Genomic DNA, 288,358 nt, shown 5'->3' with positions numbered 1-288,358 from the left:
CCGGCCCTGACTGTCCTTGTCTTCAGTGAGCAAAAAGTGCCCTGCTGAACCTGCCCACTATGACCACAGGGCATTCCGGAGCCACCAGGGCGCACCAGGCACAGGCTGCGCTGCTAAAGAGGCCAAAAGTCCTATTCAGCAGCGCAGCCTTCTCCTGGCGCGGCCTCGAGACCAAAGTGTACGGGGGTGTTGGGAGCCACGATGCACGGCAGACGAAGGCCTCACTGCTAAAGAGGCCTCAGGAGGGGCGATGAGAGACAGACAACCTCGTTGCAGGTCCGCCTGGCGCGGCCTCTTGGCCAATGTGTATGTGGGGTGTTGGGAGCCAGCAGGCACAGGCCGCACTGATAAAAATGCCTCATGAGGGGCGTTGGAAGACGAAGAACGTCGTGGCAGGTTAGACGCTGTCCCCTCTTACATTCAAACAAAACGCATAGAAAGTGGCCAAAGAATTATTTAGGCGAAGAGTAAAAAAAGTCACATTTTACTATTTTTACACAGATGGAACTCGACCCGAAGGTATAGGTATGTTTTGCATGTGCACCAGTTACATTCCACAGTTAATTAGGTCAATATTAAACAACTCACCTTGAAACAAGACGAAAAAAAGTTGTGAACTTTTTTAACAACGCTGTGAGCAATACCTGGTACCGAAATTAACACTATACACTATAAGACTGCTGATTAGGAACATTTCTAGAAGGTTGGGAGGGTATCGTAGCCTTGCAGAGCTGTGATTGGTAGCGCATGATGTCAGTGGTTTGCAGAGTTGTGATTGGTAGCGCTAGATGTCAGCATGATGGCCGTGCTTTGCTGTTGTAGCGGGGAGCGCATAAAAATATGTATACGTTTAATGCGCCTGCACACCCAAAACATTCACCAAAACACGCATGCGCAAAGCGAGGGAAATGCGTAGGGGCCATACAGGGTGTGGATATCGATAGAACACCCACACTCCATTATAAGCCAACAACTTAACCTGGCCACCACATGTGTTTGTTGGGAGTTGGGTGGGGGTGCACACAGTCTCTATCCTGGCGCGCACAAATATTTAATAAAAAGCACGACACAGGATCCTGAGTCCACCATGCCACACCCGTGCCAGAGCAACCCACTACAACGAGGTTCCTCAGCTCTGCAGGGGATGGAGTCCCGACTCACAACAGACTGAGGTACTGGACTGGGAGTCCAGTCTTAAGCCTGTCTAACGCAGCAAGTGACACACCAGAGCACCACTCTAAAGCTCAGAAAGCAGAAATTTAAGGCAGCAAGAGGTGAACAACCAACAAGTGCATCATGCAGAGGTGGCAGTGCCTAGTGGTGTTGCAACATTTGAAAACAGAGTCATGGTAACTTGTGGCCAGGCCAGTTGTTTCTCAACTTCTCAGGTTATGCTATGATGGTGGGGGTGGTCATGATTATAATTGTAGAGTTAGGATGAGATCCCCTGCAGTATATGCCACTAGAAGCATAGTCAGTTAGTAAGCGGCCAGTGGGATGAGGCCTTACTAATGGTGATCTGTGGCAGAGGTTGGTTGAGCTGAGTGTCAGATTACATCAGGACTGTGTAATGCTTTGGTTGAATTTTCCAATTTTTATACAAGCAGGGGGACAAGACTTTATTGGTTGATTTTGCTCACAAGAAAGTGTCACTCATAGTCGTTGAAATGTCACTCATAATTGTACTGAAATTATGGAAATGTCTCACATAGCAATCTGAAACCTTGGCCTTGGCAGCTATGCCTGTTATTTGTTCTCCTTTGTCCTCTCCTTTTGGACTACTGTGTGGACCTTCCATGACCCGGAAGGATTCCTTTGCCTTGCCCAACCTATCTGTGATGCAAGCAAGCAGTGTTCCTGTAAGTCTTATGTTGTGGGTTAGTCCACGTGTTTAGATAATAATGTAGCCAAGGCAGACGTAGCTGAGATAAATAGTAGGTTTATTAGGTCCATAAGTAAGATAACAGGAAGCAGTGGTCTGGGACAAGCAGTCCCACCAGGAGCAGCATACTAGCTGCTCAGCCCATTTCCCAATTGACAACACTCACACCAGGCACCCAAGCATTCCAATCATGTCAATCACAATAACATTCTACCCGGAACACTCACACTGGCTGAACAGCTAGATACAGAAGTGTAACGTAACATATGTACAAACCTGAGGATATTACATTATCCTCTTCCTCTCAAAATTGAAAAAGCAAAAGAGAAAATACAATGAAGAGAGAAAACTATACACAGTAAATATACATTCATAGCAAGAAGTCTGTAAACCCAGGGATGAAGGTGATACCACATTGTGAGAGGGAAAACAGGCAACAAGGAAAGAAAGAAGGAAGGAAAGGATAGAAAACACTAACACCACCCTCCTCCTTTCATAGTGAACAAAGAAAAGATATAAAATCAAGGAAGAGCTCACAAACAACAAGCAAGCATGACCAAATGTGAAAAGGAAGTCCTCACGAAAGGAGACTGTGGCGAAAGGAAAGGAAACCCTACACGCCACCCCTCATGTGAGGGACTGTGTGAATAAGGGGCTAACCCATAACAAAATAGGTGTAGGTATAACATGGGACAAAAACCCAAGAACACATACAGCATGAGAAGGTGCAGCACAGTGTGGCAAAGGCACACACAATGTCAAGGTGAAGCACAAGTTGACTGACACACACAAGACGACGTAAGAGTTCAGGGTGTTGCGTGAGGCGGCTTACACACACAAGACAAAGTGAGCCATGGGACGACTTAACAAACAAGAGAGCGTGATGCACAAGGCGACTTACACAAGTCAATGAAAAGTGAGGTGCAGGGTGGCTTACACACTAGACACAAGAGAAAATGACGCGCAGGGCGACTGACACACAAATGACGTAGAACGAAGTGTCCAACAAACGTAGAAAGAGGATTATCACCCCATTACCCAAAAATGAGGGTTAACAGCAGAGATGAATTGTAAAATCACCTTGAAATGGGGCTGACACCCATCCCAAACTTGACAAGGGAACACTCCTTGACCAAAACTGTGAAAGCAGGGAACATGGGACTAAAACCCACTCCCATCCCTTAAGCAGAGATATGACAACTGTAATTAAAATAAAATAAGTGAAGAACATCACTGTAATACAGTTGTGAGGGTGAGTACACCCAGCAGAAGAAATATGTTACCAGCGTAAATATAACATGTCTTAGTAAAACACACACATTTCTTAAATGAATGAAACCACAACCATTTGGTAAATACTGTAAGCCAAAAACATGCATGTTGATTAACCAAGGTCATAGGTGAGCCTGCCACCACGATGATAGACAGGCGAGGCAAGAAACAGTTCTTGGAGATGTGCAAGAAGGTACTCTGCAAAAGATACAATGCCAGCAGAAATTCGAAGAAAATCAGTGCTTAAAAGAAACAGAGTACTTGGCAGCAGAACAAAGAACAATGCAGCAGGCGCAGGAGAGTTCAGTAACCATATTGCCCACACAACATGAACGATGATCTGAAAGGCGGACACTTGATAGATCCTTGTTGAAAATGGAAGTCCTCACGTTGCTAAACTTTAATGATTTAACAATGGTTGGCAGAGTACTGAAGGGCACTGTGAACAATTATTAACAGGGATGCGCACTGCGATACCTGTACTAGCCAAAAAGCCTTGAAAAACTTCCAAATCCTGTGTAAAGTAAAACACACGATAAACTTGAAGGTGTTACTTTATTTCCTGTCAAATACGACACACCGGTAAGAAAGCGCTCCGGTCACCAGCTCACAATCAATGGCAGTTCAACTGTCAACACAACTGTCAGATGGCCATCTGACGTAACGCATGCAAATGCGAGGAGTCGCGCGGCAGGGACGGGGGCATGCAGGGGACAAACGCAACCGGGGAAAGTGCCAACGTAACACATCTCCTTCCGAAGGGAAGAAAGAAAAAGAAAAGAAGAGAACATACAACTGTAAGTCAAACAAGACTTCTTAGCACTCTATGGGTCAGTTCACAAGGCGAAATGTCGACCTTGTAACTGGTTTCTTTCCCGTTGACATCATCTGTGCATTGTCCAACCATGGGCCTTTAGTTGTTCTTAGTTCCAGAACAGCTGGTGGTGTTGTTGTCAACAAGGTCTGCATACCGTACTAGCCCACTCTAAGTCCTGTCCATCCTCCAATGTGGACGAATGAATTTCACAGGATGATTGGGCAGAGTCCTCTGATCCGCTGAACTCGTGCTCTCCGACAAACTCTATATGCAAACAGTCAGCTCCAGAGTTCACTTCAGGGTGTGGACATTGTAGGTGTTTGTGTGTCTCCTCACCCTCATTTTCTTGCTCCTCACTATGTAATCAGTCCTAGTGCCCTCTTTTTTGTTGCACATTAGTTCATCCAGACTCAGACCATCTTCCCCTTTCTTGTCAATGTCACCAGGATTCTTCTCCTTTACTTTTTGCTTTGCCTCAACTTTTTCTATACTATGCCACACTTCCTCATAGTTGATGCGTCCTTCTCTGTCTCTATGGGTTGTGTTACTCTACATTGTCCTTTGCTTTTAAACATTCCCCTTTCCACTCTTTCTCCTTCACTTATTTTTATTTCGAATTCATCTCTTGTATGTTTTTCATCATTTTTTTCCACGTGTATACCTTGTTTGTGTTTGTTTATATCCATTTCAGCTTCACTTATTCATTCAGTTCTCCTTGCAGCTGTTTTCCATCTTACATTGTCCATAGATAGTGGTGTTCTCCCACTTAACAACTCTAAATGTGTGTTTTTTGTAATTTCGTTTACAAGCAACCCATTCACTGTTTCTGTACTGTTGGGATTCTGCATCCTGTTCTTTCCTAGATCAACTTTGGGGTGTGGATATTGTAGGTGTTTGTGTGTCTCCTCACCCTCATTTTCTTGCTCCTCACTATGTAACCAGTCATAGTGATCCTCGTTTTTTTGTTGCACATTAGTTCATCCAGACTCAGGCCATCTTCCTCTTCCTTGTCACCAGGATTTTTCTCCTTTACTTTTGGCTTATTCTCAACCAGTTCAGTAGCATGCCACACTTTCCCATATTTGATGCGGTCAGAACTACAAAAGTCCTCCACAACCCCTATGGGTTGTATAATTCTTTATTTTCCTTTTTTATTAAACACTCTCTTTTCCACTCTTTCTCCTTCACTTATTTTTATCTCGAATTCATCTCTTATATGTTTACCTTTTTCTTTTTCCAAGTATGTACCTTGTTTGTTTTTGAATTTTTTCTTTTCAGCATCACTTGTCCATTAAGTTCTCCTAACAGCTCTTTCCCATCCTGCATTGTCCATTGGTCGTGGTGTTCTCCTACTTAACAACTCTAAATGTCTCTTTTGTATAATTTCGTTTACGGTCAATCCATTCACTGTTTCTGTACTGTTGGAATTTAGCGTTATTCTTAATTTCCCCTGCTCTTTCAACCCCAGTACAGAGAGTCCATTTCCTAAAATGTATACCATACTCCTGGTACTTCTCTCCTCGAAACCCAATTCCATCTCACTGCATCCAATTATTTCAATGCTTTCATCTATGTATGTTTCCTGGTACATGTCGGCCTCCTTAAAATCATTTCCTAGGTTTTCAACTAAATTACTCTTCCATATACATTTGTTAACCATAGTACAGTGTGACCCTGAATCAACAATATATCTATGTCAACACCTCCTATGGTGATGACACACTCAGGATTTTTTTTCTTCATCCACCTTCTCTTTGTTATCTCCATCATTCTTGTCGTATTTGTACTTTTTTACATCGACACACACCTCTGGCTTATAATGAGCATCTAAATCTTCTATTGCATCCTCTAATACATTCCTGTCTGCTCCATCATGGACTTTCATTGCAATGTTATTGTACACTAAAAATAAAATAAATTATAAATTATAAATTGTAAATTATACATGTTGCTGTTAGCCTCTTTTTTTTTATTCACAGTTTCCAGTACTGTCTCTTGTTATTCACTGTAAAGGATACTGTTTGTGTACTCTTCTATTAGGTTTCGCAGTTAAACGATGTTCATTTGCGTTGCACGCAATTGGAGATGCTTGTTAGTTTCGTTTTTCTTTCCACACAATGCTTTAAAATAGAATTAAAAATTTGCAAACATTCGTGACAAGAATTTTCAATTCTATTAAGGACACAGAGGCGAGGATTATGCTTTCTCCATTTCTTTACTACCAACAGCAGCCAATAGGAATATAGTAAAGAAAAACAATAAACTACAACTCCCATGAGCCCCTAGGCAACCATAGAGAGTACATGCTATATAAGTCACCATAGAGGACAACACTTCCTCTTTCTTTGTCCAGGAACCATAAACAGTCAAAAGTCAATTGAAGAAAGTACCGCCGACCATCCAGAAGGAAAGTCCGAAGGCAGAACAGCAAAGAAGTCCAACAGGAGAACAGGCAATCCTCAAAAGCGCCGAAGGTGCATCAGGAAACACAGCAGATCCAGCCTCCAAGGCGCGGGAAACGGTACAGGAAAGACTAAGATGAAGGATCACTTCTGGTCCGAACCTGAAAGAAAAACAGAGCCGTAACACATATCCCCAGAACCTTGGAAGGTAGCATCACATAGGGTGGGGAAAAAATCAATGCAAAACAATGCAGATCATAGTAAATCAAATATGCAATATAAACAATGCAGTAGAATACAAATGGGTGGGATAATCCTCGCCTCCGTGTCCTTAATAGAATTGAAAATTCTTGTCACGAATGTTTGCAAATTTTTAATTCTATGGCAGGACAGGAGGCTTCAGATTATGCTTGTTCAAAGCTGGTCCACCACAACAGAAGCAATATCCACAATGGGCTTGAAATAAAAAGTCTTAAACACAGTGTCAGAGGACCAATCAGCTGTCCTCACAATGTAATGCAAACTCACACCAACATGAAAAGCCTTAGAGGCCATGGCACCCCTCGCAGAATGAGCGCCAAAGATGGAGACATCAATTCCTGCCTCAGACATAAGCCAGCGCATCCAACGAGCCAGAGTAGCTGGCGCCACAGGCTTAAAAGGCTTTTGCAAAGCAATCAATAACTGTCCAGACATATCCTGACGAAAAGGAGCAGTACTCACCTCATAATCCTTTAAGCAGCGGACCACACACAATTGCGGATTGTGAGGAAACGCTGGGTAAGTGACAGTAGACAGATTAGTCTTGGTACGTCTAGAAACCGTAAAAGTAACTCCATTTGGGGAAAAAGAACGACCCGCGAGATCCAGCGCGCGGACGTCCGAAACACGTTTACAAGATATTAAGCATAAAAGCATTGTCAATTTCGCAGACAACTGCTTACGAGACAGAGAAGCGTTGGGAGGCCAAGCTTCCAGAAAACGTAACACAACGGAGACATCCCATAGAGCGACATATTTCGGACATGGCGGTTTAGCCATCCGAACACCACGCAGCAATGTAGAGATGAGAGGATGCTCCCCAACAGGCTTCCCGTCGACCAAATCATGGCCCGCAGAGAGAGCGGAGCGAAAAGAATTGACAGTCCTGTAAGCAGAACCAGCCGAAGCGATGGAAGCAAGAAAATTAACCACTAGAGAGACATCTGCTGAAGCGGGATCCAAATTCCGTTCAGAACACCAATCACACCACCGACGCCAAGCTGACGCATGACACTTGCGCGTGTTGGGGGCCCAAGCATCATTGATAAATCTCTCAGCGTCTCCAGATAAGCCAGGGACTTTCCAGCGTTCCCCGAAAGACGCCACGCTACCAGACGGAGCTGGCCCGACAGAATTAGAGGATGTGGATGGAGCAGAGGATCCAACAGCAAGTTCCACTTCATTGGAAGCAGGAATGGAGTCGAGCAACTCATCTCCAGAAGGTCCGGAAACCACGCTTGAGCTCTCCAAAGAGGAGTGATCAGAATGATCTCTGACATAAACCGTTTCGTCCGGGCCAAGACTCGCGGAATCATCGCGAACGGGGGAAAAGCATAGCAAAGCCGAGGAGGCCAAGTCTGTAGAAAGGCATCCGTGGCCAGGGCCTCCGGATCCGGACGCCAGCTGTAAAACCTGGGCAGTTGAGCATTGAGGCGAGAGGCGAAGAGATCGATCCAAGGGCGACCCCAAAGGCTAGACAGGGACCGAAAGACCCGAGGGTGAAGACGCCAGTCGCTGAAGTCCAGCAGATGGCGAGAATTCCAGTCTGCCACTTGATTCTGGCGACCCGGGAGATACTCTGCAATAAGAATGATCTTCCTCTGAAGGCAGAAATGCCAGAAATCCTTCGCAATTTCCGCTAACAACCTCGACCGAGTTCCCCCCAGTTTGTTCACATATCGCACCGCTGAGATATTGTCCATGCGGAGCAAAATGCAACAGCTGGTGGCTTGAGGAGCAAGGTTGCGGATCGCAAACGATCCCGCCAGAAGTTCCAGGCAGTTGATATGAAGGGCTAATTCGTCCTGAGACCAACGGCCGCCCGTCGTCAAGTCCCCGCAACGGGCTCCCCAGTCCCATAGACTCGCATCCGATTCCAAAACCAAGTCCGGAGTTGAACCGAACAGGGCTTTCCCGTTCCAGGCGTCCATGTAATGGAGCCACCACATCATTTCCGATTTCGCATCCTGGGACAGAGGAACAAGATCGGAGTACCGAAGACCCTTCTGCAAATGTCGGATTTTGAGACGTTGTAGGGCCCGATAATGCAGGGGACCCGGAAAGATCGCCTGAATGGAAGAGGCCAATAGCCCGACAACCCGAGTGATCGACCGTAACGATACGTTCGGTGCAGACAACAGTGACTTCAACTCCCTCTTGATAGACCTGATTTTCTTGGCAGGTGAAAGAAGTTGGCAAGAGACGGAGTCCACAAGGAAACCCAGAAACTCTATCGATTGAGTGGGTTGTAAATGAGACTTCTGCGGATTCACTAGAAATCCGAGAGACTGAAGAAGATCGACTGTCCAAGATAAATGGGAACGTAGTTGCAGCGGGCACTGAGCCATTAAAAGAATGTCGTCCAGATACACTATCAGTCGCACCCCCCTCACCCGCAGCGATTCCATGACTGGTCGCAGGAGCTTCGTGAAGCACCATGGGGCGGAAGAGAGACCGAACGCGAGAACCGTGTACTCGAACCAGTCCCCCAGCCACTGGAACTGCAGAAAACGGCGATGAGGCGGAAAGATGGGAATGGACAAGTAAGCGTCCTTCAAATCCAGGCGAACCATCCAGTCCCCCTTGCGAAGAAGATCCCTGAGAAGATGGATGCCCTCCATCTTGAAGTGGCGATAGACCACCCCGTTGTTGAATTCTTTGAGGTTGAGTACAAGGCGAGACCCACCCCCTTTCTTCTCCACCAGAAACACATTGCTGACGAACCCCTGTGGATGGAGGGTCGCTCGCACAATGGCCCCTTTGAGAAGAAGAGAATCGATTTCCTTGGATATCACCTCGCGATCTCGTTGGGAAAAAACAAGGGGAGAAGGACGGGACCCTGAAGAGGTGGGTGGTAGAACTCGATGTGGTACCCCTGAACTGTTTGCAATATCCAAGCATCGCTGGAGATCGAGCGCCAATTCTCTAGAAAACACTGAATCCTGCCCCCCAAAACAACACTGTCGTAAGGAATCAGGCTCACCTGTAGAGGAGTAATCCTGTCGTCCTCCTTGGCTTCCACCGTAGCCTCCCTTGTTGCCTTGACCTCGACCTTTTCGGGAGGGGTAGAAGGTGGTTTTAGACCCGGAATAGGACTGTTGTTGCTGCTGACGCTGCCCGCCTCCACCCTGGTGGGACTGTTGGCCACGTTGCTGACCAGAACCACGGCCGAACGAACGTCCCCCAGATCGTCCGGCCTTGGCAAAAACCGGGCGGAACGCCCTGCGCAAGGAAGACTGCGCCTTGCCCAGGCCACTAAAGGTCGCCACAAATTTTGTCAGTTCCTTCAAAAAAGGCTGACCAAATAGTAGACCTTGAGCCAGAGCACCTGATTCGGATGTAGCAAGCTCAGACAATCGCGGATCCATTTTCAGCAAGATGGAACGCCTACGCTCCGTTGAAAGTGCACAGTTTGCGTTCCCTAGAAGACAGATAGCCCGTTGGGCCCAGCCAATAAGGACATCGGGGTCAATGCCAGACGCCTCCCCTTGGGCTTGATACCCCAGATCCAGGATTTTCGTCAGGGGACCAAGAAGATCCAGCAACTTGTCTGGGCACAGGCGCCAAGAACGGTCAATCTCCTTCTTTGGATCTTTATTAAATTTCTTAAGATAGGTCAAAATCGTGGGGTCGACCTCCAGAGTGTCTGCCAATTTATCCGCCAACTCCGAACGAGGGCACTCGGAACGTAACCGAGAACGCACCTCCTGATCGAAAGAATCACGGATATGGGCTTGGATATAGTCCGCGACCTCTGGAGCAGGGCACCAAATTTTGGAATTAGGATGTATGATATCTGTAGGCTCAAAGGTCTAGACCGGTGGATGGGAAGAGGCGTCAACAAAATGCTCCTTTCGGGACTTCTTAGCATGAGGGGGACCAGAGGGACCTGAGGATGACGAAGAAGATGTATCCTCCGTGTCAGGAGGTGGAAGATGAGAGTGACAAACCTTAGAAGGGGCAAACAAAGACTTGGCCAATTTCACAAAGTCTGACCTGTGAGGATTACTGGGCGACTTAAAGGAATGCTTGGAAACAGACGATGGAATCCAGCCCTGCTGCTGGGCATAGTCGGTCAAAGGACGCTTCAGCGGCCCAATGGCTCGAACCAGCGCAGTATTGACAGAATGCTGAACGCCCTGGTCAAGGGCATCAACTAAATCGTACTCAAACGATTCCTCCTGTTCCTCCTCATAACAGTATTCCTCAGCGTTGACATATTCTGCCATTGTCTCGAACAAACAATGCACACCGCTGAGGAAAAACAAGCAAAAAATATATATATATATATATATAGAAATGTATCTATATGCCCACAAAAGACCCAAAAAGGTAAAGGTCAGGTCACCACCAAGCGACCCTGTCAGGGGGGGTGACAGCCCCACGCAAGCAAGATAGGTAGAGCAAGAACTCGACCAAACAACAACAATAGAATGCGGAGGGACCAGCTTGTGTATAACAGACACCCTAGGCACCGCCTCTAAAGATTATACAGCCCAAAACCTTCCTTGAGGTAGAGGGCGTCAAATGGAGCTCTCCGGCAGACAAGTGGGCAGAGGCAAGAAGAAACGCCGCCTCGTAGCGTGTCCGGGCTCCTGTCAACACGGAGCGTCAATAATCGGCAGAGCGCATGCGCGGTGGCGTGTCTGCGACCCGGAAGAGGAGCGACGCGCGACACGTGCGCGCGACTCCCCGAGCTCCGGTCCCACTCCACGAAAACACAGACACGGGCACAAGGCGCCCGAAAGTCCAGAGAGGCGAACACGCGCTCTCGCAGGAAAACAAGACAACGTCCTGAAATTACCGAAAAAAGCCAGCGGTAGCACAACACGCATGCACAAAGCGGCGGCGGCAATGAAAGTACAAAGCGACAAGCGGTGCACAGCAACTGTAACAGGACAGCAAGGTAACAGGCAATTTCACATGCAAGTCACACAAGAAACGTAATAAAGCACTTAACTGGCTGCGAAGCAGCAAAGAAAGAGCAAGTGTTGTCCTCTATGGTGATTTATATAGCATGTACTCTCTATGGTTGCCTAAGGGCTCATGGGAGTTGTAGTTTTTGTTTTTTCTTTACTATGTTCCTATTGGCTGCTGTTGGTAGTAAAGAAATAGAGAAAGCATAATCTGAAGCCTCCTGTCCTGCCATAGAATTCTTTATAGCTGCTCATATCCTTTATTTTCCTCCTTCACTTTATATTTTATTCTCATTTCCGACTGCTACCACGTTTTTTCCACCGCTTGCTGCTCAAGTTAAAATTATTCTTTATTCCCTCCTTACTGGAGTTTCATCATGTGGTTCGTGGTGTGAAGTCTTTGACCTCTTATCACGTTTGCTCTTGGAATTACGCTATAGTTCTGTGGAGAATCTCACTGCAAACGCATAATGCGCTGCTTCAAATCAATTTCAAAATGCAGTTTCAGAGAATTACTTAGCTCCCTGCTCTGCTCACTTCTCCTCCTCCCAGCCACCAAGAGGCTCCCTTTATCAACTTCACTCAGATGTTACAGATAAAGAACTGCAGGTTATCATTTATTTCTTTTATTTATTTATTTATTTATTTATTTATTTATTTGAATTTATAATGCACAACAGCTACCCACAGTGGGTTTCCCGGCGCAAGGGAAAGACTGGAGAAGAAAGGACAACACGGCAGTACCATGGAACAGAAGCAGCAGCTTATATATTTGTTAAAAAAGCATGGTTTTCATTTTTTTCCGGAAACAAAATAGATTGGTTTCAGATTTCAAAGCAATTGGAAGCGCGTTCCAATACTTGAAACCTAGATGGAAAAAGGCTCGACCCCCCATCCTTGCAAGTTTGAATCTTGGAACAACAAAGTCGCAATTTGCGGAGGATCTTAATGTGCGACTAGGCTTTCATCACTCAAATTAACCACAGGTTCAATCTGTACTTGCCGAGTTCACGGAGACTGCACAGTTTCCTCAACTCAATGTTACTTTGTGTATTTCAATACACATTTCACAATGCCGTTGCGCCTCTTCCTCTTCACCTTTAAATAATTCCTCAGGTTGTGGGTTCTCCGGTGTGCCGTCCTAGTCGCCAAATTTGTAAAGTAAAACACACGATAAACTTGAAGGTGTTACTTTATTTCCTGTCCAATACGACACACCGGTAAGAAAGCGCTCCGGTCACCAGCTCACAATCAATGGCAGTTCAACTGTCAACACAACTGTCAGATGGCCATCTGACGTAACGTATGCAAATGCGAGGAGCCGCATGGCAGGGACGGGGGCATGCAGGGGACAAACGCAACCGGGGAAAGTGCCAACGTAACATCCTGTTGACTCTATCAGGCCTGTTCATCGCTGCAGAGTGGTATAGAACTCCCACATAATACTTCTGATCCTGTCTCAATATTCGTAAGCTCGGTTACAGCCTGGATCCGCCAACACCAAGATGGCGGGACGCACGCCGAGTGGCTCACAGCGCGCTCCTGCTGCAGAATGTCCATAGGCATCATCGAAGACCAGAAAAGCTTCAGACGTCATGGAAGGTTGACGAGAGGCTCCGCACGGCAGTGTGATCAAGGTAAGTTGCACGTGCCAAGTTTAAATTTAAAAATAAAGCGCAACTGTCATTAATTACTTGCCACGTAGTAGGAACAACAAACACTGGTAAAAACTAATTTGAAGATACTATTCCCTCACCGTGTAGATCCCCACATTTGCAGCAGGCAAAGAGAACTGGCGAAAACCCAAGGAGCCAGTATTTCATAATTAAATCAGCAAACATACTTGTGCAGCGCTGGCAGGAGAAACGTTAAGAATGTCACACATCCAATCCCTCGGGGAGAGAAAATATAGCACCTTTAAACTAATGCACCTTACTGTCACTAGAAACACTGCACTTCGTACTGGAGGCAAAAACTGAAAAAAACACAGGTTACCTTTGTTCAAGAGGCATTTTAAATATTTTCAGAGGCACTGTAGAGGTTTGTAGATGCAGCGTAGTCTTTAGTTGTGGCTTAGTAGACCTTAGTAGATGTGAAAACGTAGACAGCTTTGATGACATATTTCCAGGTGTTGAGATGACTTCACAGCATGCCTGGGCTAGGGCTGGCCGTGGTGTAGTGGACACTGGTGGGGCTACCGTGCATGCTTGTTGAAGTTCCTTCTTCGTGAGTACTTTTTGCTTGTTCCAACTTGGTCACTGGGGAGTCCCAACTCCTGTTAAATGTCACGTTGAATGCAGGTAAGTCTCCTCAAGCTCGCATCCACAAATGTGTCGTGGGTCCACGTGTTCAGATAATAATGTATACGAGGCAGACATAGCTGAGATAAATAGTAGGTTTATTAGGTACATAAGTAAGATAAAAGGAAACAGAGGTCTGGAACAAGCAGCCCCACCAGGAACAGCCTACTAGCTGCTCAGCCCACCTCCCAACTGGCAACACTCACACCAGGCACCCAAGCATTCCAATCATGTCAATCACACTAACATTGTCCCCGGAACACTCACACTGGCTGAGCAGCTAGATACAAAAGTGTAAAGTAACATATGTACAAACCTGAGGATATTACACCTTACCGCCTGGCTTGCTGGCCTATAGTAGATATATTCCAACTATAACAGTTTGTCACTTCAAGTTTATTTCTATTTTATTCTTTTAACCACAAGGTTGAGCTGTTGCAGAATATTCCTTGTGGATCACTGCGAGAACACTCTTGCTGTTAGCTGAAGGTTGATCGAAAACCCCTCTTTATGTGAGTTCTCTTACTTATTTCAAATTTAAATTGAGTTGCTTATCAGCGTTTTGTCATTAATTCCTCAAATACTGCTTTTTGATCGTGTGCAACATCATTCATGTTTTTCATGTGTACATCCCTATTATTATACAGAGTGTGTTTCAGTTTGGTTGCACATGATAGCTTTATTTTCTCATGTGTAATCTTTGAAAGGAATCGATCACACTTCAAATTTCCTGAGAAGTCATGAGTTTATAATTTTAAATTGGTTGTTATATCTGCCTGCGTCCTGCAGGCATGTGTGCTATAGTTTTCTTTCATAAGCATGCTGCTGATAAGAGGTGTTTTCAAGTTTGATTCAATCTTGAGAAGATTCGTTTTTTCTCTTTCTCTACCTACAAAAGTGTCTGCGATGAGTTTACAACTATATATATAAAACAAACAAAATGTTGCATACAAGACCCCTGAAAATGTTCAAATATAAATATTTTTGTTGAATGGTACCTAAATTTGTTCACACCAAATGCATGTCCCTGATGCACAAACGCTGCAAACCTTAATACCTTCTCCTCATAAGCTGCTTGTCCTTTGAACTCTAACCCACTTTACAGTACCTTAAATTCGAGGTATTTCTTTATCCTTTTGATCTCGGGACATACTTTTAAGTAGTCTCGTTTTTTAGAGCAGAGAGATGATGCGTTCTCTTTGTTTCTTCTCCATGTTGTTTACATTTTACTCCATTGCCTTTTTGGGCATTTAGTATCAATATTGTCTTTTTGGGGTGTCATCAGGAGCCGCTTGTCGCCAGTTATAATCGCTCATAAAGCTGACGAGAACATCTGTATGTGAGTAGACAAATTTCCTCTTCCTAATATAGTAGACATTTCCTCTTCCTAATATCTGTGATATGATACTGCACTAGGTAGAGCCAAATATTTCTCTACCTTACACTTGGCCTCAGACTTTCATCAAGTTCGACTACACCATGAGTCCCAAGAATTGACAGCTTTCATAATGCCCATGAAAGCAAACACGTTAAGAGGATGCCTTTTGGTCTGGTATCTGCGACTTCTATTTTTCAGAGATATATGTCCTATATTCTTAAAAACAAACCAGGTATCCTCTATTAAAAATATATATATATATATCTTTTTTTATCAGGGTGATGTATTGGCTTGTTGAGCTACCAAACTTGAAAATAATGTGAGAGCCAAAGGGGCATTAAAACACATTTAAAGAATACGGTTTGACGGTTAAACCTGAGAAATGTAAGTTTGGTTGGGAAGAACAGAGGGTAGGGTACAGAGTGAGTGCTGGAGGAATAAAATCAAAGAAAGAATTGATAGATACCATATTGAAGCTCGTTGCTCCAAAAAGTAAAGAGGAATTTCGATAATTTCTAGGTAAGGTAGAATTACACAGTAAATTTATCGACAATCTGAGACATAACTGCCAAGGTTTCAGGCTGATTATGCGTGACATTTTCATAGTTTCAGTGTAATTATGAGTGACATTCTATGACTATTAGTGACACTCTGTCGCAAGAAAAATCAAGCAATGAAGAAGAGGGAAACATAACTATCAGGAATTACATCAATTTGAGCAACGAGAAACTCTAGGAAGATCTAAAACTGCTGCAAAGCACCAGACATAGCTGCCAAGTGTTCATATTGCTTGTGTGTGAAATTGAAGGTTACCACTTGCTTTATAATGAACAATGAATGTCTGTACGTTTGCGTCAGCCTATTTAATATTGCGTGTAAAGCAGTCTTAAAACAATGTGCCTATTCACAGTGCTTTAAGTCATAGACTGCATTCTCATAGCACTATAACAGAGGTCAATACTGTTTCTGATTACACACAAACCCACTGCAGAGAATGATTTAAGCAAAGGAGGTAACATAATGTCAGTGTAAAATAATGTATTTCCGCTCAATTTCATTCATTTGTATGATGTATCATCTTTCATGTAGGTGTGTGGGTATTTCTTATGAGGTTAATCAAAGACTGAATCGTTATAGATACCGTTTTCCTAGTTTCTTTTTTTGTGAGAGCTTGGCCGCTAAAGCCTAGATTCCTTATTTCCTCTGCAGTTTCATATTTCACCAGAAGTTAAACGGGTTTTAGTGCCACATTTGATGTTAAAGTAAATAGGGATTTGAGGGTAGATTAATATTAAAATCCACTCAGCACAGGTTTCCCAAATGGAGGTGTTCCCCTTTTTGATATAAGTTTAACTAAACAGAGACATCTTTGACTTCTGAAAGGAGCGCAGCACTGAAGATTTGCATGTTGAAAAAATAGCAAGTGACGCCTGTCTCACTGTGACTCCCAATGCCATTACAGTGTATTGTGGCCTAGTGTGGTGTAAGGCATGCTGCAGAGTTCAGTAACAGATATGGCAGAGTCGCTATAGAGTGAAAAAGCAGCGCCATGAGACCCTCATGGGTGAGTACCCGTTCTATACAAGCCCTTGATTGATTGATTGATTGAGTGTGTGTGTGACTTACCTGGTGGCTGCCAGTGAGCTTTTCACCAGCTTGCTTTTTCATGAGCTGGGAAGTGTCAGGACTGAAGTTCTTCGGCCAGGCTGGGGAAGTGGGCCACGCAATGTAGCAGCAAACAGCAGTTCAGGGGTGACCTGAGTGTCTACATTAAATGTGTACAGAGAAAAATAGCGGTGGCTCCACCCACCTAGCGCAGGAGCGTCTCACGCTGGCTGGCTGGAAGCAGTGACACTAAATATTTGAATAATTTCTATGTGAACAAGCCACATCGAAAGTTTTGACTGGTTCACACAGAAATTATTACAATATTTGTACGCCACTACTGCCAGCCAGATCGCTTCCATTGCTTACAGCAGTGAGGACCCCCTTCATGTTGGAGGATAGTTGGGGTGGAAATCTGCTCCTGTGTTCCCTTCTCTGGGAGGCTGCCAGCACCAGCCAGAAACCCATGCTTCCATGACTCACAAGTTAGCCGCCCACCCTAGCTGGATGAGGCAGCAGCTACACGTGTGTGTCAGCGAGGGCATGGGTGGGGCCGCAGAGAGAGCACAGTTTGTTTTTGTAGCAAATGTAAAATAATATATATCTTACTGTGATGGCCCATGTCAACATAACAACAAGTTGGAGTACCCTGATGGGTTAATTGCTTCGCAGGCAGAGCAGCAGTACATAGATTGCTGGAAATCAATACCCTAAAAACGAAATATATGATTTTTAACCCCCTACAACAACACGCCCGAGTCCAGTGTTAGACGGAGTCCGACTCGAAAGAGTCAAGACATTGGTGTATTTGGGCCTAACCCTGAACGAAAATATGACTTGGGTTCAACACCAAAGAAATTGTCAAGTGCAGTTAGCCCAAAAAGCGGGTGAAATCCTAAAGTTATACAACAAATCCATGGTTAAACCAATAGGCCCACCCCTGGAAATATATAAACTGCAGGCCCGATGTGCGGTCATATATGGGGGTGAACTGTGGGGCTACAATTGTGTGTCTGCGATTTCTGTCGCAGAGAATAATTTTTTAAGACAACTGCTATCACTTCCTCCCACAACACCACTGCTGCCACTTAGGATGGATCTGGGTCTCCGCCCAATAAGTGAGGAATTAGGCATTAAACCCTTGATCTTTTGGAGGAGGCTGTGGGCAACTCCCGAACTCAAGCATTACAGACAGGAGTTGCTAGAGGTGCTTAGCCTCCCTAATGCGCGGAACATCAGATGGTTTAAATATGTTAAAAAGGAATTTGACACACTAGGTCTTCCTTTAATGTGGTCTGAGCCGGAATGTGCTTTTTCTACTTTCTCGCGCAAGCACATTCTTAACTTACATCATCAGAAGACTCTCAGTACCTCTGTATCGAATGCTAATGTGGGATCACTTTCTGGGTTGTTTTTAATGACAAAGGACTTTTTTAAATTCGAAAGTGTATTAGACAATGTTAGTCCAGTCCTTCTATGGAAATTATTCCTCCAATGGAGATATGGCTCCCTACCGATTAGAGCATTCACGAGTAAATGGTGTGTACCTACACTGAAAAACTGTCCTGCTTGCACATCAGACCTCGAAAATGAATGACACATTCTGTTTTTTTGTCCCACCTATCACTTACTTCGAAAGAAGTGGATCGTTTCCATTTGTAGAAGCTTGGGGATTAGCCGCTGCATCCAAGCTTTTAGAATACTTAAAACTGATCTCTCTCCCCTTACTGTTTTCGCAGTATCTAAATTTCTGACAGCGATGTGGAACATAAGGAGGAAATTTGAGAATCCATGGGGAAGTGGTAATCTCTGATAACTGTGTTGAGTTGCTGAATGTCTCTCTTTTACTTAGTTTTAGCTGCTAGGGATTTTATGGGATTATTCCTTTAGAACATGTATAATGACTATGTATTTATATCAACGACCGAAATGTCCATGATGATATATTCTGTTTTAACTGGTTAATTTTTTATGTTTATGTTTTATATTGTAAATCCTATTAAATGTGAACTCTTTTATGACATTATTGTCGAAATGAAGATGATAATGAATGAGTACATAGATTAAGCGTCGTGCTCCAGTTTTATTTTTCTGAGCTGCACATGAGCTCCAAAGCATGTCAGGGTGCTGTCTATGCGTGACTAATACATTTTAATGCATTGATGCGGACACTAGCATTAAAGTGCGTTAGACTTACCCTTGATGCGTTGTACTTGACAGGGCTGAATCTGAAAGTTAATGAAAATTAATGTGACTTTTGTATGGGAAAAGACATGTACCAATGAGTTTGAGCATATAAAGAAAAGCTTGGCAAGTGCACCTAAGTTGAAGTCATACACATCGAGGTGAAAAGTTATTTTTACTGCAGATGCTAGTGCCAAAGGTGTAGGTGCAGTAAGGAGCAAATAAGGAACAAATCATAGTTTTTGCCCAGAGGACTTGAGAGGGGCAGAAGTTAGTTACTCCATCAAAGACAAGAAAGCCTTGGCCGTTTTTGGGCTTCAAACAAGTTCCAAAGATTCACATGGGATAAAAATGTTAACATTCGTACTAATCACAAAACCCTAAAGAAATATTCATGAAGAAGTACTTGGAAGCAGCGTCCAGCAGAATAAGGCAAAGGGTAATTAACTTGCAAGAATTTTCTTTTGAGGTTGAGTAAATTCCATGGATTAAGAACAGAGCCAGAGAATGCTTGTTCAGACTGGTTGATGATTTGTTGGACGAATTTGGAACCCATACATATGAAAGAGGGATGAATGGCCCACAGATGATGTTTGTGCCATAACTGAGGGTGGCTTTTCTAAACAAGAATAGAAAAAATAGAATTGGGAAGAGATCAGTTTTTAATAAATGTGTGGAAAATGCTTTAGGAGGGTTAGAGATCTAAAGGTGAAGTTTAGGAATAAGGGAGACCTTTTCTATATGGTCAGAATGGAGCTAGCTGTGGTTGATAATTGTTTAGCTAGAGATACCAAGTATATTTTACCAAAAAAAAGGTTAACAAGAAGTTGTTTGGCATGGCTTATGAGGTTCATTTTGAAATATCCAAACCCAAGGAAAGGCTTAGACTAGATTTCTGGTGGCCGAACATGAATACGCAAACAGAAAGGATAGTCAGAGATTGTTTCCAATGTGATAACAGTGACAAGATCTTATAGTCCTGAAAACCTCCTATGCATTGCCGTAAACTCCCTGAGAGACCATGGATGGAATTAGCTCTAGACATAGTTGGTCCCTTGTCAAGTGAGTTGCAGTCACAATTTCTTTTGGTACTGATAGATCTATATTCAAAATGGCCTGCGATAACGTTGGTCTTGGACATCAGTTTTAAAAATGTCATCAAGTTTCTAGAAGAGACATTCATGACAGACAACAGTGTACAATTTTGTTCTAGAGAAATGCAAGAATTTTTGTATAGTAAAAGCATTAAACACCCCAGTTGTGCCCTATCTGATTCTAAATCCTAAGGTATTGTGGAGAGGTTCAATAAGACTCTAAAGGAGCAAATTCAGTTGGCTAGGTCAACCATTTTGGATTGGTAGGACAAAGTGATAAAGCGCCTTGTAGCTCACTGGTTAACGCCTCGTCAAACAACCAATAACGCTCTATTTAAATTACTGAGGGGAAGAAAACCTAACTCTAAACTTGTTACCAGATGAATGAGATGGTATATAGGATGGGGGTGTGCCAATATGAGTCAACCTTGAAAGCAGTGAGAATTTAAATTATAAATTGATTGTAAGAAACAGTATGGTTTTGCATACAACACCAAACATTTAGATTTGAAGGTAGGAAAACTGGTAAGAGTTAAAGCGCCTACTGGAAAGTGTAAATGGTAAAAGTTTACCAGACCTATGAAAGTTATTAACACATTCTGTAATGCTGTAAAAACTTAAGATGGGAGGATCTGGAATCTGAGAAGAGTTGCGAGAGATGCTGGAACATGGTTAGATGGTGCAGACTCTGAGGTTGGTGATGTAAAACAATTTGAAAAGGTGATGGGTGATTTTACCAATGATCCTGACTATCAAGAAAATTACACAGGGGTTTGTAACTCTAGAAGTGAAGCACAGAGATCGAGTGGTCTCTCTTCTCATCCCCCGTGTTCTCTCAGACATATAGGGCCATATGTATGTACATAACATATTGCGATTCTGAAATAGCAATTTTTACAGAAACGCTATTTTGGAATCACAAAATGCTATGCATGTAGGAATCGCCAAATATTTTGAGATTCTGTAATATTACCTAATAACGATTCAGTAAATAGCTAATTGCTATTAGGTAATATGCCCCCATTCATTCCAATGGGCCTACAGGCCCAGAGGAATGAATGGTATTGCATTTGCTAATGTGTGATTACCAAATTGGTAATCGCAAATTAGGGCCCCCGGCTTTTCATCCACTAATTTGAAGCACCCATGAAATGCAAATAGTGCACATGTAAAGCGCACAGATGTATGTGCAACATGACACTTTGAAAAAGTGATTTTCTTTTTACATTTTTCACCATTCACACATGGTTACCATCAACTTGAAGTTGATGGTAATTAGCGTTTCCTAAATGCACAGTTCACATTCAGGAAAGGCTTCTTACATGTGCAATAAGAGATTCGCAAATTGCGATTCCCTATTTGCATTCGCAATTGAGGTAATTGCTAAAAATTGTGATTATGTAAATTGCGAATGGCAAAGCCTTTCATACATAGGGAAAGACCCTTTCGCGTTTGCAAACGGCAGAATTTTGCGATTCGTACCATTTGCAAACGCAAAATGGTTTCATACATCTGGCCCTATGTTACCAACGAGCTGTATAATGTTCTACAGTTTGAATCCTTATCATTCTTTTGTTGTTATTATATTTTATGTATATTTACAATTTTCACAACTGTTTATTCACCATTGACATTCAGGAATTCTGGAAAAACCCGGAAATTTTGGCAACAGACACAGCTGATACGGCCTTAGCTAAACTTAACATTTCTATTAAGCAAGCCATTGACATTGTAGCTCCTCTAAAAAAGCATAAACAGTATCCTGTGTCCAAACAAGATAGCTGGTATACTTACGAATTGAGAGCAGAAAAGCAAAAGAGAGTAGCAGAGCAGTTTTCTTAGATGCTCAATCAAAGTATTACAAGAATATTAAACTTGCCAGAAAACAGCACCTAACGCAACAGATATCACAAGCAGGCAATTGCTCTAAGGAGCTTTTTAATATCCTGCAGAATTTTATTAAACCGACCGCATGTGAGAGCTCAGAGGACTTCTCACAAGACCTATGTGATGAAGTTTCGAGATTTTTTGAGGATAAAATAAACAATATCTATGAAAAAATAGTAGCAGCCAACAGCGCTATAAATAAAACCAACAATGGTCATCCTCAGACCCCGGCAACTAACAAAAAAACACTTCTAACATCCTTTCCTCCAATTACCAATATAGAGCTCCTTTCCCTTTGCAGTCATATTAAATCAGGGTCGCCAAGTGACCTCATTCCCGCTAAGATGGTTGGCCCCATGATCTCCCTCCTGGGACCTCCCATATTGGATATGATCAACATCTCCCTAACAAAAGGCCAGGTCCCAGCAGACTGGAAAAGGGCGGTGGTGAACCCGATTAGGAAAAAAGCATCTTCCCCATGGACAGACCTCTCCAATTTACGACCTATCTCCCTCCTACCCTACCTGGGCAAGGTTACGGAAAGGCACGTGAACACCTATCTTTCTCAACATCTTGAAGCGACGGACGGCCTGGACTATTCGCAATCTGGGTTCAGGCCAAACCACAGCACAGAATCAGCCCTTCAGACGGTGACCAATAACATCAAAATGGCACTGGATGATGGCAGCTCAATGATTCTGGTGCTGTTGGACCTCTCCGCCGCTTTTGATACGGTGTCTCACACGGTGCTTCTCAACCGCCTAGGCGAGGTGGGTGTGGAGGGAGAGGCTCTGGCATGGATGAAGAGCTTTCTGACTGGTCGTTACCAAGAAGTTGGGCTGGGCTCCCACAAATCCACTCTTAGGGAGCTCAATAAGGGAGTGCCACAAGGCTCGTGCCTAAGTCCTACACTCTTTAATGTGTATGTGGCCCCCTTAGCCAACTTAGCAAGATCCTTCGGTTTCACCCCGGTGTCGTATGCCGACGACACCCAACTCCTTTTTCCCTTCAAAAACCTTACACCTGCAATAAAAAGATCTTTTGCAGATGGCATGAGAGCCATTGCAGAATGGATGTCATCAAACTGTCTGCAGTGTAATGTGGGGAAAACAGAGGTCATGTGTTTTGGGCAAGCGGCGACACACTGGGCATCTGACTGGTGGCCCTTAGAGCTGGGCCCTGTCCCTATTCCCAAGAGTACAGTCAGGAATTTGGGAGTGCTTTTTGATCAGCAACTTACTTTCAAAGGCCACGTAAATCAAGTTGCTGGAACCTGCTTTCGGGCTATCGGGATGTTAAGACGTGTCTTCCCCTACATACCGGACCATCACAGAAAGACGCTTGTACAGGCTCTTGTCATCAGCAGGGTTGATTACTGCAACGGTTTGCTCCTCGGAGCTAACGAGGAGCAACTTAGCAAACTACAGGTAATCCAAAACACAGCAGCAAGGATTATCCTGAATGCTCCTCCAAGGACACCCTCATGTCCCCTGCTGATGAGACTCCACTGGCTTCCAGTGAGGAAACGAGTCCAGTTTAAAACTCTATGTACAATCCACAAGAGTATGATAGGGGAGGGCCCAAAATACATGACCAAAATCTTCCAGCCCTACATTCCAGGGCGCCTTTTGCGCTCTAGTCATCAGCAGTTACTGCAGGTACCCAGAGTAAAAAAGACCAGACAAGGCGGCCGTGCACTAGCCTATGCCGGACCAGCACTCTGGAATTCTCTGCCCCCAGAACTAAGATCTCTCTCTAGTCACCTGACTTTCCGGAAAATTCTAAAAACCTATCTGTATCCTGGTAAATAATGCCCTGTAGCTTTTATCTTCTGCCTGGACACACAATCAAAATCAGAACACTCTTTGCTGCAGCAATAGCGCGGAGATACCCCTTCGGGGGTCTAGTCTGGCGCTTTATAAGAATATAAAATAAATAAATAAATAAATAAAATAAATGAATGTATCTCCATGTTGATTAATTAACTATTACATTTTCATTCATTTCATTTTATTTTCAGTAATGGAAGATGTGTGGTATCTTTCAACTAAATCCCTGTTCCCCATTGCCCTTGCCATTGGAACCATATATTCTGAGTATTCTAGAACTGGTGTGGAGATTGGCCATTGAGAGAGAGAGAGACGGTTGCTTCAGCTGTGGCTGGGATGTTTACAATAAATCTTTCGAACGCATCTGGGTCTCTGCATTTCCATGAAGACCTGACTTTCACAGTGCCTCAACCCACGATTCATTTTGTCCAGTTCAGGGATGACCTAGCCTGGCATTCAGGATGGAGTGTTCCAATTGGAGCAGAGTCGAAATTGAGGTGGCATGGTGGGCAAAAGAACGATAATGGGATGCTACCCCCAAGTGATTGCAGGTGGTTGGACAAATTACAAGCTTTCCTCCTATCACTTTTTGTGTGTTTGACATCCCCCCCTCCCCAAGTGGCAGGGTATGCCCAGACATGAGTCCCATGCTCACTGTACCTCTGGAACAAGCTACACCTGACTGATGAGCCCCAACCAGGGTGAAAACAGCATTGGGTTGCTTGTGTTCAGGATCAGGAAGGACCTGGTCTGGAAGTTTGGGTTGGTCTGTCCCTATTAGTGCAGGGTCAAGACAGATGTGCATATGGTTGGGTACAAGCTGAGGTGGCACGGTGGGCAAAATAACAAATGCTACCCAAGCAATTGCAAGTAGTTAGACAAATTGCAAGCACTCCTCCATCACCTGTTGTTTGTTTTACGTTAAATATCAGTCAAAGGTCATTAAATGAGAGCTAGAACACATTTCAAACAGGTTTCTTCCTATAAATACTGTTTAAAGTATACATTGATGAGAGGAAAAAATACAGGCTTCAGGTGATTTTCCTAATTTATTTACCAAGTAGGACTTTAAAATACTGGTCATGCAGTACGAAAAATAGCCATGTGGCAACCCTCATAGCTACCTTTCCCACAGAAAAATACTGGTCATTTGTAGGGGTGGGCGGCCAGCTACGATCCGTGCACGGAGTGTGCGTAGTGCCGCCTACTCCGCATTTTGCGGAGCGGGCGTAGCCAGGCGGCACTACGCACGCTCCGCAGACGGAGCGTAGCTGGCCGCCACCCGCCTCCCTCCCGCCCTCCCTAAATACTTTCAATTAAAGGAGTAAAATAATTAAAACGCACTTACCTTGCCCGCCGCTGCCCGCCGCGTCCCCGGGGCTCGCTATCTTCCGTCTTCCGTCTTGTTTACTAATGCGCATGCGCGGCCGCCCGCGCATGCGCATTTTCTCGTGAGAAATGCGCATGCGCGGCCGCCCGCGCATGCGCATTAGTAAACAAGACGGAAGACGGAAGATAGCGAGCCCCGGGGACGCGGCGGGCAGCAGCGGGCAAGGTAAGCGCGTTTTAATTATTTTACTCCTTTAATTGAAAGTATTTAGGGAGAGCGGGAGGGAGGCGGGTGGCGGGGCTGGCGGCCAGTGGTGTTTGCGTAGTGGGGCTACGCGGAGTGCGGAGGTGGGCGTAGTTTCTCGCCCACTTCGCGTAGCTCCGCGAATCCCCACTACGCACACTACGCCCAGGGCTACTCATTTGTTCAAGTTTTTTAACAATTCTACAAATGCTCGGACATGATACTTAATTATTAATTTGAAAAAAAAATAACTGGGCCTTTCTGGCTTTGCTAACATGGCCTTTCTGCCTCTTTTTTTTTTTTGTGTGAAAAAGATGGTACATAAATGGACAAATTTCAACAATTATTACATACATGATAAGAATTTGATAAATATTTGATATATTTACATACATTTTTAAGTACATCTTGTTAGCGGTAACGAGGAAAATAAATAGATAGATAGGGTTAGAAATCAGTTTCAATTAATTGGAGACGAACAACATTTTTATCCATTTCTTTCTGTTTTCCAATTACTTACAGGAGCCCATAGACGTATACCCTCCTTATGCTGCCTCATGCCTTTATATTCATAGAGGCAGGATTCTATGTTATGAATTCCTAGAAATCTCGAGAGCCACATCTGAAAGGATGGAGGGTTCGTATCTTTCCATGCCACAGAAATTAAAATTCTAAGTACAGCAACAGATAAAAACATTAGATCTCTTTCAGCCTCGCCTAAACCCTGTACCCAGTAAAATTAAGGTAGGGGATAGGTCGATGGACTGACCTAGCAGCCCCTCCATAAATTTCATTAATTCTTTTTTAACATTTTCCAACTGTTTGCAGGAAGAAAACATATGTATAATGTCAGCCGACTTTCATTACATCTGGGACAATTATAATTTTCGCTTAGAGCCCAGGCAAATATCTTCGCGGGTGTATGGTAAAGATTGAAAATAGTCTTGTAGTGTTGCACGCGAAGGTTTGATGCCCGGAATATTTTTTTATTCAATACGAGAGCAAGATCCAGATCGACATCAGAATCTCCTAATTTTGTCGCCCAGTTAGACTCAACCTTCTCAATATCATCTGGGATTTGATCCAATAAGCAATTATATAAAATCTTAATCTTCCTACAACCTCTATTTAATAACTCAATCATTGGAAAATCTGCTGTATGTGAAATCCGTGGCCTGACTGCCCTAATTGCCCTGGTAACTTGACCATAAACCAGCCATTGACTGTCTGGAATACCAAATCTTTCCTGCAACATTTCGAACCCCAGAATTTCATCTTCTTCCATTACATCTCCCAAGGATCTAAGCCCCAACCTTTTCCACATCAGCAAATTATTATAATTTTTTAGTTGAGGAAAAAGAGATGAGTTATACAGTTGCAGATAGGAATTGATTTTCGGGATATTAAACATTTTCATAATTGCTTTCCAAACCTTCCATGCGCCAATCAGTGTCTTCAATCTTGTTTTTTTATAAAAGCTTCGTTCCAATTCACACTGAAATACATTTATAGTCTTTTCACCTAATAGCATCCTATATATCTGGGGCGGACATTGTTGATCTACAAACCCAGGTGTTATATCAGGTACAGATGTAGATTGAAATAGAATAGTCATTTGGGTTAGCAAGCAGGCCCAATGATATAACTTTAAATTCGGCAATCCCATCCCACCCCTTTCTCTGGGCAGTGCCATTAAGTTTGTAGATCGCCTTACCCTGCCATATTGCCATACAAATCTGATAAACATAGATTCAAGTTGTTTCATGATCCTGTCCTCTATTGCTAAAGGGATGGCCCGAAATAAGTAGAGAACTCTAGGGAACATAGACATTTTAACTGCATTTACCCTTCCTATTAATGAGAGGTATAGCACATGTATTCTTTTTAATTCCTTCTCAATATCCTTAATAAGTGGCAGATAATTCTCGCTTACAATTTTCTCAACATTGGCATTAATTTTTACCCCTAAATATATGGCAGAGTCGACGAATCTATAGTCAGTTTTGGCTATATTTTTAGAACAAATAACCTGCGTTTTTGTTTCATTTAGAAGATAGCCTGACTCTTCCCCCAAACAGTTTAGCCATCTGAATCAGAATAGGAAGAGTTTGTTGTGGATTATTTGTTAACACTGCAAGATCGTCAGCGTAGGCCAGTATTTTACTTGAATAACCATTGCATATCACTTGAGCTATCTCTGGGCAGTCAAGAATACACTGTATAAGGGGGTCAATATACAGCGCAAATGGAATAGGGGAACAGGGACAGCCTTGCCGAGTCCCTCTTTTTATATGTATAACCCCTGATTTCGCGCCCATTGCTGTTACCTTAGCAGTTGGTTCTACATACATGGCTTTAAGGGCCCCTATAATATTGGGACTAAATCCCCTCGCCTCTAAAATAGCCCAGAGAAAGCTCCAGTCCACACGGTCAAACGCCTTCTCTGTGTCGAGCAGGATCATAGAGACATCCTCCCCCACGGCAGCCTGGGCATCAAACAAAGATATTGCCCTACAGGTATGATCCGTTGTACCCCGACCGGGGACAAACCCATGCTGCCATGGGGATACTAGACCGCCAATGACCCTACCCAACCTCTTTGCCAGAATTTTAGAATAAAGCTTAGTATCAGAATTTATTAGTGAAATGGGTCGGTAGGACCCCGCCTTTTCCGCTGGTTTCCCCTTTTTATGGAAAATTGCTATATTTGTTTCTTTCCAAGAGGCGGGTGTTGATCCTGTACACATAACCTCATTAAACAAATCTACCAGAAGCGGAGTGATTTCGGTTTCTATTGCTTATAGACTTCTAAAGGTATCCCATCGGGACCTGAAGCTTTACCTGAGGCCAATTCCCGCAAACCACTGTTACTTCTAATAATGTACTTTCTTCTGCCAATTTTTTTTTGACTGAGTCTTCTAAAAGTGGGCCCCGATCTCGTATTCCTTCCCCTGGTTTCTTAGTAGGTTCTTCCTGCTCATACAGCTGCTGATAAAATTTCTCGAATACTCTTAAAATGTCCTTGCTTTCTGTATACCTGATCTCGTCCTCTTCTATACATACAATAGTGTTTCTTGTTTTTTCCTGCCTTAACCTGAGGGCAAGTGCTCTCCCTGCCTGCTCACCGGTCTCATATCTTTTAACCCTATTTGATTGGTATTCTCCTGTGGCTTTCATAGTTACTTCTTTCTGGAGTGCGGCTTTGACTGTCAATAAAGCTTTCTGCCTCTGTTTACTTTCATTATCAATTATTGATTTCTGTCTTTGTTTACTTTAATTATTGGTCAGAGATCATTAAGTCCACTATAGAACAGATTTTAAAGTGTGTTCTTCCTATATTTATTGTTTAAAGGATGTGCTGAAAAGGGAAGATACCAGCTTTAGGTAATTTTCCTAATTTATGAATTGTTGCTCCCTACTAATGAAGGAACGAATCCAAAAACTCTGTCTAGAGCTACACAGCACAGTGTGCACCAACAAGGTGGAAAAATTAAATACGAGTGCTGAAGTAAATCTTGTCATGCACTGCATTTACCATGATGTACTGGGGCAAATTGAGGGCCGGGATGTGAGGCAGTGTGCTCCCACCATCCTCCCGTTTGGAAAAGGCTCCCTTGAGCTACTGAGCTGACAAACTTGTGTTGCTGCACCTGCGCCCAGTGAGTAGTACAGAGACATGAAAATACTTTAGGCAGCATTTCCACCATCCTTCAAATGACTTGTTGCTCCCTACTAATACAGAAATGAATCCGGAATACAGGGTTAGAGTTACATAGGACAAGCAGCACCAACAAGGGTGAACAATTATAGACTACTACTGAAGTAAGTGCTATCATGCATTGCATTTACCATGATGCATTGGGGCAAACTGAGTGCTCGGATGTGAGTCAGTCTGCTCCCACATTCCTTCTTTATGAAAATACTGGTCATGCCGGTTAAAAAAAATGGACACGTGACAACCCTGCTAGGTGCTATGAATAAAAGAATTGCACAGGAAATAGCCCAGTACCCAGTTGCTTGAAAATTAAGAGGTTTTAAAATGCCTGGCTACCAATAATCTATGCAAGATAACCTGCTTGCGCGCTGCTGAGGCCTATTTTCCAGCTGGCTGCAATGGCTACCCACATTATTTCCTGCTTTGCAAATGCCTGCATAGAGAAGCAAGCATTTAGTACATTAGGGGCCAGATGTAGGTAATTCCCATTTACAGACTCTTAAATACCGAATTTTACCGATTCGCTATTTAAGAGTCTGTAAATGGGAAGGGGGCAAATTTAGGTAATTCCGAATTGAGTAATACTGAATCTGTAAGATTCGGTATTTACCGATTCGGTAAATACCGAATCGGTATTGCCCATTGATTCCTATGGGCCTTGAAGCCCATAGGAATAAATGGGAAATACCGATTAGGTATTTACTGAATCGGTAAATACCGAATCCTGCAAGGATGCAGGGGGTGTCACTTTGACCCCCTCTAGCACCCCAAGTACAGGCTTGTGTGACATGTGGCACACATACATGCCCTAAGGGCATGTCTGTGTGTCACATGGTACAGGTGTGCATGCACAGATGTGCATGCACACCTGAATTCGGTATTTTACCACACAATAGGATTGTGTGGTAAAATACTGACTCTTAAGGGCCTGTGGCACTCTTAGAAGTGTCAGCTACATATGGATTTACCGATTCGGCAGTTCTAGGGCACTACATCTACCAATATTTTTACTGTCCACACATGAAACTTTGCTTGCTATGGTTATGGTATTTTATCTAACGGTTGTTAAAATTTGAAATGTGAAATATTTTGGATTGTCAAAAGCAAACCCTTCACTAATATATTTAGTCTTCTATCTGTTTTGAGAGGGTAATCCCCAAACTTCCCTTTCATAAACCTCTTATACCCCTTTATCTCCTCTCTACGCTTAGCACTAAAATCCGTTTCCCTCCCTTTACTGCTACCCCTACTCCCTTACATCGGGTTACAGCCCAGTCAGTTTTATACTGGCATGGGCAGTATTTTAATGTCTCGGCAGGTAAAACAATTTGGAAAATTACCTAAAGCATGAATAGTAGCTCTTAAAAAACATAATTTTTGTGTAATAAATAATAATTAATTCTGATAATATTTATGTTGGATCCAATATGCAAATGATGAGTTAACATGATTACAGTTGAAACAAATGTAATATGGTATATTGAAGTGTGTTTATTATTATAATTTAGTTATGCAACATTTATATGAAATTGTCATTTTTGATAAAATGAATGCTATTTCTGGCATTCACTCTTGTATTCACCCCCTTCCATATTCTTCCCCCGTGCCTTTTCTGCTCACCAGCTTTGCAGTTCAACACAATTTATTTAATGGATATTTTCCTACTTAGATGGATAAAAAGCTTAGAATTAACTAGTGTTCCTGATATGGTGCAATTTCCAAGAACCTTCCATTGTAGGTTCGCTGTGTAAACAGGTCTTATTTATTTTTATGAATTGATATTGTTGAAATGTTTCATATTTTGTTTGGGCACCTCGGATGGCAGTAGCACAGAAGATGCCGGATGCTTTCTTAAAATGGTAATGGGCCTATGTATTCAGGCCTATGTATTAAGTAAGGAAGAGTCTGTTTATCCGGCCACCAGCCAAGTAGTACAAAATCTCTGCTATTTACCTAGCGGCCGGCAAAATAGTACATCATTTATGCTGTTTAGCCGAACATAGACTCAATAGCAGAGATTAAGTTGATGTACAATTTGACCAGTAGCCATGTAAATAGTGTGATGGGGGTCTTTATTTAGCAGACCATAAAGAAAAAAGGGACTCCAGTCAATGGTAGTGTGGTGGCCATCTTTTAATGGGGATGCGACATGTGTGAAGCATTTGAAAGTAAATTCATATACAAATGTAGATTAATTTGTAAAAAGGTAGGTGCATGAATTAAGCTGAGCAGTTTACAGATGAAAAAAAGTAAAATAAATTTTGAATGAAAACTTTCTCTGTTATTTTAATATTCAAATAATACATGTGCAAATCAAACAGAAGCTTTAGGCTATGGCACAAAGATATTTTAATCTTCAGAAACGGAGATTTGGCTGTCAGCAAAGAATGCTGGTTATGGTTTCAAAGTATGGTACATAAATATTTTATTCACTCATGAGAATACATTGTTTATTTTAATGCACATGATACTCCCTTTGATAGTTATTGAGGGTTGGGCACTTTTTGGGCTTCTTATGAAAGCTTTTGGCTTCTGTTTAAGGGGGATTGTGCTTGCTTAACATTTCAAATCTGGCAACACAGCAGCAGTCAACAAGCAGCAGCAAACAGAGAGAGGGACACGTGAAGTAGGTCATTGGAACAACAAGTGATTAAAAGCATTCATAGAGCTGAAAGAGAATCTCTGTCATGCCCCAGCACTGGTAATGCCTGACTACAGTAAAATGTTCACTTTTATTTTGCTGTGAGAGGGAGGTCTGCTCTCTCTCAGTGCTTACTCAATTACATGGTTACAAAAAAGGGTAAACCCGGAGTCACTGAGACCTGGGTGCTAGACAGTACATAACAAAGTGGTCCCAGTGTAGTAGTAGCATTAGAGTAAGACGGGAAGAAAAAACTATTCAAAACAGCATTCAAGATATAAATAAACGGGGGCGTGGCCAGCAGCCGAGCGGATGGCTGTGTGAGCCGAGAGCTCCGTGAGCGAAGTGACCCCTTCATCAATCCGACGTACTATCCGATAATATTTACAGTCTCTGAGGACTGCTCGTAAGGCCCAGGACCAGGCGGCGTTGATCGGTGTCTATCCGACACAAATCCTTGGCCGGAGGAATTCGCATCGGCCGTCAGCAGCCTGCAACTAAAGTGCAGCATCGGCCCACAGTAATCCTAGCGGCTGGGCGGAAGTGGAGGCGAGGCGGCCGCATTAGACAGGAAGTCGGCCCTGCCATCGGCACGCTCGGTGCAACGTGTGCGCTCATCCTTCACCTCCGGGACTGCCGGATTCGGGGCAGTTAGCGGACCATTTGGGCAATACTCCGGACCCACCGCACAGCAGACTCAGGGCAAGAATACATACGCAACATCACTGGACTCACTACCCAGCAGCGCTGACGCAGGTAGGAGGATACCGCATCTAGCTCATCACAAGGCCCCTCTTCAAATAGCGCTGCACCCGACAGCAGACCGCTGCGCAACACTATTTATCCAGTGGCCCTCTGCAATCTTTGCTAGTACACCGACCCCTAAACAGACACTACTGCAGCTAAGGCAAACACCACTGATCCGTGCGGAGGGAAAACTGAGCTCCGGTCGGCAAGGGTCGCGGTACAGAACTGCAGGGAGGAGGGTTTGTTATACCTGCTAAGACATAGCTGCCATATATGTGCGAGAACGTTACATGCAGAACAACGCTGAAGGAGGCCATAACATCCCGCAGCAGCGGGGACTGATCCTGTGACCGGCCCCTCCCCCCCCTGCAAGCAGACGACATACGAGGGGCACATCAGGAAGAGCCGAAAGGAGTACTTCTCAGCGATGCCACATGACGATAGGCACGCCTGGGCAGGGACACTAATGCTTAAGTTGTACAACTCCCACTGCAGAAGCGTGCTCTGCGAGGTCGCACTAGTTGCAAAGACCCAGTACATAGGGCGAGACTGTCCGGACCCACATAGCTCCTGAATGAAACACAGGCCTTGTAACACCGTCAGGCACTGGGGAACTCAACATTAGGCCCACGATACTCGGCGGAACCGGGGGGAACTACGCACCACCAGCGCTGAACGTACACTTAAGCATCGCGTCAAGACAAACCCTGCAGTGGATACACACCTCAACACTAGCACAGGGGAAAAAAAAGAAAAACCCCTTCCCCTGGGGAGCAGCGTTGAACCACCAAGGCAAGGTCACATAGGCGGTCTACAGAAGGATCGCACCCAGAGGACATACCCGGCAAGGCCTGACACTAGCCCCGACTCATTGACGTCCCACGGCAGAGGACATTACACCGCCAGAAGAAACGCTATGGCAGGCAGAGGGCCGAAATCACAGTCGGCCCAGGCTAGGCTGGACAAGTACGCTTACGAGAAGCATTGTTTTTTCAATGGTTGATTCTTTGTTTTGAGGCAGGACATGATGGACAGGACACACTGGCAACGTCCCTGACGGGTAGGCTGCAGGCACCACTAAGCTCGGCACACTCTTTGACAGACGACCCCTTTACGAATGGCACACACCTCACAGAGTAACACTCCTGTAGGAGGGACACCGGAAACGTCTCACCACTACAAATAATAACATGGAATGTGCGGGGCTTGGGCGACAAAATCAAAAGGGGACTAGTAATGCAAAACATAAAGCGAATTGGCCCGGCGTTAGTCCTCCTGCAGGAGACACATCTGGTGGGCACAGCATGTAAGGCATTAGATAGAAGAGGCTACCACATGACAGTACACTCAGAATTCACAACCGGTTCGAGGGGGACTGGCATTTTAATACGGAAAACATCCCCTTTCATACTCGGACAAACCAAAATAGACGACCAGGGCCGCTTTGCGGCCGTCCAGGGACAATGGGAAGGCAGACCACTCACCATAGTCTCGGTTTACATCCCTCCGGCACTCCACTCAGTCGTGCTGCCAGCGGTAGGGAAATTCCTTCTAGACTTGCCAGAGGGAGATCTCTTCCTTGGCGGGGATTTTAACGCAGTTGCCGATGATCGGCTAGATAGGTTTCCTGTCCGAACACAGACACCTGGAGCTTCCCGATTCAGCGGATTCTTAGAAGCGCTGGGTCTGATGGACATATGGCAACACTTACACCCCACTACCCAACAGTACACCTACTATTCCGCTACGCACAGTAGCTTATCATGCATCGACTATTTCCTGACACTGAGTGCCGGGCTCCTCACCATTGAAGATGTAAATACCTGACCCAGGGGAATATTGGACCACTCCCCAATCATACTGCCTCTCTCCTGCCATGAAAAGACCCGCAAAAGGGTATACCCGATTTTCCCGGGATACCTCAAGGTCCTGACGATAAGGAAGGAACGTCAGACTGCAACCCGGTGCTACTTCGCTGAAAACACGGCGACGGTATCATCTCCCTTGGTAATATGGGAGGCGTACAAGATGGTTTTGAGGGGGCAAGCCATTGCATCAATAGCGGGGTACAAACGTACACAAAGACAGGAAATGACGGAGCTAGAACTGGCTCTCCACACAGCGAACACTGCACACATGGCAGACCCAATGCCGGACATGCTGCATACGCTACAGTTATGTCAACGGCAACATGGCGACCACATGAAACAACAGACCACAGCCAATATAGCCGCAACTACACACAGGGTCTATGACGTGGAGGACAAGGCGGGGAAAATTCTGGCCTTGTTGGATAGGAGAGGGGGTGGCAATAAGAGCATAATGCAGCTGTGTGCTGCAGACGGGACGCTCCTCACACGCCCGGCTGCTATAGTTAGTGACCTGGCAGACTATGTTCAAAAGATATATACCCCAAGTGAGGCGGTGACAAAAGAGGCGGCGCTGGACGCCCTCAACGCCATACCGACGCAAACGCTTGCACCGGAAGCGATAGGAAATCTAGAAGCTGAAATCATGATAGGCGAAATACAATTGGCCATTAATGCGGTACAATCTGGCAAAGCACTGGGCCCCAATGGGATTCCCATAGAATGGTACAAAGTGATGTCGGAGGCGTTGAGCGCTCCGCTCCTGGCAATGTATAGGGACAGGCTGAACTCCCACTAGATCAGCGAACAGCGACGATCGTGGCAATCCCGAAGCCCGGCAAACCCCCAACAGAATGTACCTCCTATCGCCCAATCTCCCTCCTGAACGCAGAGGCGAAGATTTTGGCGAAACTACTGACTAATAGATTGATGCCCCACCTCTTGCAGTTGATCCATCCGGATCAGTCGGGCTTTATGCCACACAGGAGTACCGCCCTGAACCTTCGACGGGTCCATGGAGCACTTGCACGTGCACCACACCTGACGGCGTCGGCAGTAATACTGTCCCTGGACGTCAGAATGGCGTTCGACATGGTCGAATGGCAATATCTATTTGCAGTGCTCCAGCACATGGGATTCGGTCCCAAATTTATATCATGGATACAACTCCTCTACTCCAACCCGCTAGCACATGTTACGGCGAATGGTCATATTTCACACTCCATACAGTTGGCTAGGGGGATACGCCAGGGCTGCCCTTTGTCGCCCCTACTTTTTGCCCTGGTACTGGAACCTTTGGCAACTCTAATAAGGACTACTCCTCTGCTAAAGGGGATTAACTGGGAGAGGGCTGGGAAGACAGAGTATCCCTCTACGCAGACGATATGCTGGTCTATTTGACAGAACCAGAACGTGGTATACCGGAACTCCTTATGCTATGTGACAGCCTTGGAACGGCGTCCGGTTATACAATAAATTGGACAAAGTCAGTCATTTATGTATTGCACAGCCTAGCGCCGACCTTGCCCCCTGACTGTCAGCTAGTGCTAGCGGGGTCTTCCTTCAAAAACCTCGGAATACATGTCACCCAAGACTCTTCTGAATTTTACTACAAGAATCTGAAGACGCCTCTGGACCGCCTGAGACGCGATGTACAACATTGGGGGGCTGTGCCTTTGACACTGCTGGGAAGGGCAGCATTATTTAAAATGATGGCGTTGCCACACTTCCTTCATGCATTGGAGAATACTCCCTACTTGGTATCGCCGCGCTATTTTAAGCAGGTAACGACCATGATCTCGGGTCTGCTATGGGGAAACTGCCCTGCCAGGATTGCTCACGCGAAGCTGAACAGGAGCTGGTATGAGGTGGGATTGCGTTGCCGAATTTGCAGATGTATTATTGGGCAACTCAATTAAAAATCATTAATCAATGGCTACATATTTCCCATGACGATCCAGCATATCAGGCCGACCGAGCGCAACTAGGTACGCGTAGTTTATTGGCAACACTGTACCACAAAGGTCTGGCGGCGAAACTCATGGGACCCACGAAACACACCGTGGCGTTATGGCATGCGGCGCAGGTGAAATTGAAATGGGGTGGCAGAATCACTAAGCTGACCCCGCTATGGGACACCAAGGCTTTGGGTCATTTGAGGCGCAACAAGGCTTCACGCAGTGGGACAACATCGGCATTTCAACGGTGGGTGACCTGTGGGCAGAGGGAACTCTGGTCCCCTTCTCTCAACTCCAGCAGCAATATGACCCAGGCCCAAATGAAACGTATAGATATGTGCAAATTCGGCATGCACTATTGACAGTAATACCGGTAGGCACAGACGTCCCCGAATCCTCACCGATGGAGGACCGACTGCTTACTGACTTTATGCAACATAGTGCTACCTCCCTTACTTATCGCAAACTACTAAACAACCGACCTGACCCCACGAGCGCACTACGAGAGAAATGGATGGGCGAATTGGGGGAAATGGATGACACAGACTGGAATGCGGCACTAGCATCCCCAAAAGAAGAGGGCATTTCGACCAGGTTCCGATTGGTACAGCTTAAAGTACTGCATCGGATCTATTACACCAGGACCACCCTACACAAGCTCCACAGGGCGCCACATCCCTACTGCCTCAGAGGGTGCGGGGAGGAAGGAACTTTCCTACACACTATTTGGGACTGCCCCATAGTAATGGACTACTGGAGACGGGTAATGCGCACAATCTCGCAAACACTAGATGCCTCCTTACCTCCAGACCTCCGCACATGTCTGCTGAATGTATGGGACCCGACTGATCTCACTTGCCAGGGGCAGCTCTGGGCCACAGTAGGCATTATGGTTGTTAAAAGGGAAATAGCGCAGAAATGGGCGGGCAGCAGATTCGCCTACCCTAACACAATGGAGCAAGAACATGGACGTGCTAATGCTGATAGAAAGAGCGGTATATATGGCGAGGGCAAATCCACGGAAGTGGAATAAAGTGTGGCTGCCTTGGAATGGGTATCGGGGTGATTTATGTGAGCCGCTGCCCGAAGATGACATAACCAGTTCAGATGACGAGGGAGGGGAAGTTTGACACGATCCCACAACTGGACGAGAGTGGTGGTGACAATGGTTGACAAACGATGGTGTGACGGCCGGTCAAACTGCCCCGGACGTAACCAGTCTACGCAATACCTGACATAATTGTATAAACACATTGTCAAAGTCCTGGTGTAGAGCACTGTGAACACTGCCAACGTTTTTTTTAAGTGTCTAGAATGGTATCTATTTTGAAATGTTCTCCTATAGGTTCTGTTGACAGTTTAATAATATAAAATAAAAAAGTGAGACAATATTCTTCTTTGAGTACGCAATGGTTTATTATTTGATGCACATATCCAATTCTACGCCGCCGGACCTGTCGTTGTTGGCTGATATGCTGTGTAACTTCGTAAGTGATAAATGCAACTTCACACTCTCGCGGCCGGCCCCCGGGTTGTAGGCTCATTGCTGTATAATGGTGATTGATGCAATAAAGGTCTTACAAAAAAAAAAGATATAAATAAACAAAGCGGCTATTATCTCAATGTTATTTAATCACATTGAAAAAGTGCATCTATGCAAAGAACAAATCTTGAATCACATATAAGGATAGCAAATTTCAATGTAGCAGTGCCCGGAAAGCGAGGGGGGTGGGGGGGGTGAATGAGATGTGAAAGTGAAAAATAGTACGTGGTGGTGACATATAATCAAAAGCAGTTCTAGCATATATTCTTCATATGCCGAGTAGTCAGGTACAATTTCATCAAAGTACACAAAATATATACACAATTGCCATGTAACACAGAAATTCACAGTACATTCATTACTGTTGAATGAATTGGCAAAAATTCAAGTGTCGACATTTCAACCCCATTTGGTGTGTAGGTATTTCGAACCTTACTTGCGGGGTCTTCCTCAGGACAAGTGAAAAGTGGTAAGGGGTAAGGGCACCATAAATGTGGGGGTGTGTTAGACGGGACATGGAGGGTCGGCCGAGGACAAGGGGAGAGGTCTCCGGGGAGAGCCGTCTCCAGCGATCGTACAGAGCAGTAACTTACCCCCCACAGATGGACACCACACAAAGATAAAGTTTTAACGTTCTTTATAAGCAATCTTAAGGTACGGTAGAATGGTACAAGGAGGTCAGGACTCCGGGGTCCCCTCGATTCTAGTCTCTTGGATGGTAAAAGGGGTAGCGGGACAGTCTTGTTACCAATCTGGTAGTTACGATGAGATGGTGGGTAGCTCACAATCCTCGAGCTCGGTGTTCTAGGCAGACGGGCCGCGGCAGCGCCAGCAGGTCCCGGGAAGATCGTAGGTGGCAACGTTCCGCGGCAGCGCCAGCAGGTCCCGACGGAGATGGTAGTACAACGGGCCGCGGCAGCGCCAGCAGGTCCCGACGAGGATGAAGGTTGCAGAGGGCCGCGGCAGCGCCAGCGGGCAGGACGACAGTTCACAAGGCAGGGCTGCGGCAGCGCCAGCAGTCCGTCAAGGATGAGTTCTTCACGGTGTCTCTCGACTCCAGGATACAACTGCCTTCCCGCTCTGGAGCTGCCCCAGTTATAGGGCTGGTGCCCTTTGATGTCCGGACCCTCGCACTTGGAGGTCGGGAGGTCCGGGATGAGGGAGTCCAGACACCCAGCAGGGGGGTGGAGCCAGCGCCCGGGGAGGCTGGGGGCGATCGGCACCTGGATGGGGAGAGCCATCGAAACTCCTCTCTCCCATTAACCTGCCAAGTGGTCCGCTCACCTCCCGGGTGGATGGTGGTGCCGGGCTGTCGGGGGCCTGGCCAGGCCCAGGGTTAGGGTCGAGTTGAGGCCACGCGGCCTCGTGGCGCGGTGTCCAAGATGGCGACTGGGCCCGGGCGATGGTGCCGGGGGAAACCCAGGCCGGTGTTACGGAGATGTTCGGGGGCAGGTGTCCCGTGAGGGACGGGTTACGGGTTACTTCTGGGGGTGGCTTCTGGAGAGTCGGTGTCTTGGCTCTGTCATACGGGGAGGGAGCGAGCCCCCTTCTGGGGCCTGTCCAACATGCGTCCCCCCCAGCTGAAGGCGGGGAGAGTTACCCATCCTCTTGGGGACTCTCTCCGTCGAGGCGGAAAAAGCGGGACAGGCCATCTGCATTTGCGTGATCTTGACCAGGGCGATGCTCCACAGTGAAGTCCATCCCTTGCAGGGAGATGGACCATCGCAGCAGTTTGGGGTTCTCCCCCCGCATCTGCATTAACCATTGCAGGGGGCGGTGGTCTGTTTGTACCCGGAAGTGGGTACCGAAGAGGTAGGGCCGGAGTTTCTTGAGGGCCCACACCACTGCGAAGGCCTCCCGCTCGATGGTACTCCAGCGTTGTTCTCGGGCCAGAAGGCGTCGGCTGATAAAGACCACTGGCTGATCGACCCCCCTCGGAGTTGAGTTGTGAGAGGACGGCCCCGATACCATGGTCCGAGGCATCGGTCTGGACTATGAACTTGCGGCTGTAGTCGGGGGCCTGTAGCACCGGGGCGGTGCACATGGCGGCCTTCAGTTTCTCGAAGGCCGCTTGACAGTCTGGAGTCCAGGTGACCGTTTTGGGGTGTTTTTTGGATGTGAGTTCCGTGAGGGGCCCCACAATGCTGCCAAAGTCCTTCACGAACCTCCGATAGTATCCGGTGAGTCCCAGGAAGGCTCGTACCTCAGTTTGGGTGATGGGGAGCTGCCAGGACTGGATGGCAGCGATCTTGAGCTGGAGAGGTGCCACCAGACCGCTCCCCACTTGGTGACCCAGGTAGGTCACGGACCCTTGGCCGATTTGGCATTTGCTGGCCTTGATGGTGAGGCCAGCTCGCTGAAGGGCCTGCAGGACCTCTCGGAGGTGGCAGAGGTGGTCGGGCCAGTGGAGGCTGTATACTGCGATATCGTCCAGGTAGGCGGCGCTGAAGTCCTCGAGGCCCGCCAATACCTGGTTCACAAGTCTCTGAAAAGTGGCGGGAGCGTTTTTCATCCCGAAGGGCATCACGGTGAACTGGTAGTGCCCATCCGGGGTGGAGAAGGCGGATCGTTCTTGAGCTCTGGGGGTGAGGCCGATCTGCCAGTAGCCCGCTGTCAGGTCGAAGATGCTTAGGTAGCGGGCAGCCCCCATGCGGTCGACTAGTTCATCTGCTCGGGGGATAGGATGAGCGTCGGTTCTGGTGACCGCGTTCAGACCCCGATAGTCGACGCAGAACCGGAGCTCGGGGGTGGTGCCCGGGGCAGCCGCTTTGGGCACCAGTACGACTGGGCTGGCCCAGGGACTGTCTGAGGGCTCGATGACCCCGAGTGCGAGCATCTTGGTGACCTCTTCTTGGATGCAGGCGCGCACCCGGTCCGGGACTTGGTAGGCTCGGTGTCGAACAGGGGGACTGACCCCAGTATCCACGTCATGAAGGCACCAGGGGGTGACCCCGGGGGTGAGGGAAAACAGGTCTGCAAATTGCAACAGGAGGGTCCGACAGTCTTGGCGCTGCTCCGGGGTCAGGGCATTGGAGAGGCGGACCCCATCCACGGAACCATCTCTCTCGCGGGTCCTCAGCAGGTCCGGGAGGGGCTCAGAGTCCTCTTCTGCCCCAGTGTCTGTAGCCATCAGGAGGCTGAGCTCTGCGCGCACAAAGTGTGGTTTGAGTCTGTTGGCGTGGAGGACCCGGAGGGGGTTTCGGGGGGTCTCCATGTCGATGAGATAGGTGACAGGGCCCTTGCGTTCGACCACCTTGAAGGGTCCTGTCCATTTGTCTTGCAAGGCACAAGGTTCGGTGGGGGACATCACCCACACCTGCTGACCAGGTTCAAACTCAATGGAGGAGGCATGTTGGTCGTACCATTTCTTCATGTCCTCCTGACTGGTCTCAAGATTGGCTTTAGCGATCTCCCTGAATCGCCTGGTCTGGTTGCGGAGGGTCAGGAGGTACTTGTAGACATCCGGAGGGGTTTTCAGGGGGGCCATCTCCCATTCTTCCTTCACTAGGCTGAGGGGCCCTTGGACAGGGTGCCCGTACAGGAGCTCGAAAGGGCTGAAACCGAGGGACTTCTGGGGGACTTCTCGGTAAGCAAAGAGGAGGCACGGTAGTAACACGTCCCACTGGCGGCGTAGGGGCTCCTCCAGCCCCATAATCATTCCCTTGAGGGTGCGGTTGAACCGCTCGACCAGTCCGTTTCCTTGCGGGTGATAGGGTGTTGTGAAACGGTAGGTGACCCCGCACTGCTGCCAGAGGGACTTCATATATTTCGAAATAAAGTTCGTACCCCGGTCACTGACGACCTCCCGGGGGAAGCCCACTCGCGAGAAGATCCCCATCAAGGCTCAGCCTACCACGGGTGCTGTCACTGTTCGAAGTGGGATGGCCTCGGGATAACGGGTGGCGTGATCTACCAGGACCAGGATGAATCGGTGTCCTTGTGCTGTTCGGGGGTCCAGGGGCCCCACAATGTCTATGCCCACTCGTTCGAACGGGGTGGTGACAACAGGGAATGGTTGTAGGGGCGCCTTGAGTTTTCGGCCGCTCTTGCCGCTGGCTTGGCAGGTGGGGCAGGCCCGGCAGTGGTTGGAAACGTCATTTCGCATCTTGGGCCAGTAAAAGTGTGTCACCAGGCGGTGGTAGGTTTTATCTTGCCCCAAGTGCCCAGCCAGGGGGACATCGTGGGCCAAGTTTAAAAGGAAGTCTCTAAAACGGAGGGGTACCACCAGCACCCGACTGGCCCCCAATTCTGCAATTCTTTGCTCGCTGTACAGCAAGTCGTTGTCGCAGTAGATCCAGTGCGCCCCTGCAGGGTCTCCCGCGCTCTGGGCGAGGGCTTGCTGTCGGAGTCCCTCAAGGGAGGGACAGGTCTTTTGCTCCTGCCGAAATTGTTCTTGGGTGGGCCCCCCGTGGGCCCCCCCTCTTGACGGCTGGGTGGGCCCCCCCTCTTGACGCCACTGAGCCAGGTCTGGAAGGTCCTGAGGCTGAGCGGGCTCTTCCGGGGCTTGTTCTGGGGGGTCAGAGCGGCCGGCGTCTTCCTCTGGAGGGATCGGAGGAGGAGGTGCTGGCCATTCGGGCTCTTCGGGTCTGGGGACAGTACGGGCGGCCATGGACCGGGTTGTTACGCACGCCCAGTCTGGGATGCCCAGCATCCCCAGGTGTTCTCTTCTCTCAACGGCCGTCCACGGGGAACTCTCGAGATCGCTTCCCAGGAGGCAGTCCACGGGGGCATCATCGCGGACAGTCACCTTCAGCATGCCAGACACTCCTCCCCATTCAAAGGGGACACAGGCCATCCGACATAGGCTTTCCGAATTGTCAGCCGAACGGACAGGGCAAAGGACGTTTGGCAAGATTTGTTCCGGGGTCACCAGGTGACAGCGGACGGCCGTCACACTGGCTCCGGTGTCACGCAGGGCTTCGGCCTTGCGTCCGTTGATGTTCACCCACTGACTGTATTTCCGGGTGTTTGCGGGTAGGGGGACCCGCGGGACCATGTCTCTTCCCCCTAGGCAAGCCAGGACCATGGCGGCCGGTTCCCACTCGGGCTGTTCTTGTTCATATTCGTCATGTTCTTCGTACGTTTGTTCTTCTCCTAGGGCGGCGGCCGCGACCTGGCGGGGCCCGGGAGTCTGGTTCTTGGGGCAGTTCGGGTCGTTGGCATAGTGTCCGACCCGCTGGCACCGATGGCACGTGACATTGGCTCGGAACCCTGGGCGCGTCGGAGGATTCCCCCGCCCAGCGGGGGGTGGGGTGTTGTTGGCGGGAGCTGACGGGGCGGCATCTCTGCCCCGGCCCTGGCCTCCTCCTCCTCCTCGGGGACGGTGAGGGCCGTTGTGGTTTCTGTTCTGCTCGTTTGGCCCACTCCGGGCCACTCGGGTGCTCTCCCATCGGTCAGCCTCAGCGGCGAGCTGCCGAGGGTCAGTCAATTTGCTGTCGAGGAGGTGCTGCCTGAGCTCGACGAAGCAGTTGTTGGAGAGGTGCTCCCATACAATGAGATTGAAGAGTTGCTCGTAGGTGGTGACTCGGCTACCTTTGATCCACCCTTCGAAGGCCCGGCTGAAATAGTTCACATATTCCACCCAAGTTGTACCCGGGATCCGGGTGCAGTCGCGGAACCTCTGACGGTACATCTCGGGCGTGAGTCCATATCGAGTGAGGAGGGCGGCCTTCATGTGATCATAGGACGTCATCTGATGGTCCGGGAGCTGTAGCAGGGCATCGCGGCCTTCATTGACGAACCTACCCCATAGACCGGCTCCCCAGTCGCTTCGATCGATCCGGTGGGAGGTCATGGCGATCTCATAGGCCTTGAACCACTGTTGTATGTCGTCGTTCCGATAATACTCTCGGACGACATCTTTGGGGATGTGGACATTTGGTTCTGTAGCTCCTGGGGTGCGCGGTTGCTCGGGCACCCCCAGGTCTTTGTTTTGCTTTCGTAGTTCTATCTCTGCCAGTTTGCGCTCATGTTCGTATGCTAGATTTTTTTCTTCGAGTTCTCTTTGTCTTTGCTTTTCTTCCCGCTCTTCTCGGAGCCGTAGGTGCTCTAAGTTCAGTTTTTGTTCCGCTAGTTTTAGCTCGCCGTCCATCTTGAGCCGTGCCATCTCTAATTCGTGTAGTCTGTTTCTCTCTCTTTCTTGGATCTCTCCCTGCGAGAGACCCGTTCTCTGTTCTTCGGGAGAAGTGGTGTTGATCTCTGCTGCTGCGACGTTTTGGTCCGGGGGTCTGACGGCCCCGGTTTCCGCCCAAGACTCAATGGCGTGCTTGAAATCGTCTTTCGTGCTCAGACCGGTGGTAGCAATGCCTAGTTCGATGCAAAATTGTTTTAACTCACGATGGCTATACTCTTCCAATTTCTCCATCTGGAATTTTTCTGTGGCTCCGCTCTCTTTGGTTGTCATTGTGGTTTAGTCGTGGGGTGAGTTACTCTCTTGTACGTACGCGTTGATTCGGATCGCGCCGCTGGCCACCAATGTTAGACGGGACCTGGAGGGTCGGCCGAGGACAAGGGGAGAGGTCTCCGGGAAGAGCCGTCTCCAGCGATTGTACAGAGCAGTAACTTCCCCCCACAGATGGACACCACACAAAGATAAAGTTTTAACGTTCTTTATAAGCAATCTTAAGGTACGGTAGAATGGTACAAGGAGGTCAGGACTCCGGGGTCCCCTCGATTCTAGTCTCTTGGATGGGAAAAGGGGTAGCGGGACAGTCTTGTTACCAATCTGGTAGTTACGATGAGATGGTGGGTAGCTCACAATCCTCGAGCTCGGTGTTCTAGGCAGACGGGCCGCGGCAGCGCCAGCAGGTCCCGGGAAGATCGTAGGTGGCAACGGTCCGCGGCAGCGCCAGCAGGTCCCGACGGAGATGGTAGTACAACGGGCCGCGGCAGCGCCAGCAGGTCCCGACGAGGATGAAGGTTGCAGAGGGCCGCGGCAGCGCCAGCGGGCAGGACGACAGTTCACAAGGCAGGGCTGCGGCAGCGCCAGCAGTTCGTCAAGGATGAGTTCTTCACGGTGTCTCTCGACTCCAGGATACAACTGCCTTCCCGCTCTGGAGCTGCCCCAGTTATAGGGCTGGTGCCCTTTGATGTCCGGACCCTCGCACTTGGAGGTCGGGAGGTCCGGGATGAGGGAGTCCAGACACCCAGCAGGGGGGTGGAGCCAGCGCCCGGGGAGGCTGGGGGCGATCGGCACCTGGAGGGGGAGAGCCATCGAAACTCCTCTCTCCCATTAACCTGCCAAGTGGTCCGCTCACCTCCCGGGTGGATGGTGGTGCCGGGCTGTCGGGGGCCTGGCCAGGCCCAGGGTTAGGGTCGAGTTGAGACCACGCGGCCTCGTGGCGCGGTGTCCAAGATGGCGGTTGGGCCCGGGCGATGGTGCCGGGGGAGACCCAGGCCAGTGTTACGGAGATGTTCGGGGGCAGGCGTCCCGTGAGGGACGGGTTACGGGTTACTTCTGGGGGTGGCTTCTGGAGAGTCGGTGTCTTGGCTCTGTCATACGGGGAGGGAGCGAGCCCCCTTCTGGGGCCTGTCCAACAGGGTGAGAGGTCTCTCACAAATCAATCGTGGAGGAAGGAGGCTCCGTAGCTCTCAAGGCGGTACTGCGGGGCATGGGCGGGGCCTGTGCCCGCGGCCTGTCGGGCGGCGGCAACAGGCGAGGAGACAAGCCGGAGGGCGAGACAGCACTGGCGGCCTGAGGCCCATGAAGACCAGCGGTCGGCTGGCCTGTGAAGACAACGTGGCTGCCATTTCACCCAGGACTCGGGAGCAGCTACCAGGCGCAATCCCTGCACGGTGAGGAGCGGGACCTGGGGCAGACGTAGAGGAGGGTTTAGCCCTGCGGCAGCGGAGTCCAGAGGCTTTGGCAATGGGCCTGACAACGGGGTGTTGGGGCCTGAGGAGTGGATGGTGTTGGGCAGCGGAGGTGGTTGGAGGAGGCACTGCCCCTGTATAGGCAGGTCGGAGAGAAGCCTGTGCCTGGGACCTAACGCCTGGCCCACCCCACATTGGAATGGACCCCTGAGAGTGTACCTGGGACTTGGGACTGTCATATCGGAGGTTGTGGGGAGCACCGGACCGGGTGGCTGTGGCATTTTTTGGTGTCTGCCCCCACAGCCTGGCCACAGACCGGAGGCCTCCTGGCTACCATGGCGGGGAGACATTGTGCTGCGTCAGATACGGCGACAGTGGGGACCACCCGTCACTGACGACACCTGTGTTCAGGCCGGGTAGGCACAACCCAGAGACACTGCTGCGTAACTCTTTGGTACGGGCTGCATATTTAAGGCCCGGCGCACTGCGGCTTGGGTGCCATTTTAGAGCCTGGGCCATTTTCGTTTGAGCAACCCACTCCTCGTGCGGGACACACAGAGGCTACAGGCGTTTGAGACTGTGCTGCTGAATTGGAGCCACCCCTGTGGCGCTGAGGCCCCTGCTATCTGGAGACATTGGGGACAAGCAGGTGCAGTCTACAGAGGAGGGGGAGTCGGCAAGGAGGCCCCTAGGGAAGGCGTAGGTGGCGCGCTCTCTTCGAACTGTGTGGTGGAGACGGACCCAGAGTCGAGGCACGATCTTGAAGGTGTTGGCGCCGGGCACGGATAGGCAGTTCCCCCCGCTGCTGCTGGTGCTACGTCTTGGCTGGTGAAGCAACTTCTTCCCTAGACCCTCGGAGAGGGCCTGGTGCTGGACAGCTGGTGGCCGTCAACGGGTGTGGATGCCTACTGCGCAGCAACTGGTGATGGGCAGACTCAAGGATAAATCCCAGCAAAAGCAACAGGCGTCTGACGAGCTGGACTCCTCACACGGACAACAGAGCGATAACATGGGTCCGATGGCGACCTTCGCAGCCAAGATGGACTCTGTGCTGGCAGCGGTGGAGCGAATTGGCACTACGCTGGAGCGAACTAAAGTGTCGCTGGAGGCCCGGATCGACAAGGTCACGTCTGACTTCACTCTTCTTCACGCTGACCATCGCAAGTTGTCAGAGTCAGTCACCGCGCAGTGTCAGTCGCTCCAGGAATTACAGCCTGTGGTGCAAAACCATGCTTCAGCGCTCCAAGACATCATAGACAGGGTTCATGTGCTGGAGGATCGCATCGAGGATGCGGAAGGGCAATCCCGGCGCAACAATGTTCAGGTGGTTGGGCTTCCGGAGGGCGAAGAAGGGAAAGACCAAGACCGGTATGCGGAGAACTGGTTACGGGATCTCCTACCTCTGGGGATGCTGTCCCCGCATTTTGTGGTAGAAAGAGCACACAGGGTGGCGGCGCAGAAGCCCCGACCTGGAGCCCGGCCTCGACCATTCCTCTTCAGGCTCATTAACTACCGTGAGCGAGACGTGGTGCTTCGCGAAACCAGGAAGCTGGATGATCTGACAATGGGGAACAGCTGCGTGATGTTCTTTCCAGACTACACAGCAGCAGTACAGAGAAGGAGGAGCACGTACATGGCTGTGAAGAAGCAACTGAGGGAACTAGAGCTGCCATATTCTCTGTTGTTCCCCTCGCGCCTCCGCGTGATCTCGAAGGAGGGGCCCGCTTCTTTGATGCCCTATCGGATGTCTGGGACTGGCTGGAGGAGACGGGACCGTGGAAAGGAGCACGGCCTGCGGGCTCGGAGGAGGGTGAGTGGCAGGTGCAACGATCAAGGAGGCGCAGAAGAAGAGGGACCCGCCAAGGCACAGGCCTTGGCTCAGTTGCACCCAGCCCGGAGAAAATTAGACTAAAACGACAGGAAGCACTTGAAGCAGACGCAACTTTGGGAGCGGTGAATGGTGTTGCCCGATTGGACTCCCAGCTGCACAGTGAAACGGACATAAGTGACTCGTCATCCCCGTCCACGGTGCTTTCTGAAGATATGACTATGCCAGTGGTGACACCCCAAACAGCTGACCAGCTTATGTGACTGAGCAGTGAACTGTGGCGACTATGCAAGAGTCCCTGTCTCTGAATACGTTATTACTTGCTGTATCCTTCTAGAAATATTGATGTGCGGGCTGTTGCAATGTGCTCCCGGCCAAGTGCGCTTGCACTGTTCTGAAATGTTGTACAGCTAAACACATGGGGGTGTTTCGTCCGGCCCGCAGCCGGAAGGCGCTAAGCATTCCTCACACGCATGGGCTCCCCTGCTGGTGACCCGCACCGGCCTGGTGTGTTTACATGCCCTAGATTTCCCAAGCACCTCTTGAACACCCGGGAGGTCTGAGATGGAGGCGTAACATATTACGGTTGTTGGCAGCACACTCACCCAGACAGCCTTGCACTGGACTAACATCATCTTGTGTGGTGGACCTTGTTGAGGTTTGGACGTATGCCCCCTTGGGGACTCGCCCCTTTTGTTCCACTGTTTGTGCTTGTTTTCATGTTTCAGTTGCGGCACACCGATATCCCTTCCCCTGATGGTGTTCGTAGGTTCCCACCTGGGGGGTTCCCCCGGCCCTGCGCGGATGCGACGCGTCCAGACACATGACACACACTAACATACTAGCCTAGAATATCCGCGGCATGCACACCCCGTCACGCAGTTACTCGGTCTTTTCCTACCTGCAGCGACATGGGGTGGGGATTGGTCTTCTCCAGGAGACACATATGACCCAGATAGAGCTCGACAAACTCTGCAGGCGTTGGAGGGGGCAAATTTATGGTACGACCTTCTCTGCGCATGCGCGTGGCCCACTGATTTGGGTGAGGGCGGGTGTCCCCTTCATTTGGAAAGACGTAAAGGTGGACCAAGAGGGAAGGTACTCCCTGGTGCAGGGGCAGTTAAATGGGCAGTAAGTCCTGTTAGGATCCCTTTATGCCCCGAACACGGACCAACCCTCCAATCTAGCAAGCTTGAATCAGATCCTTCAACCATATGCCGGTCTCCCCTGGTTGCTTTGAGGGGACTTCAACATGGTGCTAGACGTGCGCCTGGACCACTCTTTTCCTCCCCTTTGAGCTGCAGCGATGGCGTCTAATGCGCAAGCGTTCAGGGACTGGCTTTCACACTGGTAGGTACATGATCTATGGCGCGTGCAGCACCCCTCAGACAGAGTATACTCCTACTACTCTTCAGTCCATGATTTGCATGTCCGGTTAGATCGAATAGTGGGCACCCAGTCACTGCTCCCGCTACTTGCCAAATCGGAGTACCTGGGGAGAAACCATTCCGATCATAACCCCTATGGTTCCAGATTAGATGGTAGGCGGATCGCCCACCTGTGCCTGCGTGGAGGCTACAGCCTGCCGTGCTAGAGGATGCTGAATTCCGTTCATCGCTGGGCACGGCCATCCTAGCCTACTTTGAGGCCCATGAAGGGACGGCGAGCACTGCCATGGTGGAATGGGACGCACACAAAGCAGCCATTCGGGGGCACTGTATGGGGGCCACTTGGAATATACGCAAAACATTGTCTGCTTCTCTGACGCGCTTGGAGACTGAGCTTTTACGATATGGGAGGGAGGGTGAGGGGATGGGCAAGCACTCGCGCACACTGAGTGACCTACGCACTAAGCACGCAGCTCTCATGGAGCAGTTGAGGTGTCATAACTACGCGGCGCACACGGCCAGAACACATGCCAAGGCGGATCGGGCCAGCCGGCTGTTAGCCTGGCTGATACAGAGAGATGGGCGTGGAGCCCCGATAGGAGCTTTGTGTACGGCGGAGGGGGAGATGGTGTACACACAGCGCAAAATACATCATGTCCTGACTGACCACTATAAGCAGCTATACAAGGCCCGTGGCACCGGTCCCAGACAAGCGTTAGAAAGGTTCCTGGATACCGTTACCTTGCCTGTGGCCTCCGAGGAGCACAGGGATGTGCTTAATGCCCCCCTCACACTGGAGGAAGTGGGAGATGCGATTCAGGCTTTGGCGCCCGGGAAAACTCCAGGGCCGGATGGCCTGCCCGCCGAATATTATAAGGCGAACCGGGAAACCCTCACACCCTTACTCCTCCAACTGTTAATACAGCTCTAGACAAGGGCTCATTCCCTCCATCCATGCAGGAGGCATTTCTATTCTCACTGCCCAAGCCGGACAGGGACCCCACAGCTCTGGGTTCATACAGGCCACTGGCAATGCTTAACGTGGACTATAAAATCTTCGCAAAAACGAATGCAGGGAGGCTAGCGCGGGTGGTCTCTCAGTTGATGCACTCTGATCAAAATGGGTTCGTGCCCGTGAGATCCACGTCCTTGAATCTTAGGAGATTTTTCAGGGTGGCGGCTGAGGCGACGAGGGAATGGCCCAGGGCGGGGTGTCTGGTACTAGACCTAGAAAAGGCTTTTGACTGCCTAGAGGTGGGTTACCTGTCCGCAGTATTAACTCGTTATGAGCTTGACATAGGCATCCTGCAGATGGTCGAGCTCCTCTACAAAAATCCTGTGGTCCGGGTGCGGCTGGGCCCCTACATCTCTGAAGCGGTGGCGGTGGGCCGGGGCACCTGGCAGGGATGTTCCCTGTCTCCACTACTGTTCTCGCTGGCTGTGGAGCCCTTGGCTGCGGCATTGCGGCAGACTCTAGGAGACGGAAATCCCTTGGGAGATCCAATCCATCAGGTATCGCTTTATGCCGATGACCTGCTAGTGTTTGTGCGAGACGTGGCATGTATACCGAAACAACTAGCCCCTTTGTCGTGTCAATTCGCGGTGGTCTCAGGCCTCCAGGTAAATTTGGGCAAGTCCTGCCTTTATCCGTTTGGTGCTGGGATAAAAGATCTGGGGTACTGTCTCGAAGGCACGAGAGTCCAATGGAAGGCTGACACCTTTAAGTATCTGGGGATCCAGATCTACCTTCAGCTGGCTGACCTCTTTGATGGCAACCTTGGACGGGCGGTGACGGCGCTTAGATCCCAGATAAGCTTTTGGTCCACACTCCCGCTGACCACTACGGGCAGAGTGGCTCTTGCCATAATGGTCATGCTTCCCCGACTCCTGTACTATTTTGTTAACCCTTTTAAGTGCTGCCATTGGCCAACGGTCGTCGCGAGCACTACCTTGCCAGTGCTGCGCACGTCCGTTGGCCGATGGGGCCGCACCCGTTATTCGAACGTTCAGCACTGGGCGCTGAACGTTCGACGCTCCTAAGGTGTTAATCTGACTCTATTTATCCCGCCCTCTTTCTTTTCATCGCTTAATGTGGTCCTGCAGGACTTTATCTGGGGCACCTCTCAGCACCGACTGGCGCTGGTGAAATTATTTCTGCCAACGGACAGGGGAGGGCTGGCCGCCCCTTGCTTCGAACATTACTACCTGGCTGCGCAGCTCCAATGGATCGCCCGATGGTTTCCAGATAGGGGTAGATACAATACCGCTACAGATGAGCCACCGTACTCTCTGGAGCGTGTAACCAGACTCTTCCATCCTCTGGCGGCGCCTACGAGGCCCATTCCGCTGCTGCTGGCAGTAGAATACAAATGTTTTCGTAGAGCCCTGTTCCTCACACGATAGGTGCTCCCGTACGCGCCAGCTATCCCTCTGGAGGGTTCTCTGGGAGGCACGGGGGTCCTTACACGTGTCATGCTGGAGCAGTGGAGGGAAGCAGATATCCAAACACTGGGTGACCTCTACTGGGATGGAGCATTGGTGGCCTACGAGACGTTGGTCTCTGAGGATGGACTACTCCCTGGGGGGGTTCTTACTTCATCGCTCCCTCGTGGCGAAGCTGACGGCCAGGTGGGGAGACGTGGCGACGGAACCTGAACAGCACTTAACCATGCAGTACCTCCATGTCATGGGGAGGGGCAAAGACCTGGTCCGCTGGTTTGCTGCGTTGCTAAGGATCCACAGAGGGACCAGTCTGGCCCCACTAAGGGGTAAATGGGAGCGTGATATGGGACGGCCACTATCTGATAAGGAGTGGGAGAGAATCCTTAAAAGTCCGCTACCCCTAGGAACATGCGCTTTCGCCAGATACAACTTTATGTTGGGCATAGGGCCTACTTCATCAAACATATGTTGTGCATAGACGCTCCATTTCCATTCGCACAGCCAACATCATTATTTCCAAATCTCTTTATTTGCTTAATCTTTGTTTATTCCATGTAATCATTGATTTGAACATTTTTTCTCTGTTTGTTTCACAATAAAACTGGACATCCCAATTTCTTCAACTGATATAATTATTCCCATCCGGGCCTTTTACTGCAACACGAGGATATATACAATTCATGATCAGCAGCTTAGAATAGAAAAGTATCTCAATGCATTCCTGGCCTCTTTTGTGCCCTTCCTCAGGGGTAGCTGTCAAATCAAAATGATTAACCTCTTTTAATTCATGTTTAGACCCCACTTTTTTACCAAAAACATCCTGTAACCAAACCGTACTACCATGCTGTACATATCAAGATAATCAAGCTGCTACAGACCCATAACATTTATAATCCCCATTGCACCCTAATGTCCCTAACTGGCTTTGTTCAACAAACATCCCCCTGTCGACTTTGTGTAACGCTATAAACTCCCCTACATCCATCCTCGATTTTCTCCCTGCCAATTTAAACAGAGTTACAAAACAGAGTTCTTTCCGCCCACGGGCACTGATTCCCTCACAGTTCATAAACCTCCCTTCTATATTCCACCCGATATTAAATCTTCCAGACTCTAGCTACTCCCCATCCTCTAGTCCCGTCTGTTGTTCATTCAAACATTCCTCATACCTGCGCCTCCTTCTTAATTCCTTTCAACAATGCCACTGACTTCTTTCCCTCAGCTGTGTGGCCGTACGAATATTCAAACAGCTAACCCGCAACTCTACTCGGTATTTAAACTCTTCCTCTAACGTCACTGACAAGAATCACCTGATCCTCATTACCTACGACACACCTTCTTGACGGACTACATCTCCCACTAATCCCTTCATTTCTTTCCTGGTTTGCGTACTTCACCCCTCGTGAGGCCCAGGGTCTGGAAAAGCTACCCCAATAGATGGGAGTTCAAGACGGGTGTGGGATCATTAGGACAGGCAAAAGGGGAGTGGCGTGTAAGTGATGTCAAGTGTGTTGATATCGTAGCTGAGTAAAGTATAAGTATAAATATAAATATAATCGCGATGTCACAGGAGCAAGGTAATTACGGCAGATGAAAATTAGTGTGGTCCGAGGGAACCGATAACAGTGATATATATGCGCGAATAAACCTCGGGATGGAACATGAACAAATCCCCATAACAGTCAGGAGTTCAAATTGTGTCACCACTGTACTGATGGAGGACACGGTCTAGTGTCTCAGTCATGTTGTAATCTTACACTTAACACCCACCCACCACCAGGCGTCACAGGTCAGATGACCCTGGCTAATAAAAGGTGCTGAGCGCACATGCTCATGGCCCACTACCTATCCCCATACCACTGTGTCCGTTTCTCATTTACCTATCTACAGAATGAGGGCCTAGCGCCCTCACCAAACTCTACAATGGCGACGAGGCGTAACGCGATGCCACGCGTGCCAGCTTAAAGAAAAACTTAATGTAAGGGGAGAGAGCTGCAGGGCGACGTCGTGCCCCCCCTCCCCTGCAGAATCGGTGACGGCCGCCGAGAGGCCCGTGGGGCGTGTGCCTTGCCCCGGGCCTGGTTGTCCATGACGAAGTGACCGGGAGCCCACCCCACAACCTCTCAAGCCCTGCCGTCAGAGTGCCCGAGGGGATATGTGCAGACCAACCAGAGCCCACCTGGACCGGCAGCAACGGAGCCCCGTGAGTACGCGGATCGACCAGAGCCCACCCGAGTCGGCCGCTAATACAGAGAACCACGCGGAGCCCACCCACGTGGCAAGTGTAGCCGTTGGCCGAGGGAGGCGACACACCGTGAAACATGGCCAGCGGAGGCCACCCGCGGCCTGCCTGGAGCATCTCCTGTCCCCCCACAGCGCAGCACGTGTGGTGCGCGGCTGCCGCTGCGAGGGTGAAAGAACGTCTAAATAGAAGCAGAGCGGAGCCCACCCGCAAAGATCCAAACGAGAACAATGGTCATCGGCCGGTGCCCCGTGTGACCGGACAGTGAAGCGGAGCCCACCCGCAACTGCCGGGAGCAACTACAAACCCCCCCCCCGCGCGGCGAAAACTGAGCGAGGTTGCCGCGGAGGGGAAGGGAAAGTGGAACACACAGCAGCCACGAAAAGCGTCAGCCCCCACCTTGCGCGGCCCACACAGTGAAAGGCCTGCCGCGAGAGGGGAGAATGGTGGTGGAAAGGCTGATGGCGCCACAGCAGGAGCTCACCCCGCATAACTGAAAACAGCCCCAACGTGCCTTCCCTGCTCGCGCGAGGACTGAGAGCAGCCGCCGCGGGCACGGAGGACAAAAGAAGAGTGCCGCCAGCAAGCTCCTCATAAAGGAGTAAAGAGTCCGCATGAGGCGTCCAGCCGCCTCTGTGAGCCCGGGAAGGAGCCTGCCCCGGCAACGCCGACCTGACCCTCCCCCGCCCGCGCACCGTATGAGGAGCTGCCGGGCGTCCCGAGGACAAAGCAGAACTCTCCACATTTGTACCCCAAAGGTAAATAGAAAATAAGGAAGGGACACTCACCGGTGTGCGCGGGAACCCCCGGTGGTCCCTCTGTCCACATGCCCTTCCAGGAACAGCGGGAGCTGAGAGCCGGCATCTGGGCAGAAAATACCAAAGACAGGGAAAGCAGGCCCAGAGGAGCCAGTGCTGACTCCTAGTGGTTGTAGGGCAATGATGCATCTCAAGTACAAGTGAAAGGAAGAAGGTACATGAGACTGTTTTGCTGCGGTGCCACCAGCGAGAGTTAACCAGAAGAGAGTCACCCTGCTGGCAGGGGGCTACCTCCAAGGAAAAACAGAGACAGACGGGAGGCACCACAAGCAAAGTACTGATGCACGTAAGCTTTGCAGCACTAACGCACCACAGAACAGTGCCAAAGCTGGCCAGTAGAAGTGACAAACTTCCCTCAAGACGAGGCAAGGCATACAGATATGCCAGGAAGGTGCTAGGGCACTACCCAGTTTGGGATGGCCGAAGGACACTGCACAGCAGCGTGCTAAGGGCCCAAAGGCTCGGCGACTGCCGCCCCCAGCGCGATGTGTAAGAAAGTAAGGACACACTTGACCACACGCAAAAGACTGCAACTAGAAGGCCCTGGTCTGAGGAGAGTGCAGGAGTACGCCAGGAACGCCAAGACTCCACATGCACACTACGACAGCACAGCACTGCGCAGAAAATGCAAGGAGTGAAGGAACTCCACGCACAAGAAGGTCAACGGAGCAGCGGCGTAGTCCACCAAAAGCACTGAAGCCACACAGACGGAAATCACGGTGAGGCCTAGTGGCCACAGGCTGTCACCGCTGCCGGAAGAAAGCAAAGGAGCACCACCACGAGACTCCCCACCAGGCAAGTGCGACACGGAGGAAGCGCGATGACCGCCGACACTGCTCCAAAATCCCAAAAGAAAGCAAGCACACCCTGTGACGTAACGGGAGCAGCCTGAACACGAAGAAGCCAGGAGTGGTGACGTAACCCTCCGCACCCAAAGAAGCACAAGAAGAACGCGGAGAAAAGCGCGCCAACGCTACAGCACCGGAACGGAGCAAACAGCGATCAAACAGAAGACAGCAAAGCATGAGGACTCACGCAGAAGACCACCTCGATGGTCGCCCCACAAAGCCGACCCCTCAGACGGTCGCACTAAGAACCCGGACAGTCACACGACGTGACGCACCCAAGAAGCCGGCCAGCCAGATGGCCCAAACCGCAACACAGCAAGTATCCCACCAAGGACAGAAGTTAGCCTGCCACTATCGGCAGAGTGGACCGGCCAGAGGTCCCAGAAGTTCGAACATCAAGACACAGTCCGCGAACAGCGACAAACGAACTTCACCAACCAAAAGTCAACACTCAACGTCTAAGGAGAGAGAGAAGATCGCAACACCCGGTCCAGTCACAGACGAGTAGAGACAGTGTCAGTGAACCAGGACAAGACCGGATGGAAGCAGGCGGAGTGCACGCTGCCTGGAGAAGTCTGGCCAGGAAGAGGAAGACAGCAAGGTGACCAGACCGCGTTGCGAAAAGGAAGGAGAAGAGGTCTGAGTGGCACGTCTGCCACCACCGAAGAAAAGAGAAGGAAAGGAGAAGTAGTCTAAGCAGCACGACGACAGGAAGACAAGAGGATAGAAGAGAACCAAGAGGAGTGTGGACCAAGACACTACGACACTCAAAAGGGGAAACACCGAAGAGAACGTGAGAGGTGCACGACAGTCCACACGCACGACTGGGATACAAGTAACACTACTGGAAGCAAGCATCCAGGTGCGAACCCGACAGTCATCCAGGAAGGACTGAAGCGAGCAGGCCGGTTTGTTGGTAACAACCCCCTTTGGGATGGAACGGACACAAGGGCCGTGGAAATCCAGGGGCAGAGGCCTCAGGGACACCGGTGACAGCGGATACCCAACGAGAGACGGACTGTGGAAGCTCGCGCTGAAGATCCTGGAAGACCGAAGGTCGCACAAGACGGAACCAGTGCCAACAACACCCTTTCAGGTGGAACTCGGACACGGAGAAGAGGACCCGTAGCGACGTCCTTCAACATGTTGAAGAGGCAAGGCGGCATGTCCACCGGTCCAATGGAAGCCTGGCAGAAGGGTCGTCCAGTGAGAGGGGACACCCACGAGAGAGGGCTATCCGTGAGGAGGATAACCTGCAGCTGAAGGTCCCGTCAGGAACAGACACCAGTGTGAAACAAGCACTTTGACCAGGACGGTCCCGCGAAAAGTAACACACTTGGGACTCAATATATATTTATACTTCTGCACGCTCACAGGATGTGGAAGAGAGCGAGAGAGACTGTAGAGCCCACTTACAAGCTGCAAGTCTGCCAAGGCAAGAAGAGACAACATTGCCAGCAATCAACGTGACCAGCAGTGGAGAAGACCACGTGGGAATCGTCGTGATTTAAGTTATGAGTTTGGTGTGAACTGTATTCTTTCCCACAGGTTGGACTTTAGTTAGGGCAAATTTCTTAACTAAGGTTGGGAGGGATGTACTGACGGAGGACATGGTCTAGTGTCTCAGTCATGTTGTAATCTTACACTTAACACCCACCCATCACCAGTCGTCACAGGTCAGATGGCCCTGGCTAATAAAAGGGGCTGAGCGCACGTGCTCATGACCCACTACCTATCACCATACCACTGAGTCCGTGTCTCATTTACCTATCTACAGAAGGAGGGCCTAGCGCCCTCACCAAACTCTACAACCACCAAGTACCGGCTCCGACATTAAGTGAACTCTAGGGGATCCCACAGACCTAACAAGAAATTGATGCGGCACTTATGACAGACAATACTTATGAAAGAGCTCTGTTTACTAGAATCGTCTCTGTGGCCCCAAAGGTGTTATCGAACCGCGCCCATTCAACACGACTAAGCAGGCCCAGAAGAACTGATGTTAGTGTAACATCTGACCTTCGATGCGAGATGCATACGTGACCAGAGAAAGAAGGACATGAAAAAGTTACTGCACATGGCAATGTGCAATCCATCATACAAATATGGGAAGGCCAATGGGAACAGAACACTGATTGCTCAAAAAGTGATAAACCAAAATAACCAACTATCACCACAGCATGTCCAAACGTAAATAAATACAGCAGAAAGCCTTGAAAGTTGAATAAAGGGCAACATAGAAGAGTTACTGTGGTTAGTGTATTCTAAATGATGACAGGCAAAAAGGTACACCCTAAGAAGGAGGAGCAGCCTGAATTGGCACATGATCATGAAATTAATAGATAATATTAGGTGGGTAGAAATGCAATTCGGTCATGCAGTAGAAGAAACACTATCCTGGTGTCCAGTTCCAAAATAGGCAAAATAACATGGGTATGGGAAAGGAGAAACAGGTGCAGAGCTACAATCCTCTAGTTCATACTTAACTTGTTTCTGTAATCATCTCTGAATTTCTGACTGAACTAAATGGGGAGAGGAGGGCAGGAAAAGTGTGTGCACAACATAATGTATAAGGGGAAATTTGCCAATCCAGGGTGATATTAGAATTGGATGGTGACACAAAACAACAACAAGGTGACACACAGAAGTTTCTTCCTAATTAATAGTAGTATTATTGACAACAGTGAGATATTAATAGTGAATGGTGAAAACATCGAACTAGCATTTGTTAGAAAAAGCAAATAGTGCATTTCTGCATCGTTATTTAGTCCTTTCTTCACTGTATCCATACGGAGGATGTGTTCACTCTCCTTCCGTCTCATGTGCAATTCCCGATTTGCACCTCTCTGTAGCGGTTTCACATGATCTCGTCCGAATAACTTGAAATTCTCTTGGTGTGGATGGTATTCCTAGAAAGGCTCCATCAGAGGGGGTCCTTTTGTTGATATTCCGGTAATGTTCCGAAATCCTAATCTTAAAAGGTCTTTATGGTGCTTCCCACATAAAATGTATTGCATGAACAAATGAGGACGTAGATTGCATACCTTGGAGTTGCAGTGAATCCAGTCCTCGACTTTGATGGTGTTCTGCAAATTGGGAGAAAATTGAAGTTGTTTGTTATGTCCCAGTTTACACGCATTGTAATCATGGCAAGCGGAGAATCCATTGGGTTTGGTCATAAAGTTGGCTTTCTGTTCTTTAGGTTTGTCAATATATTCTGACCTACATAAGATTGGCTTTAGATTTTGTGCTCTCCAAAAACCCATTTGGGGAGTTTTGTCAATTTGATCAGTTAGTGACATATTGTTGGTTAGTAGATATCAATGTATTTTTAGGATTTTCCGAATGTGGTAGTTTCCAGTGTGGAAGCCAGTCAAAAATCTAGTACTGTTTGTTTTTTCTGATTTGGGTGGGTCTTTTGGTTGTAGTAGGGTACTGCATGGTATTTTCTCACCTTCCTCAGCTGTTTTCCCAAAATCTGATGTGGAATAGCCAGATTGTGCTAGTCTGTTGGTCAGGCTTTCCGCTTTTTCTTTGTAAATGCTTATATCACTGCAGTTCCTGCGCATTCTTTTAAACTCTCCTTTAAGGATGCTTTGTATTGTTTTAGGAGGATGACAGCTGTCTACCCTGAGAATTGAGTTTGCTGATGTGGGTTTGCGGAAAGTCTTGGTCTGTAATTTGCCATCTTGTACGTAACTGATAATGTCTAGAAAGTCCATTTCTGACATAGATGTATTGGACGTTGTTTGGATTTCCATCTGTTCACGTTGATCCTTCATAGGTACTCATTGAGGGTTTCTTGTGAACCCTGGCAGATGCACAGAATGTCTCCAATATAGCTCCCCCAGTATAGTACATGAGGGATGCATTCTAAAAAGGTTTCATCCTATAGCCAATATTTTCTACCTCCCCATAAGGATGCATGCATAGGGTGGCACAATGTTTGGTCCCATAGCACTCCCTTGAAGTTGCAGGTAGTATTTAGTATTGAAAGAAAACTAATTGTGGGTAAGGCAAAAGAGTTTCATTTCAAGAATCATCTGGTTGGATTCCGAAAAGGGTGTTGGTTTGGTATCCAGTATCTTACAGACAGCTTCTATTCCATCTTCGTGTCAGATCGAGGTGTGTATAGTAAAGTATTCTTCAACACCATAAAGTGGAGAAAAAGTGGTTTATTTAGGAAGTATAAACACTCAGCATCAACAGTCCAGTCCAGTCAAAAGCTCAGGCCACAATCCTCTAGCCTCAGCCTCTGCATTCAATGACATAGTAAAGTTCTGCATGTCAACATTCTTAAGTAAATTACAACACATCGACATAAAAAATTAATGATAAGGAAATAATAAAGAACAATGAACAAACAATGAAACTCTATACATTTCAAATTCAATCTTATCGATAAAAAAACAAGTCAATGCGAAACATAATCATCATAAACTTTTTAGGAGGATTTTGTTTTCTTTGAGGAAGGATCCTCATCTTCTCAGTATAAGAATCTTTTCTTGTGCCGTGTTGTTCATCATAACTATGATCACGAATTTCAGGATTATGTACATTCGTGGATTTCTTCAAACATTTCACCAACCTAGACATACTCCACACACATCTTGTATTTACCCTCACGACATTCTTCTTAATAGACACAGTGGTAAAAGGACCAATAAAGGTATTCCTACCCTTGAAGGCATGCTTAGGATTTTTCACTAGAACCTTGTAACCAACATTAAATGTTTTGTTTCTCACATCCATTCTGGAGTCATAACTCATTTTATATTTGTGTTGGTATTCTAATATTCTAAAGCGTCTTGCTTCCTCAGAAAATCGCTTATCAACACACACAGGCAACCAAGAAGGATTTAATTTGGACACAGCCTTTCTACCTTTTATGGCTTCAAAAGAAGAAATTTGTGTAATGGCATTAGGTGTGGTACGTAGTGCCCACTACATGTCTCTTAAAACACTACTAAAGGAAACCCTAGAATCAAGAGCACGTTGAGCTCAATCTTTGACAATTCGATTCATTCTCTCAGTCAAACCAATTGCTTGTTGTGCATATAATGCTGTCTTTTGATGAATAATGTTAAAATCCTTGAGAAATTCACACATCTCATAAGATGCAAACTGTACTCCATTATAAGTTATTAAACATTTGGGCACACCTTCCGAAACAAACACATTTTTGAGAAAGTCAATAACAGTCCTTGTGTTTACAGAAGAAACACACTTTGTAATCACCCACTTTGAAGTATAGTCAACAAGCAAAATAACAAAACATTTGCATGACGGTAACAATTCAAAAGGCCCATGATGTCTAATCCTAACTTTGTCCATACAAGTTCAGGACCCTCACTTGAAGCACACGAAACACACTCCTTGACAACGTTTTCTATCATGTGATCCATACCCGGCCACCAATATCTTTCCCTCACCCGAGTTTTTGTAAGACTCCGTCCAAGATGACCTTCATGAGCTGTCTTTATAATTCTGTTCCTGAATTCAACTGGTGGAACTACTCTGTTACCTCGCATGAGATTACCACAAATGAATGACAGCTCATCTAGCACAGTCCAATATGCTGTCAACTCATGATCTAAAGTTTTGTGATCCGGCCATCCTTGATTAATCCACAATCTAAGAGATGACAGAACACCATCTTTGTTCACACCATCAGTCCACTCCTCATTCGACAAAGTAGATTCTGCTACCCAACATACGCTCTCTGTTTCACTTTCCACAATCACTTCCTCTACAGGTAATCGAGAGAGACAATCAGCGGACTTGTTGCTGGATCCTGGCATGATTGCACCCGAAAATTATACTCTTGCAAACCTTCGCACCAATGCTAGATTCTGGGTGTAATATGCTCACTGTGTCGGCATGAAAAAATCTGGACTAGAGGACGGGGGTCTGTTCTAACTAAAAAAGGAATTCCCCAAAGAAAAAATTTGAAATGCTTCACAGCCCAAAAAACACTCAACACTTCTCTCTCAATGCAAGAATAATTAGATTCTGCAATTTTAAGAGCTCTGGATGCAAATGCAACTGCTCTTTGTTCTCCATCCAATTCCTGAGAGAGCACTGCGCCCAACCACTTGAGACTGGCATCGGTAGTCAACATTTTCTTATTAACATCAAAATGCCCAAGCGTAGGCATTTTTCCAATTTCTGATTTGATCACATCAAAAGCCTTCTGACAATCATCAGACCACACAAAATGTGACCCCTTTTTCAGTAATCCTCTAATAGGTTCAGTCATGCAAGCAAATCCTCTCACGATTTTGGAATAAAATTCTGCAAGCCCTAAGAACGATCTCACTTGTTCTTTGTCTTTTGGCATCGGAGCATCAACCACACTTTGTGCACGTTCCATTTTTGGCTGAATACCATCACCTGAAATTATATGACCTAGATAAGAGACTGTTTCTACCCCAATGTGACATTTTTCCTTCTTTACTGTTAATCCCTTTTCTCTCAAACTTTCCAAAACTTTAACCAATATCTTACCATGCTCTGCTTCACCCTTACCATAAATCAGAATAACATCCTGAAAAAACATAATGTTACTTTATGTCCCCCAAAACCTTCTTCATGACCCTCTGGAAACACGCCGCCGCTGACACTAAACCAAAAGGCATCCTCAAGAAGCGGTATGCCCCCGGGGGTGTCACAAATGAGGTTAGGTGTTTCGAATCCTTGTGTTAAGGAATCTGATGATATGCAGACGATAAGTCCAGTACACTAAAAACACGAGCCCCCTTCAATATATTCAGAGACTCTGAGACGTTTTGCACTGGTTGTCGGTCCACCCAAATCCATTCATTTAGACCCCTCAAGTCAACACACATCCTGACTCCTGCACCACCATCCTTTGAAGCTAAAACAATGGGGGCCAACCATTCAGATACTTCAATTTCTCCAATAATACCCAACTTCAACAGTCTTTCAAGCTCATCCTCAAGTGGTCCTATCATCATGTTCGGTACTTTCCTCACTTTATGTACACATGGTATAGCTTTCTCTTTGAGAATAATATGATGCTCAAATCCTTTAAGACGACCCAGAATGTCAGTAAAAACTTCACGAAATCGCTTAAAATACTCATGGTTCTGATTTTCAAATACCACCTTGTCATTCTTACAGTACACCAAGATTACTTAGACTTTGGGATCTTTAGCATTAGGGTTGAGCATAATCCCAAGATCACGTTGGTGTCTCCATCTCAACACGTTGTCTCCTCTTTCAGCTACATAGACTTTACCCACAGTATTCCTATCTTTGAATCGAATGCAAGTCTCAAGACACCCCAGAACATTGCCTAAACCCACCACTTCATCCCATTGCTTGTTTCCGATCCTAGTAAATGGAGAAACGAAATCTGCTAAAACCACAAAATCAAAATCATTTACTAAAATGTTGCATTCTGGCATTGACAATTTATCTCCATCAACTTTACCATTGTCCTCATTAAGATTTAAAATGACAGTACGTACAACTTCAGTATTTTTATCTAAATTGCGAGTTGACTTACACACTCGAGCATAATGCTCCTTGACCCCACTCTTCATGAAAATCAATTCTCTGGCACAACATTGAGGATAATTTGAAAAGTGTGAAAAACTCCCACACCTGAAACACATGGGTTTGGGAAGATCTTTATAACTCTTTTCATTCTGCGTTCCCTCTCAAGGAGGTGGAACTAGAACGAACAGTCTGAATTGGTAAACCTTTAATAAAACTCTGTGCATTTGGATCTTTATCTGCCATTTTGGACTTTTCAATTGGAGAAATTTTAGCTACACTTTCTAAATTTTCTAAATTATCACTTTCACTTAGGGCATGAACGTAATTGGGTTTGTCCTTTTTATCATCATAACTCTTCCTCATCTCTTTCACCCACAGGGAAGTATTTTCCATGCCCTCAACAATTGCAACCGCCTCAATTAATGTAGGATTTTTCGATAAAAGCTTTTCTTGTACACAATTACTATTAGTGCATCTCACTAACTGATCTCTGACCAAAGCGTCAGAGAGATCACCAAATTCACATGTTCGTGCTAAGGTTTTAAGAGAAGCCACATAACTCTTCACTCGTTCATTGGAACCTAGAACTCTAGTGAAGAATTTGTGCCTCTCCAAAACCACATTAATGCGGGCCCAAAATATTTTTCTAACATAACCGTGGACATTTCATATTCATCAGTAGATTCACCATCTCCATTGCCTATAGAAATAGGATCCACACTATCAAATATATTTCGTCACTCAACACCTAAATTATGTAAAAGAATCGCTTGTTTCCTAAACACAGAAAATTTTTCTCTTCCAATAGCCACAATATACGAATCAAATACGTTTCTCCACCTTTTCCATGGAAGAATAGGTTCGCCCTTTTCAAAAAGGAAAGCTGGAGGTTGTGACATGCTTGTTGACGTACCCTTTGGAATGATAATGTGCAAACACTTAGGATATTGAAATGAGTATGGTAGTAAATTTAATAATAAATATGTCAATAACAACAAGTCAGAACTATAACAATTAGTGTAGTCAGCGAAATCACTGCCAGATCCCTAGAATGAGAGTAAAATAACAAACTAAAAAAAATTAACGTAGTCACCGAGTCTTCCGATATCTGTTGTGTATTCAATTGTCTATTGCTTTAAAAGTAGCTCATTGTAAATAGTTAATGTGGATCTTGATGATCGTTGCCTAGACAATTCTTTGTTTGTTATTTGAAAGGAAATGTCTCACCAAAAATAGAACTACGCGTATAGCGATATCATTGCAAGTTCTCTTGTCCCAGGGCTGTGTGAAATAAAGTAACAACAACAAACAAGCATTGGAAATGCAATAGGTCTCGCATTAGGAAAGTTTGAGCGATTGGTATTGTAAATGACACTTTTTTTATTTATGTGTTGGTTTTGAAAATAGCAAAATTAATAGCTTTGTCAGTTACAATGTCAATATTTTTAACTTTCGCAAATGTGACACCTATAGCATTTGTAATGCAATGTGTGTTGTATTTACGTGACTTAGATGTATTGATATTACAAATAACAATGGTTTTTAATTTTGTAAATAATTAATACTTAAATAAAAGTTATTGTAATTTATAATGGCAATACCTTAAACGTTTGTAAATAACTTTTGTGAAGATTATGTTCAGTGTATTTTATTGTGACGAAAATCCAAGAACATTGCATTTGCACCTACACACACACACAGCCACACATACACACACACACACACACATATAGATGTGGTGGTGGTGGATCTGGGGGATATGGTGGTGGTGGATGCGGTGGTGGATGTGGTGGTGGTGGTGGATGTGGTGTTGGTGGATGCGGTGGTGGTGGATGCGGTGGTGGTGGTGGATGTGGTGGTGGATGCGGTGGTGGATGTGGTGGTGGTGGATGTGGTGGTGGTGGAAGTGGTGGTGGTGGAAGTGGTGACGGATGTGTTGGATGTGGTGGTGGATGTGGTGGTGGTGGGTGTGGTGGTGGATGTGGTGGTGGTGGGTGTGGTGGTGGATGTGGTGGATGTGGTGGTGGATGTGGTGGATGTGTTGGTGGTGGATGCGGTGGTGGTGGAAGTGGTGGTAGATGTGTTGGATGTGGTGGTGGATGTGGTGGTGGTGGTGGATTTGGTGGTGGTGGATGCGGTGAATGTGGTGGTGGATGTCATGGTGGATGTGGAGGTGATGCTGGATGTGGTGGTGGATGTGGTGGTGGATGTGGTGATGATGGTGGATGTGGTGGTGGATGTGGTGGGGATGGTGGATGCGGTGGATGTGGTGGTGGTGGATGCGGTGGTGGTGGTGGATGCAGTGGTGGTGGATGGGGTGGTGGTGGTGGTGGTGGATGGGGTGGTGGATGTAGTGGTGGTGGGTGTGGTTAAAGTGTTGGTGGATGTGGTGGTGGATGTGGTGGTGGTGGATGCGGTGGTGGTGTAAGTGGTGGTGGACGTGTTAGATGTGGTGGTGGATGTGGTGAAAGTGGTGGTGGATGTGGTGGTGGATGTGGTGGTGGATGTGGCGGTGGATGTCATGGTAGATGTGGAGGTGATGGAGGATGTGGTGGTGGATGTGGTGGTGGTGGATGCAGTGGATGTGGTGGTGGTGGATGCGGTGGTGGTGGTTGATGCAGTGGTGGTGGTGGATAGGGTGTTGGTGGTGGTGGATGCAGTAGTGGTGGTGGATGGGGTGGTGGATGTAGTGGTGGATGGGGTGGTGGATGTGGTGGGTGTGGTGAAAGTGGTGGTGGTGGGTGTGGTGAAAGTGGTGGTGGATGTGGTGGTGGATGTGGTGTATGTGGTGGTGGTGTATGTGGTGGTGGTGGATGCGGTGGTGGATGTGGTGGTGGTGGTGGTGGATGTGGTGGTGGTGGTGGATGTGGTGGTGGTGGATGTGGTGGTGGTGGATGCGGTGGTGGTGGTGGAAGTGGTGTTGGATGTGTTGGATGTGGTGGTGGATGTGGTGGTGGATGTGGTGGTGGATGTGTATGTGGTGGTGGATGTGGTGGTGGTGGATGCGGTGGTGGATGCGGTGGTGGTGGAAGTGTTGGATGTGGTGGATGCGGTGGATGTGGATGTGGTGGATGTGGTGGTGGTGGATGCGGTGTATGTGGATGTGGTGGTGGATGTGGAGGTGGATGTCATGGTGGATGTGGAGGTGGTGGTGATGGTGGATGTGGTGGTGGTGGATGCGGTGGTGGTGGATGCGGTGGTGGTGGATGCGGTGGATGTGGTGGATGTGGTGGTGGATGTGGCGGTGGATGTCATGGTGGATGTGCATGTGGTGGTGGTGGATGCGGTGGTGATGGTGGATGCAGTGGTGGTGGATGGGGTGGTGGTGTATAGCTTCCTATATGTTTTAGTCAGAACTATAATTATAATTTGCAAGTATCTCTCTAATACCACCTCCTCCATCACAATGCTAGTGACCACAACAAATACAACACTGCTAATCGCACACTCCCCGACAGTGCAGAGCACCACCCAGCCAAAAATGCACTAAAGCACCCCAAACAGGAGTATCAAAGTATCAAACCGTATATAAATGTTACAAAACAACAGCAAAGACACATTATACACTTGGGTGTGACTGCTCACAGTATACTGAGACACACAAACACACAAAATACAACCATCATTCAACAGAACGCATGAAGACTTGACTCCGAAATTGCATCCAGCACAGCCCAAAGATGCAACTAGCCGGTTAATATAGCATCCATCAAAAATGAAGGCTACCACCAGATACCTCCAGACCTGCATCTGCTGGGAAATGGAAACACTTACTGACCAAGACTAATCGATTTACTCCTTCCATTAAAAACCGAGAACTTTCATGGACAACTTGTTAACACGTTCACTTTCCACCAAGACATCACATTTCCATAGGCAGATTCAGAATGTGGCCTGGGGTGGAAACTTCCGAACCATTTAGTGCGTGATTCGTAGACTACTGGATGCACTGTGATGCCAAACCAATGTAACAATGCATGCTACATAAATGTAGCACACACATATATATATGAACAATCATTGGAAAGAAAGAATTGAAAATTAATATTTCCGAACTTACTGATTTCTCACACGAAAACCCTGTTGTGTCCCAGTAGCAGGGGGAAAGTAGACACACTGAAACGGTACCTCACACAACTAAATAAGATGCAGGCCTGCAAATTAAAACTTTTGGAAAGTCTTTGCCAGACTGTCCATGAAACGGAATTAAAGGCAGAATGTACGGAACAATTGCACGGCTAATGCATTTTTCGAATATTTATGGATTTACTGCACTTGCCACGTAATACACAGTCTGATGAATAATTTACGAATATCAACACAAAAATGATGTTAAAATCTTAAACGTATCACGAGTTGCAAAAAAAAAAAAATGTAAACCAGCACACTCGTTAGCACGTTGTTGAGGGGTTAAACTGGTACTAATGACGTAACTTTTGCCCAGACCTATTGTGTGTTAAATAAACAATAGTGAAAAATACTGAGTCAGCACGTATCCTGGGGTATCTAATATTCTCAGAGGAAGAAAGCCACTGCGATGCTGAAGCCAAGAAATGGATTGCCCAAGAGCCAAACCAGGAGTAAAAACACATCTGCGAATCAGCCACACGGCAACGCATGAAAACAGGAGCCGGGTGCTGCAGAGCAGGAAGGGCTTTCCTAGTTTTAAGCCAATAACATGCGTTTGTAATTTTTGCACTGTTAAAATTCCTTTATTTTTGTAGTCCGGTTGGATATTAAAATGTACGCTGCAGCAGTTGTTTCTAACTTTAGATGCAAATTCACAGAACTTAAAAATTATTAGTGAAAGCGCTTTTAAATGTTTTTCCAACTAATAAAGGTTTTGAAACTGAATAGTTATTTCTACGACTACAGGGTTAGGAATGGCTATCTGCAATGTATTTACCTCTATAAAGTCTGTAATGGTGACACAGCCATATTATAGTCAAGCCAAGGGCCGTCAAAGTGAAAGTACGGCCGGCTGAGGGCATTGCTGTGGGGAGGGGGGATGAGAAATGCGACACGGCGGGCAAGGGAGGGGGCGGAGCGGGGAGAGCGGCATGAGGGTGTGAAGCAGCAGGGGAGGAATGCTGCTGGCGATTGACTGGCGATTTGATGATGTGCACGCGCATTTTAGGTCAATGCGCTTGCGCATTGACCTAAAAGCGCACGGGCACAGCATCAAATCGCCAGTCAATCGCCAGTCTAGGTAAAGCTTATTTAAGCCCCTATAGAGCTTCGCCAGCTATGCGCATGCGCACAGCAGGCGAGCCCTAAAAATGGCGGTCCCGCAAGGTGACGTTGTGTGACCCTGCGTGATGACGTTTTTTTGAGTAGTGATGTCTTTCTCCCACTGAGCGAGGATCAGCCGAGCAGCGCAGACGTCGACCGATGGAACGAAGAACACCGCCGCTGCCCAAAAGATGCAGCCTGATGGGGGTTGACAATTTCAAAGCGTTAGGGAAGATATTCGATAGTAAACAAACTAGCAAGAAGTTTGCAATTTGTTTGATTAATTAGTCTGTCCTCAGCCTCTATGCTCACACTAAAGTCACAATAACAGCTCCTGGTAAAATCCATAAAGAGAATATAATTACCAGTTTGTGAACTTCCAATGCAAATAGAAATCGAAAGGCTTGTCTCCTTATACTCGCATCAGCCACATGAAAGCCTAATTAGTAAGTCCAGGCAAGTAAGTCTAGGCAGTATCCAGGCAATATCTTTTGATAATAAAGAAAATATTATCGACAAACCTTGTAATGGAAGTCCAAAGCAAGTCTAAAGTCAGTCCTAATATGTGAATTCACGTAGATGTCGCTAATCACATTGATGGAGCAAGGTTTCATACGTACAGAAACTTGCTTGTACTCAACTCTCTTTAAATAACCTGTAATGTAATAACCAACATATTTTGTTAACTAATATTTGCATTTCACGACATTTCTAGTATCTAGGGGAAGCTCGCCTAAGTGCTTTTACTAACAGTAACTCAAATGCATTAAAATGGCTGCTGCAACGCGGGAATTTCACTGCGCATGCGTCTGCCACACTCACGTGGTATGACGTCCTTTCTGCTTTGGTGGGAAATCTTTGCTTCTGTGCACTAGTGCCAGAAATGGCCGCTTCAAACCTCACATGCTCACGCTTATGCTGCAGCTTGTACTAAGCTTGTTCGTCTTGCTTAAACATTAATGCAAAAGTTTAAATTAAGTAATGGGGTTAGAGTAGAGATAAGTGGTATACAGTGCATTCATTTATTTTTGTATTCTAGTATGTTTCTCTTTGACTTTGCTGATAGCTCGTATTTTGGGCCTGAATACTGTCACATATTCCATCTTGGGCGATGCAGCGCAAGCGCACTCAGACTCCGAAATTGATGAAGCATTGGCATTAAATAGCTGCCAACACCCTTCTTACCCACGATGTTCCTGTGAACCTGCTCTACTGACCTCTAAACAGAAAGCAAGAAGATTCGAATAAGTACAATGTATATAATTGTATGCCAATATTGGTGGGCGGAATAAATATGTGAGAAAGTAAATTGTAAGTGGGAACTTGATCAATTCAAGTCAATTTAGATGATCTCATGCTTGGTATGGTGTGATGACCTCTCCTCGTCTTTCCAACCAATCACTGAGGAGGAACACATAGAATTGCAACATTTAGGGGAGGTACATTGCCCTTGAAAATGGTATAACTAAGGTAAATTTAGATAGTGAAATTGTCCGACTTGTCCGAATAGCTGACCTGTCACTAACCCAACGCACTCAATAGGCGATCGAGAACAGAGGTGCTGGCGGAGCACTCTGTCAGAAGATTCGATGACCCAATCGGTGTATTAAATTGGCTTTCCTAGAGAGACGGGTTTGACGCTGGCGTTGAACTTAGAGGAGGTCACCTGTCCTGATCTGCACCTGTCTTGTCCCTTGGGCACCTGATTAGTTGGGAGCCTGGCCCTGGTCTTTTGCCCCAGCCCATGACCAGGATTGGTCATTGCACCATTCTAGGTAAATATAATCCATGTGGTATGTCCTTGTGCTATTTCCCTTTCTCACCCATCCCAGGTACCAATGTCTAAAGGTGTTGCTGTGATTTCTTACAAATTCTATGTACTACTGGTTATAATCTTGCTGGTAAAATGTATGGTCACGAGATTGTGGCCCTTTTCATTTTGACTCAGAAAATCTTTCATAGATAAAGGTTTTAAAACGTTCCCCGAGCTTGTGGTTTATTACAGGAAAAGTCAATGTGTTTTAAATGCTGCCTATTTAAACTCAACTCCCTTTTCGATCCCTAGGACTTATAGCAAAGGTGACAAGGAATGGTAAGCCATGGTTTATAGGTATAAGTCCTAAAAGGACCCAAAAGCACTGACAGGGTGATTAAATTAGTAATTAGTTAGGCAGGACTACTAGTTCAAAGTGTGAATGTTGTATGGGCACAGGTGAGTATGGTAAAATTGAACTAGTTGGTCCCTGCGCGCTCTATCAACATCATTGGGAATTCATTAATGAAGAAATAAATCGACATTTGTCCTTTTTTCCTTATCCTTTTTATCAAGTTTAAACCGTCCATGAAATCCAGGTAGGGGAATTGTTGCTGAGAATGCTTGTCCCCAATCAAGCAGGGTCCCTCGTCGCCAGTGTAATAAAGTATTCTTCAACACTATAAAGTGGAGAAAAAGTGATTTATTTAGGAAGCATAACCACTCAGCATCAACAGTCAAGTCTAGTCAAAAGCTCAGGCCACAATGCTCTAGCTAGCCTCAGCATCTGCATTCTATGACATAGTAAAGTTCTGCATGTCAACGTTCTTAAGTAAATTACAACAGTGTGACTAAGTGTTTGCCTTTCTATTTCACTTAAAAACTATACAAATAAATATGTTTATCAGAGTTTGCAGCTCACAGATCATGATCAGTTTGTACAGGGTCATTCTAAAGTCCCCAAAGCTGTCCCCCCTCAACTTACCCCCCACGAGGGCGAAAAAAGGCACACCCAAATGCACACGCACACACACGTTGCCCCCCACCCATCCCGATAGGTAGTGTCTCCTAAAGCCCTTGGGGTAAATGGTTTACTCAAATTTAGAGAGCAAATGAATTGATATTAGACAGCTGAAAATAATCAATAGTGCTCAAAAAAATAATGAAGTGGAAATTATCAAACATTGCATGCATGATTAAACAGCACTACCCTTGCTAGCTCTTATAGTTTTAAGCTTTAGCAAAAAGTACTATGTTCTGTAATAAACAATAACATTGATAGATCGGTGGCTCATTTTTTCTATTACGGGCTTTGCAGCCTCTTGTATCAGTTGTAGTCGTGGCCGAGTGGTTAAGGCGATGGACTAGAAATCCATTGGGGTCTCCCCGCGCAGGTTCAAATCCTGCCGACTACGAAAAGTTTTCTTAAAACACTTCGTAAATAAATTCTTGGATGTTGAATATTAGCAAAGATAAGTTCCTGAGTAATTAGTTATAGTTTCCTCGTCCGCGCCAGACAACTAATTACAACTGCACATTGAACACGTATGACCGATAAACGCAACATTGGCTCATATCCTAACCATGCGGACCTCGTTAGAGGGTTGTAGTACACAGGAAGCTTCTGCAGGAAATGCACACAAGAAGACGGCCATCTTAGACGAGTAAATTAGTATGAGCCATTGAAGCAACAGGAATTGAATCAATATGTTTTTAGCAAAGGCATTCTTAAAGCAGCTAACAATGACTGGGAGCACGTACCCAGTTATGAAGTGTGTGCACATGTAGCATTTATTCATCTCTAGTAATAATTGACACGTTGAATAAATAGAATGAAAACTGCTCCAAAATGTTACTGTGCCTAGGAGCCTGTCACTATAGCACTTCCTTCTCGTTAATGCGTCCAATATGGCAAAGGCGGGCGCAAGGTGGTCGTAGCCCTCTGAGCTGTATACGCCTTAGGGCCAATAGCTTCTGTACAACCTCCAACGCGGTTTCTAGGCAACAGTCGAGTCGTCACTCTTTAGCCCCGCCCATTCCATGTCTTCCCTCCCTGCTCAGTATGGCAGACGATCTGGACGAGCTTCTGGACGAAGTAGAGTCTCGGTTCTGCAGCTCTGCTAACGATGCTGCCACCAGACGAGTGGCGAAGGCCAGATCCCAGAACAACAGGTTGTCACTGTGTCCCAGTCTTTTTTGGGATCCTATTAGTATATATTAGGGTAATCGCTAGCCCAGTGTAACGTCATTACCGCTTCTGTTATTCGTTATGGGTTCACGGTGTGCCCTCCTTGGGCGTGGGGAATATGGTTTTAGGGCTAAAACTTTGCTTAGGAAAATTAGTTATATTTGTCCTCACCTAACATGGCCGCCACTGGGAGCTGAGCTCTATTATTTTTAACATCACTTTTGCTAAGGTTGCTAAATTACTTCTTGGCACCTATGACGCAGGGATAAACTCATGTTTACATTACACCGTAACTCCTGGTGGCAAACCCAACAAAACTCGTGTGATCTGGGGAAAGGTAACTCGCGCCCATGGTAACAGCGGCATGGTCCGTGCCAAGTTCCGCAGCAACCTTCCCGCCAAGGCCATGGGGCACAGGATCAGAGTGATGCTGTATCCTTCAAGGATCTGAATTGCTGATCACAATAAATCGTGCTAAAATTCCAAAAAAAAAAAAAAAAAAAAAAAGAAAATATGACATCCTACAACCTTTCCTTTCACACTATCTCTACCCGAACACAATTGTCACAATATTCATTTTACAAAGTGCTCTCCCTTCACAGTTGGAGAAAGAAAAGTAAATACCAATCTCTCCATGTTATAAGAAATAGTAGCCATTTGTCAGAAGTCATAACCTGACATTTGCCCTCTGTAGCACAGCAGTTGTGACAAGATGAAAACAAAATGTAAATACATCTGTATTGTTCATTCACTTTCTGAATGCTAGAATGGTTAGTTTGGGGATGCTGCAGCACCCCCACACTCCTACTTCCAGCGTCTGTGCTTTCAAGTGTCTTATGAAGACTTGTAGTAAGTGGAAAAAAACTGTGAGATCTCCAGAACCTATTTGTTTTGTTAAAGTGTAACTGCCTTCACTGAGTTTCTGTCACTCCTGAAGTTATTCTCTTTAATACATGAGTGGAACCCAGAGGTAATAACATATAAACAGTCTTCATTTTATCTTTGTACTTATTTTTAATGATGTGCTGTGTCAGATTGATTAAACATGTGATAGCTGTATTTAATATGGTGTACTATTTTGTTTCTGATTGAATTGAACAACAAACGCTCTCCTTTGGTGTTAAACAGCATAGAAAAGTAGAATGTCAATGAAGGTGCTGAATTTCTCAATATGTAATCTCGAAATGTTGGGTCAAATCTCGCCTTCCCTGCCTGACCAAATGGTGTGATTATAGATCACTTTATTTCACTGTCTCATTTTCTTTAATTATCACTTTTGAGAGTAACTTCAAGTTACTTAGTTCATGATGTGTCCTATACAAAATCACCTCCTGTATATTTAACAGGTTCAATCTCTAACAACAAAATTAGCCATATGTAGGGTGCGTGTGGCTACTGACTTGTCTATTTCCTGGCATTGTTGTCCAGGAGGCGGCTATGAGGAGAGTACCATGAGTGTTTCAAAGTTCATGTTTAGAAAAATTCCCACAGCACAGTGAGATAATGTAATGTTTACAACTGAAAACTTCCTGGTGTTAAATCGAAACACTTCAACTCTTAAACACTCTTTAAAAAAAAGAAAATGTAAGTCATTTTAGTTTTCCTCCAGTTTTATATAGCATTATCCTGATCCACCAGGGCAGTAGCGAGCTTTATATAAACAGCAACTGGCAATACAAAGTCTTAGGATATGAATAAAAAAGTAGAATACAAGGTATCAGTGATTAATACATCTACCTGTAAGGTATGGTAGAGTTCAGTGCTAATGGGGGATACTGATAATGGAGACATGATTATGATGGCTCTGAGTCCCCTCGCATAAAATCTAATAGGGCAACTCTCTGATCACATAAATGTAAGTCCTGGAACAAACCACTAGGATTTATGTGTAACTTCCAGCAATAATTCGTTTTTTGGCTGATAGGCATTAGATATTATCTGGAAATGTAATTGGAAAAGGCAGTTGTTTCTTCAAAGCGACAAGAGGGGTTTGCTCTTACTGCTGCAGGGAGAAACTACCAGACTTTGTGGGCACCCCTTGAAAAGGATTGTTTCAATGGTCTTGAATTTTTTCCTCGACTGATTGTATTTAAAAACATAGAGAATCGCCATTTCAAAGCACACATGTTTTAATCCCCTTGAGATAATAAGCTTCAGTGCTAGATAGTATGCTGTCACTCCATGCAGGGCATTGTGTAATATACAGACCAGCTGAAATACACTCTGGCCTCTATGAGAAGCAGCTTAGAGCGATCAGAATTGGTGTGATTGCCTGCCTTCGAAGGGCTATAGTGATTCTGTATATGCTGGATAGTCAAGGGTTCTCTAACTGTGTCATGAGAGACCTTGTGAGTTTACTGTTGTTTTGAACTCTGCAGTTGGGATAAGGTGCATAATGCACTTGAGTTTGTGTTGGGCACCCCTTGCTAAAGCGTGGAGGTGAGCTTGAAGGTGAGGGTGAAGCTCAGTTTCTTATCCAGAGTGAAGCCCAGTGCTTTTGTGGTTTGAACAATGGCTAATCTGCAGCCTAGTATGTGCCTTACATTAAGCCAGGCTTGTCAAGCCTGCTACTGTCCTAAGGGTATCATAATAGGAATTCCGTTTTTGAGGGTTCAGTTGGTGACGATTTAGTTACATCATGACTTTTGTTATATGTTTAAACAATTTTTGCTGCATACTTTGCATAGCAAATATTTTGATGGATTGACTCATGCTGTGGCTCTTAAGAACAAACCAGATCCTTAGCTCACCTGTCTCTTAGTTTGATGGCTTGTCTACCTCTAATCTGACATTGCAGATAAGGTTTTTGCAATTAATGATGGTCTTCTTTCTTGTTGTTTTTAACTGCAGATCAGTTTGTTCAAGATTTTGATTGATGTGATTACCTGCCCCTGAAATTTGAGTTCCCAGATGAGGAATGGTTCCCCAGGCTGATGGAGAACTCAGCCAGTCAAGTCAAGTCAAGTCAAAGAATTTATATAGCGCACTACATACCCAGAGGGTCTCAAGGCGCTTAGGGAGGGGAGGAGGATTACTTGTCAAATATCCACGTTTTAAGTTGCTTTCTGAATGCTAGGTGGTTCTGGGTAAGGCGAAGGTAAGTGGGGAGTGAGTTCCATGTTTTGGCTGCCAGGTATGAGAAGGATCTTCCTCCCATGGTGGTCTTGTTGATGCGGGGTACAGTGGCGAGGGCTTGGCTGGAAGAACGTAGTTGGCGGGAGGGGGTGTAGAAGGACAGTCGTGAGTTGAGGCATTCTGGTCCGATGTCGTAGAGTGATTTGTGTGCGTGGGTTAGCAGTCGGAAAGTGATCCTCTTATTGACGGGTAGCCAGTGGAGGTCTTTCAGGTGGCCAGAGATGTGTTCGTTACGCGGGATGTCTAATATGATCCTGGCTGAGGCGTTTTGGATTTGTTGGAGTTTCTTCTGGATTTTAGCGGTAGTACCTGCGTAGAGGGTGTTTCCGTACTCCAGTCGGCTTGTAACCAGAGCATCACTCCTTGTCCACCTCTGGGTCCTCCTGCCCTTACACAGTGGGGTTACTTTGACAGATGATGTTCTTCTACCTTCAGCTTGCACCTGGCCTGTTGTTGTAAGAAGTTACTCAAAGGAACTACATCTCACTAGAGCAGAGTTCTTCAATCTGTGGGGCGCAACACCATCTCAGGGGGGGGGGGCGCACACTCCACCCTAAAATCTTACCTTTGTCCTCTACTGATTCTTCAAACAAATGGCAGAGTGGAGCTGCAGGGGCCCTAACAAGGGGTGAAAACCATCAAAGCCTCATTATCAAGAAAAAGGTCTTTGGGAAGCTCTCATCAGGCTGCCACAGGTTTGGGGGGTGGAGGGGTGCTATCCTGCGTAATTCCTACAGCTGAAATGCTTTAGCTTCAGTGGGAGGCAAGAAGCCCCTTTGCTAAAACTGAAAGCGACGATTTCATAGCAGAGGAGACTCCTTGCCTCACACTGCAGATGAAATGAATGTCTGTTACTTGCTTTCAGTTCTAGCAGAGGAGGCATCCTGCCTCCCACTGCAGCTGAAGCATTTCAGCCCTGGAATTTAACCCCGTCCAGGGTGGGACAGCTCTTCCCAGAAAGGCGACAATGTTGCTTTTTAAATTACACCGGCAGGAGTGGAATAATCACAGGGCTAAAAGGGTTTTAAGTTGCCAAAAGTCAAATCCCAGTCAGGTGTTTAAACAGCCTGCAAATTGCTTCTCTTGACACTAAATATGGAAGAAGTATGTATTCATTTATGATGTGACTTTTCTGTCTTTATTCCCTTTTATTATCAGTCATATCATCCAGGCAGCAGTCCTAAAACACCATTTAAAGTGCTTTCTATTTATATTTGCTGTTCAGAGTATGCACAGAAAAGTGCTGAAAATAGAGCTTTAGGTGACTGCTTATTTTTGTACCACCTGGGACATCAAAATAATGAGCTGGCAACCCTAATCATAAAACTGGAAGTTTGTTGCAAGATCAGCCCAGTATTTATTTCCTCCACCCTCCATCCCTGGTTAATGCCATAATTGCAATAGCAATAGTTTAACATATCAGAAACCCTGCGCTGCCGTCAATAGCATGCTTAGTTACTGCAAGTGTCTGGGAATGCACCCTACATTCAGACAACTTGCTCCTCATTCTCGCCCTTCACTTTCATGCTCACCCTGCACTCACAGCGATCACAATTCCCTCTCACTGACCCCCATGCACTCACACCATTCACCCTGCATTCAGTGACCGTCAGACATATCCGTTTAATAGTGTGACCAGATGGGCAGCTGGCCTTCAGATTGTACAATAGTTTGCTACTCACTACGAATAGTTATATGTCAGGTAGATCCTTCGGACCTCCAAGCAGTGGCTGCTTTTAGCAACAATGTACCCAAACGAAAATGCAAAAAAGAAGAGAACTTAATGTAAAAATGAATTTTGATGCAAGGTTGTCTCGGGAGATAAATAGGTTTACAATAATTCAATACTTGAGGTATTCCGAAAGTGAGAACAAAGAAATACAAGCTCTAAGGAAAAAACGAAGTCGACTCGCCTTCTATTAAAATGGAAATTTGCTCAACTACACCATGTGGACTTGAGAAAAAATACTTGTCATTTTTGGAGATTAGTTGCATAAAAATTCAAGGTTGTGGAACAACACTAAAATTGTCTCCATTCCATCTCCATTTTATATTTGTAAATTATATGATGAAAATCCTGCAATAGTAGAAGAAAACATTTCACTTACCTCTGTATCGCATTTAAATTTGCTTTTCACGGAAATTGACCTCCTTTATGCAAGCAAATAGCGAATTACAGTCAGTTATACAAATACATTGTTGTTAAGACGGTAAAAATCAATATAACTCCATAAAAATATGAATATAAAACATTTAAAATGACTCTTAAAACTACAATTATCAGTGCTGAAAGACTACATTTGCAAGTAACCAACAAACAGAGGCATACAGGGAACCCACATTATTTACTATGGCTAATAATTCGCCTTGTATTTAACTCCTAGATTTCCTGATTTTTTTTTTTTAAAGCTCCACTGATAAAACTCATAGTGGCAAAACAGCACAGTTCAGATTCAAGGCATAGAAAATGAGACAGACAAATACTATAAGAACTAACCCCAAATGAGCGCAAAACGGGCATATATAAAGGATTCTGGGTTGAATATAAAACCTACAAAAATTAGAAGATCAACAAGTTTTTGTTTGGCAGCACCATCGCAGTGACAGGAATGTAAACTGTGAAAACATGAACCCTGTTGATGGTGGGCTACCAGGAAATGGACCGTACCTAGCCTAAGGCGAGTTAGATAAAATCTGTGTTCAGGGTTAGTGACTCAAAGGAGATGGATGTACGCTCTTACAACGCATGCTTTTACCACGCATGCCTTTACAACGCAGGTTTTTCAGCGCAAGTCGTTACAACGACTTGCCTTGAGGGGTGCTGGATAGTGAATAGTTTAATTTACTATTCCAACTCCAGTCCCCGTGGATAGTAGTGAAGGTGTTGGATAGTAAATTAAACTATTACCTATCCTAGAGCGCCCCCTAGCGTAATTCGTCGTAATGACTTGCGTTGAAAAACCTGCGTTGTAAAGGCACTGCGTGGTAAAAGTTGCGTCGTAAAGGATGTTTCCCAAGGAGATATCATTCAACCCCCTCTTCTTGTTTAAAGTCTAAATAGTTGGCTACTACTGGTTCTGAGAAACGTTGATTAGAAAATCTTCTCTGAGATGAAAATTGGGAAAAAAACAGTTTTTAACTCCTTTTTTAGCCCTGCTATTAATTTCATTTGGGGAAAGAAAAAAGTGTGATAATCCTAGGTCACCCATAGTCTTTTTAGTGCAAGTCAACAAAGGGATATGAGATGCATGTTCAATTTTGCACAGTCTTCCAAAATCTCTTTTGATAACGTAGTAAACGGGGAACTCCTTACTTTTAACCTCAAGAGTAAAGATGCAACCAAGACTAAAACCTCTCAATAAGAAAGGCCAGTTTCCAAATGAGTAATTAGACTAGATGTACTCCTTGGGCTGGCTGATAACCTACACAAGAACTTGTTCTCTATAGTGTTCAATATACCAGGCGTGATATATAACCAGACTCTTGCCCCATATATTCCCAGGGTTACGCATTTTGATCTATATAATGCAATTAGCTCTTTTGTAGTTTTTTGGCCAAATTTCTTGAATAATCTAAAGATTGCCTCTGTTGCACCCTCCGTCTTATCGACTCTCTGGGTCAAAACCTTATTCCATTTTAAATCAGATGACAACAATTTCCCAAGGTAATTAAAATTCTGAACTTTTGTAACAGAAAACCTTGCAACATTATGAGGATGAGAGAGACTTTTTAGTCCCACAGTCCACAGATCAAGGTGTTGGACGTAATATGGTTAATGTAATGATTTAGCTCCCTCATAAAATCATCAAAAATTTCTAATAACAACTAGAGGCCATTTGCAGTGCAGGCATTCAGGACCACTGCGTAAAGAAGCACGGGGACAGCGCGGTTACCAATATGTTGAAGATCTTTACCCCTGGCCACCAGTTCTCTCCGTACGGCATTTATATAAAAAGGAAAAGAAAAGTAGCTTAATTATAACCCTGTATAACTTCCTTATTTGAAAAGAAAAAAGGGGTGCAGTCTCTGTTAATATCAAAATGCACCTGTGTCTTCTTCTCCTGATATAGTCTTATTAAACGGCCAGTCAAAGCTGGATTAACCTTACTTTCCCCATCATCGTCCAGAGCTTTTCCCTGTCAACCAGGTCAAAAGTACTGGACAAATCCATACCTACCATATGGATTTCCCCGCCCTTAACATGGTGGTCATTTCCAACGCATTGTCTGGAACCACCATTACAGCGGTTCCTGTCAATGGTTTTCACAGTTTGGAGTAAGGCTCCATCAACATGAGTAGTCTTGCACCAATACAACGTCTTTTTTATTTTCAAAAAGAAAATCCTGAAGCTGGATTTTCTTTTTTTGTAAATAAAAAAGATAACTTCTCTGTTGCCATGGAAGTCATCTCCCATGGCGAGGAAGACATTGTTTGTTTTTTACTGTCCCTTACTGCCAGGGTTTGCCAGTAAAAAAACAGCTATATGTCCACCCATCCTAATTGGATGGACGGACATATAGCAAATTCGCTGATGACTCTTACTCTGTTGTGCCGCCAGATAAGTTTTACTATGGCGGTGACAGAGTAGTCACTGTTGTAGCCAAACCTATGGTCCGACCTATATAAATGGCAGGGAGGGACCTCAGTCACCCCCGCAACTGAGTTCCCTCTCTGCCAACAATCAAATCAGGCCTTCAGTTTTATTCTTAATGGTAAACATTTCCGTAACCATTTAATGTATAAATCTTTTATAAATATCATATCTTTAAAGCTGTCTCAACAGTACTTGTTTTCTTTTGGAGAGTAACATTAACTGTTTTTTCGGTATTGTTCAGATTAGACCTTTTACCACTTAAAGCGTATGTAGGAAAAATGGCACTTCAGACGAATGATCCATTTTTATGTGACTTTTGTCATGGAGGTATTTAAAATTTGAATTATGGACTGTGTATTTGCCCAGCTCTTGCACAACCTAGGAAGCTATTTTTAAACAGATTATATGTTAAATTTGATATAACTGATTTTATTAAATTTATTTTGTATCCTCCTAGTGAATGTTTGTTATAATCTATTTAATTTTTTTAAGAGTGTCCTAAAACGTTTTTAGAGGTTCCTTATATTTACGTATTATTGAATTGTTCTCTGTTTATTGGTTGATTTTTATTTTTATTGTTGACCTCCGCAAAAGTTTAAATAAACTTGCTGTGCATTAAACTTGAATTTTAATACATAGCAATGTACCCATGCGTCCTCTTGACTGTAGAGAAAAGCAACTTCCTGGATGACAGGATAAGTGAGGAAGAATTATCGTAGGCCCTTGACCAACCACGAGAGGGGGGACATGGATAACTCCTGACACTAATGGTCTCCAGTCAGTGTCTTTTTTTGGGGGGGGCGAGGTGGGCTGGGGGAGGCACAAGGCCAAAATCTCTACTGCAGTTATCAAGTCCATGCTGGATGCAGCCATGGAAATAGGTGAACTTCCATCTGATTTGTGGATGGCAGAAATAACAATGACACTGAATCATGGACCTGCACTGGATCGGTGTGCTTCATATCTGAGTGATTAACACCGAGGCCAAAATTATTGCAAAGTTGCCAGCAACACGCGTAGTCGCTGTGATAAATCACTAATCCATCCTGACCAATGCAGGTGTATGCCCCGTAAATCTAACAGGCACAATATATGTAAGCTCCACAATACTCTGACTCTTGTAGTTCAAACACCGGGCCCTCTGGTGCTCTTGATGTTGGACGTCACAAAAGCCTGTACTCAGGCTTTGTTATGTTATGTTATGTTATTTGAGTTTTTAGCGTGCACGGCTACTCATGAGTGTCCCGGTGTGATCTCTTAAGGGGAGCAAGGAGACTAGCAAACAAAAAGATACGTTTTATGCTGTTGGATCTTCAATATTGTGTAATGCCAGGGGAAGTGTGTTCCAAGCAGCCGCAGCCCTCCGAGTCGGAGAACTGCCAGCCACCCTCTGGTACTTAAATCGGGGAACCAGTTCAAGTTGGTGGGATGCCGATCGAAGCTGTCTCAAAGGCACATAGAAGGTAAACCGCTTTTGCAGAAAGGAAGGGCCACGCCATGCAGGGTGCGATGGGCTAGGACCAGCGATTTGAACTTCACCCGCCCGTTGCGGGAAGCCAGTGAAGGGAATGCTAATGATGACTCGCACTGTGTCTGGCGGAGATGCCCAGAAGAAGTCTAGCTGCCGTATTTTGGACTACCTGGAGCTTTTTTTATCAGGTAGCCTGGAATGCCACTGTAAAGTGCATTGGCATAATCCAGGTGTGACAGGATGAGAGCACAGGTGCCCGTTTCTCTTGCTGCTTGGGGCAGGAGAGGAAAGAACTTTCTTAAAGTCTTGAGGAGACCAAAACAAATGCCGGCCAACTTCTTGATTTGAAAAGAGAAGGAGAGACTCTCATCAAACCAAACCCCCAGGTTCTTCACCGGCTCACCTTCTAAGGTGGGCAAAGCTTCCCGGAACTTGGGAGGGAATTTTCAAAACAGGAGAATCTCTGACTTCTCCTTGTTACATTTCAGTTGTGCAGCCGCTAGCCACTTAAAAATGGAAGAGAGACAGTGATGAGCCAAGGCAACAGAATTGTCATCATTGTCCCAGGTAAAGAGCAACTGGGAAAGGGTTTTCAAGGGTGGGACGTGATTGGGATTTCTAAATTGGACAAGGTAATGTCAAGTATCCATGTGAGTTAATTTACTGACCCGCAATTCTATCATAATGCGTACACACCCCAGCTCTTTAAACATCTTCAACTCTAGTATGCCCTACACATAAATCTGAAACACCTAATTGACCTCCCTGTCTTCAGTCTGCTAAAAGCCACAAGGTGGGCACAAAAAAATCTTCTCATTATATTGCTCCTTACTTGTTAATACTCCTACACTTCTGACATGCTCTAAGTGGCATGGTAGAAACATTTGAATAAGATTGCAGAGAAGGAATGGCAGGAGGACAACATGGCACTCGGTGAGGCAGCCATTGCCAATCAGTGTGGAATAATATAGCATGGGAGAAACGTTTGAGTGAGATTGCAGATGAGGAATGGCAAGTTGAGGTTTCTACACATGGTCTTGATGGTCACACATACTAGCCTGTGCCACATCGGGTCTAGCCCTTAGATACAGATTGTGTCCCAGCTAGAGCACAGATGTCCTCATACGAACATTTGTTTAGCTCTTAGTGGCTGAGCTGGTTCTGACAGTAATGCTGACAAATGTGTTGTTCACAACGGTAGGGTCAGTAAACGCGGTGTACTATACCCTCAGTGTTTATGTGAACACAATGCTGGCCCTAAAAACAATTAGAACCGTTTTGCAGAAGCATGGCAAAGTATTTCTGCCACATCTCACAATAGTCGAGTCTTACTTTACTGAAGCTTGTGATCCAAAAGGCAGTTGTTTTTTGCTATCTGCATTTGGTGTCCAGAGGAATACAACAATATTTTTCCGTGGTAACAAACAAGATTGTAACTTTACATTTTGCATTGTCACCGCCTTTTCTCCTCTATACAGCAAGCTTTCCCTTCCCCCATCTCATAATTTCTTAGGTCTTGCCTGGCGTGAGCAGCGCATGCACTGCCCTCACCTTGCGTGGGCTTCTTGGAATTGATACTATTCCAGAAGCTTGCTTTCTGCTCCGCCCGTGTTTTGCATTGGTACACGTCATTTTGCGTCACCAATTATGCAAAGCCGGGTGTTATTATTGTCCAGGAGGGTTTTTAGTCCCTCCTGGTTATCACCCTGTCAGCTTTTGACCCCGCCCATCAGGATTGCATCGTTTACTGGCAGCAGGAGACCGTGTCTCCCAATTAGCCGCTATGCCCTTTTTTGTTCTCATTCGGCTTTGGCAAAGGTTTATTTTTGCATCGCGCCTTTACTTAAGGTGAAAACGCGATGCAATTATAAACAAGCATCTGTCTTTGCGCAATGCCGAGAGCTTGTCTTTAATGAAATTTAACCCATTCTTCCGACATAGGCGGGGCATCAGTACAGATGTCAGGAGAGTCAGTGTGCTTTCGTTCCTCAGCTAGTTTCATTTAGCTGAAGCTTGTTTTCTAGTGCTGTGGTGAGCGCTGCCTGTGCTCAGACTCAGTGCCTAGAAGCCCTCAATGTTATTGGCTGGGAGAGGATGGGTCTAGATTACAGAGATGCTGACTTTGGAACTAGGCAGTCAGACTCTAGTCCCGGCGTCGGCTCCGCACCCTGTGATTCCAGGCAAATCACTTCACCTTCCCTTGTTCACAATATGAATGCGTCCCTGTATTATGTAACTGGTGCTCATGTAAAGTGCTCCCTCGGGTTTGTTTTCTCTTGCTGTGGTGAGCACTGCCTTTGCGCAGACTCCGTGCCTAGAAGCCCTCGATGTTATTGGATGTGTGATTACAGAGATGCTGACTTTGGAACTAGGCAGTCAGACTCGAGTCCCGGTGTCGGCTCAGCACCCTGTGAGTCCAGACAAATCTCTTCACCTTCCCTTGTTCACAATATGAATGCGTCCCTTTATTAAGTAACTGGTGCTCGTGTAAAGCGCTCCCTCAGGTCGGTTTCCCGTTAAATAAAACTGATGTGAAAAGAACTATTTTTTTTTTTAATATATTTTTATTGCAGAGTTATAAGCCACAGGATACAGTTAATCAGCCAGTACACTTGTGAGATCCCCCCGTCCAATAAGAATTCCCAGTCGTACACAGCCATTCAGCCCGCATCCCGGAGGCCGGGCGGCATATTATATTGCTCAAGAGGAACACAGCACAGTGCACGTCCCATAGGGACCCTGGTTGAAAGATCGTTTTGCGTATCTGCTTTTACCCCCCCACCCACAACAACATTCCCGTCAGCCATCCCAGTGATAGTCAGTGATGTCGCCCTTGTCGGGACCTGCCCTAGGCGCTATGGGTCGTCACACCTGACCGCTCTACCCAACCATTCTACCCTCCACATAGTATCCACCGTCCCAGTAGATCCAAGGCCCTAGCAAGCGACCATCTAATGGCTTCCGGCCCTCCCCGAACACCCTACAACCAACCCCCCCAAAGCCCCCCCTCCCCTGGCAACTGCTAAGGTGTGTGCCTCGTTCTGTCGAAGTGGATGGGTCCACCACAGTGCGTGGTACTATACTTCTGTGGTCGCCCCGCGGTGTCCAGCGGCTTAGTTCTCGCCATCCTCATCCTCTACCAAAGAATCACGCAAAGCCTGTACCACTAACTCCCATGCACGTGCCGCATCCAATGCCTTCTCATTCCCCAACTTCACAGCTTGCTTCATCCGGAGCACACTCTCGCAGTCAGACCACCGCAGCAGCTCATTCTTCCATCTACGCAGTGAGGGTCCCCCCCTGGACTTCCAATGCCACGATATTTCCCTCTGTGCCAATATCAGGCCCAGATCTATGAATTTGCTTGTCACCCTGGTGTGCTTAGTATGCGGGAACCAGAGCAATAGGCACGCCGCCATGTCGAATTCCACCTCCCTGTCAGTCACTTCATTCAGAAGTTCCCCTACCTCCGCCCAATAGGTCCCCAGTTGTGGGCACCCCCAAAACAAGTGGTCCATGTCCGCTCCTGGGGACGAACACCGCGGGCAACAGGCATCCGGCACCTGAAAGTACCGCTGTAATTTCTCAGGAGTTAAATAGGCCCTATGGAGCACATAGAAATGCACTTGCTGAAAACGCGCGTTTCTAGTGCCCTTCCACGTGCGTCGCAGGATGTGACCCCATGCCGTATCCGGTATGGGCCGGCCGACGCTCACCTCCCATTTAGCCTTGAGCCCATGGAGTGGTTCCAGCCCCTCGTTCAGCATCCTATTATGGAGGCACGTCACAGCTTTGAACGTACCAGCCGCCATCACCACATATTGGCACGCCATAGTCGTCGTGGGTTCCAGGAGCCCCTCTTTCCAGTGCTTTTGTATGGCAGCCACTACTGCCGCGTGTAGGAGGAAGCCCCCAGCAGGCAGCCCGAACTGGTCCCGGAGCACCTCGAACGGCGCCAAAGCCCCATCTATGTACAGGTCGCCCACCACCTGCAGTCCCGCCTCCTCCCAATCCAGTAACGGGGACCAATCCCCTCCGTGTGGCAATGCCGTCAACATCCCGATCGGGATCTCCGGGGCATAAGGCCGCGACGCCCTCGCTCTCCGAAGGCTCCTTTGCCAGCACAGCCGGAGCGTCCGCTCTTCCATGGTGAGGGCCCGTAACTCGAGCCGCTGCTGCATGATGATGTAGGACAGCACGTGGCGTTGTATTCCCCGATCCCGGTCCTCCTCCGGGCCCCGGAACACCCTGGCTACGTTCTGTGTAAGGACCTGCAACTGCGCTGCAAGATAATACAGCTCAAGGTCGGGCACAGCCATGCCCCCTTCCAGCTTGGGGCGAAGTAGCGTGCTCAGGGCTACTCTACGGCGGCCATGCCCCCATAGAAAGCCAATTATCATTGACCGCAGTTCTTTAAACACCCCCTGGGGAATCCAGACAGGCAGCGTTCGGAAATAATAGAGGAAGCGGGGGAGCGCCACCATTTTCAACAGTGCTATCCTGCCCAGGACTGTCAGCGGGAGGGTCGACCAGAAAGACAAGCTGCCCCGCAGCGCCCGGACACAGCGGCCAATGTTGCCCTCCAATAAGTCCGCAGCCGCGTGGTAAATGCGGACACCCAAATAGGTGATGCAAGAGGGTTCCCATACCACACCCAAATCACTGCTAGGGGCTGGCGATCCCGCTCGCAGCGGGAACACACAAGTCTTAGCCCAATTGACCTTAAGGCCTGACAGCCGGCCGAACTCAGACAACAGATCCATCGCTCCAACCAATGCCCCCGAGGTGTCAGCTAGGTACAGGAGCAAGTCATCCGCGTACAGCGATATATAATGCCACTGCCCGCCACTAACTATCCCCGTGTATCGGTCACCTGACCTCGCATGGACCGCCAGGGGTTCCATCGCCAGGGCAAACAACAGGGGGGAGAGAGAGCATCCCTGTCGTGTTCCCCTGCCCACCGGGTACGCCGCAGACACCAGGCCGCCCAATCGTACTCTCGCCGTCGCCGAGGTATATAAGACCCTCGTCCACCTCCGAAACCCCTCGCCCATGCCAAACCTCTCTAGCACTCCATCCAGGAAAGGCCATTCCAAACTATCAAAGGCGTTCTCGATGTCCACAGACAGAACCGCCGGTGCTCCCTCCCTGTCCAAGATGGCGTCCATTATTCCCACCAGGCGGCGGATATTCAGTGCCGTGCTCCTCGTGGGTATAAACCCGGCCTGGTCCCTGTGTACCAGGCCCGTCATATGCGGGGCCAGCCTGGTGGCCAGGATTCGGCTCAGGATCTTATAATCCACCGTCAGCATGGACAGCGGGCGATAAGACCTCACATCCGCGGCATCCCGGCCAGGCTTGAGGAGCGGTACGATCAAGGCCTCCCTCATGGACCCAGGCAATGCCCCCGTCTCGAAGGCTTCCGTGTACACCACCAGCAGCCTGGGCGCCAAGCTGTCCACATATTGTTGATAGAATTCAATTGGCAGTCCGTCCACCCCGGGCGTCTTGTTGCGGGCCATATGTTTGATGGCCACCCGTATTTCCGTGAGCGTGATCGGGCTACCCAGCTCCCTCACGTCCTCCTCATCCAGGACCGGGAGCTGCCTCTCCCCCAGGTAGTCCGCGATGTCCTGAACCCCCACTCCCAGCTGACTCCGGTATAGTTCCTCATAATACCCCCTAAATCGTTCCAATACCGCTGCCTGGGAGTACACCATCTCTCCCTGCGCATTATTAATGCTGAGAATCGGGCAGCCCCTAAGTTCCGGGTTAGCTAGTCTGGCCAAGAGGGTACCCACCTTGTCCCTTTCTGCGTGCGCCCTGATGATGTACTGCCTATAGTCATAGCACCTCAAACGTTCCGTCTCGGTGGCAACCACTTCCTTCGCCTCCAACAGCTGGGCCTGTAGATCTGGCCTAGCCGGCCTGCGGCGCTCCAAGTCCCTCAAAGTTTCTTCCGCTTTCATTAGGTCATTCAGCACAGTCGTACGAGCATTTGAGAACCTACCCAAACACACCCCTCTCACCACCACTTTCATTGCATCCCATTCAGTAGACCTACTCGCAGCCGTGCCCTCATTCACTCCGAAATAACTATCAATGCCTTGCCGAACCGCATCGCTGAACACCGAATCCTCTAGCGTCTCCGGCCGAAGCCGCCATGTTGGTATCACTGAGCGCTCTCTCTGCCACTGAATGTGCACCAATAGGGGGTTATGATCGGATATAGTCCTAGCCAGGTACTCCGCATGGGTAATCAATGGGGCTAGGGATCCCCCGCAAAGCACCGAATCGATCCTGACATGTAGATCATGGAGAGTGGAATAAAAGGAATAATCCCTGGCTCCCCTGTGCCGCTCCCTCCAGACATCCAGCAACCCCCATCGTTCCTGCCAGTCCTTCCTGTGCGCGGCCAGCCTGCGCACCGGAGAGTCTACTAGGGGGGGATGGGACCTATCCAGAGCAACATCCGCAATCGAGTTGAAGTCCCCCCCTAACACTATCGGACCCGCCAGGAAAGAGGCCAAGGACCCCGAGAGACTACCAAAATATCGGCCTTGGTCAGAGTTCGGTGCATAGACACAGCAGAAAACCACATCCCGTCCATATAACCTCCCCTCCACCGCCACAAACCTGCCATCCGGATCTACTACTTGGTTCAGCACTTGAAAGGGTATCCCCGCCCTCACCCAGATCAACACCCCCCTGGCATACGCTGAGTAAGTGGTGCCAAACACCTGGCCCGCCATCTTTTCTGCAAGGCAGCGCACTCTTTTTTGGTGAGATGAGTCTCCTGGAGCATAGCAATCTGAACCCCCCTACGTACCAGATATGCATGTACTTTGTGACGTTTCACCATGGTCCGCAGCCCCCGGACATTCCACGTTAGGCATTTCAAGTTAGGTAATGTCCCCATTCCAACTTCGTACAGTCCGAATCAAATAACCAAGGTCCATGGCCCCCCCATTGCAGTTGCCCCCCCCCCGAACATTCCCCAAACTGAAACACTTCCCAAACCCCACTCCCCAGGACAGAGCACACAAACCCAATGGCCGCCCCCATCCAAACCGTGAACCAACTTCTCACACTCTTACCCTGTGGTCTCCACCACAGTCGACCTTAAGGGTCCAAGGGGGGTGAGTCGCCGCCGACCCCAGCTAGCGGAGCCCGCACCCCGCACCTCCATCCCCTCCAAAGCACACAGCTCCCCCTCCCGGCAACCCGCCCTCCATCAACAGGATATCACCCTACCATGAAGTCCCGATCTAGTCCCAATTCTATCTCAGCCGCAGAATATACCATCCGATGTCTGTGGGGTTACTATCGGCCCCTTCGAGCTTTCCGCCTCTGAAAGTTCCTCTCCTGTTCTGCTGCCTTCCCCTCCCGAGTCCGTTTCTGCCCGTTCACTGTTCTGTTGCGACCCTGTAATGGCCGCCGTCGCTGTGAGCGCATCCCTCTTCTCCGCCGCCATTTGAGCCTCCCGTTTCTCCCGCTGGCGCCTGTTGCGGGATCTGATGCGTTGTGACTGCCTCACCCGGGGCTGCTTGGGTTGGTCTCGCCTACTTTGGTGTGATCTGTCCGTCCCCGCTCTATATGACTCGAGCCATTGCCAAACTTCGTCCGGAGTCTGGAAAAAGTGCGTAGTGCCGTCCATAATGATCCGCAGCTTGGCTGGGTAAAGCAAGGAGTACTGAATGCCTTCCTCCCTGAGCTCCTTCTTCACAGCGAGGAACGATGCCCTGTTCTTTTGGACCGCTTGAGTGTAATCCGGGAAGATCGTTACCTTACTGTTCTCCACCTCATACGGGCCCGACATCCTGGCCCGCTGGATGAGTAGATCCCGGTCCTTGTAGTGGAGGAGCCGCACCACCATCGGTCGGGGGGGGGCGGCCAAGCCCCGGCGGGCGAGCAGGCACCCGGTGAGCTCGCTCCAGAGTGAAAAAAGGAGTAAGCCCCTCCGGTGCCACCACAGTGCGGAACCAGTTCTCCATGTAGGCCACCGCATCCTCCCCCTCAATCCGTTCCGGCAGGCCTACGACCCGCACGTTGTTCCGTCTATTGCGGCCTTCGGCATCCTCCGCCCTCCGCTCCAGTGAGTCCAGTCGGGCCAAAATGTCCGTGATCCTGTGCTCCGCGGTCACCACCGATGGCTTCAGGTCCAGCAACAGCTGGTCATGGTCCTTGACCCTGTCTGCCAGCTTCGCGTGATCTGCGCGTAGCAGCCCCAGGCCCGTGGCCACTTGGGCAATGTCATTGTGCAATGCTTCCTTGGTGGAGGTGATCGCATCAAGGATGGCATCCAAACGCCGGTTCAGCCGCTGTTCCTGATCAGGCTCCGGGGAGGGACTCTCACTCAGCCGTGTTGATGTCGCTGAGTCCCCCGCGCGACTCTCGGGCATCGGCCCTCCGATCGCCGCCATGCCAGGGTGCTGCGTCACAAGTCCAGTCGCCCGTTTAGCAGTTACGCCCGTGGTTCCGTGCCGGTCTCCGGGCACCGGGCAGCGCAATGTCCCCGCCAACGCTCTCAGGAACAATGGCCAGGCGGACGGGCTTCGTTCCGTCACCCCCCTCCGGCCTGAGGGGGGAAGGATGAGTCCAGGGTGGTGGCCAACGAGGGTCCCCGAACCCCTGGGTGAATCAGGTCAGCGTCCCCTGGTCTCAGGACACAGCACCGCCTATCCTAATGCCTCGGGCAGCCGAGTGCAGGATCTCTTGCCACTCGGCGACCACTTGGCTCAGGGCTGAAGTTCGGGACCGTCCGACCTCCTCGCCGCCATTTTCTTCTCACCCTCGGCAACACCTCGGCCGCCTCTTCTCTCGATCTCCTCGGGGCCAGCAGACCCCCAACGACTCTCCGATTGCGCCCAGCTGTCCCCTTACACTTCAGAGGGCAGGAACGTCGTCTTCGGGTCGCCTAGGGTCCCGAAAACAGGAGAATTAGCGGGATTCCGCGCGGAGCTGCGAGCTCACGCCGCCATCCCGATCGGCGTCCAAGCCACGCCTGATGTGAAAAGAACTACACAAGATCTGAGCCCAGCCCGTCCCAGACCTTCAAGCCTGAGACGAAACCCACCAATCGGAAGGCAGAACAGCAGCCCGTCATCACTCAGCCGGTGGATCCCGGCTTCTGTCCTTTTGTATTCCCGGCTGATCTTGTTCACAGTGCCCTGTCCCCCGTCCTGGCTGCAGACCACAATGAGGTGTCTGCACAGGGATATCACCTCCAATCCCCGTTGCTTTTATGTTTTAAAACCCCCTTTATATGTACTGCATCAGCTTGTCCCACCTCCGTGGCATAATAACCTGCCTCTAAGAAATATCTTATTGTTTGACAACGCACCAGGCTTTCACAAGACAGTGAATAAACAGGACATTTTCCTTTTGATAACGATAAAGACGACCGACCCGTGCCTCTCTTGTGTCTGAATAGCATGTTTTGACTCTCACTTGAACATCTCGCCTTGTGTTCAGTTCACAAAACAATCATAGTGCTATATGTCTGTACGTTTTTTAAATGACAACTACATTTTGGGGCATTTTGGAAAACACTTGCTTTGTGTAGCTTAACATCTCGGCGGTGTCAGTAAATCGGTTTCAAAGTTTTCATTTAGCTAATAGGCGTAGTTTTTTTTTATTTTTTTTTTTACGGGCTAAATTTACCAGACTTGGGTGCATGTCAATTCAATACCCATTCATCGCAGTCTCATCATATCTTGTGCTGGCTAAATAATCTGCTCACACCTTCAGCTTTAGCATACCAAATAATCTCATATTAAAAAGTATATAACAAGCATTTGCAATGCAATAGGTCTCGCATTTACGTGAGTTTGAGCTATTGCCATTGTAAATGACAATGCATTATATTTATGCTTCAAAATCCAAAACCTAAATAAAAGGCACTGTCATTTACAATACCGGTAGCTCAAACTCGCTTAAATGCGAGACCTGTTGCATTGCAAATGCTTGTTCTATTTGCCGTCCATCAGTCCCAAATTAAGGTACATTTTCCACACGTCACATGGAGGGTTGCGGAGGGGAGCTGGAGGAGCGAGGGAATGGCTGAATCATGTATTAGATAGTTGTAACTTCTACAATCTCTTTACCTACAAAATGTCCACTCAATCTGCAGCTATTTCTCCAATCTTTGCCTGTAGTTCTAGTGCCGTGCTTTTTGTTCAATGGTGGACATATGTCCCCACTGGCTAATTGTATTAGCAACTCTTCCCATGCCAAAGTGCCTCCAGTAGTGCTGGACCTGTAACATGTTTTATGGGGCATTTCTTTGTGTTTCCACTCTTTTTTACGTATTCGTTTTCCACCCTTCTTTCTTTGGGGTGTTTGCTGATCTACAGTTTCTGGAGATTTTCCTCTTGGCTATCAGCAAACGTTGATCTACAAATATAATACGTTGCCTTTTGATGTCTTTGCATGTTCTAAATCATACTACAGGCTACTGTTCTATGTGAAAAGAGATAAATAATCAAAAGAAAAAATGTGAGGAAGAAATGTTTCTTACAGATTGAACTAGAAAAATACATAGTCAACTAATACTGGTTATTATGTGCTAGAAAGCGGTTCTAAAAAGCAGGTTGAGCAAGTGTGGCTCTGGTGGATTTTGTTCCCTCTGTACCTAATGCTAAGAAAGTGGAATTTCCTGTGAAGAGTCCATTGCTGCAATTTTTAATTTAAAGTCTGAGACCCATCCTACTTACTGATCACACTTCTCATCGACATTCTGGTTATTTTGTCTTGGATGAGGGTAAACATTTTAGTCCTGTACTGGAGTTGATAGAAAAGCAGCTGCAGCTTGCTCTTTGTGTGGCATCTGATGGGCGTAATAAGAAGTCTTCTGTAATGGTGGTGGCTTTTGTTGAGTCCATATTCAGTATTGGAGGAGGTCATGGAAGAATAAGACTTTTCAGAAGTCCTAATTAGTAGGCTTCCCTTTCTTGGTTAGAAATCAAGTGCTCAAAGACAAAGGAGATGGTGGAACATGCTACAGAGGACGCCAAGCTCATGATGCCCTTCCTTTCCAGCATCTTTGATAGGCATTCCAACACAGTTTTCATACTGCTCTACAAGGTTTAATCCTAGGGGCTGGTTGTCTTCTGGCATCAAAGAGTTGTAACTGACCCTATCAATATTCACCCTACTTACTTTATGGATTTCGATTAGCTGAATGCAGCACAGAGTTTGCTTCCTATAGCGAGAGTCAGTATTCATTCAAATTGGAAGTAACTTGCTGATTCAGATGCTTCTCTGAATGTCTCTCTGGAATCGATGACTCCTGATGCTTTGGACAATCATCTGTACTTAAAGAGGTGTTGGCTCCCTGCCCAAGAAGACTTTTATTCTTGTTCTACTGGTGGGAAAGGAGGTCCAGGGTTGTAAGAAAATGCCTGTTTTTGTTTGATCACCACCATCATTGTTTTGGACTGATGCTGTTGGTGATTGGACTCTTTACACTGGGGCTATCCAGGCCACAGTGCATATGCACAGACCCCTAAAACCATGTTGGATTCATTAAAATCTCTGATTGGCACACTTAATTTATCTATAGGTCCAGCGTATATAGTACCCCACATTCCCATGGCCTGTATGTTAAATGTCACTAGTGGACTGCAGCAATTATTGTGCAACTGCTAAAGTGACCATGTAAAACATGACTATTTGCCTACCTCCGCATCGTAGCTGGGCAGTTTTAAAACTGCCATTTCAACCGGTCAAAATTAGCCTTTTGCCAGGTCTAAACCTTCCTTTTAAATAGTAGTAAGTCATCCCTCAAGTAGGTCTTACCAACTCTAAGCCAGGATGCATAGTATTTAAAAGTAGGATATATGTATTCAATGTTTTTAAATGTCATTGCGACAAAGAAAAGCCCCAAATCAGTTTCTCAGTGCTGTAAGGCTGGCTGTGCTATAGAAGACAATAAGGGGCCGATTACGATGGCGGTTGGACTGCAACCGATGGCTCGTTAGTTGCGGTCCGACCGTAATCTGCTCCTGTGGTCAGACCGACTGATTACAATGCGTGCGGTCGGAGGCAGCAGGAAAAGGGACCGTCGGACATTTTCGGTGCGTTGGAAACCCTTCATAATCCCTTAATGACGGCGTGTCCGCTCTTGGGATTATGATCTCAGTTTCTGACAGCCATTTGATGTCTGCCTTTCTGATATGAAAAGGCTGTCAGAAAGCGAGATAGGGGGCCCCTAGCAAGGCCCCCTTCCCTCCTGGCTCCCAGCTCTGCGGCCTGGGGGACACATATGGTGCCTCCCTAAAAATCCCTGCACCGTGAGGTGCCAGTCACACAGTGCAAGGATGTTTGAAAACCTCAATTTTTCAATGGAAGCTTGTGCTACGGACCTTTTCTGCCAGCTGCTCAAGCTTCCACTGAATAATGGATGTTTTCGACTGCTCTGTGGGCAGTTGCATTCAAATACTGTGGTTGAAACTGCCGACCTAAGGTCTGGCGGTTCCCGATCCGCAACGGTCCACCCAAAATTGTATTAAGACCCTAAGTCACATTATTACACTTAATAAAGCCAACTTCAGATTTGCATTAGCTAGAAAATTACTTCCATCAGTTTCATAGTTTTTTTTTAATTAACTTTATTTATTGGTTTTAACAAAAACACATAGGGTGTACAGCCAATGTCCGTGCATAGTAGTGGTATAATCATTTGAGCAGCATGTGCAATACAGAACTTCTCGATACATATAATAAGAACAGCCTCACAGTAATCATCCTTAGCTAGTCTGTGCACCTAATCTGACTCTTCCTCCGATATTGTATGTCTGCTGACCCCTGATTGATTCTGAGCACTTGCTGCATCATTTTCATAGTTGAACAAAATTCAAAGTAAAACTAAAGTTGCATTCTGTCTAACTATTTCAGGAATAGTGGCTTTAGAAAGCTACTATGTTTCTGCCTGAGGTCTCTAGAAGCTGCTGGTCTCTAGTAGCCTTTTTGGAGTTAATTGCCGACTTGTCACCTGGCAGCCTGAGATGTGAATGGCTCACAGGAAAGGGAACAAAAGAGGTATGACCTCCTCCTGTCAGGGTGGCCTACGGTATGTGCCAACCAACTCCACCATTTTCTAAGGGCGCATCCTTATGACAGGCAGATGTAACTCGCACCAGTGCCTCCATTGGGATTCGTTCCATTGTCCAGGTAGTCAGGATGGGAGTACAGAAAGGGGGTCAACCCGGTAGTCATAGGGACCTGGGTAATAAGTGCTATAGAGAGAGTGGTCCCTGACCAATTCTGAGTAATTCAAAATGATAGGATAAATATTCTTTGACAGTTCTCTTCGTAGATCACTATTGTTTATTCAGATAGTGACACTATCTGTCAACAAGGATTTTTCTCTAGAAAATCTTTCAAGTCACCAGGACTAACCTGGTCCCTGTATCCGACCGACAGTAGCTCATGATCGACACTAACTTTTCACTGGAACCAGGTCTAGTGTGACCAGATAACCACAAGTGATGCTGTGCTCTTCTAGACTGTATATTGACTTAGAACTTGTAAAAAATCATATCTCTGGTTCCCTACATCCAATTTTTGTCAGTTTGGTTTGTATTGTGGTAGTGATAAATGCTTTACATAATTCTATATAGCTCGCGGGATTTGAGCTCAAGTTTAAATTATTGGGACCCAACTGAGCCTGGTATGGAATTGTGACATTATTACTTGGTGAGGATTTGCAACCCCTGCAACTAATAATCCTCTCAGATGTGTACTCCAACCTGTTCCTGGTGTTCAGGGTAGTGGGGTGCCTTTTGCCCTATCATCAATCTGAGGAACGTAAACTCTTGTGAGGAAATTGAATTTTGGATGGTGTCTTTACTGGGGATCATACACATGTTGTTCACGGTGTATTCCCATCTTCAATCGATTTAGAGAATTTCTACTTCCATGTTCCAATACATTTAAGTCATTAGGTTGGCCTTCTATTTGCCGTTCTCCAGAGTCATTTTTGTGTCCAAGTCCTGGGCCTTTTTGATAGATCTCCTACCTGTGATGGGTTCCCTACATCTGTACCTTGATTGCAGGTTGGTTCCTGATCAGTCTCTTCCTTTGCCTGGATTTCACTCAACTCTGGTATGATTCGTGCTTCAGGTCTTGAGTCAAATCTTGACTCAGAAGAAGTTGAATCTGGATCCTTGCTATCAGACTGGAACCCTGGTGTCGAACAGGGCTCCAGTTTCTGTGGGCGGATTAGGAGGTATAACAAGCGGAGTTGCCTCGTCGAGGAGAGGCCTATCTGCGAGGCCGCTGTGCGAAGCCGGGGCCTAAAGTTTGGTGCAACCCCGGTGTGCGGAACGGGGACATCGGTGGAATAGCATCTGCGGCTGTATCATCGGCGAGGAGGTGTAGTGATCGCCGGATACCAACGGTGTGTGACTGAGGTAGGGGCCGGAGAGCCTTGCTGCTGAGCGAATCGGGTGGCTGTGCTGAAGGCGGGCCGCGAAGACGACACAGACAGCCCCAGCAGGGAGTCACTGATCGCAGTGAGAGGTGCGGGTGCTCCAGCTGCTACGGGGAACTGTGCAGGAGTGTGGTGGTGCTGCATGAAACGTCTTGGCTCTGCCCCAAACAGAAGGGAAAAGAGAGCGGACACTCGGCCCCTAACACTGTAAGGAGGTAAAGAAAGCTACACCCACGCGGCCACCATTTTGCATAGAGCTGACCGGATTAATGTAGAAGTGCGGCCTGGAGCTTGAAATCCCGCCGGCTCGCACAGGGGGAAGGTGTAGGAGTTGAATAGACCCATTATACTGGGAATCCTGACGGGACCACTTTTGACCTGCTGGTCCTCTGTGCCCTGTGGGGACAGAGGCTCTCTGCGCCTACAAATCAGTAGGCGCAGAGAGCCGACTTGGGGAAACCTGACACGCGCCAGCCGAAAATAATGTTTGACAGGAAAGCCAACAAATCTGAGGACAGTGATGCTGGCCAGCAGGAACAGCCAGGGGAAAGCGTCACGAACCAACCACCTGAAGATGAAATAAGGGAAATGTTTAAAGACCTGAAATCTAGTCTTCAAGGTACAGACTCCAATACGGACTCCCTGAGAGAATAGACAGAATAACGCAACGTGTAGAGAAACAGGAGGGCGGAATGAATGTACTAGAGACAAGGGTGACGAAGACGGAAGAAGGACAAACTGACATGGACAAGAAACTGCGAGGAATGGATGGAGTACTACAGTTAATAAAACAAAAGAACGAGGATTTGGAAGCTAGATCGAGGAGGAATAATATACGAATTACAGGGATAGCGGAAACAACGGATATTCAAAACATGGAGAAATACATTGAGGTGATGATGAGAGACCTTTTTGGGCCGGACCTGTCCGCTGTGTTCCTCATTGAACAAGCACATCTCACGCTGGGACCACGACCAAGACCAGGAGCGCTGGCGAGACCAATTCTGGCAAGAGTACTTTACTACAGAGATAGAGATACGATTCTCCGACTTGCAAGGGAGAAAGGAGATATACAATACAAAGGTAATAACATAGTTCTGTACCCGGACTTCACACTACAAGTACAGGCGGCCCGAAGGGAATTCATTCCTGCAAAGAAAATATTCCAACAGATAGAGACCAAATACGCCTTGATCTACCCTGCCAAATTGAGAATTCAAGGCCACAGGAAGCCTACCTTTTTTACAGAAGCTAAAGCTGCTCTTGCATACGCAAAACAGACGACGAAAGATCAAAAACAACAAGCGACGACAAGCGACTCACAAACTGAGAGAAATCTGAGTGATATAGATTGATGGTCCTGGGCATGCACGCTGGAAGAGCAGATAAGTATTAGCTATGGGTATAATGTAGTATTGTACTTTGTGGATTTTCCGTAGCAATTGTTATGCTGAACGAACATAGGGAAGAGTTCTACTCAAAAGCTGGTTGGATAGAATATATTAACTGGTTGATTTAGGAATGTTGATTTCATGGACCAAGGTTGCATATTGTGTTCTCGGCCACCCAGCCAAAAGTGTAGGGATGATTCCCTTAGGTTCAACACTGTGGACTGTCTATTTATTGGGGGGGTTGGTGTGGTGGAGGGGGGAGGGAGATGTGTTTTGTTGAACTTACCTGCATTGTCAAATACCAGGGCTCAAGAGTCAGTTGTGCCTGGATCGCTCTTGTTCATGTCTGTCGCTCGACCGACTATGGGTACTTGTCACGCTGCACACTGCCATCCCTGAACAAACTGATGCACACGCATTGGCCACATCGGGGAGGAGAGGTGCTTACCCACATACATTTAACATACACTATTCATGACGGCCATCACATGTCTCTCATGGGATGTTAGGGGCTTAAAAGACCGGAGGAATGCCAGGCTGATTCACTCTTACCTAGTGAGCGTCCACAGCTACGAACACACTCAGACATAATAGATGGAAGGGGGGGGGTTGAAGCCAGCTATTCAAATTATTCAAGGGGTGTAGCAATCCTAATACGCAGAGGACAGCAATTGCAGACACATCACTCAACGATAGATAGCGACGGTAGATATATCCTGCTCCAAGGTACACTATACAACACCCCAGCTGTGATAGTAAACACCTACGGTCTGAACACGGACAGCCCAGCATAGTTTCGGAACATCTGGCAGAAAATCCAGGCCCTGGGAGAGGTAGCCATACTGTGGGGGGGAGATTTCAATGTTGTTCAGTCACTTTACAGCAGACAGAGAGGGAGCGTCTCAAGAACACCATCCGAAGGCAGCAGAGATGTTGTTCGGCATTGTAGAAGATTTACAATTGGTGGACACGTGGAGAACTTTTCGCCCGACGACTAGGGAGGGCACGTGTGTGACACAGCATCGGAACGCTTGGTCCAGACTTGATTATTGGTTGGTGTCCAAGGACATACACTCTTAGTTCAAAGGAGCTACACACTACCCACGCACTTTCTCTGATCACGCGCCCACTCAGATAAAATTGCAAATTCCACCGCCATACATAAAACCGTTTAGCTGGCAATTCCCATCAAGAGCACTGCTGGATCAGGTCTTCCGTGAAGAACTAAGAGAGAAATCAGTTGAATATTTCACGCTAAACGAGGGGACAATGGACTCGCCTGGGACGCTGTAGGAGGCATTCAAGGTGGTCACTAGGGGACATTGCATGGCACTAAAGTCGGGAGTACTTAGGGCTATACGTACCATGTTACAAAAGCTGGAGCGCTACATTAAGGACTTAGAAAGAGAAATCCGAGTGACTCCATCCACTGAAGCTATAGCTCAACTTGGGTCAAAATTGACAGAATTCCAGGAGGAGGCGGAGAGGGAAACGGCATATATGCAGAAATACACTCAGGCTAGGTGCTATGGAGAGGGGGACCATGCTGGTAAAACGCTGGCGGGCCTGCTTTGATCTCTGAGGGGATCTGAGTATATCACCGTATTGCACACTGGTGCTGGGTAGGTGGTCAGAACTCCACAGGACATACTCCAAACTATGACCCTATTTTACCAATCATTATTACCTCTCATACAAACCCAGCACAGTCAGACATCACTGACTACCTGGATACCGTTGCACTGGCATGGTATAACAGTGGTGCTCGAGAATACATGGAACTACGTATCACAGTAGATGACGTGAGGCAAGTAATAAATGGCATGCCAGCTGACAAATCCCCTGGAGCAGATGGGCTTACTGCGGCCTTTTATAAAGAATACGTGGATACTATTGCCCGTCGTTTGCTACAGGTATACTTGGAGGCGATGGAAACAGGTTCTTCCCCCTACTCTTAGAGAAGCCACAATAATAACCTTACTGTAACCTGACAAAGACCCCACTAAACCAGATTCTTATCGACCATTATCATTGATTAATTTAGATGCTAAAATATACGCCAAACTTCTTGCCAATAGATTGCGGCTAATGCTTCCACAGATATCGTTACCAGATCAATCTGGGTTTATGCTGGGTAGATCAACCGCACATAATCTAAGAGTGATATTTGGTCTGCTGCATTATTTAGCTTCTCATGTTCAGGCAGTGGCAGCGTTATTGGGCGCTACAAAAGCGTTTGATTCTCTGGAATGGAAGTTCCTTTTCGTCCTAATGACCGGATGGAACTCAGTCCCATATTCATTAAGCAAATTCAAATAATGTATACCAACCTGACGGCGAGAGTGAAGGTAAATGGGCAGATATTGGAACCATTTGACATCACAAGGGGGACGAGGCAGGGTTGTCCTCTATCGCCATTGCTATTTGCGATCGCTACTGAGCCATTGGCAACCAGGCTTCTGCAACATCATACACAACGAAGTATTGGTTTCACATCTAGAGGGCTATTGATATCAATGTATGCGGACGACATGGCAATCTACTTAGTAAATCCTAAAGATAATTTTGACATAGTCATGAGAGAACTGATTAGATACAGAGGTCTAACAGGGGTGCAGATTAGTACAGTGCCTACAAAACCTCCTGTTCTTGCTGACTCTTGGAGACAGGTCAAAGCTCCTTTTTCAAGTAGCTGTGCTATCTCTAGATCTATAAAGGTCATTTTTTTCTATATCTAGTTTTAGTTCCCTTAGTTGTCTCACTTGTATAGGCTCTTCTAAAAATTCTATCTTGAAGTCGGTAACAGTTTGTAAAACTCAAGGGTCTTTTGTTATTTTCCTCCAGTTGTGTACATAGTGTTTTAACTTTCCTCCAACATTTAATGGGAAAGAACCAAGGCAACTCAACTTGGGGTAGCAACAACACAGGACCTGTTCCTTGTGGTGGTAAGATTATACCTAGTCAAACCCTCCTATGTTCGCATTAGGATAGGAACATAGCCCACCGTTCTGACTGATAGTTTTCTAGACCAGGTTCACCACTTTCAGAATGTTCATTAAAAGAGAGAGCGCTGTTCACCCGTTCACCTCTATCTTAATCTCTCTCCCCTGCCAACAGACTAGAGTGAGTGGAGAGAAAGAAGAAAGGGTTAGGACCTGAAAAAAGTGAGGAAAAGAGTGGTATCGCCTCACGGGAGTAACACCATGGAGGCTTTGCAGGAAGGTACTCGCCTGCCGCCTAGGCTCTCATCATTAGCGTACACCACTCAAACAGAAATCGTGGGGTGAAAAGAAGAAAAGAATAGTGAAGGTGCTAGGGCAGCAGTGCCTGCATGTGCACCAAGGTTGGTACACTGCAAGACTGGACTCAACAGTGCAGAGAAGAGTGACACAAGTAGTGCCACTCTGCTCTAGTGAGGTTAAAAATGAGCTAGTACTCGCTGGCCCTCTCTAGTTTATTCTTGGCTTCGAGTCTGCTCGTATTTAAAACGCCGACATCTTTCGTTGCCAATTGAAAAGACTTACGGCAACTTCTTCAGGGCTTAGGTCTGTCACTCCACCCTGCACCCATTCACTGGTGTTCCTGTGAAGATAAAAAATAAAAACACAGAAGAAAAGAGCGCTCTCTTTGTCAGTGTTACTTAGACGAAGGGCTGACTATCTCTGCAGTAAATCGTGTGCTCAGTATTGAACACCACATGTAAATCCCCTTTTATCTGTATCGTAAGACATTTACCATTTCACCTGCTGTGGAAGGCATACCTAAACCTCCTTGCGTTAGCAGAGATAGTCTTCCCTTCGTCTAAGTAACACTGACAAAGAGAGCGCTCTTTTCTTCTGTGTTTTTATTTACCTCCTGGATGACACTCAGTTTGGGTTCAGGAAGGGCCACGGGACCGAGACGGCCCTCATCAAGTCAACTGACGAGATCAGGATGATCTTAGACTAAGGCAGCGCGGCAGTCCTGATACTACTGCACTTTTCCGCCCCCTTTGATGGTTGATCACGCCACCTTAATTGACCGTGTCTCCTCCATGGGCATCAACCATACTGCCAGGGCCCTCTTAGCCTCCTTCCTCGCCAACCGCACCCAATCAGTAAAACTAGGCAATTTCTTCGCCCCGATATTCGCTCTCCCCTGTGATGTGCCCCAAGGATCCTAGCTAATTCCGGCCTAATTTAACATCTACGTGTCGGACTTGGCCAGGGTCATCAAAACACACGGGATGAGGCTAAGCTCATATGTCGACGACGCCCAACTGGTGCTAGCAGTACATAGTGATGAAGGAGCAGCTGCATCGGGAACGTGATGGCGGCCTCAGCGCATGCTTTACTCTACGTTGGAATTAAGTAAGGAATAACGGAGGAAAGAAGGTGTGGAGAGTGTTGACCCCGATCATTGCTGACTGAGGTATTGTCGAGCGGTCTGATTGGGATGATAAGTGAGAGCCCAGTATCGAGACTGCGGGTGAATGCATGAGATGACGGTAGATTTTTGTTTGCCCTAAAAGTCCTGATGATGCCTGAAATCATGAGAGGCTGAAACGCCTCGACAATTTCTGTTGGAAGGCACCATTACAAATAAATTGTTTGAGAACATGAGAAAATGAACTGTAAGGAGTACTAAAATAATAAGAGGTCAAAAGGAGGATACCTTGGATGCTCCTACGTTGTTCTGGTGACCTGTTTACAAGGAATGTTCCTGTATAATTGAGTGGATAAACATCCTTTTTGATATTAGTGTGGGCAAAGAACCCTGAAAACGGTTCAAGGAAATTTGTGTTTGTTTTTATATATAGGTTTGTTTGTATATTGTGTATATATATGTATGAGTTGTGTATGTGTATGTGTATATATATATATATATATATATATATATATAAATATATATATCCAACGTAGTTTTTGGCAGGAAAACAAGCCACAGTTCACGGCGGGCAACACGGCAGGGAATGCCACTCCCACAAATACCAACGTAATCCAGTCTATGGAAAGATAAATGAATCCACTGGAGCCATGGCCACAATTCATAAACGGTCTTTTATTTTTGGCTTCGGGCAGACCGAAGCAAAAAATAAAAGACCGTTTATGAATTGTGGCCATGGCTCCAGTGGATTCATTTATCTTTCCATAGACTGGATTACGTTGGTATATATATATATATATATATATATATATATATATATATATATATAAATATATATATATATAGTTTTCCACCAAGCACAGCGGCCGCTGTGCAGATGCACTTCCACTCCAGAAAATTACGAAGTAATCCACGAGACAGTACGTGTGCTCAAATTCAATTTATTCCTCCATTAAGGTTCCAGCATGTGATACACGGCAAGTATGGAACAAAACCCAACGCGTTTCGGCGATGAAACTCTCGCCTTGCTCACAGCGAGAGTTTCTGTCTCGTGGATTACTTCGTAATTTTCTGGAGTGGAAGTGCATCTGCACAGCGGCCGCTGTGCTTGGTGGAAAACAATATTTACAGGGCGGCCTCCGCCCCTGGATTGCACCGCAGTTACAGGTCCCGGTGTAAACGGAGGAAGTGGGATGATATATATATATATATATATGTGTATATATATATATATATATAAATATGTATGAATTGTGTGTATATATAGGTGTAACAAGTGATATATAACTAATTTTTGAAAAAATGGTTTATTAAAAGGAAATATATAAACCAATAAGTTGAGATCATTCGTTTGAATTGCCTTACATTTGGAGAAATTTAAAAGAAATTCACGATTTACCTCAAAAAGAATAACTTTATTGAAGAATAGAAAATTTACGGTATCTGTTCCTGAAAAAATATATGTGTAATTGTTCCGTAGGCTTCACATTCTTTACTTATTGGAGGAGCAGTTGCAGCCAGATTCCAGGAGGGAATGCTTGCCATCAGCTCCTGGATGACAAGCAACTGCCTAAAACCTAACTCCGGTAAGACTGAGGTAATGATCTTTGGCAGTCTCACCCCTAGTTGGTCTTCCACCAGGTGGCCAAACGACCTGGTATCCCTACCAGAACCTGTCTCCAAGGTCAGGAACCTTGGGGTCTGTTCGACGACAAGCTCTCATTCATCCATCACGCTAATGTGGTTGTCTCCTCATCCTTCTACACCCTAAAAAAGATAAAGAAACTTCTCCCATTCCTCCAATCTAGCGCCGGCAAGGCCCTGATGTCCACACTAATCATGTCAAAAGTATACTACTGCAACTGACTCGGAAAGTCCTTAACAAGCTGCAGTTAGTTCAGAACTCAGCAGCCAGAATTCTGTGGCACCCCCAAGTTCAAATCTATTTCACCAGCCATACGTCAACTTCACTTGTTGCCTATCATAACCAAATTCAAATCACTGTGCATCACATACAAAGCAATCAATAACACAGGACCGGAGTTTCTAAAACAAGCACTATGCCCATACACCCCTAACAGATCTCTGGGCTCCTCTACAGCTCACCTACTTACTGTCCCCCGCACTAAGAAATCCTCCTGGGGAGACAGACGCTTCACAGTTGCCACAGCCAGACTGTGGAACACCCTCCCACTCCACATTAAAACTAGTCCTACCCTCATGACATTCAGGAAACAATTCAAAACCTGGCTCTTCAACCAGTAGTCTCCACACTCAGCTGCTTTCCTCCTTATTTACTCCACAGCGCCGAGACACCCCAGGGTATTTGCGCGCTATACAAGTTGCATAAATAAATAGACCGAAAGTGTCATAATTTTCTTAGGGGTCAAAGATCTATTCATCCCAAGTGATATCGTCATCTATATTCTCTGTGGTGAAATTAGATCTTTCCGCATTTCTGATGTGCCATGAAGGCCACTCTTTCTTTAAATGCTGCTATGGAAAACTGGTCCTTCTGACCCATAAAGGTGGCTTTCCCTTTTGTGCTGCTAAGAGCACCACACGCTCTACAGGCCCGGACTGGCCATAGCGGGCACCGGGCAATCCCCCGGTGCGCCGCAAGGGTGGAGGCCGGTTTTGAGCCCCTGGGGGCCAATTTTGTTACAGGGCCGTTTTTGCAGCAAAATCGTCCGAGAACTTGGAAACTGGGAACCAAAACCGGCCCTAGCAAAGCGCTCGGCAGCACCGCCCCCCCAGACCCCCCCACCCCCACCCCACCCCGCTCAGGCTACCGGCGCTTTAGGTGAGGACCCGCGCCTTTTCTAAGTGTTTCTCTTTTTACTGGGAAACCTTTCCCCTCTTTTTGGGTTCAGAGGTAGAAGGAGAGTTCCCCCACAGAGAATGAGAAATAGAGTTGATCTGAGAGGGTGTCCCTCTCCCTCTTTGTTAATGTGGTGTCCACCGCCTCTCTATTTGAGGATCTAAGTTCCTCCTCCACACATGTTATAAGGCATTCCCCCAACTCGCCCATGCTTTCATTGGGTACATTTGCTCCTTCCATTGCTGAAAGCTTAAACCAATTGTACATTTAATCTCTTGTTTTTTCCTTTGTTATGCCACTAGATGGAGCTCTCACTCAAAAAATGCTTGAAGTATATACAAATATATCAGTTTGTTAACAAAATCTTGAAATGGAGATTTCCTTCCGTAGAAGGACCGTTATCGGCAAGCAACTGCAAGGGCAGGCTGGTTTGCTAAGCAACGTGGTGTGAGCTCCCCGCGACACACTTAGGAAAATCGCAGTCATCAATGCAGTCGTGTTTTTTTTTTGTGTGGAAATGTGATAGATACAATTTAAATTGACCGCATTTACAAACGTTTTTTTGCATAGCTGCCAAGGTTTCAGATTGCCATTTGTGACATTTTTATAAATTCAGTGAAATTATGAGTGACATTTCAACGACAATGAGTGACACTATATCGGGAGCAAAAATCATGCAATGAAGACGAGGGAAACTTGTAAATATCAGAAATTACTGCCATTTGAGCAACAAGAAACTACAAGAATTTCTTGAATCTGCTGCAGAGCACCAGAAACGGAAGGACACTAACCCTAATGCTCCCTCCTGTAACCTGACAGTACTGTAAACTAATGTATAACCATGATATTAAACAAGTTTTTCAGTAGCAGTACTTAAAGTTATATGTACATATGCTGACACATGCACAGGTAAATACAAAAATACTTATTGGATGCAACTGATAGAGCAGAGAGCCCTAGTGGCAAAACACGCACAGGCACCCTGTAGTCTGACGAGAATACCCTCAAGTGATTAGTCCTGGTAACCAAGAAGGATGACATGACAGAGCAGCCCTGCGGCCAGTGCTGAGATTATTACTGTGAGACTGCCTGAATTTGAAATGAAATCTCAGATCTTGCAGATCACGTACACCTCAAGGATGATGAGACAGACCAGCCCTGAGCCTGCAGAGTTTACTGTGTCTCAATTAACAAATCTCATCTCACTGCAATGCGTGGTGACGCGCTCCACGCTGTGAAGAAAGTTACAATTGTGATCATCATGAGGCGGACAGGGTACCTCTCTGAGTAATGACACAAGTCATAACGGACCCCCTCCCGCTCCCGATCCCCCACCTGGCTCAGCAGTGCAGAGAGAGCAGATCAGATCAGATCTGCAGATAATAACCAGGCTGTCTCAGGAAGGATGACAAGGCAGAGCTGCCCTGCCTGCAGATCATAAATTAGTTTTTCTGATCAGACTGTGCGGCTACAAGAAGGGTATCAGGGTGTGCGCTATCTACTGTTTATTAGGAACAGACCCCGCTGGTTGAAACAGGGCAGTGGACCAAATCACTGCTAGCATAAATCAGTAAATACTCTGCTTTTCCCTCCGTTAGTGGTATAAGTCTCAGCCTATACTGTTGTTATTCAGTGCACTTCACTACATCACATGTGGGAGATCGGGGCCTCACCAACACTGTCCTTTTCCCCCACAGCGGTCACACAGAGCCCCCCGTTATTGTGCTTCCTTTACTTTAAATCAAACCAGCATCTTCCTATAATTCTGTCTTAGGTCAGGGTCTTGGCTGTACATTGCACAGAGGCGCACGGCGCTGCCTACTTTCACTCACCTGTTAAATTAGGACGCTCCTGAGGCGGAAGCCGGGAGCTTTGCACACAGAACTGTTTTTAACACTGTATTTGTATTTTAGCACAGCTTTTCGTGACAATACTTTTAAAACTGAAATATTTGTTGTAAATTGCTCGTGGCTCTCACCCTCCTGCCATTACCTGGGGGCTCGAGGCACAACTCAATCCGAGCACCGAGGACCGGGTTTTGGGCTCTTAACGCTCACTTAGAGCCTTCCCCGGGGGCGACGATTTCGGCCGCCATCTTGGGGGTAAAGGCAGGGTTGGCGCTCTAGCGCTCGGGCGAATCTCGGCCCGACTGCTATAAAAACAAGTAGCTTGTCATTTTGCTCCTGATACCTGTTAAATTAGGACGCTCCTGAGGCGGAAGCCGGGAGCTTTGCACACAGAACTGTTTTTAACACTGTATTTGTATTTTAGCACAGCTTTTCTTGACAATACTTTTAAAACTGAAATATTTGTTGTAAATTGCTCGTGGCTCTCACCCTCCTGCCATTACCTGGGGGCTCGAGGCACAACTCAATCCGAGCACCGAGGACCGAGTTTTGGGCTCTTAACGCTCACTTAGAGCCTTCCCCGGGGGCGACGATTTCGGCCGCCATCTTGGGGGTAAAGGCAGGGTTGGCGCTCTAGCGCTCGGGCGAATCTCGGCCCGACTGCTATAAAAACAAGTAGCTTGTCATTTTGCTCCTGATACCTGTTAAATTAGGACGCTCCTGAGGCGGAAGCCGGGAGCTTTGCACACAGAACTGTTTTTAACACTGTATTTGTATTTTAGCACAGCTTTTCGTGACAATACTTTTAAAACTGAAATATTTGTTGTAAATTGCTCGTGGCTCTCACCCTCCTGCCATTACCTGGGGGCTCGAGGCACTACTCAATCCGAGCACCGAGGACCGAGTTTTGGGCTCTTAACGCTCACTTAGAGCCTTCCCCGGGGGCGACGATTTCGGCCGCCATCTTGGGGGTAAAGGCAGGGTTGGCGCTCTAGCGCTCGGGCGAATCTCGGCCCGACTGCTATAAAATGAAAAGCACTTCCCGTCCGCGCAGCGGGCGCGCCGATGGCGCGCCAGAGGCAAGCCCGTCTGGGCCCGTCCGGGCCCGACCGGACCTAGGGCCAGCCATCATGCCGGCGGACAACCGAATCCTGGTAAGCTACTCCAGGGAAGAACTCATGTTACTACAGGACAAGAATGGAATGGGGTGTTCTCAGATGGACCACCTCGGTGAACATCTCTTTCGATGTAAACACTGTCCCGACATAAATAAAGACAGGGAACCCTGCAGAGATATTGGGATGGCATTATTAAACTGCAGGTCCCTACCTAAACACGCAGTGGAGATTAGTCTTCTTATTGAAGACAACAAACTAGACTTACTTTTCCTTACTGAGACATGGTTGCATTCGAATTCTGACTATGATATCAACACCGCTCTGCCTAATGGTTTTTTCATCCAGTGTCAGCATAGGGTACAAGGGAAAGGTGGGGGTCTGGCAATAATTTATAAAGACACTTATTCTTGTAGAATCGAGGAGGGTGGTATCTTAGATTCTGAAAGTGTCCAATTTCATATACAAACTTCCCCCACCAAATCAGTGGCAGGACTCCTAATTTATCGCCCTCCAGGCCAACTAAAACAGTTTACAGGATCCCTACTAGAAATTATATTGGGGACAGCAGCACAGTCGCCCAATTTTTTAGTCTTGGGTGACCTGAACCTGCATTTCGATGATCCCACTGACAAGGTGGCCTCTGACCTCAGTATGGACCTCAAAGCACTGGGTATAGCACTGCTAAACACAGAGAGTACACACACTAAGGGACATTTGTTAGACCCCATTTTCTCGAATAACAGTCTCATCACGGTTAAGCCCCCACTACCACTCCCATGGTCGGACCACTTTATGGTCCCCTTCTCCTGGAGAATTCCATTAGAAGGAAAAAACGCCTCCCGACCACGAACTCTACAGAGAGCTTGGGCGAAGCTATCAGTAGAGGAATGGACCCAGGTGCTAGAACAAACGGCCCCTATGGCAGAAACCGACCCTCTCTTAGCGGACCTAAACTTTCAGAATTGGCTTACTAATTCCCTCAACACAGTATTGCCCCTGAAAAATATCACAAAGAAAAGTGGCACCTTCAAATCACCATGGTACACCACTGAATTGAGGGATCTTAAGAAAAACTGCAAAAAGCTGGAACGCACCTGGAGGAAGGATTGGGCAGCCAACAGTAAGCTCTCCTACCAGGCGGCTTTAAGACTGTATAAAACTGCACGGCAGAAAACCCAAGCAGCCTTTTTTGAGGAAAAAATTAATACATCCGCCAACTCCTCTAGGGAGACCTTCAAAATTGTTAAGCAACTGCTTAAATCCCCCACCCCAACTACCAACCAGGAGTGCACAGAAGCTAGATGTGACCTGCTTGCAGAGTACTTTGACACTAAAGTCCAAAGAATACTTCACTCCCTTCCACAGGTTGTCCCCGCTGCTGGCGAGGAAGTCTCCTCTGCCCCGATCCATTCTCCCCGGCTGGACAGGCTCAGAACCATCACCATGGATGACTTCCGCAATACGCTCACCACAGTGAAGAGCGGGTCTCCTTCTGACCCTTCTCCCATGTACATTCTCAAAAAAGTAGCCGACACCATCACCCCCCTTGCAACGGACTTACTGAACGCTTCCTTCGCTAAAGGGGTGGTTCCACCCAGCTGGAAGCAAGCAAGAATTAAGACCCTTTTGAAAAAACCAGGCCTAGACATGCCCGATCTGGCCAACTATCGTCCTATCTCGCTGCTGCCTGGCTTAGGAAAAATTGCTGAAAGAATTGTAAATAAACAGCTCTCTGGGTTTTTAGAAACCAATGACCTGTTGAGTGGCTCGCAAACGGGCTTTCGCCCGGGCCAGGGTACCGACACAGCCCTCATAGTGGTAACTGAGGAGGCAAGATGCATCCTGGATTCAGGGGGATCTGGAGTTTTGATCCTCCTGGATCTAAGCGCTGCATTTGATACGGTGGACCATAAAATACTAGTCCACCGCCTTGCAAGACTCGGGATCACGGGACTGGCCCTGAAATGGTTGGAATCCTTTTTGGATGAACGAGCATTTAAGATCTGGGAAAATGGCATTATGTCCAAATCTACTCCCCTCCAGTGTGGAGTCCCCCAGGGCTCATCCTTGAGCCCTACCCTATTCAATGTTTATATGGCCCCACTGGAGGAGGTAGTAGCCCCGTTTGGGATCAAATGCGTCACCTACGCTGATGACACCCAACTAGTCGTCTCGCTGACGCAAAATTCGGGATGCTCAGACAACCTCTCAGCTTGCCTCTCGGAAATTTTCTCCTGGATGACCAACTCCAAGCTTAAATTAAACGGAGCAAAAACCGAGATTTTAATGCTGGGTCACCAACTCTCCTCCCTACCCACTACATCCTGGCCCCCATGTATGGGAGAGGTGCCCTCACCAAAAGACAAAATCAAGAGCTTGGGGGTATGGTTCTAGCCCGAACTAACCTTCAGGGCACATACCCAGAAAGTGGCAGGCACATGCTTCGGCTTGCTCCGAACTGTGCGGAAAGTCCTGCCACTACTACCCTTCCAATCCAAAAAATTATTAATTCAGGGACTGATCTTGTCCAGACTGGACTCTAGTAATGCTTTGCTCCTGGCAGCCCCGGAAGCCACTATCAACACGCTACAACGAGTACAAAACGCTGCTGCCAGGACGCTCTTGGGTGCCCCAAGAAGAGCATCAGCAAAACCATTGCTGAAAACCTTGCACTGGCTTCCAGTGCGGGAACGCATCTCTTTTAAATCATTATGTATCGTCCACAAAACCCTTCAAGGTAAAGGTCCCCAAGCCCTGAGCAGCCTGATACGCCCATACAAACCCTCACGAGCCCTGAGATCTGACCTTGAAAATCTGGTCATAGTCCCCAGAGTCAGAAAAGCTCGCTCGGGAGGCCGTCGCTTCTCGGTAAATGCAGCAAAGACCTGGAACGCCCTCCCCAGACACATCCGCACGGAACCGTCCCTTAGCAAATTCCGCAAATGTCTTAAATTTTTTCTTTTTCCCAAAGCCTCTTAAAAAAATTCCCTTGTCCCTCCTCAGAGCCTCTTAATTTCGCATGGTAGCGCTGGGACGCTTACGGGCAGCCATGCGCTTTACAAATCCAATTTCATTCATTCATTCATTCATTCATTCATTCTTTCACCACGCCCCTGAATCGCCTGTGCTGTGGCTGCTTCGTCCCAGCGCAGATCCCTGTAGCGTCTTCTGTAGGGAGCCCCAAGCCTGCAGCGCAACTGAGCCGTCCCATACCAATGGGCCACTACTTGTTCCTCCTCCGACGCAGCACCACACAATCCTACACTGCTGCGCCTCTAAACGCCGGGCAGCAGCCTGTCTCCTTCGGCCCCGGCCTCAAGCACTCGGCCTTGTGAGTGCCCAAGACCTCTCAGTGTGTTAACGCCACAGTCAGCCTCCACTGTTCTCAAGCGGCAAGGTGAGCCACCCGGAGGCCTCCAACAGCCAGGGGAGGCTCACCACTTCAGCCCCTCACCACCTTGGAGGTCGGACCATGCCACTGCCGTGAGCCTAGCCACTTACCGAGACCCGATACCAGACCTGGGTGCAAGTCTCCCGCCGGCCGCTATTGACCCACCTTAACGTCTTCCTCTTCTTCTGGAAGTCTAATTAGTGTCAAAGCCGCTCAGCGCCAGGAAGTATACAGCACGAGGAGGCTGCTGGCAGCATGGGCAGAATAATTGTAACTTTGTAGCAGTCACTCTGCGGTGAGAGCAGACAAATTATTAACTATTACAGTACTGAGCCCAGCAGCTGTTGGCAGTAGCAGAAAGACTCGGAGCAGCAGTACTGAGAGCCAGCGCACAGGTGCAGGCGCCTGCGGCTCGCGCTGGCACACTGTGTAGCCAGAGGTTCAGAGTGTGGCATTATGCGTGACAATGCATTTCAGTGCGGTGATGCGGATCACTGTTATATTCTTAAATTACATTTAGGAATATATAGATATATGTATCTATGTATATTATATCGTAAATGCATTCTACCACTTTAAGTAATTTGCATCCTTCAAACTTCCATGTTATTGTGTCCTGTGACATGTGTGAATTCCAATGGAAGAGAATCAAACTGCCTGCAGTGGATGAGCTCCCTTATCTCTGTGCTCTTCAATAAACGTATCTTATCTTAACTATTTCTTTGGATCTCATTATCTGGGTTACACTTTGTCCGCCGATGGGGTTAAACCAAAACGTGACTTGCTAGAGGTGATATAAAAAGCTCCTGCACCTAATGACAAAGACCAACTACAGAATTTTGCAGAAAAAACAGAGTGTATTAAAATGCTTCTCAGGAAAGGCCATAAGTTTGTGTGGTCAAAGTAACAACAAAGCGCCTTATGACCAGATTAAGAGAGAAATATGTGAGGCTAACATTTTAACACCATTCATTTGACACTAAGTTGAGATCCATCCTCACAGTTGACGCTAGTGCAGTAGGGATTGAAGCAGTGCAAGCACAGGTGCATGACTGTGGGATGAAAACAGTGGCGTTTGCTTCAAGATCATTGACTACCTCAGAAAGAAATTACTCGGTAATAGAGAGGGAGGCATTGGCATCGGCATGGGGAGTTGAGTACTTCAGGATGTACCTGTGGGGTTTCAATTTCACACTGCAAACTGACCATAAACCACTTCTCAAAATGTTAAGTCCTGGTGGTTTACATAAAACCTCTGCACGTCTGGCTAGGCGGGCTTCCCGTCTTCAGGAATATATGTACAAGATTGAATATTTAGCGGGATGGAGGAATTCTCAATCTGATGGTTTGTCTAGATTACCTTTACGGTGGGGAGAGGTGGTCAAAGTAAATGTTGAATCATTTCAAATAAAGGGGGAAGAAGGGAAAGCACTCTTCCCATTGGAGTTAGACCTTTCATCAAAGTTTTAGATGAGCTATCCATTATCGATGAGGATGTTTACATATTGATGAAAGGAGACAAAATAATTCCACCACAGGAAATTATGTTTAATTTGTTTAAATTGGCACATGAGAGCCATCATCAGTTTGAGAGAACATTTCTGGTGACCTCCTATCGATCAGCAAATGTCAGAGTGGGTGGAAAGATGTGTAGTTTGTGTTGAAAGTGAAAAGAGGTTGAAAGTGGGAAGCCAATTAGAATTGGGAAAGATTGAAGATCCAGGTTTACTGTGGCATACTGTATGCTTAGATTTTATAGGCCCCCTTTCAGGCATGGGCAGCCAATTTAGATTTGGTGTGGTTATGATTGATGTCCTGTCTAAATGGCTTGTTGTGAAGTTTGTTAGGGAAATCACTACTAGGTCTACCATAATATACTTTATCCGAAGTTTTCAGTGAAGAAGGATTTCCCACAAGGCTTATCACAGACAATGGTACACAATTAGTTTCAAATGAGATAACTACGTTTCTAAAATCTTGTGGGATTGTACATTTAAGAACATCGCTATACCACCCACAAGGAAATGGCATTGTGGAGAGGGCGAATCGCATGATAAAGGGAGCTATTCAAATGGCAATGGCTAGTAGAAGTGATGTAAGGAAAATAGTGAATGACTTAGTGTGGGCCTACCGAAGAACTGAAAATACGGTGACAGGGAAAATCCCATTTGTGTGCATGAGAGGACGGCCCACTAGTACAAAATTAAATCCTGCATGGTTAAAAGATTGTCTTGGCTTAGCTGATATCTCAGGAAATAGAGAGGAGGACAATAAAACATCGATGCATCAGTCGAATATTGTACCAAATGACTGGGTACAAGTTAAACCGGGAAGAGTCTGTCCTGGATTTACCAAATTTCGGGGACCTTATAAAGTAAGAAACATGTACAAGAAACATGTGACTCTTTATAATGGTGACAATTGGAATTTGAGGAGAGTTGCACTGTATAAGAAAGGAAATTCAAAAGATACAAATGTCAATGACTTAACTGATGATGGTTTGAATCCACATTTATATATGGATAATTTTGGAGTTAGTGATAATTTACCTGATGCTATTCCTGCTAACTGTGGTGAGAATCTGTTAAATTCTGTTAGGCCTCAAAGATCAAGAGCCCCTCCCAGATATTTAGATGACTATGTACGTGGTGATTTTTAATTCTTGTTACAAATGTAATTAATGTATTTTATTATCATTATTTTTTGGGGGGTTTTTGTTGCTATTATTATCTTTAAAAAAATAAAGAGGGTGGATGTGTTATATTCTTAAATTACATTTAGGAATATATAGATATATGTATCTATGCATATTATATCGTAAATGCATTCTGCCACTTTAAGTATTTTGCATCCTTCAAACTTCCATGTTGTTGTGTTCTGTGACATGTGTGAATTCCAATGGAAGAGAATCAAACTGCCTGCAGTGGATGAGCTGCTGTTATGTATTCATAATCCTTTTCCTGTGTCCTTTATTTGTGCCTGCTGTCTCGTGCTTGCAAGCACGAGATCATTACTGTTTTGGGTTCTGGAATGTCGCCTTTCAGTCGTGAAGATTCCCTGCACGTCATTCTGGACGTTGGCCTCTTCACGACTGGACGGCTCTGGTTGTGGGTGTTTTGGACTGATTTACTAATCTTCAATAAACCTACGTTTGAACTGCTTCAAGCCTCCGGTTCCTCACTTAACATATTGGCAACGAGGATGGGATTTTCCTGCACCCACCGCCAGAAGGTCAAGTTTTCGAGACTCACCGGAACACTGCTGATGTTCGTCTTCACTTGCCCTGCCTTCAGTCCAACTTTCCACCTCTTTATCAGGTCGTATGTTATAAAGTAGTATTCTGCCAAGTTTTTCCATTCGGATTTTGTGACAATCTTTCCAACGTTTGTCCAAGCATTTGGAAACTGTCAGTTCCTGGCTCGCGCTACACCATGCGCGTTTACCGTCAGCTTCTTACTCGCGCTACATCACGCGCGTTACGCAACAATTCTACGAATCAAGCCCATCGCCTGTCAAAAGTTACGCTGTACTGTAACCCTGACAACGGCGTTGGTCGGCCATTTTCAAGCCTTCGTCAACAAGTTCAGTGATAGGCACGATTTACTGCCTACCATGTTTATTCAAACAACAAAGCATCTATAGATCAAAGTTTCTCTTCAGCGATAGACACGCTTTATTGTCTTTCGCAATCAAGAAGTAGACTAGGACACTTGTAACTACGTTACACGGAGTGGTATAGAAAACCCTCATAAACGCTATGATTTTTCGTGAGTGCGGTATATTGTAGTTCTCCGCCCCTCATAGACGTTTGGCATTCGTCATTGGGTGATCTATTCGTGCAACATGCCTGCCTCAAGCCTGAGGACCACTCTGGAGCAGCGTAGCAGTGTCCAGAGAAGAGTTTCGGTGTCACCACTTTATTGAGGGTAGAGTTATATTAAGAAACAAGTCACCACCAGTATTATTATTTTATTCAAGAAGGTGTGATTTGTTGTTAAAAGTTATCATGGGTATACTTTCAGATCAAGTTACTAGACCTTGGTATATCACTTAAAACATACAGTCAACATGTTTCAGCTCCGTATTACCCAGCCGGGTCTGTGGAGCATTCGTCAGGACAAAACAAGAGTAAAATATATACTTACACTACTTGTGTAGTATTGAGGTGGATTATATTCTACCCACCGTGTTATGAATACAAGGTGCGAGTTACCTGTAATAGAAATCACAAATCAATTTGTGGTAATAATCTGTATTATTGTTTAGGCATGTTAGTCTACTAACCACAACCTTTAAGTAACATTGTTACTAAGTATCAGAAAATTATTCATAATAATTGGGACGTGTCTACGGAAAACTATTGGCGAATTGCATCAGGGTATATGAACAGTGAGAATGGCACCAGTCTCAGTAAACTAGTAAGTAATTCATGACCCGGCTGGTAATGGTCTGTATCTTATAAGTATATTGCAGTGCTAGGCGGTAAATATGGTAGAAGGCCTGGTCGATTCAAAATATGAGAGTATGTGCATAATCGGACATGGTGGCATTGGTCTGAAGATTAATGTCGGTAAATTACGCGATATCGGTACCTGCATTATGTATCCAAGTTGAATTACCTTAATTATCGTAATGTCAGGTCTCCTCTGGGGTTATTTAGACCGGCTGGTATAAAAAAGAGAAAGCGAGGGTATATTTAAATTAAAATTGAGTAAATTGGCTTAGTTAGGGTCGAGTACGGTTAGTAATACTGCCTCGATGCTCGCTTACCCGCAAGGGGGCAGCATTCTCTACCAGGTAACAAAGCATTTATAAACACAAAGCTTTTCTACTTATGGTTTTTCTTCAGCGATAGGCACGCTTTATTGCCTACCAACTTTATCTACATTATTATAAAGCACTTATAAATGCAAAGTTTTTTTCTTTTATTTTTATTTTTGTCTTAAGAAAGTTGTTCTCACCATGGCTTCTTCGCAACAGTTTCAAACACCAGCTCCTTTTTTGCAAACTCCAGGAAAACCTCCTCTCATCTGGCGCAACTGGCTCAAAGGTTTTGAAAACTATTTGGTAGCTATTGACGCTACTAAAAATGATCCTCCTCGCAAGGTTGCCATTCTTTACGGTTGTCTGGGAGTTGCTGCCCAACAAGTTTTTTAGAACCTTCCCCATATTCCTTCTCCTTCTGGCGATTCTGGTGACAATTGGAACGTTTATCAAGAAGCCATTGCTCGACTCAATAAACAATATGATGACGAGCCTAGTATCGTTTTGGAACGTCATAATATGTTCAAATGTAAACAAAGTATTGATGAGAGTGTAGAAGACTATATTGCTCAATTCAGAATTCTGTCCTCTACCTGCGACTTTGGTGCTAGTACAGATGCTTCCGTCAGAGACCAGTTCATTTTTGCTTGTTTTTCTAAAAACATTCAGGAACGTTTGTTGAGTTGTAAAAATCCTTCCTTGTCAGAAACAATTGATATCGCAAAAGGGATTGAACGAGCAACTTATTCTTCTAAAAGTTTGCAAGAAAGCATCCCTCAACCTTGTATTGATATGGTTGATCAAGCTTAAAATTTTAGCTCTATCGACCTTGTTAAAAATTCTTCAAGACAACAAAACAAGAAACCCGTCATTTGTTATAGATGTGGGTCAAGAAACCATCTTGGCAATTCTCCTACTTGTCCTGCATCTGGAAAAAAATGTTCTTCATGCAAGAAAATTGGACATTTTCCATCTGTGTGCAGGGGTCACAAAAAATTTACTAGACTCAATAATGTTGAATTTCAAGAAAATTTAGAATCGTGCTCAACCAGACTTAATGACGTTATGTTGTCTATTGAATGTGATTCTGTTGAATTTTCTAACATTAAGGGTCCTTGGTGCGAGTTAATGGTTGGTACAGTCCCAATTAAAGTCAAAGCTGATTCTGGTTCTCCTATCACCATTTTATCAGATCTCACATTTTATGCTAATTGGGGTGAAAAAGTTGTCCTTTCCAAATCTGACGTCAATCAAAGGCTTTTGGCGAGAAGGACATCGACATGCTAGGTTTCTTTTATTCAAACATTGCATGTCTTGGTAGATACACCTTCGCGAAAGTTTATGTCGCTCTTAAGGGCAGAGATATTTTAGGTTGGTTTGACCTAGGCAGAATGGGTTTGATTCTCAAACCCGGCTCAGATCAACCTATTGCTTTAGGTGATATTCCTCATGATTACTACACTAGTCATGATTCTGGGAACTTTAATGTTTCAGATCTTTCTTTTCCTATTATCAAAATGGATAACTTACTAAGTTCTTTTCCAAACTTATTTAAGGATAAGGTTGGTACAGTTCTGGGTTTTAAGCATGAAATTCGACTCAAACCTAATGCTCAACCTGTCATTCACATGGTTCGTTCTCTTCCTTTGAGTGCAAGAGATGAACTGAAAAAGGTTTTGAAAAATGTATGTGATGAGGGAATCATTGCACCCTGTGACTCATCAGAATGGGTTTCCCCAATAGTTTTAGTTCGCAAAAAAACTGGGGAGGTGAGATTGTGTGCTGATTTACGCTCACTGCATAATAATATTGTTGATTGCCATCCACTGCCCAAAATTCATGACTTATTGGCTAATTTGGGTGGGGCTAAATTTTTCTCCCTCCTGGACCTTGGGTCTGCTTATCACCAAATTCCTTTATCTCTTAAATCTCAAGAATTAACAACCTTTATTACACCCTTTGGTGCCTTTAAGTACCTTAGGCTTCCCTTTGGTTTGGCTTCTGCTGCCAGCATTTTTCAAAAACAGATGGACAACTTATTCCAAGACATTCCTGGCGTGCAAGCGTATCAGGACGATATTTTAATTTACGCTAACAACATTACTCAACATAATCACACCCTCAACACCGTTTTACAAGTGTTGGAAAAAGCTGGTACGACTATTAGGCATGATAAATGTAAGTTTGGGGTTCAAGAGTTGGATTACTTGGGTCATTCTCTTTCTCCCAATGGCATTAAACCCAAATTTTCCTTAATAAACGCAATCAGAGACGCCATACCTCCCCGTGCAGGGAATCTTCACGACTGAAAGGCGACATTCCAGAACCCAAAACAGTAATGATCTCGTGCTTGCAAGCACGAGACAGCAGGCATAAATAAAGGACACAGTAAAAGGATTATGAATATATAACATCTTCCCCTCTTGAAAGGGTAACAAAGAAAACAGACATTTGTAAATACAAAGCTACTCCAAAACATAGTCTCTCAATCTGCAAGACAACTGCTTTAAGCGAAAAGCTCTTTTGGTTGCCACTTCAGAAGTCTCGAGGACAGAGATGCCCTTCGCTCCTTTCTGGGTTTATCAGAATATTACGCGAGGTTTGTGCATGGCTATGCACAGATTGTTGAACCGTTGAGAGCACTCTTAAGGATGGGAGTGAAGTTTGTTTGGTCTGAAGACTTGCAAAAAGTTTTTGATCAAGTTAAAAAGATCATTGAGGACTCACCTGCTTTGCATCCATTTTCAGACGGCTCAAAGTGTTTTATCACTGTTGATGCCAGTCTTACTGGTTTGGGTGCCGTTTTGGGACAATGGGTCGAAGGCAAAGAACATACGGTTGCCTTTGCATCCAGAACACTTCTTTCTGCCGAAACTAGATACAGTACAATTGAAAGAGAAGCCTTGGCTTGTGTTTGGGCTATTCAAAAATTCAAATCTTACATTTGGAGTCGTGAGTTTGAGATTTACACAGATCACAAGCCCCTTATGCACATGCTTTCCAACAGTACTTCCAATAGGGCTTCTGCCAGACTTGTTCGCCTTCTTTCCAAACTTCACAAATTTCATTTTGTTATCAAGCATATCTCTGGGGGCAAGAATTTCAGGGCAAATTGCCTCTCAAGAATGTCTTTAGTTGATGATTCTGTTGTTGATGACGACATTGAGTGTGTTGTTGCTACAATTGAGGCCATTGCCGAATGTCAACCCATTTCTGAGGTTCAATGGAATTCAGCTTATAAAAATGATGTTATACTCTCTAAAGTTAAAGAGTTCATTGTCAACAAATGGCCTGAGCGCAGAACTCTCTCTTCTGATTTAAAAGGTGTCGCAAATGTGTCTGAGGAACTTTCTTTAGTTAATAACATGGTTATGCGTAAGGATTTATTTGTTCCTCCTCAGTCAGTACGTGATCATATCATTCGTTCTGCTCATCAAGGACACCTTGGTATTGTAAAAACTTGTCAACGCATCAAACAATTTTACTGGTGGCCTTCCATGGATTCTCACATCAGAAGGATGATTGATAATTGTACCCAATGTATACTCTCTGACAAACATTGGAAAACTCTTTCCACTCCTTTATGTCCTGTTCCCCTTCCGGCAGGTCCATGGGACAAAGTGGGTTTGGATTTTTCTGGTCCATATGATGTTTTACCAATTGAAAACAAGTATCTAATTCTTCTTGTTGATTACTATACTAAATGGCTCTATTACTCCTTTTGCAATTCGGCATCAACTGACAATGCTGATAAATTTTTACAATCTGTGTGTGATGTTGAAGGTTTTCCAAAAACCATCGTTACTGACAATGGTACCCATTTTGTTTCACAAAAAATGTGCTCTTTTCTCAAAAGTCATGATATTTCTCACTACAAAGTTGCTTTGTATTCACCCTCTTCCAATGGTTTGGTTGAGAGGTGTAATCGTATAATTAAGGAGGGTATACAAACTGCCATTTCCTCTAGGCTAGATCCTTTGCCTTTTGTTCATGACAAAGTGTGGGCTTACAATACCTCTCCTCACTCTACTACTGGTGTGGCACCATTTACTTTACTTAGAAAAAGGAAAGTTCATTCGTTTCTCAATCCTAGTTGGTTACATAAGGATTGTAATTTGTCTGATAACTCTTTTTCTGTTCAGGAAAATGTGAAGGCTAAACAACATTCCATGAAATCACGTTTTGATGAAGGCAAACATTCCTTTGATCAGCCCTTGCAAAAAGGGCACATGGTGCTCATTAAGAATCCTAAAAGAGTTTTGAAAGGGAAGTCTAAATTCTCTTCTCCAAATTTGGTTACACAAGTCAGTAAAGCTTCAGCTCTTCTTGATGACAAGGGATGGTGGAACAAGCGGGTTCTTGTTAAAATGTCTCCACTTCAGGCCCATGTTATCAAGGAGCATGCCACTTCAGAGTCTGAACACTGTGATTGGTTTGATTTCACTTATGAGCAACCTACCCCTTCTATTCCCGTTTTTGAAACTTCCTCGTCTTCTCAACCTGTGGTTCCTGAACATTCGTCTTTTCCTTCGGAAGAGAATCCCGCTACTTCTGCAGCTTCACAATCTGTTGTCCCCGTCAATTTGTCATTACCACCCGATATAGTTCTCGAGGAGACTTCTGAAGTGGCAACCAAAAGAGCTTTTCGCTTAAAGCAGTTGTCTTGCAGATTGAGAGACTATGTTTTGGAGTAGCTTTGTATTTGCAAATGTCTGTTTTCTTTGGTACCCTTTCAAGAGAGGAAGATGTTATATATTCATAATCCTTTTCCTGTGTCCTTTATTTATGCCTGCTGTCTCGTGCTTGCAAGCACGAGATCATTACTGTTTTGGGTTCTGGAATGTTGCCTTTCAGTCGTGACGATTCCCTGCACGTCATTCTGGACGTTGGCCTCTTCACGACTGGACGGCTCTGGTTGTGGGTGTTTTTAACTGATTTACTAATCTTCAATAAACCTACGGTTGAACTGCTTCAAGCCTCCGGTTCCTCACTTAACAGCTGCCTTATCTCTGTGCTCTTCAATAAACGTATCTTATCTTAACTATTTCTTTGGATCTCATTATTGGAATACAACAATCACCACACTGAAATGCGTGAGCATCACACCTGAAGCGTGATACTTGGTAGGCATGTTTTTGCAAGACGGGGGGAAGAAGGGGGGATAGACATTCACTCCATCTACCTGTTTTTCCTCCTTAACTCTATGGGGCAATGCGCTCGAGATGGAACATTAGCTCGCCCGCCCGGCTGCCGCAATGTTGGTAGGCATGCCTCGTTCGCACTACAACGCACTCAGGTGGTCACTCCGAGCTGCAACGGAGGACAAGCAAAACTTACAAACCAGTGCTAGCCAGTCCGACAGCCTCGATCCCTTAAACCGCTCACAGATAGAGCGATGTTAAGGATCTCTAAAGAGCATCATTTTGTAGCTCTGCAACCCTCGTTAAGGACCGAAGACAATAAATATAGGGACAATAAGACTACAATAAACATAGTCAATAAGACTGTGAAAATAATCTAATCATCAGCAATCTAATCTAAGTCCTGATAAAGGGTAACGTCACGTCCATAAATAGGAATGGTCCAAATAAGCCAACAACCTGTAGCATTTAAGCGCCAGAAGTCCGAGATTATATATAGATAGATATATTTATATACTCACATAACATGTATGTTACTTATCTGTTAAGGAGCAGCCAATAAAACGAGGATGAAGACTATGAGCACTGAATGATTATACTGTTTAACATGCTATGCTTTATGATGTATTGATGTTCTTTAAAGGGCTGCATGTTTGGGAAAGGATAATGCGTAATGGTAGCCACCGTTCATGTAATCAAATATTAACTGAAACTTTTCCAATGTACCAGACTCTTGAAGAACTAAACTATTTAATTTATATTGGGGTCTGCAAATAGATCTAACAAAACACTTAAAATCTCCCTAAAGCACACTGCTATTTCTGTAATTAGAGCTGTAGCTTTGCAATTGCACTGGTCCACCCCAGTACGAGTACTGGGATCCACCCACAGGTCAGCCAATGCACCTCGTTCCTTACCTCCAGAAATATCTGCTGATGGAGCAGGTTTTTCGCGTAAAAATGAAACCTGCTCGGATTGAACCCTCAGTAATATTTAATAAACGTTTGCAGTGAAAATCGAATGGAAAGGCCTAACATGAGGGAAAAAGCTTCTGCGCAATCTTGAAACTAAAAACTGCTGAAGTATGCCACAAGTTTGTTTTTTAGCTAATGAAAAATAAAAGTAATAATACTGCTTCAAGTGCATGTGACTAATATTGGCTGAAATAAAATTAAACATGAACATGAGTTGCTCAGGGATGGATGCAGCATCTGGGTTGGTACGTAGAGAAAACTTTTCATGAAAGTAATAAATGTTTGTATTTTATTCTCTGTAGAAAGCAAGCATGGGTTTTTGTTCTGCATGTAAGTTTGAGGGTTAAATACTAAAAATGAAGAAAAATATTTAAAATTATGATGTGAGAGCAGAAGAGAAGAAGGAGCCTGAATTTGTCCTTCGGAGATTTGCAAAGCAAACTGAACAAAAGGGTGTTACGATGAATGAGGAGAGAAACTTCCTCTGCAGAGAGGCGCTCAGCGGAAGATTGTTCTATAAAGTATTACATGCTGCCGGAGTGGAGGATATTTCCTGGGTCACAAAACTGATGTCATTGCTGTTACAAGAACAATAATCTCTTATAAGCTTTTGTGTGTGTAGAGAGTGACCATACACCCCCATTCCTAGCCAATCAAAAGTAGAGAAAAGCCAGAGTTAGATACTTCTGTGGCATGGTCTTTTGGGATTTTGGTATAATTGAGGTGCCTAGAGGGAGGGGTTTTGGATTTGGTGTTGGATAGACATCTTTGCTGACTGTTTGGGTGAGATCGTCGCATGTCGTCGGTTTGCTGTTTCTCCTGGGTATCCTGAATCTTATAGTCTTTGCCTTTTCAAATCTTCTTGAGGGGCCCATGCTGGCTTCCCGGCTAGGAATTAGTGTTTCCTTATTGGGTTAGTATTAGCCTGATATCTAATTTGCATAATTATTTGCAAAAGTATTTTCTCTCTGAAACTTTCGTCTCTTCTCCTATCCACTCCTCAAAGCATAGTCATTGACTGAATGTTATCATTTTTCTCTTCTGATGTTGTTTACTTAGTGGCGATCTATGATTGGTGCCCTATTTGACGTTTATGAGCATTCATTCACAGTATTTAGATAAATACTATAAATATACAAATGAGTCTGTCTTTATTAGTGTATTTTTATTCATGAGTATTAATTTGTCTACCCTAACCAACTTATAAAGATTGCATCGCCGTATTTGGTAAAACAGGGAAACATAATAATGGACATTGGTAGGTTGGTATAATTACAAGGAATACAATTATCCCAGCAAGAAGGGGCTTGTTGGGTAATGGAAATTGGGCCTTGTCACTGAGCTCTGCTAATACTCCTGAATGCTGATCTGTAGCATCAACCTTTATTCCAGCACTGGGACCTACACACAGGTTAGACCTGACCTGCAGATTCTCCCTCTATTTTTGAATACTTGTCATTTGGTTAATTACTTTCTTTATTAGTTCATTATTACACAGTCCTTATAACAACATTCTCATTGGGTCATAACTATACACAGCGGGTTTCAGTGGTACACTGTGTGAGAAGGTGGCCTGATATGCAGTGGTCACTATTCTAGTGAACACTATATATCAGTCCAGCAACCCTTATTGATGATTGGTTGTAAGTCAACCTTATAGACCAGCTATCCTAGTAGCCTGGATACGAGCAGTCTAAGGCTAAAGACTCGAGAGGGCGTGTTAAGCCAGCTGTTTACCACACATATACCCCTTGAATACCCAGTGAAAGGACACCACACAAGTGTTATGAAAATAAACAAGATATTTATTAAGAATCACAACAGCCCTGTACTCTTTATGAGGACAGGGTACTAAGCACAAAACAAAACTCTTACGAAAATACTTAAGTTAGCACAGTATATCCAAATGCCCGAGGGGCACGGAAAACCATATACTCTGAAAGTGGAATGCGAAATTACTAGCAGGTAAGTACAGTACTAATAGGCTTAGGAATCGCTAGGACTTGACTATAGAATCTTCAGATTACTTCTAGGAGGCCTAGGGGACTCGGGTGCAGTGTGTGCAATCTCACGCGTGATGCGGGACAAAGTCTATGGTAGCTAGTAATGACAAAGTTAGTGTTCTCGGGCGAACCCGACCTGGTAGGGAGAAAACGAAAGTGGATCCTGACCCTTGGATAGTGAGGCTATGCTGGGGCACCGAAATGCCGAAGTTACCTAGCCCAGGGGCTGCAGCTGCATATGTCTCAAAAAGACGTCGGGAATCCTCGTTGACGGACCAGGAGCCTGAAGAAAGAAGTTGCTGGCAGGCGACCAGTGAAGAAAGTTCGATGGACCCAAGCCTGGATCGAAGGAAGATGACACCTGAAAGCAGAGGGGACCAAGTTCGAGACTACTAGCAGTAGTCAGGTGGCACCAGGAGGGCACCGGATGGTAGTCACCTCGACTAGGTGAGTGGGTGACGCTGTGCTCGTAGATCTCACGGACCAGGAGGCGTTGTCGGCGACCAGGATGGAGGAGCGAGCTGTCCCACGATGGATGAAGCTGTCGGCGTCGCTGGACCCAGGATTGGGCAACAAAGCCTTGGCAAATTCAAGCCCACGCGGTGGACTCAAAATGGCGTCTGGAGTGGACCAGGAGGGTCCGGGGTGCCTCTCTTGAAGAAGGAAGCAAGGGCCAGTCTGGAGCAACCAGACCAGCAGCAGTGATGTCGTCGGGCGTCGTGAAGAAGGCCACAAGCCAGCCGGCTAGTAGCCACACAGCGCGGTGAGCACGCAAAAGCAGAAGGGCCCCACGCAGATCGTGGAGATGCTGGAGGGCTGATCTTCGGTGCTGGAGCTGCTCAGGGTTGGGGCTTCTCGGACCCCAAAGCACTCACCAGTGGAGCACACGGTGGGCTTGTTGCAAAGAAGTCGTGCAGTCTTGGCGATCGTCGGTCCCTCGAGGTCTCGTCGCACTCACGGTTCTCAGCTTTGCTGTAGAGGTGAGTAGAGGTCAGAGGTGCCAGGGAAGCCGGGTCTCGTCGAGCTGGGTCGTCGGATTCGTGAAGAAGGACTTGCAGCAGACCGCAGTGTTCTTAGGATGGTGCCCGCTTGATGCAGGGTGACTACTCCTTAGCCACAAGGGAGAATCTTGAAGAAGAAATCTTGATGTCCTTTCGTAGAAAGTCGTGTCTTGATTCCAAAGATGATCTAATTTGAACAGGGGGCCCGCTCCTATCTTTATACTAAAAAAGGGGGCTGACCCGGTGACTAGGTCCTGCCTATGGGTGGGACTAGGAGGGGGGTGGTTACACCCCTCTCCCATGCCGGACTTCCCCAGGCCAGGGGCTGGTGTGCCCCTGGAACTGGTTCTGACTGGCCTATGCGTAGTGAGCACCGGGGTGCCGCTCAGCAGTCACCTTCCTATAAAGCCCTGCCTACCCAGGATACACAAAACCATGTCTGGGACGGTGCTAGCACCGCCCCTGACAGGAAACCCTTTGTCCAGGCTCCCCTCGCTGGAAGGACTCCCAGCTGCAGGGGGTCAGACTCATGTCTGTGGTGGCAGCATCCATTTTGTGGAGCTGAGGCTTCGTTTAACTTTAACCGGGGTTCACAGTTACATACATGTCGTGTCCCTCTAGAAGGGTGGAATGCTAACCCCGTCGCCAGAATTGGCGAGGGGTTAGTATTCCAATTCGTATGACACCTTACTTGACATGTTTTGATAAAGCAATACCAAAGATAGCATTTAACCGCGAGGATTATAATGCACTTAAGAGTATATGGTATGCGATATCATGGAACAGCTATTAGGACTTGATTCCGCAAGCTGCAGACAGGCTCAGCTCATGCCAGAGCACCATCTCACACGATTCCAAGCACTCTGCCTTCAGGATTGTTAAGGCCTGCCATAGGAGTGACTGATAGGAATCCGTGTGTCCATTTTAGGGTTAGATATAGGTATACTATATCTACAGCAAAGGGTGATTACACGACTTTGCCCCAGCTGTCATGCAGCCAGTTGTGTCAAATTTAGGAGGCCAGCCAGGGGTGGCATAATACATGCTTCAGCCCCTGGTAGGCCCTGGGTACACCTATGCCCTGAGTTACAGGGTCTGATAAGGTGGCCCAGTACCAATTGGAAATGTACCTAAGGTACATGGAATCCATTTTACAGAGAGAGCAGTAGGCCTGGGGTCCTGATTGGCAGGGTCCCAGGTCGACTATTGTCAAAAACCAGCTAAAACACAGGGCAAAAAGTTGGGGGCAACCATAGTCAGGAGGTACCTTCCTACACAACCCCCCCCCCCAAACGAAAGGAGATAAGGCTATCCTTGTCCAGGTAAGCCTCTATTACCTAAGTGGCCATATAAGGAAGGACCAGCTCTGGCTTGGTTTCCCCCTGTGTCATGGTCCACTAGGCAACCCCTCACCCTAAGGGTATCTGAGGGTCTCCACCATAGGGAATCTCTGCCTTTGGTGTGTCTTGGGAAAGAAGAAGGCTGATGCTGGGATGGAGTACTGAAGTGAGGCTCCTCTACCTTTGGGCTCAACTTCCTCCAGTCACCATTCATCATGTGTGCCTTTCTTTCTTTAGCTGAGATGCACTGAGCTCTCAGGGTCAGCCTCTGGCTACCTAAAGCTGGAGGCTGAGTCCCTCTGTTTGGCTTACTGGAGGGACAGGTCAGGTCTGGGGTTTTTAGGCCCCATGTGTGGCTGTGCCCAACAGTGTCCAGCTGTGGGAGGTCCCTAACTATTTTTAAGGGGGATCCCTCAGGAGTCTTACTTATTTTCACTTGGCTAGGTTTACCAGCTTCAGTGATCCTAATCTGCTGATTAAGGGGTTCTTTTGGACAGGGGGCCCTTTGGGGTCCACCACTGGCCTCCCTGACCTCCACAGCCCTGGGCTGACTGAGACAGGGTAGAGAGGTGCAGGTTACCTGCTCCAGACTGGGTCCCACCTGGGAAGGGTCCACTGCCATCAGGGGCTCTGCCAGGCTAGGCCTGACTACCTCTGGGGCAGTTCCTTCAACAGGGGTAGAGTCAGTTCCCTGAGGAGGCTGGCTCTCACCTAGTGTCTGGGAGGGGGAAGACTCTTCTTCCTCCTCAATGCTCTCTGTTTGAGTGGAGTGATCCATTGTTTCAGGCTTCACAACCTCACTATCTGTTTGAGTAGAGGCTGAGACCATTTCAACCTTGCCAACCTTTTCAGGAGGGCACTCAGTTTGTGTTTGGGTTGTGACTGTCACAGCCCTCCTATCCTGTTCTGGAAAGTCTGTCTGAGCCTGGGCAGTGGCTACCACTGCCCTTCCAACCTTTTCAGGGAGGAATGGTGCTTGGACTGGGGCTGTAGCTATTACTGCCCCACTAACCTGTCTGGATAGGCCTATCATTCTGGAGTGAGTTTCTTGCTCCACCTCAGCCCATGCTGAGATTTCCAGGTCATTCCCCAGTAAGCAATCTACAGGTAGGGTGTCGGTCACTGCCACTCTCATGGGCCCTGTGACATTACCCCAGCTGAGCTTGACTACTGCCATGGGATGCCTTCTCTTCACTCCATTAATGTCGGTCACCTGATAAGTACAACCAGGGGTCAGTTGAGCAGAGGGGACCAGATGGTCAATCACCATGGTGATGCTGGCCCCTGTGTCTCTGAATGCCTCAACTTGCTGACCATTCACTATGACCTCTTGTCTATACTTTCCCAAAATGTGGGGTCCAGTAGTGAAGTTGGCAAACCCCATGCCAGTCTCACAGACAAGAGTGTGGTCAGGGGACCTGGCTAGGCCATAGTCCTCCTGATTGCCCAAAGTAATGCCCACCACATTCTTGGGGGCACTCCCACCACCTGGGGGATTACCACTAGTGGTAACAGGAGGTTTAGGAGTATTACCTGGGGGCATATTTCCCTTATTGCCATTTTTAGGGCAACTGGCATCACTTTTGTAATGGCCCACCTGTTTACAGGTATGGCAATAAGGTTTCTTCTGTTCTGAAGGAGTGTTCTGGGACCCACCACCCTTGTTGGAGTTTTGAGGCCCTTGGGAAGTCTTCTCTGTGGATTTATCCCCACCCTTCTCTTGAGGCTTGGTTGATTCCTTCTTTTGGTCACCACCCTGGTTCTTAGGCCTGACCCTGGTTCTGACCCATTTGTCTGCCCTCTTACCCAATTCCTGTGGAGAGGTCAGATCAGAGTCTACCAGGTGCTGGTGTAATAACTGGTTCTGACAATTACTTAAGATTTGCTCCCTCATAATTAGATTGTACAATCCTTTAAAATCAGTAACCTTACTACCCAGTAGCCAGCCCTCAAAAGCCTTAGTGGCACAATCAACAAAGTCAGTCCAATCCTGAGACTGAGTTTTCTGGGTGTCTCTGAACATCAACCTGTACTGTTCAGTGGTTAAACCAAACCCATCAACCAGTGTATTTTTCAAGATTTGGTAATTGTTAGCATCCTCCACTCTTGTAGTGAGGAGCTTATCTCTACCTTTACCTTCAAAGGAGAGCCACAAGATAGCTGCCCACTGACTTTGGGGAACACCCTGCACAGTGCAGGCCCTCTCCAAAGCAGTTATCCATTTGTGGATGTCATCCCCTTGTTTAAAGGGGGGCACTATCTTATTCAGGTGCTTTGTATCAAAACTCCTTTCCCTATTGCTAGGTATATTGCTGCCACCAGTGGGGACTACCCCACTTAACTGTTGCTCTCTAGCAAAGGCAAGTCTCTCTTTGGCCAGGGCAAGTTCTTCCCTTTCAATCCTCAGTTTGACTGCCCTTTCTTCAGCTTCATACACTCTCCTCTGAGGGGAAGTCATCCCTCTGTGAGAAGAGTTGTGAGAGCCATTGGTTCGAAGGGATCTGTTAGAGCCTCTTGATAGAGACCTAACTCGTCCATTCCCAATGTTAAGCTGGCCTGAGAGTGGCCCCAGGGGTCCCCTAGTACCATTCTCATGCCTGCTTAAGTTGGACCTGGTTAGTCTGCTGACTTCTACCTGTCCCTTATCTGCCTCGTCCCCAGACAACTCATCCTCATCCTCATCCTCAGCATCATCTGCCTCCTGGAGGGGATGGTCATGGCTATCAAAGGGTCCCTGTAAGGAGGGCATACTCCCATCTGGATTAGAAGGGTCTGGGTTACCAGCCCTACTGGCATCATAAGCCTCTAAGAGACCAATCAGAAAGGAAGTTGTGGGGTTAGACCCCTGCTTAATCTTCCTAGAGGTACACACCTGTCGTAACTCATGGAAGCTAAGCACAATATATCTGGAAGGGAGGACCTGTGGAGGGTCCACTGACACAAGGGGAGACTCAGAGTTTCCTCCTTTGTCTGACATACTGTTTCTAGTGTGGTGTAAGTGATGCACCTACCTACACTATGTGTTTGCCTACTGATCCCTTGCTAAGAGTTGCAGCCAAGGTGTGCTAAGCCTTGAGGAGCTGCAACAGCTGGTTCAGTAGAACTCAGAGTATTCTAAGCTAAGTTATATGTACCTAACAGTACTTATGTGATCTTTCAACAAGATATTCTTAGGATACGTGTGGTAAAACAACAGCAAGCTCAAATCCCAACCGCTGCTCACCAATGTGAGAAGGTGGCCTGATATGCAGTGGTCACTATTCTAGTGAACACTATGTATCAGTCCAGCAACCCTTATTGATGATTGGTTGTAAGTCAACCTTATAGACCAGCTATCCTAGTAGCGTGGATACGAGCAGTCTAAGGCTAAAGACTCGAGAGGGCGTGTTAAGCCAGCTGTTTACCACACATATACCCCTTGAATACCCAGTGAAAGGACACCACACAAGTGTTATGAAAATAAACAAGATATTTATTAAGAATCACAACAGCCCTGTACTCTTTATGAGGACAGGGTACTAAGCACAAAACAAAACTCTTACGAAAATACTTAAGTTAGCACAGTATATCCAAATGCCCGAGGGGCACGGAAAACCATATACTCTGAAAGTGGAATGCGAAATTACTAGCAGGTAAGTACAGTACTAATAGGCTTAGGAATCGCTAGGACTTGACTATAGAATCTTCAGATTACTTCTAGGAGGCCTAGGGGACTCGGGTGCAGTGTGTGCACTCTCACGCGTGATGCGGGACAAAGTCTATGGTAGCTAGTAATGACAAAGTTAGTGTTCTCGGGCGAACCCGACCTGGTAGGGAGAAAACGAAAGTGGATCCTGACCCTTGGATAGTGAGGCTATGCTGGGGCACCGAAATGCCGAAGTTACCTAGCCCAGGGGCTGCAGCTGCATATGTCTCAAAAAGACATCGGGAATCCTCGTTGACGGACCAGGAGCCTGGAAGAAAGAAGTTGCTGGCAGGCGACCAGTGAAGAAAGTTCGATGGACCCAAGCCTGGATCGAAGGAAGATGACACCTGAAAGCAGAGGGGACCAAGTTCGAGACTACTAGCCAGTAGTCAGGTGGCACCAGGAGGGCACCGGATGGTAGTCACCTCGACTAGGTGAGTGGGTGACGCTGTGCTCGTAGATCTCACGGACCAGGAGGCGTTGTCGGCGACCAGGATGGAGGAGCGAGCTGTCCCACGATGGATGAAGCTGTCGGCATCGCTGGACCCAGGATTGGGCAACAAAGCCTTGGCAAATTCAAGCCCACGCGGTGGACTCAAAATGGCGTCTGGAGTGGACCAGGAGGGTCCGGGGTGCCTCTCTTGAAGAAGGAAGCAAGGGCCAGTCTGGAGCAACCAGACCAGCAGCAGTGATGTCGTCGGGCGTCGTGAAGAAGGCCACAAGCCAGCCGGCTAGTAGCCACACAGCGCGGTGAGCACGCAAAAGCAGAAGGGCCCCACGCAGATCGTGGAGATGCTGGAGGGCTGATCTTCGGTGCTGGAGCTGCTCAGGGTTGGGGCTTCTCGGACCCCAAAGCACTCACCAGTGGAGCACACGGTGGGCTTGTTGCAAAGAAATCGTGCAGTCTTGGCGATCGTCGGTCCCTCGAGGTCTCGTCGCACTCACGGTTCTCAGCTTTGCTGTAGAGGTGAGTAGAGGTCAGAGGTGCCAGGGAAGCCGGGTCTCGTCGAGCTGGGTCGTCGGATTCGTGAAGAAGGACTTGCAGCAGACCGCAGTGTTCTTAGGATGGTGCCCGCTTGATGCAGGGTGACTACTCCTTAGCCACAAGGGAGAATCTTGAAGAAGAAATCTTGATGTCCTTTCGTAGAAAGTCGTGTCTTGATTCCAAAGATGATCTAATTTGAACAGGGGGCCCGCTCCTATCTTTATACTAAAAAAGGGGGCTGACCCGGTGACTAGGTCCTGCCTATGGGTGGGACTAGGAGGGGGGTGGTTACACCCCTCTCCCATGCCGGACTTCCCCAGGCCAGGGGCTGTTGTGCCCCTGGAACTGGTTCTGACTGGCCTATGCGTAGTGAGCACCGGGGTGCCACTCAGCAGTCACCTTCCTGTAAAGCCCTGCCTACCCAGGATACACAAAACCATGTCTGGGACGGTGCTAGCACCGCCCCTGACAGGAAACCCTTTGTCCAGGCTCCCCTCGCTGGAAGGACTCCCAGCTGCAGGGGGTCAGACTCGTGTCTGTGGTGGCAGCATCCATTTTGTGGAGCTGAGGCTTCGTTTAACTTTAACCGGGGTTCACAGTTACATACATGTCGTGTCCCTCTAGAAGGGTGGAATGCTAACCCCGTCGCCAGAATTGGCGAGGGGTTAGTATTCCAATTCGTATGACACCTTACTCCACATGTTTTGATAAAGCAATACCAAAGATAGCATTTAACCGCGAGGATTATAATGCACTTAAGAGTATATGGTATGCGATATCATGGAACAGCTATTAGGACTTGATTCCGCAAGCTGCAGACAGGCTCAGCTCATGCCAGAGCACCATCTCACACGATTCCAAGCACTCTGCCTTCAGGATTGTTAAGGCCTGCCATAGGAGTGACTGATAGGAATCTGTGTGTCCATTTTAGGGTTAGATATAGGTATACTATATCTACAGCAAAGGGTGATTACACGACTTTGCCCCAGCTGTCATGCAGCCAGTTGTGTCAAATTTAGGAGGCCAGCCAGGGCTGGCATAATACATGCTTCAGCCCCTGGTAGGCCCTGGGTACACCTATGCCCTGAGTTACAGGGTCTGATAAGGTGGCCCAGTACCAATTGGAAATGTACCTAAGGTACATGGAATCCATTTTACAGAGAGAGCAGTAGGCCTGGGGTCCTGATTGGCAGGGTCCCAGGTCGACTATTGTCAAAAACCAGCTAAAACACAGGGCAAAAAGTTGGGGGCAACCATAGTCAGGAGGTACCTTCCTACACACTGTCCATAACCCTTGCCATTACAAGAGACTTACTTCAGGTAAGAAATACTTTGAACCAGTTTCTGTTGCACAACATGCGTCCCACCACAATGACTCACACGGTCTTCAAAATCTCTATAAAGAACGCCTTATTGCCTCGCCAAGCTCATTATGCGCAACATGCCCACCTACACTATTATACCAGCAAGTCTCAACCGTCTCACTAATTTCAATGTACCCTCACTACCCGCCTCCTTTAAAAATAATTTTCCAAACTTCCAAAACCGTGTTGGTCAGCAGTGTATATTGAGTCGGTGACCCCAAGCTGGGAAATGTGTGCCTTTTGAATTACACAAGTTAAGGGGATATGGTACAGACCAAATTTATGGGAAAATCCTGCTGTGAAATGCCTTTTTCAGTATCTGAAGTATTTCATGGATGTTCCATGTATTCCCCTGTAGGTGATGCAGAGGGTATTGAAGATGGCAGCAGTGTTTCCAGGAGAGAGGGATGATCAAGCCAATTTGGCCTCAAGGGAAGGGGGTATCAGATTGTTTTTTCATCTGTGCTCTGGATGGCTCAAAGACGCTTTCGGCAAATTGGCAAACTCTGTGAATGGGATGTAACACTTAAGTGGCTTTTTTTGTGCCTTTTACCTTTTCTCCACTACTTGGCTGTAGCTATGGGATACGGGATTAGAGGTCCAGGACTTTCTGGTGCATTGCACTGTTTTATGGTGTTCAACTTAATTTAAATGCTTAAAGAGAATGATTTACAAATGTACTTTTCACATTTCTGTAGATAACTGAACAGAGTTGTGTGCTTTATCCAGAGAATTCCTCATAGTCTTTAACCTTTCCTTCCTTAACTGAAAGCTTTCTCAGATCATTTACTAAAGTAGATGCTTGGCTGAAACAAGGGGGTTTGGTTCACAGATTCAGAAGGTCATCACCGCCAGTGCCAGACCTCCGAGAGAGATAAAGCAGGTTCACCTACAGATCAAAGACGGTGAATGGCCACTGCGTAGGCCAGACAGCACATTCACCATGAGATCCCTTAAAGGAGGGATGCTGCTCAATTTTCTACCATAAAAGGCGAGTTGCTGCCATTCCAAGTCAACATTTTTGCAGTGTTCAGTGTTTTGCTTCAAGTCTAGAACGAGATCTTAAACAGGTAAAGATTAATGGACCCGTAGCATTCAGAAGCCTTCCTTTAAATTTGATTCAGACATACTTCTCAACATAAACCTTACATCATTACACTACAGTTATCCCACTGCTTTATTATCATGGTTAGTCATGTTTGTCACCTTGTGGTGTTGCTGCCTTTCATTCAAAGAACTCTTTACAGTTCATCACTGTCAGGTGAGAACCACAGTAGTACAAACTGGAATTTAAATAGTGAATTGACCTTTTGCTTCGATCACTTTGTTTGGAATCCTGACCCTGATCTCCAACCAGCATTTGAAGTAACATGTATACATATGATATAATGCTCTGACACTATTGGCTGGCCTATCCGGACAGCTGCATTGTCGTGACATGACCATATATGCGGCCGATCAAATAATCCCGAAGCACGTTTTAGAGTTTGAATTAGTTGCAGTTTCACCTAGGCCTTCTGCTAAAACTGCACTCCCTCCTGCTTTTGAAGGAATGCAGATGGATGGAGTAATGCTTCAGCAGACCAGCACCAAAGGCTGTGCTGAACTGAGCAAATAAATGCGGAATGCATCAAATGTTTCAAGGAACACATCTACTGCCTGTGGGCAGTGGCGGAAATCAGTAATACAAAGAACTGTTGCAAACTTACTACAACCAGTTTAGTGGCCACATCCAGTAGATCTCTTATACAGCGAGGCACAATTACAAAACTTTAGTAGCAGGTCTCATATGTTTGATATCGGGCTGTGAATTCTTGCTTAAAAATAGTGCAAACAAATAGATTGCTTTTACTTGAAAACCTAACACTGTTATGACCTATTAACCACAGATTTCCAACGTCCACTGCAGAATGTGAACATGGCTTTTTTGTGTTATGATGTTCTCCTGCCACTGCATGAGCGACTGTCAGTCATCTGTATGTCCTCTATAATCTACATAAAGTATAGGCCCTCCTGTTAGAGAAGGTTATTATATATACCAAAATAGTTGGAAAAAGGCAGAAGTGCTGATGATGCATACTGCTTGGCATGAAAGACAAGTAGTTCATGATTCTACTTATAAGCACATTTGGAACATTCTTTGACATGTGATTAAAATAACATGTTGCCCAGCGCTTTTGTGTGTCGTTAGTTCAAATTGGTTTATTAGCATTTAACCGTTGGGGTTAAAGCCAACATAATACTGAAAGGCAGAATATTGTGCTCTTTTTGCCTATTTTTCTGTACCTAACCCTGGGGGTTACCGCCTCTTAATGTCCACACTCTTGTGTCCTAGAGCATGGTTCTAGTCTTTTTTGCCCTTCAACCTCAACATTTCCAAAATACTGCACAAGAAGAGACAGGAGGGGCCTTCTGTGATTCTGGTGTCTACCTTCTGGCATCACAGGTCAAGGTTCCCCCTGCTACAGATGACAGTAACCAGACCAGAATGATTATTTTCTCTGCCTCTGCTTTGATGGTTAGCTATGTCAGTCAGTCAATTGTCCTATTTCAGTCTGACATGTTTGAGGATGAACTGTTGGAGTTCTTGAGACCTGGTATAGTCAGGGAGGTTGTGGTTCCTTTACAGCTTTCCAGGCGCCCTTTTACACTTTGTGCATATATGCAACATTGAAGGACTTGTACTTGGTGTGAGACTTGCATGCTTTCCCGTTTTGCTTATGACCCTTTTTGTATTTCATGCGTGATGCATTTTAGTGTGGTCTGCCAACACCTTCTTTACATGTCTATCTGGCAGCTACCAGAGCTTATAGAGAGGTGGGTGGTGGTGGCGGGGGTTCTGGCTAGCGTCCTAAGAGAGGTATGCCGCTCATCCGATGATTGATTAGAGTTTGCCCGTGCTAGGTCCACTCTGATGCCTTAATGGATTCTTCCTCTTGTCCTTTAGGGGTTGTTGAGTGCTTCATTTAAATTAGGTTTCTGTGGCTCCCTTTTAGGTGGCAATGCTTTTTCAAGGTGGACTTCAATTACAGATTCATTGCAAAGATTATTTATCTAGTGAGGACCCTTAGGTAGATGCTTCTTTAGTTCATGCTCTTCTGTAGGGTCCTTGTTTTTTTTTTTCAGCAGCATCCTTATGAATCCGAAGCTTCACGATGGGGCATACCATTACATCTGTGCCAGGTAACTTACTAGAGGAAGCAGTGTGCAGTTATGAGAAGGCCGTGCATTCCTGCTATCCACGCTCAGCATGTGGTGAGCCCGCGTGGCTTTTGTTCGCGGGTTCAATGTTCAGGAAGTAGTCTCTCACTTTGTTGCTCAGACTGTGTCGGCATTATCTAAGTTTCCTAGTGGGGTGATTCACAGTTTACACAAATCATTGACCTTATAGAGCAGCGGTTAAGGCATGGAAACTCGCAGGGGAAGGAAGATGTCAAACCTGAGTTTTTGTGGTACTGACAAGTTGCCGTATCTCTGGAGATATAGGTGTTGTTAACCTTAAATATAATCCTTCATAAGATGATGACTGTTCCAGTGATTGTTTCCTAAAGTTCACAATCAAAGATGAAGCTTATCTATTTCATGTTATGTCATTTCCTTATTAGGCCATGTATAATGAGGCACTAATAAAGGGATAGATGGTCGGTCACAAGTCATTTCATCTATTCTTTTTCTATTATTCTGCTTTCATTTGTTGCTGGGTTCATATCTGCATTTCTCCTTCTGAAAGACCTTTGTTGGGCTCCTTCTCAAACCTGGTTCAGGGCAGTTTTGGTGCCTTGTTTTCCAATACTTGTATTAATTCATCATATTGAATCAAGAGTTATCACGATATTCAAGGAGGTGTTTTCTGCCCATCATGACTTCTTCCTCTGAAGGAGACATTTGACACCTTTTGATGTGCATAAAAATAACATCACATACATGTGTATGTTATCCTTAAGTGCGATTGGATAGCCTTTGCACCATGACTAGTGAACTGAACAGTTAGTTTTAGGTGTTAGAGCTCTGTGCTTGAGCACCATGGGGTGTGGTGGGGTGTACTCCTAAGGGTTCAGGTGTTGAGTTGTGGTGTAATATCCTATAGACTACACAACTCCGTTAGGGCAGCTTGGCTTTTCCCAGTCTCTTATTGTAGTCTATGTCAACGGAACATATCACCTGGGGATAAACCATCTATCAACTCAAGGCTCCAACCCTCCACTTCAATGAGTAGGTCAGCTGCTCAAGGTAGGGTGTCACATTATTTTCTGTATCTCTGAAACATTTCTAGGAAGACAAACTAGTCCATCCCCGTTGCAATTCAATTTCTTTTTTCTATACCCCAACTTTCTTTGGTTGACCTAGTTCTTTTATTTACTTTTTAATCTTCAACATTTATTAAGGTGGGCATCCTTTGTGTGGAAATTAGCCTTTTTAGGGGCTCACTGGTGCAGGGGTTCACTCTTATATGTCCACTGGTTCTTAAACCAACAAAGAAGAGATTGGCATGGAACTGTAAATCAAAGAACATAGATTTATTAACCTCCCATGAGTGAAACTACGACAATACAGTACCCGTAGGCCACTGTAGGAGGTAGGCCATAGAATACAGAATCCAAGGGTATTATATACCCTATTTACCGCTGAGAAAGCATCGAGACTCAAAGAGAAGGTACAGGCATATTCAGGAATAGTTATTGGCTAACATGGGCATACAAATATTGCTTACTCAACAAAGTGGGAGGGGAGACATTTCTGCTTACATTAGTTAAAGCAGACTGACAGTTACAGACAAAGACGGGTGCATTCTAGCAGCTACAGGCCTTTCTGAGCATGTGCAGTGCTCTGGCTCAGCACTGAAAGAGTTAACTATAGTTGATGACTCAAGTGGAATAGAAAAGCAGGCAACAGTGAAGACGGAAGAAGCACATTGCAAGCACATGGCTAACACATGGCTAACTAAAATGGATGCCACAAACAAAATGGCTTCAGCATATGCTAACGGTAATTTCTGCGATTTCCACATTTGTATTCTCTACTGTTACCATAACATATATTGGTGACATAATACACTTTTTATTGTAAATAAATAACAACCATAATTGATCTTTATTTTTTTCTTTTACTGAAATAAATATTTTGATTTTGCAGAACCAGCAATGCATGTGGGGAGGCTTCTAAACATGATGATATTGATGGCCTAATCAAAGATATTTTTGAAGATGTGACCTTCGAGGAAGAGCTGGTGGTGAGTACAGTAGATATGCACTTTGCTTATTGATGAAGCTTGGGTCTGCTCCACAGATTTGCATTAGTAAGTGTAGAACATCTTTTGTGTGCACTTTGACATAGTTGTGCCATTCCAGCTCCTTCAAACTTCAGGAATAACTTCCAAACAAATTACTTTAAAATATTTTCTGACCAATGATCCAATACTTTGCCTTGCACAGGCAAGCAGAATATTTGTTTATCCGTTGTATTCAAACCTGACAGCTGTATTTAGGCTGGAAGAAGAAAATATATTTGTTAATGCTTGCTGTAGATTTTATGCATCACCACTCTTTAGCTAGCAGAAAAAATAAAAATGAACACACAACTACGAGCCTCCTGTACAAAGCACTTTTGTGATCACAAACCCAGCAATTCCAACAGCATAAGTGTTTCTCTTTACGTACAAAAGCCCATTAATGAGTCGGAAAATTCTTCCTGACTCGTAAAAGGGCTTGTGCAACCCTGTCCGAATCGCAAATAGGAGGTTCATGACAGGGACATCCCCCCTCCTATTTACGAATGGGGCGTGGAGGCGGGAATATATCAATGGTTGGTGACTGCAGTTTGGTCTCGGAGCATTGAACAGATACCATCAACTCAAAACGGGTGGTATAAGAATCACAAAGAGAAAGGATTCCCCCTTGAACCGTTTCCCGTTATGAATATTCAAAATATTTCAGGGAGAGTTAGTAGTGGGCCATTGAACCATTGCCAACTGTCAGTGAAACTTTTTTTTAAACAAAAGGTTAAACATTTTATTTTAAAGATTTCTTTATTTAAACCCAATCCGAGACATGGTAGTGTGTTGTCCTTTGAAGCCACTATCCCGTAATTGTGGCCAACAAATGCAGGTGGTTGCAGACTGCAACCTGCCTAATAAATATTCATTAGGCTGGTCGTTCTGCAACCCCACCCCACTGCGATTCGGGGTTTTGTGAACAATGAATTTGTACACAAGTCTGTTTGCTAAATCAGAATTGATTTGCAAAAAGGCTGTGTGCAATTTCTGACCAATTTTTTTGCGAATCATTTCTCTGTACATACGGCCCCGTTTCCTATTTTAGGATGGGGTAAATAAAATAAGCATACTTTTGTAGTCCCTTATTACTGCTCCGTGGTTTATTATAGAAGTGTCAGCGCTGTTTCCATCTTCCTGTCCATATTTCCCAAACTTGTACATCTACAGCGACGATGAGGCATAGCCTTATACCAGAGAAAATCTTAGGCAGCCTGGGCATTACATGACTGGTTCAAACCAAGTTGATTGACCTATTGGGAATCTCTGTACCCAAATGCCAGATACAAACCGAAACTCGAGAAATGTGTAACAAGGTGATAGGTTCTGCCTTTGTGTCATTAATAACCTTGTGATTTCCATACACATGGACTAAGGCGTTCGACTTTTATACCTGGTCTGAAAGATTCATCATGCATGTTTTAAACAGAATAGCCCTCCACCTTTGTCTTCTCCATGATAATCTTCAATTTCATAAAGCTGTCAAAAATCACATTTATCTTAAACGCTCTGGTCAGTAAGTAGTCAGTTTTGGTGCCATGATGCCTCTACAAGACAAGATACAATGTTAATTGGCATTAAATCTTGTTAAGCAGCCAAAGAGTCTCTGGAAACCTTGACAAATGGCCAAATTGCGTCAGAAATATGAAGTTTTGAATTTTTGGTTGCTACATAAGTCATTGTACCTTTTAGAAATGGGGCTTCTGATTGGCTGAGGCATTCACCTAAGCCAGGCAGAGCCCACCACTCTAGTTGGGGACAACTAGATACACACCTAGGATAACCTGAGCTCACCCTCTGGGAGTTGGTGCAAAGAAGGCAGGCTTAACATAAGACGCAATGTATAACGTATTTCTGAAACACACACACACACAGTAATGCAATGAATACACCACAAACACATTCTTTATGTAATTGATGTCATGATTTACAACACCGGTATTATACCAGTCGATACATACTCGTTGCAAAAGTTGATGATAGCTCCTGGCCACATCCGTGGGTGCGCCAACCCGTTTCGACCTTTGTGTTGGACCTGGAGTATATTTCAAAGAAGGTCTTCTTCAAGGTTGAGCCCAGAAGAGTCAGTACGGTTCTATTAGATTATTTATGGTCTTGCTGAGAGTTCCGTCAGGCTCCCCACTGTAGAGCGAACGGCTTGTAGTGAGTTTAAGGAATCCAAATAGTAGCTGTGCTGCGCTCTTTGCAGCCAAGTGCATATACTTTTCTTGTGTATAACTGGACCCGGGAGGTCTCTGTGTTACTGTGCTGTGCTTCTCGCAGCCACTGTTCTGATTCCTTAAACTCCCTACAAGCCGGTTGCTCTACGGAGGCGAGCTTGACCGAACTTCCACCAAGAACAGTGCTCTGACCACCAATAGAATAGGGCCAAACAGGATGCTTTGGACAGTACATGAGAGGTTTAAAATTGATTATAACCTCATTAACTTCAAAATATAGGACACTACTTATGTTATCTTGATTGTTTTAATTACACGTTTTAAAATTATTGTGATGGAGTATTCTGGTCTGTACTTGGTTTATCTTTAATCGATATGTTTATATTGTACAAATTTAGATTTGTGTGTAACGACGTTATATGTACATTCTCTGTTTTCTTTCAAGTGTTGAAAAAATCTATCGACAAACACAACTCCTTGTTTTATTCCTTGGATTTATGATGAATGCTGTGGGCGTGACAATTTCCTTGTGCAGTGTTTGAGAATGCTTAAATCATCAGGTTTCATTTAATTGACGACTAGAGAAACCATGCGTAGGTTTTTCTAGCTGGGAAATGATTAGATGGATGTTTTAGCAGGTACCCTTTTGTGATCAAATTCTAAAGAGTGGCATTTCTTAAACGGTAATGTAAAGTCCAACTTTACCACCAAAGAGGATTTATCATCACCATTCCAAAGACAATAAACATGAAGTAGCCACTCCTTTCCAGTCAGGGATTACAGCTTAAAAGGTATTTTAAGGAATCCCCAATTGTACCATATGGGAGGAGAGGGCCCCACAGCAGGGAGAAACAAATGTAACTGTTTGTCACGGTCCATACATGTGGAACTTAAAGTACTTGTCCTGCCGTTTAGTTACACAGCACCCTGCCCACAGGGTCACTTAGAGCCTGCCTAAGGGGTGACTTAAGTGTACTAAAAGGGAGTGTTAAGGCTTGGCAAGTGGTTTTAAATGGCAAGTCTAAGTGGCAGTAAACTGCGCTCACAGTCCTTGCAAATGACAGGCTCAAGACCAGTTTGAAAAGCTACTGTGTGACTGGCATAACCAGTGCTGCAGGCTCACTAGTAGCATTTAGAGTACATGCCCTGGGTACATTGGGTACCACTTTACAAGGTTCTTACAGGTAAACTAAATATGCCAATCGGTTATACACCAATGCCACCATGCTAAAGTCCAAAAATATACAGCAACAAATGGGAGGCAACAGTCACTAAAGTTGGGGGAAGACCACCCTAAGGATAACAGATCTAACAGTACCAAACAGATCTAAGTAGGAGACAGTACATGAGAACAGAGTTTCTGAATTGCAGCGAGCAGGTAAACAGATGGTTATTTACTCATGCTTTTATACACCTTACATTAGATAATTTGGTATTGCAGGGTATATACAAATATCCCTCTGAAACAACAGAGGAGTAAACCAATTTAATCAACAAGGACTTGAAAAGTTGTGGAAACCTATTCGTCGAGAGGAATATATTTTGCTATTGGAAGACGCGCCTTACTTATGCCATATGCACACTATTTAAACAGGGTTGTTTCAGCTGGGTGCCTGTCATTCGTGGATAACCCAGGAAAGCTCAAAGGCCCTAATAATTTGTCTGTTGTTCTTGAGGGCTTTAAACCTTCATTTTGAGGCCACATCATCTACATTTCAGACAGACACATTTCTAAAAGCTTAGATATACAATGTTTGGCTTCTCTACACTAGATTAGAGTGGTGCACCCTGTTTAATAGTTGTGGGCTGATGTTACCCTTTTGTGGTAGATTTGAAAGGAGAGTGGCTATTGGACTTTCTGCCAGAGTGGATTCACAATGCATGCAGTGCTAAACAGCATATGGTGGAGTATTGTCAGACAGCCCTGAGCCACCATTGAAACCTAAATTCATCCGTGGCATGAGCGACCGTGACTTGGACCAGATCAGTTTGTGAGTATCATGCAATGCATTTGCTTTCAGTACTGAATACAATGGAAACCAGGGACAACGGAGGAAAATTCACAGCCATAGAGGGTTCCAGAAGAAATTCATACCACAATTGAATCAGTCAGAATGGTGTTACTAGGATAAGAAATGCTGCCTGCCTTCTGGCCAGAAGTCCTAATCAAAGACGTGTAGTGAAAGATAGAAATGTGTACACTCGACAAGTGGCTACTGCTTTGCTTGGATGAAACAAATGATACTAGTAATAGCACAATAAGTTCTTCACAGGGACTTCTGAGATAATATATTGTTGCCTCTATAAGGACTCTATATGATACAAATGAGATGTCAGTCGAGTAAAAATCGAATTCTTGGACCAAATGTAAAATGTATCAGCTATATGTTACTTTTGCTAGCAGCGTCAATCAGGACAGATGACAAATTAGATTTCCAGTTAATCCAAAAGGATACAAGAAAAAACCTTCAATATCGTTATTTGTTTGTAATTTATATAGCCCCCAACCCTCTGGCATCCAACTGGATTGTGACATCCAATACAAACCTGCAGGTTCTTAGAAAAAACTGCTGTGTCATCAGTGGCCTTGGTCTGTGAGGTGCTGCTGTTCTGGCAGTCTATTCTAAATCGTATTGAGCTGGGTGGCAAATTCCCGACCACCTGCCCTCATCCCAGGTGTTCTGGAAGGGGTGGGGGAATCTAAGAGCAGTTTCCAATTTGATTACCCTTTCTAGAAGAGTAGTGAAGTCTTTCAGGTATTAGTTGCTTCATCATGTGTGACCGTGTAGTGTACAGGTTTTAAAATCCACCCTTCACTTCACCCAAGGCCAGTAAATGGCTTTCAGTTTAGAAGTAACATTTTGCTTTTGGTTTGAGGTCAAACACTGCTGTAACTCCCACATTCTGCATTTCTTTCAGTTTGTGTTTTTTCTATTCCTTTGGGAAGTGCCAGTGATTGCTCTGGGTAGTTCCCCTCTGCTGTATGCTTCCTTGAAAAGGTTAAGCACATCTATGAAGTTGCCACTGCTGCACTGACTTGTCCATCAAACATCCACCGTTCATTAAAACAGTTCACCTAATGTCATAGGAGCAGATGTGCGAACACATTTACTGGTCGCAAATCCTACTATTTGGTGAATCTAATGTTTTGTGACCAATAAATGTTTTTTCGAGTGTACTAAACCCATTTTGCGACTACGTAATAGGTTACTGAATCGTTAAATAGGTTTAGGAAACAGACCTGAGTGGCTGTTTGGAAGAGGAGTGTTTAGGGTGTTTCTTCCACTTAGCAATTCTCAAGTGGATGTAGTCCTGATTTGCGGCCGAAATCTGGTCGCAAAACGCAAATATTCTACCATTACCTCAAAACTGGTAGTAACCCATTTGTAAACAGGAAGGGGTCCCCAAGGGACCCCTTCCACTTTGTGAATATTGACAGATATTTTTTAAGAGTAGGCCGTAGACCACTGGCCAGTCCTTAAAATATAAATAAAAGTTTGCAAAACTTAGATATTTTCCCTTTTCTTTAAGGGGAAACGGTCTGCATTCAAAAAAACAACAAAAAAAAGAGATTGCTCTTTTTAAAAGCAATCACAGACGGTTGTCTGCTGACCCCAAATGACCACCATCAATTTCATGGCAGTGAATCATAGTGGGTTGCAGTTTGTGAAGTACCTCATTAATATTCATGAGGTAGGTCGAATTGCGTCCCACTACAATTCTGTATTTTGCACACAAACCTATTAGTCCTTAGGCATATTCGCAAAATACCACAGAATTACTTTTTGAGAATCCAATTAATCTTTTCTCACTAAGCTGTTTAGCTCACCAATGTGAATGCTCTTGTAGATGTTCTAGACTTTTTTGACACGAGTAGACCTCTGTTTTCCCTCTCTTTAAAGTGAGCCATTGATGAATTCTCAGGAATGTGTTGGATATCACATCCTGTTTTCTTCCATATTAATTAATTGGAATATCATTAGCATAGTTATGCATTGATGCTCCAATTTTAGTTGGTGCAGTAGCTGGATGTAGATACAACAAGGACAAATGAGCCCAAACACAACTGCTTTTCAGATTATTGTGCATCATCAATCTTAACTTGGGTACATCGATCACAGAAGGGAGGAGGCTATCTATCTTCCTTGCAGCAATATACCATATACCTATCTCAGATCTTAGCTACGGTCGTGTGCACATCACCAAGGTTGTTATACAAATAATAAAAATAAAACTATTTGCAATTAAAAACACTGAACGAATTGCGTACTTCAATAATCAGAATTCATCTTGTTAAATAGGTAGTAAAAAACATCTCAATATAAAAGCAAACAATAGATTATGGAGGCCCAATCCTGGTCCCAATAGAATTGCTCAAGCAAGCCCCTCCACACACGAGCTTACGCATCTGGCGTCTAGGGGTAATGGATTGATGATGGACACGGCTCCTGAGACTGTCAGAAAAACTGTGGTCAGGATGGTAGATAAGAAGGATACTCTCTGCTCTGCTGGAAGTAATGCTCACCTAAGCATATAGGGGCATGGATCAGTCAGACCCCCACACTACAGGACAAACGCGAGGCTTTCTTCTAGTTGTCCGTCTGCTCAGACAATGACTGTCTAGATCCAGAAATGAATAGGGACAGTGACAAACAAATGGGAATAATCGAGGAGGGCCTATGAGAGGTGTGACATGTTAAGCCACAGAGACAAGGTTGAACGTCTGATTGGATGCCATCTGGTAAAAGCTGGGCTGAGACTGATAGTAGGGACGATGAGCCAGAGTGACGGCTAAACAGGGACCTCTCGGGCAATTGATCTAGTGGAGGATACTGTTATTCGCTGTCGGGAGAGCCCAGCCTCTACCCAGGAAATCAGAGCTGAGGTGCAGAAACTCCTTCCACAGGATTTCCTTTCACTGGCCTCTATCTATAATTTGCCTAGTGCTCACAGAGAGGAGTACAAAAAGGACTCCTACGCACTCAAGACATCACATTTGAAGACGCAAGCAGTGTTGCAGCGCATGTCCTAACAGCTGAACTCCATGAGCACTAGAGTTACTGAAGCAGAACAGAGAATGTCAGAGTTTGAGGATAAGACTAAGGGAATGGTAGAACAGCTAGAAGATCATGAGATTGTTCCGAAAGAACTTTCACAGCAGGTAAAGGATTTGGAGAACAGTATGCACCAGCGCCTCATTACCAGTTCCAAACATATCCAGGGAAGAGGAGAGTTTTCAGTTGCTTGTGAAAATTAAGGTAGTTTAGCTGTGAACGGATATAGAGGGGGAGGCGGTTCCAGGTCTTAGCCAAATTATATGAGAAAAGACTGCCTCCACTTCTAACCCGTTTAATTTTTGGGACTGTCACCAGATGTTTAATTTCGGATCTCAAAGCTCTATTGGGCTGGTATGGGTGGATCATAGAACAAATCATTGAGGATTCTTCTCCCGCAAGTGCTTTATGTGCAATGCACATGGCCTTAAACTGGATTCTCTCCTGAATTGGGAGCCAGTGCAAAGAGGTCAGGCAGGTTTGACTGAGAGACATTTAGGGATGTTCAGGAGCTGACGGGCTGCATTGTTTTGTACTGTCTGCAGTATTTTGGTCGTGGAGTGAGGAGCTCCTAAGTATAGAGCATTGGCATAGTCAAGCCGTGACAAAATCAGAGCTTGAACTAGCAGTCTCCTGGCCGTGAAAGGTAGTAGAGGGAGGATCTTCTTAATCCTCCTCAAGAGACCAAAGCAACTGGCTGCTACTTTTTGAGCTTGAATCATCCTCAAGAGACCATAGCAACTGGCTGCTACTTTTTGAGCTTGTTCCTTCTAGTCAAGGTTACAATCAAGCCAAACCCCCAGACTCTTAATGTGCTTTTTCAGGGCAGGAGGAGGGCCCAAAGGGTTAGGCCAGAGTGAATCTATATTGGAAGGGGCGGAATTGCCAAGGAGCATCAGCTCAGTCTTTGCCCCATTGAGCTTAAGATATGAGCTATCCATCCATCTGGAGACTTGGCCTGACAGGTGATTAGGCCTGGTTCAGAATTGTCAATTTTAGGTCTCGCTACCGATGCAGCGCATGCGCTGCTCGCATAGCGAGACTTATTGTCGCCGTGTAGCTCGTGAAGTGGGACAGGTGAGGTGCACGAGCTCACCAAAGCCATTGCAGTCAATGGCTGTGACCGCGCGGTTTAGGAGACCGGCGCTGTGAACGCGCGCTTTAGGAGACATGCACTGTGAACGCACGCGTCTCTTCTCGCGCTCTCCCACACTTTCACAGCGCGTGTCTCCTAAGGCGCGCGGTCACAGCCATTGACTGCAATGGCTTTGGTAAGCTCGTATACCTCTCCTGCGCTCTGCCATGCTTTCACTTTCGCACAGATTCGGGGGCGGCCGGCGGAGGCTGGGGAAAACGCACATGAAAGGCAGGAGCGGATATGTGAGGCATGATTAACTTCTTTCAGTTTTACCAAGGTCTGCATGTTTGTGTGTTTCAGCAATATGTAACAGGCTTGATTTTTTTTGGATCCATTTCACGGCGAAGCTTGCACCACATCTTCCTGCCAGCAGGTGTCCCAGCCTGTTCCCAACCCGCAGTTATCTGTCCGCCCTGCTACCAGGGCACAACTCTCCGAGCCCATACCGTTCCCTGGCCGCACAGTTCCCTTTCTCTGTTTCTGCCCCCATGTCTCTGTCCGCACCCCTCCATGCCTGTATGTCTCCCCAGCTGCTCCGCTCCATGAACCTTCGCAGCCCATTGCTCTTCCTGCCCACACATCGCCATACATTTTCCCAGCCGGCCTTAGATCAAATCATCAGGATACGCTTAGGTTTCAGCCAGTGGATTTTCACGGACGGGCCAGCTCCTTCTCGGCGATGCGAGCCACAGCCAAGCTTAAGGCCTTAATCGCAGTGGTGCGGGCGTTCTAAAGGGTGGGCGGGGCTGCGGCATGTGCAGCACTAGGGAGGGAGTGGAGCACGGAAGAGGTTAACACTCACTGTTTTCAGACATTAAGCAGAAACTCCTCCGCAGCGTCGTTGCCGAAGAAAATAGTTGGTACCGTCTGTGGCCATGATAAACAGGAAAGTATTTATGCCAGTTTCATGGCCAAGATTTTCTGCAGCCACTTTATTTTAAAGAAATGTTAGAGCTAGGCTGTAACGCGGATTCAGCTGAAGGGAGATGTGGTAAGTGTTCGCATCCTCCTGCTTTGCTTTTCGGACCCTATCTGCGCTTCCCACCGGCAATTGGATGCACGTTTTTAAAGCAGAGGCTGAAAATAGACCAGCAGATAATGTGAACTGCATGACATGGCCACGCGCACGCCTAGCAGTCTGCGGCACTCATTCATTCCTTCCGACCCCAAGCCCAAGTTAAGTGGCACTAATTAAACCAAGGATTACTTATACTAGATATGACACTGAAGCACAAGTCTTGCTGCAGTTTTAGTTAATCATACACCATATGAATGTTACAGTCTCTTAAAGTGAAACTCTCCCAAAATGAGTGTTATCTTCACAATATTGAGATTACAGGGGTATCCTAATAAAGATAATATTGGCTGGTGACCAGGAGCGAACTGCTGCTACTCTTGCCCTTCCAGAGCAACTATGCCAGGCTGTCTAGGGTATCTCTTTTCCAGTTTCCTAATGTGTGTGTATCTAAGATGTCTTTTATATTTGAGTTTTATTTTTACCATTATTTGCGGCATTATTAACAAATATATATGATTTAGTATCATGATGGCATGCCTTACTTCTCTTCCCATTTATAGGCTGTTCTGTGACATCGCTGTGGTGCTATTTTATGGTAGGAAGTGATGTCACAAGTGGACTTTTATACAACTGAAAGGGGCAAAATATGGAGTACAATGGAATCCTGCATTTAAATAGCACTTTCCTCATTTTTTAAGATTACGGGCTTGTTGTTAAAGGAGGCGACCAATTGAGTGTTGTCAACGTAGGTGGGGTAACTATTTCTGCCAGGGAGCTCATGTAAATATTAAATAAAGTGGGACTCCGTGCAGATCCCTGGGGAACTTCACATGTGATTGGCAGTTGATTCGAGGAAGTTTCATCCTTGAAGACTGAGAAGAGTTCACCGCCCTTCTGAAAAAACCCACAGCGGACCCCACCGAACTCAAAAATTACCGCCCCATCTCGCTCCTTCCATTCCCGGCCAAAGTCATCGAGAAAGCTGTCAACAACCAGCTCGCCGCCTTCCTCGAAGCCAACAAATCCCTCGACTCCTCACAATCTGGCTTCCGAGCAAAACACAGCACTGAGACCGCCCTCATCGCAGCAACAGACGACATTCGAACTCTACTGGACAATGGAGACACAGTCGCCCTCATCCTCCTCGACCTCTATGCAGCATTCGACACAGTCTGCCACAGCACCCTTTTACAACGCCTCCATAACATCGGAATCCAAGGAAAAGCACTTGAATGGATCACCTCGTTCCTCACCAGAAGAACCCAGAGAGTCCGCCTCCCACCATTCAAGTCCGAGGCCACCGAAGTCATCTGTGGCGTACCACAAGGATCCTCACTCAGCCCCACCCTCTTCAACGTATACATGAGCCCCCTCGCGGACATCGCCCGCCAACACAACCTCAACATCATCTCTTACGCGGATGACACTCAACTAATCCTTTCTCTCACCAATGACCCCAGCACCGCCAAAACTAACCTACACGAAGGAATGAAAGAAGTTGCCGAATGGATGAAACAAAGCCGTCTGAAACTGAACTCAGACAAAACAGAAGTCCTCATCTTAGGTACATCCCCCTCTGCATGGGACGACTCCTGGTGGCCGGAAGCCCTCGGAAAAGCACCCATCCCGACAGACCACGCACGGAACCTAGGCGTCATCCTGGATTCTTCACTCTCAATGAACAGACAAGTCAGCGCCGTATCCTCTTCCTGCTTCAACATTCTTCGCATGCTCAGAAAAACATTTCGCTGGATCCCCACCGAAACTAGGAAAACAGTCACCCACGCTCTGGTCACGAGCCGACTGGACTACGGAAACACCCTCTACGCAGGCACTACCGCTAAACTCCAGAAGAAACTCCAACGAATCCAAAACGCCTCAGCCAGGATCATATTAGACATCCCACGCAACGAAAACATCTCTGGTCACCTTAAAGACCTCCACTGGCTACCCGTCAATAAGAGGATCACTTTCCGACTGCTAACCCACGCACACAAATCACTCTACGACATCGGACCAGAATGCCTCAACTCACGACTGTCCCTCTACACCCCCTCCCGCCAACTACGTTCTTCCAGCCAAGCCCTCACCACTGTACCTCGCATCAACAAGACCACCATGGGAGGCAGATCCTTCTCATACCTGGCTGCTAAAACATGGAACTCACTCCCCGATTACCTTCGCCTTACCCAGAACCACCTAGCATTCAGAAAGCAACTTAAAACGTGGATATTTGACAAGTAATCCTCCTCCCCTTTCTAAGCGCCTTGAGACCCTCTGGGTATGTAGTGCGCCATATAAATTCTCTGACTTGACTTGACTTGACTTCTCGGCCAAAGTGAACAAGATATACACTTCCTTCCCAACCAGCACTGCCTCCCCGTCACCTCATAACAACAACGGAGGGTCAGACCCAGAGCTAGCCTCCCCACCCACACTTGACCACTTCACCTGTATGGACCTAGAAGCAGCGGAATCCACAGCTCGGAAAGTGAAATCCGGCTCACCAACCGACCCGGCCCCTCCAGAAATAATGTTACTTGCATCCCAGACGGTTCTACCCATCATCAAGAATCTTGTGAATGCATCCATTGACTCTGCCACTGTTCCTCCTGCCTGGAAAAGGGTAATGGTTCGAGCACTAATAAAAAAAGCCTCATCTAGATCCCTCAGACGTTGCCAACTACCGCCCGATCTCACTACTCCCCTGGGTAAGCAAAATTGCGGAGAAATACATCAATCTCCAATTGGTCAACTATCTGGAAAGCAATCAGCTGTTAGACCCTACCCAGACAGGATTCAGGCCTAAGCATGGAACAGAGTCTGCCCTCCTTATGGTCGTCGAGGAGTCCAGGAAAATCACCGATCAAGGAGGATCAGTGGCAGTGGTCCTCCTTGATCTTAGTGCGGCGTTTGACACGGTCAGTCATAACACCTTACTGAACCGTATATCAAACGTCGGCTTTGTGGATAAGGCCTGGCTCTGGATAAAATCCTTCCTAAGCAACAGGTCGTTCCAGGTGTTTGACGGACAAGCCGTCTCCTCCAGCATACCCATGAAGTGTGGAGTCCCCCAGGGCTCCTCTCTAAGCCCTGCGCTTTTTAATATCTATATGAGGCCACTGGCTGAGGTCGTTCGTCCGTATGGAGTTAAGATCATTTCCTATGCGGACGACACACAGCTGGTGGTCTCCTTAGCGCAGGAAGCCCAACACTCTCCATCGGGGTGCCTAACCAAATGCCTGGAGGAGGTGAAGTCCTGGATGACGCTGTCCTCACTAAAGCTGAATGGGGACAAAACGGAGCTCATGCTGTTAGGCCCGGCCGATCCGACCCTCTTCAAGTCATTATGGCCCACCTGTCTAGGCCCCCCCCCCCGGTTCCGAAAGATAACATCAAAAGCCTGGGGGTATGGCTGGACAGGAATCTTACCTTTAACACCCAGGCCACAAAGCTCTCCGCCACCTGCTTTGGACTCCTCCGGACATTGAAGAAGGTCCTCCCCTTGCTCCCAATGAAGGCTAAACAAACAGCTATTCAGGGCATAATACAATCACGCCTGGACTCAAATAACGTCCTTTACCTGGGAGCCCCAGAGTACACATTGAATAGATTGCAACTGGTGCAGAACTGTGTGGCCCGTACCCTACTGCAAATTCCACGAAGAACCCCAGTCAGAGAGGCACTGACCAGCCTTCACTGGCTGCCAGTACGAAAAAGAGTCACCTTCAAAGCAATGTGTATCGCCCATCAGGCCTTCTGGGACTCGGGCCCAAAAATCATGCGCAGCCTAGTTAGCCAATACCACCCAGGCCGTGAACTACGCTCTAGTCAGGCTTTTATGGCAACAGTCCCCAGAATTAAAAGGTCTAGAGCAGGCGGAAGAATGTTCACCTTCAACGCCTCAAAAATCTGGAACTCCCTTCCCCTTCACCTGAGATCTAACCCCAACCTTGCCTCCTTCCGCAAGCAACTTAAAACCCATCTATTCAAATCCCCGTAATCATTTCAGCCCCCTCCCCCTCCTCCCAGTCTCTGTCAGCCTCATTACACCCCCCTCTGGTTCCCTAGCGCTTGGACGCCCCAGGGCAGCAATCGCGCTGTAGAAATGCATTTTCATTTCATTTTCATTTCATTCATGGGAGAAGAAAAGCAGAGTGCATGAGAAACTTGGGGCACAGTGCATAGAAAATAATGTAAGGTAGACTAGGAGAAAGTAAGCAAATGTTATCACATAAAGCAAAGAGCGTATGTGAAAACAGAAGGCAGCTTATGTGACAAAAGGGAAGGCAAAGAATTGCAGTAAGGAAGACTGCGTGTGGGAGGAAACGAAGGAGGACATAGGAGAAAAGAAAGCAGAGAGTGCCGAAAAATGAAAGAAAAGTACAGAGCTTAGCAGAATGGAAAACAGAGCGCACGGAAAAATGAAAGTGAATTAAGAATGTGGGAAAGAAAAAGCAGAGAGCTGTGAGAGAAAGGAAAGCAGGTATTGGGAGTTAAATGTATATTTTAGTGAGCACATTACTTCAAACAAAAGCCCGATTTGTCTGCAAGAGCGTGCTAACATGGAAGCCTTGACTGAGGTCGAATGTCTATTTTAGTGAGGACGAGCAAAAAGTCACGAATGGGAGAGGTGCGGGGGGGTGAGAATTCAGGGACGGCGGATGGGAGGGGGGAAGCCGTGACTGGAGTTAGATGTATATTTTAGTGAGGGCGGGCAAAAAGCCACGAACGGAAGGGGTGCGGTGGCCGAGAAGTCAGGGACTGCAGGATGAGAGGGGGGGAGATACAGGAAGCTGAACTGGAGTTAAATGTATATTTTAGTCAGCACATTAATTTAAACAAAAGCCCGATTTGTCTGCGAGAGCGTGCTAACGTGGAAGCCGTGACTGAGGTTGAATGTCTATTTTAGTGAGGGCGGGCAAAAAGCCACAAACTGAAGTGATGCGGGGGGCCGAGAATTCAGGGACTGCAGGATGGGAGGGAGGGAGACACAGGAAGCTGTGGCTGGAGTTAAATGTATATTTTAGTGAGGGCGGGCAAAAAGGCACGAACGGGAGCGGTGCGGGCTGAGAAGTCAGGGACTGCAGGATGGGGGGGGGCGAGGAGACACAGGAAGCCATGACTGGAGTTAAATGTATATTTTAGTGAGGGCAGGCAAAAAGGCACAAACGGGAGGGGGGCGGGGGGACGAGAATTCAGGGACTGTAGGATGGGAGGGGGGGATACGGGAAGCCATGACTGGAGTTTAATGTATATTTTAGTGAGCACATTTAATTTAAACAAAAGCCCGATTTGTCTGTAAGAGCGGGCTAACGTGGAAGCCGCGACTGGGGTCGAATGTCTATTTTAGTGAGCTCAATAAACAGCTCTCGGCATTGCTGGTGCGGGGCGGGAGCGCATTGCTTTGAAGTCTGATGGGTGGGAGCGGCAGCCTTTGATGTCTGATGCCGAAGCACAGACAAATGGTGGTTTGTTATGCGGCTGGCGTGCATGCGCCTTTCTCACATGAACTGCATGGGATCCGCAGCCGTTTTGGTAGACTTTTCTTTTCCACTTACTATAATTCTCGCCAGCAATGTGCAAGCGCATTGGCAGGCGAGACCTAAAAAAGGGAAGGATCCATAGCACTGCTCTTCATATCGGCCAATTTTGTTGATTAGCTGTGATGTTAAATTAGCTATTGGTTCTCTCACGAAATATACAGCAATCCAGATTTTCCATCCTTTTTGTCATATTTGGCTTCGGCAGATTACCTAGGCCACGGCTCCAATTGGTTGGTCAGTTGTTTCCGCGATCCCAGATTCTATCTTTCTCAGAGATAGTCAATCAATTTGCGGTTCCGAAGACAGGACTTTTCAAGTATGTACAGCTTGAAAGTTTTTTCACAAACAAGTTAAAGACTCAGAGATGAGTGAATATGCAGAGGCAGCATAAGACCATTTTAGAAGCCATTAATTTCGGACCATCTGGACAATATACCTGCTATAGCGTTTAAATGAACTCGCAAATTGTCGATGCCTGTAGGAGACTACATGAGTTCGGAATCTAGCCAGTTAAATTATCGATTTATGAATAGATCTAGGCTGAAAGTTCACCACTTTAACATACTACAAGATAGCTATTTTACTCTGAATCGATTGTTCAACTGGGGTTGTCTCATGAGCTCCAAATGTTTTTGCAGCGGTGAGGCCGGTGCAAACACTATGTATATCTTCTGGTTCTGTAGGGGGCTGCATGATTACTGAAAGTGGGTATTTGATGAGATTTCACAGGTCACCCGAAGACTTATTTCTCTATCTGCACTGCTGATAATCCCTGCCACATCTGGGTAAATTTCCTCCGAAGTCAAAGGTATTACATTTTTTGATTTTTTTTAACTACTAGGATTCTGGTGACTCGACACTGGCTCGAACCAAACCCGCCGTTGCTCATTAATTGGTACAAGCAGTTCACCGATATATATGGGCTTGAGTTGTCCCTGGTCAAGATGAGAATATTTAAGTTTAATGTAGGCCCGAGTAGACAATGATGCAGTGGTTGGTAGATGCGTAGGTCCCTGGATTTCGTGTGTTTAGCAGCTTTCCTCTTTCCGTTTCTGTGCTTTGATTTTTTGACCTATCTGTTTTTTCTTATTTTCTTTTCAATGGTGTTATTTCAGTTGTATCACTCTGTTTCATTAACGGTGTATACGTGTGTGGTAAATCAATAAAAAAAAACACAATCGATTATGATTATAGGAAAAGGAACAATAATATCTTGAAGTAATAAAAAACATAGTACACGTAAAAAGATCGTAACTGCAGTCCAGACTAAAGCAGAGATAAGATATTGAACTATTAAACAATGCTCAAACAAATTTTCCATGTTCATGCTGTGAAAATACAAAGTAAAGAGGAAGGATTAATAATGATCATTGTAAATAGACTGAGTTTATTATTGAGCACGGTTGTAAACTTGGTAGAGCTGCAGAGTAGCTGCATATCACTGCTATTAAAGCAGGCCACAACAGTAGAATTACAGCTGCTTATGTGGAGTCTTGAGAATGAGTGAGTGTTTCTGAAACCATTTGCGGATCAGTGTAAAAGGCAGGCAAAAGCCGGTAACCTGTACCCTTGACCACCATTTATAGTTACAAAACCCTAGGTCCAGATATTTCCGTGAAAGGTACAATTTCCCTAGTGGGAATAGCCTCGGTCTGAGCATAATATACTCAGTGAGGTAAGAGAGCGCAAATGGCATGTGGAGCTATGTGTGCAAATTCTTTTCTATGAAGGGGTTTTCAGATAATTTCCCACGTCTTGGAAGAGTGAAACCAAGCAGGTCCGCTTCTCTTGAAAGGATCCTCAACTGTTTAGACACCACTTTTTGAAAGGTCAAATGCGGCAGTGGCAGATACCAGATTTTTATAAATGATGGGGTTTTACTAGCAGCAGCTGAGCATGCCAACTTGAGTTGCAGTCAGTTGATCTGATCTGCATTTCCTTGAATATCAGTTTTTTCTATGCTAGCTTCAGCGGCGTTCCTATGCCAAGAACAAAGTGCCATAGGATCAGAATCAAGTGTCTCTGGGACAAAAAAAGTCCAACCTGATCAACGCATGAGAGGAGAAGCATTTCTTTCTATCCAGGTTACTGGCAGTTACCTTAGGAGTGGAAACTGGACAGTTCCACCTCATAACTGAGGGGTAAAAGGAATTTGACTTTTACCACGTTGAAGAAAGGAAGCATAATGGACTGGGCAGAGTTTTAAGAAGTTTGCATACAGTAAATGATAAAAACGCTTTTGATTCTAGCTCAGGAGGATGGTGCATGTCACTACTGGGCTTATGAAGCCAAACACCAAGGTATTTGTTATGGTGTGGCCATTTTCACCCATTCACTGTCCAGAACCCAACCACTTCCAAGTGTTACTTTCTTTCTTCGCATATTGCTGTTATCCATATTGATGATTTGCAGAAGGAACTGAAAGCAGTTAGTTGGCATTGTACGCCACTAGGAGTTTTGTTCAATAAGACCGTATCATCTTCACCCTCTTTTTTTTAATGCAGGAATGTGGATGCCACCTAATCTCAATGGTAATATAGTATCGGCAGTCCGTTTGATTTGAACCCAATTTTTTTCATATAATGGGCAGTTAGACTGTTCCTTTGATCAATTTTAACACAAGTGATCAGTGCAGTTAAAGACTGATCTGAAATCAGGGATTCCAGCATAAAGGCTTTGACCAGATAAACATGCTTATTAATTAACATGGATAAAGCGATTGTTATCAGTCGTACCACAATTGCCCTTGAAGCCTTTCTGATAATAGTGCAACAGTATGTGCTTGTTGACCCAGTTTATAGGTCAGCCAGTCGAATTGTGGTGTAATCTTTTGTCTCACATTCAAGAGAGCTATTAATCTGCTAGGGTTCTTAAATAGGCTATTTTTGTATAAAGGATGCATAATACAACCCCTCTGAGTCAATGTTGGAATTGTGTAAAATACAGAGCCTAAAAAGTATAGTCAACAGTGTGCCAAAAATCCACTTCCTGCTTGAAAAGTTTCTGAAGGAAGGTTATATGGAGCCCATTATAACTAACTTTAGCACTCATGGTATGGTCGCTGGCTGATAAACCGCTGACGCGCTTCTTCATCCACATATAAACCAGCATTTGCAATGCAATAGGTCTCGCAGCATTAAAGTTTGAGTTACTGGCATTGTAAATGACAATGCTTTGCATTAAGTTTTTTTCTTTAATTTGCAATTGGTATATAAACATTGTTTGTGAATGGTTAGCTGTTGCTTATGCTAAGCAAAGTTGCCAGTAATATAGAGTGCTAGTCTTGCTTGTTATATGCGTGCTGATTTAAAGCGCTCTGATACCCGCGGGTTAGAGGGATGCAAATACATTTCATACCTGCTCCCAAAATGATCTTAATTTCTATGTGGCTTCGAGTAGCATCTAGGGGGTTTCAGAGACTCGCTCGCCTGCCTCCAGATATCGCTTGTGAATGCAGCGCTATTAGCAGTAGGTCAGAGTTATGCAGGACCTGTGTCCCTGAAGCCTCCCACGACTTTAAAGGTGAGCATAGTTCAGGAAAATCGAATTCTTTTGTATTCGTGTGGTGAGACGCGACGGAACAGGACTCAAGTCCTAAGAATGAAGTTGTGGGACTAACCAAGTTGGACAATATTCAAGTGACATCAGAGCGCATGACGTCACCGGAAGGTGCGTCACAACCCAGGACTTCACAGGAAGTGACATGGGATGGAAACTCCGCATTATTATTGCTGCTGGTCCAACATAATTATGATCCCACTCTGCAGCATGGCCTTATGAATGCTTCCCACTGATATCATTCTTTCTTGAAGCATCTCGCGCTCCACAGCACCTAGTGCCTTTTTGGAGGATGGTGAGGGAGCGCACAGTTAATTACACACAGCACATTTTCCATTAAAAGGACACTAAATTTGTATAGACATGCAATGTTACTGGTAAAAATATATAGCACATATCATCATCATCATCAAATATTTAACATTTGAGCATCACAAAGTAAAGTTTCTTGATTTATTATGATCCTGTATAAATCTTTGTTTCCATCACACTTCAGAACTATTTTTTTATAAAGTGCTTCTTTTGTGCTTAACTATCTGCTCATATATTTTGAAATATGTGTATAGTTAATTTACAGAAATGTACAATTTGTTGTGTGTTAAGAAAGAAACAGGCATCCTAAGGTCTTTCATACCCTGGCACCTGGGTCACTTTTACAAAATCATCTCACATTGCAGCCATAGATAGAAAAGTAAACGCCTGCTTCCAAATAAGCAGCAATTTGCCAGAAGACATACCCTGACATTCCACCTTTGTCTTTGAAGGAGCCGCTCATATGACAAGATAAACTCAAAATGTAAAGACGTCTTGATTGCTGGTTCACCGTCTCGGTCTTCCCATAAGTTGGCCGAGTTGCCTGTAGTTATTGTTTCTATCATTCGTTGGAGGGGGTGGGCTGGCCTACAGGGCAAGCCGGTAGTGCCAGAAGGGCTGCCCGAATTACCACAGCACTGTAAGAGCACTGCAGGAGGCAACTACCGCTGCAGAATTACTGCAGCGCTATAAGAGCACTGAAGAAGGGAGCTCAAACTGCAGAATTACCACAGCGCTATAAGAGCACTGCAGAAGGGAGCTCAAACTGCAGAATTACCGCAACGCTATAAGAGCACTGCAGAAGGGAGCTCAAACTGCAGAATTACCGCAACGCTATAAGAGCACTGCAGAAGGGAGCTCAAACTGCAGAATTACCACAGTGCTATAAGAGCACTGCAGAAGGGAGCTCGGACTACGGGGTACCCCTGGCTGTGCCAGGGCACTGCTGAGGGGAGCTCACACTGTGCTGAGAGCACTGCAAAAGGGAGCTCACACTGCAAAATTACTGCAGCACTACAATAGCACTGCGGAAGGGAGCTTAGACTACATTAGCTGTGCTAGGGCACTGCAGTAGGAATCTAACACTGCAGAATTACCTCAGCGCTCCAAGAGCACTGCTGGAGCAGTATACTTTTATTGTCTTTGCTTACACATTAGTCTCTGGCTGCAGTATAAAAGATGCAAAGGTGCGGTGTAAAGTGACCTGTTTATTTGTCAGGATGCCACTTGGTGAAGAGTCACACTAGCGTTTGAGTGTATTTGAAGTAGTCGGATGCTGAGAAGTATTTCAAAGAGCTCTGTATCTACTGCAGTATCATGTAGTGCTCAAGAAAAGCCTTTGTTCTTCTGGTGCTTCTTTGCTTGTTGTTGTTCTAAAGGGTGTATTTTCGTTGCACGTAGCCCTTAATATGTAATTAATTATGGTGAAAAAGAACTCGAAGTGCTGAAATTACAGGGGTGTTAATGAAGCATTAAATTTTAGACTTTTCTGGGATAAATGATTAGGAGTGTTATGGGGTGTCGGGGCTCTGCAGTCACAAGAACTCACTAACCATAGAGATGTCCTCCTGACAGCAAGGTCCCAGCTCTGTGGCCGTTGCTTTCTGTACTTCCTGTGACCAGCACTCTGACCCAGGCAAGGTTTCCACATGGTATCCTAGCAGTGCCTCACTTCAAATGGGGGTTAGTGCACAGCTGAAAAAATTGTACAAAAATTTGTATCTGTTGTGGGTGCTCCGTAGGTGGCGACCACGTCCCTGGACGCCTAATTGTAATTCACGACTCGTGTCTTTAATGGGACACTATAGACATCCCTTTGGGCACACCTTTTTTCCTCAATGTGAAAAGAGGATTCCAAACAAATGTTCCTTTTGTTATGTATGTTATTTTATTCTTCTTTCATTTCTCTTTTCAGTATGTTAAACAGTTTGATCTTTGTGAGTTTTCTGCCATATTTATACCAGCGACAAAGTTATTTTCAAATCCAATGCATTTCGGGCGTGCTCATAACGCCCTTCATCAGGGAATCAACGCTATAAACAAAATATGAAAGTAATGAGTAAATGTACTGTGTGTATATCATGTTCAAACTAAAATGTATCTAATCCAAAAAGCCAAAACGAAAAAACCTGTCCGGTGTATATTTTACCGACATCCCCGTTAAAACCTTATATACCCGTGTTGACAAAATCAAGTGCAGCCTCTCTCAGTATCACTTACGTGTCGCTTTTACCCAACTTCAGACTTCGTGTTTAACTCACTGAAACGAAAACCAGTACAAACTATAAGAATCAATGTTAGATGCTATACCACATCTCCCTACCTTTACGGCACAAACAAAATCAGCCTCCATTCTAAGAACTAACCTGATCTACGGTATAACGGCATCTCCATAACCTGCTTCCCGCCAAACTTCCAACGACCTCCATTTCGATCGTTCTCCATATAAACAACCAACGTTGTCCGCTATTGGATGGTATTCCGATCACGTGATCTAACAAGCTAAACAAAATACTACAATTCTATAGCAATGTATCCAAACTAATTCTTCGCCTTGAGACTAAATACCTCTGTCATATCGCTTGAAGCTAAGGCTAACCGATCCAGTATATGGATTGTGAATAAAAATTTTTTTTAAAAATAATAATATTATTCTGATTCAAACAATCAAAAGAATGAAAACGATCCGCGGGGGGAATTGAACCCTGACAGTTCAGAGTGTAAACCGATGACGGCTCTGGTGTGCTATCTCTATGTGAGAGAAGGTGTATGTGATGTGAGGTGACATGGTTACACAGTCATTTACTTTTTGATCATACAAATGTAAACAAGCATTTAAAATCCAAACAAGCAAGTTCTCCTTCCAGATCAAGGAAAAAACGAATATTGATTACAGATAACAAGACCGTTCCATACATTCATTGAGCCCATTCGGACTCTGGGTGCCAAGTTTATGGATCCAAAAAGTTTCTCGTTGCAGCATGTATTTAGTGTTATCCCTTCCTTCAGTCTTTTCCACTACCTCCAGTATCATGAATTTTAATTGAGAAATATTATGCTGCGCCTCCATGAAATGTGTAGCTATTGATGATTTGGTATTTTTCATACGAATGTTTGACTTATGTTCTATTAATCTTGTCTTTATGCGTCTTTCAGTCTTTCCAATATATAATTTTCCGCATGGACATTTCAACGCATAAATTACATTATTTGTATCACATGTCTCATTGACCCTCACTTTAATCTCATGTCCTTTCATGGGGTGGTTTATTTTATTGCCTTTGATAATGCTGTTGCAATTCTCGCAATTTAGACATGGTTTCGTACCCTTGTATATTTTTGCTTCAGGTTGACGATATTTCAAGATTTCTCCCAAGTTTTGAGCTCTAGTGTAAGCAAATAACGGTATTTGATCAAAAGATTTTTGGAAATCCGGTTCAAGCTTAAGAATGGTCCAATGCTTAGTAATGATTTTCCTAAAGTTATGGCTATGTGTGGAATATTTAGATACGGCTACAATCCGAGCTTCTTCATGTTTGGGGGTTGGTTTCAGAAGTTCTCTTCTCTCTGTTGCTTCGACCCTTTTTTTTGCATTCTCTATGATTTCCTTTGGGTAACCTCTATTCAAAAATCTTGTTGACATTTCTTCCAATGTTGAATCCACTTTTGTGGTATCGGATGTAATCCTCTTGGCTCTTGTCATCTGTGAGTAGGGTAAGTGTTTTTTTAGGCTGGGTTGATGAAAACTCGCAAAATGCAACATTTTATTCCTATCGGTTTCTTTTCTGTACATGCTAGTTTCAAATCCTTTTTCCGTGATTGAAATTATGACATCCAAAAAAGTTACAGATGTGTCTGAAATATCCCACGTTAATTGTATCCGACTGTCTATTTCATTATATTCACATAGAACAGACTGTAACAGGTCTTTTGATGACTTCCAAATGATAAATATATCATCAATATAACGCGGAATACGTTTGGTGTTCTCTTTCCATACTGTCTTAGAGAAAATATTAGCTTCCTCATAGTCCTGCATAAAGATGTTAGCGTATACCGGCGCCGCCGAATTTCCCATAGCTGTTCCCGTTAGTTGTTGATAGCATGAGTCTTTGTATCTAAAATAACTTTGATACAGTGTAAATGTCATCAGCTCCATTAGAAATGTCTGTAAGTCATGGCTCTGATCTGTGTTTAATAGTGGTTTCTCTATTGCTTCCATTCCCAAAGAGTGTGGTATCGAGGTGTATAAGGAACGTACATCAGCTGTACACATGATGAGAGTTTCTTCCGGTTCTATGGTCATGGTCTCCAGTTTTAGTAAGAATTCCGTAGTGTCTTTCACATATGTCCTCATTTTCCTTACCGTGGGTTGTAAATGTCTGTCTAAAAGTTGACCAATAGGTTCGTGGATACTTCCTCGTGTCGAAACAATTGGACGTAAAGGTGGGTCCATTAAGTTCTTGTGTATATTTGGTATCATATAAAATACCGGACTCTTGGGATTTGGTTTGGTGAGAAAGTTTTTTGTCTTAAGGTTGATGATACCCATTTCATACACTCTTTCAATGATGGTTCCTAAGGTTTTCGAATATTCCATTGTGGGATTTCCACTTAGCTACATATATGTGTTTACGTCTGAGATATGATCCAAAACTTTCATCTCGTACATGGAGTTATTCATGATTACGAAGGCACCACCCTTATCTGCTTTAGTAAACCTTAATTCTGAATTAGAATCCAATTTTTTTAAGCAATACAAATCCTTCTGGGTGATATTTTTCTTGATACGCGTATCAAATTTTAAATGGGATAGGTCTTGTTTCACCATTTTTTCAAAAATATCCAACGTTTTATGGCTCATAGGAGCTTGAAAAGTACTTGTGGCTCGCATCCCACATAGTTGGTCTTCAGATTCTTTGTCTTGTTGAGGAAGTATATTATCAAAGAAATGAAGGAGTCTTATTTTTCGCATGAGTTTGAAAAAACTCACCTCTAATTCCAAAGCATCCGTGTTGGTTGTGGGTACAAAAGATGTTCCTCTTTGTAACAAATTGAGTTCATATGTACTAGGTTTATAGTCACTGATGTTTATAACCAATTGGTTTAAGTTTGAGTCTTTTTCTTGTCCTTGTCTTTCTTCGGTATCGTGGTGCTCCTCGTGTTGGGATGTTCCTTCTCTTTGTCTTTGTCTTTTTCCTTTGTTCTTTCCTCTCCGGGGTCTCCTTTTTGGGCTTGGCCTTGTTCTAAAAAAGGATTGACTGTTACTGGAATACTCGTAGTGGGCTGTTCTGTTTGAGTGGTATCTTGTGATCTTCCTTCTGATTGAGACCTTTGATCTGTACGAGTAGGTTCCTGGTGTTTTGAACTGGGTTGTGGTCTTTGGGTTCTTTGTGAAGTATCACTTCCCGAGGATGATGTGTCTGTGTTAGGAGAATATGGACGATTCCTTCTTTTTTGGGCATATATGTCGGCCTAAGTGTACACCTCCCCTAACTTATAGTCAAGGGTATCCCTTTTAAATTTTCGGATTTTTCTTTCATTAATATCCCTTGTATGTTTTTCCATTTGTTCTTTTATGTCTCCCAATGTTTGTGCTAGTTCTTCCTCAGTCATCATGTTTGACAGTTCCATTGATACTTCCGCTATATCTTTTGTTAAATCTTCCAGTATTCCTGATAACTCCTCTATTATTAATAGAATGAGGTCCAAAGAACATTTGTTAAGTATAGCAAACCACTTATCCTGGAATGATTTCGAATTTTTACAAAGAGAGGGTTTAAGGGAAATTCTTAGGCCTCTAGGTATACGCAGAGCTCGATGATATTTTATGAGTGTGCTCGCGTGTAGCTTCTGGTTTATTTGTCTCTTGGTTAGGTAGATCAGTTGTCTTATATTCTGTTCCTTGGTCCGGCTTGAGGATTCTTGCGATAATTCTTCCCTAATTAAGGCGTAGATACGATCAGCTTGCGTATCCTTAAAAGCAAAAGTTTCTGCTCTGGCTTCTGTGCTCTTCGTTATTTCCTCATAATTACTCATTGTTATATTTGCGTGCTACTACTTCTCGGGGACAATGATGAGTTCAACACTTCAAATGGGGGTTAGTGCACAGCTGAAAAAATTGAACAAAAATTTGTATCTGTTGTGGGTGCTCCGTAGGTGGCGACCACGTCCCTGGACGCCTAATTGTAATTCAAGACTCGTGTCTTTAATGGGACACTAAGACATCCCTTTGGGCACACCTTTTTTCCTCAATGTGAAAAGAGGATTCCAAACAAATGTTCCTTTTGTTATGTATGTTATTTTATTCTTCTTTCATTTCTCTTTTCAGTATGTTAAACAGTTTGATCTTTGTGAGTTTTCTGCCATATTTATACCAGCGACAAAGTTATTTTCAAATCCAATGCATTTCGGGCGTGCTCATAACGCCCTTCATCAGGGAATCAACGCTATAAACAAAATAGGAAAGTAATGAGTAAATGTACTGTGTGTGTATCATGTTCAAACTAAAATGTATCTAATCCAAAAAGCCAAAACGAAAAACCCTGTCCGGTGTATATTTTACCGACATCACCTTATATACCCATGGTGACAAAATCAAGTGCAGCCTCACTCAGTATCACTTACGTGTCGCTTTTACACAACTTCAGACTTCGTGTTTAACTCGCTGAAACGAAAACCAGTACAAACTATAAGAATCAATGTTAGATGCTATACCACATCTCCCTAGCTTTACGGCACAAACAAAATCAGCCTCCATTCTAAGAACTAACCTGATCTGCGGTATAACGGCATCTCCATAACCTGCTTCCCGCCAAACTTCTAACGACCTCCATTTCGATCGTTCTCCATATAAACAACCAACGTTGTCCGCTATTGGGTGGTATTCCGATCACGTGATCTAACAAGCTAAACAAAATACTACAATTCTATAGCAATGTATCCAAACTAATTCTTCGCCTTGAGACTAAATACCTCTGTCATATCGCTTGAAGCTAAGGCTAACCGATCCAGTATATGGATTGTGAAAAACAAAAAAAATAATAATAATAATATTATTCTGATTCAAACAATCAAAAGAATGAAAACGATCTGCGGGGGGTACTGAACCCTGACAGTTCAGAGTGTAAACCGATGACTGCTCTGGTGTGCTATCTCTATGTGAGAGAAGGTGTATGTGTGTGAGGTGACATGGTTACACAGTCATTTACTTTTTGATCATACAAATGTAAACAAACATTTAAAATCCAAACAAGCAAGTTCCCCTTCCAGATCAAGGAAAAAACGAATATTGATTACAGATAACAAGACAGTTCCATACATTCATTGAGCCCATTCGGACTCTGGGTGCCAAGTTTATGGATCCAAAAATGTTCTCGTTGCAGCATGTATTTAATGTTATCCCTTCCTTCAGTCTTTTCCACTACCTCCAGTATCATGAATTTTAATTGAGAAATATAATGCTGCGCCTCCATAAAATGTGTAGCTATTGATGATTTGGTATTTTTCATATGAATGTTTGACTTATGTTCTATTAATCTTGTCTTTATGCGTCTTTCAGTCTTTCCAATATATAATTTTCCGCATGGACATTTCAACGCGTAAATTACATTATTTGTATCACATGTCGCATTGACCCTCACTTTAATCTCATGTCGTTTCATGGGGTGATTTATTTTATTGCCTTTGATAATGCTGTTGCAATTCCCGCAATGTAGACATGGTTTCGTACCCTTGTATATTTTTGTTTCAGGTTGACGATATTTCAAGATTTCTCCCAAGTTTTGAGCTCTAGTGTAAGCAAATAACGGTATTTGATCAAAAGATTTTTGGAAATCCGGTTCAAGCTTAAGAATGGTCCAATGCTTAGTAATGATTTTCCTAAAGTTATGGCTCTGTGTGGAATATTTAGATACGGCTACAATCCGAGCTTCTTCATGTTTGGGGGTTGGTTTCAGAAGTTCCCTTCTCTCTGTTGCTTCGACCCTTTTTTTGCATTCTCTATGATTTCCTTTGGGAAACCTCTATTCAAAAATCTTGTTGACATTTCTTCCAATGTTGAATCCACTTTTGTGGTATCGGATGTAATCCTCTTGGCTCTTGTCATCTGTGAGTAGGGTAAGTGTTTTTTTTAGGCTGGGTTGATAAACTCACAAAATGCAACATGTTATTCCTATCGGTTTCTTTTCTGTACATGCTAGTTTCAAATCCTTTTTCCGTGATTGAAATTCTGACATCCAAAAAAGTTACAGATGTGTTTGAAATATCCCACGTTAATTGTATCCGGCTGTCTATTTCATTAAATTCACATAGAACAGACTGTAACAGGTCTTTTGATGACTTCCAAATGATAAATATATCATCAATATAACGCAGAATAAGTTTGGTGTTCTCTTTCCATACTGTCTTAGAGAAAATATTAGTTTCCTCATAGTCCTGCATAAAGATGTTAGCGTATACCGGCGCCGCCGAATTTCCCATAGCTGTTCCCGTTAGTTGTTGATACCACAAGTCTTTGTATCTAAAATAACTTTGATACAGTGTGTATGCCATCAGCTCCATTAGAAATGTCTGTAAGTCATGGCTCAGATCTGTGTTTAATAGTGCTTTCTCTATTGCTTCCATTCCCAAAGAGTGTGGTATCGAGGTGTATAAGGAACGTACATCAGCTGTACACATGATGAGAGTTTCTTTCGGTTCTATGGTCATGGTCTCCAGTTTTAGTAAGAATTCCGTAGTGTCTTTCACATATGTCCTCATTTTCCTTACCGTGGGTTGTAAATGTCTGTCTAAAAGTTGACCAATAGGTTCGTGGATACTTCCTCGTGTCGAAACAATTGGACGTAAAGGTGGGTCCATTAAGTTATTGTGTATTTTTGGTATCATATAAAATACCGGACTCTTGGGATTTGGTTTGGTGAGAAAGTTTTTTGTCTTAAGGTTGATGATACCCATTTCATACGCTCTTTCAATGATGGTTCCTAAGGTTTTCGAATATTCCATTGTGGGATTTCCACTTAGCTCCACTTAGCTCCATATATGTGTTTCCGTCTGAGATATGATCCAAAACTTTCATCTCGTACATGGAGTTATTCATGATTACTAAGGCACCACCCTTATATTGATGATATATTTATCATTTGGAAGTCATCAAAAGACCTGTTACAGTCTGTTCTATGTGAATTTAATGAAATAGACAGCCGGATACAATCAACGTGGGATATTTCAGACACATCTGTAACTTTTTTGGATGTCAGAATTTCAATCACGGAAAAAGGATTTGAAACTAGCATGTACAGATAAGAAACCGATAGGAATAACATGTTGCATTTTGCGAGTTTTCATCAACGCAGCCTAAAAAAACACTTACCCTACTCACAGATGACAAGAGCCAAGAGGATTACATCCGATACCACAAAAGTGGATTCAACATTGGAAGAAAAGGAAATCATAGAGAATGCAAAAAAAAGGGTCGAACCAACAGAGAGAAGAGAACTTCTGAAACCAACCCCCAAACATGAAGAGCTCGGATTGTAGCCGTATCTAAATATTCCACACAGAGCCATAACTTTAGGAAAATCATTACTAAGCATTGGACCATTCTTAAGCTTGAACCGGATTTCCAAAAATATTTTGATCAAATACCGTTATTTTCTTACACTAGAGCTCAAAACTTGGGAGAAATCTTGAAATATCGTCAACCTGAAACAAAAATATACAAGGGTAGGAAACCATGTCTAAATTGCGAGAATTGCAACAGCATTATCAAAGGCAATAAAATAAACCACCCCATGAAAGGACATGAGATTAAAGAAAGGGTCAATGCGACATGGGATACAAATAATGTAATTTACGCGTTGAAATGTCCATGCGGAAAATTATATATTGGAAAGACTGAAAGACGCATAAAGACAAGATTAATAGAACCTAAGTCAAACATTCGTATGAAAAATACCAAATCATCAATAGCTACACATTTCATGGAGGCGCAGCATAATATTTCTCAATTAAAATTCATGATACTGGAGGTAGTGGAAAAGACTGAAGGAAGGGATAACACTAAATACAACGAGAACATTTTTGGATCCATAAACTTGGCACCCAGAGTCCGAATGGGCTCAATGAATGTATGGAACTGTCTTGTTATCTGTAATCAATATTCATTTTTTCCTTGATCTGGAAGGGGAACTTGCTTGTTTGCATTTTAAATGTTTGTTTACATTTGTATGATCAAAAAGTAAATGACTGTGTAACCATGTCACCTCACATCACATACACCTTCTCTCACATAGAGAAAGCACGTCAGAGCCGTCATCGGTTTACACTCTGAACTGTCAGGGTTCAATTCCCCCGCGGATCGTTTTCATTCTTTTGATTGTTAGAATCAGAATAATATTATTTTTTTTTTTTTTTTTTTTTTTTTTTTCACAATCCATATACTGGATCGGTTAGCCTTAGCTTCAAGCGATATGACTGAGGTATTTAGTCTCAAGGCGAAGAATTAGTTTGGATACATTGCTATAGAACTGTAGTATTTTGTTTAGCTTGTTAGATCACGTGATCGGAATACCACCCAATAGCGGACAACGTTGGTTGTTTATATGGAGAACGATCGAAATGGAGGTCGTTGGAAGTTTGGCGGGAAGCAGGTTATGGAGATGCCGTTATACCGCAGATCAGGTTAGTTCTTAGAATGGAGGCTGATTTTGTTTGTGCCGTAAAGCTAGGGAGATGTGGTATAGCATCTAACATTGATTCTTATAGTTTGTACTGGTTTTCGTTTCAGCGAGTTAAACACGAAGTCTGAAGTTGTGTAAAAGCGACACGTAAGTGATACTGAGAGAGGCTGCACTTGATTTTGTCACCACGGGTATATAAGGTTTTAACGGTGATGTCGGTAAAATATACACCGGACAGGTTTTTTTGTTTTGGCTTTTTGGATTAGATAAATTTTTGTTTGAACATGATACACACACAGTACATTTACTCATTACTTTCATATTTTGTTTATAGCGTTGATTCCCTGATGAAGAGCGTTATGAGCACGCCCGAAATGCATTGGATTTGAAAATAACTTTGTCGCTGGTATAAATATGGCAGAAAACTCACAAAGATCAAAATGTTTAACATACTGAAAAGAGAAATGAAAGAAGAATAAAATAACATACATAACAAAAGGAACATTTGTTTGGAATCCTCTTTTCACATTGAGGAAAAAAGGTGTGCCCAAAGGGATGTCTTTAGTGTCCCAATAAAGAAACTAGTCGTGAATCCTAGCAGTGCCGACACAGACCCACTATTAAGTTGAGTAACAGTAACGTCTGATTTATAGCGTCTAGAAATCGGAGGAGTGCAGGATCAAGCTCTAAGTAGAGGGAAATCACTTTACGTGTTGCAGCGGTTTTTCGTATGCACTGGTGGGTTGGACAGTGGCGTAAACTGGATTACGAATGGATGCTTATATTTCGGATCCGATTTGCCTACAAACAGTCAAAAGTGTCCCAGGTGCATACTTCACGCGCACATGCATGTGCTAAAAGAGTTTAAAAATAGAGGAGAAAGAAGTGAGTGACTTCAGCCCTAATTTTAGCCGCATGCTGAGGCTGCCAGACTGAGACAAGAGAACAGTCCGAGATATTTTACCACCAAACTGCTCTTCATGTTTTCATAAAAAGAAAATGCAGCAGGTTCTATTATTACAATGGCCTGCAGGCCTCAGATAAGTCTGTGCAGTGTGTACTGCGTGCAAGCTTGTGATTTACACCCCGCAAGACATTTGCATGTAAAAACAAGCCGCGCAACGTGAGCTGTCTACGGTACAAGCTCACGCGCGCGCGACCAAATCCCAAGGCTTGGAATCCGACTCTGCCATGCTCCTCAATCTGCGCGTGGCCAACTCTTGTCTCCCCTCGTTGTTGGCTGAGCCGACAGCTATAGTCTCGCGGCGAGAGCGCGCTTTCGCCAGGGCGAGACCTAAAAAGTGTGTTTGATCCAATCAGATGGACAAACAGCACAGACTTAAGTTACATTTCTTGGTTGCATCCAAGGCACTGATAAATTCCCAGAATATTTTGGTTTCCTTAAATTTGCAAACATCATAGATTTTCAGCCTTTGAGATCAACTAAACAGCTGTTTAGCACGCCATGCTGGCATCCTATATTCTTTTTTGAGCAATTTGCTTTTGTGCGTGGCAAAATAATCCTCTTTTAGAAAGACTAAGATACAAAGATCTCCCTTCACTTTATTGTTTTATCGCCTTAACATGAAACATTGTGTAGTAATAAAAGGCTTGTACAGTACTGGATACGAAAGGCCCTGAGTTACAAAACATGAAAATAATTACCATATTCGTCACAACTGGGTAATCCCACTGAAAATTGTAACATTTGTCCCAATATTGTACACACTTGAAATTTTAACTTGGCTTTTGCCTGCATTTACACGTTGTTGAATTAATACTTAAAATGGAAACACATGCACAGATCCTTTTTGGTTATGACAGAATCCAGAAATACCATGCTTGTGTCAACCATGTACACCTTCAGGATGCTGTTTAAGAATCGACATCTAAAATCCAAGACCTATGGACAGATCCAGATCACTCTTTCGGGCTAAGGTGGCATCATTTACAAGAAAGTAAGCATTGTTCGTTCTTTTGATAAAGTCATCAAAGTTCTGAGCATCAGATGACAATATTTCTCTTCTGAAACCCTCGCAAACCTGAGAGAGCATTAGTACTGTAAGGTGCCTCTGAGGCCACAATTCTTGATGATCTTATGTTCAACTTGCATTCAATTTTATCTCTGTGAAACCTAAGGCTATCGAAAAGAGATATGCTTAAAGAGGTGAACCTTGTTTTTCTTCTAGCTATACACCACCAAACTGGCTGAAATCCAAACCCTGAGGTGAATAGATGGTTGTGTTTATGGCAACTCAACTCCTACAGGTGGGGAAAGTAATGTACCATGGAAGGCCAGGGAGTCACTTACTTAAAAGCAGTCACAACTTTCACCCAGTTACAAGTGTAATACACATCTGCCTTTTTTAGGGCCCAAAAGGTTTTGTTTCTAGCTCTCGTTTTTATTTTGTCATATGTGTCAACTCAGTGTATGTAGACATTTACTTCATTAAATACATTCCTTCATGCTCTAGTGTAGTGATGTGGTATCGCTTTAAGTATTTGCCCAATGATATCTTTACGTTGCTGACTATTTACAGGATGAGTGTACTCTGGACACAGAGAGTTTCACAGCAACTGGTCTTGATATTTTAGTGTAATCTTTTGATGTACATTAGAATGATGCCTAAGTACTTAAAGGTAACGGTGTCCGCTGCCTGACTTAATTCTCTCTACGGTTTGGCAAAGTAATTGCTCAATCGCTTGTAACCATTTAGATATATCTTGCAGCTAAGTTGACAACTTCGAAATCTCAATCACTGAGTTAGCAATATTCTCTAATAGGAAAATGTGTACTTCTATTTCGGATGATTGGCAGCTCAGGGCTGTCAATATAGATAAATTCATACCCGTCATTGAATCAATCCGGGGTAAGATAGGACCAATTCTGACTTGTACTGATACTTGAACCTTAATTATTGCAATGTTATCCCCAGTCATTATTGCATTGATAATTCATAATTCGTAGAAGAGCTAGTTCCAAGTGATGTTCTGACAACTCTTTGTCCATTGAGTGGACAGAGGTGGTCATAAAATATTTCCTCCAACTCGAAATAGGGTTGCTAACCTCAGTAGGATCGAATTCATGAAAGTGAGTCTGATGCCGCGTCCATTGCTGTAGATTCGCTTTGTGAATTCTCCTCAATTTGGGATACCAGTTCCTGGCTTTGAGTTACAACCGTCCAGAAAAGCATTATTAAAATCTTGTGAAATGCAGTATTAACCAGTTACTGGTGTTGGTTCTATTTGTACCACATTTTGATGCCACCTCTATTTTCTTACGCTCTCATTTTGTCAATCAATCAATCAAAGCATTTATATAGCGCACTACTCACCCAGAGGGTCTCAAGGCGCTGGGGGAGGGGGGTCCGCTACTGCTCGAACAGCCAGGTCTTGAGTTGCTTCCTGAAGGCGAGGTGGTCCTGGGTCAGGCGGAGGTGGGTTGGGAGGGAGTTCCATGTCTTGGCGGCGCGGTAGGAGAATGACCGTCCCCCTGTGGTGGCTCTTGCATATAGCCATTGTCTGACCTTGGGTGGTGTGGAGTGCAAAAAACGATGGATTTAGGCCCAGATCTTTGTACTGGGGTGAATGTAAGACATTGTTCTGCATTCTGTCCATCAACTGTGTTGATGATGTCATGCATTTGTCTTCCCAAGTGAGCTTGGAAGTATTTAATATTGGGTATGTAATCCAAAAAATTTTTATACTCCAGGTACTAATGTACCAATGAGTCATAAAACTCAGAATAACATGCACTGTGCTCTGCCAGCCTTGCCTATTCTCTGAGCGTACTGTAATTAGTGCTCACTGGGTCTCCTTTGAAGCTTTGCTGCCTGACTCGATTTATGGTTGTGGTTGTCAAGCTATTCAGCAGCACGGTTTAGCTAGATTCAAGGCTTACAACACCTCAGTCTTTGTTTCCTCCCTCTGTCACACTGCTCCAGTGAAGGATATTGCCAACTCCTCCCCGCCTACAAGTGTCCTAACAGGAAGACAGTGAGATGTCAGAAAAGTACACTTGAAGGCTTCTGATTAAAGTGTGATTGCAGTGGTGTACATTAAAATTCAAGTGTTGTGTATCAAAGTCCATGCTGAAGAACCGGGTTTTAGAACCCAGCGGCGCCAGGGGAAAACGCCCGATGTCTTCGAGTTCACCTGTCCTAGAGTACAGAGACACGGGAAACTTCTTAGTGACGTCAAAGACCAAATTTATTGGCTGCAACCAGGAACAGAGGTCTACAAAGCATAACACGGGTGGTTCGCTAGAGACTGCACAAATTCAATGAGCGAAGCATGGTATTTTATGCCAAAAATCGCATTCCAAAGTAGCATCAATTAAGTACAAACTAACCAATGAAACAGTGACACTTTGAACATATCGCATGAGGACAATCCCATTTTCCGTTGTCCAGCCCACCAGAAATGACCAAGCAAATTTCAAATATTCCTGTTCGATCAGGCCGGACAAACCCATCATAAAACCTCAACCCAAGTCAGTGATTGTGTCGTAAAGGAAGGAGCAGAAACAGATTGGAAACAAGATAGAAAGGTGGGTGCAGTGTACTGTAAACTTCGGCATGTCCTGCTCTTTGATCTTTATCTGACCAGCTGTTCAACAAAGAACTGGCTCAGCGAGGTCAGCCTTGGGCAAAGGAATCAATTCGGCCAGGTCATTCCAAAGTCAGCTAAAGTGTACGTATCCCAAGGACTCGTTCGGCCGCAATCATCGGCCTATGTCAGGGCAACCACACAAAATGGCTGCCGTTCACAAAATGGAACCCGAAGGTTCAAACGAAATCTCTGGATACGTAGTGTTCTCATTGATCGATTAATGGAAAACACTCGTACATACCGCACTCGTGATTTGCGGTCCGCTGACACCAAAATAGTCTATTTCCGACGACCTTTATTGAACGGGTTCGGAACCACCGAACCTCGGACCCTCAAGCCACGGAACTACAATGCGATCATTATGGTTGAGGTGGTGTGGGGTAAACAGCAGTGAGAGTCAGTAAGGTTTAGCCAGATCTGACACTTAAAGAGCCCAGGTCTCTAGTTTCTCCCTTTGCCTTGCTGCTCCTGTCTGAGATATAACCACTTCCTCCTCTTCAACAAGAGCCTCAACATTGAATCGGGGAAATTCGGAAAAGCACACTTAATGGCTCCTGGTTAGTGTGCGTGCAACAGTGTAGCTTCTGGTATGAGTGCTTCCCTTTTCTTCAGCCCAAAACTGTGATGGAGTTCTCAATGATTTTGTAGTTGTAGAGTAGCAGTCTTCTCCAGTATTATTAATGGGAAAGGGATTTTTGGATATTGCCTTAAAGACTTTCAGTTTAGACACATTAAAAAAATGTTTTATGGGCCTCCCGCCCCAGATGACGGTGGCTTAGCTGCTCAGGACCACAGACAATTAAAGATGTTCAAAATGTCGTCAAGATGATGAAGCTGAATCCGTGAAATTACTGCACCACCAGACCTCTCATCCCCTACGCTTTTACTTAGTGTGTCTGGAATAAAGACAAATAAGCCGATGACTACTGATTCTGTGAAGCAAGACATTGGCTGGCGTTGCCTGGCAGTTTTAATCTGCAGCAACCTGCCCGCATTGGACAACCAACCCTACAACTTCAGAGCAAAAAGCCCCCAAGCGGCGAGTGAGGGGTCCACCCAGACCTCAGCAACATCTCTGGTGAGGAGACCCAGGGCCCACACAGCAGTTCTTCCACACCTTCATTGCCCACTTCAGAAGTTAAGTTAAGCACCTAAAAGACCACTGTGAAGACCTCAAACAGATCACAGAGGGATAGCATATGTATTTGTAACTTAAAGAACATACAAAACGGAAAAACATATAAGCTTGCCTAAATCTCTTCAAAATGATACTTCAAGACAATCAAGAAGCCAAAGTCAGTGTGGTGAGACCCCACAGACTCAGGAGCAGATCTAAGGACTCTACCTCCTGCCCCGGAGATATTGTAGCAAAATTGGCTGACTTCAAAGCCAAAGAAGCAGTCATGAAATATGCTATGCACAATAGAAGGGCTCTAAAATGTTCCACTACCATGACCTTGCAGCAGCCACTCTCCAGAAGAGAAAAGAACAGACTGATAACCAAATTCTTAAGGGAAGAACAAATCAAGTGCTAATGCTCCTTTCCAGCAGGTCAGCACTTCACCTGGAGGTGCAACGAGAGAGTGATCAATGTTCCAAAAGAGGTTATAAAACTCTTGAGATCAGACATCTAATCAGCACAAAGAAAATATAAAACCGGAACAAAATTGGGCAGATTCCAGGACACTACAAAATTGAAATATGCAAATCCACCGAAGATTCACAGAGACCGATTTTAAGAGAGGAAAGAGTGCAATTCCATAGACAGTAGCCTCATATGGACTCTTTTTTTCCCTGAAAGGTGAGAGGGAAGAGTATGAGAGACCTTGTGCGGCATTCAGTCATGGATGCCTTCTAAATAAAGGCATATAACGGTTGAGTGGGTCTCTCTCCCTCTCCCCCCCCCCTCCCCCCCTCCACCTCGCCGCCCTCCTCCCCTTCTCCCTCTCCCTCTCCTGCTCTCTTTCTCTCACTCAGTAACGCTCAAGAGATCTTTCACCCCAATAGGTGACAATTTTTAAAGGGTGAAGTTTCATTGTTCTCTTATGTTTATTGTTATTGGCATAAGGGTTCTAGGACCAGGTTTTTAAAAAATTGTGGTTTTTGTAGTTTGAATAACACCCCAAGAAATATTCTCAACCCTCACTATTAAGAGTACTACTGGTGGTACAACACTTTTTAGGTTGCGCCTAAGTGAAAGCTGCGCACTGCGCAGCTTTTCGCGCAGGCGAAAACCTAATGAGAATAACTATGTGGCTTTGGAATCCGCCCTCTGTTCCATTGGCTAGCTCCATAAATGGAGGCTAGCCATTGGAACAGAGATCTGTCCGTCATGGCCGGACCAGATTCGTGGGCGTTCCCGCGATTTCTTCCCTCTCCACCCTTTTCTGATCGTCATCGTGGCAGTGGGCGGTTCCTATTTTTTTGGGAGGGGGAAGGTTTGTTTTGGTCATTGCAGGCTGACCGCCGCCGGAAGAAGTCCAGGTGAGTGCTTTTTCTTGCAGTTTCTGCCCCCCTCCCGCTGTCAGTGCCTTTCCCGCCCCCCCCTCCCGCTGTCCGTGCCTTTTCCGCCCCCCCTCCCGCTGTCCGTGCCTTTTCCGCCCCCCCTCCCTCTGTCCGTGCTTTTCCACTGTCTCATTTTACAGGTTTATACTTTGCCTACTTTTGTGTCGTTTGTGCATGAGTTAGTATTGCAAGTCTGCTTGCATCAGAGCAGGAAGTTACAGGAAGTCTCCTTGACCCTCTTTTAAAAACGTTTTTAGGACTATCGGCACATATTCGGAAATGGACAGTCAGCAATGTTTGATCAATGGCTAGGGGTTCTACACAAGTAACTTACTGTTCGATATGTCAGGTTTGATTGTGCAGCTGTGCTTGATGGATTCTTACCAATCCTTTAAAACAGAAGTGCCTTTCCCGCACCCCCCTCCCGCTGTCCGTGCCTTTCCCGCCCCCCCTCTTGCTGTCCGTGCCTTTCCCGCCCACCCTCCCGCTGTCCGTGCCTTTCCCGCCCACCCTCCCGCTGTCCGTGCCTTTCCCGCCCACCCTCCCGCTGTCCGTGCCTTTCCCGCCCCCCCTCCCGCTGTCCGTGCCTTTCCCGCCCCACTCCCGCTGACAATGTCTTTCCTGCCCTCCCTCCCTCCCGCTGTCCGTGTCTTTCCTGCCCTCTCTCCCGCTGTCCGTGCCTTTCCTTGTTCTCCTAGGTGCTGGTTAGATGGTTTTGCTTACATGGATCCCAAACTGTCGAAATGGCTGCCACTCTCCCTACAGAATCTCCCCTTCCTGGTCTGCTGAGTCCGCTCTGCTAGCACAGTGTGCTACTCTGTATTGTAATGTATAAAACCTTTTTCTAACATGTGCTCTGCATAAATCCTGCATAATGTTGTTATTAAAGGAACCGCTAATTTGTTTAGATTGCACATTTTGACCGTTCTCCTCGCCCATGGCTGAGTAAAACAGAAGAGTAGAAGAGATTTAAAACCTGTATTGTTCCAGCAATAAACTTGGAAAAACGCATTGGTAGATTAGGGTAATTTGCTAAAAGTTTATGCATGTCTCTAAATTAACAATGTTATTTGGTGCTTGAAAAGCGGCATATTGCAAAACCTTTCCACGGTTGCCAGCAAGTGGGTTTGGTGTGTGTGCCTCTAAAGAGCAGCAGAGGAGAAACTGACTGGGCTACCATGGGAACAGATCATAAGATTTAAATAGTCATCTGCGCTCATCAAGATTTCCAGTGGAGTCGGTCGCGCGGGCCATACTGCAGCTCCTCACTTACGCAACACCCCCGCTCCAAATGGATGTGGCTGCCAGTTATTCACTACCTGAAAGCAAGACACTGAAGTTTGGATCGAAGGTTGGGCTTGTATCTTGTGCTTTCAAAAAGGGGTTCACCCTATGTTTTCCTTTCAACATGTTTACCTAAAATGCATTTGCAAAACGTGTTTTGTATTTCCTTACTTAGCTCAGAATTTTTCTTTGGTGTATGTGCGCGAAAGCCATCAGACATACATTTTTTCGTGACAGAGGACTGTGGGTGCTATTCCATTGATTTGGCCTGATAGAGCGCAGGCTCACCTTCTCGGGATTTTACCATACTCACCTGGGCCCATAAACACATACTGTTAATGGCAATGTAAATGACAATGCCATTTATTTATCTGTTTTCAAAACGAATACATAAATACAAATTTTGTCATTTACAATGCCAATAGCTCAAACTTTTCCAAAGGCGAAACCATTGCCTTGTAAATGCTTGTTTTTGCAGTAAGCTATATCGTTCAAGCTATTATCAAGGGGCCTAACTCCCTCAACAAGAAGCATGACATTTGGGATGGTCTTTGTAGGCATGATCTTGACATCATGTTCTCACAGGAGTCCAATGTGCAACAGAATGACCAATTTAGAATGAAATACACGTTCTATCTTTTACAATACCTGGTCTTGCCATGTGGGCCTGCAGGGGTGGTAATGCAATGTAAAAAGAAAATGTAAGAACAGGGAATCCTCTAATGGTTAAGGATAATGGGTGCCGATATATTAAGGTCCAGATACAAAAGTGCATTTGTCTCTCACGCTAAATTATCGACGCACCTTACAGTTCCCAAAATGGGTGTTTGTGAAGCACAATAGGCAAGCAAATGGAAGGTATCATCAGATGAGGTAATATTAGGGGCCATTTTCATTTGGCCTGAACTTTGATCGAATATCTATGGAATGGTCAATTTCAGAAGTGATTTGAAAGATTTTACTGAAACTGTTGAGTGAATCAGGGCTGGAAAATCCCTACACCCTGACGCAAAGGATTTCTCCTTCTTGTAATTTCAATGTAAAAGAAAACACTGCCAACATGTTTTGTCCCAGAAACAATGGGTTTTCTTCAGGGCATTAACTATAATTCTGATTTAAAAAAATTCTTAGTTGGTTCTCATCCATTCAATGTTTCAAAGATTAGGTCTCCTCTGGACTTCTGGATAAGTTCTATTTTCTTCCAGTACATATGATATGTAATCCTTTGCAAAGTCAGTAGTCCACTTCATAAATTACAACGGAGGGGCATCATAGCGTCATGATGGCATGCTAATAATAGCCAATAAAAATTATTTATTTCTGTTACAAAAACCATAAAAGAAATAACCATACAGATCGTGAATATATCATATTAGGCAAAGAAGAGCGTTTAATAAGGTAGGATTACATATGTTATGGATTGAAGGAAAATAGAACTTCCCATTGTTTCTGGGATGAAACTCGTTGGCTGTGTTTTCTTTTATATTGAAAACTACAAGAATGAAATAAACAGGCAGATGGCCTGTTGGACGTATGAAAGACAAAAGGCAAGTCCAGTAGAAGATGGCTTCAGCTCCATTTAAATCAACAGTGTTCTTGAGGTTGTCTCATATTGATAGCACATATTCAGTATATCTTTTGGATCAGAAATCTACTTGTGTGAGAGGATGTTATTTGTTGAAGTAAATAAATGTGCTTTTTTCTGTGTGCTTCCCTATCAGTGGATCATTTGATGTAGGCCTTGAGGTTTGTCTCATTCAATGAATCATGTCCTTGCTATTTAGTTTTGGCTTTAAGTAGAATGTTTTACGTTTGTTGTTGAATTCTCCAATTGAAAATGAATTGCTTCACTTCAGGTATGGCAGCAGGGAAGCTAGGAGGGAGTATTTCAATATTTAATATGAGAGGGGCATTGGTCAGCAGGTGGGCCATTGATACTAAAAGCGTTAATTAGTTAATTGGTTTATACAATAGCAAGTGCAATGAACAGAGTTTTGATTGATTGAAGAGAAGATTGAGTTCATTGTGATTGGAAAAAACGAACAACCTTCATGCACACTTTCAATCCAGTGATCCACAAGTAAGTTGCAGAGTTCCTAAGGGTAGTTAGTTAGCACTGTTCCAAGAGCTGTCTGGGTCATGGCATTTAGGGATGGTTTTGAATAGATCTTTGGGGCTGGGCAAGGTGTATCCAAGATGCTGTAGGAGTAGTGAGAGCTCTTGCCTTTCTTATTAGATGCTTTGTAAAGTTTGTATCGTCGCTTGAGCTGGATTTTCACATCCAGATCATACGTTTTTTCCACAGTTTTTTAATGGTTTTTGGTTCTTATTTTTATCATTTTAAATCCTGGCTTAGCCAGCATTCCTTTTGGTTGTGCCTCTGACGGTGTTTTTTTTTTTGTTGGAGGAAAATCACTTTGTTGAAAGTTACAGAGCCATAGTTGGAGACGCTTGACAGAACTCTGTGGGTCCAATGGACCGGTAACCGCTTGCTGACAAAAGTAGTAAAGGTTGAGGTTTTTCCATGACTTGGTAAGTTAGTACTAAGGTCCAGAGAAAGAGAGGTGTAATGGGGAAGTTGAGGCTGAAGATGTGGTGATGGGATTGATTCCTGCAACTAAGAAAATCAGAATAGGAGTTGCATCTCAATACCTTCTTTATCCAGAAAATTGTGCACATCAAGAACACCATCTCTTACCCCATCTCTGCCAGTCTGTTAGACTCTCTCCCTCTTAACCCTTTTCCCTTACCCAATTTTCAGTTATAACCCCCAGTATCCTTTCTGAGCTCACAACCCGTATCAAATCGGGGTCCCCCAAGGATTGTTGCCCCCCTTCAGTTCTTAGGGCGGTCTTTTCCTCCCTACCTGACAGCATCCTCCCCTTCCTGAACGCTTCTCTTGGTACTGGTACGGTCCCCAGTGCGTTTAAGGAGGCGATATTAGTTCCCCTTTTGAAAAAAACGGGAGCTGATCCCGCCAACCCCGCTAACTACCGGCCTATCTCCCTCCTGACCTACATGTCTAAACTTCTTGAGGCTCATGTAACTACGTGCCTGTCAACATTCATAGAGAACTCCGGCTTTATGGAACCCAATCAAGCTGGCTTCAGGCCAGCACATTCCACTGAGGCTGTCATCCTGAAAGTCCTGGATGTCCTACGGGAGAACGCAGACAGGGGGTCCCCACAGGCACTAGTGCTCCTTGATTTCTCGGCTGCATTCGACACAGTGGATCATGACATCCTTCTCCACCGTGTCGGACAAGCTGGCATCCAGGGCCCTGCCCATGAGTGGATTAAGTGCTTCCTCTCGGGTAGAGGGCAAACGGTCCATCTAGGACTCTTTACGGCAACTCAGGTATCTACGACATGCGGAGTCCCGCAGGGATCCTCCCTTTCCCCTTTATTGTTTAACCTGTACCTCCGGCCATTGATCCACTCATTAAAAAACTGGAAATGCACTGTCCTCAATTATGCTGACGACATGCAGATCATCTTCCCCCTGGACTCCCCCAATGCCGCATCAGATTTCCAAGCAGTGATGCTCCACATTCAGCAATGGATGATCCATAATCAACTTAAACTAAATCAGGAGAAAACAGAACTCATCCTGCCTGGCAACAGCGCGGCTCACTGGGGCCCACAGTTCTGGCCAGAGTCATACTGGGTCCATACCAGTCAGAGGAGGTTGAGATCTCAAAGGGGGTGCCACAGGGCTCTTGTTTGAGCCCAACGCTTTTTAACATCTATGTGGCACCCCTAGCTAACATCATGAGATCTCATGGGTTCATCCCTGTATCGTATGCAGACGATACTCAACTCCTCTTCCCCTTTAAAACCATGACCCCTGAGGTGCGTAACTCCTTTGCACAGGGAATGAAAGAGGTGGCACATTGGATGGCAGCAAATTTCCTTCAGTGTAACGTCTCTAAGATGGAGGTTATGCTCTTTGGGGAAGCCAAACGACTCTGGACTCCTGACTGGTGGCCTCAAGACCTAGGCCCAGTCCCCGAACCTAGAGCCGTTGTGAAAGATCTAGGAGTTAAGTTGGATCAGGAGCTTGCCCTTAAACATCATGCTAATCAAGTTGTAAGCTCCTGTTTCCATGTTATTGGCCTTCTCCGACGGGTATTTCCCATGTTACCTGATACAACAAGGAAAACACTAGTACAGTCGCTAGTGTTAAGCAGACTGGATTATTGCAACGGTCTGTTGCTGGCCGCCAATGAGGATGTCATGGCCAGACTACAAGTCGTGCAAAATACAGCTGCACGGCTTGTTTTCAATGCCCCAGCCCGTACTCCCTCTATGCCACTTCTAAACAAACTCCACTGGCTTACTGTAAAACAGAGGGTGTTGTTCAAAACATGCTGCACCATTCACAAATGCCTTATTGGCAAAGGTCCCGACTACCTGACCAAAAAGTTTATTCCCTATACCCCCTTGAGGTCTCTGAGATCTGGAGAGCAACAATTGCTATGTGTCCCCAGGTTCTGGAAATCTAGACAAGGGGGAAGGGCTCTGTCAGTAGCTGGGCCAAAGCTCTGGAATGATCTTCCCTATGACATCAGAGTTTGTAAAGAACATTTTCCTTTTAGGAAAAAATTAAAAACTTTTTTGTTCAACTACTAGCTCTGTTATAGCATTTGTTATACACTGGTTAGGGCTTTTTGTTCACAGATGCTGCCAAAGGCGCGGAGATACTCCTCAGGGAGTCGAGTTCCTAGCGCGTTACAAGTCTGTAAATAAAATAAATAAATAAAACGGAGCTGGGCGCATCTCCCAGCCCCTCTGGTTCGGTCAAGAGCCTGGGCGTTACTATCGACTCTGACCTCTCTCTTAAAACCCATGTAGGGGCTGTTATCTCGTCCAGTATGTTTCATCTACGGAAAATTCGTAAAATCTCTCATCTGCTCTCGCATGATGCACTAGTACAAGTCGTAATCTCCCTTGTTCTTTCCCGTCTTGATTTCTCTAACTCCCTTTACATAGGCCTTTCGCAGTCCTTGCTCCATTGCCTACAGATTGTGCAAAATCAGGCAGCAAGGCTCATCCATAAAACCCCAAAATGGCAGTCAGCGAGACCCTTATTGCACAAATTGCACTGGTTGCCAATTGAACAAAGGGCCACCTTCAAGATTGGCTGCTTAATATTTAAGGCCCTCCATTGCAACTGTCCCGACCTTTCTGAAATCACTCATTGTCACGCACTGCCCGGCCCGCAACCTCCGTTCAGCCCATCTCCACCTCCTGGTCACCCCTATGGTAAACTTAAAAATCTGGGAGGCCGCAGATTCAGTTACTTGGCACCTAAGCTGTGGAATTCCCTCCCCCTGGCAATTAAGACCTCTGACACCCTGATGAGTTTCAGAAAGAGTTTGAAAACCTGGCTCTTTTCTAAGTCCAATTAGTCTCTCGGTCGCCTCCTTACAATCATCATTTAGCACCAGGAAACTTATGGCGTCAGTGCGCTTTATAAGTTTAGCTTAACATTAACATTAACTTGGCTGCAGCACTGTTCTGTGCTTTTCCTACAGTCCTGTGGCTCTTACTTGCAGACACCCGCACTTTGCATGTTTTTATGAATTCATGAGAAAGCACTAGAGCTTCAAGAAGGCATTGCAGGGGGCCAAACTTCTAGGACCTCCACCCTTCAAGGGGCTTCAATTCAGCCCAAGGCCAATGAATATCTGTAAGGCTAAGGACCTCTCTTCATTTTCTGCAGATGGTGTGGGGCATAATTTTTTATTATGCCGAGGTGTTGCCCTAATCGGACAAGCCCATGTCCATACCAAGAAGAGGTGAGTAATGTGGAACAGTGGCTCACAAACCAGTGTTTAATATCTTTGATGCTAGTAGTCTGTTATCACCACTAATCCTCCAATTAATGTTGTTTTTAAGTGGTCTCTGAACAAGGTTAGGTAATACTGAAGGAATGGCCTTAGTTGCATAGGTGTGGCATCTTCTCCTAACCAGTGTCTAATAAAGAGAATGGCTTGGCTGTAGCCAGTGGGTAGATCATAGATTTACATTCTGTTCTTGATTAACCATCTCCCATTTATCAGGATGGTGGCAACTGGTAGGTCTGGTGTTCCCTGATGGCTCTTGTACGGGAAGCCGCTTAGGTTGCTAATGAAGTACTTTGCAGGTTTCAGTATCTAAAGTCTTGAATTGTCAGGGAGTAGTTGGTGGCTCTGGTGATTGTTTTGGCCAGTATGACAGCTGATGACTAGAAGCATAGGTGTTCCATGTGGCTGTTGTTGGAGAGGCCAGAAGTTGAGGAAGAAGGTCATAAGGATCCTGACATTGGAGTGACGGGTGAAAAGTCAGTCCAGACTGAATAAAGGGAAATGGTGAAGGATGAGAATGTGTGATGAAGGAAGGAGTTTTAAGGAGAAGGTGTGTAACAGTAGGATTGGAGTGGGACGTAAAGGCTATGGAGGGTATGGAATAAGGGAGGGGACAGTGTCTGACAGGAAAGGGTCGGTGGAAGGATTGAAGTAATTTTAATGGCTCTTCCTGAATTGAGACATTTTAATGGAATTTGGCTGAAAAGAAATAAAGCAACCGGCCAATGAGTTAATAGGGCTTGAAGAAAATGCAATCTTCTGGGGAGAACAGCCCACTCAGCTCTTGCTTGCTCCACCCTGGGGTAAAGAATACATCCCAGTGAGTTCACTCTGGATCCGTAGAAGCAGAACCCACTAAGAGCTATATGGATTCCAACCACGGTATGCACAGTTTACTGATTACTTTACCGGGTGCACCCAGGAGCTGAAGAGAACAACCCACTCAGTGGTACATGTAGTCGCCCCAAGAGCAGGAGAAAGATAGCCCACTGATGACAAAATAGTGTCTACTTTGGAGCAGGAGGGGCTAGCCATTGAGGGCTGAGAAGGCACCTAAAAGGGCAGATGGAAACCACTCCGGAGCTGCAGAAGGATAGGCCGACTAGTAGAACAGCTTACCTGAAGAAGTGTCCTCAGTCAGCTCTGGAACCACAATGTCAAAGCTGTATAGTAGTATTAAAGTACAATTAGGACCAAAACGCGTGATCATGACCAATGGCCCAAAGACACATCTGGCCCTAATAGGTAATAAGCGAAAGACACCTGTGACCCCTCTGCCCTTTCCTCTATGCCTTAGGAGGAGGAGTTGAGAAGAATCCGATTGAAGTAGGGATTGACCAAATGTCTCAAGTTGGTACCAGATGTATTGAGAGTAAGGGGTAGCTGTGAGGAGCAGGCAGTTGGAGCAAGTTGTGTGATGCATTATAATGTAGCCCTGTTTGCCCTATACCCTCGCAGAGGTTGGCATCTGTTGCAACCCAGCAAAAAACAAAACTAATGCAACAAGGCCCAGTGTGGCATGATTGCCTGAATAAGTGAAACAGTTTTGGTAAAAGTACACCGCAGACGAATCCCCTCAACTATCAACGTGCAAAACTATCTACGTTCACCATAAGTGGAAATTAAGAACCCTAAGATTGAGGTCTACTCCTAGAATAGGTCCAGTGGGCTCCCAGGTTACAAGGCAGAGCAATGTTCTGATCATAGCATTCGCATTCAATCAATCATCTGTAAAGCGCACTACATACCCGAAGGGTCTCAATGCGCTGGAGGGGGAGAGGAGTGGGGGCGTTACTGATCGAACAGCCAGGTCTTGAGTATCCTCCTGAAGGTCAGCAGGTCTTGGGTCTGTCGTAGGCTCAGTGGAAGGGTGTTCCATGTCTTGGCGGCGAGGTGGGAGAAAGATCTCCCACCGGTGGTTGTTCGGATGCGCGGGATGGGGGCAAGTAAGAGGTCGGCGGAGCGGAGCTGGCGGTTGGGATGTAGAAGGAGAGCCGTCTATTGAGGTAAGCTGGGCCGGTCTTGTGGAGTGCCTTGTGTGCATGGGTGAGGAGCTTGAAGGATATCCTCTTGTTGACAGGGACCCAGTGCAGGTTTCTCAGGTGGAGGGTGATGTGGCCCTGGCATGGTACGTCGAGGATAAGTCGTGCTGAGGCATTTTGGATGCGTTTTAGTCGTTTTATGAGCTTGGTCGGGGCTCCCTCGTAGAAGGCGTTTCCGTAGTCGATTCTGCTGCTGACGAGAGCCTGGGTGACTGTCTTTCTTGTATCTGTCTGGATCCAACTGTAGATCTTGCGGAGCATGCGGAGGGTGTTGAAGCAGGATGAGGAGACGGCGTTGACTTTCTTGGTCATTGAGAGCGTTGAGTCGAGGATGATTCCCAGGTTGCGTGCATGGTCGGTGGGTGTTGGGGCTGCCCCCAGTGCCGTCAGCCACCAGGAGTCGTCCCAGGCTGAAGGGTTGGAGCCGAGGATGAGGACCTCCGTCTTGTCCGAGGTCAGCTTCAGCCGACTGGTCTTCATCCAGTCGGTGACGGCCTTCATTCCTTCGTGGAGGATGGCTTTGGCGGTGACGGGGTCCTTGGTGAGGGAGAGGATCAGCTGAGTGTTGTCGGTGAAGGAGATTATGTTGAGGTCATGCTGTCGGGCTATGTGTGCGAGCGGGGCCATGTAAATATTGAACAGCGTCGGGCTGAGGGAGGATCTCTGGGGTACGCTGCAGATGATCTCGGAGGTTTGAGAAAGGAATGGAGGGAGGCGAAATCTCTGGATTCTGCAGGAGAGGAAGGAAGTGGTCCAATCCAGAGCCTTGTCTCGGATCCATGCGGCATGGAGGCTTGCGCATAGTGTGCGGTGGCAGGCGGTGCCGAAGGCGGCAGAGAGGTCTAGGAGGATGAGTGCTGCGGTCTCACCGTTGTGCAAGAAGGGTCCTGATGTTTTCGGTGGCGGCGGTGAGGGCAGTCTTGGTGCTGTGGTTGCTGCGGAACCCTGACGGGGAAGGGTCCAGGATTCTGTTTTCTTCGAGGCATTGGGTTAGCTGTCTGTTGACGGCTTTCTCGATGACCTTGGCCGGGAAGGGGAGCAGAGAGATGGGCCGGAAGTTCTTCTTGATTTCTCTTGGGTCTGCCTTAGGTTTTTGGAGTAGGGCGTTGATCTCGGCGTGTTTCCAGATCTCTGGGAAGGTCGCGTTCTCGAGGGAGAGATTGATGACGTTGCGTAGGTGGGGTGCGATGGAGCTGCTTGCTCTGTTGAAGACGTGGTGCGGGAATTGGTCTGACGGAGAGCCGGAGTGGATTGTGCACATGGTCTTGATGGTGTCATCGATGCTCACACTGGCAGAGGCTAGAATGGCAGTATTCTAGGAAAGGAGCAATCCTAATCTGAGCTGTGCCAGTGCTTTGATCCTCAAACTCTTCCTGTTTATATGATAATTTTATATAATTAGATTGCGAGATAAACCTAAAATTTGCAATAGCTTTGTCACAAATGGTTCCTTTTCCTTGCATCAATGTAACTTTCAAGCAATGTTTTTAGATCCTATTTTGTTCAATTGTGATGCATTTGGCTGAATGTCAAGAGTTTAATGTACACCAAGTAACCTTGAATTCTTCAATATATAAATGATTATGAATGGAAAGCTTGCTGCAAATGTAAGAAGGCTAATTCAATAGAGGAAAGAACTTGTGTCTTGGTCTCATGAAACAATTTGTAAACTGTGGTCTCCTTCTTGTGTTTTTATTTATTTGCAGAATGCGAGAGCATCACATAGGTCATCTGTTGAAAGTTTCACTCAGACTCCTTGTAAAAGGTAAATTTAAGATTTTTTTTTTCTCTTAGCAAAATGTTTATCAGTTGCTCATGTGCCATTAGTTAATACTTGAAGATAGTACCTCTGTCTCAAAATAATTTGTGTTTATGGATTGTACTTATATATTTTAAGCTGCCCTTTACTTACTAAGCACTTAGTTGCCAACATGTTACTATACAACTTTTTGGAGTTTGTGGTACTGAACCATGGGGAAGTGGATGGGGGAAATGGAGCAACAGAAGAGAAGGGACGCAGGGGAATGCATGAAGCTAGAATAGATAGTTCAACGTCCATCAAGTACATTTAGTCGTGGTAAATGTGTTTTTTAGTTTCATTCCATTCATAAGGTATGGGGGAAGCATGCACTGCTCCTGTTTGTGAAGGAAGTCCGCACTGCTATCTGTACTGCTCATGTCTTGTTTTGACTCCAGTGGTATGCCCTCCTTACTGTGACGTTCCTGGTCTGTGTATTATTGAACCTTGCACTGCTCCCATCCAGGCTGTCCATGTTTTTCATGAATACGCTGAAATATGGTCATATAAACAAGCCACGTAACTGTTGATTTTGTCAGTGCTTGTTATGTTGTGTGGAGAAAGAATTGGGGATTACAGAGATTGAATCATGTTTAAACAGTAAAGGGCTCCTCTAGCCCAAACTCCGTTTTTTTTATAAGGAATGGCAAGATTTCGCTCTTCGGTATCAGAAAAGCCCTCTGCTCCATATGTAGGAAGCACCTTGTGTGCCTTGTTTCGGCAGTGGGTTCTTTTAATTGAATTTAAGCCTTAAGACTGGAGATCAGCCTTGGCAAACTCTAACTTCAGATCTTGGAATACTAGTCAGTGTGACACTAAGACCTGCTCGAAGATGGAGGGTGCATTTTTACTTCTGAGAGTTGGCTTCTTGTAACAAGCTTTAGCAAACCCAACAGGTCTTGCCTTTGCAAGAGTTATTGGCTTTGCCAATGTGTTTTGGCCGTGTTGTACACCAGCATTGCTGCAGTTCAGCATGAATAAAGTTAGTGGCATAAAAGAGAGTGCAGTGGAGTATCATAGAGTGGAGTGGATTGGAGTGGAGTGGCGTGGAATGGTGTAGAGTCAAGTGGTGTGCAGTAAAGTGGAGTGTTGTGGAGTTGCATGGCGTGGGATGGCATGGAGTGTTGTGAAGTTTTGCGGGGGGATTAGAGTGTTGTAGAATGGAAGGGCATAGAGTGGACTAGAGTGACAGAGTGGAGTGATGTATAATGGAGTGGAGTAGCATAGAAGTGTGGAAGGGCTTAGAGTGTTGTGGCTTGTCGTAGAGTGGTGTAGAGTAAATTGTTTCAGAGTGGAGTGGAGTGGCGTAGAGTGCAGTGTTGCAGAGTGTATTGACGTAGAGTGCATTGGCGTAGAGTGGTGCAGGGTAGAATGCAGCAGTGTATAGTAGAGTGGTGTGGAGTGCATTGGCATAGAGAGAGTTGTGCAGAGTAGAATAGATTAGCTTAGAATGCATTGGTTTTGAGGAAAGTGGTGTAGAGTGCAGTGGTTAAAGAAGAGTGACACAAAGCACAGTGGAGTAGAATGGTGTACAGTGGTGCAGTGTAGATTGCAGTGGCATAGAGTGGAATGGCGTTGTTTCAGAGTAGAGGGGCGTGGCGTGTAGTGAAGTGGTGTGGGGTAGAGTGCAATGTTGCAGAGTGGAGTGGCCTACACTGGAGTGGTGTTGAGTGCAGTGGTGCAAAGTAGAGTAGCTAAGAGTGCATTCGCATAGAGTAGGGTAGAGTGAAGTTGCCTAAAGTGAAGTGGCATAGAGTAGAGTGGTGCAGAGTAGAGTGGTTTAGAGTGCATTTGCATAGACTAGACTGAATGGCCGGAAAGTGAAGTGGCATACAGTGGAGTGCAGTAACGTAAAGTGGAGTGCTGCAGAGTACAGTGCAGTGGCGTTGAGTGTGCATGGTGTGGTAACACACTGCCATTACAGACAACAGAACTTCAATTGAAATGCCCATTATATTTGCACAAACATACAGTTTTACTGCCTAAACTATGCAGAGCACAAGCGAAAATGTGTGGAAATCTCATCATCTAGAGTATTGATTTTAAATTGTGGTTTCCTAATTCGGATACAGGCTTAAATATCTGACCAGTTCATTTACAGAGATTTAAATGTTGTTGTGTGCTGGAAAAAATAACACAGTGGAGCCTTCCTACAGCACACCCACAGTAGCCATCATGATTGTCGCATAAATCCTCTCACTTTGAAGTCGGAGAAAGAAAAGTAAACCGCAAACTTTCCAAATGTCCCCAAGATGTCTTTAGCAAACTGTCTGGTTGGCTTCGACCTAAAAAGGGAGGCAATATTATGCCTGTTGTAATCGCAGAACCTAGTCGTACCTCGAGGTGGAAGTTGTGACACTTGGTAAAAATAAAAAAATTTAAACTCCTTTCTTAACCTAGCTCGCTAATACCATATGGCGGCTATGGCCACTAGTGAAGATTTGAACGGTTTGTCTTTGGCCCATTCCCAAATTATAAAGCTGGACATTTCATATGGCAGCTATTGTCACTTGTGGAATCATTTGTGTGACTTATCTTTGAGATATTCGAAAATGTAATTGTTAATCATAAGCTCGCACATTTCACAACCAATGAATCGGAATGGTCGAATACTTTCCACAACATCTTCTACATCCTATACTAATTTTCTAAAATAAATAATGACCTATTGCTACCTTCGACCGCTTTGCCCTCTACTTTCAATATGTGTCTAAATGTATTTTCCTTTTACACTTGCAAAGTTGAGGCTGTCATGGGACATAGGAACTTGTGGAGCTCTTTCAATCATCTTCCTATTTTTCACTGTATCATGTTCTGCTACTAAAATGTGGCAGCACATTTTGTTACTGGATATAAGCGATGTGAACACGTTTCCCCAAATCTCAAGAGACTGTGGGCAAATTCACAAAAGCATTGATGAGTACATTTCACTGTGAATCGGCCCCAAAATTTCAACTCCCTATTAGTAAAAGTGCAGGCAGGGTACAGTCATTTCTATTTCTACAAAATGTATATGAATATTCCCATTTTAGATCTTTTGGGGCCAATTCATTAAAACATGTAATAGCATGTAAAAGTACTACAGGAATATCACTTTACCCACTACAAAGTGCCTTTGTGAATGTGCCCCAATATTGGCTACCCATTGAAGTTACGTCTACTTACGAAATGGTGTGCGATACACAGAGGTGTGCCTCAATATCTGATTAAAAGACGATCATCTCAGATTCCATATTTCTGAGAGATAGCTTGCCAACTCTCCTTCTCGAACCACCAGCATTGAAAAGCAGAGGACTGTGATAGTTTTACTCTGGATATGCAGTTAAAATGTAGAGAGCTCATTATCTCTTTACTCTGCACTACTGCTTCTCACGTGATGTTTAAGAAAGATCTCATACTGCCTCTCTTTGGTCCTCACTTGTAATCTGAACTATTCAAGTGTCTTGTTAACTGTTTTAAATTGAATTGTTCTAACACTTTCTTTTTATCAACTGATCGATTTTCTCTAACCTCTGTGCACTTAGTGTGACATAGATTGTCTGTTCCTTGGTTTTAGTACAAACCGCACTTTTTGATCCATGAATTCGGCAGGCTGAGCATAATTTGGTCACCGTTATCCCGAATCTGAGCCTGCTCTACAATGGCTTCGTTCTTTGCAAAGAGTGAGCCTCTGGACATGTTTATCCGCATTAACACTTTTTCTGGAGAGGTACACAAGGATCCCTGTACCACTATCCTGTTGAATAAGAAACATTATGTACTCCCAACAACCGTGGATTTGGCAAATTCTTAAAATACCTCATGCTCACTTCAAGTATATGTAACCAATTACATGGTTCAACTTAATTGTACTTAATCTTCCCTGTACACCCTTGCAAACTTACTTCAGCTCAACTTCATTAAATGCTTAAATCGGTCATAATGACATACACTGCGCCTAGTTACCTGTTGACATATTTAGTATTTTGTTTATATCAAGTTTACCTTCTGAACCATACATGTACAGGTAATACTCGCTTAACAAAAAATAAGTTACTTGGATCAGAAAAAGCATCAAAATTATCACAAAGATATATACATATAAAAGTGTCCGTTATATACATCAATTGTTTACACATAAAAAAAATAGAAAAGTGTCCAACATGTATCAGTCCTTATATCAAATCTTCAATTCCCTTTTTCTCAAAAAGTCAATAGGCAATAAGGGGTGGGGGCAATAACTTTCAAACTTGCCCCAACTAAATGTTAGGTGATCAAGGCCATTTCTCTGAGTTGGATTTCTACCATTATGGGACTGGTCTCCCTCAACCCACTTGTATACGCTGAAGCGGGTCGACCTGCTGGACGGGGCTGCCTTTCTGGCAAAGGTCTTCCTCAAGGCAAATAATTTTGATGTAGGACACTACAGTAGGAACAGGAAAACCAGTCGGTGTCAAAACAATGGTTCTTCAGAAGTATATGTAAAGGATTGAGGAAATTCCAATAAATACATCAGTTGTATTCTTTTTTTTTAATTCGTAAATATGTTGCTGAGTAGAGACATGGGGCCCGGTGCAGTTGTACCTATTAGATAAAAGGGCAGAATGGTACTTTTTCCAACTTCCAACAAGCAAGTACTGAGTATAACTTTTTGGTTTACCTTCATATGGTAGTTATTTGAACAGCGTCTTATTATGCTGCGTAACATGGGGCCTATGAAACGAGCATAGATAGTGATCAGTGTATTATCCTCGGTGAGAGGGGCATCCGGAACGGTTGTCTATGCGGTCTTTCCCTTTTTTGCTTAAGACATCCTTTGGTCCTCCTTTCCGGATTACTCTTCTCCCTCCGCTTGAAACAATTCTTCACAAGCTGTTGTCGGAAGTATTCAATCCTCCTTGCTAGAAATGCGCACCCCGCCCTCATCGAATGCAGCGGATCCCCATCTTGTGGGCCTGGCTCATCTTTAGTTTGTTTCCAGGTTTGTGATTGCTCTGCATCACGTGACTTCAGGAAGCACAGGATTTGTAGTTAGTCAGGTCCATGTGTATGCCGAAAGAGTACTTGGTTAAAGTGCTACGCTGCGCAATTTGCGGAATTGCTGCACAGCAGGTCCCTCCTTTTATTCCTGAACTGGATACATCCTGATGATAACCCCTTTTTAATGTCTCCAATAAACCTATTCATAACGTTCAGATCATTTTAGTTATTTCTGTTTGGATTGTGCAGAATTGTGCTCCAATCTATTAATATTCTAATCAAAGTAACTGGCTTTGAAAATCTCCATTGCGTGTTGGGGTAAGTCTTGCACCTTGAAGTACAGTTCTGTTTGAATGATCCTTTTATCCCTGCGTTCATTCCATCACAGTTAAGGCAATGGGTTAACCTCCTGTTCTTTTGTAGCAAATACACTTTGGATATCAGTCCAAGAGCAGACGCTCCAGTTTGGCAGGCCATCGTGGGAAATAATAATTCTGGAGTCTTTTGTTGCTGCTTCACTTTCTTCTTCCATACATTGTATCTTTCTGTCTTAAGAATGTTTTTATTAGTCTCGAGGTGAGGCATTCCAAGGAATTCAGCATGGCGAGTCTAGCATTCTTAGCCCTCCAACCTACCTTCCTCCAAGTCTAATCCACTTTCCCCACTCTGTAGTCCATGTTCGCATCATGGGAGTATATCAGGAAAACGGAAATTAACCCGAGACCAAGGCACAGAGGTTTGTGAGGGAATGACCAAGGCACTTGCCCATGCTTGCACTTGGGAGAACATTCCCTCAGTGTATTGGATAGGACTGTATGAAAGTAGTTCAAAGTAGCCACAGTGTGGCGTTTGGGACTGCCTCTGTTAACTCTGTCTTCTTGAATCATTTCAGATGTTGCCCAGTCTACCTTGGCGGAAGCTCTGTACCTTTTGGTCTTGGAACAAATATTTCACAGAGGTATGAAATCTGAAGTATAAACAATATTCTTCATTTTATGGCAGGCACCTTTCTACTAGAATAAATGCCTACGTTGTAACTCTTTACCCTTGTTTTACCCAGGACAATGATAACCGCTAATTTGCATAAAACGATTTCAGAAAATGAAACTGAAATTGTGAAGACTGTACTCTTTTTGCATCTGGGGACAAATAAAAGATACTAAGCATGTGTGGGGAAAAAACCTGGACGAGTCCTTTTTTCACAGTGTTTGCAACTTGTATAATACGGAATGGGTCAAATTTTGCTAAAGTCTGTATTGTGTAAAGATTTTTCTTTCACAGCAAACATTGAAAACTGAGAACTAGTATTTTATACGTATTGCACTGTTTATAATTCGTTTTAACTGTGGTTGAGAGATTTTAACAGATATCATAGCCCTTGAACAATTATGTTAATTTAGTTTGTCTAATGTTTTTCTTTTATTGTAGTGTGAAAGCCTTGGTCAAGCCTTAGTGTCCAATGAACCATAACCAAAAAGCCTCTCTGCTTTCCTTGTACTTATTCCCCAGGTACATATGTGCCTACCTGCTTTACATATTACCTGCTGTACATATTTTTTCCTAATGAATTCTTGCAGAAAAACCAATCCGATAGTTCACTGAGATAGGTATCTGCCTGGAGAATTCCGGGCTTGAATCCCAACTGTGCCAAATTAGCCTTTTATTATTTTGGCATTGGCAAGGTGAGTGTCGTTGAGTTGATTAATAACCACAATTATTCCCATCTATAAGGAGAATTCAGTTTATGACTTGTATTTGCTGATGAGGCAGGTAAGTAAGTCAAGCATTAGCTGCTGCGATATGTGTGTGTTGGGACAGAAACATCCCCTGCAAGACGACGGGCATGCATGCCTGACCTAAGTGCCCCAACTGCATGGAAATATGGACCCTTTGGTCATGTGCAAACACGGGTCACGCATGTGCATCATGACCAAGGCCTGGCTTCTGGTAATTTAGCCTTGTTAGACGGGGAAGGGCGCACCAAACACTACCCTCATAATGGTAAAAAGCTACTGCCCTTACTGGGAGTTAAGTGACACGCGCATAGTGGTGGCAGCATACCCTATTTGTGTCCAATATAAATCAGTAGTGTGTTTAGTAGGCCTTTTTACCTGTGTCACTGGAGTGGTGCCTACTGGCCCATTTAAAGTTCCAAGGCCTGCCTGGATTGTGTGTTGTGACGAACAACACATGGTACGTGTGTGCCTGTGGATGGTACATGACATGGAGGTCTGTGGGTTCCATTTTTGGAAACAGAGGGCCTGGAAAGGCTAGTGGAGGTGAGGACGGCCACCCCCAGACACGAGATGTGAGGTGGGACCACGCACACACTGAAGGAACGAGAGTAGGGCATCCTGTGCACATATGAAAGGTCTCTGATTCCTGGAAGAGTTACTGGTCAGAGGGGCTTGGGCTCATTGTCAGGGAGAAGGTAAACCTAGTAAGGTTGGCACTGTGGACCATGAACTCTTGATATGGCCTTGAACCTCTATGATACATATTTCAGTACAAGCTACCAGCCAGGTGTGTCCCCTCCCGGTACTCCTTTGGTCTGTGTTGTGGGTCATGCAAAACTGGAGCCACTCCCTGCCGTGGAAGACTGTCCCTTTAACAAAGGGCAGTGCAGAGGAGAGAGCACTTCAAAGGACCGGACACCCATAACCTGAGGTTTAAAGGATCATACACTAAATCACATTTGAGTCTGGATCTCGCCTGTAAAGGTGGAAACATGAGTCCCTCACTTTGCTCAATAGCTTATACAGAGGCGAAGACCACCAAGACTTCTAGCTACTGGAATCAGGGGGACTAAGGTCTGCAAGTCTCCCTGCTGGATGAGGCACCATCGCTGAGGATCAAGACCACTTGCCCGGAGCCTGGAGCACCAGCCTTCTGCCTGCTTTGCAAGATCAGTGGAACTAGTGAGAAGGAGAGAGCATGGCAGGAGTGAGACCCAGCAGGATCCTGCAGAGTGGATACTGGTGTGCAAAGTGGGACGCCCAGCCTGGTCGGCACCGTTGCTGCAGCACAAGTATGCCACCCCTGTATGGCAGTTGGGGCCCACATTGAATTAAGCGCTGTTGCCATTTTGAGACACTAGTCTGTGACCCAACCCCCTATTTGCCAGCTGGGGGTCCACCATGAAGTGAGGACGGGCACCCATGTGCAGAGCCAACCAGTGACCCCAAGCAGGACTGTTTGCCAGGCTGCTACAAGGAACACTTATTGATTGCAAAGAACCCTGGAGGAGGACGTATGACATCAAAGCGAGCCACCCAGAGACTGAAGGATGCCCGACGCGTCTTCAGGAAGCAACCGCGAGAGGTAATGGACTCTCCGCATTAGGGGACCGAAGCACGCTGAGAGCCACACCAGTCCTCCTGCACTTGCCAGCTGCCATCATGCCTGGTAAGTCTGTTTGACCTGCATGCCTGTTTGGTACTCGTACAAACTTAGCATTAAAGATGACTCTTAATGCAAAACATAGCTTTTGTCTCATGAAGACTAGCGTGGGCCTCTTCTGGGAGTCTCTTCCAGACCCATGCTACCACTGAGTCAAGTGGCGAAAACGGGTAGTACTTGGCCCAGTTACTCAGGACCTATAGTAGTTGGGGCAACGGGAGTTCAGTAGCAAAGGGTCTCAACACCCGCGGTTGGGCCCGGTAACTCCTGCTTGCCATGTGATCCTCTGAAAGGGATTTGACAGTGTGAAGCTTAGGAAATGTCAAAGGTATTATAAGTATGTTTCGTAGGAGTATTCCATTCATTTTACCAGCCATCTGTATTACCTTCGTGAGGCTAGAACCACATGCCAGAAAATGATAATCCTCTCCTTCGGGTGTCAAGATTAGATACCCTCCTAAGGGGACTCTGCTTTGTTTTTGCCTTCTGCTGTAATAGGAGACATATAGCTAGAAACATTTACAGATTCACAAACAAACAAACGTTCTCCAAGGCATTCTGTGATCAGTCACTGGACAATAAGTGTGTGGGTGATTGTGCCTTAGCACAAATCTTAATCCTTGATGAGGATTCATCACCAATTATTCTACAAAGTCTACGAAAGCCATGGACATTTTACAGAACGGGAGGCAGAGATGTGGACTACCTATCCTAGTCCGATTGATGCTATGATACCCACTTACTATATTTTAGGAAAAGAAAAACGTTACCAATGTTGCTAGAATTCCATTATAGCAATGGCTCATTATTTGCCATTCGGTGCAATTCATTAATTACCATGACATACTATTAATAAGTTGGTTATATGGATGCTAATAACATTACAGGCAACAGTTTCCCAGCAATAACATGAATATTATGTTAACAGGTTGGCAATGCTCTCCCAGCATCAAAATTAGAAGCAGGTTTAGACCAAGGAATCGATGGCCCGCAACGCGGGACCCAGGGTGGGGGAAGGCAGAAGACTCCACTGTTGAACCTATCACCATGGGCCCCTTGTGTATAACCATTCGTTTGGACAGTTCCCCTTAAGAGATATTCTATTTGGAGACGGCGACTGCCGTTCTACTGTATGTAATATTAGCGCCTTATACTGTTTTTCAAGTTGCATTGTTTTTGTTGACTCCTAGAATGCAGATAACACCCGTTCCCAGCTCTGATTGTGTCTCGCTTACCTAATCCTTTTCAGTTTTCTCCAGGAGGAGTTTTCAACTCCATCTCGCCCAGTGTATGACTAGCCCAACTAATTTCTGTGTGCTAGGGCCTCTGGGGGACTTCCAGGTTGTCTTAATGTTCTATTTGCTAGAACTAGGGCCATAATTAAGAATCTATTGCCCGTTTTACTTTTTTTGTGTAGGGTTATAGACCAGCAAACAACTCTTCGGGTTAAGCAGGACTGACCAGCCTGTTTGTACCAGACTCAATACAATTATGTACCAGTAAGGGGCAACCAGCTGGCAATACCACATCACATGATAAAAACCTTCCTCTACTACACGTCATCTGGTGCATTGAATATTCACAAGTTGGTATATCACTCCAAGGCTCAGAGGGGTTAGGTTAGCTCTATTTAGGACAACAGCAAAGACTTATAAATCACGACAGCTGCGCCAAAGAGTGTCCCAGCGTTAGGAGGTGGAAAAGCTGTTGTTGGAACCTACCATTTTTGCAAACCAGAGTTGGGTGTTCCAGTGTGTTTTCCCAATCCTTGTCGCAGAGACCCTGTCTCAGATCCTGTACTCACCAGATTCTTAGTTTATTACGTTCGCCATTGAAATCGGAGTGCAAACACTACATAAATCGGTAATGATTTTCCTTCCTTTGGCTGATGTCCGTATTGCATGTGACTGGTTGCGATCTAATTCTGCTGAGTCTACAGCCCACTATTGTTGCTTTCTCTTTCAATCCAAAGACCACTTATAAATTCTATTGAACCATATTCAAGATACCTGACACATACCAAATTATGTGGGAACATGGTCTGGATGCAGGCTATTGGTTTCAGTAGCCAGCACAGTTTAAATAAATCCATACTCTCTGAGCAGCAAAGATCTTGGATCCAGCTGTTCTGAGTAACAGTGGGGGAGCCTATTTCGAAGGGAGCTCTTCACGTGAATTTAAAGTCTGAGCCTTGTAAATAGCCGAGATCGACTGTCCAGAGAACAATGTGATTCGTGTTTACTCTGATTTTTAGATTCTGTGTATCCAGAAGATGAGTCTTCAACTATAAATGCTTGTTTTGTGAGCAACACCTGCAAGTAAAAAGCATTTGCAATGCAATAGGTCTCGCATTAGGTTAAGTTTGAGCTATTGGCGTTTCAAATGATAATGTTAGATTTTTTTTTTTTCAACCAGCCGTAGCATAAGTGAGGAAAGAGTGTAGTACCACAGGCAGTTACTAGGAAACCCTGTGGAGTTGTAGAGGGACCTTTATTAGCACAGACGGTACTGCACCATTGCCTTGCTTGGTGGAATTTTATATTACCTCTGCTACTGCTGGAATATTTAAAAGTAAATAAATCTAACAAACATTTTGATTTGCAACATCAATATCTCAAACTGTCACGAATATGTAAGACCTATTGAATTGCAAATGCTTGTTTTTTCCTTCCAGTGAGCACAGCTTCCAGGGAGAAGAGGGAGATAAATAGAGGAGAGTGGCCAGTCCCAGTGGAATATAAAAGATAGGAATGTGTGGGGAGTGAACAGAGGCCGCCGGGAAGGAGGGAGAGGAAGAGGAGGGAGGTACTCGTTATTAACTGGGGCTGGGATAGGGAGCAGCACAAAGCAGTGGACGTTAATCATTTATAGTGAGAGCAGGAGGGCTGGTGGGGAGCTAGGGGGCTGGTTTAGTTATGTAAGGCAGACAGGGCAGCTGTCCGTGGCTTGATTGATCAAGGCGCACTGTCGAATGTTCGAGTAAAGCCTGTTTGGGATAATTAGGTTAAGGGCTAGATTGGAGATAGATTATGGCATGGTTTGGCAGTGGGGGCTAGTAGGTCCGTGGATTAAACTGGAAACGGGGTTGCAAGGTTGGCGAGATTAGGACACAATTAGGTTGTAAAGGGCATGTTGTTTTAAAATTGGGCTAAATACTATTTATAAATACTCAGACTTCCTTAAAATGGTGACATGGGGAGTAATAATTATTTTTGGAATTAGCAGCAAGGGAAGAATGCTTAAAAATGGGGTTGTGGATGGATAGTAAGCTGACCCTTGGTCTGGTGGTAAAGCGTTGTTTTTAGAAGAATCTACATTTTGACATTATCTCGACCGTGCAGAGGAATTAAATGGGTGTAGGAAGAAGAGCAAAGCGCTGCTTCGGGTAAATCTGCAGCAGCGGTTAGGCGCTAGACAGGAGTGTTTATATAAAGGCCTGTGGGTGCATTGCTTACATTACGAAGACAGGCAGGGACTAACCTTGTGATCTCTGCGGTCGCTGGCTGACAGAACAGGGGTCATTTCTAGGCTAAGCGAGCTGTGTCTATATTTTTTCAACAAGAGCCAAAATACAGCCGGATTCTCAGCTGCTGGTTGTGCAGACCTCTTGTACAGTAATAAAATATAGCCATATCAAGAGTGTATCTTTATCTCCCCACTATCTAGGCCTAGTTGCTTTCCCCTTTACCAATCCCCATCGAGGTGGCTCCGACTTCAAAGGACCCGCTCTTACTTTATATTAATGAGGTGGCCATTTTGTATTCCCCTAGTTGACCTGAGGGTGTATTTGTAAAATAGAGACGGGAATGAAAAGCAGTACACATGACGGCAGAGAATCCGACTTGTATATTATTCCATAAGCGGCGCATATATTCTTTTGAATTCAATCAAGTCAGTAAGAGTAAATTTGAGTTTATTCCTTGCCCTTCCCTGACCTCTTACATGTGTGTGTGTGTTTACCATCCTTTCCTCACAGCGACTAGTCTATCCTAAATGACTAACCTACTGATTTGAGTGCCTCCTACGTTTTTGTTCGCTTACTTTGAAAAGCAAATATGAACAGGAGACCTGTACGTAAGCACATATGACACAAAAGGTGCAGAATTCGAAAAGGTACTTTAAGGGCGTATAGTTTCTTTTACGTTACATTGTATTTGTGCAACGGTTGGGTCTTTCTAATCGGTATGTGTTTCGGAAAGAACTGTGATAACTGTACCAAACTGTGGTTACTAGAGTTAGCGAGTCAATCATCGTATGGCTTACAGAGTTGCTGGTACTAAAGAAACACTGTAACACTGTCTATATATCTTACCGAGCTGGAGGTAAGCCACATAGCACCACTGTCACGTCCATGCCTACAGAGAGCCAGCAGGGACGCTGTGGGACCGATGCTCTATCCTCTCTGCTCGCTCCCGACACTATGGTGAGGGAAGAGTGACTCGGACAGTGTGCTCGGGAAAACTGTGAGCAGTCAAACTCTACACTTGGAGCCCAGCCTCCACCTCTAGCAGTGTTCCGGCGGCTCACCACCTTTTTCGGTAGGTGAGTTGTGAACCGATCGCTGTCGCTCCGGATAGGCATCTAGCACCGGCGGGGAATATCGGGTACCGGCTGCACGGAGCTGATGAAGCGAATAACTCAAGTGATGATCCGTCTGAACCCCGGGCACTGCAGGTTCAGGCGGCCACAGCAGTGTTTCCCGCGTACACCAGAGGGTTGATGACCCACCACCATGAGTCTGGGATGTGAAACACTCTACACCCCAGCTGGGGGAAACATCGCTAGAAAAGTTGAATTCCCGGTTTGAAACCTAATTCTAGTCAGAGATCTCTGAAGTTCCCCAATTCTGAAAAGAGCTTCTCCCCAGCTAAGTTGTTTTCTTATGGTCTGGATGATGCCACCTGCTCTGACTGCATTCTCAATGCTATAATCACCTGTGCTGTAAACCCACGGAAGTGCGCATGGTACCAAACTCCGTTCTCTGGTGCTTCAGCGTGACTGCCCCATTCAACAACTAGAAACGCACATAACAAGAATGGGCATCGAGGCTTAGTAAAGCAAAAGCACCGCATGGGAGGACGCTGTGCCGCACTTTGCTAAAGTAGATGCAGCATGACAAACGAATCCCTCACGTAACAAAAATAAACGATGTGGCTGAAAAAGCGAAATCGCCGCCATCTACTGTATGCGGCATGAGAAATGAAACTCATACAATAGTGGACGCCGCCGTAGCTTAGTAGCAAAAGCGCCACCCTGAACTGTAAGAAGTCCCTTACAAAAGCGGTGAAACGCTCGCTAAAGTAGATGCATCATGACAAACTAATGCCTCGCATAACAAAAAAAAGAAAGAAGCCCGCCAATAGTGTGTGCGCGCCACAGCGAGACATGTGCTTTCAATTATCGCGCCCATGTCTGGGCACGATAATTGAAAGCACATGATGGCCGGTGCTCGTAACAGACACCAATAGGCTGTGGGCGGAGCAATGCGCCCGCCTTTGGCCAACTGCATACTGTCTTTTATGAAAAAGACGATCACAAAGGCCAATAGTGGGCCACAAAAGGAAAAGCACTGCACGAGCATTCCTAGGTCAGCTTCTAAAACCTCATTTTTACCTACTAAATGTCTAGCGCGTAGCGTGTAGGGCTGCGCACTGCAACGCTAGGCGCGAGACCTAAAAATGACAAAATAAAGAGCAATAACATAGACACCATAGAAAAAAGTGGTTAAACTAAAAGCAATGATATATACGCGCCAATACCTTACACCATTAGCCATGGCACATTCTTTGTTTACAACAACCAAATAGTATGTTTCTGTTCACAACAGCTGTGAAAGCTAATGCAAGGGGTCAGTAACAATGCGGCAATATGAAAATAAATTGGAACAAGGATCTTAAATCAGCTTTAAAGAAGGGACTCATTTCACATTGCTCCAGTCTTTCCTTGGAGGCCTGAAACATGCCAAATATGCATTCTGTTACACAATCTATTAGGAAGGACCTGAAGACACTTCTCTAAAGAAAACAACATGATGATGCAATATCAGTCCACTTTGGCTTTTAAAAGTCTGCTTCCATTCCATTCACATGTTTACTGTGTCTGATAGGGAGTTCTACCTGCAGATACAATACCTGAGAAAATCCCCAAGTGTCAGACTGGGTGTACAACCATTACAATTTGCGAGTTGCAAATTGCTTCGTTTTGCAACTCACAAAATGTAATTTACAACAGTGTCTCAGACATTGTTTGCGATTCCTTATGGGGTTGCAAGTTGCCTGCCTCGTTAATATTCATGAGGCAGGTGCAATTTGCGACCCCATTGGGAATGGCAAGCACTCCCAGGGATGGTGGCCTGCTGGGGTCAGCAGACCACCATTTCTGTGACTGCTTTTTAAATAAAGCAGTTTTTCTTAGAAATGCAGCCTGCTTTCTTTAAAGGAAAATGGGATGCCTTTAAAAAGAAAAATTTAACGTTTCTGTTTCATTTTTTTAAGAGTAGACAGTGGTCCCTGTGACCACTGCCTGTTCTTAAAAAATATTTTTGCATACATTCACAAAGGGGAAGGGGTCCCTTGGGGACCCCTTCCCGTTTGCGAGTGGCTTACCACCTACTTGAAGTAGGTGGTAAACTGCGACTGTTTTGTGACCGCAAGTGCGGTCGCAAAACAATTGTACATTGAAATGCAACTTGATATTAGGAAGGGTCGCCCTTGGCACGCCCCTTACTAATAGCAAGTCGCAAACCATATTTTACGAGTCAGTAATAGGTTCCCGACTCGTGAAGTAGGGTTTGTACATGCAGCAGACCTATTTTGTGGTCGCAAACGGCCGATTGCCCGTGTCCGCCTGTAAAAAACGGTTGAACATCTGGCCCTTTGTCTTCTGGTGTGGCAGGGAGGGCCGCAAGGGAGGCTGGTTTGAAACCCTGTGGCGCCTGTCACGGCAAATGTCGGTGACTGATCCACACCTCATTTGCCTTTGGTGCCTCAGGCACGACCATGACACCAAGACCTGCCTCAGTTGTCTCAACATGCACCCCGAAGCCTTGAGGGAGCGATCCTTCAAGCTCCCTGCTGCTCTACATGCGACGCTGTGATGGTCTCGATCCCAATCGAGAGTAGGATCCTCGGATCGGTGTCAGTGCCACTCCAATCGCACATCGTTGCGGTCACCGTCGTCTGAGCATTTGTGTTCCACAAATGGAAGAAGAGCTTGCCCCATCCGTCAAAGTCATCCAGTGAGATGAGGGAGCATCTGAATTTGAGGTCTGGCTTAGCGGTTAAACCTGTGCCCGGGCCATCGTCGCACCTCTCGGAGTTTCCAGGAGCCGGAGTGACCCCCCACCACCCCAACTTCAGAAATGTTATCAGGCCGTGCACCTCATATTTGTGTGGTCCGTCCCTACTATTTTTAGGTCATTCCTAGTGGCAGTGCGCAAGCGCTGCAAGGCATGCCGTATTAGCGTATGCACTGGAAGCCCTGCCCACGTTCCCCCTTTATTTGTCAGTGGCTTGTGTCATTGTCCTTCATGAATGCTGGCTTATGATTCGTAAATAGGCTTGTTAGTCCCTCCTTGGTAAGGCCTTGTCTGCATTTGTTACCGCCCATAACAACTGGACATTTTACTTGCCTTGTTGCACGGTCTGCTTTATTTAGTGGGTGAGCACTATTTTGTTTATTGACACTGATGGGGACAACGTTGGCCGCTTTTCTTATAGAGCGCTACGCCACTCTAACTTGCATGCTGAGCGTGGCGCCCGCTTTAGGACACCGCGCTCAGTTTAAAAATATTTTTTTACTTTGTAGTTGAGCGCGGCACCTGCTTCAGGGACACCGCGCTCTGCAATAAAATAGGTATTGCTTTTGCAAAACTTTAAACTATTGGTATTGTAAATGGCAATGCCTTAAAAGGCATTTCCATTTACACTGCCAATAGCTCAAAACTCGCAATTGGGAGACCTATTGCATTTTAAATGCTTGTTTCATTTGTGGTGAAGGGTCTATAAAGCACTCACGTCAAACTTCGCTCCACCTTTATTTTCTCTGAGAAGTTTGTGTGCGTGCGCGCACGTGGGGGAGGAGGTTGGGGGGGTCAATAGATGTATGGTTCTTGTTGTGGTAGAAACGAAGATTTGCTATTGTCGCGGTCCTATTTATTCCTAAGCCTTTTAGATATGAAGGAAGTCGGGGGAAGGGCAGGAGGGGTGGAGGTCAGCTTACAGCTGGTCTCGGGTCCTGTTGTCTGTATATTATTTATAGAAAGGAAATATTCCATGTTCCTATGCTATTGGGTTCTGAGGTCTGAGGCGTAACACATGCCCCTGGGGCCTCCAACCTTCAGAGAGTCCCCTCTCAACCAGAGGCTGAGTATCTCGGAGAAATGGGAGTCTCAAAGACCCCTGTCCACATTTTGCAAGGGGACCCACCCTGTTTCATTATGCCCACCCTGACCGAGGTATTATCTTTGGTCAGTTGATCCCGGTAAAATGTTACTGCAGTCGTATTTACTATAAACCTATAATAATTGTATTACTTAAATCGCTTAATTTAAAAAAACTTGATATGTTGTGCTTACATGTGAAAGCTAGACAGTAAATGACCTTTTCTTTCACCTTGTCCAGAACATGTAGCCGTCTACGTTGCACCGCTTGCGATTTCTCAGTTGCAGCCTACGATGACTATCAGTGGGACAAATCATGTGATTATCTGTTCTTCAGGTATGTTGCAAAAAGTCTTGCATTGAACTGTATTGGAAAATAAATCATTGTTTGCTGTATCATCAAGCATAAATTAAGAAGCCTGCATCCGAAGTAGGGGTGGGCGGAAAATCCGTTCCGCTCGCGGATTTTGCGGATTTTCGGGAAATCCGCAATCCGCGAGATTTGCGAATCTCCCGCAAAATCCGCAAATCCGCGAGCAGCGGATTTTGCTCGCACTGCTCGCACTGTTCGTGTGAGTTCGCGTGAGTTCGCGCCCCGCGAATAAGTGCAAAATTGCAGAAATACGATCTTAGCAAAACTGAAAATAACTACTTACCAGGTTCAAAAGTTCAGGCTCATCATTAGTAGCCATTTCCTGTAGTGCTTCCTGAGGGGCCCCTCCAGAGTTCAGTTGCCAGTTGAAACTATTATGTGACCCTGCTCTGAACCTCAGAATAGTTACACATATGCCACAAAGGTCCTGAATTACAGCTAAGGGAGACAAGCAGGAGCCAGGCTGGAAGTTAAAATCCATTAATCAGCCCCTAATTCATTATTGTCAGTTGGGGCAGGGCAGGTGTTGTAACTAATTTTGCAACAATGAAAGCACTTAGCAAGTGCAAAAGATCACTAATCAGGGCGCACTAAGGAAGCAGGTGCCAGCTAAAAAAATATTCTGTGACACATTAATCAGCCCCAAATTAATTCAGGTCACTTGAGGCAGGGAAGGTGTGCTTTGCTTTGCCGAAAATAATGTACACTGGACAACCAGAGGGTGTGGTGATGAAACAGAGGGTGGCATGGGTGGGCCAGAGGGTGGCATGAGTAGTCAGAGAGTGGCAGTGGTGACAGAGAGTGGCAGTGATGAAGAAGAGTGTCCCAAACAGGCTGGACACGTAGAAACAACAAGTTCGCGAAACTTGCGACCCGACAGGTAAGTTCGCAATTTGCGAAAGTGTACAAAACCCTCGCGAACTGGCAGAAACACGGGCGAACACAAAAAAAAAATCCGCAAATTCGCGGGAATTCGCGGATTTTGCGGATTGCAAATCCGCAAAATTCGCGAACGCGAGATCCGCAAAATTCGCTCATGCCTAATCCGAAGGCTGATTTATTATTGGATGCAGATAGTCAGAGGCACAGATACAATAAACTTGCAATTGTCGCCCCTATGTCGACTTGCAGATAGGACGGTCCTTCCTCAACATGGGAAAGCTCACTGTGGTAAAGACAATCTCCCCTCTCGCCTAATATTCGCCTTGAGAGGCACTGGTGGTGCAAGAATGGGATCACTGACATAATATCGAGGGACATAATATCGACTACCAAAAATATCGGCGACAAAATATCGACAGACAGAATATCGACTTTGTATCTACAAACTGGTAAATACAAAAATATCGAGTAAAAAAAATAGTTTGCAAAAATATAGTTTGTAAAAATATCGACTTTATTAAAAAAAATGTTAAATTTAATTAATATTAAAAATTATTTACTAACGCGGCGTGAAACTTCGCTCCTCCGTAGCGACTAAGTTTCATGAAGCTGGGGACAGCTTAAACTTCTTAAAATCCGGATCTGAAGAGATTTCCAGGCGTCGGAAGGCTGGAGCTGCCTGTGTGAGTCTTTTGAGCAGCCTCGAGCCCTGCATGAACGAAATGTGATCCTATCCGTTACTCCCGTGTGTGAGTGGCGGGACGGAGGCGCTGAGCTATCGGAAGGATCATCGGCTGCGAAGATGACGGCCCTGGGGCTCTGAAGGACACCCTAACCGAGTGCTTTCAACTTAGAGAGCAGGCATAAGGCTGTGGGGGTGAGTACATGGATCGGAAGGGACCCTCACTGAGAGCACGGGATTAAACACCGCTAAGGGAACTGTTTAGGTCCTGGTCACGGAGCACTCAAAATGGCAGGGAGCCGGTGTAGTCTAACTCACTACAGGAAGCGAGTGCAGTAAAGGCATCGTATAACCCGAGGCCACACGATATCAGCACCCGAACACCTTTAAGCGTATCTTTCCAGGAACGGAGCTGTAAATGTACACTGTAATGCTCTAAATGTTCTAAATGAACGCCGCTGCTAGAACTACTCCGGGCGTAGATCACACAAAATGGCGGGGCACCCGACATAGCTTAATCTACCGTGGAGGCACTACAACAGCACCCGACCACACCTCTTGACTGAACAAGCGTCACTCGCTAAGTAAGGGGCCACTAAATACAGCTACTGATGGAACTTTGTTGGTTTCAGGCGTAAGCGCAGCGCGTACAAAATGGCGGGCACCAGGCATAGAATCAGAGCCTCATGTTAGTCGCATAATGGAAGCGGCACCCGGCCCGATCACCTGTCACCAGCGCGCTTCAGGTGCGCATGCAATAACCAACAACAACACGTTACTGATAAGCTTTAATAGCGGCGAGCTTATGTGTGGTGAGCTGCTCAATGTTCAAAGCTCAACTCTGCTCCCATTGAAAACCCAGGTCACCTGTAATGGGCTGGTGCTAACACATGTAAAGTGAGTGATGCTATGAGAGACGGAAGATCATTGTGATGCAAATTGTGACTTTGGTGCTAAAAGTGTAATAATTCATTAAAGTGCTGTGACAGCTTGATCGTGAGGCTGAAGCAGGACTAGACAAGCTGAACAAGCCAGGCAAGTGGGCGATCATACTGTAGTGCTGCTAAGTGCTCATACAACTGTTCACCGCTTGAGGTCAGACTAACTTGACGCCCTGAAGAGGACGGAAGAAACATGGGTGATAAGGAAAATAATAAAGGTCTTAAACGCCCTAAGGCTGAACCACCAAACCCGTTATCACCGTTCAAAGGCAAGAAGGACTTCAGTGATGCAATGGATACCATCTTGAGTAGGTTAGAGGAAGTGCGAGATTTGGCTAGGTCTACAAAAGAAGAGGTAGTGGCCGTCAGGCAAGATATTAAAGATATTAACTCCAGAATAACCGAAACTGAGACAAGGATCAGTAGGCTTGAGGACTCAGACGTTAAGACCTGTGGAGCTCTCAAACATCTCACTATAACCTCTGACCACGTCACAAGGAGATTCTCGGAGTTAGAAGACAGAAATCGGAGAGGAAGCCTTAGAATCTTTGGCATTCCAGAAAATTCAGAAGAATCCCATGGTTCATGTATTGCCTTCTTAGAGACATGGTTCGCACAGGCCACCAACCTAACTTTCGCCCAGCCACTGGAATTTGACAGGGCGCATAGAGTCCCAGGCAGGATTACAAAAAGTCAAAAAGGCCCGAGAGCTATCATCTGCAAACCCTTGAGGTTTCAACATGTAGAGCAGATCCTTGCGTTTGTGCGCAAAAGCAACTATGTTCTGTGGAAAGGAAATAAGATCTACATATCACAAGATTACAGTAAAGAAACTGTGGACATAAGGAAAGCATTCCTTGCAATGCGCCCACAACTACGAACATTGGGTCACCAATATGGGTTCGTCGGACCGGCTAAATTCAAAGTGACCATACAAGGAGTATCCCACATATTTTCAGACCCACAAAAGCTCAAGCACCTTCTACATAACTCAGAAGAAGCATGCATGGACGTTTCAGCAACAGAAACGGCAGGAGCGTCTGCCACTGACTAGAAGTGAATATCCTTTCTTCTCACAGGTTGCTCTTTTTTTGCTCTTATGTATTGTATGCCCTACGAACACACTTTGCAGTCCACACATTGCAAAATGTTCTAAGTTTCTGAAGTTGCCATACAATGGTGCGGTAAGTTACCTCACAATAATGCAGCAAAGCAGAGATACCGTAGTCGTTTGTAATAGTAGTGTAAGTCACCATACAACAATACAGCAATATTGTGATTTTCTTCTAGCATGCAACAGCAGAATACGTTACCTTACAATATTACAGCAAATTTCAGATGTTCTGCTACCTTGCTGGAGTAATACTAGTGGTACCTTACTTACATGTTGCATGTTGCAGGTATATGTACTCAGGTACTCAGGGGTACTCCGGTTCTCCATGATCTCTACAGATATTACAAGTTATTGCACTATATGACCTGCCTATGGATGTAGTTGAATGTTCGAGACTTATATGATTCCTTTTGAAATTTAGAAATTTCATATAGTTCCCATCGCATGTCAATTTAAAAATGTTGCTATGGAGGCAAATTCGCTGTTGTTTTTCCTGAATGGCCATGTCCTATTTCTACAATTGGGGTGGGAAGGGTGGGTTGAGGGAGAGGGAGGCGGGAAGTGGGAGGGGAAGGGTTGAAGGGTTGGGTATGGGATGTTTTTTTCTTTTGTTTTTGATCTTAGCTATTATTTTTGCTCTCACTGGTACTTACGCTCACAACTCATACTGGGTGCACACTATGCCCAGAGAATACATGTCGTCACCAGAATGCTCTCAAAACCTAACTTTCAGTATTAAAACCAGCAGTGCCACGACCGGCATACTACTCAAAATGGGGAAGACACAATGGGGGTTGGTGAAGCGATTAAACAAGGAGCCTGTCGCGAACTTACAGAGGAGCGCCCCAAGGACTGACAGATCCAGGCACACATGTTCACCATCTGCCCATAGATGTTTTGATGCACAAACATGATGACACCAACAATTGATACGCCCATAGGGACGACGAAAATAGGTAACTTAAAAATCCTATCCCTTAATGTGAAAGGCTTGAACCAACCTGTTAAGCGACAGAAAATCCTAGACTACCTACGACGTAGGCAGAAAGGTGATATTGCCTTGTTGCAAGAATCGAAATTAGAGACCAAACAATTCCACACACTCAGGAACAAATTTTTTACAGAGGTAGTAGGGTCCGAAGCAATTAAGAAGAAAAATGGGGTGGTAACATTGATCGCTAGGAAGGCTAATGTAGAAGTCATTTCATCAACAACGGATAATAAAGGCAGATGGGTCACGTCTAAATTACTTAAGGATGACACTGAATTCTATGTTACTAACGTCTATGCCCCAAACACATGTGATCTATCATTCTGGTCAGATCTTACAAAACAGATGGACACTATCCCCGACTCAGCTGTACATATTCTCGCCGGTGACTTTAATTTACCGGCTGACCCCACCCTCGACAGGGACCCTAAGAGCCCTTTCCGTAGCAACAAGGCACACAAGTCCTTCACCAAACTCTGTAGCAGATTCCACATGATAGACTCATGGCGTCTACAAAACCCGGATGGGAGGGATTACACGTTCTACTCCCCTCCACATGACTCATTCTCCCGAATTGATTATTTATTTATCACTAAAAATGCCATAGCCAGAATTGCGGACACAAGCATAGAACCGAGGGTTGTCTCCGATCATTCCTGCATTTCACTCACGGTCTCCAATATAAAGCCGACACTCCGCCAATCTTTATGGCGTCTAAACGAAGAAATACTTGGGGACGAGAAACACAGGAATAATATTGAAGTCGCAATAAAAGATTATCTAACAGATAACAAGAGGGGTGACACTACAGACTCCACCCGTTGGGAGGCTCTAAAGAGCACTATACAAGGAGTCCTCATTAAACTTAAATCCGCCATAAACAAAAACTACAACGCAGCGTTGGAGACACTAGAGGCTGACATTTCCGCATTAGAGGCCAGCTATCTGCAGAATAAGACAGACGCGACTCTAAATAAACTCACTAACCAAAAATACGCATACAATAAAATAATAAGTGAAAGGGCTGGGGTGTGGTTGGATAGGAGGAAGCGTTATAAAGTCTGCGAATCTAATAAGGCGGGTAAAGGCCTAGCGGCCTATCTTAAATTTTAAGATACAGAAAAACACAATCAGCTCAATATTAGATGATAAGGGAGTGGCCTGGACTGAGCCCCTCAAAATTTCCGATATATTCAAAGAGTTTTATGAGCGTTTATACGCGAGGAACACTAATGTAGAAAAAGATAAGGTTAAACATTACTTAGACAAATGTGATCTGCCCACCCTCCCAATAGAGGACCGGGAGGTGCTCAACAACCCGATATCACAGTCCGAAGTGGTAGAAGCCATAAAATCGCTACGTTGCGGGAAAGCCCCAGGACCCGATGGGTTTACTGCTAAATTCTACAAATGCTTTTTCTCGACATTGGCCTCACCTTTGCTTTATATGTTCCATGAAATTAACGAAACGGGGGAGGTAAGAGGCACATTGGCGGAAGTTGTTATAGCAGTATTACCAAAAGAGGGCAAGGACCCGAAGCTCCCGAAAAACTAGAGGCCCATCTCACTCATCAACTTAGATTGCAAGCTTTTGGCCTCGATCCTGGCAAACTGAATTCAGAAAATTCTACACAAACTAATCCACCCCTCACAAGCTGGCTTTCTGAAACATAGATTGTCCAGCGACAACACTAGAATATTAGCACACATCCTTGAAAAAGCTAAATTCCTCTCCACTCCCACGCAAGCGATAACACTCGACGCAGAAAAAGCCTTCGATAAGGTAGATTGGACATATCTGCAGGCTGTTTTACATAAATTTAACTTAGGACCATCATTCATAAAAATGGTCATGTCCCTTTATTTCTGTCCCTCGGCCAGGGTTCGAGCAGGAGGAGCATTCTCCTCTTCTTTAAAATTACAACAGGGAACTAGACAGGGATGCCCCCTGTCCCCTTCGCTTTTCCTGTTGGCCATAGAGCCCTTCCGGTACCAAATCCGTAATAACAATAGTATCACTGGAATCGCCTTTAATGACTGCGTTATCAAGCTTACAGCATATGCAGATGACGTCCTAGTCATGTCCGAGAAAGCAGATAAGGCAATACCAGCTCTTATGACCACCATAGAGGAATTTTCTGAAGTTTCTGGATATTCCTTAAATAAAGACAAAACTGAGGTAAAGTTATTGAATAATATAGGCTATAAAGAGATTTTGGGGGATTCTGGCTTAACTTGGCAACCAGATTGCTTTAAATATCTAGGATTGGATTTTGATAAAGACCTAATTATGACACTACGAGCCAATGAAGAGCGCCTCCTAAAGAAAATAACAACATTACTAGATGGCTGGTCTCCTAAGTTCCTATCGTGGTGGGGAGAGCTGAGACCCTAAAGATGATGGTAACACCCTTGGTAAACTATCTGGCGAGCATGCTCCCTATGACGTTCACGGATGACTTCCTGCACAAAGTAGATAAACTGTTCGGTACATTTTTATGGCAGGGGAAGAAGCCCAGGGTATCAATGAAAAAGCTACAGATAGCTAAGGAAAAAGGCGGCCTGGGGCTTCCCAATTTCAGAAACTACCAGACAGCATTCTTGTGCAAGCAAGGAGCATCCTGGTTTGTCGAGGATCCATTTTATGTCCCATTGTGGATAAAGATAGAGAAATCCTTTGTTGGCGATGCTCCCCTCCCTGCACTACTCACCATGGATCTGGCGCACCTCCCTCACTCTAAATACATCATATTAAACACTAGGCGAGCACTTCAAAGACTAGATCAAACACACTCGTCTGGGCCAAAGATAAAAAACACTACCTCCATAGCCTTGTGGCATAACCCTGCTATTCGAATCAATGGGGAATCCCTACACTGGGAATAATGGTCGGCGAAAGGCATAAACATGGTGTCTGATCTATATGACGGACGTTCACCACTCCCCTACTCGGCGATCCAGGCAACGCACTGCCTTGCACCAATGGACTTTTACGCCTTCCTAAAACTGAAAACAGTCCTAGCTACACGTTCACTCAAACCCCTAGAGCCATGGCTTAAACCACAACTATTACGTCTCCAAGCAGCAGGTAATTTCGTGTCAAAAGTCTACAAACTACTTTTCCCAAAAGCCGGGAAAGCCCAAAAACGTAATGAACTAAAATGGGAAGAAGAACCCAACAATACGGGAATTGAACTTGACTGGGACAGAATTCACGCAACAGCTCTTGTGAACAAAGTTTCTCCGATCCTATCACAAACAAAGTTTATGCTGCTTAACAGGGTGTTCTGGACACCTCAAAAACTGTTTAAACTTAACTTAAAGGACAGCCCAAAGTACTGGAACTGTAATCAGGCTGAAGGTGACCTGTCACATATGTTTTTTCATTGCCCTTCCCTAAACAACTACTGGAATAACATTTTCAACTACATAGAACATATTTTTAAAATCAAGCCGCGGAGAGAATTTATCTATGTCATTCTAGGTGCTGTGGACCCAACTGTGACTAATGAGCATGATCGACAACTGCTAGACCTGCTTCTCACCCTGGCATGTAAGGTTATACTGTGTAAATGGAAGAATGCTGGGGAAGTCTCCTTTAAGATGTGGCGAGAATGGGTATCTTGTATCACAGGAGTAGACAATGGTGCCTTACAATCCTCCCCCTGGCGTGCATCCACTAAAAAACTCTGGAAATCTCTGGATGCTTCCTCCTTCGACCCCCGTAGAGGGAGTGCTAGGTTCTCCTACTTGCATGAATGTGACCCGAATATGCTCTGAAAGACATAGTTGATGGCTTGCTTCCTCCCACACTGTAGTATTGCGACACTGACAAGAACTTAGAATGGGCTATATTCGATTTCTTGCCGTTAAGTACCAGTTCATGTGCTATCTGTAACTTATCTTTCTTTTATACTTTATGCTTTATACTTTATTTATTCCCTGTATATTTTGTTCAGTCTTGTAGAACAATTTCATGGCTGTATAGTACAGGTAAAATGTACAGGTATAATGTCATAAATGTACATCTTTGTAATGTTATCCTACACATCATTTGTCAAGTGACTTCAGTGCCAGCAATACCCGTATGTATTGTATGTAGTTTTTGTATTATGCTTTTCATCATTCATTTTCTGTTCATCTTATTTTCCTTTTCTTCAATAAAAACGATTTAAATACAAAAAAAATTATTTACTAAAATATACTTAAAAATACTTAAATTACCTTATAATAATTAATGACATTTATAAAAAAAATGTTTACAATCATATTTGTTAAAACATGTATATATAGTAACATACTATAATTAAAAAATATCCAATATTATTACCGTAGGATAGCGGAAGTGTAAAATTATTATTCCCACTCCAGAGAGTGCAACAGTAGATAAGGCGTTGGATAGCGTAGAGGTAAAAATTACTATTCCCACTCCAGAGAATGCAACAGTAGGGAAAGCGTTGGATAGCGTAGGGGTAAAAATTACTATTCCCACTCCAGAGAGTGCAACAGTAGTGAAAGGGTTGGATAGCGTAGGGGTAAAAATTACTATTCCCGCTCCAGAGAGTGCAACAGTAGGGAAAGCGTTGGATAGCGTAGGGGTAAAAATTACTACTCCCACTCCAGCGAGTGCAACAGTAGGGAAATCGTTGGATAGCGTAGGGGTAAAAATTACTATTCCCACTCCAGAGAGTGCAACAGTAGGGAAAGCGTTGAATAGCGTAGGGGTAAAAATTACTATTCCCACTCCAGAGAGTGCAACAGTAGAGAAAGCGTTGGATAGCGTAGAGGTAAAAATTACTATTCCCACTCCAAAGAGTGCAACAGTAGGGAAAGCGTTGGATAGCATAGGGGTTAAAATTACTATTCCCACTCCAGAAAGTGCAACAGTAGTTAAGGCGTTGGATAGCGTAGAGGTAAAAATTATTATTCCCACTCCAGAGAGTGCAACAGTAGGGAAAGGGTTGGATAGCGTAGAGGTAAAAATTACTATTTCCACTCCAGAGAGTGCAACAGTAGGGAAAGCGTTGGATAGCGTAGGGGTAAAAATTACTATTCCCACTCCAGAGAGTGCAACAGTAGAGAAAGCGTTGGATAGCGTAGGTGTAAAAATTACTATTCCCACTCCAAAGAGTGCAACAGTAGGGAAAGCGTTGGATAGCGTAGGGGTAAAAATTACTATTCCCACTCCAAAGAGTGCAGCAGTAGGGAAAGTAGATACTTCATATATATATATTAATATCTATAAAAAAATAACTTAAAAGTAATTACCAATTTAATATAATATAAAAATTAATTACAAATACTAATTTAATTTAATCATTACAATTAGTTATCTAGTAATACTAATTAATTACAAATTAATAATTAATTATTTTGTAATTAAAAACTTAACAATTAAAATATAATACCCAAACAAATTAACATATGTAATTAGTTATAATTAAATTACTTCCCACCCTATTCCCCTATAAACCCACAACCCACTACAGAAAATAAATTAGTTAAATTAACATAATTAATCAATTAAATAAAATTAATTGTCAATTAAAATGTAATTAATTACAAAATAAAAATTAATTAACAATTAATTATAAACAAATACCAATAAATAAATTTACATATTTAATTAATTATAATTAAATTACTTCCCACTCTACTCCCCTATAAACCCACAACCCGCTACAGAAATTAAATTAGTTAAATTAACATAATTATCAATTAATCAATTAAATAAAATTAATTGGCAATTAAAATGTAAATAATTACAAAATAAAAATTAATTTACAATTAATTATAAACCAATACCAATAAATAAATTTACATATTTAATTAATTATAATTAAATTACTTCCCATCCTATTCCCCTATAAACCCACAACCCGCTACAGAATTAAATTACGCAACATTTAAATAACATTAAATTAATTAATTAAATTACATTATAACATAAATAAACACTTTTAACACATAAAATACACTATAAAAAATTCGATATTATTAAATGTTCGATATGTTTATTAACCTATATTATGTACTTCGATATTTTGACTATATTTTAAAATTCGATATTAAATTACTTACCTTCAAAACGATATTTTTGATGTCTATATTCTGTCCATTCGATATTCTGTCCAGCCTATATTTTGTACTCGATATTATGTCCATTCGATATTTTGTAGTCGATATTTTGTCTGTTTACCGCAAGAATGAGATTTGGGAACTGTGGAGGGAACTCCACTATTTCTTGGTTATAGATTTAAAGTTTATGATAACCTACCTAACCACAGCACTGCGATTTCAACCTTGCCTACCTCCTTCCATTGACGTAGTGAATGAGCTATTCAGAACTTTAACTAGGAAAGTTAACATATATTATTAATTTAAGTGTTCGCGGGTTTGGTACTGAGGTTTTTTAGAAATACAAATTAGATGGGCGATGCATAAATTAATATTGCATGAGGAACAGTCCATTGTCCAAACTTATACTTGTAATACAGTATCTGTGTTTGGCCAGTGGTCTTCAGCATGATTACCCGTGATCTTTAGCATGATTACATGCAGGTCCATTTCTAGGTGTTTTGCCGCCCTAGGCGAGAATTGAAAAATGCTGCCCCCTCCTTTTTACTACCATTACTCTCTCCCCTGTCATCCAGGCTAGAAGGACCTCCCCCCAAAAACATGTTGGAATTATGAAGGTTCAACCAGTATTCTACCTAAGGGTATTTAACAGATAACCATTACACAAGAGAATATGTTGGGAACCGAAGATGTGTAGCAGACAGGGGACCGACAATAAGAATACACAAGCTGTTGAAGAGGTGTACAGTGGGACCTCGAAAAAGGAACATACAGGAGGACTCCAGAGTGGAAGTACAGAGGGCACCACAGAACATGAGATTTAAAGACCCTGCAGTAGCAGCCAAAGGGACCCAGAAGAAGTGCTCCCCGGAGCTCCAAAACAGAAGCCTAGAGGAACCCTAGAAAAGGAGGCCAGGACTCAGCGACCAAAGGAGCCCCACGGGCCTGACAAACACAACCACAGGGAACGCAGATGAAGAGCCCAAGTGTTCCTGTATTGTAACAGTTATATATATATTTTATTTTTTTTGCTTTTGTTTTATATAGCGCGAACTAGACCCGAGGATATCAGGTATCAGAGCGCTTTACATGAGCACCACTTTAGTTACAGATGGACACATTCATTTTTGTTTTTGTTAGGCACAGGGAGATTAAGTGATTTGCCCAGAATCACAGGATGTTGAGCGTCCTTGCCGAGACTCAAACCCGGTTTGTCAGCTTCGAGGTCGACCGCTCTAGCTGTAGCAGGGATTCTGCTCCTACACAGAACTGTGCATAGAGACTTGGAACCTCAGTGAATTAGGGTGTGCCAATACTCACCTTAGTACCCAATATCCCCTTACCAGACTAGCATCAGTATCTGATTTGGTAAAAGAAGGTTGTATCAAAGCATACAATGGCTTGATACGCTGGGCATATTCGGGAATATATGTCCGCCCGAAATTCAAAAATCCCAGCAAGGACTGTAATTTTTTCAGTGTTGTAGGAGCGCGTAACTGTGCGCATTTCTCCAAGAAGTGAGGAGCTAAACCTCGACCTTCATTGTTGAGCTCATAGCCTAGGAACAACACTGTGTACTCTGCAATTTGAGATTTTGCAAAGTTGAATTTGTAAGCAAAGTCTGTAAAGTTACAAATAATGCGGTCAACGCGACAAAGATGCGCCCAAATTTCGTCGTCTGTGAGATAGATGTCGTCCACATACGAACACGCATCTGGGTCAACCCTCTCCAAAAGAGAGAGAATGCGGGCAGCAAACACACCTGGACTATTCTTATAGCCCATAGCCAGGCGTTTAAATTGGCCTTGTTTGCCGCCACTTTTAAAACTGGTCCACTGGGAACTCAGTCCTGACAAATTGTGGGCAAATAAACCATTGGATATGTCAAGTATGGTTTTAAACATTTTACGCACAAGACCATCCACTAAAGCAGAGCCGTGGGTATTCTGTACTGCACAGGTCAGGCAATGTGAGTTTAAATGACAGTAATCCAATACCAAATGGTACGAACCGTCAGGCTTGGTCACAGTAAAAAGTGGGTTATTCATCGGCGACACACAAGTTTCAATTACTCCTTGATATTCTAATTGTTCAAGGATTTCCGCCACGGAAGCCTTTGCTTCACGTCGTATAGAATATTGAGGTTGAGGCTGTGGCATGGACCGTAAGGCAGTGGTCCCCAAACTTTTTTAGGCCGGGGCCACATCAACTTTTCTTTCTGTGACAAGGGGCCGGGGTCAGTATTATAACAGAAAAAGATATGGGCCGTCGCCAAAGTGACAACCAATTTCATTGAAATTTTTTGCAGCTACCCTTCGCTTGGCCTTGGCGCCACCTGTTGCAAAAAGTAAAAGTAATAGAACAGGCACTGTAATAGAAAGTCTTCTCGTGTTTATTTTAACTACCACAGATACTCCTTGATATAGATCGGATTCGGATGTGTTTGGTACTCTTTTGTAACATGCACACGTCACTTTTGTCTTGCAACACACTGACCATTTGCTATCTCTTGTTCGCTTACGATACTTGCACAAATGCCACCACTGCCCAAGTAACGTTTGTTCTTGTGTCCTCCATTTATTGCAGTATTATAACTAGTCTAGTCCACTTGTACTTTGTACCCAGCATTGCGCGATACTTGCACAAATGCCACCACTGCCCAAGTAACGTTTGTTCTTGTGTCCTCCATTTATTGCAGTATTATAACTAGTCTAGACCACTTGTACTTTGTACCCAGCAATGCGCGATACTTGCACAAATGCCACCACTGCCCAAGTAACGTTTGTTCTTGTGTCCTCCATTTATTGCCGTATTATAACTAGTCTAGTCCACTTGTACTTTGTACCCAGCATTGCGCACTACATGAAAAACGCACATTAATTACACAAGTCTCCATGGACCCCCACCCCCCCAGCTAATCACACCTTTGCCTCGGGGAAAGTCTGTGCTACATGAAAAACGCACATTAATTACACAAGTCTCCATGGACCCTCCCCCCCACCCTCCCAGCCAGCTAATCACACCTTTGCTTCTTGTAAAGTCCGCGCTATATAAACCCCCCCAGCCTCCATGGACCTCTCATTCGTTCACTGCTGTCTCACACTGGTAACACTCACCGGCTCATAGTGCTCACAATTTCACAAGGCTTCCGCACCGCTCCCGGTCTCCGCGACTGACACCGGCACATTAATTACACAAGTCTCCATGGACCCTCCCCCCCCCCTCCCTCACAGCCAGCTAATCACACCTTTGCTTCTGTAAAAGTCCGCGCTGTATAAACAAGTCCCCATGGACCCTCAAATTTGCATTAAGGTTACTAATGTGCAGTGCCTGGACGAGGAAGGAAAGCAATTTAAAATAGTTGTACACTCACAATGTAAAGTTCAATTATTACACAAAAGATTGCAGCTCCTACCACCATTCACTCAGCCTTTCTCTCTGGGATGAGCACAAACATTCTGGGGTGAAGGGGGGTGGGGGTTGGGGGCATTGTGATGGTATTACAAATTGTACCAGTGCTATGTTTGCATCAAATGTTTTTTTTTAATCTGAAAACAAGAGAAGAGCTTCCTGCATGAACTCACAGTGCTCACAATTTCACAAGGCTTTCCGCCGCTCCCGGTCTTCGCGCCTGACACCGGCACATTAATTACACTCCATGGTCCCTCCCCTCCCAGCCAGCTAATCACACCTTTGCTTCTGTAAAAGTCTGCGCTACATAAACAAGTCTCCATGGACCCTCCTCCCCCCCCCCCCTCCCTCCCAGCAGGCTAATCACACCTTTGCTTCTGTTAATGTCCGCGCTATATAAACCCCCCCAGCCTCCATGGACCTCTCATTGGTTCACTTCTGCCCGCTCCACCCGTGGTCACACTCACCGGCTCACAGTGCTCACAATTTCTCAAGGCTTTCGTGCCGCTCCCGGTCTCCGCGCCTAACACCAGACTCTTCGCGCGCAACCGCCACGCACAGATACGCGTGACGCAAGACGCGCACGTACGCCGTCCAGTCAAGTACTGGCAGGCAGGCAGCTTCAGCTTCGATCTGCGCATGTGTCCGAGTACAGAACGTAAAAATAACACTGAATAACCCTGTGGATCTGGAGGTACCAGGAGGGCCACTTGATTTCATTAGACGGGCCGGATTTGGCCCGCGGGCCGTAGTTTGGGGACCCCTGCCGTAAGGGAATCTCGTGGTGTGGGGAAAATGTATCCCAACCACAGTGAGTACGGTACAGAGCCGGCGCAAGGGCTTTAGCCCACTCTTCTGCAAAATTCAGCGCATGCTCCTTTGAGACTGTGGGCGCGAAACTAGGGAGGATCACCTCCTCCCCTCTCTGAGCTACGAGAACAAAAGGTGGGAGCTAGTCAGCCTCCTCTAACAAAATGTCATAGGTAGTTGTAAGATTCTCCCAAAATACCCCTTTTATGGTACGTTGTATGTCACCTTCAATTAAAAAAACAATTTCATAAAGCCTATCAGGGGGAGCTACTCTAGTATCAGCTGTCTCTACAACAACATATTGGTCAGTCGCTGTCACCTTCAGTAGTGGACGCAGGGCCTCCGCCGCGCTGTCCAATAACGTCAGCGCCCATGTCTGATTCCGAAGCTGCGTTCTCACTATCTGTGGCATATCTCGCTGTTAAAGCGGCAACTTTCTTTTTCTAAAACTGGGGTCTTTTCTGTGAAGAATCGTCCTGCTTGCCTTTTACGTCTTTCGGGCGGGGCAGGTCGCGACTCTGCAGGCCACCCCGACCTCTGCCGCCGCTTCCACCACCGGACGAAGAGGCCGATGTGTCCTGTAAAGAACAAGGAGAGCGTTGTTCAGGAACCTGAAATCTATCAGGCAACTTAATCGTAGTGCGGTCACGCAAATCATAAACGCGCTCAGTAGACGCAGGCACTGGTGACGGGGGACAGGACTCCTGTTTCTGCTGCTGTTTCCCCTGTTTTTTATTCCTGTTCCAATTTTTCTTTGGAGCTGTGGGCTGAACGTCCGTATCAGACTTCGCACCCTGAGTTTGTTTTTCATCTTTAGCAGAAAAGGGCTTGAGCACCTAAACTATTGCGGCCAATGGTTTTATAAGCCGCCGTAATAATTCTCGGTAACTGTCGGGGTTTGTCAGCATCAGGCACCTCGCGTAAGGCATTAGCCACTTGAAAGTTTACCGCATCTCCCTTTATATTAGAAAGGACCACATTGCAAACTACATCAAATGAGCCTACGACTCTCATTCCCAACTCAACCGCAGGCTCCGGTCCTTGTTCCTCCTGAACACGCTTAATGACCGTCGGAAGGACAGTCATTGACGGAGTACCGAAGCACCTCGTGTACACTGCCGCTAAAATTCTACCCCATGACTCACAGTCACCGGCTTCTGGTACCAAGTCCTTGGGTAAACTAATTGTAAGAATCCTGTGTTTTTCTACGGGAGTCGAATTAGGAAATACCGCTTCCAGCTGGTCAAACTTCTCAGCAAGCCAAAAAGGCATATCATCCTTATCCTGGGGACGCTTGCCCATTACTGCATTGACCATCACAGGACTAAGCTTCATTCCGCTCGGTCCAGCTGGAAGAGCCGCAACACCAGTGGCCCCGCCCCGGAAATTGTGGGTTATATATTGAACTAGGGCCGAATAACACTGATAGCAGAGTTAATGTGAAAGAGACACGTTAGTGATAGATTCCTTACCTTAGAATATCCCCAGGCGTCAGACTGGATCCGGAAACTTTTGCGTAGCAGTACCCTTGCGCGTCGGTAGGCGTCGTCTGCGGCTCCGCGTCCGTCGTCGGCGTCGTGGGCGCCGTGATGACGTCGTCGGAGTACTTAGACGCCGCCTCCGCGTGCTGACGTCAGTTCTTCTTTTTTCCGCGCCAGCCAGCGCAGATCTGGAAAGAGCAGTTACCCAAGTCAATTTTTGACTAACTTTTTGGATCAATTTTTGATCATTCCTCTAAGTCTAACGACTCCGATCGGTGCCGTAGGGATGCTCGGATTTAAGCACTGTGAGAAGTGCGACCGCACGATGTCGGTCACGGACCCTCACCACCTGTGTTTAACTTGTCTAGGCGTCGACCACGACGACCAGGCCTGCTCCGACTGCCGGGCCCTCTCTTCGAAAGCGAGGCGGGAGCGGTCCCGCAGGCGACTCGAACTCCGGCAGTCGGCCCCGCCCCGCGTGAGGTCCCGGTCCCGGTCCCACGGGAGGTCGATGGACAGGTCGCGGGACGGAGCCACCACAGCTCCGGGAGTCGCCACCACTCCTCCGGGTCGAAGTCGTCGACAGGTAAGAAGCACAAGAAGTCGAAGAGGCGTCATCGCTCTTCTGACTCCCCCCGACGCTCACGCGACGCGGCCGGGGTTCGGGTGACACCGCCCACGCGGCTCCTTTGGAGTCGCGGATGTCGCGTTCCGCCCCACACCCTCCGGTCCCTGGGCGAGACGCGACGCCAGAGGAGATTGAGCGCTTCCTCATGCCCATGAGGTCCCTTTCTCCTCCGACGGGCTCCGCGGCGCCTCCGGGCCCAGCGAACCCGTCTGGGGCCCCTAGCGGGGCGGGGGCTTCAGCCCCGACGCCGTCGGGTGCTTCGGCCCCAACGCCGCCGGCGCCTTCGGGCCCGGCGCTGCAGGGTCAAGCGGCCCGCGCCGCCGGCACCTTCGGGCCCGGTGCTGCGGGACACCGCTGGACCTTCCTCGGGCTCTGGATCGTCGCCGGCCTAACGACCCCCCCGGCGTCGATCCGTCAGGTGTCGCCTCCGGCGCCGTCCTCGGGCGGCGCCGTCCCCGATGTCTCCTTCATTCCGGTTCCGGCGTCGGAACGGCGCCGCTGGGCGCCGCTGTCGACACCGCTTGGGGAGTTTTACTTCAATGAACCGGCCCCATTAATTGACAACCCTGAGTATCAGGAGATGGGTGATGAGGAGGATTGGGAGGGGTCCGAGGACCCTCTGACCCGGGAGTGTCAGTCTCACGAGGACTGGGCAGGAGACCTTGGGGAGGCCAGTGGTCTGGACACCTCTCCAGACACTGGCTTTGTCTCGCCTCCTACCGTGGCTACGGAGGAGGGGGCAACCTATAGCGTGGTGTTGATGAGGGCTGCCAAGGCCTTGGGCCTTGAGCTCCCCGTTGCGGCCGTGAGGACTAACCTCCTCACTGAGGTCCTTAAACCGCAGTCAATCTCGGCCGAGCCCCTGCTGCCCTTTAATGAGGCCTTGACCGACGTTCTCCTGTGCACTTGGTCCAAGCCCACTACGGGTTCGCCCGTAGATAGGAACGTGGCCAAACGCCACTGCCCGGCCTCGGTGACCCATGTTTCCTGTCCACCCACCCCACCCGCGAGAGCCTGGTCATCCAGGCCTCCAATTCCCAGACCGCATTCCCGTCGGCTCCGCCAGACAGGGAATCCAAGAGGTACGAGCAGTTCAGGAAAAAGATCTTCTCCTCCCTTAGTCTGGGACTGCGGTCTTCCAACACCTCATGCCTCTTGGGCCGCTACACCCACTCTCTGTGGGAGACGGTTGAGGAAGTGCTTCCAGAGTGTCCATTGGAGGTACGGGCCAAACTCGGCCAAGCCCTTGTGGAGGGCCGAGATGCAGCCAGATATTCTATCCGGTGTGGGCTGGATACCACCGACTCACTGGGCAGAGTGATGGCAACGACGGTGGCGGTTAGGCGCACGCCTGGTTGAGGTCCGCCAACTTTTCGGCCGATGTCCAAAGTACTCTGATGGACATGCCGTTCGATGGCCGTTGCCTTTTTGGCGACAAGGCAGGCCATCCGCTTGAGCGCTTTAAGGACTCCATGGCTAGGGCCAAGTCCTTGGGCCTCTCGGCCCCGCGCCAGCAAACGGGTGCCTTTCGCTCCTTTCGTGGCCAAGGAAGGGGCGCCCCCACACGTGCCGCCAGCCACACGCCGCAGACTAACTTCCAGCGCGGTGGCGGCCATGGAAATCGCTGTGGAGGCGGTCGGGGACAACGGCGAGGCCAGTCCACACCTTCCCCCGCAGCATCCGCCTCTAAACCCTCCTAGTCCGTGCTTTTCGGCCCATGTGACGCCAGTGGGGGGCAGGGTTCGCCATCACCACTCTCACTGGCGCACTGTCACTTCGGACAGGTGGGTGCTGCAGATCGTCCGAAGGGGCTACTCCCTCCCCTTCGAGACGACTCCTCAAGCCATGCCACCGCAACACCACCGCGTATCGGGGGATCATTTGCGGCTTCTCCAGTAGGAATGGTCGGCCCTCTTGGCCAAGGGGGCCATCGAGCGCGTTCCTGGGCTAGAAGTAGGACGTGGTTGCTACTCCCACTACTTCCTGGTACCCAAGAAGGGCAAAGGGGGCCTACGCCCTATCTTGGACCTAAGGAACGTCAACGGCTTCCTCCGGAAGGAGAAGTTCAAGATGCTGACTCGGGCTCAGGTCTTAGCTGCCCTGGCCCCAGGAGACTGGATGGTAGCGTTGGACTTGCAGGACGCTTATTTCCACATCCCCGTCCTGCCGGCCCACCGACGCTACCTGCGGTTCACGGTAGGCCACAAGAACTTTCAGTTTACCGTGCTCCCCTTCGGCCTTACCAGCGCCCCACGGGTGTTCACGAAGGTGATGGCGGTGGTCGCAGCTCATCTGCGCAGGTAAGGGGTTTCAGTCTTCCCCTACCTCGACGACTGGTTGTTGAAGACGGGCTCGCCCCAGACAGTAGTCAGCCACCTCCAGACTACGGCCAATCTCCTGCACCTGCTGGGGTTCTCCATCAATGTGCCGAAGTCACACCTGTGCCCCTCTCAGAAGCTCCTTTTCATCGGAGCGGTTCTCGACTCGGCGTGGTTTCGGGTTTATCCACCCGAACAGCGGGTTCGGGATATACAGGCTTTAATTCCAATCTTCCAGCCTTTATCCCGGGTTTCGGTCCGGTTGACGCTGTGGCTTCTGGGGCTGATGGCTTCATGCATCCTTCTGGTGCACCACGCCCGTTGGCGGATGCGGGCTTTGCAGTGGGACCTGAAGTTTCAGTGGGTCCAGCATCAGGGCAACCTGTCCGACCATGTCCTGATCTCGGCAGGCACTGCGAGACAGCTGCCGTGGTGGCTCACGGACCGCGATTGGGTCAGCGGCAGATCCCTCACCCTTCCCCAACCGGAGCACGTAGTTGTGACGGACGCGTCCCTCCAGGGCTGGGAAGGCCACATGGGAGAGGCGGAGATCAGAGGCTTCTGGTCTCCGGCGGAGTCCCGGCTCCATATCAACCTTTTGGAGCTGCGGGCGATTCGTCTAGCACTGAAGGCATTCCTCCCCTCTGTCCGAGGGAGTGTAGTGCAGGTGTTCACGGACAACACCACCGCCATGTGGTACTGCAACAAACAGGGCAGGGTGGGGTCGTGGCCCCTCTGCCAGGAGGCTCTGCGCCTCTGGCAATGGCTGGAACATCAGGGCGTGACTCTGGTGGTTCAACACCTGGCAGGTTCTCTGAACGCCAGGGCGGACGAACTCAGCCGCCGGTGCATGATGGATCACGAATGGCGTCTGAACTCGGACGTGGCGCAAGGTCTCTTTCTGCGATGGGGAGAGCCTTGGTTAGATCGATTCGCCACCGAAGAGAACGCGCAATGTCATCAGTTCTGCACGTTGGAATTTCCAAGGCGATTCAGAAAAGGGGGTGGTGATGGACAGAGTATCTGAATTAAACAGAACACTCATACCCAGTCAAGAGATCAGGGCTTGATCCATCACCGTTTTTTAGCTCACTGCACCATCCCAGCTCAGAACCTGGCTACATGCAAATTAGTCTGTCCCTGGCCCAGTGCATCATGGGAACAGGGCAGACCAAACTACCAAGCCAATTCTTATACTGGGAAGGAAACGAGCTTCCGGGGACCGGTTTCTGGCATTACAGCCGTCTTCGGCCCGGCTTGCTTGAATTCTGATGGTGCAATGAGCAAGGGACTCACATCTGAGTATACCCTTCCACGCTTATGGTGGACAAAACGATTCAGAAAAGGGGGTGGTGATGGAGAGAGTATCTGAATTAAACAGAACACTCATACCCAGTCAAGAGATCAGGGCTTGATCTATCACCGTTTTTTAGCTCACTGCACCATCCCAACTCAGAACCTGGCTACATGCAAATTAGTCTGTCCCTGGCCCAGTGCATCATGGGAACAGGGCAGACCAAACTACCAAGCCAATTCTTATACTGGGAAGGAAACAAGCTTCCGGGGACCGGTTTCTGGCATTACAGCCGTCTTCGGCCCGGCTTGCTTGAATCCTGATGGTGCAATGAGCAAGGGACTCACATCTGAGTATACCCTTCCACGCTTATAGTGGACAAAACGATTCAGAAAAGGGGGTGGTGATGGACAGAGTATCTGAATTAAACAGAACACTCATACCCAGTCAAGAGATCCTTTCTCACTGCATCATCAGGATTCAAGCAAGCCGGGCCGAAGACGGCTGAAATGCCAGAAACCGGTCCCCGGTAGCTTGTCTCCTTTCTGGTGAAGAATTGGCTTGGTAGTTTAGTCTGCCCTGTTCCCATGATGCACTGGGCCAGGGACAGACTGATTTGCATATAGCCAGGTTCTGAGCTGGGATGGTGCAGTGAGATAAATAACGGTGATGGATCAAGCCCTGATCTTTGGACTGGGTAAGAGTGGTCTGCTTAATTCAGACACTCTGTTCATCACCACCCCCTTTTCTGAATCGTTTTTGGCCACTATAGGTGTGGCAGGGTATACTCAGACATGAGTCCCTTTCTCACTGCATTATCAGGATTCAAGCAAGCCGGGCCGAAGACGGCTGAAATGCCAGAAACCGGTCCCCGGTAGCTTGTCTCCTTTCTGGTGAAGAATTGGCTTGGTAGTTTAGTCTGCCCTGTTCCCATGATGCACTGGGCCAGGGACAGACTGATTTGCATATAGCCAGGTTCTGAGCTGGGATGGTGCAGTGAGATAAATAACGGTGATGGATCAAGCCCTGATCTTTGGACTGGGTAAGAGTGGTCTGCTTAATTCAGACACTCTGTTCATCACCACCCCCTTTTCTGAATCGTTTTTGGCCACTATAGGTGTGGCAGGGTATACTCAGACATGAGTCCCTTTCTCACTGCATCATCAGGATTCAAGCAAGCCGGGCCGAAGACGGCTGAAATGCCAGAAACCGGTCCCCGGTAGCTTGTCTCCTTTCTGGTGAAGAATTGGCTTGGTAGTTTAGTCTGCCCTGTTCCCATGATGCACTGGGCCAGGGACAGACTGATTTGCATATAGCCATGTTCTGAGCAGGGATGGTGCAGTGAGATAAATAACGGTGATGGATCAAGCCCTGATCTTTGGACTGGGTAAGAGTGGTCTGCTTAATTCAGACACTCTGTTCATCACCACCCCCTTTTCTGAATCGTTTTTGGCCACTATAGGTGTGGCAGGGTATACTCAGACATGAGTCCCTTTCTCACTGCATCATCAGGATTCAAGCAAGCCGGGCCGAAGACGGCTGAAATGCCAGAAACCGGTCCCCGGTAGCTTGTCTCCTTTCTGGTGAAGAATTGGCTTGGTAGTTTAGTCTGCCCTGTTCCCATGATGCACTGGGCCAGGGACAGACTGATTTGCATATAGCCATGTTCTGAGCTGGGATGGTGCAGTGAGATAAATAACGGTGATGGATCAAGCCCTGATCTTTGGACTGGGTAAGAGTGGTCTGCTTAATTCAGACACTCTGTTCATCACCAGCCCCTTTTCTGAATCGTTTTTGGCCACTATAGGTGTGGCAGGGTATACTCAGACATGAGTCCCTTTCTCACTGCATTATCAGGATTCAAGCAAGCCGGGCCGAAGACGGCTGAAATGCCAGAAACCGGTCCCCGGTAGCTTGTCTCCTTTCTGGTGAAGAATTGGCTTGGTAGTTTAGTCTGCCCTGTCCCCATGATGCACTGGGCCAGGGACAGACTGATTTGCATATAGCCAGGTTCTGAGCTGGGATGGTGCAGTGAGATAAATAACGGTGATGGATCAAGCCCTGATCTTTGGACTGGGTAAGAGTGGTCTGCTTAATTCAGACACTCTGTTCATCTCCACCCCCTTTTCTGAATCGTTTTTGGCCACTATAGGTGTGGCAGGGTATACTCAGACATGAGTCCCGCCTGTCCCCTGTTTTCTCCCCCCTCCCCGCTTCCTGCCTTCGCCGCTAACCACGCCCCCTTTCTTTGTGTGCCCTCCCCGCTCCCTCCTCCCAGCTGCTCCGCCCTCCCTCGCACTTCGCCATATATGGCGACCGTGCGAACGCGCAGAGGTCACGCGCAGCGGGTGCGCCGATTGTGCGCCGAAGGCGCGCCAAAGGTAAGCCCGTCTGCGCCCGTCCGCGCCTGGACCGCGCCCAGTGCCAGGCCCCCTGGCCCCCACCGACTGAAGACAACCCGACTGTCCTACGACGCCACCGAACTCATCGCACTCAACACCGGCGGGATCCCTGGATGCTACCGAGCCACCCCGAGGCGCACCCACGGACCCTTCAGCTGCCACGCCTGCAAGTTCACCTGCATCCGGACCTGCCCCACACCAGCACCCGCCAAGCCGAACACCAGCAGCAACCACCTCAAGTGCATCCTGCTCAACACCCGCTCCGTCCACAGGCACGCCATCGAACTCTGGAACCTCCTCGACACCACATCTCCCGACGTCGCCTTCCTCACGGAAACCTGGATGAACGACTCCTCAGCGCCCGACATCGCCATCGCCATCCCAGAGGGCTACAAGATCACCCGGAGGGACCGCTCCGCCAACCAGATGGGAGGAGGCATCGCCATCATCCACAGGGACACCATCCACATCACGACCAACTTCGACGACACCCTGAAATCAGCCGAACACCTACACTTCCAGATCCGCACCGACCCGAAGACCACCCTCAGAGGCACCCTGATCTACCGTCCCCCGGGACCACGCACACAATTCTGCGAGGACATCGCCGACTTCATCAGCCCGCATGCCCTCCCCTCCGCTGACTACATCCTCCTGGGGGACCTCAACATTCACCTGGAGAACAACAACGACCGCAACACCATCACCCTGCTCGACAACCTCGCCAACCTCGGACTCAAGCAGCTGGTGACCACCCCCACCCACCTCGCCGGACACACCCTCGACGCCGTCTTCTCATCCAGCAAAGACATCGCCTTCAGCCACGCCACTGGACTCCACTGGACGGACCACAGCTGCGTCCACTTCACCTTCAGAAGAACGACGACACACCACCACCGGCAACCGGTTGACCGGAGAAGCTGGAACAAGATCACAGCCGACCAGCTCGCCGCTTCCCTGAGCCTGCACCCCCCCGCCAGCTCAGCGAACCCCAGCCAGGCCGCCGACAACCTCACGAAGTGGATCAACAACTGCGCGGACGAACTCGCCCCACTGAGGACCCCGCCCAGCAGACCCGGCAGTAAGAAGGCCCCATGGTTCACCGACGAACTCAAGAGCTCCAAGAAGAACTGCCGAGCCCTCGAGAAAGCCTGGAGAAGGGAACCAACACCGGACAACATGACCGCCCTCAAGCTTGCCACCCGGAAGCACCACCAACTGATCCGCGCCACTAAGAAAACTGCATTCAAGGACCGGCTGGACAACAACGCACACAACTACAAGGAACTCTTCAACATCGTCAAAGAGCTCTCCAACCCCAACGCCGGAAACAACGACATCACCCCATCGCAAGACCTCTGCAATTCCCTCGCCTCCTACTTCCACAACAAGATCGCGGACATACACAACAGCTTCAGCACCCAACCGACGCACGCCACAACCGAACCACCGCCCCCCACCACCACCCTCCGCGCCTGGACTCCAATCTGCACCGAAGACACCATCCGCATGATGAACTCCATCCACTCCGGATCTCCGACCGACCCCTGCCCTCACCACGTCTTCAACAAGGCCGACGCGATCATCGCACCCCACCTGCGAGACATCATCAACACCTCCTTCGACACCGCCACCTTCCCGGAGAGCTGGAAGCACGCCGAACTCAGCGCCCTACTAAAGAAACCTACAGCGGATCCCACCGAACTCAAAAATTACCGCCCCATCTCGCTCCTCCCGTTTCAAAGTCATCGAGAAGACCGTCAACAAGCAGCTGGCCGCCTTCCTCGAGACGAATGGATCCCTCGACCCTTCACAGTCTGGTTTCCGAGCCAACCACAGCACCGAGACCGCCCTCATCGCTGCCACCGATGACATCCGAGCCCTGCTGGACAACGGTGAAACAGCGGCCCTCATCCTCCTAGACCTCTCCGCGGCATTCGACACTGTCTGCCACCGCACCCTAGTGCAGTGCCTTAGCAACGTAGGAATCCAGGAGAAGGCACTAGAGTGGATCATCTCCTTCCTCGACGGAAGAACACAGAGAGTCCATCTACCACCGTACAAGTCAGAGGCCACCAAAGTCATCTGCGGCGTCCCTCAAGGATCCTCGCTGAGCCCCACCCTCTTCAATGTCTACATGAGCCCCCTCGCGGCCATCGCACGCCAACACAACCTCAACATCATCTCCTACGCTGACGACACCCAGCTGATCCTCTCCCTGACCAACGACCCCGCCGCCGCCAGAGCCAACCTTCACGAAGGGATGAAAGACGTAGCCGAGTGGATGACGACCAGCCGCCTGAAACTGAACTCAGACAAGACGGAAGTCCTCATCCTGGGTTCCTCGCCCTCCGCTTGGGACGACTCCTGGTGGCCCCCCGCCCTAGGCAGCGCACCCAAACCGACAGACCACGCACGCAACCTGGGCTTCATCTTGGACTCCTCCCTCACCATGACCAGACAAGTCAACGCCGTCTCCTCGTCATGCTTCAACATCCTGCGCATGCTGCGGAAGATCTTCCGGTGGATCCCCACCGAGATCAGGAAGACGGTCACCCAGGCCCTCGTCACCAGCCGACTGGACTACGGCAACGCCCTCTATGCCGGAACCACCGCCAAGCTCCAGAAGAGACTCCAGCGGATCCAGAACGCCTCAGCCAGACTCATCCTCGACATCCCACGACACAGCTACATCTCCGGACATCTGAGAGACCTCCATTGGCTCCCCGTCAACAAAAGAATCACCTTCCGCCTCCTCACCCACGCACACAAAGCCCTACACGACCAAGGACCGAGCTACCTCAACAACCGCATCAACTTCTACGCTCCCAAACGACATCTCCGATCAGCCAGCCACGCCCTCGCCACCGTCCCCCGCATCCGAAGAACGACAACAGGAGGAAGGTCCTTCTCCTACCTGCCCGCCAAGACCTGGAACTCCCTCCCGACCGACCTGCGCCTGACCCAAGACCACCTCTCCTTCAGGAAGAAGCTCAAGACCTGGCTGTTCGTGCAGTAGCAGCACTCCCCCCCCCCCCCCCCCTAGCGCCTTGAGTCCCTCCGGGTAGGTAGTGCGCTATATAAATGTCTGTGATTGATTGATTGATTGATTTCTCACTGCATCATCAGGATTCAAGCAAGCCGGGCCGAAGATGGCTGAAATGCCAGAAACCGGTCCCCGGTAGCTTGTCTCCTTTCTGGTGAAGAATTGGCTTGGTAGTTTAGTCTGCCCTGTTCCCATGATGCACTGGGCCAGGGACAGACTGATATGCATATAGCCAGGTTCTGAGCTGGGATGGTGCAGTGAGATAAATAACGGTGATGCATCAAGCCCTGATCTTTGGACTGGGTAAGAGTGGTCTGCTTAATTCAGACACTCTGTTCATCACCACCCCCTTTTCTGAATCGTTTTTGGCCACTATAGGTGTGGCAGGGTATACTCAGACATGAGTCCCTTTCTCACTGCATCATCAGGATTCAAGCAAGCCGGGCCGAAGACGGCTGAAATGCCAGAAACCGGTTCCCGGTAGCATGTCTCCTTTCTGGTGAAGAATTGGCTTGGTAGTTTAGTCTGCCCTGTGCCCATAATGCACTGGGCCAGGGACAGACTGATTTGCATATAGCCAGGTTCTGAGCTGGGATGGTGCAGTGAGATAAATAACGGTGATGGATCAAGCCCTGATCTTTGGACTGGGTAAGAGTGGTCTGCTTAATTCAGACACTCTGTTCATCACCACCCCCTTTTCTGAATCGTTTTTGGCCACTATAGGTGTGGCAGGGTATACTCAGACATGAGTCCCTTTCTCACTGCATCATCAGGATTCAAGCAAGCCGGGCCGAAGAAGGCTGAAATGCCAGAAACCGGTCCCCGGTAGCTTGTCTCCTTTCTGGTGAAGAATTGGCTTGGTAATTTAGTCTGCCCTGTTCCCATGATGCACTGGGCCAGGGACAGACTGATTTGCATATAGCCAGGTTCTGAGCTGGGATGGTGCAGTGAGATAAATAACGGTGATGGATCAAGCCCTGATCTTTGGACTGGGTAAGAGTGGTCTGCTTAATTCAGACACTCTGTTCATCACCACCCCCTTTTCTGAATCGTTTTTGGCCACTATAGGTGTGGCAGGGTATACTCGGACATGAGTCCCTTTCTCACTGCATCATCAGGATTCAAGCAAGTCGGGCCGAAGACGGCTGAAATGCCAGAAACTGGTCCCCGGTAGCTTGTCTCCTTTCTGGTGAAGAATTGGCTTGGTAGTTTAGTCTGCCCTGTTCCCATGATGCACTGGGCCAGGGACAGACTGATTTGCATATAGCCAGGTTCTGAGCTGGGATGGTGCAGTGAGATAAATAACGGTGATGGATCAAGCCCTGATCTTTGGACTGGGTAAGAGTGGTCTGCTTAATTCAGACACTCTGTTCATCACCACCCCCTTTTCTGAATCGGAATTTCCAAGGCGGCACTCGCTCGGAGACACTTTTCGTCGCGAGTGGAGCTGCGGTCTGTTGTACGCCTTTCCGCCTATATCACTTCTGCCCAGAGTGCTGAAGAAGATCAGGCGCGACCGGGCACAAGTCATCCTTGTGGCTCCGGACTGGGCACGAAGGTACTGGTATCCCGAGCTACTCAGTATGTCAGTCGATCCCCCGGTTCGTCTGCCTCTTCAGGAGGACCTTCTGTCGCAGCAGCAGGGAACGGTCCTCCACCCGAACCTGTCCAGTCTCCATCTCCATGCTAGGAGATTGAGCGGAGACAGTTGAGGCCATTTGGCTTGCCTCCTGAAGTCTGTGACATCATTCTGGCAGCCAGGCGTCCCTCCACAAAGTCGGTATACACCTGCAGGTGGAACAGATTTGTGGCATGGTGCACAGCAAAGGCTGTGGATCCTCTTTCTGCCCCTCTTTCTGAGGTTATTCTCTTCCTTATTTCTCTTGCCCAGCAGGGCTCTGCTCTGAGCACTATCAAGGGCTACCTTTCTACCCTTTCAGCCTTCTTAAGGCTACCTGATAAGCCTTCTTTGTTCAAGTCCCCCATTGTTAACAGATTCTTGAAGGGCATCACTCATATGTTCCCTCCGGTTCCCTTTGTGATTCCTCAGTGGGACTTGAACCTGTTTCTTACCTTTCTGATGTGCGCTCCCTTTGAGCCACTTCACAACTGTCCTCTACGCCTTCCTACGTTGAAGACAGCCTTCCTGGTAGCCATCACCTCTGCCAGGAGAGTGAGTGAGCTCCAGGCTCTATCTTGTAAACCTCCTTTCCTTTCAGTCCATCCGGACATGGTTGTGTTAAGGACAAGACCTTCGTTCCTACCCAAGGTGGTCACGGCCTTCCACATTGGGCAATCCATTACCTTGCCCACCTTCTTTCCGCCTCCGCATCCCTCGAGAGAGGAAGAGAGACTCCACCGTCTAGACCCAAAACGTGCGCTCTCGTTCTATCTGGATCGCACACGCCAGGTCCGGGTGGATGACCAACTCTTTGTTGGTTAAGTGGGCGCTAAGAAGGGGAAAGCGGTACACAAGCGGACCATCTCACGGTGGATCATCTTGTGTATCCAGGCGTGTTACTCCTTGGCGAAGAAGGAACCCCCTGTTGGCCTGTGGGCTCATTCCACTCGAGCCACTGCGACTACGACTGCCTTGGGCCGAGGTGTGCCCTTGCAGGACATTTGCCAGGCGGCTACGTGGGCCTCGCTGCACACGTTTGCACGACATTATTGCCTGGACAGTCAAGTCCGGAGGGAGGGCTTCTTTGGCCGTTCCGTCCTACAGGACTTTCTGGTGTGATTAATGGTTCGCAGACCCACCGCCGGGGTTGGTATTGCTGGGGTATCTATTCTAAGGTAAGGAATCTATCACTAACGTGTCTCTTTCAGATGCACAAGTTACTACTTGTGTAACGATTTATCTGTAAGAGACATTAGTTAGTGATAGATTCCTTATCGACCCACCCATCCTTCCCGTTCTGCGAACCGATATCTAGGGTTAAGGTCATCCCCTTTCAGGGCCCTAGTTTCATGGCACCAGTGTTGGTTTTTGGCATAGCCCTGCGTTTCTGGCGCGGAACAGCTGTGTCTAAGAACTGACGTCAGCACGCGGAGGCGGCGTCTAAGTACTCCGACGATGTCATCATGGCACCCACGACGCCGACAACGGACGCGGAGCCGCAGACGACGCCTACCGACGCGCAAGGGTACTGCTACGCAAAAGTTTCCGGATCCAGTCTGACGCCTGGGGATATTCTAAGGTAAAGAATCTATCACTAACTAATGTCTCTTACAGATATATTGTTACACAAGTAGTAACTTGTGCTACAGGGTCCGTAACTCAGCAACGGGGACTAACCCCGAACGAGGATGCATGGTGAATCCAGCCAGAACCAGCCAAGAAACGCTTGAAATTACCACAGGACCCAATCTAGACGCTGTTACACTGTGGGGAAGGGCGCCATCAAACCAAACACGGTGCTGCCATGCAGAATTCGGAATCTCCGGTGTCCTATAAGGGACATATTCCCCAGGCACGGCAGTGTGAGTGTAAATGTTAAACACCTGAGTAGCCGCATCTGCTGCAGGAAACGTCACCCATGAGTAGAAAATCTCAAACGGGTAAGCAACCTCAGCACTCACCACCAAAATAACTGCCATGCCCTCCAAACCAACGTTATAAGCTTGCAAATGATTGTGAACCGCAATGCGACTATGCTGCGGTATGTCAACGTTAGCCATAGTGACACAGAGAAGAAAAGGTCATATGTAAAACAAAGTAGCACAGCTGGGTGGTAATTCAAAAGGAAATCGTTTTGAAAGATTCTAGCTTGAAAAGACCTATGTAACTATAGGTAGGTTTGTCCGACACCACTGTTATCCGGAAACAATAGTGAAGGGGCTAAGGACTGATAGAAGTACTACTCAAGCGTCATGTAATAAGACCACCATCGTTTGGTCGCCATGTAGCAGGGATTCTGCTCCTACACAGAACTGTGCATAGAGACTTGGAACCTCAGTGAATTAGGGTGTGCCAAAACTCACCTTAGTACCCAATATCCCCATACCAGACTAGCATTAGTATCTCATTGGCACTTCCATAACACCAATGATTAGATAACCCAGAACATGGAATTTAGATTGCCTCAGGCAATGTGGAACACATGAACACTCTTTCGTTATACTCTCATACCAGTCCAAAACCGGGAGTAAATGAAGACACGTGCAAGTTTGAAATATTTATTTCTAATGCCGTGTTCTCATGCGCAGTATCGTAGCTAGTACAAGCAGACATATTATAAGCAACAAGATTATCAGCATAGTTACTATTCCATAAAATACAAAGGGAGAAAGCATGCTAAATAAAAACAGGTTTAAAAAATACCTATATTTCACCCTCCCTTGCTAGTAGGTTATTTTATATCTACAGAAGGTCTCTTGGGATTACAATGGCGGCCCCATACCTCTGGTACTTAGCAGAAATGGATCACATCAGATTCTGCACCAGCTCTCAGCATGTGAATGTTATCCAAGTGTGTGTGATCATGCCTATGCAGTGCATTATAAAAACGCGCCAAAATCAGAGGTGGCCACAGCTGCATATATGTTATGTCTAGAACAGTCCGAACAACAATCACTGTGTTGAAATAACCTTGAAGGCCTCGGCACTCACTGTTCAGACAAAGCTTACTAAGCAAGGCTGCTAATATAGAAAACATATTATTCTTGTGTGAAGCAAAACACTGTGCTAGACCCTAAACATTTATTATTATATGCCGTGTGCAAAAGGCTACATAAAGGAAAAATGGCGTTTAAACTTCTAATAAGCTCATGACAACTTAAAACAGTGTAAATGCAAGGCACAGCCCCACGACATAGCTGTAAAGGCTACATCCTCTCCCCAATATATTGCGCCTACTACCCTTATGTGGGGCACTTAAGCACTCATCTACATGGGCAGAAACTAAGCCATGTATGGTATGTGGTCGGAAGGGTTTTGTCTTTGTTCTTTATCGTATGTGGGAAGTATTTCCCCGTCATGCGCGATGACCACGTGATGGAACGCAGCGCCTAATAAGAAAGGTGAAAGTGAGTGCTCCAAGTCCAGGTAGGATAGACAGGATACAGAAATTTGAATAATGTGAGCCCTAGGGAGAGCCCCCATATCAACTTGTGGTCTCTTTGGACCACAAGGAGGGTTCGTCTAACACCCTGAGTCCGTGTCTAGAGGCTGTTGCAGAGTGGATGCAACTCTCCCATCTCAAACTCAACGGGGAGAAGACCGAGATCATGTTACTAGGTAACCCTTCTCCTACCTTCCTGTTGAACTGGCCTTCGTGTCTCGGCACCCCATCTCTTCCAAAGGACCAGATAAAGAGTTTGGGAATCTGGCTGGATAGAGCTCTGGATTTCTCGGTTCAAGCCACTAAAACAGCCTCCGTATGCGTAGGGCTAATGAAAATGCTCAGGAAAGTGCTCCCCTTACTTCCATTCCAGGCGAGAAGGGTCATGGTACAGGCCCTGATACTCTCCCGCCTGGATTATGGAAACGTTTTATATCTAGGGGCTCCGGCATCGGTGACAAAAAAACTCCAAGTCACTCAAAACTGTGCGGCGCGCCTGCTCTTTAACATCCCTCGCTGGCAGTCAGCGAGAACTGCCCTAAAGGAGCTTCATTGGCTCCCAGTGGCTGCAAGAACATTGTTCAAGGCCATGTGCATTCTGCACAAATCCTTTCATCAAACTGGCCCGACAGTGCTGCTCCCCCTGGTACCGCCTTATGTGCCGCCTAGAACTCTCCATTCGGCCTCTCTGCATTTGGCAACCACGGCAAAAATCAAGAAAGCCCGTTGGGGTGGCCGTTCATTTACTTGCTCAGCAGCAAAGGCATGGAATTCCCTGCCTCTGTCCCTTAGACAAAATGATAATCTGATGTCATTTAGGAGAGACTTAAAAACCTACCTGTTCTCAAAAGCGTACTAACTCTGCCCTGCAGTCGACCACAGTAATCAGTCATCAGCGCTGCGAGGCCTCCGGGCAGTTATGCGCTATATATGTGGAATTTTTCATTTCATTTCATTTCATTTCATATCAGAAGTCCTAAGGAGCCCCGACAGGAGATCCCAGAATAAGAGGAGGGCAATCAATCAATCAATCAAAAAGCATTTATATAGCACGCTACTCACCCGGAAGGGTCTCAAGGCGCTGAGGGCATGTGAGGAGGTAGAGGGAGGGAGGCATGACTGGCAGCAAGCGGAGGGTGTGAGGGGGCAATAGAGAGATGGGTGTGACAGGGATAGGAGGAGGTGGTGTGACTGGGGTATAGTTGGCAGGAGGGCACGGGGTAGAAGAATGTGAGACGGGGATAGTGACATCGTCCGAAGGAGGGGTGAGTGTGTCACACAGGGACGGGACTCCTACCTGCACACGCTGAGGAGATCTCAAGACTGGAAGTCCTGCCGGATCCAGGTAGTGAGACGCAAGAGGGGCCTCTGCAGGGCAGTGCTGCTGAAGAGGTCCCTTGAGAGCCAGCGTTTATCCTAGTCGGGACAAATTCTGCAATTCATGTTCTATCCTGAGCACACTCTGCCCTGCGTTACCAGCTATCCAGACACACACTGCGGAACTTGACACCCTGCCCGGCATGCCCGGTTATCTTGGACACAGGCTGTATTAAGGGACCTTGCTGTCCTGGACACACTTGCACTGCGGGCCCAGCATGCCCTACTACCCTGGACTTACACTGCACAATGGCACTGCAGGCCACACTAATCCTGTACACACTGTGCACTGCTTGTCCAGCTAGGACTCTGCGTTGTGTCGCCTGCTAACCTGGACACACTTGCAATGTGGGCCCCTCTGCCCTGGACTCACCTGCCTGCCGTAGCTCTGCGGCTGCCTCCTCCCAGTTGCGGCTCCAGTTTTCCAGGTACCAAACACCCTGCTCGCCCTGCACGCCCCGCGAATTCGAATAGCCATGTAGAAAACGTGTGGGCTGGCCGTGAGCTCCATTCCCGTAATTGCTTGTGCAAAATGATTAAACACTCCTCAAGGGTCCTAATCTACGGTTTCAATAATGGGAACAGTTGTAGTCACCAATCACAGTGATTTGGATGCAGGGAAGTGAGTGTTCACCACAGTCATAGCCTTTCAGTCGTGCTGGGAGAGCTTGTCCCAAGATGACATCCACTCTGCTTTTCTTCATCATAATCCTACTGGAGTTAAGAAGATAGAATGATTTGGCAGTGCATCATTGCCTGCAGCTCCTAGGTGAAGTCGTGAATCGTCAAACTCCCTACCCCCCCCCCCCCCCCCCCCCCCCCCCACCCTCCATCACATCTCCAAATTAATACTTTTGGTTTCAGGGACCGCAGTCAGATAGAAGAGTGGTGCTCAGCCTCTACAGACTCCACAGGGGCTGTAACAATGCCCTAAAAACTCTATACATCTGTACTGTACTCGCCAGTAGTGTGGCTTGGGACTTCAATGTTAAATTGAATCAACGAGATTGGAAAGAGGTGCTCTGGAGTCTGCTCACTGTGCTAGATATGCCAGTATGAGATACACCTGGGCACATTAAGGCTTCTGAACAAAGATAATCATGGGTACCCAAATTGCTGCTTAGATTATTACTATGCTGTAACACATTGATTATTCAGAGGTTGTGTATTGGGTCCAGTTTCAAATGCTAGGATTATCTCACACACACTATACAAGTTATATGTAATTATATGTAATGTCCCAGAACTCCTAGTCCCATGTGACCCATGCTTTTCATATTTTTCCTGACTAGCCTACAGGTAGCTATAACCACTAGCTGCTGAATCCGTGAAATCACTCCCTTTGCCTTTGCTATATATCCGATCATAGCTAGGACCTCCTACTACAGATGTTGTGTTATGGGAGAAGGCTGTATAACTCGGTTGTCTGTTATTATTATCCAGATGCTGGTATACTGATTCTCTAAAGCACTTTTGGAAATCTACAATGTGCCGTTGACTCTAAGCAAATCTCTTTTTCGGTAAATACTGAAATCTGACCAGTGGCCTGAGAGGCCTACTCGATCTATTCAGGTTATTTAATACTCAAGCAGGTCCAACTATTTGACTGTCTACCCCTGCTACACCTCCATTGCTGGTTGAGTAGTACTCAACACCTTGGAAGTATCTGCCATTAACCTACCTCATCATGGTAGAGTCTAAAAATGCCATGTGATGAATTGATTTTATAAGGTGCACTGCTAGCAAAGGGTGTCCTGGCATGGCATTTTAGTAAGCAGCATCAACTTTTGCCGCTGGACCCACCTTAGAATACCTGTCTGTTAGATGTTCTATGTGAGAAGATCACATTTGCGATTTCCTTACCTTGATTTAACTATTCTTATTGTTACAGTTTCCTGTACATCTCCCTTACTGCTGTTGTATTTTAATAAATTAGTCTCTTTATCCATTTTACCATCTTTCAATCTGTTGAATTGTCAACAACACACTTCTCTCGTAGATTTTTGTGGAAAGCTAATCTTGTAATGTTTTAGTAATAGTCCCATTTCAGCGACTTGCTAACATTTTTATTTCTCTTTGTAGGAACAGCATGCCTGAGCTTGAGAAATTACAAAGCAAAATGATAAGAAAAAGGGGATCCCGTGCATATGCTTGTCAATGTAGCTGGAGGTCCATTCAGCAGCTCACTGACCTCCAAATAGATCAGCAGCTTCGCTGGGTGTGTGGCAAGCATCCCGAGTGACGTCATTTATATAGTGGACTTTCACATTGAATTATTACCAGCATCCATACAGCAGTATATTTTAGAAGAAAACCAATTGAATATGCGGTGTACCAGAATTAAGGTGCTACATTAATTGCAAATATATATTGTGTCCGAATGGTAATTGCAAAACGCACCCGTAATATCCATCTAATTGTGTTCTAACAATTGTCATGGTTGGTTAACTGTACCTTGCTTGAAAACATGGGAGACACATCGAGCTAAGCTGATAATTATATACGACATGGTGTAAGTACTATAATTGTTGAAGACTATCTGTTAGCCACATTTCGAAGGGTTCTCTGTGGATATCTTCTTTATTACAAGTACAAAGAATGCCAGAGATACACCCCAGCATACACCAAAACTGAAATCTAACAACGCCTAGCTGCTACAATAGACGTATCAAGATATTGCATGACCTTTACTGCCATGGATTCTAAACTAGACTCCATTACTTTGCTTGATTTGTCTTTAATGAGTACTTCTTTAAAGGAAACATTATCTTAAAAATGTCAAAGGAAAAGCTTGACATGTAGAATTTTTTTTCAGGTTTTTCATCAGTATTGTATCATGATCTAGAGCAATCACATATATCCAACAGGATCTGAGTGTGCTAAAAATGTACCTTATTATATTGTATAATTTATTCTACCTAGACTTTTATAGATTTTTAAAAATACTTTTAATTGTTAGATTCTCAGTTTATTATACTCATTTCCTGCAAGTCATGTAGAAACAACACTATTGTGAAAAGACGTTTTTCCAAGTTATTTGTATTGCTAATGTGATGACGCACACTATGCTCCTTTTCTGTAAGGATTATTTCTTTCTTGTTAAATGAGCAAAGTTCTCCAAATGATGGAGCCAACCAAATTTGGGACCAGAGAAGTATGTGATTTACATATGTGTTTTTGTTTGATAATTTAGAATTGTCATTAGAATTAATTACCAGTGTATTAGGTCTATGTTATGTCTATTAGCGGATATTTCATGAGGAGAGGTGTTAACAAGTTCTCAACTGAATTTGCATATATTTCTTGTCTTGTAGTTCTTTGTAAATGAAAGAGCTTGCATGTTGTTTTGAGTCAGACTGAAAATTACCTTTGACTTAGAAAACTCAAAGTGTATCCTTCATGTACAAACATGCACATATTTCATATTGTATATTAAAGTTTGTTTTATATCTGCAATTAAATGGGCTTCTTTGCTTTTAATTTACAGGTTATGTTATAAGTATGAAGTCAAATGATTCTGTAGGTTCCAACAGTTTGAACGTTCCACTTGCTAAATTGTGATATGTACTGTAGCTAGCCTCAAAGTTTTTACAGTTAAGCAGTTGGGATTTTAAAATTGATGAACCAGAAAGCATTATTCAATGTTACTGAGGAGCAATATCTAATAGAAGGTCTGGGCTTACCATTTCACCAAACATTAGAGAGAGATGTAGGTTAAGATATTTGAATTATCTTAAATACATTTTGGAACCATGTCTACTGTGCTTTGCACATTTCCATCACGTAGATTGGACCGGCTATGATCACATTTGCTTTTAATACTGCTTCTTGTTTTAGCATCATTCTTTTGCCTCCCGACTTGCTATTACAGACATCTGTGTGTCAGGTGCTCCAATACTAGCACAGAAAGAACATCATCTACGTAGAAAGTGTGTGGTTCTGATAGTAAGATTTTTTTATTATCAAGCACAAACTTTGTATTTTTGGTATTGAAAATAGTGGTATATTTAAAATTATGATATGAACAAACAATATTAATATTTCTATCCATATCAAATTCGTTTTATTAATATTTTCATAATTGGAGAAGTATTTTATTTGTGTTTCATGAGTTATGAGAATTCTAGTTTTGATCATTCCTGACAAAAATGGGTCACAATCCTAATTGTCTTACTTTGAAGTATTAATTGGGCACGTTTTAAACCAGACCCTACTGCAATGAGTTGAACTGAGGTCCTTCCAATGAGTAAGTGGCTATTTTGTTTTTTACAGATTCTACACTTTGAATGTAATTATTTATTAGGTGGCCATTATTTGGGTAGATCTGGACATCAAGAGGCAGCATTGGCTTGGATCTAGGAGGCAAAACAGTGGCACTGAAGCCTTATGATCTGGATCTCTCTTCTTTACACCCACACCAACCTCTTTAGGTACTCTAATCTAAAAAGTGTAAATTCAAGATCTGTGAAACCTTAATTCCATAGTATAAATTCGAATTCTGTAAACACACCTATGTTCATCGTAATTGTGCACATTCCTCTGTGAATCCAGCCCTTTGTGAATATCCACAAAATCTCATGTTTGTGGGGTTTCAAATCCTTAAATCTGCGTCTCTACCCTGGGAATCGCACAACCTGCCCATATGAGCAAATTTGGTTGATCATAATACTAAAGTTTGATCACTACATATTACTTATGAGCAAACAGAATTGCTTGTGTAAATTAACGCAAATACAAAATGTGACTTTACACTCCTAAGGTATTTGGGCACAATAGTTCAAATTAAGGTATAGGGGGAAGGGAACCAGTTCACTAAGAATTTGCAAAAACCCGGTGTCTGCATATCACAGTGTTCTGGCTATTATTTTAAATGTACACCACTTTTTTTAGGGGACTGTCAGATATGTTCGAGGCATGTGGGCTGCTGAATTCATATCTGTGCATAGATCGCCGCCTAGTGTTGGGTCCGGATGATTGCACATTGTTGTCCTGGAAGAGTCTTCGAAGTATCACGAGATAGGTGGCTCCTCCCCTGGACTACAGTGCGCATGGGCATCGCCTCCATCCCCAGATTGTTTTTTTCCGCCATTGGGTTCGGATGTGTTTCGGTTCCCTCTGTCGGAACCGATAGTTGTTCAACTTTCTACTCGAGACCAAAAGGTCTTTAGGCTGAGCGTCGGTATAGTTGCGTTCGGGTTTCTTGTCTGACTCTCAGCTCCGAACTCTTGCTGCCCTTCCGCGTGCTTTCGGCGCGGACGGGCCTACACTACACTTCTGCTATGGAGCGAACACCGTTTAAGAAGTGCCCGGTGTGTAACTCCAAATATTCACACCTCGACGTGCACCCCGTGTGCAATACATGCTTGTCACCGGACCATAACGAAGACAGCTGCATGGCGTGTTCGAAATTCCGGTGCAAGAAGACTCTGAAGATTCGTCGGGCCAATAGGCTCCAGGCTAAGTTATCGGCTACTGCGGCGCCCCCACTAGACGACATATTCCAAGAATCTGTTGAAGGCGAAGACGACGTACAAGGTTCGGAATCTAGTCCCGCGTCCGAAGGGGAGACCTACAACGCGGTGATGAGGACTTTGACGAAGTCGTCGACGAGGTAGGGGACGACGATCGGGCTTTTGCCACTGTAGGGGATAGCTCGGAGGAGGAGCATCCCCAACCAGACTCAGGGGTCAATCCCCTTCATACGGCCCAGGTCGAGGGATCGCCTTCGGGCCTTACCCAAGATCTACTTATGAGTCCTACGTCCCCGCCTCCGGGCCCGGTCACGGACATTTATGAGACGCCACTCCCGTTGAAGAAAACGAAAGTGAAGCCGTCTGGTCACGCACCCTCGGATGCGAAACCGAAAGTGAAAGTTACGCTGGTGCAGAAGGTTCTGGAGGCGTCAACTTCCAAAAAATTCAAGATGGCCGACTTGAAGAGCCACGCCAAGATGGCCGACCCGAAACCCTCGGGGTCGGCGCCGAAGGCGAAGTCGACCGACGCGGCTGCGTCGGCGCCGAAAGGGGTCGTGGACCCGAAGACGGCTCCAAAGAAGCGTCAGGGCGACGATGCGCATCGGTCCATTGGGGACAAGGCGCGTGGGGCGTCGGCCCCGAAGAAGGTGCCTGCCGTCGATCCGGCTCTCGACGCAGAGAGATCGCTCGAGCCGGTCAAGCCCTCTCCGGCCTTAACGAAGAAGGTAGCGGAATCCCTGCAGCGGATACGGAAGGACAGTGTGGTTCCCGCTCAGGACACTGTAGCGCCTTAGCTCACGCCGAAGCCTGCGAAGGAGCAAACGCCTATCCGTTTTACCCTGCCACCCAAGTCGGCGCCGAAGGCCTTCGCGCCGAAACAGGGCGGACCCTCAAAGGAGGTATTGGCACCGAAAGCTGCCTTGGTGGTGTCGAAGCTTCGGCTCCAGCCGCTTGCTGAAGAGGAACGTCGTGAGGTAATCATCGACGCATTTTCGGATCCCTCTCAAAAATTAGAGGGACTCTGCGGAATCTTCGGCTCTGGTAGAACCTATGTCTCCACAAGCCCTGGGACACTCGCCAGCGCATTCCGCCGCAGGCGATGCGGACGAGGAAGACGCCGAGTACACCTATCCGGCGTACTCGGATCCGGAGGAAGAGCACGAACCTTGGTCGGCCGGAGGCGACCCAGAGGACCCGCAGTCGGGTCAGGACGCGCAACTTTTTGCGGCCAAAACGTCACAGACGGAGGACTCGGCGGCCTTCAACGCTCTGATCGAGAGAGCCGCGGCTAACCACGACGTCGAGCTGCACTCGGACCCCGTGGATGTGGACTTCTTATTTGACACTTTCTCAGTAGCTGAAAAGTCGGTCAAAACGCTGCCGATGCTTAAAGGGGTGCTTAAACACGCAACGGAGGTCTTCAAGGAGCCCACCCGGGCGCGTGTAGTCAACCCTCGCATTGACAGGAAATATAAGGCAGCGCCCTCGGATCCAACATATATCAAGGGACACTTGCCATTGGACTCGTTGGTTGTTTCCAACGCTCGGAAGAGGGCGAACTCGCAGACCACTGGTGACGCTCCTCCCCCAGACAAAGAGTCCAAGATCTTTGAGGCCTCAGGCAAACGGATTGCTGCACAGGCAGCTAATATTTGGAGAATATCTAACACACAAGCCCTACTTGCACGCTATGATAGGGCTCATTATGACACCTTAGAATCAATACTGCAACACTTGCCTGACCAGTACAAGGAGGCAGGGGAAATGCTGATTCAGGAAGGAAAGCTCATTACGAATGCATCCATAAAATGTGCACTGGATGTGGCAGAAACAGCCTCCAGGGCGATCAATACCAGTGTGTTGCTTAGACGGCATGCCTGGCTTAGAATTTCAGGGTTCAAACCCGACATCCAAACTACAATACTGAATCAAACAGTTAATCCTGACCACCTGTTTGGCCCTGAGGTGGATGCGACACTGGAAAAAATGAAAAAAGATACGGAAACTGCCAAGTCTATGGGGGCCCTACAAAGTCAGCAGTTTCGGAGTGGTTCCTTTCGCCGCTCCACTTCCAGAGGCACCTCAAGGGGTCAGGCATCGCAGTCCACACAGTATTACAAAAGTAACACCCAAACCTCGTACAACAACAAGGGTAGAGGTGGTTACAGAGGCAATAATGTCAAGGGCAGGGGACGTGGAAACAACAGCTCCAGGTCCACCACCGCCAACAAGCAGTGACGTCTTCTCACTGCCCCCTGACCATACAACACCGGTCGGGGGGAGACTCCAGCAGTTCCTGCCAGCGTGGAAATCCATCACCACGGACAGGTGGGTCAAGTCTCTTATCCAGTACGGTTACTGTCTGGAACTTACTTCCATTCCACCAAACATACCCCCAAGGAGCCGTCCTATGTCCGGCGAGCACTTGACCTTGTTGCAGCAAGAAGTTCTAGTCATGCTGCAAAAAGGGGCGATAGAGCTCGTTCCATTGCAAGAGCGGGGAACAGGGGTTTACTCCCTGTATTTTCTGATCCCCAAAAAGGACGGATCCCTCAGGCCCATCCTGGACCTCAGGCCCCTAAACTGGTACATTCTCTCGGAGCACTTCCATATGCTCACGTTACAGCAAGTGCTTCCCCTGCTTCAGCAGGGGGACTTCCTGGCTACGCTGGATCTGAAAGATGCATATTTTCATATCCCCCTGCATCCTTCCCACAGGAAGTATCTCAGATTCACGATTCTAGACCAGCATTACCAGTTCAGGGTTCTGCCGTTCGGGGTCACCACGGCGCCAAGGGTATTTACAAAGTGCCTAGCGACTGTGGCGGCGCATCTCCGTCGCCAGAACGTCCACGTCTACCCCTACCTGGACGACTGGCTCATTCAGGCAAAGACAGAACGACAGTGCGTCGACCATGTGTCACGCACCATTCATCTCCTGCACGATCTGGGATTCTCTCTGAACTACCCAAAGTCCCATCTCCAGCCCGCCCACGTGCGACAGTATCTGGGCGCGACAATCAACACTCTGGCAGCCACTGTGCAGCCAAATTCAGTGAGAATCGCCAGTATCCAGGCGCTGATCCAGCGGTTCAGACCTCAGCACTCGCTTCCAGCGAAGGTGTTCATGCAGTTGATAGGCATGATGGCCTCCTGCATCTCCATTGTCCCGCACGCGAGACTACATATGCGCCCGCTTCAGGAGTGCCTTGCACGTCAGTGGACTCAGGCTCATGGGCAACTGACAGACCTAGTGTTGGTGAGCGGTCGGGCATACAACTCTCTGCATTGGTGGAATCCACAAAACCTTTGCAAAGGCCGACCATTCCAAGAGCCTGTGCCACAGATTATCCTGACGACGGACGCCTCTCTCCAGGGATGGGGAGCGCATGTACTCCAGTACACGGTGCAGGGACTCTGGACACTACAGCAAAGGAAGATGCACATCAATGTGTTGGAACTGATGGCAATCTTCATGGCCTTGAAGGCGTTCAAAGTACATCTGTGCAACAAAGTCGTGTTGATCCGGACGGACAACATGACGGCCATGTACTACATTCAGAAGCAGGGAGGCACACACTCTCCGCAGCTGTCTCATCTGGCTCAGAGCATGTGGAAGTGGGCCATTCAGAGGAACATCTTCCTCATGGCAGAGCATCTCCCGGGCAAGGACAATCAGATGGCGGATCTGCTCAGCAGGCACAGCCATCAAATGCACGAGTGGGAGATACATCCATCAGTACTCCAACCGTACTTCCAAAAGTGGGGTCATCCAGAGATAGACCTGTTCGCCACAAAGGAGAACGCAAAATGCCAAAGCTTCGCCGCCAGGTTCCCACACCCGCAATCACAGGGCAATGCGATGTGGATGAACTGGTCAGGCAGATTTGCGTACGCTTTTCCCCCAGCACCTCTGATACCGCTGGTGGCACGCAAGCTCAGGCAGCACTCGATGACGCTCATCCTGGTTGCTCCAACGTGGGCTCGCCAACCATGGTACACCACGTTTCTGGAACTCTCCGTGGTACCGCATCAAAGGCTTCATCTCACTCCCAGCCTTCCGACGCAGAGCCATGGCGACATTCAGCACCCAGATCCGCAACAGCTCAACCTGGCGATCTGGCTCCTGAAGTCCTAGAGTTTGGCTACCTCAATCTTCCTCCCGATTGCATGGACATCATTCTGGAGGCAAGGAAGCCCACTACGAGAGCTTGTTATGCGGCTAAATGGAAGAGGTTTGTCATCTACTGTGTTAACCACGATATTGACCCGCTAGATTCTTCCATTCAAAACATCATTTGTTACCTGTTCCACCTGTATCAACGCAATCTGGCGTACTCTTCCATCCACATTCACCTGTCTGCTATGGCAGCATACCTCCAGAATAGGCAACACCTGTCACTCTTCAAGGTCCCTGCTATCAAGGCCTTTCTGGAAGGACTCAAAAGAGTCATTCCACCAAGGACCCCACCAGCTCCAGAATGGAACCTCAATGTGGTTCTTACAAGGCTGATGGGTCCTCCCTTCGAGCCACTGCACTCTTGTGAGCTTCAGTTTCTGACTTGGAAGGTTGCGTTCTTAGTAGCAATTACATCGCTACGGAGGGTTAGCGAGCTGCAGGCGCTCACCATCCAAGAACCTTTCTTCCAGGTGCATGCTAACAGGGTTGTGCTTTGTACTAACCCTAAATTCTTACCCAAGGTTGTATCTCAATTCCATATAAACCAGACAATTGAGTTGCCAGTGTTTTTCCAAAACCCAGAGACGCTGGCGGAGCGGATGCTCCACACCCTTGATGTTAGGAGAGCCTTGATGTACTATGTAGACAGGACGAAAGATTTTCGCAAAACCAAGCAGCTTTTTGTTGCTTTTGCCACACACCACAAGGGAAACGCTATCTCCAAAGCTGGGATCGCTAGGTGGATAGTGAAATGCATTCAGATCTGTTACGCTAAAGCTAAGCGCACTCTCACTATCCCACCAAGGGCCCACTCCACCAGGAAGTTGGGGGCCTCTATGGCTTTCCTAGGTAACATTGCCTTAGAAGATATCTGTAGAGCAGCCACATGGTCTACCACACATACTTTCACTAAACACTACTGTGTAGACGTGCATTCCAAACAGCAGGCAGCTGTTGGTCAGGCTGTTCTCAAAACACTTTTTCAGACTGCTGCAGCTGGCACGGGCGGCCGCCGCTAATGGAGGGACTGCTATGTATTCTATGCACAGATATGAATTCAGCAGCCCACATGCCTCGAACTGCAAATGCTACTTACCAGTATGCATCTGTTCTTGGCATGTAGGGCTGCTGACATTCATATCGCCCACCCTCCTTCCCGGCGCCTGTAGCAGCTGCAGTATTCATCCATATGTATATATGTATATGCTCATAGCATGGTCATCACTCACATACTTCAATCCATCTCTGCCAATGGCTAAAAACAATCTGGGGATGGAGGCGATGCCCATGCGCACTGTAGTCCAGGGGAGGAGCCACCTATCTCGTGATACTTCGAAGACTCTTCCAGGACAACAATGTGCAATCATCCGGACCCAACACTAGGCGGCGATCTATGCACAGATATGAATGTCAGCAGCCCTACATGCCAAGAACAGATGCATACTGGTAAGTAGCATTTGCATTATAGTGGTATGCAAGGACTTTTACACAAATCATATATTTCTGTTGGTGTCAAAGCTGGGTAGATTTTTTAAGGTAGAGAATATTTTTCCTCTGGCCTCTTTAAATGCAGAGGTGCTGCATTGATTTTCTCACCCTGGAAAATCAATTACTATTTGTAAGAGGAGATTGTCATGTATTTCTAGGGTGTGAATAGTTAAGAAAATGTATGTTTGAGCTATTTTGTACTTTTTGCATGCAAATTGCATTGCCATCTCCCTGACACTTTGATATTGCATGCCATTTTCATTAGCCAACGTGAATCGTAAGTGTTTTTCAAAATTCTTGGCATGAAGATCTGAAAACATTTATAGTCCCTAATCAAACCTCATAAACCTGAGTTGTCAAAGCGAAGCATATCATCCCTATCACCAGGCTGGCGTGTTAAATGGTCTCACTTCAAATGTTGCTATCCTTACCAATATACCTATTGTACATGCTTCCCATCCTTTATGAAGTCTTCAGATCGCAAAAAATAACTCTTAAACAAGCCAGAGTATCTGCAAGAATAATTCAAGAAATAAAATCAATGGGGATTTCTCAGATTTCAGGAAATAAACTCCTTTTGAAAAGCACCAGTTGGGATACAGGTCAGATCCACAAATAGAGGAGCACCACCAATATGTGTATAGATTAAAGAGCTTTACTTACACCCTTCTCACTCTTGCCCTTCTTATCGATGTGCAGTCTTTGATCAATAAACTTGTATTTTCAGACTGAGTGCTAAGCTTATTGAACATGATTATAAAACCTCATCTCGCATCTCTTAGGCATAATACAAAAATCACAATTAATGGGATGAATACCTAACTTGTAAACATTGGCTGCTCCTTCACAATTGATGCACTGTTTAGAGAACAAGAAATAAAATGTTCTCAATACTAAAAGATCAAAATATAATTTTACCCCTACCTGCAGAATACATTAGGAAAAAAGATATTAAGAATGACGAAGACTAACATCCAAGTCAACCAAGGTGGCAGCTGTTTCATTGATTTACTCCCACCGGAAGAATTTCCAAGAGCATCAGCCTCTGGTCGTAAGATACAAGAGGAAACCTTTAAGGAAAATCAGGCATGGAAGTGAAATGGGAAAAGATATAACGATGTTTAGCATAGGTATGAGCACATAACATTTCTGTATGGAAATGTTGCTGTTACACGGCCCTAGTTCTGATAGTCCCTGCTCTAAAACAAGTACGCCACAAACTCCAAACAACACTGGTCCTGAGGATTGTTCCACATGGTGATGTTGCACTTCACAACATGGCGCTCTGAAACTGATTATTGTATTAACAGATCATCCATAGTACTGCAAGAATTGCCAGTGGGTGGTTCTCTGTAATTAAATGGTCTTTTTACAGCATACTTACACCTCCAAAGTATATGCAAATAAAAACATGATATTATGTTGTCCATTGCAGCACAAACTGTAACAATGACTTGGAAAACATGAATTTGCCTTTGCAGATTAAGCAATATATCTTCATGTGCCACACCAGTTGAAAGGAAAGAATATCTGCCCAGAACCACACGAAAAGCAAGTGCACATTGATAATGTTTTTCGTTGTTCAGGCTGTTTCCCACTAAAATCATAGCAGAACTTTTCACAGCATAGTTTCAATCCTTAATTAATTTCTTATAAAAGATAATTATTTAAAAATAAAAAACATCATTGCCACCCTGTACAAGAAGCCACATAAAATACCGGACTTTCCACTACAGTTCATCCATGTTCTGACGATTAAAAGATGTGCATGTAGATTGATCGTGGTTAGAGCACAAAAATTAGCAAAATGGCAGCAATGCGAACAGCCACAGCAGTTCATCCATATGCTATCGATTAAAACTTATACAAGGTAGCTAATTTAAGTACCAGGTCTTCCAATTTCACTAACATATCATGAATTTTTGGAAGTGGATGGGCATCACCAACAATGTTACAAATAAGAACTCTTAATTCTGCACATAGACGAATATCACCTGAATGTTTTTGAGCTACTACGGCAGCCGAAACCTACTCCAAAGACTCAAGATGTTTTTAAGATCATCTCTGTCTGAAAGAGGTACAGGACGTACTTTATGAATTACAGGAGTTACTTTTTCTGTCAAAATTGTGAACAAGACCATTATCTTCACTGAACACACTTTTGTACTCATTAAACATCATGTTTAAAGTAGCATCATTTGTTTCGCTGTCAGAAACAGCTAAGACAGGCACATCTCCTAAAACAACTAGCTTGGTCCTGCCACCCTAAAATGTCTCTACCATTTACGGCTACGTAAATTTTAGTGTGAATAATTATTTTCTTGAAATCATTAATATCATTGAAATATCCTAGCATAATGATGTCGTACCCCCCAAATGCTTTAGGATTAACATTTGTTGAAAATAACTTTGTATTAGACCATAGATTATGAAATGTTTTCTCATCCAATATGGTTATTGGCAAACCCAAATCTGCCATAACAGCAACATCAATGAAACAAATTAGCACTCTACAATTAGGTCCTTTCACATTGTTACTTCCTAGATAATTGATTTCAATAGATAAAGCAGCTACATTAAGAGCTTCACAAATTTCATCTTTAGTATAAACTAAATTAACCTTACTTTTATCTTTAGGTGCTTTGCAAACAGTGAAAAAATGACCGATCTTTTTACAATTGTTACATCTTTTTCCTTGAGCTGGGCAGTTAGGGTTATAACCTACATGAAATTTTGAACCGAATCTGTAACAACAAATATTAGGTTTTCGATTAACATATTTCCTATCTTTAACACGAGTATTGATTGCATTAGCATTGTAATCACAACTGTTATTTGAAGTTAAAGACATAACATCAGTAGAGGCAGACGTTGTTGAGGATTCTGTCAACATTTTTGATAAGGTGACTGAACATTCAATACTTTGGCGATGATCATAACTTCATCTAGAGTAGGGTTCTTGCAAGCTAAAATGCGTTCCTGAATCTTTTTGTTATAACAGTTGAAAACCAACTGATCACGAAGTGCGGTATCAAGATAAGAACCATATTCACACTTTGAAGCAAGTACTGTGGCTAGATAATCCGGACATGCTAAATAAAATGAAACTGCCAAAATGAAAAAGAATTCATTTATACTTTCTAAAAATGTTATTTGTAGAATAATTGATAAAGAAAAGGATATTTAAAATATTGTGAATAATAATCTTCGTGACTCGGTTACACTCTGGATGTGAAAAAACTAAAGTGCACGTCCTCGTAGTACATGAAAGCTGTTATAGTCTTTTTGCGCTTTCCTAAGCTTCCACTGGCGCCAAAACGTGCTGACATCATCACCTGGACTGAAGCAGTCTAATCGTTAGACATCATCCGCACGCGTTAGGCAAAGATAGGAAGAGCACAAAAAAGAAAGCTGCGAGCGCTTTTTTGAATAACAACACAGTGCACAACGTTAAGCAGTAAGAGCTTTTGTAAATAGTTGAGGACAACTTGATACCATACGCAGGGATGAACAGGGTAAACAGTAAATTAGACACAGTACTCACAAATCCACTGCGAAGATAGGCATGTAGAAGAACAGCTTTTCAATAAAATCCATAATGGTGAAAACGATCTTGAAATGTTCGGTGGGCAAAGCACAATCCTGGCAATGGCAAGATGCAAAAAAATTAGCATAGATTTCAAAATTCCCAAGTAATTGTCGCCAATATTTGTAGTAAGATGTTATACCAGATTAATCCAATAAATCCAGGAGAACTGGTATAAAGAACAAACTAGTTTATTCTACAAAAGATGCCCACGACTGATCACAGCAAAATCCTAGTGACATCTGGCATCTTCTGTTTACATTCTAGAACATGGTGATGTCAACTGGATTGAAATATAACAACCAGTCATTAAAGAAACATAGCATTAATAGTAACAACATATTGTAAATAGTACCTTACTACACTAACACTGGATATTCACACATTAGGTCTACCAAGTGGGCTATCAAATGTTCTTTTTCAGTTTTCTTTGGGCCTTGCACATTGAGGTATACATTTACTAAGAGAAGTGCTGTTTTGTCTCCATCACCCAAGTAGCCTTCCACTAGGCCGGCCTGCAGCAAGTCTATGTCCACCCTGATTCCTTTGATAGTTAATTGTGTTGAATGAATTATGTACACTGATGTTCCTCCTGATGGTCTTCCCAAAAAATGTCTTTTTTTGGCTGGTTTGTGCAATTCTGAGAATCCCTCGAGATGTGTTGGAAGCAAAAGATGTCTGCTTCCTGCAGATTTTTGATTGTTGATTTGCTATTTAAAACTTCTGTCAGACCCGCAACATTTGAAGATATAAATGTAGTATTGTTGTTTTAGTCTTAATGGCGGGCACAGTGGGGGATTCTTACTGAATCTGTCCTGGTGGACGTCTTTTATGCAAGGTATATCTTGTTTTTCTGCCCTCAAAGTTTGTCAAGATTGTCTTCATGCTCATCGGCCTTTACCGCCGGTCCAACTATCCTTGTTTGAGTTGTTCCCTCATGCAGTTGGTAATATATGCTTAGGTCACTGTAATTGGTGTTTAGTTGGACATTCGGGGCAACCAATAGCAGGCCTTTCCTTACTTCTCTATAGTTGGGGTTCCAAGTTTGGGGTCTGTCTTAGGAGCTCAGCACATGTGGGTATTTCTCTTCGTTCTTTTACTTCACCAAGTCCGCAAATCTTTCCCTCTCTAATAAGACCATTCTCAACAGGGCTGCATTTTTCCATGTTATTGTGTGCTCCTGTCTACTCTTGCCACGTGCTTCAAACTAGATGCTGAGAATGTCCTCCCTAGTTATTTCAGATAGTTAAGGGATATTTTGCATTAGACTTAAAAATGTTAGTCCGATTGAGCATGTCTTGCCTGCCCCTTGACATGTATTGAGTCAGGAACACTTTTTGTAATGGTGTGTCCTCTTCTAACCTGCAATTCGCCAGTTTGTTTTCCCTTGGTGGGATGCGTACTGAATGGCGATCCCCTGATTTAGTTATTGTCTGTTTGACCGGGCCTGCTGTTTGCGGAGTTCTGCTCATTGCTTCCTGTATTGGCTCTCCTACGACACTCTGTATACTGTGTTGTTCTTCAGAGTGATGTAGGTCCGTGTGGTGTCCTCTGTTCTTTCTTGGAACCTGGAACACTCGGAGTGAAGAGTGGTTCCAGGAGAGATCGGTTGGCTCAGGCTTGTGAAGACGTTTCCTGAACTCCTCCCTGCTAAGAATAAATATACAGCAGCATCTACAGTGTTCCGTGTCATCATTGAGGGGAACACTTCAGTCCGCTCTCCTGGGTCCTGAGTAATCCTAGTCAGTCGCCTTCTGTTGAAAGGTTTGTGCATATGTCTGTGCTGTTATATTTTCCTGGGTGGCTTGTTTTCTGCTTGGTATGCTCCTGGCCTCGAACCTTATTTGTGTGGAATATCGAATAGAAGCAATAGTTCGATTTTTTCTTTCTTTCGTTATTCGTAGAATCATAAAGGTACATTAAAACATCTAGGGCCAGATGTAGGTGGGAGATTTTGGCCATTTACCGGCCGGTAACGGACGAATTCGGCTGTTACCGACCGGTAAATGGCCTTGGAGATGTAGGGGGATAAAAAACATGCATTTTCGGTAATTTTACTGAATCGGTAATTTTACCGATTCGGTAAAATTACAGAATCGGTCAAATTACCGATTCTGTATATTTTACCGAATCGGTAAATATACCGGTCGGTAAAATTACCGAAAATGCATGTTTGGTATGTAGGTGCCAATTTTAACATTGACACAGGGCTTTGAAAATCGGTATTTTACCATGCAATACAATTGCATGGTAAAATACCGATTCAGGTGTACATGCACATTTGTGCAAGTACACCTGTGCCATGTGGCACACATACATGCCCTAAGGGCACACAAGCCTAAAACAGGGGTGCCAGAGGGTGTCAAAGTGACACCCCCTGCACCCTTGCAAAATTCGGTATTTACCGACTCTGTAAATACCGAATCAGTATTTGATATTGAATCCTATGGGCTTCAAGGCCCATAGGATTCAATAGCAAATACCGATTCGGTATTTACCAAATCGGTAAATACCGATTTTTACCGATTCGGTAAAATTTACCGAATTGGTACCTACATTTGAAATACCTACTCTTAATTACCGAATCGGTAAAATTCGGTAATTAAGAGTCGGTAATTCTGATTTTGCTACATCTGGCCCCTAATGTATAAAACGTGAATATTTTAAAAGCATAGTTCAGTGTGATATAAGTGATTTAAAATAAAAAAATAAAAATACATTTCATCCATCATAATTTAAGAGCAAAACAGTGCAACCAGTAGGGCCAATAAACCTCAAGTAGTAACAGCCCTGGCACAGAATACAGACTAAGGTTTTGTCAAACTCAGCAGCTATTTGGTTGAACAGGGTGGATACAATCTCAAAAACCCTTTTTTCTTAGGCACCAAATCGAGAATAAATATCTGGAGACAGACAAGACAATAGGTTGGTGAGTATTCGATTTCAAAACTCTTAAGTGCCTCAACACAATGCGTTGTCCCCAAATTCCTACACAGTGTGACTAACCATTTGGACCTAGCTTACTTGTAAGCTGGACAAAAGAAAAGAGCATGGGCATCCGTTTCCTCAGCATTGCAACAGGATGGACAGTTCTGCTCCAGCTCATGGTCCTGTGCCTAAACTGTACATAGAGTTTCCTTGCTAATGCAGGTTGGATTTCGTCCAAGAATCTTTCCAATTTATTGGTGTCCTTTTGTCCTATAAATCGAAGGGTCAAAGATCCAAGAATAGAACTAATTAGGAGGGATGCCAACTTATGATCCTTGTAGCATTTGGTGAGTTTTACTTCAGAGACAGTGGAACAAGCCTCAACGGGATTGTCCCACAGACTGGGCTCTATCAATGCTTCTTAGGGTTTCCCTAAGTACAAAACCCTGGCAATCTACCAGTTACCATCGACAATAGGATCTCCTCCAAAGCTGATCTATAAGAAATTATTTTGGGAGTTGTTCAAATTCTTTTCCAAAAGAGGTGAGGCCTAAGGCAGTTTCCCTTCGAGATTGACCTAATCCTCAGAACGAATCTGAGGGGAACCAACAGAGTACCGTGGAGAAGACTCAACAAATGCCTAAGGAAACTATTTTCTGTCTATGTAATAGAACTAACAGGCTTGTGGCCCCATAACTCGCCCCCATGCATAGAGGCCCTCAGGGTTTGAAGCTTAAAGATCTCAATAGTAGAGCTGATTGGCTTATGAAAGGACCCGCTATACACCTTTGAAAGCCTACCAGTATGTTGTGCCAGTTTGAGTCTTTGATTGGCAATATGAAATGACCAATCCATTTGTTCACTGAGCGTGATCCCATAGTAGTTAAAAATGTAAACCCTCTAACAGAGTCCCATTCAAACTTGGGTTTGGACGAGTGGATTCGCATGGATTGAAGACCATAAATTTTGTTTGGCTGATCTTTATTTCTAGGTCCCATGGCTTACAAAAGATATTAAAATTGGCCTCTACCCTCGGGATGCCTACTGATGTCTTAGAAAGGAGAAGAGTGTCATCAGCAAACATTAACTTGTGCACCTTTTCATATGCAAGCCTTTGTGCACTGCTGTTAATGGTACTAAGGTAATCAACAAGGTTGTTAATATACAAGGTAAAAAATGTTGGCGCCAATGCACAGCCTTCCCTTTTTAACGGGGAAAGGTTCAGTGACTTCCTCCAATTTACCACAGCGCACCTGTGCAAAGTTTCTCTCATGAAACATTTGTATGGTAAAACACAGATACCATGGGATTCCCATATCAGCCAGGAAATGCCGTAGTCGATTCCCAGGGACCAGGTCAAAGGCTGACTTTAAGTCCACAAAGATAGAACCACTGATTTACAATAGGGGAGTTGGAGTCTAAAACCTTTGTCTACCCTGGAGGTGCGTTTCTGAAAACCTACTTGAAGGGTGTTAAGAACCTTGTTTTCCTGCATCCATGCCTGGATTCTTTCTAATATGACTAGAGAATTCTTTTTGCATTGCGTCAATCAAACTAATAGGCCTGTAATTTGCAGGTAGTGGGGAACCGTTTTCATAAATAGGGATAATTTCCACCCTTGCCCATGAATATAGAATGGGCATCCCCTCCATGATCGTAATAAAATTATCAAGAGGTAAGGGCCCTAAATATCTTGTTCAGAAAGATAAAGATCACCTGGTATTTTTGCGATGCCAAGGGCTTTATAAGGGGCAATATTATTTATAGCTCTATCTTCTTCATTGGGGTGATTGCTGGATATTCCTTTGGAGCATGAGTAGACTCCCTTCCTGGCCTAGCATTAGTAGTAATGCCAGCAGGGACTTCCCTAGGTCCCTTCAGCTCGCCATACAGACTCTGATAGTGCTCATTCCACTTGTCAGCTGTAATATTGTGCTCCATACTAACAATGCCCTCAGAATACCCTGTTGAGACTATGCTCCAGAAAGCCTTGTGATCATTTTGCTTGGTACTACAGAGTAGAGATTCCCATTTGGCTATATCCCACTCTCTTTTAGCAGAGTTGGATGTATTTTTTAATATGTTTGTTGCAGTTTGGATCAGGTTTTGTCTTTGGATTTAATTGCCTCTAAAAGGGCTGCTCTACACTGTTTGCCAAACGATAAGGACAAATTTCTTCTATTCCCCTTAGATCTAACTTCTACGTGAAAGTTCTCCAGCTAGTGTTGAATGGATCTCGGCCACCCGTGCCTGTTGTCCAAGATTACGTTGGTCAGTTCTGTCAAAGATCTAACCACCGCTCTATAGAGTGTTTGAATTAAATCAGGGGACTGCTCCACCACATTCCATCGGATTCTACGGCTATTGGAAACCAAATGGAGTCTGCCATCCAAGTGGTCCATTTGTGTGGCCATTACCTTTCTAGTTGGAAGAGCTGGGTCAAGGGAAAGGGCATTGTGATCGCTGTCAGGTCTTGGTAAGACTTGCAGGTCGACCACAAAGGGTCATAGCCTTGCATCAACAAAGATGTAATCTATCAGTGTTTAGAATTGACAATTAAGTCTCCATCTACCACCTTGAAAAAGCTCTCTAGTAGCCTAGTCAAGAGGGTAGCTAGTTGCTCGACAATGGGAGATTCTTGCCCCCTGCTAACTGGTCTTGAATAGATCTTAAACAAATACACATTTATGTTAGGGGGAAAGGTAAAGAGACATAAACTATCCTCTGAAGCACTCTCAACAACCCTAACTGCACAGCCCAAGTGTGTGGCTATCTGGGTCCTCCAGAGTGTCTACCCCTTCTCCCCTCCCCAAATTGCTGCCTTAGAATAAACTGCAAAACCTGTATGTTGGGCTTCATTGATGGGCCAGGTTTCTTGGAATAAACAGATATTGCACTGGTCTATAAATGATCTCCAATATGTACAATCAAGTTTGACCTTCAGGTCAGAAACATTCAAAGACACCACTTTCATTATATTTGTGGTTGGTGGAGTACCCGTTATTGCCCTGCTGCCATCTGATTCATTGAGCACCTCCAAATGGGGTATCAGCCTGCTCAGCCCCCTCCCCCACTTTAAGGTTCCTTAGACAATTATTAAAACAATCAAGACCTGAATACACACCCACCACATAATCGCCCAGAGAACCTGGACTACTGACTTGATTGTGGAACTCTTAACTAGGGGAGTGTGAGATTCTAAAGCAGGGCCAGCCAGCAGAGACAACCCACCTACTTTGTCAGGGGGTGGGCTGCCATATGGACTCCACCACGCTTACTATTGGCTGGATAAAGGTTCCTTAAAAAAGTCAGATCCAGCCCCTATGACATCAAGTCAATTCAACTCCTCCAATGCATCAAATCTGTTGGATGTAGGTACCTTTATATACCAAAGTGTTCAGCTCCAGGGAGTTGGAATGCCCCAGTCTAGGAGCCGGTCTCATAGACTTTGGGGCCAAAAGATTGTTTTTTACATAGGACAGGGGTATATAAAAAAAACCCAAGAGTAAGAGTGATATGGCAGAGCCTAGTTGCTGTGAATATGATTTGCCTGCCAGGGTTTATGGGCAAACAGCGGGCTTCTAAAATTAATAATGAGGGTATCGCCAGGTCAATTGATGGGGCCTTGCCCTATAAAACTCACGCTTTGAGTAAGAATTATGGGCCAGAGGTACAACGCTTTTTAGCATGCGCAAATGGGTCTTAGACCCGTTTGCACACCTTAAAAACCATGGGCCCACGTAAAAACAGTATTTTGCGAGTCGCAAATAAATTGCGACTCCCTGTTAGGAAGGGGAGTTCCCTTCCTAATAGCGACCGCAAAGCTATGTACCAATGTTTTGCAACCGCAATTGCGGTCACAAAACACTCGCAAATTACCACCTACTTCACCTGGGGCCATGTGCAGACTGGGAGATTGAGCCTCCAGCAGTCCCAGAAGCAAAGAGTGATTTGGTGTATTTCTATTTTGGCAGACCTTTTCGTTCAAGTGTGTCTTGATGAAGCTGCCCTCTGCTCCTTCTAACTTGAGCATTTTTTTGAGTCTTTTGCCATTTCTTTAATCGCCTTTGTGCACGCCTTGTTAATGGTTTCATTTCTAAGATTGTTCCCCAAACCTCGCTTTCTGTGGGATTCTCCAATTCTTTCTGTATAAACTTGGTTTGATTTTTCCATGCTATGAACTCGGTTTTTTGGGAATTGTTTTGTGCTTTCTCCGTTTCTGGTTCCCTTTTTTTCGATCTTAGATGGAGATTGTTGGGCTAGTATCGCTGTTTGCTTTTCAAAACGAGCCTTCTCTGCCCTATTTGCCCCCTTTGTTTCAGCAGTTATGGATCCTGGCCAGTTGAATGTTTTTAAATCTGTTACCATTGTTGTGAGTACTTCTGGTAGAGTAGATAATTTCTCAACAATTTTCAAAAAGTGTCATTCATTAGATGTAATCCTTTTATCAATGTTATCTAATTTCTTAGCCACGTTTACGATGCTGAGGGCTATTGTTTGTATTGTGACTATTTGAATTTCAAGTTTATGTGACTGCAATGTAAGTACATTTAACAGAGCAGTCAAGGTGGAATTTAAAAAAGTACTTAGTCCTCGTTTGTCGTGAAATTGCAGTTCAATAAGTTTCTTTGGTTGTGCAGATTTTTATGTTGCCTTTCATTTGATTGTCCCTTTTTAGGTCGAGCATTCGAGAACTCTTATACATACTTTAGTATATACTTATATACTTTAGTATATACTTATATGTGTATGTACTTTGTGGGCTCTGGAGAACAGCCCTAGGACTTTTCTGGTTCTGCTTAGGGACTTTGGCCCACATGCATAAAGCTAATTTACGATCGCAAACGTTGTGAATAGTTAAAAAAGGATGTCTGCGATTACAAAATAGCTTGTTCCTATGCATGAAGCAAACTCACAGAATATCACTATTTTTCGCAAAATTTGCGATTACCAAAATACCGAATCTGCAATAGCGATTCCGTATTCGGTGATTGCTAACAAAAACTCGCAAAGTCCAATGCAACAAGAATTGGTAAATACAGAATAGGTTAAAAATCGCAAATTGCATTTCTTAAATTTCACATTTAAAATGGTGTAAATCATCAGCAAACTACTTAAACAGTCCCAGAATGCATCAGAATGTTTCACAGTGGCAGCGATCTATGTCATGGCGAGGAGGATGAGGATGAGGATGTGGAGAAGCGTGGCTCAATGATTAGAGCGGCAGACCCTGATGCAGAGGTCTGGCCTGGGACCAGGGTTCAATTCCCACTTCGGCGGCTCTTGGACTCAATTTCCCCGGACCTGATAATTCTCGCCTCAGTGCCTAGTCTAATCATGGGTCCCACTCTGTGACTCTTGGCAATAGCTTGCTTAATCTCCACAAAGGCCCCAGCAGCGCTGTGGATGCCTGGCTTCACCTTGGGGGTGCCCTAGAGTGGACATTTCACAGGAAAGCCAGGATGGGTTCCACAGCGGTATGAATACAGCGCTACGAGGCCTCCGGCTAGAAGTGCGCTATATAAATACTCTATATTTACATGAGGCTAACAGCAGCAGCACAGAGAAGAAGAAGGAGGATACAAAAGAGAATTTTCAGAGTGTGCGTCACTTTGCTAGGGCAGACGGAGGAAGAGATTTATGATAAATATAGGCTAAATGCTGGTACAATCTTAGATCTCATTGCTAAGTTAGACCCAATACTGCAGTGTCAGACTCGCAGGACACATGCCATCCCCACCCATGTGCAGGTCCTGTGTTCTCTGCATCACCTAGCTTCAAGGACCTTCCAGGGAGTAATTGCTGCAGCTGGAGGTGCCTCTCAAAGTGCCCTATTGCGCTTTTTCAACTCTTTCCTAAATGCCATATTGCAGAGGATACACCACCACATTAGGTTCCCAACAACACCACAGGAATTGCTGTAAACTAAATTAGATATTTATCAGGTTGCACAATTTCCACATCATTTGTTGCATTGATGTGACGTATGTACCCATATGTCCCCCCTCAGTGAATGAGTATACCTACCGAAACTGGAAATCTTACGATTCACTGAACATTCAAGTAATCTGCAATTCAAAACCAATAATCACAGACATAGAAGCTAGTTACCATGGCAGTGCACATGACCCCTCCATCTTCCGGCATAGTGGCATACACAGACGTCTACTTGCAGGTGAATTTGGAGAAGGATATTTGCTAGGTAAACAGATGTAATTCTGTCTTGCACACCTATCTGCCATGGTGACACATAGCAATGACTGATGTATATTTATTTTTTACATCCTGTAGGTGATAGCGCATACGCTGAGGTCTTTCATCCTCACTTCATATCTGAATCCCTCTGCACAAAGGGAGAAGCGATACAATGAGGCACACATTGCAACACACAATGTGATTGAGAGGACATTTTGTTGTACTCAAATCAAGGTTTCGTGTCCTCCACATAACAGGTGGAGCTTTACAGTATAGGCCGGAGACTTGCTGTAAAATAGTTGCAACATGTGCAATGTTGCACAACATAGCCACTAATAGGGGCATTCCCCTGGAAGACTTTGATAGCAAGCCAGAACTAGACATACAGCCAAGACAACCACCCCAAGCAGCATGCGGTCCAAATGCAGCAGAGGCGAGAAGGAGACAGGCAGAAATCATGCAACATTACTTTTTAGGTGGGTAATCCCAAAACAACACCGTATTTGCTTAAAGATTTATTGTGAGAATTGTGTGGTTGTGTTAATGCACACATACCATGTGCAGACAAGTGCAGTGTGGATACAGACAATTAAATGTCATTGCCTTGGCACTGCAACTTCAGTGTGAACAAGTTATACAATTCTGGTTATGGCACCAGAATTGTACATGTCCAAATATCTATTTCTTCCTGCCACGCACTCCTGTGGCCCTTACAGTAGGCTCAGCTACATCCGGCATTGAGCCTTCTGTGCCGGCGTGACTCCTGGTACTGCGCCTCTTGGTATCTGCCATGGGTTCCAGTTGGCTGCTGAGGCTGGAGGCCTCTTCACTGTCCCCTCCTGCATGCTTGAGGGTTCCACGAGCTGCTGCTGTCTGGAGTCCTTCCACTGCAGTAGTGGCCTGGATGAGGCCCCTGGCCACATCCCCGCAGCAGTGGCTCCTTTCCACCTGCATGCTGACAGCATGCCTGGAAAGCTGAGCTGTAGTAGTACTGAGTCTATTTATTGCCTGGTGTAACTGTGCATGCGCCCCATGGACTTGCGATGCCTCCTGCATTGTGAGATATGCTGAGCCTGGATGACGCTGCACATATCTTGTATGGATGTTGCAACACTGTCTAGTTTTTTTGAGTTAGCCCTTTGCCCTCCAACTACCGCAGTTGTCGGCTCCCTCAGGCAGTCACGTATTTCCTCCATGGTTGTTGCTATTGTTTCCAGTTGGCCCTGCATAATCTGAATATTTCTTCCTTGCAGGCACTGGACTCTCAGCATCTTAGCCTCAAGCCCACTGCAGGCAGGTGCCCCATTGTCCTCTGCAGACGTCAGGATTGCCCTGGGCCTTTGCCTGTGGAACTGCACGGAACAGCAACGCATTGTTACCTCTGGTGGTGGTGTATGGGCAGGCTGCTGTGTGCAAGCTCCTGTTTGGCTGTCGTCATCACTCTCCAAATCAGGCAGTGGTTGTACCATTCTCCTGTGGCGAAAGGGAGCAGGTATGTGTGAGGATGCTGGTAGTTCTGGTTCCGCATCAGGCTGTTCAATTTGTCCCTCTGACTCGTGGTCGTCAGCCACGTCACAGTCCTGTGCTGCATCTGTGATTTAAACAGTGCAAGTTCAGTTAGTTTATATTTGCACATGTTTGTAACATAGCACATGCAAAGGTCTAATAAATTGACTTATGTAATGTACAAAGTCTACTGTAGTCACTTCTTTGCTGTACTCTGCTGCAGTAAAGCTGTGTTTGTCCCTCCATGCTCCCCCTTTTGTCTGTCAACAACTACCACAATGCATCAGGGTGTTGCTAGTTAAAAGTGGACTGGACTCAGGTGTGCTACACTACGCAGGGTATGCATTAGGGGCTATTTGAGTTACATTTGACATTGAAATATGTTTAGCTGTGGTCTTACCTTGGAGGTACCCGCATATTAAGAGGTGTCGATCTGTGTAATCCTGACGACTGCCTCAGGCTGCAGAGTGGATTCCACCATGTCCTCCCATGGGGTGTTTACACGATCAGTAGATGGTCCCCCGCCTGTTTTTTTTTTAGAGTGGCTAGCCTTTCAGCCACCCTCTCTTTAGCTCTGCTGCGCAGGTCGTACCATCTTTTGCGCTGGTCAGGGATATCAAGCTGTGATACCCCCATAACATTGACCTTAGCTTGTATCCCCAGCCAAATATTTCTCTTGACAGACTCATGCAGGGATAGTTTTCCTAATAGCCGGTCATGGTTCAACACCACTTCCTCAGTGAGGACTTTAAGTTCTTTTTCACTGAATTTTATCTTTCTCTTCCTGCCTTCTACTTTATTTTTCTCATTTTATGTGGCCATGATGTTGTTTTGTCACAGCTTCTGCTCCAAACACAGTTTCTCTAAGGTGAGCTCCGCCAGTCTTCCTCCTCCTCAGACTATCGCTGTGTACAGGTGTGTGCATTCAGTGAATCACTTCCTGGTTGTGATGTTATCTCAATGCAGCAATATAGGAAATCACAATTAGCGATTCTGTAATAGCGAATTTGCTATTACAGATTCAGCAAACAGGTCATCGTTATTGAAAATAGCAATTTTTACTGAATTGCAAAAATTCACAGATTTTATTGCTGCATTGATATTTGCAATTCCATAATAGCGATTCCTTATTTATCGCTATTAAGGAATCGTAAATTAATTTTTTGATGCATGTGGGCCTTTCTTTTCTGTACAAATAATGAATAAGTACCATCACTCCTTTTGGGTTAATGGCAATGTTCAACAGGGTATTCTAATGGTGGATTACCTTACAAAAGTTATCTTGCGGATTTGAATTTTCTTTCACAGAGAACAGTCTGCTGAATAATATTGGTTACATTTATGAACTACATAAGTCCTATTTCTGGGACACTACAGCAGTGCGCGAAGGGGACGTCTTCCTGGCAGGGAGACGCATCCAGGCTTTCTTTTCTGTTCAACTGCCTCAATTTAACTGTCTTGATAGAAAACAGCCAACAGGGGTCAGTAAAATACCAGAATTGCTTTCTGCTGAGGGACTTTCTTTTGTAATTTTTCTGGCAACAGCCGTGATGTAACTTTCTTGATATAAAACAACCAGCAGAGGTCAGTAAAATACAAAATCACTTTAGCATTCTCTAGATTCCAGTCCAGAGAAATTGTCTTTCACGAGCATCTGTAGACAATAATTGTTTTCAAATCTTATATTTTCAGTGATATGACGACCGAAGGCCCTGATTTTATATTAAAAACAGAGCTTGGACTATACCATTTCCCGCTGAAAGGAAATATTTCTCCCCATGTGTTCCAATACCTGGTGTGTCACGCAGTTTGGTGCTTACTTTCCCTACATGATAAAGAACAGTAGATGTTTCAGCACCTAGGCTAATATGCTGCACAGCTAAATACATATAAGGTCCCAAAGGTGAGACCGATTGCATTGCAAATGCTTGTTTAGATTGGACTGTCGTGGCTGCCCACTTTCTTTAGCAATGGGACCAGTAATTTTTCTTGTTGACAATGCTGTATTTCTACGAATTGTTTTTCTATTGGTGTTTGCTTCATACGCTCTGTATGCCCCTGCACTATTGTCACCCTCTCCTTTAACACAAGGGGCCTTCTATGTGCTTGAATGCATCTGTCTCGGACACTTCTTGTATCTGTTTCTGCTGATTTACATATCCTGTACACTCCATTGAGGTTGAGAAAAGCTCAATTATTGTAATTACTTCCCCCATCTTTGGGCATAATTGAGTTTCCCTTCTCTTATTCTCAGTTTGGGAGCTGATTTGAGAGTAGATTACTATGGTTAAATTAGGTGTATCCATTATTGAAATGTTGGATGAGCTTGATGCAAATTCAATGTTATCCGTGGATTGATTTCCCTTGGCTGCTCTGGGGAAATACTAAGTCATGATTTTACTTCTCTGTTTCCTCCCCTGTTTGTTGTTCACTGACCGAAGCAATTTACCCTGTTCTTTTGCCTTTGGAACTAGTAGCGAGATTTTGCTGTCTCCTTTTTTTTAAGTTTAATAAGCTTTATTAAGATAAAATACATCATACACCATTGGGCAAAAAAATCAGAACAATATACAAGAACAATTAAATTATACAGAATGAGATTAGCCATGAAATATAGTAGAAAGCAGTTTACAAAATTTTAGGAATTATATGGTAAACAAAAAAAGGGCAAGGGAGGCGGAAAAAGGGGAAAATAAGATATGCTCTACAACTGAGGGTCAAATAACAAAAGATATATATTATAACAAATGCGATGAAGGTTGAAATGTACAAGTAGAATTACAATAATAAATAATTTAGAAAAGGGAGAAAAGGCAAAGAAATAAACAGGAGAATCATGGGGGCTGGACATTTTCAGAACAATAACAGGAAATCTGAACAGTAGAGATTTTATTTAAATAAACAGTGGTAACCAAAATATGTCTCTATTTCTGTGTTGATTATGACAGGATGCAAAAGAAGTATCCAACCTATGATGTTGGCATAAAGTATGCCACCAGGATTTGACTGAGAGTTTGCTTGAGCATTCCCAATTAAGCGGAATCTGTTGAAAGACTAAAGCCATCATGAGGTTGAAAAGTCCCTGCTCATGAGACAGTAACTCAATTGATTCTGATTGGCTACCTGTGAAGAGAATGGGGTTATGGAGATTAAAAACAGTAGAGATCTTTGACCAAATTTGAGACCAAAAGGAGGCTACATGAGGACAAGAAAAAAGGAAATGATATAAATCAGCTAATGGATGATCGAAGGACCAACAAGTCTTGTTATCAGAGTGTGTGAAGTTAGCAATGGAGACAGGAGTAAAAAACAATCTATGATACATAAAAAAATAGATTGAGTGGTGGAGGCAGATCTGGAAATTTTTTATGATCTGATCCAGATCTTATTCCAAAAATCAGTGCTCTATTCACAACCCAGATCAGTCTCCCATAAAAGTTCTATCTTAGCTATGGCTCGGTCTGGATCAGCAGAGTTGAAGAATTTATAGACAAGAGAGGCCTTGGGAACTAACAATACATTTTTTATAAATGGATTCTGCGTAGATAAGGAGTCTTCAGAGGGAAGAGAATATAAAATGTCAAGATGGTTTCCATCAGTAATAGAAATTTGTCCTGAAACGAACAAGGACATTGAAAAGTAGTTTGAAACTGGGGAAAGGAACAAGGAGAAATACCATCAAAGACATCCTGAATCCAAATGACAGCCCTAGATATCCAAGTACTCCAAAATAATGATCTGTTATTGGTGGTAAGAAGGCGATTATGTCAAAGAGGAGAACATAAAAATGTATTCCCGGAGATTAACTTTTGTTGTAAATTGAAGTCTTAGTAACAAGCAAGTGTGTATAAAGAGCGGAGAGATGTGAGGCTAGTTTTGGCGGTACAAGCGAGGACCTCTGAAAAAGAGAAAGGGAAAAGAAGGCAATGTTCAATATTGACCCATAAAGGAGTAGGAGAGGAGACATCAGCATGTAGCCAATAAGAAGCAGCCTGTTTAAGACAAAAGGCTTTATGATATAATCTAAAATTTTGGACACTTACACCTCCAGTAGATTTCAGCTTCATAAGATGAGATAGACAGATTTTAGATTTTTACTATGCCATGGGAATTTAGAAAGAAGAGAGTCCAGCTTTTTGAAATAAAGAGAAGGGATGTGAACTGGGAGCATTGAGAGAACATATAACACTATAGGGGTGACCATCATCTTAATAGAATCAGGACGTCCCCACTAAGAAAGAAAAAGAGGATTCCAGGAGGAAAGTAATTTGGAAATCCAATCCAGGATTTCTTGCAAATGGATTGTGACCAAATCCGGGATGGAATAAGTAAACCATACATTGAGGTATTTAATTTTTTTAAGTGTTCCAGTGAAATCCTGTTAGGTCAAAATGATGTTTAGAACAATGTTTGGTTATGGGAAGAATTTCTGTTTTTTCGGAATTAATGGAATGATTTAAATAAAAAAGATCAATCAACTCTATCAAAAGCCTTCTCCGCGACCTTACGTATTGCAACTAAGGAATAAGGCAGAGTAGAAGCTTTGTTTAAAACAAATTAAGAATAACCGGGAATTGTCAGATGTTAGTCTGCCTTGACAAAACAACACTGTTCTGGGCCAATTAAATGAGGTAAGAGTGATTCAAGGTGTAAAGCTAATATCTTAGAGAAAATGTTATAATCTACATTTATCAAAGAAATAGGACGGTAATTCTTGCAAAATTTCAGATCTTTACCCTCTTTATGGATAAGGCAGATAGAAGCCTCCAAGAAAGTACTGCTTGCTGCGCCAGTAGTGAAAAAGAACTGTAAAAGATTAAAGAGTTTTAGAAGTAAGATATTAGAAAAATGAAAATATAATTTGACAGAAAAAACATCTGGCCCAGGGGATTTGCTTTTCTTTAATGAGCCTAAGGAATTCGAAATCTCCTGGATCGATATATCCAAATCCATTAAGTCGAAGTAAAGATTTGAAGATGAAGAGGGACAAACATTGCCAAGATGTGAGTCAATCAGAGCAGACGATGCTGGAGATTCTGGGGTGTATACGTTTTCATAAAAGGAGGCAAATTCATCCAAAATGGCATGGTCTTTAAAAAGTCTTCCCATCTTCTGACTAAATAGAATCTATCAGAGTACTTTCTTTTCTAGATTTGAGGTAATTATCTAGAAGAGAACCCACCTTATTACAGCCTCCACAGTATCAGGCTCTACTACGGAGGAGAATAGAGGAAGCATTGTCAGTAGAGATCTTTTTAAAATTCAGCTTTGGGCGAACAAGCTCCTGTAAAGTGGAATCTGATGAGGAAGTGTAGAATTGATGTTCCAAATGTTTAATGTTATCAAGTAGGACTTTATGTTGAGAGAGGGCATGTTTCTTTTTCTTGGAAACAAAGTCAATAATGAAAACACAAGCAGCCGCTTTAAAAGCGTCCCACACCAAGGCAGAAGACGGATGGACCTTCATTGAAAGAAAGGAATTCCTCAGTAAAAGAAGTGAAGGGAGAAGAAAAGACTGGGTCTTAAATATCCACCTGGAGGACCTGATTTGCGGAGGGAGCTAATCAAAATCAGCAATCACCGGGGCATGGTCAGAAATCAAAATAGGTTCAATTGAAGATGAAATGAGATTCAGAGCTAAAGGTTTAGACAGAAAAAGGTAGTCTAATCGGATTAAGAAACCATGTGGAGGGGAGACAAGAGAATTCTGTTGGGTCTGGGTTAGATAATCTCCAACAATCTACGAGATGTGTCTGTGTAATGGTACTATGAAATTGTTTGTGGACTTTGTAAGGGACAAAACGCACCTGAGATTTACAGTCAATAACGGGGTTCAGGATCTGACTGCAACCACCCCCTAGGAGAAAAAATTCCTCTCTGTGCTGAAAACACTTGTTTGTGATAGTAGGCCAGAAGGAATAATCTGGTTGAGTTGGACCATAAACATTGAAAATAGTTAAAGAAATGTTATCATTAACCCCTTCAGTGCTGCGCGAATTCTGCTGCGGTGCTGAAAGTTCTAAAGAACCTGTGGACTCATGCCGGAACGGTTCCGTCCTGAGCACAGGTCAACCGACGCTCATGACGGGACTGTTCCGTCATGAGCACCGAAGGGGTTAATAAGTAATTTAACTAAAATCCATCTGCCATCAGCATCCATTTCTTATGATATAACAGAGCATTTCAATTTTTTATGGTATAAAATAATAACACAGTTTTTCTTTGTAGTGGTAGGAGAAACAAGAACTGACCCAACCCAATTGCGTTTGGTTTAAGAGCCTCAGCCTCTGTCAAATGAGTTTCCTGTAGTAAATCAGGATTATAGGAAGCTAAATGAGAAATATTTATCTGGTTTTTTTTGTTTTTTTTTAATTTTTAAAACCTTTATTATAAAAGAGCACACAGCTATTCAGCCTAACATCCCGGAGGCAAGGCAGCATAGACTCAGGAGGAGAAAAGTGCAAGGTGATTCACATCAGGACATTGCAGGTTGTTTTTTATTTTTTTAAGAAAGATAACTAAACCAAGAAAAGAAACGCCAAAAGGCGCGCGAGATTGGCAATGGAGCAACAGAGACGTAATGCAGTCGGCTAAAGGCAGAGGAGGACAGGTAGAGGATCGATAAAAAGAATGAATGGTAGGATGGGGTGGGGGGGGAGGAAAAAGCAGGAGAAGTACAAACCGCATAAAACAGTTGGTATCACAGGTTACGGTGATAAGTGTTCGTCCAGAGGGACAGGTTCCGGCGGCAGACACACATCGCCCCTGTACGCATTCCATGCCCCCCACACTTTATTCCATGTCTGAGGCCTCCCCCTGGCAACATAGACCGTCTTTTCTCGGAACATGCACCAATCCATGTTGGCTTTCCATTGTACCACCAGGGGGGCTGTAGCAGCACCCCACTTTTGAGCAATATCACGCTTGGCAACCATATTGCCCAATGTCACCCAACGAGTCTGCGCCGTGTTGTGATCAGACGGTTCCCAAACATTAAGGAGGCACCTCCGCGCCTCTGCTGCCAACACCACACCAGTCACCTCTCCCATAATCCGGTGCACTCTCGCCCAGTAAGGGGCAATGACGGGGCATTCCCACAGAATATGTAAAAAGGTTGCGAGAGCCCCACAACCTCGACGACAAAGGCCATCGGGCGAGAATCCCATATGCAAGAGCCGAGGGCCGGTGACATACACCCGGTGAAGGATTTTGAATTGCACCAGTCGGAGATGTGAGGAGATAGCGACCTCCTTAGGGGAGGACACTGCACTCTGCCAGTCCTCATCGTCAAGTTCCAGGCCGTCCGCCGTCCATTTGTCTCGCAAGCACAGGAGGAGATCAGTTCGAACATTAACTAATTTCTTATAGGACAGGGAAATAGCACTGTCAGGCATATGGCCATCCAGTATCCTGTCCTCTAAGGGGGAGCTTTCGGGGATCTCTCCCTCCGTCGGCTTGGCAGAGAGCAACGCGTGTCTCAGCTGGGCGTAGCGGAAAAACTCAGAATTGCCCAAATGGTATTCGGCCTGCAGTTGAGGAAAGGTCTTGACTTCGCCCTTAATAACCATATCGTCCACCCTGGAGATGCCTATGAGATCCCATTTGTCGAAGCCCTTGGTGTGCCACAGCCTGCCCAAGATATCAGAGTCGTACAGTGGGGTAAACCTAGTCAGTCTGCCCTGCCAACCCTGCGCTTTAGTGATCGTCCGCCAAATGTGAACCGCTGCCTTGATCGGGCCTGATAGGCGCCGGTCGAAGGATCTGGAATACAGGGCACGATAGTAGTTGCCACCGCGTAAAAGCCACCTGTCCATTGCGTAGCCTGGGCTATCCATAGGGCCATAAAAGCCGTGGTTGATAGCAGTGAGCTGAGAGGACCAATAGTACCGACGTACATCCGGTAGGGCGATGCCTCCGTCGTACCACGGCAATGTGAGCTTCTGGATGGCGACACGGGGTCGACCATCCCAGAGCAAGGCCCGTTGCAAGCTCTCAATCTCCCGAAAATAGCGGGCCGGAACCGGGTCCTGAGTGTTCTGTAAGGCATACAGAAACCTGGGCAAGGACATCATTTTGAACAATGCTGCCCGGCCCAGGAGAGAGAGCGGGAGCCTGCGCCAACTATCCACGTCTCTCCGCAGCCGCTGGAGAGGGGGGAGCAGATTGTGGTCGTATCGCGCCTTAGAACTACCGGAAATGTAGATTCCCAGGTACTTAAAGCTCTGTCCGGCCATCTGGATATTGCAGCCTCTGGGGAGGCGCGGTGTGTCCCCCTTTAGAATGTAAAGAGAAGACTTGGCCCAGTTGATGACCAGGCCAGAGTGGCGTCCAAACAGCCTGAGCACGTCGCACGCCACAATGAGCGACTTGCAGGGGGAAGTAAGGTAGAGCAGAATATCATCTGCGTACAGGGAAACTCTATCTTCAAAGCCTGGGGCCCAGGTTATACCATGTAAGTCCGGGTGTGTACGTAGCATGGCCGCAAGCGGCTCAAGAGCCAGGGCAAACAGGAGAGGTGACAGGGGGCAACCCTGCCTGGTACCTCCGTGAAGGGCAAAGGACGCCGACACGCGGCCATTGACTGTGACATTAGCCAGCGGGCAAGCGTAAAGGAGTTGCACCCAACTCAGAAAGACCGGTCCAAATCCAAGCTTCGCCAGCACCGCCCAAAGATAACTCCACTCAAGGGAGTCAAACGCCATCGTGGCGTCAAGAGAAGCAAGTACCGCCGGTTCCTCAAGAGTGTGAGCTCTGGCCATAACACCATGGAGCCGACGCAGATTAAGGGCAGTGTTACGGGGGGGATAAAACCCGATTGGTCCGGGTGCACCAAATCACCGATGACTCCAACCAATCGATTGGCAAGCAGTTTGGCTAGGATCTTAGGCTCCACATTGAGGAGAGAGATGGGGCGATAGGACCGGCACACGTCTCTTGGTTTTCCCTCTTTGTGAATAACCACGATGGTGGCCAGCCTCTGATCTAAGGGGAGGAGGCCCTCGTCCAGTGCCTTCAAAAACATAGTCCACAGGTGCGGGGATACCACATCTGGTCGGATTTTGTATAACTCGACCGGAATACCATTGGGGCCAGTCGCTTTACCCGACCTTAGTGAACGGATCGCCAAGGCGACCTCGTCAGCGGATATGTCTTGATCTAAGTCGACACGGTCCTCTTCAGAAAGACAGGGAAGGTCAATCGTTGAGAGGAACGTAGCCGAGTCAGCCTCGGAGCGGTCTGAGTTGGAAGTGTAGACACCCCGGAAATAATCAGCAAAAGACTCGGCAATAGCACTTGGGTCCGTGACGGCGACCCCGTCGTCGCCCAAGATCTCAGGCACCACGCGGCTAGCCCTCTCGCGCCTGTCCAGCCAAGCCAGCAGTTTCCCAGCTTTATCCCCAACGTCGTAGATACGACCTTGCTGTTCCTTGGCCAGGGTAAGGGCAGCATTCGTGGCGAGATCATGGTATTCCGCCTGTTTAAGGGAAAGGTCATGTAAAAGAGAGGGGTCGGGCTCGGGTCCCAGTCGGGACTCAAGGCGCAAAACCTCGTCTTCAATACACGTGAGGTCGGCATCTCTGACTCGCCTGGCCTCCGCAATGAGAGCAAGAGCCTCACCCCTTAACACAGTCTTGAATGCCTCCCACAAGGTAATAGCCGAGCCAACCGAGCCCACATTCTCCGAGAAGTAGAGGTCGATGGCCTTAGCAAGGAGTGCACGAGTCTTGAGATTACGGAAATACCATGGGTTAACCGCCACCGGCCGGTCAGACAGGACGATGTTAAAATCAAACGAGACCCACAACGGGGAGTGGTCGGAAATACCCCGTGCCAAAAAACGGGCCTCAGACACGGCAGACGCATGTGCAGCTAGGGTAAAAACGTAGTCTATACGGGAGAGACTACCATGGGCACTCGAAAGGAAGGAGAAATGGCGGAGCGCGGGATGTAGTAGTCGCCAACTGTCCACCAGACCCATGGAGTCAAGAAAGGAAGGCAACCACAGTTGGGAACTGCGGAGATCTCTCGGCGGTTGGCGGTCCAGGGAACCAGAGCAGACTGAATTGAAGTCACCCCCCATTATCAATAGACCATCAGGCAGGGACAAAATGGCGCCACCAAGGTCCTGGAAGGTACTAGATTGTAGGCCCGGGGGAACATAAACCGAAAGTAGCGCCAGGGAACGCCCTTCTCATCTCCCCGCCACTGCAGCGTAGCGCCCCCTCTCATCAATCACAGTGACGTCTATCTCAAGGGGAAGGGACGCACGCACCAGGATACCCGCCCCCCGGGAGCCCGAAGAGAACCCAGAGTGGGCCACCATCTTGTAGCCTTTACGGTTAAGAGCCTTGCAAGAGTTTCCTATCAAATGCGTCTCTTGTAAAAGCACAATATCGGGCATATGTCTCTTAAGCAGTTGAATCACCACCCCTCTCTTAACAGGGTCACCCAACCCATTAACATTCCAACTGATTACTTTTAATTTCCTACCCCCCATCGTCCCGCAACCCGTCCCACCCAACCCCAGCCAACCCAACCATCAAGCAGAAAACAGCAGTAAACACGATCCATTGCCTAGAGGAAAGAAGAGAGAAAGAACGAACAAACAAATAAACTTGTATAATTGCACCCCCCACCCTGCACCCCTGCATCAGACTAAAAAGCCCCCCCAACCAGCAGTGTGCCTGTCGCCCCATAAACTACTCTACAAAAAGTCCCAGAGGAGTAAGGAATCTCCGCGAACACCCCCCGCCACCCTCCATGTAACGACAGGAAAGTCAACAGGGTCACTTAAGAAACAATACCAACAGTTTCATGAAGCGGGGTCACCAAACGCCGGTGTTACACAGTAGAGCCAAGTCTCATAGATCCGAGCCACCAGCCGCACCTCCATCTTGTTCATCTTGAGCGTCCCGACGCGGCGACAAAGTGTCCAACCATTCACTCACATTCTCGGCGAAGTCAAAGAACAGGGCACGGCCCTCATGCTCAATCCGGAGTTTGGCAGGAAACATCATAGAGTACTTATATCCCATATCTCGCAGTCTCCGCTTCACTCCCGCATAGCTCTGGCGTTGCCGCTGAACAGTCCTGGTAAAGTCCGGGAAGAAGTGTATTTCAGCGTTCTGGTACTTAAGCGGTCCATGCCGTCTGGATGCCTGCAGGACCGCATCTCGGTCCCGAAAGTTGAGAAGCCGTGCCACGATGGGCCTAGGCGCCACGCCCGACTTCGGCGGGCCGCCCGGCACCCGATGGGCACGCTCCACAGAGAAAAAAGTTACTAAGACCAGACGGTGCCAAATGGGTCTTTATCAGTTCCTCCACAAAGAGGTCCGTCGCCGCTTCCTCCGATCCGGGACACCGACAATGCGGACGTTCTCCCGCCTGGCACGACCCTCATAGTCCTCCAGCCTCCTCGAGAATTGGTCCGCAGTCATCCGCAGGTTCCGGACCTCGGTTTGCAGGTCCGAGACGTCGGCCGTTAGGCTGGAGGTCTTAATGTCCAGTGTCTTCACTCGATCATTAGTCTTGCCCAGGTCAGCTCTAATGAGAGTCAAATCAACAGCCATAGTGTCCACCTTGTGGGTCAAGATCTCATGTTGGTGCTGCATGTCAGCCCGAAAACTGGCGATGGCTCCCATGATGTCGCTCAGGGTAGGCTCGGAGCCGTCAGGCGAGCCCGTAGGTGGAAGGCTCTTGGCAGAGGATCCCGTGGCAGGCGGCGTCTTCGGCTGGACATATCGCTCAATTCTACTCTGTTGCGACTGTGTTTTTCCGCGGACGCCTTTGTTCGACGTCTTGTCGGGGTCCCCTCTGCCCGCCATGTTGGTTCCGATGAGGACAAAGGGCTGCACCAGCCAAGCCCGAGCCCAGCGAGCCAAGTAGAAAATCCGGGCTAGACAGTTAGACCAGGCCGATGAAAGAACGCACTGTAGGCACTAGCACTCCGCCAGCAGGGACAACAGGCAGTCACTCCGCAGTCCAATCGTGCGGAGTGGCGGAGACCGGAGAGACAATGGCACAGCCCTGGCACGGAGTTCAACTCGACGTAGCTCAGCGTAGGAACCACCGATTCGAAGGCGGAAGGCAGCTCCCGCCTCAGTAGACCATCAGCAATAAGAATCCACCCGCGTGGAACAGGATTTCCGACAGGATAGATGAGGAGGATCGGAAGGTCCGCGGAGCTCCGAGCTTACGCGGCCATCTTGGTTGCCCGCGAAGCTCCTCCCCTATCTGCCTTTTTATGGGGTTAATAAAACCTTTTACATTCCAACAGCAGAACCAACAACAACATTACATTGAAAATAATAATGGATAACATAATCAACCATAAAAACCATAGGTAGATGAAATGGTAGCAAAAAGGAGAAAGTTGTAGAGAAGGAGAGAAAAAAGAAAGGAAACGGAGGATAGCAATAGGAAAAAGAGTAAGAGAAGACAGTATATGGCATCCAATATTAACAAATAGGAATGCAAATATAGAACTGAAAGGATTGACAACTGTAATACGTACCTTGTAAGGGAAGACAAGAGAAAAATATGAGGAGTAGCGGCACTAGGGAGAAGATGGCACAACCAACCGGGGAGGAAGCATCACAGCGGGGATCGTATGAAACAAATAGGAAACGGATAAAGAGACAAATCACAGAGGATAAGTACCTGCAGAGATATAGAGGGAGAGAAGATAAAAATGAGAAATAAGAATGACATGTTACATATCACTTGTTAACAATAACCTGTAAAGAAAGAAAGTGTTAGATAATGCACATCAAACTAAACCCTGTAGTAAATAAGAAAGTCAAGGTATGGAGGAGGTAGAAGAAAGAGGACCATAGATTTCCATTGACGTCGTGGAGTGCAAAATGGAAGAATCTCCTCAGTTCTGATGGATTATCAAAGGTAGAGGTGTTGTTCTGGAAAGTAACCTTGAATAAACAGGGGTGAAATAATCCATATTGTGCTCCAAGTGTTCGCACAGCTGGTCGGAGATCAAAAAGTTATTTCTATCATTTAACCACTAATGAAGAAACATCTTGAAAGAGAAACAATTTAGAGCCTGACCAGACCAGTTGTTTTTTATGTTTACCTGTGTTTAAAACTAGTAGAAAATCTGTACATTTCAAAAATAGAAAAATCACACCCCATGGTTTGGAAGGAGCAGACGACAAAGACAAGCGGGGACCCAGCCTGTGAGCTCGCTGGATGTTCAGATTTGTAGATGCAGGGAGGTCAAGAAGCTTTGTAAGAAAGTTGTTGAAAAAGTGAACAGGATCATCACCCTCCAAACCCTCAGGAAGGCCATACAAGTGAAGATTATTGAGCCTGTTATGATTTTCAAGGTCCTCTGCTGATTTCCTTAATGAAAGAACCTCCCTCTCTAAAGCAACCAATATGGTAGATACATGTTTAAAGTCATCAAGTTGTTGCTCCACCATGGTATATCAAGGCTCCATAGAAGACCATTTGGTATCCATAGCTCACAAACAAAAGTTTGTTTCTTCAAAAAATGGGCGCAAAGCACGGATTTCCTCTAAGACAATATCTAAAGATACCAGAGAAACAGTCATTGGTGGAGAGGGAGGGTCCTGTTTGAGATGTTTATTAGCAGAAGCTGGAGCCTGTGCTTTGGTTGAGGATGGTGGCAAGACCATCAACCTTGAAGATCCGGATTGCACCATAATGCTATTTCCTTGAAGCACAGGTTCAGACACAGGAGTATGAACAGTGGATCTCTTATTTGTAAGTAATAGCTTCTTACTCCTACCCATAAAGCACAGGAAGGAGACATTGCATTGGAGTAAGAGAAAAGCACCAGCAAATACCCCACAACATATGAAGAGAAAAATGTAAGAAGTTAACTGCGCAATCTGTTTATGCAAAAATAATTCGTTCTCATTTAAGCCAGAAAAAGGCTGGTCAGCATATAGTAGCGGGTAATGTGGAATATAATGGTAAAAGTCAGGAGAAAGCATTGTGACTGACTGGGTTGCCGATGCACTCAATTCACAGTATATAGATTGTTAAGTAACAATACAACAACACTTTTAGAACATAAAATGACAGAACCCAGTCAGTCAGAAAAGTGGTAGTTTTTTCTACTCAATCCGAGTGGTTAAAGGTTTTTCCACTCGCCGATTTGCACCTGAGAAATTTTTGTTTGCGAAACCTTTGTGCGTATGAACAGGCAGTGCACCCAGTGCTTAAACTGACCAAAAAGCCTTTAGAATTTGTAGGAGAAAGCATTGTACCTGAGGAGCAGTAAAGAGAAAATCCCTTGAATAAAATCAAAATGCCGGCCGTACAAAAGCTACAGTTTTTTTGACCTGTTTTCACCTTTAAAGTTGAATAAAAGCCATAATTCTCAAAGAATATCGCTCAGGGGTACCTATGACTTAGGAGACACTCAGTTACGTTAGGAAAGATGATAATTAAGCTGCAGTGATTCCTGCTGCAATGCGGCTCTCCGGGGCTAGGTGGCCATCTTGTTTGGCGCTGCGCACGCTCCTCCTCGCTGTCTCCTAATTGCCCAATCGTCATCATCTCCACTTTGTTCATTCTCTCATTTTTCCATGTGCGCGCATTAGATTTGATTGTCACTGCTTTTCTCCTCTGGGCAAACACTCTGTGCAGTTTCCCAAATAGAAGCTGTCTTAATCTGATGATATGGAAGCTTCTGTCTGAGGGCCCCCAGGTCTTCAATGTTTTTAATCAGCCTCTTGAGGTCCATGGTCTGCGGGGTTGGGTGGGGGGCCTCTCTCACTGAGGTGTTGTAATTCTAGTTCTGAGATCAAAGGTCTGGAAAGAGCTCCTGTGCCGTTCAGGAGCTAATTAATAAATGGTAAGCTCGGTGCTTGGGCTGCAGGCGAGTTCTTCTAGGGGTCGGTACAACTAGTCAGCATAAGCTCCGGTTCCCCAAGCCAAGTTCCAATTACGAAATTATTAAATGACTGCTTTGCTGGCACATGCTCCCCTTCAAACCATCCTCACTTCAGTGCATCAATAACATTATTGACAGAATGGCTTACAGAGGAAGCGGCCTGCACATGGCCGTGGCCCCTGTCCCAGCCCCATTGCATCTGTTCAGTTCACTGCTCCTGGCTGGCTCTCCCGCCCAGGTCCCACTGACGGAAGAGGCAGCGGGTTCCTTTCCCCCGTACATCTCTCTCCGCTTCTTCCCCTAATTACCGTTTCTCACTGCAAGCTTGCAGGATGGGGCGGACGGGGTGGATAGAATGGGAGGGAGAGCGGCAGGTCTGCCAAACCCGCTGATCATGCTGCATACACCACTCGAGCAATCTGGAAACCACACCAATACAAACGCTTCCACAATGAACTTGAGTGATATTGGGTACTGTGAAGTTTTTCTGAAGCAAATAACAAATACGATGTAGAGAGCTGTAGTGACTAAAGGTTGGTGGTGGGTGGACACAGGAATGTAGGCTAACACCTTATAGTTTGACAGAAAGATGTCTTTAGCTCCATGTCGGAAGTTACAAGTAGAAGTATATACGCAAGGAAAGACCCCATCGGGAGCAGATGTTAAAAGAATTGCAGCCGAACTCTATCTGTCTAGTGACCGCTGCTTGGAAACTCCATCCCACAGTGCTTCATGGCATCCTAGGATTCCTGCATGGCAGGTCACCACACATCTTCCCCTTTCACATTGAAACAACCATAAACATGCACTCTCTGGGGAAGACCCAGAGAAATGAACTATAAAAAAGAGGCTCCCACATCTGCACAGAAGTTGAACTTTAACAAATAAATGCTCTCAAAGGTTTTACTACTAACTACACAGAAACAAATGAACATTATATAAAGCACCCAACACACACACACTTCACTATCAACGAATAAACAAAAATGCCTAACACCCATCGAACAATTGGCGAGACAATCTAATAAAGATTTGAATAAAAGAATGCCAGGAAATAGAGATGGATAGTACACGAGAACCAAGAAGTTAAACTCAAAAATATAACCTGCATACACAAGCCATTCAGTCATACAAAAATCTACATAGTCGCAAAACTCAGGCACCATTCCTTCCGCACTCCATACCCATAAAAGACTTGCTTTAGATCCTTCATCGTCCTCATAGGTTAATGATTCCAAAGAAAGTACCAAGATGGGTGCCTTTCAACCCCTGAGACACAGGAAAGCTAAAGTTTCCAGTCCTTGCTGAGCAGAAAACTCGGGTGCAAAATGACCCTTTCAACAACTCCTAATTTATTTTCTCAACCACTGGTGGGAGAAAGGGTTGATGACGTTCTACCCTCTGTGACCTGGTAAAAGAGGTACTACTAAAACCCCCTCCATATGAAAACAGCAAAATTTTGCAAAATCAAATGAGAAGGTGTAACTTTGGGAACAGGCGTCCAATTAGAGACTTGGAACAGTAAATGATGATCTATGAGCTATGTTGAGAACAAGAATAACACAATTGTAAACTGGGCAACACCCTCGCAACAAAAAACATGCAACGGCTCTTTTACAGCTGTGCAGCCTGTCATTGCAACCATACTGACATGTGTTGTCCTACATGCTACAGGTGTACACAGTGGCGGGTGGTGACATTTGAAATTGGTGAGTTGTAAAAGTCGTGGATGAGTGTTATTAACGACTGGCTCAGATGTTTTTCCCCTTCATCAAGCTGTACTGTAAACCGATTCTTGCTGTGCCGCCTACGAGCACACTTTCTCCAGTTGCGTGACAGTCACATGCCTGGCTTTCTTTGTCCATGGAGCATTTTATTGCTGTTCCATTGACTGGGAGGTGTTGGGTTGCCCGGTTGCATTGGAATCCATAGCCAGGCTGGGTTGTCAGTCCACAGATTAGCTTGTCAGTCAGATCCCTGGCAGGTCGTGTAAATGCCAGGGGCCAGGTAAATGCCAGAGGCCAGTGGCTTGAAGTCCAGAATGGAAGCCGGTAGTACAGGCTTTCTACCACCTGTTGCTCTGCAACTTTTGCAGAGTGTATTAACTTCTTTGCAGCTACATGCCTAGGAGGTCAACTGTCATAGAATCCTAAAGCTTTTGGAATATTTGAATTCATTGCAGGAATCGGTATTGCCCCAATTGTTATGCCAACACAGTTTATTTATTTATTTATTGTAGACTTCTATAGTGCGAGCTCCACCTGAAGCTATTGGAGCGCTGAACATGAGCACTCGGAGTCGTAAAGGCCTGTTGCTTGTATACCACTGATAACATGGCGTTGCTGAGGGAAAAGAAAAGGGTAGGTAAAAGGTGAGGCGCTCTGAATAGTCGGCACCTGATTGATAAACCAGTTGCTGCCAAATCTGCCCAGTTAATTGACTTTCAAATGCCCTCATTAAACAACCAGAGGAGGAACTCTGACGGGGCTGCAGTGCCATCATCCACTCATTCCCCAGTGTGAGTGAGCCCTGGCTGCCACCCAAACCATGGCCTTTAAAGTGGTGCTAATGCCTGCTAGCTGCAGCGCCCCCCTACCTCTGGTGGGATGGGGGCGACCAACTCAGAGGCATGATTTGTCCCCAGAAGCCAATTCACCAGTTATTTAAGGATTCATGGCTTGATAACTGGAAAATAGAATGCTCCTCACAATAGCGTACATAAATAGATTGCATTTGTTTCCGCCCTTTCTGCACACGCTAACCACCCACTAGTGCAGAGGTCTTCAAACATTTTGATGCCAAGACCCCCTTGTAAAACCTTTTTAGGCTTAAGGACCCCCTTCTGACAAGATTTTCTAGAAACTGGTACTCCTAATCATCAACAACATCTATCGACATCCATAAATGTCCCTGTTAGACCTGGCATCTGTTTTTTTTGTTTCTGAGCTCCTAGTCTTGACTCTTTTTTTGTTATGGTTTAGTGTCTCTGCGCACTTTCTCACTGCTGTTCAGTGTTAAAAGTCCAAGAGTTCCTATAAACTGTATTATGGATTGGTGTTTCCATAATTGGCATGTTTCACTTACTAGTTATGAAATACGGTGCATTCCAGTCCTTTTCCTTTGCGTTGGCGCACAAATTGCTGCCTAGCAACAACCAACATAGGCAGGATTGTTTTTGTACGGGAAGGAGCACCTTCCTTCACCGAAACAATCCCGAGGAGCGTTTTCCTATTTCTATGTGAGCTGCAGTATAGCACACATGGAAAGAGGAAAAAGCTGGGGAGGCGTCCGTTTTTGGAGCTGCCCCAGGCTTACGTGATTTTGTAAATATGCGGCAGCATCAAAATCCATGTGCTTTGCGTGGGAACCTCACACAAAGACCATGGAACACCTCCTTGACGCAGAGTAAAGCAAAGCAGTCACTTGCGCTGCTATGTCTTACTCCATACCTATGAGGCCATGCAAAGCCATGCAGAGTGACTTTGCACTGCCTCATAGGTATGGTTGAGAAGCTTGCGCCACTGGAGCATCAAACAAAGTGATGCTCTGGTGATGCAAGCCTCTCATAAATAAGCCCAAAATATTCTGTACTTCTTTTAGGTCTTTCACCATCAGGTATCTACAATAAAAATAATGGGCAGCGTAAATGAAAAAGAAATAAAACGGTTTTGCACTGTAGTACATTATGAAACCTCTATTAGTTAATGCACTGCAGGGATCTGTGTGTAACCAGAGAACCACAGGTTGAAATCTTGATTGGTGCAGTGAAGAATAGTGTTGTGTATTTTAGTGCTACGAAGTCACAGTCTGTGACAGAAAGCACTACGAATATGTAAGTCAATCTTTTATACTTGCATTACACACAGGGTAAGATAGAATGCAGCAAAACGTGCAAATAGTTTTACAATAAAATGGTGCTTCCAAAATGTAGATTTTTGAATAAAATATGCATTTTCTTTTACATAACTGTCCCTTAAACACCTCTTTCGGGGTACTAAGGGCTACGTAAAAGCAGTTAAAATTAAAAGCAAGAACTTCCCAGCCCAGTTGTTAACTCTTGCACTTCCACTCAAAAAACAAATCTTTTGTCATCACAAAGAGCTAGAACTGCTCCCAAGCATCCTTTACACTTGCAGATTAATTGATAAGGCGAATTTGCCTTTCATTCAGGCAAGCAGCTGATAAAGATCTAAATTAGCCGTCCCAGGATGGCTTTCTTTTTGCAGGGACAAGTGAAGCTGGGGAATCTGTGATCCCCTTCCCAGGGCTCCATTACCCCCCTGGGGCCCACGCCCCACAGGTTGAAGACCTCTGCACTAGTGTATTAGAGCTGCAACCGAAACAGGTACACAGGCTGATCAAGCCCCAGATGCTAGTTAACGACAGATCACAGAATGGTTGCAAATCTTTTCACCTACGGATATGTCACTGACTGCATGACAAGTTTTAATTAATAGCTCCCATAAATGTAAATGTAAATTTTTATTAATAGCTCCCATAAGTGCAGGTACCATTGCTGCTCTGCCACCGTGTGGCTATGCGAATTGGAGCACAGCAGGCCTCACAAATGATATATTAATGAATTTAAAGTGACTGTACATTACACAAGATCAGATTCATTTTTTTCAGTGTTCTAATTATAAAACATATCCTTTTCAAACTAAATATATGGCTCCTCTTTGCCATTTTGATACAGCGGGCGACAGCTTATTTTGGGCTCCACTTTTGTCTCTCAGAATCCGAGTCCGGATAAAAATTGTGGGTGCTGCTAAACTCCAACATGCACCACTTGCCTGCATCTTGTGAGCCAATCCAGATGCTGCTTCCTTCCTGGAAGCAGCACCAGGATTGGCTGGAGCAGGCAAAGCCAGTGCTCCTCAGGAGATCAAGGGGTTGCAAGTGCAACCACCTCCATCCCCTCCACGGTTCACTAATGATGCATATATGAGATGCCTCAAGTGTGCATGTCAGGTTGGATGCAGAAAGGCACTCGTCCAATCCAACATGCACATTTTACTTTAAATCAAGTCTGCTTTAAAGCCCCACCCATGAAAATGTTGCCGGCGCTCAACAGTGAAAAAAACAACCTAAACTAAATCAATCTTAGATTCATTTTCTATTATTACTGGAACGGAGGTGGCAATGCTCCCGCACCCTAACAGAGCACCTGCCACTGCTACTTTGTAGAGTTTAAAGCTGTGTATCATTTTCAGCCATTTTTGGATGAGATTGAGCCACTCCAGGCTAGGACTTTGTTTATGAAATTACACCTATGGACGCTATCAATACATGCTTTTACTGCCACATTGAAAAGTGGAAACCCTATTCTTGTTAAAACTTGTCTATTTTGTCCTGGGGAGGCGGAAACTGCTGAACATCTTGTCTTATTTTGTGACTACAGGAGGAAGTGGATTTCCACTTTGTTGCAACCTAGGGATGAGCCAATACAAGATTGTTTTCAGAATAGTTAGGATCTAGACAGTGTATTGTCTTCGCTGTCTGAAGATATTTAATATGCACTTGGAGGTTAAGACAGAAAAAGATGCTTACCTGAATTCTGTTCTTTTACATACATGTATTTTAAGGTTTTATCTATATATGTATATTCATTTTTGGCCCATTTTTATTCTTTTAACTAAGATCCTTTTGTAATGTTTTATGTATTTTAAACATGTTCTTTTATGGCATTTGGCTGAAATAAAGATTGTTTTGGGTTTAATTTGTGGACACCGGTAGCTCAGGGACCATGGTGATACTGGCACCAATGTTCCTCAGGGCTTCCACCCTAATCTCATTGCTAATTGGCTCTTGTCTGTATCTCTCCAGGTCTTTGGGCCAGACAGCCAGGGTAGCTACATCCACCCATCCCTCTGAGACTATTGTCGCCTCGGTGAGCACCTTGTCATGGTCAGGGCTCACCTGTGATTCTATCTGGAGACTCACAACTGAATTCACTGCAGGTGGACTGGAGGCATTCTTTTTGTATTTACAGCTAGGATTTCCAGTTTGGTTTCTAAGGGCCTTACACTCCTAACACCAGGCATTTTTGGGATCCCAGTTCTTACCCTGCTACCTACCCTTGGGCTGTGAAGAGTTACTGGGACCGCCCTTCTGAACACGTTTTTGGGGGCCTGAAGAACACTCACTTTTGTTTTTGTATTTTTTGCCACCATCTTTCCCTTGGGGGTCTTTTTGCCCTCTTTCTTTTGGTCACCCCCAGCAGTGGTAGTTTTAGTCACCATTGTTTTGACCCAGTGGTCTGCCTTCTTCCCCTACCCTAGAGGTAAAAGTGAGCCTAGGTCTATCAGATGCTGATGTAACTTCTCATTGTTACAATTACTTAAAAAATGTTCCTTCAAAATTAAATGTTAAATCCCTTCATAGTCATTCGCTTTGTTACCTGTTAACCAACCTCCTAGTGTTTTCACTGAAAAGTCAATGGATTCCACCCAGGATGCACTCTGGGGTTTTCGAGTCTCCCTGTATCTTATTATATACTCCTCAGTGGTGAGTCACAAGCCCTCAATCAGGGTACCCTTCATGAGGTCATAAGACTCAGAATCTTTTTCAGGCAAAGTCATGAGTCTATCCCTGCATTTTTCTGAGAACAGTTCCCACAAGAGAGAACCCCATTTTTTTCTAACTACTTTACTTGCTACACAGGCTCTCTCAAATGCAGTGAACCATTTGAGATGTCCCTACCTTCTTAATATTTAGGGACAATCCCTTTGGGGAGTTTTGAGTCATAAGAACTTTCACTCTCCCTATATGCTGCCACCAGAGATAGGTCTTAGGCCCATTGCTTTTCTTTGCCTTTCCATTTCCAGGAGCTGAGCTTCTAAGTTCAATCTCCTGGTCAATCTTTCTAGCATGTGGTCCTCATCAGAGGGGGTCTCAGCTCTGTCTGAGGGGACTGACGCATGTCCATTCTCAGCATCATATTCATTGGCATCATCAACCTCCTCAGACTGGGCTACCAGCTCTGGACGATCTTTCTCAAACTGTGCTATCAATTGTCTGAGATATTCCTTCTTGAGACATTTGCCTGGTTTGATACCATAACCCTAACAGAGGGCCCTATATTGAGCATGGCTCAGGTCCATGTAAGGACTCAGGTCGAGTTCCTGAGCTTGGTATCATGCATTATTTTATAAAAGTTCCGACTTTTTTATGAAGTTATAAAAAAACAACTACAAACTAAATACTTCATCCTAACTAAAGTACAGACTTTTACATTTCTAATCAATTAATTTCAGGGACTTAACCAAGGCCAGAGCAGTTATTTTACAAATTTTGAAAAAATTATCAATTGAAAAATTAACTAATTAAAGACAATTTTGAGATTTACTCATATGGTCACTTATTGACAAAGTGGTTCCAGCAAATGCAAAGTCTTCTATCCCACTGCTGAACACCAAATGTAGGCAGCTGGCTCTCTTTATAGTGTACTAAAAAGAAGTACACTGTGCAGAAAGTCCAGAGAATCTCCAAATGGTACACAAAGGAAAAAGAAGGTCATTCTAATGCTCTTTTCGTGGTAGTGTGGGCGAGCAGTTATGCTTTTAAGAGGGTAGTGCTAAGCATTTGTTGTACTCCACAGAGGCAATAAATGAGACACACACTCAATAATAAATCCAAGACCAATTTATAAAAATAATATTGGTAAGTACTTTTGGAGTTACGATTTTGCAAAGTTCGGAAAATATATCACTTTTGTGTGCAACAACGCACCGTTGGAAACAATGAGGAAAAAGCAGAAAAATGCATAGAAAATCAGGCAATGCTTCCATGAAGTTCACCTTCTCGTTTTAGGTGAATGTCGGGACCAGCTCCAAAGTTCCAGCAAGAGAAGTTCGGGAGCATGCCAGATAGGCAGGAGCAGAATGCTGAGTGTCTTGGAAGCAGGTGGGCAAAGTAAAAGAGGGCCACTTGACATTTCACTGCAAAGGAGGACTTACTGGTAAGTCTGATGGGGCTCCTTCGAGGAAGGAGATCGCAAAGGGCTTAGGCACCATCAGAGCACAGCTGGTTAGACGGTGCTGGGCCGGTGTGGTCGGGTGCAGAACAAACAGTTTAGTTGGGCGTTGTGCATCTTGAGGTCCTCAAGGTCAGCAGCAGGCAACTTCGAGAGACAATATCGGTACAGCTGGGCCACTCAGGGAATGGGTCTCAGGTGTCTCAACGTCACTCGACGAGTGCTTGCTTCTGGTACTTTTGGAGTCAGGAGAAGACTCTTCTTTTTGGTGTTTGCTTTTGGGGGCCTTGTACCCTGGGTATTGGTATGCTGCTGCTCTGGTAGGTTCTAGTGTCTCAAAACTTGTTTGGAGACAGATAAGACCCTCCGGAGCTATTGTTCCTTTTCTTGCTTTGTTGCTGCATCAAGGTCGTCTGGGGGTAGCAAGTCGATAAACCAGACTTCACAGGATTGAAGCCTGCAGAGTGCAGGGGAGTGATAACTTCACTCCAAGGGAACTTTGTGGCGATTTCTTCTGCAGCTGGACTTCATTTCTTGTGTAGCGGGTCTTCTTTGTCATTGTCTTTTCTTGTCTGTCGAATCTGGCGTTCCGGTCTTGGGGTTCCACCGAAATACTGAATTTAGGGGCTTTACAAAGGGAGAATGATAGTAGCCAATGGACTACAAGTTGTAGCCAATGGGCTACTTACCTTTAGAGTATCTACACCCTTTAGTGGCCACTTCCTGTGAGAAGAGTCACTACCCTAGCCCTGATAGCTTGTTTTTCTACCATCCCAAGATGGTGGAATGTTAGGAGAGGGGTTCACCAGGCCTGCCATGCCCAAGGAGTGGTATAGGCTAAGTGGGGACCCTCCTCCTAATCTAACTAATTTTCCCACCTTTCCTCCCACCAAAAATGGAGCAGAAAAGGGGGCTTTGCTTCCCCCACTATCTGGAGGTTCCTGGGTTGGAGTTCGAAGGTGGCATCGCCTTTGAGGCTTCCTGCCCAGGAAGGCCATTCTGTCTTGGGGTTAGAGTGAAGCACCCCCACCAAGAGTAGGCTTTGTTTCTGTCCTCCGAGAGCGCTGGCTCTCACCCCTTGAGGTCAGAAACTTGTCTGGGGGTGGCAGAGTAATGAAAGCAAGTCAAAGTCTACACCAGTGCTTGGTAGGTTTTCTGGAGACCGTCTAAAAGGGTCACCTGTGTGAATTTATTAACAAATCCAACAGTGGCATCTGTAAGGATTTATTAAGACAAGATGTTTGCTACCAAACATCTTAGAAATCAGTTAAGACATCATGGAGCTAGGAAACTCATGTGGACAAATATCCAGCCGACATACACTTTATGGTCTCCCTGTTCTTTTACTAAATCCCAGAATATACTGGACATTGTAGGGGCATATCTGCTCATGCTAATATGCCCTCACATGGGATATAGTTTACCCTGTCTTAGGGCTAAAGGCTTACAGTAGAAGTGACTTACCTAAATCTTATGCAGTGTAAGGGTGGCATGGCACACAGGGTTGTGTACCATGTCGACTCTTTGGATTTCTCTGCACCAAGACACACAGCCTGCAATGGCAGAGTGCATAGACTTGGAGAAGTGTCTCTGGGGTGGTACAACCAGTGCTACAGACCCAGAGGGCCCTCTTCAGTACACATGCACTCGGTACCAGGGGTACCATTTACTAGGGACTTACATAGGTAGCTGAAGGTATACCAATCATTAGACAGTGTTTGGGAAAGAGATTGACCACTGGGAACCTGGTTAGCAGGAACCCAGTGCACTTACAGTTCGAAATCAGATCAGGCAAAAAGTAAGGGTTAGTCATGCAAAAAGAGACTTTCCTAAAATGTTCTAAGATACTTCAATCTCCATTGCAGAGGCGGAGTGGTTATGATCTGTGGTCCTTTCCACAGTGTCAACCAGAGTAACCGCTCTGCCTGTGCAGTGACACAAGAAATACAGTACACACCTCCAAAAACTCCTAGGCTCAGTTAACCTCTCCTTGCAATAGAGATAGCCACCATACTTTTAGAGCCTCTTGCCAGTGGCGTTTGGTAGGGAACAGCGGAGGAGGAGCGGGGATGGGCAGGTGTTGGGGATAGCAAAAAAATCAAAAGAAGACTTACCTGTGGGTTTCCAGCCGTCGCCTGTCATCTGCCCCGCTGTATCCTGCCTCCATGAAGCACCCAGGCTCCCAGACTCCCCTTACCAATCACAACACTGCCTTACGGCAGCGTCGTGATTGGTCTGAGTGCCGTGGTTCAGCACTCATAGAGGGACTTGGAAGCCTGTGCATGTTCTCCGCCCATGTTCTGTAAAACTGTAAAAAAAAAAAAATGTGTCAATGTTTGTTTCCTGTATTGATTTTTTTGTTCTTTGTTATCCTGCCTACTAAGAGAAAGAAAAGAATTGTTGGTATTCTGGCTAATCTGTTAGTAATTTGAAAAGATTAGATGCTCTGTTTAAGTGATATTTTTTCAAGTTTTATATTTTTTTAGTTATCTTGTGTTCCTTTTTAAAAAGTTATTAGTTATTGTTAGACCTGGCACCATTGGTGCAAGTCTTCCTTCCATGTTTTGTTGTTGCCTCCTGTGTTTTTGCTGGTCTAGTGGCTTTGGGCAGTTTGCCACTGATGTTCAATGCCAAAGTGCCTCTGCTCCCTTTTTAAATTGTTGTTATGGATTAGTGATTTCATGAATGGCTGTTTGATTTACTTGTCAGACCCCAGTACAGTGCACCATGTGTGCCCAGGGCCTGTAAATTAAATGCTGCTGGTGGGCTTTCAGCACTGATTGTGTCACCCACAGAAGCAGCTTGTAAAATGGGGCTCAGGCTTGCCATTGCAGAGCCTGTGTGAAGTCTAGAACTGCCCTGTCGACTTGGCAGGAGCGGACACTTGCCAGTCTCCAAACCTTCCCTTTTCTGCATGTTAGTCACCCCTAAGGTAGGCCCAAGGAACCCCTATGGGCAGGGTGCATTGTATGTGAAAGGTGGGACATGACCTGATGTGTATGGCATGTCCTGATGGTGAAATAATGCCAATTTAGTTTTTCACTATTGCAAGGCTATCTGTTCCCTCAGGACAGAATGGGGAGTTTGTTTATAACATCTTATAAACTTAATTGACCTTGGGAACAAAATAGGAAAATAAAGTTTAGTATGCTTGAAATCAGAAAGTTAAAATGCATCTTTTGGTGAGGGTGATTTTTACATTCTGTGTTTGAAAATACCACTTTTAGAAAGTAGTTATTTTCTTGCCTAACCATCCAGTGTGCCACTGCTAGGTTTGTGTATTGCATGTCTGGGTTTTGGATGACAGGGGCTGGAGAAGGGCGGTGGCTCCAGAGGTAAGATGAGTCAGGGTTGGGCTGAATGGGCCTGGGTTGCATTTAGAGTAGGGGGAGGAGATTTCATTTCACCTGCCTGGGCCTGGTCTGCCTTCAACAAACCAGTGAGGACAGAACTGGTTTTGGCTGGGTACACAGACACTCTCTGGCCTTCAGAGAACAAAGGATATGTGTGTATTAAAAGTAAGGCCCAGACATTTAGATCACTTCTGGGAAATCAAGAGGAAACCTTTGCCATGGAGAAGAGCCGGAGAAGCTGAGGAGGAATACTCCCCCTGTGCTGTTTGCTGTGTGGGGTTGGCCTGCAGTGGCTGCTTGCTGCCAAGGAAAGTAGAAAAAGGACTTTGCTGTTTGCTTTGTCACCTGCTTAAAGAAAATAACTCCAAGGGCTTGAAACTGATCTTGCATCCTGTTCTGAAGTCTCAGGAACATAAAGACGTCACCTCTTGTGTCTCTCTGTATCTGGAACTGCGGTTTCAGCTGCTACAGAAGGCAATTGCAGAACTGATGCCAGCGAGTGATGCTGCAACCTGTACTGAAGCCGTGAGCGCTGCTCCGACTTGCGATGAAGGCCCAACGCCTGCTGCCGTGCCACATCGACTCCGAAGCCGACTTCATCATCGCGGAGTCGATCCTCGACGTGGGTGATCACCGAATCCATCGACATTGCTCCATCATAAGGAACAGTGGTTTTGGCACCATCGTGACATGATCTCCCCGACGCAGTAAGGAACCGTCGTCTCGCCTCTCCTGCACTGCAGTAAGGAACAACGGCTTCATCACCCCTGGGGTCGTAAGGAGCCGACACCGCGAAGGACCTACGAAGCCACACCTATCCCTGAACTGTCGTTCCAAGTTAGTGTTCTGTGTGGGCCCGACACCGCACACCTCGCGGTCGGTGCCATACTTTAGGATTTCCACCGGTCACGATGTCTTTATAACTCTAATTGGAGTTATTTGTTGCTACAAGCTTTAATTTTGTGAATAACCTATTTTTGAGAATATCTTTATAACTGCACTCAGGATTTTTGTTGTTTGGTCATGTTTTGGTTTCGATAAAGATTATTTATTTTTCTAAACGGGTGTGGTGTCCATTTGTAGTGTTTTCACTGTATTACTGAATGTGTTCTCAAATGCTTTACACGCTGCCTCTGAGATAAGCCTGTCTGTTCATGCCAAGCTACCAAGGGGGTGAGCAGAGGTTAATTTAGGAGTGTATCCCCCTTACCCTGACTAAAAGCGAGGGTCCCTATTTGGACAAAGGTACCTACCTCTGCAAGTTATGCTTGGATAAATGGTGTGTTGTTTTTTTACCCGGAGATTACTCGGTTGTGGTTTTTGGAAAGAAGGAACTGGTAGTTGGTCTTTGATCTTTCAAGAGGATTTTTAAGTATGGTGGAAATGTTGTTAACTTTGTCATCTGTTTTGAGAAAGAAAGCTGAAATCTGTGAAATGTTTTATTTTATTTTTGGAATTGTGATGAATTAAATGTGTTTTCTTTTTTTTCCATTGCGTCCATCTGAAATACTGATTTCTGTGTTCAATTTGTGCTGTAATTTGAAGAATGTTCACTATTTCTGGATGGTAGATGTGTCTGTTTGAAAAAGGACAAAATAGTGTTCTTTTTTTCTCCACTTTTTAGTAGGTTTTTATTTCCCTTCCAAACACTGTTCATCACCTGCCGCCCTGCGTTATGCCCCCAACGAAGTTAGATTAGTAACTTTGCCCCAGCCACTGTCCATCACCTGCCTTGAAGTATGACCCCGGCGGAGTTAAAATAGTAATTTAGCCCCCAGTCACTGTCCAGCTACTGCTTTGAGTTATGCCTCCGGCGGAGTTAGAATAGTAATTCTGCTCCAAGTCAGTGTCCAGCACCTGCCCTGAGTTATGCCCCCAGCGGAATTAGAATAGTACTTTTTCCCTCCCCCCAGTCACTTTCCAGCACGTGCCCTATGCCCAAAACAGAGTTAGAATAGGAATTTTGCCCTCTAGTCACTGTCCAGCACCTGCCATGAGGTTTGCCCCCACTGAAGTTACAATAGTCATTTTTGCCCCCAGTCACAGTCCAGTACATCAGCGGAGTTAGAATGCAAATGTTTCCACCCAATCACTGTGTAGCACCTGTCCTGCGAAAAGTCATTTGTTAAAAAACATTTGACATAGTTTTTTTTAGGATTCAAATTAAATATTTTTAAAAAGGTCCTGTCACTATCTTTATTAAAATACTATACAATTGTTTATCTGCTTACTTACATTAATAGGAGTCCAGGTAATGTACATGGAGAACATTTAGGAGATAATCTGGAATAAATCTGTGAATTGTTGAAAAATAAAACACTAATACATGATTATGGGATTTGTCTTAAGATTGTACTTACTTGTACTGATGGATGGCAGTCTCTCCACAGAAAAGTGTCATTGGTCTCCAAGTCTCACTGAAGCCTGTGTTCACGAGCTAAGTCAGTGTAGCACTGATCACAAAACGATGGACAGCTCAATTTACACATTTCTTGAGTGCTAATCCTTTATTCAAACACAAATATGGTTTGGACTGTATTTTTGAATGTGGTT

General features: G+C 45.8%; 1 protein-coding gene and 1 non-coding gene across 3 annotated transcripts; both read left to right on the top strand.

The window, feature by feature from the left end:
- Positions 1-71,092: 71,092 nt before the first annotated feature.
- TRNAS-AGA (transfer RNA serine (anticodon AGA)) lies at positions 71,093-71,174 on the top strand. Its single transcript has one exon. It is a non-coding gene; the product is annotated as a tRNA-Ser (tRNA).
- Positions 71,175-71,800: 626 nt separating this feature from the next.
- CFAP418 (cilia and flagella associated protein 418) lies at positions 71,801-237,703 on the top strand. 2 transcript variants are annotated; one of them, XM_086966025.1, is made up of 6 exons: positions 71,801-71,931; positions 136,905-137,001; positions 184,522-184,580; positions 190,465-190,530; positions 201,593-201,688; positions 236,325-237,703. In XM_086966025.1, the coding sequence occupies exons 1-6, from the start codon at positions 71,822-71,824 to the stop codon at positions 236,482-236,484; spliced, it is 588 nt and encodes a 195-aa protein (XP_086822151.1). In that variant the 5' UTR covers positions 71,801-71,821; the 3' UTR covers positions 236,485-237,703. The 2 variants fall into 2 exon arrangements, with proteins under 2 accessions (XP_086822151.1, XP_086822152.1); XM_086966026.1 differs by lacking the exon at positions 201,593-201,688 and having other exon boundaries at positions 71,803-71,931.
- The last annotated feature ends 50,655 nt before the right edge of the window (positions 237,704-288,358 follow it).

Source organism: Lissotriton vulgaris, chromosome 4_1 (genome assembly GCF_964263255.1).
Source record: "Lissotriton vulgaris chromosome 4_1, aLisVul1.2, whole genome shotgun sequence".
NCBI lineage: Eukaryota > Metazoa > Chordata > Amphibia > Caudata > Salamandridae > Lissotriton > Lissotriton vulgaris.
This window is presented reverse-complemented; position numbering and strand designations above follow the sequence as displayed.

Excerpts from the sequence above, each read along its gene's own strand:
- CFAP418 (XM_086966025.1), top strand. The coding sequence starts at position 71,822 with ATGGCAGACGATCTGGACGAGCTTCTGGACGAAGTAGAGTCTCGGTTC. Across the intron at positions 137,002-184,521 it reads CCTTCGAGGAAGAGCTGGTG|AATGCGAGAGCATCACATAG; the intron begins GTGAGTACAGTA and ends ATTTATTTGCAG. Across the intron at positions 190,531-201,592 it reads GGAACAAATATTTCACAGAG|AACATGTAGCCGTCTACGTT; the intron begins GTATGAAATCTG and ends CACCTTGTCCAG.